This window comes from Meleagris gallopavo, chromosome 10, assembly GCF_905368555.1.
Source record: "Meleagris gallopavo chromosome 10, MGAL_WU_HG_1.1, whole genome shotgun sequence".
Lineage (NCBI taxonomy): Eukaryota > Metazoa > Chordata > Aves > Galliformes > Phasianidae > Meleagris > Meleagris gallopavo.
The window spans coordinates 15,544,076-15,832,433 of record NC_139413.1 but is presented as its reverse complement, the minus strand read 5'-3'; the positions used below and the strand labels follow the sequence as shown (position 1 = coordinate 15,832,433).

The following is a 288,358-nucleotide window of genomic DNA, read 5'->3' as shown; positions in this document are numbered from 1 at the left end:
CTGTGTTAGCAGGGGGAATCCACCCCGCTGCTCACTGAGGAAAGGCAAACCCTACTCACAGTGCGTACAGGGAAGGAAAGAGGTACACAGCAACTCATTCTTTACAGCAGCTTCTTTTACAGATTTTTCTGATGCTTACTGTCTAATTCCAGTCACTATTAATTCAGTCCCAATCACTATTTGCTTAAAAGAGCGCTTTTATAGCAAAGTTTCAGTCATAAAAGAACAGCACACAGTATCTGTTTTCCAGAGCAATGGAGGAAAATGCCTTTAGCTCTGCATTTCTTGGAGGAGTTCCTTGCCTGCTGTTCTGGCAGCAGCTGGCAGGAGACACGGGGTATGACAGAGCTGGACAAAGCCTTGCTTGTGCTGCAGATTGCGGTATAGCTGTGCTCACCCAGAACACCCCACAGCAGCCGGTGCTGTGCTGACATTCACCTTCCCTTTCTGCCCCACGCCTCTGGCACGGGCTTAGCAAAGCAAGCCAGCCCATTCAACTTCCCTCCATCTCAGAAGAGGTGCAGAGGCAATCTGACATTCTGACTTTCACAGGTATGACTTCTGCTGCCTTCAGCGCAAAGGGGTTAAAACAAAACACAGAGCTGACAGAAGCTGGTTGTGTGGGACCAATCCCACAAGTGTCATGCCCGCACTAACACCAGCGATGTGCTGAGGTACGGACACCATTTCCAAATGCACACACGATGACTGCTAACAAGCTGCAATAGGGACCTTCAGCGCAGTCACGTCACATTCCATTTCCCAGCCTGGTCACTTTGCCCAGCTTCCTTTCTGTTCCACACAGGTGGCATCTGACACTTCAGAAATGCCTTAGGGAAGGCTGGCAGAAGGAGGGGAAGCACCAGAGGCACTGGGGTGCCAACGATAACCCAGTCAGCAGGGGGGCGATGATGAGGTGCAGCTGACAATGCATTCCGCACATCTGCCTCGCACTTCCTGGCAGCATCAGCTGCACAAAGAGCAGAAGAAAGCAGCTTTTGTAGGATGCCCCAACCCAGGGATGCATGGCTTGCCATCGGACAAGTCAGAGACCAAGCACTGCACTGAGCCAAATGACTTTGCACCAGGGCTGCCTCTTTGAGCTGGTTCAGGTGGATGAGTAAAGCCCACAGCTTTTATTTGTTCCACAGCATGACAAAGACTCTCCACAGCCACAGAGGCAGGTGGCCCCTGGACATGAGGTGCTCCACGGCCATCAGCTGCCCTTCCCCTCATGGCCAGGGGACAGCAGAGCCCAAAACCTCACCTACATAGATCTGCCCTACGGGAACAGCAGGCAAACTCACAGCACACAGCCTGTCAGGCACACGCTGTGATCCCACACAGTAGCATTCATCTCTGGCCCAGCTTAGCATTGTCCCTCTGTGCCTGGGTGGACGTGACACTGTCAGTCTGCCTGCCAACAATGCCTGCTACGTTACAGGCATATTTGATTATCCCATTCTACGTGCAACGTTCCTCTTCGCTTAAGGAAGAGTTTTGAGTAACTCTAAAGCTCATGAGAAGTGTGTGATTTATTTTTGGGACCCCAAGATGAGATGAGTAAGTCAGAAAACAGTTCCTCATCACAGAGAGCTATTAAAATACCAAACAGCCATGCTCATAATAACTAAGGGAAATGCTGAGCTCTGACCCAACTGAAGCTCATATGTAATTTCATTTTTCCTGCCATCCTCCTGAAATACTTAATAAGCATGCTGCATCTGACACTGAAACTGTATCCCTAGAAAAATGACACGAGAGCTAACTTCTAGGCCACTTCATTTTAGAAAGAGGAAAAAAATACAGCTTGTACTAAGCGGCTATAATTTTCAAAACCAAAGCTTCCCTTTGTCTGAGATTTTTTACTTTTCTTTTTTTAAAAGTCAACCCAATGTATTCCTTGGAAAAACTTTTTTTTTTTCTTTTTCCCCCAAAAGCAACAAATCAGAACAGAAAAGCCCAAACAGCTCAAAATCATTCTCACTGCAAATGACAGCTGAGTGAAAAAAAGGATACTGTTTTTCTGTGCTAGATTCCAGAAGGGATACCGATCTGGATCCTCAGCTGACACAAATAACACGGTTCTACTGATGCCAGAGGCTGGTAACTTACTCCAGCTCAGGCCCATTTCATCCTCGGATAGTTCTACATCCACTCTGATAGAAAGACTCACTGCAAAGCTGAAAACAGTTCTAAGAGAATTCATGCTATATCAAATGCAAGCAACTTCAACTAAGATGCAAGGCAAGTAAGCTCCATTATCCATATTAGCAAAAAAACTTTCTTAAATGAGGATAGAATGTAATTATTTCTATGTAATAATTATCTAAACAAAATGAAGAATCTTCTCTTAGTCTGCTAAAAGAGAAGTCCTTTTTTAACCCCTATGAAAACTGCCATTTTGACCAATTTGGTCTCTGTGTTCAACCCCACATGGCACTTCAGAGTCAAGGATGGAGAAACTATTAAAAGGGTAATAAAGAACGCTCTAAGAACTCTGTAACAGTAGTTCATTTTCTTCCAGTACAATGCCAAATATACACAGACGCTAAGTAAGCCGTGACAAACCCATCAATGCTGGGGTCACGTTTTCAGGAGCAGAAGTCACACACTGTTTTACGCAGGCCCTGCTGTAAGAGTCTGTCGGGCTGACCCTGCACCAACGTAGTCCTCGGTGCCCCCTGCTGGGTGTCCCCTTGAGAGGGGACAACGAGCATGTTTTAACAGCACTTCAGGTCACCCGCCAGGCTTAAGAGCTTGCTATCTGCAAACAGGAATGAATTCCTGGCAAATATTCTAAACGTTAATGATTCTCCGTGTCACACAGACCACAGCAGGCTTCATTAGAATGCTGGCGTCGGACCAAGCGCCATCGGCCCCAGTGCCAGGCATGCCTCATTTTGGACCGCTCGCACCATGTCCTCTTTCCCTCGTGGTTTCTTACATGGGATAAAAAGTATCTCTGTTTCCCCAGTAAGACGTAATAGAAACATGATTCCATACAAAACAGAGGATGAAATAAATAACTACTTTACATTAACTACTTCAAGTCTTCGGTTGCTACAACTCCTAATCTCGCTCCCCAGCAGATCCTTACAGCAGGTCACCAAAACGGATCAAAGACAGATCCCTGGGTAGGCCCACAGCCTTCAAAAGCTACATGTCATCCCCCCAAAATCCTGCCGCTCAGCTCTACAGAAGCAGGACATACTTGGCCTGTTGACAAAGATCATTTGCAACATGCAAGCCTACAAAATTTGGGTCCCAAACAATAAATTTGTAAACCAGGAGAGCAGTCATTTAAGTGAAGGAAGAGCACTGCTTAGATTAACCCCAGTACGTGCCCAGCTGGAGCTAAATTGGAGCACAGCACCATCGCCTCCTGCAACGCTGAAAAAAAAATCAATTTCCAATGACTCCTGCCAGGATTTTGCAGCCAGACATCTAGCTAGCATACATTTTTAGTAACAAAAGCATAGCCAAGGTTCTCACAGGCTAGAATCAGCATGCCCTAGCAGAATGCTTCTGAGACACAGACATGAAATGACCCCACTGATCAGTTAGGCACTACTCTCAGAAATAATCATAGAATGGTTTGGGTTGGAAGGGACCTTTAAGATCACCTAGTTCCAACCCGCTGCTATAGGCACGGACACCTCCCGCTTGACCAGGTTGCTCAAAGCCCAACCAGCCTGGCCTTGAACACCTCCAGGGAGGAGGCATCCATAATCTCGCCAGGCAACCCATTCCAGTGTCTCAGCATCCTCACAGTAAAAAAGTTCTTTCTAATATCTAGTCTAAACCTGCCCTCTAAATGCTGGTACTAAAAGCCAAAGCATTACAAATTCTCCAAAAAGGCCCTGTCTGGAGATCCACAATGTAAACTATAGCAAAAGAAGGAACTACAGAGGGACGCTATTCTTCAGTGCCTTGATAGTGATATAGACATCTAGCAACATTTAACTAGAATACAGTCAAACAGTCGTAAGAAAAATTTACTTCAAAACTTTATACATTTGAAAAATTCTAAATGTGATATGAAAAACACACTCCACAGTCCACGTAAATTTCCACCTAAATTCTTCTCCCGTAGCCCTAAGAACACGAGCTGGTGCTATGTTTCTACATTTCTGCCTTAGCAAATTTTCTTCTTACTGCCACCTTTTGTCTGTTCAACATAAACAAAATCCATAAACAAAAGTGTGTTTCCTAATTGCTGTAGTATAGGGCTGTTCTGTTTTTATGCCTTTCTAAAAACTAGCATGGCTAGAATTATTCAACAAGGAATTACCTGACAAATCCTATTAACATACATGGCCTTTACTGGAGAAAGTAACCCGATTAACACTAGGAACTAATGATGCAAGTTAAGACAATGGGAAAACCAACACCTCTACAATCTATACCCCATTTAAAGAAAACATTTACAGGACATATCTATTCACTACTTTGTTTGGGAAGACTCTCAGCAACTAAACTGTTTTATATTTTTTCTTCATGTTTCCATTTAAAAAAAAAAGCATGACTGCTTCCTCTGTACAAAATTTGAGATCCAAATGAGGCAGTATTGTTTAAAGCTTAAATGGTTAAACTACTTGCACTGACCAAAGAAGATAGTATCAAATGAAAATTGTATATATTATATATATAAATAATATATAGAGTATATAATAATAATAATAATAATAATAAATGAAATGAAAATATGTCTTTTACTGGCTTTTGTAGTATCTTACTTTTTTCTGTCTTTGCTTCTCAAAATCTCTCTTACACTCTAGTACTAAGCACTACTGACACATATAAAATTACAGCAGTAACAAAGATAAGCAGACTTTTCCCAAAGCAGTAACTGAGTATTTGTTAGGAGTTCCTGCTTGACCTATATAGACATCTATTTTGCAGCAACTGTGTAATTCAAGCAAGGTTCAAGCACAAATAATATTAAACTGGCCACGTTGCCCTCATGCAGTAATTGCACATGGATGAGCAGTCATTTTAAATTTGACTGAAAATAACTGCAGACACCTTAACTGAAGAAAGGAAAAAAAAAATCACTTCTCCATGATAAAGCCAATTACTGAGCAGCAGGGATCCATCTCATCACCAGTTCATCCATTCAGTCTGGTCGCTGTTAAATACATACAAAAGAAATGCATTTAAACTAGCTTAATCAGCTCTGAGCATACCAAACCTAATGGGGGAAATTCATCACACTTTTTTCCTGGTTTCAGGAAAGACACTTTAAACACATAATTTTGCTTTCAGGAATAAATGTTTCTTCAGAATTAAAAAAAAAAAGGGGCATTCCCCTTCTTGCATAAAGGGTTTCATTTTTTAAGGAGAATCGCCTATACATCAAGAGCTTAATGACTAAATTGGAGTCAAACAGTCTGCAGAATGTGCTCATGGCTTTCCCAACAACCCCACATCCCGACCTCTCCAAACTGCTTTGAAAAAATAACAGCATGGTATTTCAGTGATTTTGCAAGCAGACATAACTGGTCTAAGTATTTAATGCAGGCTATAAAGTGAATTATTTCTAAATAAATGTTCTCAGAATACTTTGGAACTGAAAGTACACTCAGATCAGCAGTATTTCCACAAGGAGAACAAAATGTGAGCTCCCAGAAGAGAGGACAGAGTACTTTTTCTTCTGCTGTTTACAGAAGTTGCTTTGGTGCTTCTGAAAACATCTCCCATTCCCAGAAGCCATCGCTGTGCTGAGCCCAGGCAATGCAGCTTCTGGAACTTACAGATCTGGGGCCAATTTGCCAGGACTGAGTGGGAGGGGGACAGAGCTCCTCCAGAGGGCAATGCAGAATGAGAGCCTGGAAATGAGCTCCAGGGCCTCTCCACTTTGAATTACAAAAATACTGTATACCCACACAAAGCAGATGATTAAAATAGCATTTATATGATCTCCCAAAAAGTATTTATTAAAAATCCCAGACAGTAGGTTAAAGAAACTTCTGAAGATATTAAGCAATTTAAAGGCTGGAACCCAAGACCCAAATGAGACACACTAACTAACAGAAAGTAAACTAAGTGGGTCCTCTCATTAATATGCTTAAATAAGTCTACTTGGTAAAAACCTTTCTTTTCAGCCAGCTTGGAGCCAGACCAAACATGGTCTGTTTGGAATCGGATTCCAAATTGGAGCTGACTCCATAGGCAGAGGCAAATCACATCCGGATATGCCAGGTGAGCAAACTGGCTGAAAAGTCACTGTACCACTCCATTTAGCAGATATCAATATCCCTACCTGACCCTTTTTTTCCTTTTTTTTTCTTTTTCTTTTTAATGAACATAACATGCACTGCTACTGGAAATGTGCTTGATCCAGACAAAAGGAGGAGAAAGAAAAAAGAAACATAAGAAAGGCTTATCATTCTTTACAAAGAAAGCAGAGGATAAGACATCTTTGTCTGCCTAAACACTCTTACCTGCTGAGGGGCACTTAAATGCAGGATTGTCCTCTCCTGCCAGCACGCTCTGGGGCTTGCAGGCAAACCTCTGCCGCTGCTGCAGCAAGTGCTCTTCAGGCTGCATGGTGTCGGCAGGACTCAGCTTGCCAGGCTGAGTGTCCCCCGCTCTCTCTGAGGAGCATGGGGGAACATCGAGGGGCCCTAATGTCCGCCCCAGGTCCCGGACAGGCAGGCTTTTGCAGCAGCCTTCAGGGCAGTCTGCAGTGACAGGGTTATGGGCAGCAGGATGGAGGACTCTCAAGACGTCCGGCTCATCATCTTCAGGGATGGGGTTATACCATATTTCTCCTTCATCATCTGCATCGTTGTCTTCACCAAAGTCAAAGGCACAGCGTCGCAGCACAGCAGAGCCTGTGGCATTTGGAAGGGCGCTCGCAGCACCACAGCTGAGGACAGGGTGCTCCCCTCCTGGGGACCTGGCGGGAGCCCCCCGGACCTTTGGTGCAGGCAGCGGGCTGGGGGACCGTGGGGCCTTGGTGACAGCCCCTGGTGTCTTCTTACACGTGCTTTCTCCCTCCAGGCGGGGGGCTCGGTGGCTGCTCTGGTGCAACCAGTTGCGCTTCTTAGAAACAGTGATGCTGTTCATCTGTGGCCGGTGCTCGGGGAGCTCGCTTGCCTTCGGAGACTTGGACTCCTTCCTGCTCCGCGGAGCTACGTATACATTTTCTATTAGATCTGCTGTTAGAAAGGGAGAGAGAGAAGGAGAGACAAATGCTCAGAATATCGCATTGCTTTTAGCAGGACAGATGAAGACATACAGCATTGTATCACATTCGCCTTAGACCTCATTCGAAAGGACAAAAGACAAGGTGATGCTATCATCAGATTACACATCAGCCTGCCAAAGCAGAACACGTGTGTAATTAATGAAAAGTCAGGCTTGTTGGGCTGTATTTTAACACCGTGTAATTTAGGTAAATGGCAGTGAGAGCTCTGTGTAAAGGTCAGGCAGACTTAGGCAGAAAAGGATCTTTTTGCTCTGGTAATTTTGTGTGTGCAGTGGGTTTGTTATCTATTGTTCCTACGACATATGTACAATGTAGATTTAAGTAGAAAACAAAGGTGGGGATCTATCTGGCTCAGAAGCCTCTAGCAAGGACTGTCCTTACTGCCACATCCTGTGCTCAGGGCAGGATTTAAGTAGAAAACAAGGACGGGGATCTATCTGGCTCAGAAGCCTCCAGCAAGGACTATCTTTACTGCCATACACTTTGCCCAGGGCATGAATAACCCTTGGTTTGTGAGGACAAAAAGAAGAGAAGAAGAATCAATAAAAGCTTTTAAATAAATCATTTTACAACAAAATTTTCATTTATCAACAAATCAAACTCTATACGCAACTTCAAACTTGATACAACCGCACTACAGCAAAGCTAAACCTGTAATGGTGTTCCACAGGCAGGGTGCTTCTACCCCGACTTCCCCAAACCTCCCTTCTCCATGGAGCTGAGGAATAGCTCCTACACCCATACAAACATGCACCATGCCAGATCTGTATGCCCACCGACAGCAACACCTGCCGCTCATTGCACTGCCAGGGACACGGAGGCCCTCTGCAGGGCTGTCAACCCACAGCCCCCAATCTGCAGACCCTGAGACACACTCAGCGCTGCTGTCACTGTGTGCTGAGCAGTGCCGTGCTGTGGTGTTCTCAGTGCACACCTGGGCAGCCCCGCACTGCGCTACCTACATGAGCCTCCTGCAGGAACAGCGGTCAGCAGCAGCTGCAGAGCACTGCAATAACCTCCTGCTTGCAGGGGCACGCCTCAGCCGCACTCGCACACAGTTCTCCACTCTCAGTCTCCGAATCAGCCAGCTCTGCCAAAAGCCATTGATTGCAAATGCTCACTGAATCCCATCCAAATGATACACTTGCATTTAGGTCTTCCAAGCATAGCTCTCGCAATCCAGGGCTGTGTTTGCAAACTCTGTTTCCCCTTTATTCCAGTTTGGCCCCAGTCCTGAAAGTCCTTCTGTGGGTGTTTATTTTAATAACAAACTGTTTCACATGCAAGCATCTGAGCACGCAGCAGCTCCACGGAGCACAGCAACTCCCAAATGCCAACAGCTGTTACAGTAACCAGAAATTCAAATAAATATGAAGCTCAAGAAACTATAGGGGTGATGAACGTGTTCTCTGCTCCAGAGCAAAGCTTCATTCAGCAGAACGCCATTGGCTCTGTTCAGTGCAATCAGTGCATTTCCAGAGGCAGACCCTGCACAATACGGAACGAGGCACTGCTCCCCAAAAGGCTTCCGCACAGCGCTCTGGTGAACAAACAAAAGGGCAGACAAACAGGCAGGTGCTCAATTCACCTCCCACTCCATCTACACAAGATCAAATAAATCACTAAAGTTAAAATACAGGAACACCACAGCACATCCAGAGACCCAGATGCAGTGCTTCAGCTCAGTTGAGGTCACGACAAATCCCGTGCCTATTACGTACACATATCAAACATCTCATCCCAACGCCAGGCGCTGCTTTTCAGGTCATAACGCAGCGGGGAACGGCCTTCACAGTCCCACTGCACAAGGTCCAGCAGAACGCACAGCTCCAGGGCTGCAACAGCCACCCGCTCCCTGCCCAATCTGCACACCGCCCGGCACACAGCGGGGCTGTACTGCGGCGGGACGGCAGCGCGGCCAAAGCACGGTCCGTAAGCGTCGAGCTGTGTAAAAAAAACAGGGAGGAAACAAAAGCGAGACCATGGCAAACGGTCATGAGGCGAAGAGCAGCGAACGGCCGCGTGATGAGCCGCACGGGGCAGCGCTCTGACAGCGAGGGCCTCTCGTGGAAAGGGGGAATTCTGTCCCGAGAAGGATGAGCGACGTTGTGAAAACGCGCCCGCGTTGGAACTTGCAGAACAGCACTACTTTTGCTCGAAACAAACGCGAAGTCTTCGCAAACTCTGGAAAAAAAGGCACTTCCGAAGCCCGGTGCAGCCCGCTCCACGCACCGACCTGCGCGGCATAGCGCCCCATCCGCCTCGGGGCTCCCTTTTCGTTACCTGCAGTCCCCGCCGCCCGCCGGCACCGCGCCGAGCCGCACCGCGTACACGGCCCGGGCAGACGCGGCACGGAGCGCCGCCAACAGCCCCGCGGAACGGCGCGGAGCTCGGAGCGCCAAGAAACTCGCTTCGATACTATTTTCTCGGAGAAGCGCCGGGCCAGCGCCTCGCGCCCCTCCCCTTCCCCTTCCGAGAGGGACAGACCCCGCGCCCCGCTCCGCACGTGGGAGCGCTCCGTCTCCAGACGCGGCCCCCGGCGTCCCGGGCAGACGGGCTCTTACCCTGCGGCCCGCAGCCCCCGCCGTGCCGGTGAGCGCCGCCCGCCGCCGCCCCGCGCGGGGACCTCCTGCCGCGCAGCTTGGAGAGCGTCCTGCGCAGCGGCTCGGCCATGCCTGGGCGCTCAGCGGGCGGCGGCCCCCCGGCACGGCGGGAGCTGCCCCATGGCGGCGTGCCTCCCCGCGCCCGGCTGCCGCCGCGCCGCCGCCGCGCACATACTTGGCATAGCTGCGCGGGGCGAGAGGCCGCCCCGCAGTGCGCATGCCCCCGCCGCCCCATCGCCGCTCCCCGATGGGGGCCCGTGCCGCGCCGCCCCGGGCGCTGGGACCGCCTCGGCAGCAGCTCGAGGAGAGCCCTCGCCGCCGCACCTGGTGCCCGCCCGGATGCCGGCGAAGCGCCGAACAGTACGGCACAGCGGGCCGCGGGGAGAGCTGCCCGGGGTCTGGGGAAAACTTTGCGAGGGCGGCATGTGTTCGCGGATTTTGGCCCTTGGCAAAGTCGGAGGGAAGGGCTGTCCCGAGCAGCTTTGGATGCATCCAGCCTTGGAGTGCTTAAGGGCAGGCTGAGGGGGCTCTAAGCAGCCTCAGCTGGCAGCAGTGTCCCTGCTGTGGCAGGGTTTGGAGCCGGGTGAGCTTTAAGGGCCCTACCAACCAAAGCCATTCTATAGTTATAGGATTCAATGATAGTTGAAGTCGAATCTTCCTAAAGAAAAAAAGTTGATTCAAATTTCGAGTCATGACCCCCCCGAGGCTCAGCAGCAGTGATCCCATCCCATACACACGCAGCACAGGAGAGATCCAGAGGTCCGTCCTGACTCTGTCACGCAATCGCAGAACCACAGGGGTGTGAAGGCACCTCTGGGACTATGACCTTCTTCTTCTGGCCCATTCTCCCATGTGTCATGCCTGTAGAAACAAAAGAAAACTTCACTGTTCTTTTTCTATGCAGCCTCGCACAGTATTTTCCTCATGTTCCATACAGTTTAGATGTTAGTTTAAACATTTCCATGATTCCTCTCTGCAGTAGGCACACAGGAAACGGCCCTAGGAAAAGCTGCCAACGGTTGGTCTATAAACACAGTTTGATCCGTATCTTTGAAAATTGTTTCCATTCCAAGCAATGGTTACAATGCACTTCTTCTTGTTGGCAGCTAGATTTTTTTTTTTTAATCCCTATGCATCCTGTATTTGCCCAACAGAGGTAGCATTGATCTCACACACACACACACACACACACACAAAAAAAAAAAACAAACCAAACCAAACCAGAACAACTCTCACAGATAAAATAACATTAAGGATCTGGCTGGAACTCACTTGAACCAGTGCAGCAGGAGTCAAAGCCCAACTTTTTGTTTCCGGATCAGCCCATTTTGTTCAGGAGCTACAGAGCACACAGTGCAGAACGTGATTCGCTTCAGCAGGCCCTGTACAGAATGTGAAAGTAACTTCAGTGGGATGGGAACAGAGCTTGCACCGACTTGAAGAGCTCTCACTGGGACACTGACAAGCATTCAGGACTGGTTAAATACAATGTGACTATAAACAAATAGCAGGCTGCATTTTTCTGTACATGAAAAATGTTTTTAACAGTTATTGGTTTTGTTTTTTTCCTCCATCACCAGACCAAGATTTTGCTAATCAATAAAATCTCTGAGCACTCCAGTTACTGAAAACATCTGCCTTTCTGACATCCAAATGGACCGAGGCAGCAGTTCCATGGAAGTTATTGGCCCCTCCTGCCGCTAATGGCAGCATGCATTATCTCCATCCTGCAAAGCAGCCAATCTTCGTGTGCAGACAGCACTCCAGCCATCCACATCTTTGTTACCCCCAGACCTGTTCTTGATCAGCCAGATGAGGCACCCCAATGGCTCCCAGGTTTGGAATACAGCTGTTTATCTTCTTACAAGGACAAACCAGGACACTAATTCATTTATATTCTAGACCTGAGTAGCCTGCTAGATTAGAGGCCAGACAAAACCAAAGATGTTCATTACCAAACTGGCTCCACCACTGACTCCCTCGTCTCCGGCCCCATTTGAAGTTAAGGGTGCACTATTTAAAAGCAAATTTTAGACTTCTAGAGCAGCCAAGCGTTTGGCTCAGACCAGTGACTCTCTCCTCAAGCACATCCTTGCCAAAAATCTCCTTAATCCAAAAAATGCATTAAGAGGCACCGCTGTTGAGATCCCATACCCAGCACAGGTTTTGGCTGGCAGCCACCAACTGCTGGATGCTCCCAGGAACACAAAGTCTGCCAGCCCACCCTGTGACACTCCTGTACTGCCAGTAGTCTGCTTGTCCTGTTAAGCTAAATTTAAAATTAAACAGGAAAGAAACAAGAAATTATTCAAATAGTAGTGTGATGAAAATATTTCAGTTCATAGCTGAATTAGGCAGCTGGAATATTCATGGCTCTGCCTTCTGCACTTTATTCAAACAGAAATGCATCAGAAGCTCAAGCTCTTTTTTGTATCCTGCACTTACTTTTTTTGAGATGATGTTTGTCTTTTTAGGAAACACGCATTAACCTCCCAATGAGCTTTTCAAAGCATATCACTGAACTTCAGCACTGTCATTACCACCTCTGCAATCTTACAGCATGAGAGTGCTATTGCAGGATGCCAGTCCCCCTGAAGATACGCTAAAAATACCAAAGTATTTTGGCTAACAGGAAGCCAAGGCATCACCCACACAGTAAAAATAGTAGGTGTAACAACCATCATCACCATAGCCTTCTCCTAACATGGAGACAAAACCAACAGATCAGTGACATTCCACATGGGTTGAAGTCAGTGTTAACACTGAAGACGAGAATGTCGTATGGTCAGGAAAAAGATAAACAAATTCAAATTTGTGCTTTAAACACTAGAAGAGCCTCTTCAAAGGAACTTAAAATACTAAATAACCATTCTCTATTTTATACTATATGCTTCTGGCTGGGACTACATTTGTAAGTCACAAGAAAGCATTTTCCTGCTGGTTCCACCCCAAGAAGAACAAAATTCTCAGCAACGTGCTGTCACGAAGTCATTGCCGTCGTTCAGTTTCTCACAGTATTTGCGTACTAACCCAAACTTAGAAACTCATCTCCTAAGCAGCCATGAAAGTGCTGAGCTGTGTCCTAGAGCACTATCTGTTGACATTGAGCAGGAGCACAGGACAGGCGGCAGACCCTCAACACTGCAGGGTGCACCTACCATAAATGCTGCTATGTAGAGTGCCCTAAAACTGCTGCATATACAACACGTATTTAATTTAAAATCCTGCAAAACTTAGGGAGTAAGAAAAATATCTTGGATGGTTTCCAGTTCAGACTGGGAGAACACATTTAATGAACATGTTCTGAGGAGAATCCCCTTTCTTGAAGTTCCTTTTTTTCCACTTCTATCATTAGAAATAGTAATTTTTATTCAGTCATCAGCCTCAGAACTCTGAATTTCAACTCTGAATGAAGTGTAGAGGGTCCAAACGTTATAAAAAGGAAAGCCAGTATTTAAGAAGAGAAGTGGAATGGTCCTTAAATTAGAACACAGATCCTTTTTAAGAACTTTGTATACTGTGTTGTGCTCAAAAATCCATAGTTATAATCTCCAGATTTCTGTAGGTTTTCACATCTTCAAAATAATTTTATCATTCATAAAAAACAAACACCTTTATATATTTGCATATGTGTTTGTTTCATCATAGCTACTCTGTATGCTGCAAAGCCACAAAATGAAGAAAAAAAAAAAGAGCCAGAGAAACCCTGTGGAGTTTTATAGATGAACCACTGTCTTCTGTCTCTCCACTGTGTGTGTAGCAAAGGGAGCAGACAATGTAGCTGGTAGTGAGAAGTGATTACAATGAAGTCTGTGCAGGTGTTAGTGCACTCACACCCGGTTTGTTTGCAGAACAGAAGTACCACTTCAGTAGGGCAACTGAAAACTAGAAAAGTAACTGAACCCTGGGTTTGTTATGGGTGTTTTGATTTTTTTTCCCCTCATTTCTTTGCATCTCCTGGAGCGTACCTACCAAGTGGAACAGAGAAAGATCTGTGTTTCTCAGGAGAAAAAAAGCTTTCCTCCTTAGGCCAGCCACAGTGAAGCACATGTTTTGACCTGATGGGCTTTCTTGACTTGTAAAGAGCAATCCAGCAAAGATGAGTACTTCATCTCACTGACTCAGGCAGGGAAATTCCCTCATTTGCAAACCTGCCAGGGTTGCTGCTTACCATCTGCTGACAGCTCGCTCCCAGCTCTCCTTCAGCACTATGATAAATACAAAAGGCAGTCACACAGCTGCTTACGGGGAGGTATGTGGCCAAGCTTCTTTTAATTCTTTGTGTCCCTTACAATGTTTGTTCTTTGGCTTCACCCTTGGTAGACACAACAGAATCCAAGAAAATTGAGGTGAAAAAATACATTTATAATCTAATCTGTGCTCCCTTAATCACAAATCTTGTCTGCTCATGTTCAGGCCAATCTAGTTTTAAGTGCCCCTTACTGACAAGTCAAGCAGCCATGCAGTTAGCAGGTATTTCTAAACGCGTAAACCTGATGTTGGTCAGCTCTTCTGTCAGTCCTGGCTCCCAGGACATGTCAGTGTAGCATCTCACCTGTGCTCTGTGCCCCTTCACTGGTCACACTTGCAGAAGACTGTCCGGTCGCATCCTTTCTAGGCATGGCTTGGTGGGCTATTTTGGATTAAACTTGGCAAAATTTGGCTGATTTAAAGTGCACCGCAAGGCCTGAGCCAAAACAACAGCTCAATGTGCCCCTGTTATGGGCCACAAGTTCTTGCCTCCTGACACTGATGTCATCGGCAGACACAGGCATCGCACTTGGCCCAAACTCACCTCAATGTTTGACTTCTTTGGCTTTCCTCATGGCTGCTATCAAAAACAGCTCTTGAGATGGAAGTGCTGACAGCCACCTTGCCCCTCATCCAAAGCAGGAGGCATCCTATAGCATGAACATATCTGAAATGCCACCTTATCTTCCTTGAGGTGGAGTGTGCATTACAGCATGACATGTCAACAGGCACCACCAGACTGAGGGGCAGCTGAGAGGAAACACAGAGTTATCCCAAGAGCAGCAACCAGGAGGGAAAATAGATGTCACTGATTGTTCTACGAAAAGCATTTATGGAAAAGGTGGTACGTAGGAATTGTCTAAAATCACATAGTAACTATGTAGTATATTGATTCTATATTCAATAAGTCTCGTTAAGCCTGTGGTTAAGAGGTGGTAGTCACCATCAGGCAGCAGTGCACGCATGTATGGCAATGTAGCTTACATCTGACTGCATGATATTCTTCTAAAATGTGTTGCATAGAAAGGGGTGTATGTGACTTCTACTTGTGGCTGTGCCGTGAAGCCCATGGCATGGCCCTGCGCAGCATATTTTCCCACCCTGCACTGCTTGTGGCAGTTTTGGAGGAGGAGGTGGCACTGGGCACCGACACACTGACTGCCGGTCCATCCTGCATGCCTTCCTCCCACATTCCAAGAATATTACCAGGGCAATAAAATAGATATTTAAATGTAATCTAATCTGTCAAAAAATTTTAAAACAATTCATTTTGAAATATTTTCTGAGTGAGAGCAGAAAGTCTACGCATCTCAGGTAATTTCAAGTACACTGAAAGGCTTCTGTGCTTCCTGTAGCTGGCCCACACAGTGAGGGTACTCACTGGAGAAGGTTTGGTATTGAGAAGTGTGAGCTATTGAAAATATTCAAAATATTTACATTCTTTAGTGGATAGAAGCACTACTTTATCCTAATCTCCTCTCTAATTGCTCCCATCTCCAACCATGGCACAACCTCACCTGGTAACCCCTGCAGCTCCACAACACAGAACAACAGTGGCCATTCTGACAATTAATAGTTACTAGATTATATCCATACTGCATATTAGATTATTCCTTATTTAATCTTCCTCCAACCTCCCTTCTCATCACAAAAACCTTGTTGCCTAAATCCCATATTCTTCTGCAGAATAAAGATCTAGCAATACATAAAAGTCCAAGAATATAAAATTAGACTTCTGAGCTTTTTATGTTTATCTGTATGATCTGAAAACGTTTGATCTTGTTTTTTAATCTGTTATTGGGCAGGTTTAACTTTGTCTGTTTCCAAGCACTGGTTTTATGCTCTGAAACATCATGTGCAAGGTCATTTTCAGTGTTCTCCTAGCTTTGCCAAATTCCCCTGTTTATATAGGAAAAAAAAAAAAAAAAAAAAAGCAAAGCTAAACAGGATATGTAAGTATAAAAACAGAATTTGCATGGGAGGAACAAGGACAGAGGGAAGTCTGAAACTAAAATTACTCTGACTCGCTTTTTTAAATGATGTCTCCAAGGTGACAGAAAGCCCTTCATTGTGAGGTTTCTCATTTGTTTTGAACAGTTGCCAGGGTTTTGATCTCATTTTTAGTTTTGAAGACCTGAATGACCTCCTTTCTCCTCAAAATAAAAACCTCCAACCAAACACAACAAAACAGATTTCAACCACATAGAGGCTTCTATCTTCATGAACAACAACAAAGAAAGCTCAGGTCCCACTGCAAAGCTGCCAGTTTTAGCATCATTTGGAATAGGACTCTATCCAGCACATTCTAACCACGTGTGCTGTCTATCAGGTATCATGGCTACAATTCCTGCTCAGACCCCACTACATCAGCAGCCCACCTGAGTTGCCGTGCTGCCATATAGGCAGGGCCCTGTCTGGGCAGTGGCTGGCAGGTCAGCGCCTGCAGGCCTGGAAAGGGAAACATTGGCTACATACACAGACACATGCAAACTTTGCCCCCACACCAACAAGGCATTTCAGCCACGCTGCTGGAGCACTACAGGTGGCAACTCACCAACCACAGTTTCAGCGCATCAAAACCATTAGCACCATGTGTTTGCATTCAAAGCTCTCTTTGGCATAGTACATGGTTCTTCTTCAATCACAAAAACGATGAGGCTCAATTTCTTCCAGCTTCCTCCTACCTACATCCTGCTCTCACAGAGAACACTCTAAAAACCTGACTTGGAGCCTCCTTCCCCTTCTGCTTGTCTTCTGAAACACAGCAAGTGAGGCAGTGCTCTAAACCTGTTCTCTAAACCTCCTTTTCCTTTCTGCAAGTAATGAGGGCCCTTAAGTATTCACCTGCTCTACCCAAACAATCTCAGAGAACCGTACTCCCACCTTTACCTCTTTTCTCTCTCTTTACTTCCTTATTCTCACTTACTAAGTCACGTCTGATTTGCTGACCACTTTTGGGATAAGTACCAGGACAGAGTTCCACAGAGGACTTACTTGCTCAAAGTAGGGCCACCCCAGCTCTAGACCTCAGGCCTGCTATGCATTTCTTTGGCCTTAGAAGGGCTCAGCCAGGGATGCCGCCCACACCCTGGGTTCTGTCACCGCAGAGCAGCGTAGGCTGTTCACCCGCTGCCAGCTCTAGGTGTAAGCTGCAGTGCTGCCTCTTCCCCCAGGACTGGACAGGGTCTTCTGTCCTGTTCATCAGAGCAAGCTCTGCTTCTGCTACAGGAGACAGCTATAGTGCAGTTATCAGTAGTCATGACAGCCAGTTAGTTTAAGTGGTTTTAAGACCAGTCAGAATGGAGACAGGCTTACAACAGCACATGCTGTCCAGTGTGCACACGCAGACGTGTTGTCACACTGGCTGTCCTGAGAATACAACAGCTGGAAGTGAAAGACTGCTTACCGAGAGGCACATCCTTTGCTTTTGACAGATATGAGCCAGCAAGAAGTATTTAGGAAGCTTACCAGGAAAGGCACAGAATGCATCAAATAAAAGATGGATTCTTACCTGCCTGATTCCACTTTAAAGCAAGGAATGCTGGGTGAATTGTCTAACGAGGACACTAAGTGTAGTATCTGTATTTCTCTATGAAAAATACCTTTCTCTGCTTGGAAATAGGAGACACAAAAGGGAAGCTCCAAAGGTCAGCAGGGGTAAGCCTCCCAGTAACCTACAATCACAGTAATGAAAACCTATGTATCTCAGGCACTTTTATGATGTCTATCATGCTGGCTTGTACTCTCCCTGCCAGATTTGCATACAAAATGGATATTTTGGAAACGCATTCACAAATGTTACCTGAAATAGTTTTTCTTTGCCTGCCAGCAAAGAGCATCTGGAAACGATCAATCTCTCTCTTCACCTTGCCGAAATGTCCTCAGGGAGAAATTCATCTTTTAAGACAACTGCACGGCAAACAAAAAGTTTTTGCAAGCTTGCTAGATTAAAACTTGCTATAAGTTTGCCTGAGAAGAAAGCACTGGGAGGGGAAAGGGATCCATTCTTTCAAGGCATAATAAAACACAAATCACTTTCCTTACTTTACTGTTAGATGTGTAACAAGGCTTCAGCCACTATCACAAACCAGGTGCTCAGTGCCGTAGCCCTGTCAGTGAGTTCACATATCATTTGCTTCACATACAGCTGGTTTTCCATGGCCTGCAGTGGGATGCATGCATAGCTAACCTTCAAATATGCATATAAACTGCTGCAGCAATGAATGGCATGTCTAAGGAGAAATGCTACTAGACTGGGTACAATGGATAAGCAAGGATAAGTGCTTAAACTTACTCTAGTTTTCATTCTCCACCAATCCCCATGCTTAACATAAGAAACATTAACAGAAAAAAAACAAAAAAAACCAAAAAAAACAGCAAAAAACACAAAAACAACTTAAGGCAAGAATAAAGCTAAGTTTAGAAGGCAGTACTGGCACATTACCAAAAGCATAAAGCTTGGACCCAATCTGAATACAGTTGCATTTGCCTCAGCAAAGTTTATTTTGGGCAGTGAGGTGTGTCCTGCAGATGCTGCTGTCCACACAGCAAGCTGTGGCAACAGGAGCTTACTGGCTGGGGTTAGTATTGCACTTTTGAGGGACTCTCCCCATTGCCTTGGCAGCATGTGCTTTGGTTTTCAGAGAGCATCAGCTGCATCCCTTCTGGATGAAGCCCAAAGCAGCAGATGCACTCCAGGAGTGCCTTTAATGCACTCCAGCTGTGGCTGGTAGGTGGGCAAAGCAGAGTTAGCCTGCGGTATTCTTTCACATTACAGACACTCTCTTACTGTGCCAAATGACTTACTAATGTAAATGTAGCCACAGATTGAAAAGCACCCAGTAGCATGATATCAGAAATAGAATTAAAGTTATGCCACATATAGCTTCCCAACAACCCTATGACATTGACTAGGAGGATTAGGAGGACCTGCTTATTCTGCAGTAAGAACAGAAGAGCTGGTTATTTAACAAATAAAACTCATATGCAATGTAACCATGGGAAATCAACAGCTTTTCAAGATGGAATTGACTTTCTGAAATGAATTAGCAAGTACCAGGAGAGATAGTTTCCCTACAGCTTTTATTTCTGGTCCTTAATGCTTGAGTATGATATAAACAGCACCAATGGAAAATGCTATAGAGTTACTTACGAATTAGTTCTATCTGTTACTAAATGTGATAGCTTTTCAGGAGGATTTCTGTGGAGCACTATAAAAATGTGTGGGACATTTGCAGAATGAGAAAAAAAGAAAAGAAAGAAAACAAGGTCTGCATAATATTCCCTGTGTAAAAATGACTGCTTTGAGTTCCTCCGTATTGCCTGCTGAAGGCTGAATTTCAGAGGACACAGTGACGCACCTGTGTCACATCCAGCAGCAGACCATGTAGGTATGCATAGAGCTATAGGGGGTACATTCAACTCATGGTGACCTTTGCCTTTAAGCACATCTCATCACATTAGGTGTTTCCACAGCAAACAAAATAATTAACTTCCAGCTTTGTATTGAAAAATTAAATGAGGTCTTCTAATTAAAAACCAAGCACACACAGTTTGTCAGTTCTTAGGACCTCCATTTCTTGTCTTGTATAACGGCTATTTTTCTTCATTCTTTTTGTAGACTTCAGGAAGAAAAAAGGTTGCTTTTAAGGGCTACTCTGTAAGTAAATTGTAGGACCTACCTGCATTCAGTCCTGGCTACTTATCCAGGTACAGCAGCAATGCAGTCCTCAGCAGAAGCCTGCTCCAAGGGAACATGGATACTATGCATTACTAGGCTGTTTTGACTACAAAAAAATGCCCTTGGGAGCTGTATCTTCTGCTAAAATTCTGTCATTGACTTTAGAATCTTTATTTGACATATAGGAATTACATTTTCTTCGGCTATGTTACAACTAGAGAACTGAGAAAAACCTGAGATAAATCATGTTTGATAATTCCAAATGTCATCCTCAGCCACTTACACCTGTGCTTATGTATAGGAGTCCCACTCCATAAATACAAGTCCATAAGCCACAGCATTACTTCAGTGGGTTTTATGCCTCTCAAAATGGAAAAGAAAGGTGTTACCTTTCTTGTTCCTCTGCATGTTTGTGCTGATTCCTACCAAATCATTAATCTACTAACTTGACAAAACTGGAAGAGGTGATGGTGTTCACTGCATTGCTGTCTTCCAGGGAAGCACTGTTTTCCAGCAGAGACTCCCATGGGAAATAGGGTAGGTAGACTGGGTGACCTCCAGGTGCCAGCCTTATTTCTGCAAGTTTTATGAAAGAAGGAAGAGAAAAAATAAAAAATGATGTAAAACTTCTGCTTAAAATTCAAGTTACAAACATGCCTGTTTTTCTTTGAAAAGCAAGCAGCTTATGACAGTGTGGAAAAATCAGGTGAGTAGAACATTTCAAATGTTCTGGCTCACTTTCTTACTTCCAAGTAACAGGCCGTGGTTTTCTGTTTTTCTTTTCTACTTTTACTTTTTCTTTTTTAATTAAAACATAGAAAAAGAGAACAACAAAACCTGAAACTAGCAGGTTGGTTCTGTGCAGTCTATAGAATAAAGTAGTGCTGCTCATTAAAGCAGCCACGATGCCAGCAGTTGGCAAAAGCTCCCTCTACTGGATAGGTACCTACATAGATACTTAGAAAAATATAAGTATGTAAGATGCCAGCAGTATTTTATTACAATGCCAGAGATCATGGCAACACGGCTTATTTAAACTGCCACAGAGATACAGCATATTTACAGCCATGTGATGATGCACCAAAGATCCTGTGAGAACACACCACTTACAAGTCACTAATGGCAAGCAAACCTCAGAGCTTGTACAAAAATCAGCATTCCTAGCTATTATACAGCATGCCTGCAAACAAGCTTTTGCTATCGGGCACACTGATGTTATAACTATGTTAAATTACCAGTCTTTGAAACATTTCAGACATATATAAATCTCTTAGTCATACAAGATACAATTCTATCAACTCAAGGCATGTCAGAAAATTTTTAACAGTGCCAGAAAATTCTAACAGTGGCCCACGTTCTGCTTCCCAAAGAAAAGCTCACAGTTGCTTTTGCTTTGAGCCTGCTGCTGGGCAGTGTTGTTTGGTTGGTTTGTTTTGAGGAGAGGTTTAACATCCTCTGGTAAGTCCTGTGGTTTCACTTCCTCTCCCCAATACTCTTTCCCAGACTTACTCTGTGTTAATCCATATACAGGGATGAAGAAGGTGGGAGAAGCTAAGCAAAGGAAAGGGAAATCAGTGTTTGCACCCAAGAATGGCTCATGCTGTTAGAAGGCAGCAAAGCACAAAGCACTCATGTTGTTGCTCACAGCCGCAGCAGAGCAAAGGTGTGATTAAACTTTTGAAGCTATCAAGATGAAAGCATTCTAAAGATGAAGGGCACTTCATCTTCTAAATGAAGAGCGCTGATAAAGGTATTTGATAAGGACCAAAAATGCTTATCTTCATTCACGGAATTCATTGCATTCTTTTGTCAATCCAGCCCCACAGGTCCCAGCTTCCCTGAAAATTCCAAATTTTTCATAGTGCCCTGAAGAAAATACTTTAAAGGAACCAGCAACAAAAAAACCATTCCAATCTGTGGTGCAACTTCCCTTTCCAAGACCAACTGATCTAAGCCCATATCTACCAAGGACACAAATTCGGCAGGCTCCAATGAATACCAGGTTGTTTCCTTTGACCAGTGATACCTCAGAGACTTAAAAGAAGAACTAGCTCACTAGAATCCCCATTCCTCTGTTATTCCCACTATTTCTTAGTTCCTCGTTATAGGACTTAACTAGCTTTAACAAAAGAATTCATTACTACCAAAAGGTTTGTATCATTTACTGAGACTCCCATGTCTCACTGGAAGCTTCCTAAACAACCAAACCATGGCATCTCTCTTGGTAATTGTCTGTATTTTGCCAATCACTTACTGTACAGAAATGCTGCTTTTGTTTCAGTCTTCAAGTTTTGACCAACCCACAGAATGCTTAGCTGCTCTCTGCCTTTGATTGCGTCACCTTTTAAACCTGACCTTAGCCAGAAAACATTGCTGGCAGGATTGGAGTTACATTCTTACTAAGGTGCCTCTCTTTGCTAAAAGATTTTCTAAACATATCCCATTTGGAATTTTAAGGAGTCTGTTAATCTGTAACGTTAAGCTGCTACATTCTTTCAACACATTGCTCCATTCCCACATTACCAAACGTCTGTGTCTGTATTAAATTTATTTACATTGAGTGACCCAAGCTAAAACAAATGGTCACAGGAACCTTTTAAGCAAAAGAAAACCCAAGTTGTATCCTGCTGGTGAGAGAAAGCATTACATCTTTTCATCCAAATTCTGCCACGATTTTGCAAGATTAGCAAACTGGCAAATGAGCTTCCTGTCACCAGAGAAAGAGCAGCCAGCCTCACACAGCTCCCGTTTCCTCTCCTTCACTGATTACAGGTTCGAGATAAACGTCTTTGAAGAACACACTGCATTTCACAGGATTCAATTCCACACTGGCAGCCTGAAACTTATCACAAAGCATTTGTAAATGAATCAGTTCTTCGATAGCGTTAGCATGCATGGAGCTTCCGCATAGGAACAACAAGCAGACTAGCAGGGTGATGCCTTGCAGCAATCTCTCCATCAGCACTTCTCAGGGGAAGCATTGCCTGCCATGGGGGCCATTATCTGAAACAGCTGTAGTTTTACATTGACTTGAATTTTTCTTCCCCAGATCATCTTTCCTTTCTTGGAAACCTATATTGTGTAGCTGCTATTATATCAGCATCTAGAGGCAGCACAATGTGTTCACTGCAAACAAATTGCCTTCCAGCCAACAGTTTTCTACTCGACAAAAATTTTTTTTAGAGAATTCAGAACGAGCTTGTAGTGATTTTTACTGCCTTTTTTTCTTTTCCCCCATTACACATAATGATCATCATTACATTTGATTCATCGTAAAAACAGTGAAAGGGGTGAGTTAATAGCAGGCTGAATTTCAAAGCCAATATTCCACATGTGTATGCGGAGGTGTATGTTCCCTGTCACTGTCTCCTCTTGAAAGACAATCCAGGACAAACTGTTCTCTAGGCAGACATTTCTGAGCTGAGCTATCAGTTTAAGTTTAGTAAGCACTCACTCATGCATTTCCCAGATCCCATTGCACAGAGGAGGCAGATTTTCTCTTTTAGCAGCCCAAACCTCATTTCACCCTTCAGCTTCTCATCTTTTCTCTTCAGCTTCTGAAACAAACTGGAAAAGCTTCTCATTGCTCATTTCTTCACACTTACCTCATCTCTTTTTTTTTTAAGCACTGCATCATTACCATTTTCATCCTGTTTTGGGAATCAGCATCACTCCTACTCATCCAAAAGGAGCACTGAGAAGAGCCTCTTTTTCCACTGCGTGTGTTGGATGTGCTCCTATAATCCCAAGGCTTGCTGTGACATCCTCCCTGGAATATGGACATCTTCAAGGAATCTGAACAGCAGCTGGTAACTTTGCAGCCTCACAGTTCTTTATATCATTGATACTTCATTTGTAATTCTGACCTGGAATTCCAACCCCAGACAAATATTATAATTTAGTTCACCACCATTTTTATTTAGAAGCATTGTAGAGTATCTGAGTAAAACTCTACTAATCCTCACAAAAATCAGTGAGCTTTCTGTCCTCTTCTTCCTCTCCTGGCTACCAATGGTGTTCTATCCAGCCCTACCCAGCTGCTTCAAACAGCCTCTTTGTACGAGATACAGATGCCATGCCTTTCTCCCTCCAGAGCGGAGTACTGCTCAGTAATTACCACACTACCAAAGCTAGTCACTAGAAACAGAACTCTCATTGCAAGCTTTCTGGGCTGTAGCCCCACAGACTTAACTTCCAAATGCCTCTCATTCTGAATTTCAGAGCCGTAATTTGCCTTTAGGACCTTAGCCACGCCTCGGAGGTCTGTAGTTCCCTTTACAACTCACTGAGGATACAAAATTTCCTTTAGACGATCTTAGTTACTCAGAAAAAACAAACACGTTGTCTCTGAGCACAGAAAGGTCAGTCCCCTCCCTGCTCCAACAGGGTGTCTTGCTCCAAACACCAAGTATATTGCATTATCTGAAAACAAAAGGAGTGATGAGCATGCTAACTTCCTGAGCAGCCACGCAGAAAGGCAGGGCACACAATGTGAGCACAAAAGCCTCCTTGGCCATGGCTATTGTGGGATTGCAACCTATTTCCAGAGCTAGTAACATTAACCTTCAGCTGTAACACACTTTGAGCAGCACTTCAGCAGCAGAGAGGCTTACTGCTGTGAGTCTTGAATCCCACACCTTATGTCAAATCCTTCAAATTTCAGTCATCTACTGCATTCTCAGCAGTATCAGAGATATCAGAAGATACAGAAAACTGACCAGAGGGAGCATTTTCATTCAGAGACACTGAATTCAACACATCAGGAAAACTATAATTCCTTTCTCTGTGAAAAGAGCTCAAACCATTTGATCTCAAACAGTAGTACATGATAATTGCAACTGAAGTAGATGACTGAAGCTGCATATACTCACTAATCACAAATATGCTTTTCCATACTGAGGTTAAAAGAATATATTTTAAAGATCACTTAAAAAGTATGAATATTACATACACATATGAGTATAAAATCTACCAAATTCAAGCTAGCTCAAGACAGAAGAAAAACGTAAAACACTGACATGCACACTGATTGCTTAACCACATAAACCTGTTTCAGTAGGCAGATCTCAGTGCAGATTTCTAAGGCAGAGATGCTTCAGCTGACAATAAACCTAGAGCAGCTCTCACTTTCCCCTCAAAGCCCATTGTTACTTTTTCCATATATACAGGCCCCAAATTCCATGCAGCAACTTAGCACAAGTGCAGTATGCACTGGCTCGAATACTATGAAAAGCTTAACTAGCATTAGCACTGAAGTAAATATAATTTGACAGTAAAGGCTCTGTCATAGCTTTAGCTTAATATTTCTCCTGTACATATCTAGTTGCTATTTTCAGTTTTTGGAAGAGTACATTAAATGCTTCAGTTCTTCTATCAGTTAGATTCATGTTTCATGATGTAGAACATACAATATCACAGCGATTTATCTAATATTAAGCTCCACTTTTAGGTCAATATTTCTGTTTGCAGTTGTGTATTTATTACAATCAAAACCCTGAGGATTGTTAAGTCTTCAGAAATACAGCACCGAAATGCATACAGTACAGAATTAATTGCTCCCACTCAACAGGCATGCAGTGCAACATTTATATCGCAGATGTTTTAAAATGTAGTTTTATTCCAGTGAATATCTTTACATAAATTTCAAAACAGCACTATTCAAACAAATCACAGTACAATACTTAAAGAATCTTTAGTATATGCTCCTTTATAAAAGGTTTTGACACAATGGAAAAATCAGTCAAGAAAAGCTCACGCTACCAGGTTTCTTGATAAACAAAATACCCGTGAATCCTGTACCCATGAGCAGAAGTCTCCATCACAACGTTTTAAGACAACCTCTTTAAATTAACAGGTTTAAATTTTGTTTAGCAGATGAGTTTCTACCACAACACTGTCCATTAAGTTTTGTGCTTTCCAAAAGGCAAGCATACTGCTGAAATAAAATTCCCTACCCAACAGGAGAGAGAAATTCAGTAAACAGGTATTTGTTCCACATTCCAGCAGAGGAATCCAAGTTCATTTAAATTCTCATTACACTAAAACCAAGCGTATTCTGCTTATACCTTCTTCCTCTTTGTCTTTTCCCCGGAGTCTAGTTTCCGTTTCTTAGCATAAGCTGGTTCATCATCTTTTTCATCATCTTTAAACAAAAGACAGAATTACTCAAAGTCAGCAATGCCATATTTTTGTGTTGAACACCATCCTCATCCCTGAACAACTGACTCAGCCACATCTGAGATGCCTTGAGAAAAGGCACAGGAATACTAACAAACAGCATCCTCATTTTCAGAATGTGGATGATATGTGGTCAGCACAGGAATGTTTTGCTGTTTTAACATAGCTCAACTGAGGAAAGGCTCTGTTATGGTAGACGCTGCGTAGTATCTGCTCCAAAAAAAAGTACCATTTGAATAGATAAGATAAAAAGCTGAAAAATATGTTTTAAGAAGTAAAAAAAAAAAAAAAAGAAGAAAAAAAAAGTCAACAGGGGAGGAAATTAGGAAAAATGTATCCTCAGGAAGAGCATTGATATACTGGAACAGGCTGCCCAGAGAGATGGTGGAGACACCACCTGTGGAGACACAGGAGAGGTGTTTGAAAAACATGGAGGTGTGGCACGGAGGGACATGGTTAGTGGGCACAGACCAACGGTTGAACTACAACGATCTATCTCAGTGATCCTTCTACACTCAGTGGTTCTGCAATTCCAATGATGGCCGTATGCTACAGGATACCCTGCAGCTGGGCACCAACCCGGCCGGGAGCCCCAGCAGCAGCATCAGCTCCCCTTGCCTGCCCTACCTGACACCGCGTGCTCCTCCTCCTCCTCAGGCAGGAATCTGGCTCTGCCGGCGGGCCGCGGCGCATCGTCGCCGTTGTCCTCGTAGATGTTGGACCACTTGATGGCCATGTCGACGGCGGGGGCCGGCGGAGGCTTCTTCTCGGGCGGGCTGTACACCTCCGGCGGCGGCACGGCGTTCATCTTCCACGCCTTAAACTCCTTGGGCGGCTGCGGGTGAGAGCAGAGAAGCGGTCAACCTCACGTGCCGGACCTCAGAAGCAGGCGGACAACGCGGGGCAGGGCAGGGCAGGGCAGCCCCCTCCCCCCGGGCCGTACCTCCTCGGGCGCCCGCAGGACGCGGCTCTCCCAGTCGATCTGCTTGTTGAGCGGGTTGTAGAGGAAGGCGGGCGGCTGGGACACCTTCCGGAAGAGCTCGTCCGGCGGCGGCAGCTTCGGCCGGGTCCCCGGGCTGCTCCCCGCCGCCGCGCCGGCTCCCGCCTGCCGCTCCTCGGCCGAGGCTTCGTCGGCCTCCGAGTCGGAGCTGGAGCTGCCGTAGGCCGCGAAGTAGCCCAGCGGATCCTCTCCCTCCGCCGCCATGGCGGGGTGCGCAAATCGCCGCCCGCACGGAAACCGGCCCCGCGCCGAGGGTTCCGCCCGCCGGCCCCGGCCTGCTTTGCGGGTAGCAAACGGCGTCCGGGAGAAAGGGATGGAAATAGTTGACCTTTCTGCATTCGCACTTGAGTAGAGAGTGTTCAACCCCGGTAAGTTAGGGCTTTTTTGCTTTTCCTTTTTTTTTTTTTTTTGTTTTGTTTTGTTTTCTAATTCTAAGAGAATTAGACATTAAACTGAGACAACCTCCGTTTCTCTTTTTCACACCTGTGAGCTTCACTAGGAGAGAACAGAGAGAAATGGCATTGCCCTCAGCCTCCAGGCAGGTAAAGCTCCCAACACTGCTCTGGGGCACCTCCACCAACATCAGCTTGTGGCAGCTGTTGGGCAGCATGCAGGCAATCAGGCCCTGCAACCAGCATTGGAAAGCACAAGGAACTCCCAGCGCTTGCTGCTATTGCTAACCTGAGAGTACAAATACCAGCCATGAGCCGCACACAGCGTACAGCAGCAGACAAGGTCTTCATTTCACGTGTGTTCTCTCTCCACGGGTCTCTTCAAGGTAGTCCTACTAACACAGGTGTTTCACATTGTCAGTCTTTCCACCAGAGACAACTTCTCTAAAAAGAACAAAAGCCTCTCACGCATACAAAACGAAAACCACCCATCCAGGTACTGGCATGAGCTACTCCTAGAGTCTCTTAGAGCCTACACATTTTAATAAAGGCAAACAAGAAAACAAGCAAATATACAAAAGAATTTATTCAATAAGTTTGCTAAAAATATTTCATTTTTCTTAAAAATGCCCATTATAAACATTAATAAGATAATACATTCATTTAAAGTCTCAGGTTAAGAAGCTCCACTGCAGGAGCGCTCCCCGCACGGGCAGGCCTGCTGCTCACTGTGCAGCGTGGCAGGCAGCTCACACTGCGTGTTCTGATGCACAACTGCAAGACAGTTTCCACTGTGAGCTAAAGCCCTTTTTCAGTTAAGGCCAAGCTTGCTCTCTCCCCATTTACAAGAACCCAAGAAGAGACCCAAGTCTAAGCTTCCAAGGAAGTGAAAACAAGGAGGAGGAAAAAAAAAAAAAAAAAAAGTTTGAGAACACACAGGCAACTCATCTCTTCTCTTTGGTTGCTGTATACCACTTGAAATCTAGACACAAACTTCTATGTATCCTGAGTATGGGCAACTGCAGTAAAAGTTAAGGGAAGAAAGAGCTGCACTTATCCTCTATTTCATGCTAGAGAGCAAGATTTTACTTAAATTTAGATCCCAGAGTGCCACCTGTACTGATGAGTTTCACTTAGAATCATTTTCACCATCTTGAAGGTCCTCAGACATTTACAAGACAAGGCTTTTTTTATAAATACACAAACAGAAGCTCACATTATAAGCAAATGTAAGCTATTCACATACTGAATATGGATTACAATTGAACACTGCAGGTCATTTTCACCTACTACTGAAACCAGAGCAAACGTGAAATGAAAGTTTAGAGACTACACTGAGATCCTGGAGAAGGCCTGTCTCCGCAAAAGGAAAACATAACTCAGGGTTATTACCTGACTTTCGTCTTGAATGGAATGACACAGCTGTATGAAAACAAAAAGAATTCAAAGCACAAAATACAAAACTTGTATTTTGATATACTGAAAGCATCACTTTGAAGTGCAGCACTACAGAATGCTGCAAGAATGCATTTCCAAGAAAAAGTTTGTCTAGTAATTTTAAAGTGGTTAAGGCAGAGTATGAGAGGAATACTGCATTATATTGTGTTAAGAAATACGAGAACCTTCCCATGATCAAATAGTTTAAATGCCTTCAATTCTAAACAACTGTAAACGTATCTGTGTTGAAGAACAGGTATCTGAAGTACAACACTTCCAAGAATCTTTCAGTTAAGGACACTTTCTTGCCACAAGACTCCTCTACTCACCCACCAGGACAAAACACACAAGCCTTAGTCCTTAACATACAGTAACATTTTCTGACAGCCCACACGAGTTTTTAAAAAACTTTCCTTTTTAAAGATTAATGAGAATTTGTATTTAAAGTGCATCTCAAATCACAATTTTCTAAATTATATTACAATAATAACATGCCAGGGCTTGTGGATGTGTACTTGCTAGCTCAAAATCATTTTGATATTGAGTGCCCTTCAGTTTACTGGTCGGACAACGAAAGTCCAGAAAATTAAGAGCCTTCTTGTGAATAAGCATAGCTACAGATTTAGTAAGATGTTTGGATTTTTTTTTTCCCCAAATGAAAATACTTTTTTGCAAATTATACTCATATATATGGAGGATACTTTAATTTAGTGCATGAATTTAAGCTTTTCTGCATGTGAGCTTAAGCTTTTAGTCCAGGACGTTACTTTTCAATACTCAGTGCTTTTCTTAATCACTGTTGCTTTTTCACTCATCACAAAAAGAAAATTACATTTGTTATTATTATTCTGTAACTGCAGCTTAAGTACCTGCAACAAAACATGGTATCTTAAATATACTGGTTTAAAAACAAAGCAAACAAACAAACAAAAAAAAGCAGAACAACGAAAAAAAAAACTTTTGCTGGTGTAGTACCATAGTTAAAAAAAAAAACTCCTTAATAAAAACAAAATCAAGCAGCTGAGTCACTCAAATAAAAAAAAAAAACTCTTTAAAAACATAGCATTGATTGTTTCCTCTGATTATCCAAATTAACAGTTTGAAACCATTTTTTACCCTTAAAAGCCTGAAACTCAGTTTCAGTAGCCTTTGGATGAACAGACAAATGTCACTAAGTTCACTGAGGATGAAGAGAACGTGATCTTAAAGGCAAAAAGCAATTGTCACTGGAACTAGTACATGGTTCTTGCTGTTCTGACTGGAGCTCTGGAGGGAGAGGAGGTGCACCAGGGTCTCCAGGGCCTGGAAGAGTGACTGAAAAAATTGCACTCTCAGCATTTCCCATCTCTGCAACAGGTAGATTCATTGAATGAAGAGAGACAGCAGACATAAATGCAGCAGTGCTATAATCTTCTTCTGGATTATGCATCTGAGTAGATTCTTTGTCTTTTGTTTTATCAAAAAAATTGGATTCATCAGAATATGATCTAGAAAGATTATTTGTTCCTCCATACAGTGAGGTCATACAGGTGCTGCAACTTAGACCTGAAACAAGGAGCAGAGAATAAAATCAATTACATTAGGATGTATCCTTTAAACTGTGCTCTGAGTTAGTAGTGGTAAAGCTGCCTTTAAAGATCAGCTGTGTCCACTTTTAATAGACTGTTCTCTTCATCTTACCTGTGACGTTCCAGTACCAAATTAGAAAATACAAGCGGATCATCAAGTCAACCACGTGAAAGTTTTCTCTGTATCAGCTTCTAGCTGATAATAGTGCACTGTAATTGAAGCCTCCCATTAGGAAGTCACTTCAGCCCTCTGACCTATCTTTGGATAGAATATTCTCACTATAATATTCAAACTAACTTTTTAAAAGCTTCAGTTGCACGGTTCTACTTCAAAGTAGACTACATTTGACAGCTGCTATGCTTGAAGCTAGACAGAAATTCAGGTCTTTCATCTCTGGAGTTAAAAATATACTTTCTTCCTTCTTATTTATTTATGGGTGTGGAAGGGGAAGTAAGGGTTTTGGTTCAGAAACTTTATAATTTTTCTGCCTTCAAATGTGATACATATAGCTACTTAAGTTTTCTATGTCAACAAAACTTCTGACTGTATGAAGAAAGAGATTAACAGTCTAATTTTAAGTTCTGACATCGAAGGAAAGAATGAGAATTCCCCCTTCGTATTGTGCTTGCAGACTTATCTTCTGCTGAGATGTAAAGTTTAACAAAACCAAAGCATCCTGCTACTGCAGCAAGCAGCTTCAACAGAAATGAAAGATGGAAGATAATCACCTATTCTGAGCTCTGAATTAGAAGTTCATGGAAAGTAAAACTGAAGCATGAAACAAACTTATTCATTAGAACAACACACAGCACAGTTGTCTTCTGTGTTTGTTTTCTCTGATTTGTTGTTTATTACACATTCAGAAAATAAAGAAGTAAAGCTAGCAATATATGCCCAAGATTTTAAACTGAAAATTATGAAGTTTTCCAAGTATGTTGTCCCAAAAACTAGAGGAACAACAACAACAAAAAATCTGTAAGAAGGAATACACAACTGTAGGACTTTTATTTCACAGCTCCTCAAAATAAAACATCTATCTTACAGTACATTATTATAAACTTCTCACCTTTGAGAGCTTCAAGTTTTTCATTTTTGACTTTCAACACTATGTCAGTTATCTTTTGTAACAGAAAGTTTTGTGTTCTTTCTCTCCTGATGGATTCAACCAAAGCATCCAGTCCCTTTGGATTTTCTGCTAAGTAGTCCAATAACTTCCCAGTTTTTTTCCTACTAGAAGATCGAGAAGAGATCTCCTCTGTGTCCTCTCTAGTGAGTATTTTCTTTGAACGTAGGTAATCAAAGTGTCTCTCAGCTATAATTTTGTCACACAAGTAAGGACGCATCCTTTCTAAAGCCTGAAAAACAAAACAAGCTAACATTAGTCAATCTTTCAGTCCTTCAATTTATTTAGAAGCTACACTGAAAATCTTTATGACTTACAGGTTAATAAAATAGCTTAAAGATGCCACTATGTTATGAGCATATTATATGCAGAGAATTTTCTCCATGTGTCTATTTAAAAAGGAAAAAAAAAGTTTTTCTAAAGCATTCATCATTTTCCTGAGTGATCTAAGAAGTTTTAATGCACATTAACCAGTGGAGGCAAACACTGAAACTATTTCATTAAGTCTGTGTTTATCACATTTCAGAACAGTCATTAAATAAAATGAAAAAAAATTAAACCAATAAAACACAATAGCAACCACTCATTTTGTCTACACTGTCACATCTCTATGCCATTTGTATTGCAGGACACACACTGTCATTATCAGCATTCTCTGTACAATGAATAAATGCAGTCTCAGAGCAACAATATAAATATACTCACCGTTTAAAAGTTGCATTAGACAGACACAGTTATTTGGGCACAGAGGTTCACCATCAGATTACTGGCATCCACAATACATGATCTTCCTTCCACAGATGTAACTACTTTGAATAGACTTACCGGTTGCTTTTTGTCTATCCATCTGTTTTCTATTGGTTTAAGGCTTTATACCAAACTCCTGGAGCAACCTGTACAGCCCTGACATGCAGCACCAATCCATGGAAATGGATTATATAAATAGCACAACTCTGATGACTGGCCAAAGCAAAATGGAGCTACCCCCTACAGCATAACTTCAGCTAACAAGTGTCAACTAGTTGCTTAACTCTTTTCTATGACCAGCAAAGAGAAGAGAAGGGAAAAAAGATGCAAGTCTACCCCTGGGAGGGGATTGTACCCATTGCCTAAGAAGCCCTGCAGGCAGCCTGTCGCGACTGGGAAAGGTGAAGCAGAGCCCTGTTCTGAGCACAGAACTGCAGTGCCACTAAGTATCATCGGGCACTGTAGCACCTGGTATGGAGTTCCACCACCACTAACACACCAAGGTTCCCCAGAAACAAACTAACTTTTATTACCATATTCAATTACAACACAAATACCAATTTATTTCAAAGGTAATTTACAAGAGCAACATCACTACTTTGAATTCCTCTTTGGAAGATCACGTGCCTTCTCTTATAAGAAAGAATTTATTCACACATGTAGCATAACATAAAGCGACTTTCATTTACCTTGTTCATAGGGTTCACACAACTGCAAGCATCTCCAACTCTTATTTTAATCAGTACATTAACTTCAAAACAGAACTAGCACCTTGTTCACAACTCTGATTTCAAGAACCAATCTACTACTCTATGAAGATGAGTCACAAATGATACCTTTTTACTTGAAAAACAAGCTTTCATTTTACATAATACTACAGAACTGGCAGTTTCCCGTGCCAACAATTTTCACTGTGAGGAAATACACAAGGCAGATACCTGCTAGCTGAAAGTTACCAATGCGAAAAAAAAATCCCCCTTCTCTCCTTCCATCAAATTTGCCTCATTTAATTCAAAGAAAAAGCAATTTGAGGGCTAGAAGTGGGGAAAAAAAGCTTTAATATACAAGTGATGAAAGAAACAATCAATGCTTTTTCCTGAAGAAAACTTCCAAATATCCTCCAACTCGTTGAGATTACATTCTATGAAAGCAATGTGGAAAAGACTCTTTGCTTGTGCACTGATGAGCAAGGAAAATTTTTGGAGCAAACTGCCACAGCCAGACTGAATTCAATGTGAAACCAGAGCATAACAATGCAGCTGGAGCCGGGTGGCTTTTTCAGGATGAGGGCACACAGCAGCTGTATCTGTCCCTGCTTTTATTCTGGGCCTGGTAGTGAGAGGACCCAGTTCCGCAAGTGGATGATGACTCGATCCAGCTTCCTGTGCTATCACAGGGTGCTGGCCTAACTGACTTTGTAAGAACAGAGAAGGCCAGCAGTGCTGCTTGTATCACCTGCTCTGCAACACGCCTCAAGCATCCAAATGCAGCAAGCTGTGCTACAAATACTGCCAGCAACACTGATTTTTTCCACTTCTCATACCTCTTCCTACCACCACGAGGGATCAATCAACAAACTCTGAGACATAAGAGTCAGTAAAATTTTCAGCATTAGAAGTATAAAGCAAGTTGTTACTCAAAAGAAAAGTACTGTGTTTTGACTAACACCTTCCTGCACTGTGCCTTACACTAGATGAAGTGTATCAGTTCTGAATTCCCCCGACTGCCCACACAGGTTAGCAGTTTGTAAGGAACAGAAAGAATAGATATAGCAGAACAGGAGCTTTAAATATCCGTTTCTATATCAGTGTTCTTGCATCTCTCACTGCCTTCTTCCCAGATCTCCAACATTAGATTCTACCCTTTGTAATTTCTTCTTCAGACAAGTTTACCCAGGCCGGATGACCCCTGTAAAAGAGCTTTCTGAGGTGCACTGTCACACAACACACACGGGATTTCTGGTGGTGCAGCTTTTCTATCTCACAGCTCACTGTGCAGAAAAAGGCGTAAGACTCCTACGCTAATCTAGGCAGTTGCTTTAAGTATTCTCTGATGTGACAAAATGGTAGGGAAGGGGAAGGTATCAGGAGCCTGAATAAAAGGGGTAAAAATTTAAATATCTGTTAAAGTTTTATTACAGTTGTGCTCTCACAGCAGTTAAGCTGGGTCTGCTCTGATACCCTAGCCGCCCTGGTCACCACTTAATCTAGTTGAGAGCACTGCAAGCTCTGAGCAGTGCTGTGCTGCCTTCACGAAGACAGACCAGCATCTGACCTGGTCCATAGCTCACCACAATGAACGTGCCTGATCAGAGGTACTTGAACGACTTTGGGCAACCAAGTGAGCATACACTGAAGCAGCAATGAACCTCCTCAATAGGAGAATCTCTAGAGTCAGATTTACTATACTGCATTTTGATGATAAAATTAAAGTTTTCTCTTACTACATACCAGCCTTCCATCAAGTCCTCCAATTACCATATGGAACTGTAAGAGGCTGAAGTGACACTGATGGACTCCTGGGAGAAGAAACTGCAAACTCAATCACTAACACAGACAAATTTAAATCAGACTGTATGTGTGACTTGATATATAAGTAGGTCCTGCCTTCATTTACTTTGCTTTTTCTGTAACAGCCGGATGCTACCTATTGCATTTGTACTCTGAGGTTCCACAGAAGCAAGTAGTAACTCGAAAAACATGCCTCACAAACTATGACAAAGCATTTAAAGGAAACGCTGCACGCATAAAGCTGTTAAGAAACTAAGCTAAGCTTCATCCTTTTCTGAATGAGGAAACGGCACAGGAGAGAAGAAAAAAAAATTACCCAAGAGGCCACACAGTATTAATAAACACAAATTGTAGAACTGCATTATAGAAATTGCTACATAGGACGCTGTACATTACGAACACTCCGGACGGTCAACAAACAAGAGGCAAAGTGATTTCCCCTCTGATGTAACCAGTCACCCACAGCCCAGCGCTGTCCTCGTCCCCGCCCCGCCCGCTGTCCGGGCACGCGCCGGGGAACTCCGCTCAGCGAGGCGGCCCCGGCCGCTCTAACGGCGCTTCCGCTTCCCACCGCGTCGGCTCCCGCCTACAATCTGGCCCGGCACTTGCCTCCTTCTTCACGTCAGCCATCTCGTCTTCTGTCAACGGCCGCCCGACTGCACTCGAGGCCGGGCCAGAGACCTCCATCGCGGAACCCCTCCGAACGCACCGCTGCGAAAACCGCCCCCAGCGCCGCTTCCGGCCGCGCCGCGCCGCGCCCCGCCCCGCCCCGCCCGCCGGCCCACGAGGAAGGCACGCGGCCGTCCCGCCCACGGGCGCACGCGCAGTCAGGCGCCGCGCCGCGCCACTGTAGCGGTGCCGCCGCTCCGTGCTGTGCTGCTGCGCCACTCAGCCGCCAAGTGGCTGCCGTGTGCACCCGCTGCTGTGCTGCTCGTGGAGTCCCACGAATCATTAAGGGCGGAAAACATTTCTAAGGTCATCTAGATCAACCGTCAGCCCCTCACCTCCGTGTCCCTCACTGCCACATCGCGTCATACTCCGGGTGCTGACTGGGACACCTGCTTTGCTCCGCTGTCTTATTAATAACCACGTTGCATAGCAAACATCCTGCCCAGAACACTTCAGAAATACAGGAATGCTCACTGTTCTGATCTCCATAGAGCTGGATGTTAAAATCACCCCAGATGACTGCAAGAACAAAGAGCACTGCAGGGCAGTTTGAGCACCTGCACTGATCCTCCCCAATCTGTTGCACCCAAACATGTGCTTTAAGATCCTCTGGAGCTCAAGCAAGGTGCTGTGGCACTGCTGAGCTGAGGTGTCCCCCAGCTCCCCACTCCCACACTTGGTCATTAACCGAACGTCTTCCAGCTCCTCTTTAGGGGGAATTCTACTGAAGACCTCTCTGTGCAATAGTTCCAATAAGCTTCTGGATCCCTGCACCACGGTGGCTAGCATGGGGTAAGCTGGAAGGAATTAACTGTGGGTAGAGAACTCAATAATAGATTTTAGCAGATTTACTGCCAATAAAAGTGGAATTAAGAGCCCAGCAGCCGGAAGAAGACTGCTTTCAGTATGATACTCATTTCAGGAGGTTAGCATCAGTTCAATACTGATAAGTGAGCCTCGAGGAGAGAGCTAGAGAACTCTTTTTTGAAGGGAGGTGGGAAGATTTCAGACACTGCACTGGTTTATATAATTATGTACGTATGCACATTTAGACGAAATTTCTAAGAGAAGTTTCAGAAACTGCTTACAACAAAGCTCTGTTCAAATCGCCCACATGTGGGCCCCTGCAAGCACTGTAACACTACTGGTTTGCGAGAAGAGGCCGCTGGGCTTTGCAGCACTATGGCTGATTCCCCCCCTTTTGCCCACACTGATCAGCCTCACTGCACAGCAAGGCTTCTCCCTGGAAGCTTCATGTTCCACAGCAGTGCTGCCCTAGAGAGGAGGAAGAAAGCTCCAGGCAAAGACTTTAGTTCAGTCAAAGACACAGATCAGGGGCCTTGACCAAACTGAATGGATTTCTGGAGCTAACAACTGCAGCTTTCAAATGACAAACCCACAGCAATGAGCCTATGCCTCGTGGACTTGGGGGTGAGGTGAGGTAGCCGAGGATATGAGGATATCTGGAGTTCAGGATGCAGGAGACTGTGACTGATGCTTTTTTTGGCAGGTTGTTCCTGAAACATTCACAAACCCAGTGCAGGAAGATTTGATTTGCTGATGTGATACTCTACAGCTAAATTTCTCAAAGGGCACATCTTTTTAAATGACTGTCATATTTTGCTTTTCAAGATTTAAATATTTTATGAGGTGCTTGTTGATGTGGCAAATGGGAGTCGTATAGCTTTTATACTATTTTAAATTATTGACATTTAGAAACAAATCTAAGTAAACTGGTACCAACTCTCTCCTGTATACAGATACACAAGATGCATCTAAATGACGTAGTTTACTATGTGAAGTAATTGCACCAAGCAGAATGTATCCACAGCAGAGGTAGCACTGATTTATAAATAGTAATATAAACCTATAATGCAATATAAACCATTTAACCTGTGTGGTTAAATAAGTATGAAGGCTATATTTAGATTAGACTAGCTCTAACTACGTCTTTACTTGTTCTTCAATCTCCAGCAAAAATATTCAGTTCTGCTCTGTTTAAAGTCATATTCCTAGGCAAACTATACTATTGCAATTCTTTTGCTCCAGTACTACTGTTTCATGCTGGATTTTTTAAGAGTAGAAGCAAAACTGAGGCCTTGAACAATTAAAGCTCGGGTTGCCACCAGGTGGCACTGAAGACCTACGAGCATTTAATGCCCATAGCCTCCAAGCCTGGAGTCATGCATTACCTCCGATATCACAGCCTAATGTCATGAGAGCACAAGGGTCCAGGCAGAGATTAGCTCCACCTGCATCATTTGTAGCACACGAGAGGAAATATTTGGATATAAAACGTGTAGCCATCAGCTATATTTCTGTTACACAATATTTAAAGTACAGTCAACTTTCTTGACATCTTGTGAGGGAAAAAGACACAAGTGCTACATTAAGAATTAAAACACCATGGTCATGCCACTCAACTTTTGTCATTTTAACTGTTGTAACTTGCAGTAAATACACGCATGACAGAAAAACAAACTGCACTACAGTGATATCTATTTAGTTATCTTGAACAATAATAAAATTAATTACAACCACTGTATCTAGAACACTTGGCCAATACCTCTATCTACGTTATTCTTAAATGTAAGTCTAAAATAACTTTTTTTTTAAAAAGAGCCAAGTTTTCTTCTAACATACTGAAAGGTTTTAACACTCCTGTATATTACTTGCTTTTTCCTAGGCATACAACAAACTTTCTAATAAAAAGATGACATGAAACAGTATTAAATTAAATGCAGGTGCTTGCAGTTTCAGAATAAGAGGCAAAAACTACACAGTTCACAGTACAATTGACACTTTATTCCATTGTGATGGGGATATATAGTATTGAAACTGCAAGAGTCAAAAAAGAGGGGAAAAAAAAGTGCAAATCTCTATTAGAACAGATTATGGAATGTGTTGATGTTTTTGGCACAGAAAGTGGGAAACTATGTACTGCAACAAGATTTTAAGTTTAATGAAATGTAACATTTCTGCGTTTAGTAGTCGTATTTGTGCACTGCAGAACAATACAACATAAAACAGTGACTAACAATTCACATGCAGCTCTATACAAGTTACATCATACATCCAGTTAAACCTTTTCTGAAAATACATGAGGTCCAATTATACTTTGTTCACAATCACTTAACAAATACCATTCTTTAAGCAGTCTTATCTTTTCAGTTTCCTTATTGATAAAAACAAAAATAGCGTCTTAAATAGTAAATTATTTTCTCCAAATGGTTCCACATGAAAGTTGATATTTTCTGTTGAAGTAATTTGGCTCTGCTTGATTAATACAATGTTCAAGAAGCTGAGTGAAATCAAAAGCTGGTCTTCCCCTTATTTTATCTCCAATTTACTGTGAGCAAACAGAAAATCAGATTCGTTGTTCTGCATTTCACTGAATGTTTATTTTTAAAACTCAGCTTGGTGGTACTTATCACCTCTGTACCTATGACCTCTGGAATTCATCCAAAAATCAGAGAACAGCTTCATACAGTGGCAGCTATTTAAGACCAAAAAGGAGTGTATTAGCATAGAAACGACAAAAATGCTGAAATGGAAGAATTTGAGATTATTGTATAAGTACAGTACACATTCACATTTTCAATGCAGAGAGAGATACTGTATTCATATTTTGTTGAAGAGAGAAACCCACATATCACAGCTCTTCCTGCACTAACAGTAAAGATAATATCTTTTAAAGACCTTTAATGCATACTCTAGCTCTTTCATTTGATCTAAGCTAAACTACTTGCTCAAAATGAAGAAACCTCTGATGAGTAAATTCAAACCCCACTGCTGAGCTATTAACCACAAGATCTTCTTTGCTGACTTGTTATGTCATGCAGCCTGACAGTTGTTATCAAATGTTTTCTGTGGGCAGTTCAGTGTCTCATCTCCTTTTTTTTGGTTTGGGATTTCATTTTATTATTTATATCAGTCAAGGATGATGATTTACATCTGACATCTGAGAAATGTTCCTAGTGGCAGGATACACAGGATACCCATTAAATACGTATTACAGCAGGAATGTCCTTGCAAAGAAATTATTTGTTTGGACAACAGAAAAGGTAACAAAGAGCAAGAAAGAGCACTTGGCATGATTTTAGTTCTTCGTACCATGCTGCAATTGCACAAACTGAAGTGCTTTAAGTGTTTTTGCTTTATTATAATGACATAATAAAGAACAATGCTAAAAGCAGAGAGGTAAGGGCAATTCCACTAAACAGCTTAGGTAACTTTTGGCATCAGACTAAGATTTAATTTTGAACTTTACGTTATGAGCCTAAAAGACAGAGACAAATCACGTGTGATTTAAAGCAACCAAATCTTGCTCCTAAAGTCAGAAAATTTATGTACAATTTGAAATTATCACCATAGGGAATTCAAATCCCTCAGCCATTCCCCTGCTCTTTCCATATACCAAAATGCAGCTTTGAAGGCAGGGAAATCTAACTAGCAACAGGTGAAAGACCAGCCTCACCTCTCCATGCCATGGGGAAACCAAGAGGAAAGCCACTATCACCCATTCAGTTGCTTTCAGAGACATAAGCTATGAGCAGTCTACCATATTTTGTCCTAAGAAGTGTCCTCCTTGTCACTCCCTACGTATACTGACGCTCATCTTTCCAGCTCAAAGTAAGAGCAGACCCCTTAGTTTCTTCTCCACCTGGCATCTACACAAGAAGGGAAAGAATTTAGGACAGTCTGTTATAGAGTGAACAACAAGGAGGCAGAAAAAAAACAATTGAAGTAGGAGAACTAAGGCAGCAGGAGGAAAATTTGCTTTGTGGCTGAAAGAAAAAAGCATTCATTGTGCCACAAAACTAGAAACTATAGTCTGAGGAAGAGAGTTTGAGGCATAAATGGAATGGAGACCCCACAGCCCAGTGCTGGCACAGGACAGCTCCCACTCCTGGATGAGATGATGGAGGAATCAGGGCAAAGGGATGGGAATGAGGTGTAACCAGGCTCAGGAGTACAGACAGAGCAGGTGGGAGGGGGCATGCAGGCTTCATATGACAGCTCCCACAGATACGGATGTTTTTAAGGGTAAAGCCTGCCTTTAGACGGTCACAGTTAAATACTGTAGGGTTACTTTTTGGCACAAAATCTCTGCTGAGTATCAAATCATTTTAAAATGCAAGATGCTTTATCAGATACTTAAAAAGCACTGAGGGAAAGAGGGAAAGATTTCCACTACAATGTTTACATCCTTAGAGCTTGATCATGTCGATCAGGAGGAAATGATGGTGCATGGGAATGGAGGAGACAAAGGGGAAACCTCGGGAGAATTCTTTGGGACAGCACACAGCCATAAAACCATTTTATTTGCTCGTCCTTGTCCTCTCTCTCATGATGCCTCGTCACCGCAGCATGCAGACAATGCGACACATATCCTGGTGGTTGACAGGATGTTTGCTCCACATTACTGCTAGGTGAGGTGAGAGTTGCACTGTAGAGTACCTACGGATATACGTACTTGTGTTTCCTCCCTTATGACAGTGTGGAAATGCACGCAGGTTTCCAAAGAATACTGAAGTATGCGCTTGGTTAGTGCTATTTGCTGTGCTACAGACTGACTCCTCACTCACTTCCGACTGTACCTTAGCGCCATGTCACAAGTGGTTCAGGAAAGGTGGAGGAGGTGCCTAGGAAGTCAAAAACATGTTCTGACTCTTTGTAAGCCTCTGGAGAATTCCCGCTGCTGTCTCTGTTTGGGAATTTCTCCATCCGTAGTTTACAAATGATTTAACAAGAAGCATGTGAATACAATGGGGTATGCTCCACTTTACTGTGGCAAAAAAAAAAAAAGTATGACTCAGTGGGTAAACATGTTGTGGAATTTGCTACAAAAAATACTGAATACCACAGTAAATATTCATGCAATTAAAAATTTAAGATGGTCATTGTTCCAAGGAAAACTACCCCAAGGGCAAATTACACATGCCAATCTTTCAGGAAACAATAGCTTCCCTTATTCATGAGCATAATCCAGGAATAACTGTCCTTCAACTCATTCTATCACCCTTTCCTTTTGAATTTTGCTAGTATGTGGCCTTCAAAAGAGGAGAAAACAACAGAAAGGAGGAACAAATTAAAAAAAAAAAAAAGCAAACAATTATTTTAAAACCCCCAAATTTTTTGGTTATTTTTTATAGCTTCAACTTTACTGACAGCATCTGAAATTTTCATTTTTGTGGTCCAAATGTTCCCCAGTACCTGGCCTTTAAAGAAAACTCTTATTCTGTTGTCACCAAAGTGTAAGACAGAGCATTAGCAGCAAAATGCCACCTGAACTTGCAGGTGATGTCCTGTGTGGCTGCACTGTGAATTCTTTTTATGTCATCCAAGTTTCCCAGGCAGGTACTGCCTTCAAATGATCCTGTCAGAGGAGGCTTTTCCCAAAGCTGCTATCTTGCATCTGAAACTAACAATGCCCAGCAGCAGCAATGTGATATGGCTGAGACAGCGAGTGTAGACTACTGCCCACTGTTTCAGCTTCCTTACCACAGGAGATACCAAGTTCATGAGTTCCCTGAACTTTTTTCCGCCCCCACTGTCACTTTGCATCATTGAAAGTGAAAAGAAACAGAGGTGAAAGACTAAATGAATAAAAGGAGTAGATCAAGGAAGAGAAAGAAAAAACACAGGAGAAGGGAGCAGTGCAAAGACAACAGAGGTGCTTGAAGTGTTGAGAATTAGTTGGTCGTCTTAAAAATTTCACACAAGTAAGTTAGATTGCTAAAGCGTGGGGTTAGCCATTATAGTTTTCTTCTGCCAGCCCACGGGACTCACACACTTCAGAGTTATGTATCCCTCAGTGAGAGCATACATCCACCTTAAATACCATCTGCAAGGACATCATAAAAATACACAAAGCAAAAAATTTGTAAACAAGGGTTAGTAGCACAGTGGTACAGTAGATTGTCAATAAAAACAATAAAACTGTGAATACAGATTCGTCTACCTTGTGTGTAACATTATTGCCAGTTACAAGGGAGGGACTTCTGTAAACTCATAATTCTGAAGTTTTGTTAATAAGCACAGAGCAACAGGTGAGTGCCCCATCTACTTTCTCCAGTTCTGTGTTGGCTATTGGGATCAGCATGTGGTCCTTCAGTTTTTCAAAAACCTGTTTAGGAAAGGAAATGGCACAGAAATAATTACTTTTTACACCTCCTTAGTTTCCCTTTTCCCTAAGTATTTGGAGTAGTCACGGATTGATCAGTGGGTGCCACACTTCTCACTGTAATTCAAGCTAACATTTACAGTGTATGTGGCCATTTGGCTGTGGCTCTCAGAGGGTTGCAAACATTAATACCGTTACTGCTTCCAGTTTGGCAGAAGAAGCACAAGGGGCACACAAGGAGACAAACAAAATCAGTGGAGACACACACAGAGCCCAGACCTCCCACCTTTTGAAAGCTTTCGCCATCTATATTTCCCATGGCAGGATGTCACTCTTTCTGTAAAGCACTGAATTTCGGTTCCCAGCCACTTCCCGGTGAGGCTGGGATGCTGGCAGTCTCCCAGCCGCCCCCAGCACATCCCTCACCTTTGCACTCTCTGGGTACTCCTCAGGGGCTCGGTGCAGCAGGACGTGCCCTTTGCTGGGAATGTTTAAATAGATGCAGTTTGCAGCGGCATCGTCGGGCACCGTCAGCTTGTCATAGCGGTGGTCGCTCATCTGTTGCATGGTCTGTCGGGAGACACAAACCACAACTATTGACCAAACACTGTAGTGGGCCCAAATAAATGCAAGAATAGAGCCTTCAAAAAAAAAAAAAAAACACTAAGTACGATTGCCAAGCCAGCCAAGAGTCATTTTGCTATGCAGCAAGGAGACCTGCTTTTATCTCTGCCTTCAAGGAAGAATCTACTAACCTTATCCAAGAACAGCAGTAGAAAACCTGTCAAATGGTTCCTGCAAGTGGATTAAGCAGGCTGCCCAACGGACAGTCAGTGGGGTCTTTTCCTTAAGTAGTGCACATTGAGTATGCAAACCTCCTGCTCACATTGACAAAAACTAGAGGTGCTCAGCCACCTTTGAAAAAAGCAGCCATCATTCAACACTCATCAAATGAGTATGAATTAGCACAAACAGGACAAGAATGGTTCCCAACTTGGATATCAGCCCAATCTTAACTCTTTTCAAGGACCTCGTTTTTGCTTTCCAAGCAGTTACTCTTTCACCAAGCACCTGTGCTGGGGAGTGAGATGACATGTCCGAGTTAATCCTCGTTCCCAAGGGGACAACACAATAACCTTGTCAGAACAGCAGAGCTGGTGGTTTTCAGAAGGTTGGTCTATAAATATAGGGCTCATACACAAATTTGGACCCTGGCTGGAATTTCAGAGGCAGGGACTCTCAGCACATGAGAAGCCTGAGATCCCAAGTTTTGGATTAGGCTCAACTTTTTAATAAAGATGGAAAAAGCCTGGAGACAAGAAGCCTGACTACCCATTGTATCATTCCAGCTTTATATCAGCTTCTCTGACAGAGACCTAGAATAAAGCAGAAGTGAACAAAACCCAAAGCTTTGGCTCTGTCCAAAGCCTAAGCAAACTCAAGTGCTTCAGTTTCCCTCCTAGCTCTCCTTCGTTCCCACACACATTGCAAAGATGCAAACAGAAATAAAAGCCTTTTTTTTTTTTTTTTTCCAGCTTAGAAGTACTCACATTAACATTATGTCAAAAATAAATCACTATTCTGTTAACAAAATTCTTCAAGGGAATTTATCCTTCTCAGCAAAACCCCACAGATCTACACCACATAGCAGACTTTGATCTGCGGCACAGTTAAATTTATCTTCAAATTATCAGTAGGGTCATTTGTACTACTACTCATTCATAAGAAATACCATGTGGAACCTAATTATAATAACTACATCTAAAACATACTGTGAAGTACCAAAGCAGTACATACACGCATACTGCTACAGTAATTCCTTTCTAGGTCTGGGTGCATTTTTTATGTCGCACTCTGAGTCATCCACATCCCATGGAGAACGTGAAACTGGTAATGAAGAATGCCACGCATTCTTGAGGAAGTTATCATTTCTTGTTCTTTCTTCAATTGTGAAACTCTCCATAGGTCGCACCTACCTCCATAAAAGGTTAATGTGCTTTACTGAGAAACAATCCTTGCATCTTTACTTGACCGGATGTGTTTTTATTACTGTACTCTGTGTGTTTGACTTCCCTGTTTATGCACTTGCTTCCGTTACATTGCCGTGATGCATTTGTTCAAGCTCTCCTTGATGTCGCAGGCATACAGCAGCAGGTGACATGCCAGCAGAGATGCTGCTGCTCTCCCTGGTAACAGCCTGCAGACTCGTCCTCTGCACGCAGCCTCCTCCTTCCTAACATAATCTGTTTAAGTCTGGATTAAGGATTGTGGTTATTAAACCTGCACTGAAATATATGCAGCAGCAGCAGAAAGGCTACCGCCTAGATTTCACTCTGCTCCCAGAAAGTTGTGCTTTCTCTGGTCCTCGGTGGTGAAAAAAAAAAATCCTGTACTGCAGGTTTTCTACAGAAAACAGCTCATTCATCAGAAATGTACTGACTCACTGGGTAACATTTCCATAATAAATTACAAATGAATTCTCAAATGGAAGGGTATGGACACATCTCCCATTCACTTCCTTCCATAAAATGCTTCAGTTTGGAACACTCACAGCAAATTGAAGTGAAGACCAAATGCAAGACCCTAACTGTGCTGCAGAAAACACAAACCAGCATCAGGAAACTGAGCAGATGATGGGAAGGCATGCTAGAAGGATTGTTTTCAAGACTAAAAAGCTGGAAAATGGTGGCTGAATTAATTTAGAAACAAGCAAAGAGAAAAAATGAGTGAGAAAATAAGACACAGAATCATGGAAGTTTAAGTCCACAGCTGCAGCAGCAGGGATGGGATCTGTTCACTACAGTATCACTGTAAGAAAGCAGAACTGGCATTCTGACAACACAAAATTGCTCTCTCTTCCTCACCTTTTAAGATAAGAAGAAAATAATATATGCAAGCTTTAATCTCTGTTTTAACTACGATTGCATATCGAAGTAAAATTTCAAGAATCAATCTGTTGAGAGTGTGCAAAGGCAATAAACCTCAGACCTGTGCCACAAAGAGTCTATGAACAAAGCAGAAATGTGCAGAAATGATGCAACCAGGCTATTTTAAAGACTCATGCTGTTGTACATTTCTATGGCAAAAAGTCACTGAGCACATACAGCTGGCCAGACAGGGCTCCGGGGCAGAGAAAGAGATAAAAGCAAAGCTCTCTTTTTTTTTTTTTTTTTTTTTTTTTTTAAATCAGATACTCCTGTAGAATACACATTTTTGGGAAATGAGCAGTTTACAAAGCCTGTAGCCCTTGCACAGTGCATCTGTGGAAGGCTGGCTTTCTGCCCACATGCATTGTATGACCAGCTATGTTAACAGTCAGGCATTTCCCGCATGCCTAGTTTTCTGGGAATTTTCTTCAGCCCAGAGAGGGTAATTTTCATTGCACATTCTCTCAGCCCTTAGTCATGCTTTCCTTATGTTGAAGTCATTCGCATTGCCTAAAATGCCTTTCCTATAGCTTTTTTTTTTTCTTTTTACAGTGTGTCCTCAGACATCTGAGGTAATGGATAAGCTAAATAATCCTAAATATGAAGCAGCATTATGCATGAAGGAAAAATGTGTACGTGTTCAGGGCCTATTATCTCAGCAGAGCTGAGATGACCACATGCTCTTTTAAGGCATCCGCTACGCACTCTGCCCCCTCACTGCCATCCAGGGCCTGCTCGGGTGAGGGTTGCAGCGATCCCCCACATCCATACCCCCCAAGCAAAGCCCAACGCACAGCAACTGCTCTTCTTTCCAATGCAACAGAAAGCCCTGTGCCATAAACCAGAGATGTCTGGTTTTATAGGCATCTCTCATCCCTTCATAGCTGTCTCTTTTCCAGATGACAGCAATAGCTTGCTTAGATAACTCTTTATCCAATACAAGTTATTTTACAGGTTACAGGTATTTGTTCACCTACTGCTCTTTCCTGAGCCTTTCCATCTCTGCTCTAACTTTCTTTGAACGAAGCAATTGTGCATGCAAAGGGCATATGGCAGCCAACATACAGACACACCACAGCTTTAATTAGTGGCATAATGATGTTTTCTGCCTGGCTCTCAGCTTAGCTGACAATCTCAATGAGTCTAGCATCTTATTTCTGTAGTAACCATCAGTCAGGGCGCGTTATTTCATATGTGAAGTTCACTTTGTCATTCTCCCAGCCCATGCTGCACATCATTTTACATTTATCTACACTGACTTTCATTCACTGCTTTATTGCCCTGTCTCTGCTTCTTTGGTTCCTCAAGTTTGCCTCTTCACGTCTGGAGAAATCATCGACAGCAGAGAAGGAAAACAGCACTGTAAGGATGAAGAGGGGCCAGAGGGCCAAGCTGGTATTATGCCAGCCTGCCCATGCACTGTGGCTCTACACAGAGCGCACAGCTTCCCAGCACATGGTGACAACAGTGATGGCGAGCAGGCAGAGGGGTGGCAGAGCTGGAAGAGCCTGATCTGCTCACATGTCAGAGGAACGCATCTGCCCTGCCAACCGGAGTTGCCCAGGCTGCACAGCCTCATCTGGCAGTGACAAATACATGCTTAAAGGGACACCTGCCTCACCTTGTTAAGAAAAACACAAACAACCTAATACAGCACACTCTATAAATACACTTTCGAGTCTGGAACTTCCAGAAGACTCAGTTCTCCAGCCTGTTTGCAAACTGAACAACGCTGACACTCAATTACACAGAAGAAAATCATTACAACATCCAACCTTAATTAAAAGAACCCACAAAGAGTTGTCTGATAAAGCAGCAGGCTCAGTGAAGACCTGTGTCCTCTGGGACACCCTCACCCTTCACTTGTGAAGTAATGGAAAGTCAGAAGGAGCTGAAAGTATGCAACGTCTCACAGGACCTGATCCAGAGTGAGCAACTATGAGCTAAAGGAAAGTGTTCAGAATCTTATACATTGACAAATTTTCCTTCTATAAGGCTGGGAGCAGCAAATGACGTCTCTGTTTCTGAATTATACTAAAGAGCAGCTTGACAGCTGTTCTCTGGATTTTATTACCTTATTTGCTGAGACATTACATAGATGTCCACACTCATCTGCACTTTCTGCTAATTCCCTACCTGAAGTCGTCCTCTTTGGATTATTAATATTAGCAATCATTTCCACAGCAACCCTTTGTGATATCATAAATAGAGGATGATGACTTCATGTGGGGAATAAGCAGAGGTACAAATGATGAATTCTTAAGAAATAAGAGACAATATGTTCTAACTTTTGCATTACTAGAAAAGAAAGCCCCTACATAGACAAACAGTTGGACTTGATAATCTTTATGGTCTTTTCCATCCTGAGCAATTCTATAATTCTACGACAATAGCAAAAGCAGCTTTTCTGAGCCTTTCTGTTCTACCCAGGGATACAGGATGCATTGTAAGCACATGGGATATATGATGCTTCCCCCTAGTTGCCCATTCCAGAGGTGCTTCTGCAGCTGGGCCAGAAATTCCATAGCTTGTATGCAGGCACTGCACCCCTGCTGCAATGCAGGCTAACAGCACTCTGCTTCTTAAAGCTGGCACAGTGCAGGGACTAGGGTTAGCCAAGCCACAGTAAGAACAAAAGGCATTTAATCATCGGGAGGGGGGTAACTCTGCCAACACTCTAACAACTTCTTGCACCCAAGTCATTACAAGCCATGCTATGATCACAGCTTTGGATACAGACCGAGGGCCCAGTTGTCCAAAAGAGACTTTCTTCTCCTTTAAGCTTAACGTGGTTTTGGTAGGCCTCCCTTGGCCTCCATCAAAACAGAGGAGTTGTGTTTGTGATATTGTCCTCTGGGGAATACATCAGGAGATGAATGAACAGCACTGCTCCCAAAAGGAGATACTGAATCAGGGAACCTCTCAGATACTCTGGGATTGCTACTGAGCTGCTTGTGAGGGGACAGCATAGCCTGGCCATAGACAAGTTCCTAAGCTGAAAGCGGTGCCCATCAGCACCATCCAAGTCCTCACTCACCAGGGAAAGCGGAGGGACCTGTGCTCCGTGCCATCCAACAGGACTATGTGAGGGACAAAAACACCGCCCTTCTAGTTCACAGCGGATGCTGGGTCACTATTCTCCATGCAATCCTATAATTTGCCTTTGCTGCTGAAGCCCAACCTGACCGGCTGGCTCTCATCCCCTGCCATCTGGGCCAGAACGTGGGTTGTGCCCACGATGTGGACAGCAGAGCACCAAGCCATGCCAGCAGCACCGTGCCCACTGCCCGGCCTCTCCAGCATCACAAGACTGGAGCCCAGAGATGATACTTCTGGAAAGCTTTTGGCTCCATCAGTGGTACAGAACCCTCCCCAAGGCATTATCTGCCCAACAGCCGTGGCAAGCATTCAGCTACAGAATTACTGATGGGGTTAACTGCAAGAAAGAAATGCGCCCTGCGTACAGCAGAGGGAAGCTAATGTTTCAGATGTGTAAGCAAGGCAGGCCACAGTACTTTCTGTAGTTAATTTGCCTCTCTCTTTCACCAAGTTTCCTCGAGTACCGCTTTTCAGCTGCAGCCCAAATAAATATTCCATACTTGCCAGAGCCTGAAGAGGATTTCATGGTTAGAACGTCACTTGTGATTTATTGCCTGCTCCGTGCTCTATAATCCTAAACTCTGTGCACTCATTTTATAGTTCACTGGCACTGCTCTGTTACACACACGGCACTAAGCTCATGATAAACTGCACTCTGCCATACCCGAGCACCAGATTTCATTTATTCTTTTATTTTTAAGGAATTGTGTGGATACATGAGTTGCAACGGCAAGAACAATCAAGAAAAACTGCTGCCTTTCAAACAAAAAAAACCCTATTTTAAATATAAATGTTAGCCTAACCTAGCACAACAGCTCACTTGTTGGCCACCAAGACACATTGGAGGACAAAATGAACGTAACTACCACAGGTGCTCAAAAGCAGCTCAATTACTTTTCTTGCTCAACAGGATTTCCAGTACAGAAGGTAGCCACCAAGGAGAGGCTCCCAACAGCAATCTCCTACAGCAGCCACACTGAGGGCTGCCCCGGGCAGGTGACTCAGAGGGAACCCAGGGACAGCAGGGCCACACATGCTGGGAGAAGAGGTGGACAGGCAACTATCGCTCCATTCACTGGCCAAAAGCCAGGCAGCAGCTGTTAATTTTCAGTATCAACACTTCATAGAAATTGCAGTTTTATTTTCACAAGGTTGCAAGACACTGATCACTTGCTGCAGTATTTTTTCATCAGAGGTAAGTGAACAAATACAAAAATCACTTGGGTCAAAAAGCAGGAATTCAACAATTGGACAAAGCTGCAACATGCAGCACTACCACTGCTAGCATTTCCAAGGGAGATGTATTACTTACATGCTTTCAAACAATTTCTCTGCGAACTCCAGCTCGCAGCATGTGAGCAGATGTGATTCTTATGCACACGTGAACATGCTACTCAGTCTTTGATGCACAGAAATACACTGAAAACTGGCATAACTGATATATTTTTTAAACAGTAGACTGCTAGTTTATCTCGTCAATGAGCACATCCTCTTCAAAATAAATCTTTTTTCCACTGTGCCTTGATTAATGGTGGTATCTACTGAATGGCTAGTTATCAGCATCATTTCATCAGTTTATCCAAAAAATATTTTTGGCTACAACAGCTACATTTATGCACTGCAACATGATTAACCGAGCTGGGCATACAGCCTTAATCAGAATGATGAGTTCTCAGATTAGCGCTGGCTCAGGTTCAAATTGCAGCTCTGAGCAACCAGTATTGTACTTGAATTTTGCTCATGTTTATAAACAGTCTATACAAGAGTAGGGTTGTTTGGATATCTGCAAACTCCATCAGGCTGCTGCTCACGAGGTGTTTTGAGCCTGAGCCTGAATATCTGGGATAGTGCATATTTCACAGGGGAAGATGCAGGGTACTTTCCATCCCAGACTAAATCAATCTCACGACATCAGGAACATCAGACCTTTTCAACCAAAGCCATTTGTCATAAATTCCTCAGGGCAGAGCAGAGGCTGGGAATGTACTCCCAGAGCTTCGTGCAGCGATTTCTAATGAGACAGTAATTTCTACAGCACGTTCGAGTGAACAAACAGACTTGCAGCCACTTCAAGCCACGCAGGGATCCACAGGACTGTCCTCGTGTTTCCTCCTGTTTTTGAGAGAAGGCTCCCTACCTCTGTTCACATTCACTGTTCATCAGAGCAATCAGGCTGCTATCCTATTCCCTCATAGCTGTCAGGCTGCAAATCTAAGGTAGCCAGGATCGCACTTTCCTCTCCTCCATAATTCAAGCAGCATCCTGCAGGGGAGATCCCGAGCAGATTTGAAACGTTGGTTTTATCTCAGCAGGGCACTAAGACATTTTAAATCTTCAACTGTCACAAAAGAGAGAAGGAAAAACAAACAACAAGTCTCTGCTGAGCTCTGATGGAATAAATGATGATGTTGGGAAATGTAAAGTCCCAGGATTATGCCCATGAAGGGAATTCATAAAAACTGGTAGGTAAATACGCAAGAAAAAATCTCTGCATAGCAATAAGAAGGTTTTCAGGCTTCCATCTTGCAGACAATTACAGACGTATTAAAGTAATAAGCATCACTAGTTTGCAGAAGCCAAGGAGGTATATGCACTACAAATGCAGGATGGGTTCCAAAGCTCTTTAGGATGAAGTGATGTTAATATCAGAGCTACATGTTACTTCCATAGTACACATTCTGTGTGGCACAGATTCAGATTGGTAGCCTTGGGCACCAATAGCATTGCTGTTCTTTAAAATAAATTTTGTATAATTAGAGCAAGAGACATAAGTCAGGTTGAGTAAGGTGCCTTTCAACTGAGGACTCCGGAGGGCTTTCTCACTCCAGCTATGCAGAGCTACTTCCGCTCCTCCTCACGTACAGCTGATTTTGTCCATGCATTAGTGATGACACTGCATTACTGAGGCTTCTGCAAAACTGAAGAATAATGCAAGTACTTATGTTCTTACTTAGTGGCAAAGTAGTAAGAGTAAACATAAGCTGAAAATGTGGGACTTGCTGTCATCACCAATAAGTAAATTTTGGTTGTACCTTTAAAGGCAAGTACTGATTAAAAAAAAAACTCCAGTGCTTTCAGATACACTCTGATTTACCTACATCTCAAAACAAAGAGCACAGGATGGCAGGACCCAGTCTGTCTCACAGAGACAAACTCCCTCAAGCTTCACACCATGGCTACACTTTGCTGTTTTGGTGCTTCAGCATAAGCTTCTGCTGCAAAGCATCAGTGCCTACAGCTGTGCTATCAGGCAGGAGCAGAGATGCTGATCTCTCAGGTTACCTACACATGTAATGAGATTCATAGCCTCAGGCACCTCTGTGCCCACATCTCCAAAATCCTCTGTACACATGCAGGGGAAGCCACTTCTGAGCTCAGTACAAACCACAGCAGCAATGGCCATTTCCCATGAACCATGACAGTGATAGTGCAGTGCTGACCTGCCGCAGTGTGTTACTGGCTAGCGAGTCTGTCAGCAAAGAGACCCAGATTCACAACCTCACTTCAAACTGAACTGTCCAAAGCCTCGAGAGAAGGGCAAGGCTCAGGTTAACAGCTCTCCTTGCTTTCTGCTGGAGCCTCACTACTATGACATGACATCCTGATGGGATCCGATAGGAAAAAGCAAACTGAATGGACCTTGACTCTGCAGCCATCTGGTGGAGGGATAGGGAGCTCTGGCCCCCAAGCCCTGAGGCTGCAGTAACAGAATTATTTTATCCTGTGAAAAATGCACACATGGGCCATTTGTACAGCTGGGACCATGCCCCTCTCCCTCCTCCTGCCATACCTTTTACGTCTTCTCTGGCAATTTTAAAAGCCACATGTCCTCACAGCAACATCTGAAGTAAACAGAGAACCACAGAGTGGTTTGGGTTGCAAAGGACCATGGGCTCCACCTTCTGCTAGAGCAGGTGACTCCAATGTCTCCTACTGCTCCGATGATATCTTCTTCCTCCCTCCTATCAACAAATTGTCACTTTCAGACAATAGAAGTGTAAATAATAACCCACGTATTCCATTTTATAAACTAATGTGCATAGCTTGAGCTAAATTAATATCACTGTTCCCTTACCCAATATAAACATTCTCTCTGGCTTATATATACAAGGTAGGCACCGATTTCCTCTTTCATTGATGTGCATATATTTAAAACCCCAGCATCCTTGAGCGGAGATTAAATACTAACCAAAGTTTGCCATTTAAAGAAAATTTTCATATGCTCTTTACCTTCAGGGCTTTCTGTGCAGCTTCACTTGACCCAATAGCAATCAGGTTTGGCCCAGCCATGCTGCAAAAACTCTTCAGATGCAAAGAATCATGAACAGGGACTGTGGAAACAGCATAATCCTGTATGGGAGCAGAAAACAGGTACTATAAATATTTTTAAGCTGTCTTATTTCCTTAATTATATTGAGACATTCCATAATTAATTGTGTTCTCTACAAATTAACAATAGCAACGTATCCCAGATCACAGTGTCAACTGCTTCTGTATGACATACCCCTCTGGACCAGCTTGCCTAATCTTGTGCACTGGAGTAAAATCCAGAGTACATTTCAAACAATACTGTTATTGCAGCTGTGAAGCAATACACTACAATGTGCAATTAAATGGTACGTACATAAAAACTATTCAGGGACCTGCACTAAGAACAATGCACTGACAGATGAGAACACTAAGAACATGTCAATATCCTTTCAGTCTCCCACTGCCCAAGTTACTTTTATACAATGATTCCGCATTTCAGATCCAACTTTGGTATGTTAGAGGATGCTCACACTTTTTCATTTTTTTCATTACTTTCTACTTTTTTTTTTTTTTTAAAGAAATTGTAAGAAAACCATTTACAATTATGACAAGCGTCTTAGCCAGTACCATTTTTTCCACTCGTCTCAGCAGAGGACAGCTTATACTTCCTGTAGCACAGGTCAACCTACAAACCTTAAAAGTGTCAGCCAGAATTTCTGCTCCACGCTGATTTGTCCGCTTGGAAAGGCCTACAAAAAATTCTCTGCCTAGAATGAAAAAACAAGGAATGACACAATTACAGATTTTTTTTTTTTTTTTAGCAGCTCCAGTCAAACAAACCACTTTCAAAACCAATCAAACAAAAGCGATTTCAAAACCAGGCCAACTTTAGAGACAATCTGAGGCAACTGCTAATGGATGTAATTTCTTATATTTCCCTTCTTAAGATGAACAATAAAACTCAGTTCAGGAGTACGCAACCTGCAATCCCAAGCTGATAATGTAAAGCAATTATCTTCTTCCACACAACACGTTTTGCTGGAAACACGAATAGCTTCCCCTCCTAACGCAGTGCTCATGGAGTCATGCAGGAGAACAGCTGGGCTGGATTAGCACAGCTCTGATGGGTGCTTCCCCTTTCCTCTGAGGTCTCTTCTGGCCTCCAAGCAGCTCTGCAGGCACTCTGACTCCACGCGAAATGGGCTGGCACAGGACCTGCACCACATTAGGAAAACTTTCCTCCTCGGCCTGCCACTTCTGGGACCCCCCCTGTCCCCCTGTGACCTAAGACAAGCAGCCAGCCTGCTGTGATGCTGATCAGAACGAACAGGTTCATTCGGCACAGGTGGGAGCAAGCATACATGCAGCTGATGTGAGAAAACGCCTAATGGGTTTAATGACATAAAAAACACTGTCAGTATCTTCACCCTTGAAGTCAACCATGCATAAGAGTTGTCTAGCACATGACATCTGGCAGACAACTCTGCCGCTTTCTCCATAAACTAAAACTAAAAAAAAAAAAAACATTTTTTGTATTTGATTCACTGAACCAGTGATAACTGCCTGCATCAAGCTTCACAATTCCTGAAAACGAGTCTGCGTGAGCATAGCTGCTCGTAATAAGAAATATGAAACAACTGCAGGCAGCTGACTATTGAAAGCATGTTTCTTATTGGCACTTTACAAGCTAAAATAAAATTTGTATGCACAGTACCGTTCTTTGTACTGTGTGTACCGCTGCTTCATTTATTCAGGCATTAGACAGGACACTGAGGGCTGCACTGAAAATTAATCTCTCCGCTACCTACGTGACATTTAGCAAACAACTGATTTAACAAGCCATACGAACAACACTTTATTATGCAGACAATAGATAACATGCTGTCTTCTAGGCAGACAGAATATTTAAACAGCAAATTTACTACACTGTACCTGTAAATAAGACGTCTCCACCATCCAAGGTTGCATTTTCATCTACCATCTCTACCATGTTGAGGTTAAGACTTTCTAGTACTTTCTTCATGGCTTCAACCTGTTCAAGAAAACGTTTAGAGCACATTTTGCTTGTATCATTGAAAAACTTAAAATAACCTACATGAAATATGTATCTTTAGTAAAAAAAACAAAGTTATTTAAAAAACCAATAGCCAGCTTGACAGCAGAGCCCCTCATCCCTCACCCACCACAGCTCCCAGGCCTCCTGAATGGGGTGCCAAGCAGCCAGGGTTGGGCTGTCACCTTTGCAGAGAAACCACATCCAGTGGACAAGGAGGATGGGTCAAAAATTTATGTTAACTCCAGTTCTCTCCTGCATAGCAATGCTCTCTCTTGCAAATGCTTGTCCCTTAGATTTGAGCAGGAAAGAGCTCTGCCAGAGAAGTGATGTTCTCTCCTTCTGCCGCACTCAGGCACAAGACACAGCTCCATCAGCCACAAAGGCAGAAGCTCTACTGTAGGTCTCCCCCTTCAGCCAGTGAAAGAAACTGAGGTCAGTAAATATTCATTTTCTTTGTAGTTTTCCAGCTCTACTGAGTGCCAGTTCTCTCTGTATCCTGGAGCTACCACACCAGAGAACTTCAAGACTTTCTATTTCTTGCATTCTTTGCGTGTATTTCACTTCAGTGTGTTGTCTGTGCAGTTGTTTACTGCTTTGCAAGCTGCTGTCAGGAGGTAAGGAATGCACCGGAGACACCATCTTACCTTGGATTTAATTTGCTCTCTGAAGCTGACTCTTTACCCCATTCATATTTCACAGCTGCTCTATAGGCAAACCCAGGACTGCCTGAGGTTGAGCAGGATGAAGGCAGGTCCCTGGGTCACCTGTAGAATGCTGATGAGTTGCACTGAAGGCAGAACCACGTGTACTCTCTGACACCAGCAAGATTTCTTCTTCTGATAGCAGAAGACCACAAGAGAAAGCTCCCAGTGGCTGCCAAGCCAGAGGCTGCCCTGGCCACTGCCCACTGCCTGCATGCAGACTACGCAGTCTCCCCAGCACTCAGAGGACACAGGAGACATTTCAGCCTCCTGCCACAGGCCACCACCACGTGTTGCCCTGCAGAACAAGTGACAACATGCCTTGGCTATTCCTGGTTACCAACACAAACAAAAAGGAAAGACTGCTTCATTCTCTCCACCACCCACTACTATAGGTGGTTGTGGAACACGCACAGCCACATCTGTCTTTACCAGGCCTTCAGTCATCTGTCTGAGGCACCTACAGACCACAGCATTGCAACAATGTGAAACACTCGTGCTGCCCTAAGAAGTAACCCAGACAGTACAGTCAGCAGGGCTGGAGCAAATCTCCAGGCAGGTGCTGCACACAAAGGTGCCTGATGCTCCCTGGGCACACAGCACTCAGCCATAAACCGTTAGCAGCCCCTATCTTGCAGAATCAATTGAGCAAAGCACCCAGCAGATGAGGATAATGGAAGGTAAATGCTGACTGGGGGTTTGTTGTTCCAGCCATACGTTTTAATTACCAGATGCTGATTACAATTTAACCATCAGGCTACGTCAGAGATGCCTTGAATTGTTTCCTTATTTAATTTGCAGAGGTTGATGCAGCTGCAGCACAGACATTAAGGAAAGTTATCTCATCTAAAAAGTTGTCCAGAATCACAGAAAACTTTCATTTGCTCTGTGATTGTTCCAGGTTTTGAAAATATACATACATATGATGCTCAAGATGATTTTCTCCAACAGTTGTGCTCATTTTAACTTCTGAAAGTTAAATTTAAATTAAAAAAAAATGACTGCCATATAAATGACATTATTGAAAAGACTGCCGGGAAAAGAGAATTTGTAAATATAGAATTCTGGAAACATGAAAACAAAACTGCCTTTGCATACAGCTGGGTCGCCTGCACAAATTGGCATCATCCCTACCATGACATTTTTAGAGCAATACTGCAGCCTTGCATAGGTTCTTCCATGAAGATGTTCAAGGTAAATGTTAGCAATCAAAGACACATGACTATCTTGGAGACTGAGCATACCGCATCACTGAGTGACTGGGTTGATAGCTACTGAAGTCCACACAAGCTGCTTGTTTGTATCTCATTACTACAAAAGGGAATTGAGAGCATGGCTTCATCCTTAAGCCTTCGTGAGAGCACTCCCAAATCAGGAAGGATTGTGTCACTTTTAACACAGCTTTTACCCAGAGAAAGCATTAAGATGCCATCTCTGGCTAATGAGGGACAAGTACTTGCTACCCTAAAGTTAAAAATAGGGAGGCAGGGAACAGGTTTGATCTATCCTCCTTGCATTTCATTCTCCCAAAACAAGCGATACCAGTTTTTATGAAGCATGGACCCTTAAGGCATATTGGTGCAATTTTATAAGAAAAGAAAGAAAAAGTCATAGAGTTAGCTTTGATTTTGAACAACCAACCACCTCTTGTTTTTTTTTCCCCCCCAGGAGAAAAGTGAAAAAGGTGGATGGACAAAGTTCTCTGTGAAGCTACACTACCCAGGAGACAACAGTAAAATACTTTCAGTATTTAGAAATGAACTGACTACAAGCATATTCACAATGAGGAAGACTTTGCATTTTCCTTTTTTTTTTTCTTCCCAAAGCAGAAAAGAAGAAAAGTCACCTTCCCTTACTCTATCTCCTTTATTTGAAAAATAAAACCCCAGGTAGTCAGAGTTGCAGCACACAAAGAAAACACTCATCTGTATCATTTAAGATTTCTGTATCATATTATCTCAGGTCAGCTTAAGGTTTGTAACACAATATTGGGTTTTATTGTAAATGTACCCATTAGTACATCAGTTGAGTGTTAAAGCTTGTATGCTTTGTGTAGTGATATTTTTTCTAATAAGCACATTCCTGGTGTGAGACGGGATGTGTCTAATCCATAACAAAGCTGATGGAGAGACAATGGACTTCAGCCAGCTCAGTTCTGTTTCAAGGAAAGAGGACAATAACTGCATTTGACATTTATAAGAATCTAATTTCCTCGTGCTTTACAAATGGAGCTCATTACTCTCCAGACTGCTGGTTCCACCAATTATTGTAACTGATGTGCCGGGATTTTTCCTTCTCTATATTAGTATTTGATGCACTCTAAATGAAGGCTGTTTCCTTAATTATTTACTGGTATTCTGTGCACTAACCACATTATGAGATTCATGCTACTGACAATAAGAAGGAAACGATCTTTTCAAAGGATGGTGGAGACAAGGAAATGACTTTGCAAGAGGGGCCTGAACCCAGCACTGAGCTACAAAGCAAGAGCACCCCAGCAGGAAAGCTGCCTGGTTAACACCTGGGCTGGGTACTGGGCCATAGGCATGGCTTCCCTAAGGCTCCAAAATACCACTGAGTGCAGGGGCACAGCTGGATGTGGGCAGAAGATGTGTGGGGTACAAAGGAAGTATTCTTTAACAACTGCAATTACCCATCTGCCTTTGTCTCTGAGCCTCTGAGCTTTTGGTGAAAGGGGGAAGATGTCTACAGATCTGTTTCAAATGAAATGATGCAGAGAGATTCAAGGGCTGCAGATCATCCAGTGAACTACTTATTAAATTAGGTTTCTAAAATAGCAGAGTTCAGCTTTAAGTGCTAACAGCTTGGTTCTCTGGAGACCACAGCTTGCACTAAAAGGCCTCACAGCCCAAGAAACACTACTTCACTGTCTCCTGAAATTTTACATCCACCACCATTTTCTCTGGCAGGGTAAATTACAATTATTGGGTTTCAGGCTCCACTTCATTGTCTTTTAAACTATCATTTATAGCTACACCAAGCAAATGTCAGACTCAATATATTCAAAAGTTAGATTTTGATATCTCTGAGGTGACTATTTCGGGAGCCATTAGTTCTGAGTTCATGAAGTGCCACTGTCAATATATAAAGCATTTTTCAGCAAGTCTCTGAGTGAGGAATATAAATAGAGATGGACAAATCTGGGGCCAGGGAAGGGGAGACTTCGCTCTGCAAAACCAGATACCAGTGTTGGTCATGATCCAGATCCTAGCCTGTCTGCATCTGCTCAGCTGGGAGATGAGAGAAGTATGTCTCCTGCTGATGATAAGCACTGTCATTCTGGGCTTGCAGAAAATAAAGAAAATAAAGCAGCACCGTAATAGTTTTGAGGTTTTTTGAAAAGAGAAACCCACCACTGGTGGTTTTCTCACTTTAAGTAAGTGAGATATACATCCTAGTGTATACTGATCTCAGAAATCAGTGGGATGTGGGTTATGAAAGAGTTTCCAAATCCTGCTTCCAGCTTTGGCCCCTTCTTTGCTAACACCAGAAATGGCCCTGGCTCTTGAAATGTTAGCTGGGAAGCACAGGAACAAGATGATGTTCCAGCACTGCTCCTCCAAGCAGATCAAACCATAAAAGCACTAAAACACAGGACAAGTGTACAATTAATGAATATACCAATGTTATGGTATAGCAGTGTACAGTCAATGAATATACAGATGGCATAGTATATCCAGGAGCTTGGCTGATGTAATTATTATATTGGAGTAGCAAAAGAAAGACACTCACCCTATCCTGGGTTTGCAAAATAGACTCCAGTAGAGCAGATCTCCAGAAGAGATCCTTCCCCGCTGGCAGTCAGCTCTTAAATGGGTCTAGGAGAGGTGGAGCCAGGCTCACCCTTTCCTGCAGCACAGGTGAATTGCCTTCACCTGTGCGCCCATGGCTGACTCATTGCTCGCCTCAGGTGATCAATCAGAGGTTCAGGCCATGATTCAGCAGCCCCATACAACAAGTAACATCAGCTCTGTCCCAGCAAGCAGGCCCCAGCACTACATGGTAAGGACACCCTGTACCTGCTGTTACCACCTGTGCCAGCTGAAGAACTGCAGTTTGCTTTGACAAGTGATTCAGGGATCTCCTAGAAAGTGGAGGGTAACAAAGATGATAAAGGGCCTGAAGCACCTCCTGCATGAGGAAAGGCTGAGAGATCTGGGGGATGTTCAACCTAGAGAAAAGAGAAGACTGAGAGGGATCTGATTGATATTTATAAAGATTGGAAGTCCGGGAGGCAATTGGATGAGTTCAGACTGTTTTCAGTGGTGTATAGTGATGGGATAAGGAGCAATGGCCAGAAAACAGAATATAGGAAGTTCCACATAAATATATGGAAGAACTCATTTATAGTGGCAGTGATAGAGCACTGGAACAGGCTGCCCAGAGAGGTTGTGGAGTCTCCTTTTTTGGAGATATTCAAGACCCGTCTGGACACCTAACTGTGTGACCTGCTGTAGAGAACCTGCTTTAGAGGGGGACTGGACTCTATGATCTCTAGAAGTCCCTTCCAACCCCTGCAATTCTGTGATTCCCCTTTCTACCCATGCAGGGCCTCTGTGTTGCCCCCTCCTCTTTCAGGAGGGAGGGGGGGATGTGAAGACCTGCAGCAGCCAGCTGCTCAGCAGCATGTTATGGGATGACATAGAATAGGGGTGCTCCTGAAGCACCCCTATGGGTTCCATCCAAACATCACATCTCTGACAGCTCTTCAGCAGCACAGGAGGAGAGCTCCAGCCTGGCATATCTCAGGAGGTCCTGTGACCATCTCCTCTCACAGGTGCCTAAGTGCTGGTGCCACATCTGCTTGCACATATATTCACATGCACCAATGCAGCAGGCATCTCTAATCTCATGCCTACTCTCTGGCAAAGAAACTGCAACAGGATGACTTAATAGGAAAAAATAAATAATATGGATATTTCTCATGAGCGATATTACAGGATTTCAAATCTTTATAAAAAAAAACTACACTTGTGTATGGGGCTGCTGAATCACGGCCTGAACCTTTGATTGATCACCTGAGGCGAGCAATGAGTCAGCCATGGGAGCACAGGTGAAGGCAATTCACCTGTGCTGCAGGAAGGGGTGGAGCCTGGCTCCACCTCTCCTAGACCCATTTAAGAGCTGACTGCCAGTGGGGCAGGATCTCTCTCTGGAGATCTGCTCCATCAGGAGTTCATCTCGCAAGCTCAGGACAGGGTGAGTGACTTTCTCTTATTTCTCCAATATAAATTCTATTAGCCAAGTTCCTGGATATATATCTATACCATCTGTATATCCATTGATTAAACAACTTGGAACCTGGTTGTCTTAAGCACTTTTTCATGACAGCCATGAAAATAGATTTATGTAGATATAAAATGCAAGTGAAATGACCAAAAGTAATCCAGCAAATTTCTGCAGATATGAGATGGAACACGTTGTGGAAGAGCTCTACCCTTGGTCACTGTCACTCCGTTAATCTGCAGCATCTTCAATGTAGTTACATTTATACATACAGTAAAAAACACAACTAAATTGGATGCCCCTGATGTCACGCTTTCACAGCTAAGCAGAACTGAAGTGCATGAGTAAAGTGCAGCAGTAAAGTATGTCTGTCTCTGCCCTTTCTCTTAGAACACTTTGAAATGTAGAGACACCACTTCCCACAAGGCAGGAGCCAACAAGCTGCTTATTTACTAGAAAAAGGCTGAAACTTCAACCCACAGCGAGTAGAAATAATTTAAATCAGAAGTAAATTGTTAACAGTGAAAGAAGGATGCTTAAAAAGGTGGAGATTTAAAGTCACTAGAAAAAAAAAAAGACTCACTAAGATAGGCATAAAATCAGGTTAGTGGAAAAGTTTAAGCAGCATGAATGCATTGTCACAAAAAAACAGTGACGATTTTGCTGGAAAAAAGATGATGACATGAAATTTAACTCGTACGCTGGCATGCTGAGAAAGTAACGTTCTAAATACTTTCTGCTTACAATTACAAAATGATCAATTGTTAAAGGTTGCACAGAGAAATATCTTCCACTCTGCCTGGACATGCACAGTGGGCCAAGAATGCACCTGGATAAGCCAAGCATTCATTATCTCCCAGACACTCAATATCCCATAATACCCACACTGGCTGCCAGTTCCTTGTCCACTGTTGACCACACGCCATGTGCCCCATTTCACAGCTGAAAAGTATTTAAAATTCATGAAGCTTGTTGAAAGCTCGGCTGTCACATTCTGCTCATTCCACAGGGTATGGGAAAGCCGAGCAGAAGGGACATTTCAGCTGGGGCTATTATGGCTCTTGAATAACCAATATTCTATTAAATTGCTAATAAACCCACTTGAAGATAAGTTGATCACAATCAAACCATACAGTAGCATTCCTTTCCTTTAACACAGAGTTGTCAGGTTTCACTCTGTACTGTACTACTGTTTCTGTGCCGTTTGTTCACGACTTGACACCGAGCATTCATGATGCTTACTTTGTCCCAGGCCATCTAAATGCCCTATTCTAAGGAGGCTGAAAGATCTTTGGCAAGGATAATACTCTGCTTATTTTAAGGTAGAAAGCTCTTTTTAAAGGAAAACCTACACTAATGAAGTAAAAAATAATTATACCTCAAGCAGGATTTTTTTTGTGTGTGTGTGTGTAATCTCTTGAAGGGGTGCTCACAGTCTGAGTGCAGCAGTAAATACCACTGAGGCTTTCTGCAGAGGAGCAGCCTCTGAGGCTCCCATGCACCCAGTCAGCTTGGGTCTCGTCTGCATTTTCATTTCAGCAATTCATTTCCTCCCATCTTCACTGAATCTTAATTTTAACAAAGAAAATAAATATAAAAGACTTCTTCTAAAGACCCTCTAAGAGTGTTTATTTTGCATTAAGACAGATTTTGCTGAGATTCCTCACAATTGCCAAAATACTGGCAAGCCCGCTACCACCTTCTGATCTTGCTCTGAGCATATTGTTTTGCCAAGAGGACTCCAAATCCTGTAACTTCTAACATTGAAAAGCACATCCATCTCCTTCTGGGAAGAGGATTTAGAACTTTCCATTTATATTAAGTAATGTTGCTCTGCTGAGAAGCAGCTCCCACCCAGTTCTGGCCCAGCCGGGCCTGGTGACAGTTGTTCCCAACCAGCTCTGAGCCATCCTGCAATCCAAGGATTTCAGCTGCACGAATGGCAGAGGACCATCATCAGGAAGATCTGTCCCATCTCGTTTGTCAGCTGGGGAGCCTCGGAGAACACTCAGCGGTTGCTACCAGGCCCGTGCTGCCATATGCCAAGGATGGGCAGCGAGGAGAAGCGGAGTCCCAGTAGCCAGCTGAGGTGTAGGAACAGCGACCATCTTCACAGGCAAAGAAAACATTTTTGTTCACCTTATATTCACTCAATAACTGGCCTTTCACTGAGAAACATCCCTTGTTATTTTATAACGAGGCCACAGGCAGAGGTTATACTAACTCAGAGCTTTTCCCCCCCTCTAATACAAGGTTTCATTCATGCTTTTAGAGAAGTTGACTTGACAGTCTTATTTTAGCAATGCTAATGCATCTTGCAAGTGTGCCCTGAAGCATCTAGACAAAAAACAACTGCAGAAAATGCAACTTCTGACCATGTTCGTTCTCTCAACTAGTTCCAGTAATGTCCTACTGACTACAAATAAAAGCAACATCTGAGTAAGAATACAGAAATTTGCTGATACTCATAAAATGGAATCAAATCCTAGAAGACATACCAACCAGTCAGAGAAATCAAAATTAATATATCTCAGTACCAATAAGCAAACTAGAAGTCATCCACTAAATGAATTGGCCACCAGAGCGCAAACAGTGACACTTCAACCTGAAAATAACCTCTAGAGATGTTATACAATACTGACAAGCTTCAACAAATTCTTCAACTTCAGAGGAAAATCTGTAGCAAGCAAAAGTGATTACCCATTTCCGGCTGCTCTTCTTTGAGCTCAGACTGACAGAGGCAGTGGAAGGGCCTCATACGTGCTGCTCTTACATAGACTGCCCATCAGAGGCTTACAGTGACTGAGAGGAAATGAGAGTAAAGAGTGAGCACTGAAACAAAGAGCACATAAGAAAACCCAGTAGTTGGTACATTCCCCCTGTAACTGCACGTTTTTATGAGGTAGAAACCTCATACAACTCCCCAAAGCCACCACCAGCCTCAGCCACCAGCACTCTCACTGCCCGCTCCCACAATCAAGGGTTAATTGCACATACAGGCAACAAAACATCCAGAATGGTGAATTTATCCATAACAGATCTCTACATACTTGAAAAAAGGAAGTTGCCACCTGACTTTCACCGACACAAACCTGAACGCAGGACCCTGGACAGGCAGCAGAGGATGAAAGCCTGACCCAACGAGGTCAGAATTCCCCCAAGATGCGCCTTTGCATTTTGTATCATAACTGAAAAAATGCCAATATCAGTGATCCTGCAAGGAAGCCACTTCCAGGGCATGAGCAGGCACTCCTTTCCCCACTAAACAAGCTCTTACCTACTTTCTCGCATCCTGTGGCCATATTCTTTAATAGTGCTAAATACCATGTTCAACTGAAAGCGCAGGGAAATCAGGAAAGGGGTTGTTATGTTTTTGAAAGGAATACATTTCTCTGACACGTCTGCAACTGAGTTACTACTGTCCTACTGTATAAACACCTTTGCCTTTTCCAAACATAAAATACTAATGGATTTTAAACAAAGGGAAACCACCATGCTTGCTATAAATGTACAGAGATCGAAAAAATGAAGAAAAGCAAGACAAGAGCTATGTAAAGGGCAACTTTTTAAGGATTCTACTTAATAAAAGCTCTTTCAGGTATCAGCCCCCTATCCAGCCACGCTCCTTAGAGAGAACAAAGCTATCTCCCTTCACGTATATAATTCTGTTCTCTGTGCACATTGGAAGAGATGCAGCTTCACTGACATCCCACCACTCAGTCTTGCGAACAGTTACTTTGGGAAATATCTTCCTACAGGCTTTTAAATACACATTAGAGATTAGGGTTTAAGCTATGGTATTACTCAGTAAGAGCTACTTTAAAAGAGAAGCAGATTCAAAAAGAACATAACCAAACTGTACAGGGCTAATCAAATGTGATGACCTTCCTAATCACACCACCTGTACCTGAGGCAGCAGGTGCCTGAGTCTCCATATCCACGCTGGCACATTTTGCAGTGGTTGTGATGTTGCTGATGAGTTGGGTGCCAGCACATTTCAACTCTGGGGACACATTCCCTGCTCAGAGCTGTGCCATGAGACTGCGTGGAACCCACTGCCACAGCACGACTGAGGAGAGGTGGAACAGGAGGCAACAGCCAGGAGGCAACGAAGCAGGCAGCCAATCTGCCTGATGGCTTTTCCTTTCCTCCTGCTGTGCTACATAACCTCACCACCATGTAGAAATAAAGGGAAAAACTGAGATGTATAAAATCATAACAAAATGGAAACGATTAGCTCACCAGCTGCTATCAAACCCGCCCGAGGTGTGGCAGTAACCTAACAGCTTGTAACAGCAGTGCTTCCAGACAAAGGCAATGCCAGAGCCCACACATACCTGCAGAACCCAGTACAAATAAAAAGCAAGCTTCCTGCTGGAGTAGGGTAATTCATGGAAAAGTTAAATGAAAACCACTCCATGCATTTCTGCCACTGAGAAGCTGAACAGCATGTTTACTTGGTGACTGGTTTTAGTTTCAACTACAGGGCTGGGAGCGATTGTTGCTCCAGGGGAGGATGACACTGCTGTGTTGGGCAGCTGAGCCCATGAGGACAACTTAGCCTGGGAGGAGGGAAACAACACCTGCACCACAGGGCAAGCAACTGGAGACTGCTGGCAGCGGCTGGTGTAAGGATGACTGCACATGACTGCAACATCAAGCCCCTAGCATGACTGCTGCCAGCATCCTGGAGATGGAGGAGCTGTTAAACTTCCTCATTACATCCACCAAGAAAGACATAAAGGTTGAGAGCTCCACTTTCACTCTTCCCCATCGCTGGGTTACTTCCAGGAATAACCAGGGAGAAGCATATGTCATGTAGCAAAGGCTTTAGTTTCTTCAGTACGAGGGACTTGGATCTTCTGCTGCTGCAACTCCACATCACACATGTGCAGGTCCGCGTGTTAAGCAGTGAAGTGCAAACTTGGAAAAATAACAATGGCTACATTCTTTCTAAACTCTAGAGTATTCTTTAAGACTCATCTCTACCTACTGCTGAGTGCTTTTGATGCACTACCAATGGTAAGTGCTTGAGGGGAAAGGTAGGAAGCCTGCTTTCTTATCCATTTTGGCAAAAAGAGGTCTAAGTGTAGTTACACAACCGTAAAGAGAAAAGGCTGCAGAAATGTGTGCAGTCTGCAGGGTCAGAGCAGGAAGATTATAGTCTTCTCTTTAGCCTGTTTATCTTGTGCTTCAGCAGCTTATCAAGTTAAAAAGAATGTGAAGGCAAAAAGCAAGGCTGCATCATGCTCCAGATGTTTTCAATACTAACTTCAGCCTAGGGGGACAAACACAGCTTCTCCATCAGCAACCACTCACTGCAGCAACTAGGAAGATGATGCTCCTGGAAAAACTAACACATAGTTAGTTATCTTGTTCAGAATACAGATAATTCTCTGTGCTCTTACAGTTACACCTAAAGTGGTGAAGCAAAATTCATCAAAAAAGTGACAGATTTAATAGACCAGAAAGATGTCCCTAATAAGCAAAATCAGTTACATAACAAAGACACAGAATTAGTAATTTTCACAAGCACTATTTTCTCAAAGCTGAAATCATTATATGCCAGATCATTAAGCAGCAAATTTGCAAGCTAGAAATTAGTGGTGCCCAGGAGCAGTTCTACAAAAATATCACTAAATGTCCAGAAATACTGCATTCACATGTCAGAAAGAACACCACAGAATTATAGAATGATTTGGGTTGGAAGGGATCTTAAAGATTACCTGGCTCTAAGCCCTACCCTGGGCAGGGATACCTCCCGCTTGCCCAGGTCACCTACAGCCCCATCCAGCCTGGCCTTGAGCAACTCCAGGGAGGGGGCATCCACAGCTTATCTGGGATATGCCAGTGCTTCACCATGCTCAAAGTGAAGAATTTGGTCCTAACATTTTATCTAAATCTCTCCTCTTTAATTTAAAAGCATTATCCCTTGTCCTATCACTACACTCCCTGAGTAAAGACTCCCTTTCCAGGTTTCTTTTAAGAAGCAAATATAACAGCAGTGTGCCCTCGTGGCCAAAAAGGCCAATGGCATTCTGGGGTGCATTAAAAAGAGTGTGTCCAGCAGGTCAAGGGAGGTGATCCTCCCCCTCTACTCTGCCCTGGTAAGGCCTCATCTGGAGTACTGTGTCCAGTTCTGGGCTCCCCAGTACAAAAAAGACAGGGATCTCTCGGAAAGAGTCCAGCGGAGGGCCACAAAGATGGTGAAGGGCCTGGAGCATCTCCCCTATGAAGAAAGGCTAAGTGAACTGGGTCTGTTTAGCCTTGAGAAAAGAAGACTGAGAGGGGACCTGATCCAGGTTTATAAATATCTGAGGTGTGGCGGCCATAGTGGTGAGGCCAGTCTCTTTTCAGTGGTACGTGGAGACAGGACGAGGGGAAACAGACATAAGCTGCAGCATAGGAAGTTTCGCACGAATGTGCGTAAGAACTTCTTCACGGTGAGGGTGACGGAGCACTGGAACAGGCTGCCCAGGGAGGTTGTGGAGTCTCCTTCTCTGGAGATATTCAAGTCTCGCCTGGACGCCTACCTGTGCGACCTGGTGTAGGGAACCTGCTTTGGCAGGGGGGTTGGTCTCGATGATCTCTAGAGGTCCCTTCCAACCCCTACAATTCTGTGATTCTGTGATAACAGATAATTACAGTTAGTGTAGAGAAGAAATTAAAGTTGGATATGAAAACCAAAATAACTGCATGAAACACATTTTAGTGCAATACATCAGAAACCAAAGGAAATTGTAAAAGCAAAAGGAGCTAGTGAATGTCTCTGGACAACAGAATCAAGATACAGAAGGACATTTTTCTCTGCTCTGTTTCTCTGTCTGAGGAACAACAGGAAGAGCATCAGTTATGCTAATACATTACTAGCTGGAAAGGGTGAAGTTTTCAATTTTCACTACAACAAAGAACAAACGACATATGTTTGCTCGGTATTTGGGAAAAATCCACTCAAGTATTCAGGCTGCATCATGGATAGCAGCTTTCATTCCAGCATACGCAGAGAAGAGACCTTCAAGCTGGATGGGCAGGGAATGCTGCACAGGACTGGGGGAACCCAGCCAGCTCTGTGCCTGCCATGCCACCACCGCATGCCAGGACTGTGTCTGTGTGCATGGAGACTGGCAAGCCAGTGCCAAGGCCTCACAGAGAAACCACAGGCAGGAAAGTATCACTTCCAAAACCTCACTCAGAGCAGGATTCTCAGGGCTCAATCTATTTTACTGACCAGTGGTAGGACTAAAAGAAGGTTTCAATGGTGCTTGCAAAGCCCTATACAAGGAAGAGAAATTCAATAAAAAGGTTTCACAAAATACAGTATCTATAAGAGGAACGTAGATGAGTAGAGTGGTTGAGGCATGGTTGGTGTTCTTGCTTTGAGAAGGAAGGTGATTCAGCATTGAGGTAACTCACAGCAGTCAGCCTGGCCCACAAAGGATGCTGGGCAAGGGGCTGGAGCCAGGAGCCTGTCGTGAAGCAAGAGCAACCAACCCACTACTCTGCTGCCCATTCAGTGATCAGCAGGGAGAGAGCAGTGAAAAACCAAGGTGCTCCTTCATTCATGGCAAACAATAGTGCCAATTATGTGACTTAGAGTCTGAGCATCCCAGTTTCTTTTACATCTTTTTCAATTGCTGCCACACAGCCACACACATGCAGACATACACTCAGAGAAACTGACGAAGTGCTAGATTTACTACAGAGGGATCAGTTTTCTCTTTGTGGACAGTAAAAGGGCTCCCTGAAGTTACACGGGCCAGACAGGTGCTTACAGACATGTGACACACTGCCTACCTGGCACTTCTGCTGGCACGCAGGGACACTGCACGGTGTGACCTGGAAGCAGGAGAAGCTGCTGAACACGAAGTTCACTGTAGAGGGGCGGAGGCAAGGCAGCCTGGGAAACACTGACGTATTGTCTTTCCATTACTGAAAATTACACTTTGTGAAATAGCATTAGATCATTTTAAGAGGTTTATATAAGGACACTGAAAAACAAGTCCTTTTGTAAAACTGTTTTTCTTTTCTTTTTTTAAAACATCTCCCTATTTCTACTCTGCATCAAGATGTGAAAATCCAACATGCAGCAAACCCAGCACTCCCAGACAGAAGAGGCCAACCTCAGCTCGAGTTAAATCTTCCAGCTGTTCCCAGCTCCTTCTCTTCTCTCTATCAGACAGACTCACAGTGCTGCCTTAATTACTTGTTTAGAAAGGACGTGACATGTTCCAATTTAATACATTTAGCTCTTCTTAGAGAAAATGTAGAATTAAGCCACAGTATGCACTTGACAGATCTCTTAGCAACTAGCGTACAATCAGCCAACAATGGATGATTCACAGTTTTAGCAAGAGTGTGCAGAACTGCCTGCCAAAAATCTGAATAAACGCACATTGCTAGACACTATGGTAAAATGTACCCTGATCTCTTTTAAACTATTATATCATAGAGGAAAGTTAAACGGCACACATTCCAGCAGCTCATCAGAGTCTGGAAATACAACTCAACTGTAACATCTTGATTTTACGATAACTGATACTTTTCTGCGGTTATTTTCGCTTAATTAGAATAATGGTACCTTTCAAAGAGAACCACTGAAGTCCATCTGTTTGTGTAAATAGGAACTGCCATTTCCGTTCCCATTGCTCTGAAATAGGAAGAGGAGAGCTCGGAGGACACCAAATAGGTCATTTATTCCAGGTCTTGCTGCAGGGCCGACCACCCTCTCAGCTCCTTAAAGAGCTGCACAACCCTTCGGTAGCAGCGCAAGGTGGATAGGGCGTACTGGGGCATGGCTATGTTTGCTTCACTGCCCATAAAAGCATGCTGAGAATTAGGCCCACTTCCTGGTGAGGACTGCTGCTGCTACAAAAGCAAGGCTGTTAGCATTTCTACAGCCAGATTTCTGCCTTTGCTGTCCAGTTTCATTCCACATTTTATACCTTACGTTGGGACAGTTTTCTTCACGCACTCCATGTAGGCATCATCGTAACAGACAAAAACAGACTCAAATAAAGCCTTCAGAAAATCCTATCAAGAGCAAACAAAACAGTAGGAATGCTGTTAGGATTACTTCCATGCTGCAAGAGCACCAAGGACACATTGCAGCCCATTCCCTTTCTGCTCCAGCCATAATCAGCAAGTGCAGAAGACATCTCTACACCTCCCTTCTCCCTCACCTGCCCCACAGCCCCAGGATAGCTGGGCTGGGCACCAGCCCTTAGCTCAGCCCAGGTGTGACAGTCCCTCCAGACAGGCTCTGGCTGCAGCCCAGAAACCCGCTCATCACCCACTCAGGGCCCTCGCACTGCAGGCAGCCACCTCTAGCAGACCTCTTCCAGGTAAAGCAGATGTGCTTGGCGAAATAAGCGGCTTTCTTTGGCACAGAAGAGCGGAGCACCCGGGCCGGTTGGCAGAACTCACCTCTAGAAGGAGAGCTGTGGTCAGGGGAAGGAATGTGAGCACACTGCTCCATGCTGCCTTAACACTGGGGTAGTTGCGAGCTTCCACCTGTGAGGCTGACAGCCCTGCAGAGCAAGGCGAAGGCAGCAGGGGGGTGCAGCAAGCATTAAGGAGGTGCATTAAGCGCAGAAGCACCACAGCTGAGAGTTTCTGTAAATGCATAAGGATGAAAATAGGGCAGGTTGAAAGAGAGGAGCAGGTACAAAATAGAAGGTTTATTTCTCTGTATCAGAGTTTCCCACTGACATTCAGTGAGACAACACTACTTCCACCTACTTCCACAGGACTGCATCGCAGGATTGAAAAGAATGTGAGCAGTGGGGCTGCAGGAGGGCCGGGCGCTATGGCTGGGAGCAGCAGTGTGTGACCTCTGCCTGCACAGCCAGCATTGTCGTGCGCTCAACAGCACACCACTGCACCTGGAAACCAAACACTGATTTTGCCTATAAGCACGTGAACCTCTGCAGGAATGGAGGCAGAGGGATGTAACTTTTCAACCCATCAGAGCTGCAGCTCGGGGAACTGCAATGAAGCACGTCACTGATGTGAGACCCCGTGTAGCTGGAGGCAGCAGAGGCTGGATCAGTGCACTCCTCTCTGGCTGTACAAAGGCAGTGGGTGACGGCGCCATGAACCCACACCTTCCCCCAGATTTTCTACAGCTGTTGGAGCACTGCAAAGCCAGGACCGAGCTTGGATTCTTGCGTGTTGTGATAATCAGCTGGGGTTCGGAAAATCCTTCGAAAAATCTAATGTCCTGGCAACTTTGCAAGGCTTCTGAAAAAATAACAGTTTAACATCTGGAACAAAAACACTCCTAGGAAGTCCAAGAGCAACACGGTGCAGAACATTTTCCCCCCTTAGCTACTGCTGTACAGCACTTCCTTGTCCCCAGCTCACTGAAACTGGAATGTTTGCAGCAAGATGCTGAAACATTTCGTTGGAAGCCATGCAGGAAGGTGGAAAGATAAAGAGCTATTCAGGCACTTGAACATTTTTTAATTTTCTGAGCTTTGTTTATTTTTCTTCCTGTCCCATGAATTTCCTCAGTCATTTAATGCATCTTAATCTTCATCAATATTTAACTCTGCAGCAGGAATACTGCATACCTTATGTTTTCCCATTTAACTTGAGAGCGAGGCTGGGGGGAGGCGGGGAGTGCAGAATGGTCTACAAGAAGAAGAAAAACAGCCAGTTCTAAAGGAAACTGCCTTTCCTTTTTCCACAAGATGTCCTGGAATGGAGTCAGGGAGAAGGATGAAAGAGAAAGGTGGGCAGCAAACACATGGTGCTGCTCAGAGCTCACTGGTGTCGTGATTTAGAGCACTCTCCTTCCTGCCTCTGGAGGCCCACGTTTCAACCTGGCTACACCAAGACTGGAAATATTTCTCAGGGATGAACTCAGCCCTCAGCAGAAATTAGTGAGCAAGAGCTATTCTCTGCAATAATAAAAAAAATGCAGCATCATTCTCAATGAGCTAGTAGCTTTTATAAATTGTATAAGTAACTTATAACATAGTTACATATTAAGCATATATATATACACATACATATGAAATGCTTTCCTTTCAATTAAGGATATGCATGTTTAGCAAAGCTTTGCAATCTAAGGGAAATGCATCAATGTTAGCATTTCCTACAACTGCAACTTCATACCGCCCGCAGCAGGCAGGTCGGTCTGAAACCCCAGGCAGAGCAGGGTTGTGGCAGCCCTGTGTTAGCAGAGATGCTCTGCAGGATGCAGTACTGCACCCAAGGCACCAGCAGCAGGTGAGTGATGGCAACAGGACCCATGTGCTCACTGCTGCAGGTTAAAGACAGCACAGAGCATATTGTACATTTACATCCACCAGCGGTTCCAAGATCCTAAGGCCCCTGAAGAAGTTGTGTATGTCTTCAGCTCAGTCAGAGAAACCAGAGAGAACTACACTATACCTTGGACAACAGGAGTCAAATTAGATCTGAAATATATCTCATTCCAGTGCACTGCCTGGAGGATTTATAGCATGAATCTCAGTACAATAAGCTTTCCTGCAAAGGGAACTCAGACTTTATAGAGCACATGGGATTATTTCCAAGGAATGCTGCTAACATGACAGGACAGCAGAATCAGGCCTTGCGGTGTTTCCAGCAGTGAGAGCACTCAGATGCGAGCAATGCCACACAGTACCTATAGTGCAGCCCCAGCCACCTTCAGGTCAAAGGCAGAGCCAGACAAACCCGCCTAGCAGTTCTCATGTATCAGTATACCACAAAAACATGGAAAGGAGAGAGGAGCTCTGACAGAGCTGCTGGTGGGGGGTTCAGATTGCAGGACCAAGATTTAATTACATCCCTCTTCCTGCTCAGAGTGGAAATCTAGAGTGGCATCAACAAATACTGGGCACATGGACAACAGCTTTCAAACGCTCTTACAGAAGTTCTCAACTCCTCCCTCCACCTGTATGGCACAGGTGTTTTTTTTGTGCACCATGAGCACATATCCCTGCCCGAAGGGAGCCCAGCCACGGCTGAGAGCCAGGACTATGCAATAAGAATCACAGCCATAAAAGACCGAACGAGAGACACAGCTCACACTGGAGAAGGACCCACGCTCACCCCTTCATTGCTCTGCAAACAGAAAACTCTACCTAATGAAGCAAAAACAGAACCTAAACTCAGACCAGAAATAAAGCAAGCACCGGCTTTCAGCAGGCTCCCAGAGCTCCGAGCAGAGATGCTAGATTTTCTGATGGTTTATTTGTTCATTTAAGACAACCTCTTTCAATCAGAGCAAACAAGATAAACAGGCACTTCAGAAAGAGTGCAAAAACGCTTTTCAAATTTAGCCTGGAATGTTTTCACTCAAAGTTTTTATCTCCTCTCTTCCCAGAAATACAAGCCAAAGCCACCAAGTCTATTCACTTGTTTCAAGCAAAAGTAATAAGAAAAAAAATGTTTTTTGAATAAATCAATACACAGCTCTTGATCTCTGCCATGAAACAGAAGTCAGAGCTGCAACCTGGTCAGTTGGATGCTCCACTGCGTCACATGAGGGAATTTTACAGAGCTTATCCACTCTTGGGCTGACCACCACCGAGGATCCCAGCATAAGAATTTTTGGGGCAGTCTTTGAAAGTGTTTTCTTCAACTTAACTGTGTGTGCACACTGAGCCAGTTTCTCCAGTGGATGCTCAGCAACAAAAGAAGTACATAAGGCATTTTATTTTTCAGCATATTTCACTGTGACATTACATTCCATAAGAGGTAAGTAAAAGTCCCTTGATGTAATCTAATAGAAATATCCACTCTGGACAACATTCAGCAGCATCCAAACTATATCTATCTCATTTTAGTTCTCCTAGATTTCTGAGAGTTTCCTTCAGCCCTGGACTACCCAGTACCTATTGCCATGGCTTGGTGCCCTCCATCCTTTCACAGAACCTGGACACCTGGCGGCAGATGAGATAAGCTGATGCATCATTTCACGGATTTCATCCACAGACACACACCTACCCTGTTCTGGACACCCCAAACATACAGACAGCACATTCTAGCCCCTTGCTATCCCTCCCATCTTCCCCCAATATTGAACTGGGATCTTCCTACCACATTGTCATCCAACATCATCCTACCCCATCTGCTGTAGCTAATCCCCCTCTTTTGGCAGCTGGCTGCCCAGGGGATACCTCTGCATTTTCACTGTTGAACTATATAGAATGTAATGAATCTTTAATTAAATGGGCTTGATGAGTAAAGTCATTCAAATTAGGCTTCATCAGCAAGACAAAAACCCAGCTGTCTTTCCTAAAGCATATAACGAAGCACAGTTTAAAATACCTGGAATCTAATTTTCGCACGGCAGAACAAGTTAGCAAAATGAATCTGTGAGGTAAGTAGGGAACAGCTGAAAAAGAAAAAAATCTTTAAGATCTTAAACAACTGGCCAAGTTTTAATCAATGCAGCTTTTACAGAGACTCCGTCATATATGAGTTATTTCAAACAATCCAATAGGCTCAATGCAGCCAGTAGCAAGGTTGCAGCTGGTTTCATAGAGGTTATCACTGTACGTTCAGCGCATTGAAGGAAAAAAGTGCATGAGCCTTAGAAAAGAACCTCCAGGAAGCTCATTGTAGCTTCATGGAAATGGAGTAAATAAAGCACACATCATCAGCATATCCTCAGCATGCTTCTCATCTCTTCTGGATGAGAGCAATACCAGGAGCTTCTCTTGTTTAATCTGCAGGAGAGATTGCACTTGGTGCTGAATGACTCTTCACATTGACTTCAGTGGGAATAAACTACCCCGGATTTCAGGAGGAAAAAAAAAAGCACTAACAGAAAGTTAATGAGGTACAAACCGAGTTATGAATGGACCAAAGAAAAACTCTCCCAAAGCTACTTCCTGCCCTGCTGTGACAGAATGCATGCCTTTTAAGGCCTCCCCCTCTCCCCTTCCCTTCTTCGGGCAAGGCATTATTGTACCCCAAGACTTTCTGCATTTTTCTAATCAGTTTCCATTATGTCCTTTTCCTTTAAAGTTCCCCACTGTTACAGCTCCATCAAGAGCAATAATGCTGAAAACGGCAGCACAGGCTGGATATGGCTTTTAAAACTGTCTTGAAACAGAGCCAAGATTGAACAAGTCTGCTGGACAGGGGTTAATGCTCAGCTCCCTGCCTCCATTGTGGGCATCTCTGCTTTTGCCCAGGCAGTCTGCACAAGACAAAATGGAAAGTTTTAGAGCAGAGTCTACTCAGGTTAAGGAAAAAATTTCTAGCCGGTAAGTTTAGAAAAGGGCGTTATGAACCAGAGGGCTGGGTTTGGCCCCCTTCAAATCATGGGGAGACTCCAAGGCAGAGCAGAGCCAGCCCAGCTCCAGCACAGGGAGCTTCTCCCATGTCCTCCTCCACTAGAAGAAGAAATACAATGCAAGTTTGCTTTGCGTATTCACTCTGTTGCTTTTATGTTCTATGTAAAGAAAGCCACTGCCTTCCCCAGATACACACATTTTACTGTCTAATTGTCATTTTACTCATCTTCAGATATTTCCCTCAGCTGCATCCCCACCTCACCACTTTGCACTAGCAACAAGCACCAGGCCTGCCTTGGAGCTGGCTGGCAATCTCATGAGACAGGCTCTCACAAGAATTTCCTGCTTCTGGTTCGGCCAGACATACTGCAACAACAGACGCTCTCGCGGTATTTTGGCACTCCCGTTCCTCCTTCAGGCCAAGACCCAGGAATGCAAGTAAAGAAAACTTTTAATTTTTTAGAATTTTAAAATAACTCAGCTCTTCTTTCTGCTGCAGTGGCTGTCTATGTGACTTCCACAGAGATGAGCTGAACTGGAAGCTGTAGATATCACTAGGAAATTTGCTTCTCAGAAAACACCTTGGTCAGACACCATCACAGTGGCATGTCTGAGCAGTTTAGTCCATAGACAGAAGTGTTATGGAAACAATAAATGACACTGATTCTCCCAGCACAATGAAATGGGTTTTCATGAGTCCTGTGGTGCATCCAGTAAGCACTTCTATCAAAGTGAGCTAGTTGGTGAGAACTGTGTAGGAGCATCAAGTAAGACCTAAAGATCTTTCCTGCACATTCCTAAAGTGCAACCCATGATGGAATGAGGAAGCCAGTTTCCACATTTTCCAGTCCCCCTGAATTACAATACAAGTAATGTACTTGAGCACTGCACTCAGACAAGGCTGTTTCTGTGCAGCTAACGGTTCAGTAAATATTTCAAAAGTTTCAGAAAAAGCCTTGCTGGAAATGCAGAACTCAGACCACATACAAGTGCCTTCAGGAACATGCTTCTGGCAAGAAAAAAAAAATGGCTATGCTGGACAGTGGAGAGGCTGCCTTTGTGAAGGGCACTCCCAGCACACTGGCAGCTCAAGTTTTAGGGACTGGTTTGGAAACTACAGCCAAAAATTCTCAATACAAGCTCCTAAAGCTGGGTTGGGCCTCTAAGTCATGTTTAGGTTCAGAAGTAAAGGGCTCTGCCTTTCTGAGATGCTGCGTCTGGACTTCCCATTCTGGGCTTTGGCTGGGGGTCGCAGGATGCTTTCCACAGCATTTTCAGGCATGTTAAAACACTTAAAAAAAAGAAAAAGACCACACTGGTGATCTCATCTATGAGTTATCACCTACACTGCTGTTTGTGTGGGGATGAGGGTAATGCCTGGCAGCAGGCAGCATGTCAGATGGGCTCTACCTCTGAAGGAAACCCCTTTAGGGTTTACAGCAGCAGCAGCCCCTTCACCTTCAGCCCCTTCAGACTCTGGTGCAATTCCCCAAAAGCTACACAGCTGCATCTGTCCTCTGCTAGGTACGAAGGGACAAGCCTACAGGAAATCTGATTACTAAAGCAGGCAACACACATGGGAGACACATCAGATGCTTTACGCATCAGCAACAAAGAGATGGGCTTTTCCATCCCTAGAGGAACATGTAGAAAGCAAGACACAAAGACTAAGTGTTCTTTAAAGTATATGGTACACACTCATTGCAGGATATATTAAATATTACTACACACTATTTAATATTATTATGCATGCAAGTTCTATTGTGTTACTAACCACACAAGTGCTGCGTAATACAGTTTTAAGTCTCCTAGTCAATATCTAAGGCTAAGAAACACTTTCAAGCTAAAACCATGTCATTTTGACAAATGCTACATTACATCAGACTTTCCACTACAGAAAAACATGATCGTGAGATCAGCTTAGAGAGATGGGTAAGTAAGCAGACAAAGCAGGAAAGAGTTTAAGCATTTTAAGCTGAGGGGAGCGACTACAGTGTTAAGCACTGGCACCTTGCAGGACTGAGCCCTCTCTACTAAAATGCTTACGTCACAGAACAAGATACAGGTCTTAATTTTATTTATTTTTTTTTTTAAAGCTCCTTGAATGTTAACATCACATATAGACAAGAAGTTGGGTTTGTTACCAGTACAGTACGTCACGTGCAATGATGTGGGTGAATTTGCTTTCAGGAATGCAAAACAGAGCACTATTTTTAGACAAGGACTTTGTATTTACACAATCTCAGTGAGAACATACACACTTTTATTAACAGCTCTTTGTTTACATTCCACCCCTGAGCAATACAGACCCATTTCTTAAGATGTTCTGCAAGTACTGATGTCCACTAGAAGGGCTTGCAGTTCTTTAGGAGCTCCCATTACGCTTCTGGTTGGGTACAGCCATGGTAAGGAAACCCAGCAAAGTGGAAATTAGGTTAAAAAAATCAGAGAAGTCTGGTGCAGAATAACAAGTAGTGACTTTAGTCCTCAAAAATCAAGCATGGATAGATTGCTCAAAAAACTGCTCAAAAGCTTTTTGCCATTTCTCATGTCTGCTGACAGCTGTGCTGAGTCTCCCTTAAGTATGGAAAAATGAGAAAGATCAAGCCATATTCAGGAAATATCAAAGCCATAACAAGAAAGAGCAAGCCCAGAGAGGGAGAGGACATGCTCACCCCAGATGGAAGCTGCTCACAGCTCGCACAGCAGGACAGTCACAGAAGCACTTTCCCCACTGGTACTGCAAACTCACTCTTAGTCAGAGCACAAATAGGAGCACTGTTCTTCGTACCTTCCCTGGCATTTACTTTTGCTCCTCTTCAATCATCCTGCATCACTAAGAAACAGTGCCATGGCAATCTGGACTGAAGAGAAGCTGCAGCTCCAGCTACTGGGTCAAGCAAGCCCACCGGGAGCATGACTGCAGCCAAAACAATCAAATCCAAAGCAGAAGGAGATGCAGCTTGAATCCTCCCTCCCTGCCCAGCAGGGCCAGGTTACAAGCTGCCAGGCCCCAGGCTCATGCAGCCTATATTTCAGAAGCCTGCCATCAAGGTCATGGGTTCACACCAGGTTTCTACACAAAGGACACACAACTGGGAGGAGTTTTTGGATACGTGGCCACAAACAAATGCTTACCACCCATTGCCAGCAGTATCACTTCTAGTCCTGCTCCTGTAAAAAGCATTTCACAGTTGGCAGTGGAGACTCTGTGATGCACATCAGGCCTGATTGGACTTCTGTCAGAAAGGGCTTTTGGGCTTCTTGTGGCCTTATCTCAGATAACAAGATGGATGCAACTCCTGGCAGCCTGCCGCTCATCAGACCCACCTGAAAATGAGTCCTGCATGCAGATAGAAGATCAGCAGCTCTGTTTTGCAGATTTTTAGTGATTTGATTAGCTGTGAAGCAGGGATGTAAGGGCAGAAAAGAGCAGTATCTCTTCCAAAAGGCTCCTTGTGCTCTGAAAAGAACAAACAACTGTTTTATACCACCAGTACCGGTATTTTCAGGCTCAGTCTACACCAGGCTATACAGGAAAGCCTACCCATAATCTCCACAGTCAGTACTGGCAGATTATCAATAGCCATCAGCTTCCCCACGACAATGTTGACCTCAGGGGCTGCAAGAGACCGCCCTTCCCACAACACCTTTCTGCCAAACCTCCTCAAGGACACTCTCTTCCACAGCACTAAGCCTGGCTCTCAATACATCAAACCTCTGTATGCCAAGTATTCATTGCTTGGCCTTTCTAAGAATCATTTTGCAAAGCTTGGATGGCAATGTGTTTTCACAGCTGATGTGGAAAAGCTAGAAACAACATTTCCCAATGAGAAATCTGTGTTACAAAGTGTGCTCTGTTTCTTAGGGTTAATCTGACTCGCTAGAGGGAGGAAAAAAAAAAAATCCTTTCATACTGTTGACGTAAAATATCTCAGCTTTTCTTAATAGTGGAGCCATTCCATTTTCTTGTTTCTGTGCTAGGATAGATATATGGAAGCAGAGAAGAAAAAAATAACATCTGACCTCAAAGCATCCATTTGTGGTGCTACAATGGCCCACCTTATTCCACCTGACACCCTAATTAAGCCTGAATGAAGGTTTCTACAGCCCAGCAGGTCAGAAACACCGGCAAGATGTCCACAGCAGAGAAGAGCCTCCCCAAGTGCAGCTCTTGGACCACTCGTGACCTTCAGGATCAGTGAGTGACTCATTATGAGGCTGCTAAAGAGCTATCAGTATTACAGCTTATTCATAATACATCAGCCTCTTAAGTGGGTCAGAGAGACCTGGATATCCAAGTAGCCTGACTCAAGCAGTAGTCAGTGCTGGCAGCTTAAGGAAAGAATAACAAAGAGAGGACAAGTATAGAGTGATTTTGTGTTGGTATGATTTTGCCTCACTTATTGTAAGAGGCAGTGTACACATTTTCAAAGCCAGATATTGCATCTGGATCAAAGTGCTGAACAGCTATTGAAGGATCTCTTTTGTAAACTTGCACCCAGCTGCACTTTTGGACCCCCACAACATCCTGGCAATGAAGCTGACAGCTCAGTTGTGCACTGCATGACAAAGTATTTCCTTCTGCTGGAGTCTGCTGCCTGGGTATTTCTCTGGACGTCATCAAGTTCTGTACTATCATTCCCATTTCATTTTCATTGTACCATTTGCAATAAAGAACTCTTCCATTTCTCCCCTCCTCTTGCCTAAAATAGGCTTTTCTGGACAAAGGCATTTATTTGACTAGCCTTACTTCACACAACCCTGTATTACAGCAAGAGCTTCTTGCTCACCTGTACCTTTTCTGCTTACACTGTGTTTCCAAGATAGGCAGCTAGAACTTCAAACAGCATTTCAGGTGTATAATTAATCTAAAATCCATTTAAGAAAAACAACAGTAATACTGCATGTATATAGTTTTTAAAAAAGCTTTGGTAGTGCTCATCTAAGAAGGAATGTCCTAACGCAGTATCTTGCAGTCAAGGAGATCTGGAAAAAAATAGTTATCCAATTCGTATCTTTCTCCATCAGTATCTTTACACAGTTTGTACTTCCCTCCAAACAACACTGCTCACTTCAGCTCTACCTACTACACCTTGTGAGCACAGGCACTGGTATTTGCATCTTTTCACGTCTTTTAAAGAGCCAAGAACTAGCATTAAACCTCAGGAAAGCCTAGTGGCTAGCAATAGCCACAGTTCCACTTCTCTGTGCAGTCATCGCTGGAAGAACATGAAATGCATGCACGAGAGCCATCATCCTTACCATTTCAATCACAGAGATATCACATGTTCAGACAATTGGGAAGGTGAAACTCTCCAAATCATTGAATTATCTGGAAAATGATCTCCCGTAGGACTAGTAAATGTCTCTCACCTTTACAAAGAGGTATAGTCTGGAATTTACTGCTAAACATTTAAAGTACACTTAAAAAAACCAGTGTGCTACTTCTGGACATGCCAAAAGCCTGGCTCCATCTCTAAACTATTGACTTTTCCAGTTAGTTGAACACATGGGTTTGCACAGAGATGACCATCTGCATAACTGAAGGACCACAACACAAAGGACACCAACCACACAGCAGTGCAGAGAAGGAGGTATATGCAGGACTCCTGGCCAGAAAGATCATTCTGTGGGGCATGGGAGGAAAGAAAGACAGCTCTCATATTACACTTCTTTCCAAAGAAGAAAAGACAAATCCAGAAAAATATCACAATGATGCTATTAACATCCAATTGTGTGGCAGATCTTGTTTAAGCTTGCCATGGTGGCCAGATGGGGCCGAGCTGAGAAAGAGGATTTGATGTTGCCAGACAACTTCAGCTAGCATTCAGAGACAGATGCAGAGAGCCAGCTCCTTTACTATTAACACATGTAACCCTTCCAGAAACAAATTATCACAATTATTTTTTGAAGACAGTGCCAAGCACTGACTTTCTACTGAAGTGAAAATGAATTCTGCAAGTCTCAAACAAGCTATTTTTGATGTATGTGTTTGTTTTTGCTGTTGACTCAAGGTAACAGAAAAGCAACTAACAGAGCAACTAACTTGTTTATGATCAGTCGCCTTGGATGAACGCAAGACCTGAGTTGGGTACATCTCAGCCATAAGACATTACATTTGTTTCATTTGTTTTCTTTAAAGGAAATGCTAATACTACTACAAAAGTAGCAGCAAGAAAAGATGTCAGCTGGTGCTGCTGTGGTCTCATCACTCATTGTCACCCCAGAAACGAGGCTGACGAGTGCTTAGTGCTGGCCAGATCACAGACCAACAGAGTGAAGCTTTCTTGCAGCATATACCTTGACTGAATAGAGGATGTGCCTCTGTAATTAAATACAATGCTTAACCAATTAACACTCAGAAGTTATGCCAGCCATAATAGTCACTCCCATAATAGGAACATACTCTCTGCAGGCACTAACACATGAAAGCCTTCCAAAAGCAGTGGCTGCTACACAGAAATCGCTGTGGTCTGAAATAACTTCTGGGCTTTGCACAGGTGACTCACTTTCAGGTTAGACATCTAAAAACACAGCCTGCATTTCTGTTCCAGTATTACTTACTCAGAGACTTATGATAAAGACAAGAAATCCTCTGAAAACTGAACAACACAGAAGCATTGACAACATGTCGTTAGACTAATTTGTACCACAAAACTCATTGGATGCTCCATATGAATGGAATAACAAGCGCAAGCCGCATCTGAGGCCAAGATTGAGTACCACACCAACTACCCAGAATGAGTCAAAAAAAAAAAAAAGCAGTAAGTGAACAGTAACAATATTGGCAGAAATTAAGATGTGCTTATTTTAATTTAAAAAGTCAGTGTTTAGACCAGCTGTGCTTGCCGATGCACTGTATGCCCCAGGGAGCTCTCCAAGCAGGACAACTGGAAGCACTGAGTTGTTTCCTTTTTTTTTTTTTTTTAAAAGGGCAGCTCAATTTGTTACTTCCAAAATCCCACTTGACCAAACCAGAGCTTTTTACCTTTGTCACATGGATGCTGCTACATCAGCAGTAAGTATGTTTTACAATTAGCCAGAAGCTTTTCAAGCTTTATCAAAATGACAGGCAACTACGTGAGCTGCAGGCCAGACACTCCACACGTGTTATCAGCAAACTGGAACTGAATTTTCAAAGGGCAGATTGTGAGAGGCAGAGGGGGAGATGGAGATCTGTCTCTCCATAGCACAACATCTCAGCAGACAGCAGCAGAGCCCCTGTGCAGCAGCTCCTCTGCACACTTCACCACTCTCAGGAGGTGCTGGCAGATCCTCCCATGAGCAAGAAAGCTGCAGCTTCCATATGAATGCCCTCCTTTGTAGGGTGTGTGGGGTACTGCAGGACTGCAGGGAGAGCAGGACTGAAAAACCCATCAAGCATCTTACACCGGGGATAGCACAAACCCACCTTTAAACCCCCAAAGCAGAGCAGAACTCGGGTGGTGACTGTGGTTAAACTAGTTTTATGATGCTTTAAGTGAGGTGGTTGCCAAAGAGAAAGATTTAGCTTCAATTTGACAGTCTGGTCAGAATTCTCTTGGGGAAGCAGCAAGGTAGCTCCAAGCCATCTGTCTAAGTCAGAACAGCAGAAAAGGCACTTTTCATTCTAAGGAAATGCTTAAGGTTATTCGGAACCTTTAAGCACTTAGCATTTGTGCTGAACCGTGAGCTCACCAAGGACTATTTATCACAGTCGGAGGAGCAGTGATTAAGAAAGGTACAAAAGCTGACATCAAGGCTTGCAAAATAATAATAGGTGTCCAGAGGAGATTAAAAACAGGCACTTAAAGGCCAAATTATTTTGAATCTTTTGGTCAGCACTTCAGATATTGCTGAGATGCAGCAATTTAATAACAAAGTCTAAACGCTGCCTCTGTTAGAAAAGCATGAGAATTAAGTTGCTCCTTGACGATCCTGAGAAGACTGTTTTACAATTCTATAGATAGAAACCAATTATAATGAATATAGTCCAGTTATATTGATTTGACTAAAAGCTACTTCCTAGTATTTTCATTAAATCTGTGATCACAGTAGCAAAATTGAAAATGAAAGAATGTAGTTCTTGGCATGGCTCATTTGCCCAAAGTGCCAACCTATTAATATAGGGTCAGAGCTACATCAGCAGTGAACTCTGTGACCAAAGCAGAATCTCCCCAAACCATAAGGCAATGCTGCAACCACAGAGCAGATGGACGGACAGGGCCACAGAAACAATTCAACCTGCTTTTGAAGTAGACTCCTTAAAGAAGCTAAAATACTCCTTACACACATCTACTGAGACTCCAATTATATAGGCCCCTACATTGGTCTATCTGATACCACCAAGATGTTGTTTTTTTTTTTTTTTCCAACTTCCAACAACTTCATGTACTATTAAAAAGGAGATTTTAATATTAAGATAAAACTTCTCTACTGGTTACATTTCAATTAAGGTATATGCTAATACCAAGACACTGATGTGAAAGCTAATAAAACATATTGAAGAAAGCACTGGTATAAATTCTGATGAAAGCCAGTTGGTTGCCTTCCGTGCACCATGATGAGCAGCAGAAAGCTGCACCAGCCCCAGCACAGCCGTCCAAGTGACAAGCATTTTGAGGAAGATCATTACACTTGGTTCTATCAATTATATACTCTCAACGTTCTCCATACAATATCTCTACAGAAGACAACTAAAACCTAGGTATCCAGCAAAATCATCTTAACTTACATCTGACTGGGACTTCTCCATTTGTTTTCAGTACATCTAAAAATAGCTGTGACAATCAAAGGCAGTATCTTTTACACTTTCACTCTGGTTTTGAAGTTAGAATGAGAGCCTGGTGAAAAGAAGAGGTCAAAAGAGCATGCGCAAAATGGGAAAGATACTCAAGCAAAAATAGGCTGAATAGAAGGGTGCCAAACACCATTTCTAATTTACTTTTGGCATCTTTCACATAAGGTTTCTGATTATGTTTACTCTCCAACTGGTTTAAGCACCAAGCAATGGCAGAGAGGTACTCCTGAAGTTCCTACTAAACTTTCTAGATAGAACACCAAAGTTAATCAGTAACATCACAGGTTAGGTGCAATAAAAGCATGCAAAGGGGTCAGAGCAGACAAACAAGGCCTCCAGTGTCTGTTATGATAGTTTACAGAATTACAAATTATTTAAAGTGGTTTTCATTTTATTTTGTTTACCTCTTGCCTCTCTAGTGAGGAGAAAGCACTAATCCTCCATGGGAACAAGACAGGCCTTTGCCACTTGTGCAGAGAAATGCTGCTTTAAATGATTAGTCAGCAGATACAGGTTCTTGTGCACTAGCACATACTATAAAATAAAACCCCCTTGGCCTGCCTAATTAAGTTCAGGAGCTAGCAGAGCCTTGAATCCATTTCTCCTGAGCTAAGCTTTTCTATTAACAATTATTCTACAGAACCATCTAGGTCTACAGAGGAGATGTGCATCATTTAGCAGCAGCAATATAACCTTACCTACCTGAGCGATATATAACTCCTTACCCCTGACAACTTTTTCTACCTGGCTGCTTCTTTGCAGGCTTTCTCAGAGGCCTCGGCCACCTGGGCTGAGAACCATTCCTGCCAGCACCAGCATTCAAGCTCGAGGACCAAAGCCCTGCCACTCAGCAAGCAGATGTAGGAAGAAGAACCCAGAGATGCTCAAGAAACCACCAGGAGGCTCTTCCAATGCTTGCTGAGATGATAGCACTTAATAAACATATTCTGCTGCTGCTCATACCCAGTCCTCCTCCTCCTATGCTGCAGCAATGCTGCTTCACAGGTTGTCCCCAGGAGGTTTTCTGGGGCAGAAAAGAGGCTCTTGGGTGGGCATTTCCTTTCTTGACCACCAATGGAGGAATTGCTCACCATAATGACTTCTGCAGCAACTACGCTTCCTTGTCTATGCAGCAGCTGAAAAGAAGCCATGTTACTGGGGGTCTATTCTGCTGAGCTTTTGGATTTCCATCTGCCTGCATAAGTGCTGAAATGGTGCAAGTGCTATTTGTGCTATCCCAAGCACAACTTAGACACTAAGCTTAATGTGCTGATCAGGGCTCATCTACCCATCTAACTACGGTGCATTCAGAAGGTGACACGAAGAACTTATATCAGTAGAACAAACAATTGAGAACACACTTCCTGGACAAAAGGTACTGGAACTTGATCACAATATTTTCATTAGAGTTACTCAACTCGAACATCAAGCGTGTTGGTGACTGCACACAGCTAAACAAAACACCAGCTTATCCACATTAGCCATCCATCTCTGGCTTATTTAAGAGCTTTTACCTTCTTACTAAATTACAAAATCCCCAGAAACAATGAATTTTAAAATAAGTTCAGAAGTTGATAGCACAGAAACATAATGCTGTGAAATAAGCCTCTTGCAAACAAATCATTAAACGCATGACTGATTTTCCTACTTCACTGAAAAAAAAAAAATACATACACACAGGGCTGTTTCCCAGTAGTCACTGAACATGACCAAGTTGAACTTTTTTTTTTACCCCACAATAACTTGGAGGAAGAACAAACAGCCTCAGCAGCTATTCTTTTTTTTTTTTTTTTTCTCTCCCCCCCCCCCCCCCCAGGCAGACAACCAATAAACGGTGCGGGAGGAATAACCTATACTATATCTGCAAAGCATAGAAGCTCAGTCAGTGCTATTAAAGATTGCTGCAGAAATTTTCCTGCTACATACAGCATTACAGTAATTTGATGACAAGCCTTCTTAATAAGAAGTCTAGTCAGTGAAAGAACACGCTGCAACAGTTCTTAAATACTGCATTATGGTTTTTGGCAATATGAAATGGGGGAGGATGGAGACAGAGCAGCTCAGTTCACACATCTGGCAGGCAGCTTATCAGGAGGTACTATGTGCCTGAAGAACTGCTTCAGCTGCATATTCAGCCAGGCTGCTGCCTTTGGGATGCATCTTGAGTGTCCCCATATCCTTCATCTTCCATGGCTCTGATCAGGCTACAGACCCTGACCTACCACAAGCCTGTTGGCAAGCTGCCTGGACACAAGACCTTCTATTAACATACCACAGGAGCAGTAAGTAACCTATAGCCCATGGAGGTAAAAGAAGGGACAAGTGAGCCCTGCCTGGTTGCAGCACCAGCTGGAACAGCTCTCCCACACTGCGGGAGGTTCAGGGCAGGAACATGTACTCAGTGGACAGGCTTCATATTAACTGGGTTAAACCAAGCGTGTGTCAACCACTCTCTTGAAGTATTCATGGGTTATGCCTGTGTTACATAAAAAGAATAAGAAACCACTCTTTGAGAAACTGGTACTGTATGTGGATTGCAACCAACCCCTCTTCTCTGATGGCCAGTGACAGCGTGAGTGACAAGGCACTGAAGCAGCCCCATGCACGCTCACACCAGGCTGCTAACCAGCTGGGCTAGTAGGGAAGTCCTCCAGAAGCAGCATGTAGAAATCAGTTTTATGGGGTTGTGTCCTTATGATTCTCTAGCAGTGGATCAGTCAGATCAGGAGCCAATCTCCTCTCAAAGCAGGACCAGCTATCAGAATAGACCATGCTGCTCTGGGCTTTATCCAGTCAGGTCCTGAAAGCCTCCACAGATGGTGGCAGAGCAGCTTTTCCAGGCCCTCATCCCTCATTTCACTGCTTGGCTGTCCCTACTGGAGAGAAAAAAAAATAAGCCTTCTTACTATTCCATTAAACCATCATGCTTCAGTTTACACTCACTGTCTTGTCATCCTGCCACACATGATGAAACACCCTGCCTCTGTTCTTGATAACCCATGTAGGTACTGGGGGATTGCCCTTAGGCCCCCTAAGCCACCTCTTCTCCAAGTGGAGTAGGTCCCGTTCCCTCAGGCTATGCTTCAGCACCGAGCAGCTTTCCAGTGAGTGTGTTCTGTTGTAAGTCTCTCCCCAACACTAAGAAGAGGAACCAAGATTGAACACAGCCTATCAGTGCTGTCTAACAAGTGCTGAGAAGAGCACTTTCCTCAGCCTACTGGTTCTGCTCATTGCTACAGCCTGGGACGCTGTAGGCCTTCTCTACCACAGGGGTACATGCTGCAGACTCACATTCAGTCTGCTGCCCACTAGACCCACTGTGTTCCTCTGCAGAGCCGTCCTCAATACATGTGTCAGCCAGGCCTTCTCTCAGCAGGAAGGCAGCCCCAGATGTGTATGGCATGCTGCTACCCGCCATGTTCTTCCCATCTCTTCACAAAGCACTGCTGTAGCAGTGCTCTCTGGAGAGCAAACTGTTGTAAATAATTAAGTTACATGTTCAGACAAGCACTACACTGTATTGTTAGTTTTAAGAGGATGTTTGTTCAATTTTTTATTTTTTTCAACTCATAGAAAGCTCATGGGAGTGATTGCCCCATCATTCAAGGAAACTAATAAGGTTCAAATTATGCTTCAGAGCTTTTTCTCTTATCTTGATTTATGACTGTGCCTGGACAAGTCACCCATGGAAAGAAGTAAATCTGTTCTGCTGTTTCTAGTATAAAATTTGAACACTGTAGATTTATTTCATATCACATCTGAACTGCTACCTCATGAAAGTAGTTAGCACTATCAATAAGGAGCCTCATATCAGTCCCAGCAGGCATGGGCCAAGCAAAAAGAAAAAAACACAACAAGAACAAAACAAAAAACCAACAAATAAGAACAGAAGCAGAATAGATTTTCTGTTATTCTCAAATTGACAATAAACTGCATAATTCAATGATAAATTGTTACCATATGCAACCCCTCCAGCACAATCCTTTTAAGTTTCTTTTTGTGGATGCTGGAAGAACATCTAATTATGATTTAAAAGAATTTAACATATTTAGAATTACATAGTAAAGATCAGATTATTATTATTTTTTTTTTTGCTAAGGAAAGAAAAACAAACTGCTTTACAACACCAATAATTACAATAAGCCAGATAAAACTGATTTGTGGCTTAGCATGCTGTTAACCCCAGGAGAGAGCTAATGCTACCAGGTGCTTACATTCAAGTGTTCACTCAAGGGCCCTGTAGCCTTCTCCCTCTCTCAGGCACCACAAACTCTCCCCATTACTCCTGCAGTCTTGACTTGTCTTTGTCCACTACCTCTACTGAACCAGAACAGCCAGTGACATTGAAGGGAAAACAACTTGATTCCCTGTATGAAGGTGTACCCTACACTATTTCATTCCTTGTTATGTATAATTAATTTCCTTACACCACCTCAAATGATACAGCAAAGTTACAGCCAGTAGCCCATTCAGTTCTGCTGCCCTATCTTGTCTCTTTGTGTTCCTTCTGTGTTGGCAGAACATGAAACCTCGAAGTGGACAAAGAAATGCTGCCTCTTGCATTCTGCTGGTGCTCTGGTTGCACATGTCTCACCTCCCACCAGTGTCACCAGCTGCATGACATAATCCAGCACCCCTTACTGCCCAAACACTTCCAGGCTCTTAAAAATATCCAGTCAGAGCCAACACCACTCTGCAGAGACACTTCTGTGTTAGTACAGAGTGCAGTCAATAATAGAGTCATTTCTCCTGAAGACTCTCACAGCACACATCACTGACTCACAGCAAGAGACCTGCACAAGCCCCCTTGGGCCTTCACAGCTCCCGGAAGCAGCATGTGGCTGCATGAACACTTGGCTCTAGTGCTGCTCCCTCTAAGAGCATCCATGTGTGTTTGAAGCAGCAGGTACACAGGTATGCACAGGGAAAAGCATATGTGTAAGAGCTGTGCAATATCTCCGACTCACTGTTAGATAAAGTTCAGGTGAATTTTATTGCCAGAATTACTAGGGCATCACATCAAAGACTCAGAGGCATGCAGACCACTACACACTGCATTGTGGCCCAGGAAAGCCTTCCTTCAGCCTCAGGCATGCCAGTGAACGGCTGTGTATCACATGGCCACAGCAGTGGCACCCCAGGAACAAGCACGGGGACAGACAAAGAGGGTCACCCCACAACCTGCTAGCACAGAGGCGAGCAGTCAGCACAGCAGTCCTGCAGCCTGGAGATGGGCGAGCTGCTTGACTTTCTACTCTGCTCCTCGACGAAGTGGATGGACAGGTGGCTCCTCACTATCTGCCGGACCACCTTACGGGTGGGCAGGACGCATAGCGGGTCCTGAGAACACCCGAGGCGGGCCGAGTAGCTGTACCCGCTCAGCACGCGGGGCCCACGCAGGGGCTGCAGCCACGAGGTCCAGCGCAGAGGAGCAGTTTCCAGGGCAAGGAAAGGGTGAGGCCCTCCGGCACCTGTAGCACCGCCTGAGCACGGCCGCAGTCCTGCGCGCCACGAAGATGGGTTCGGGGCCGAAAGGAGCGGCGGCGCCGCCGCACACGCACACCGCTTCGCGGTGACCCACGCAAAGGACGCGGCACCGCCACCGGGAGCCCAGGCGGCCGCGAAGAGCCGAGATGAGTCATGGCTCGCAGAGGGACAGCGCGGCGCTGACCACGGCCGCGCTCCGGGAACCTGCGAGCTTCCGGGGGGCGGTGGGGCCGGGAGGAGCCCCGCGGTGCCGCCTCAGCAGGGACGGGCGGTCCCCGCCGCGCCCCGGCAGAGCTCGGGTACCCACACCGCGACCGTACCGTACCTCCTTCCTGCGGCTGGGCGCGCCCGGGCGGGTGAGCAGCGCCGTCTCCTCACAGACTACGGCCGCGTCCTCCACGAAGACGCAGTCGGGGAGGCTCTCGTCAGCCGGCAGCTCCAGCACCTGCAGCCCCAGCTTGCCCCGCAGCACGCCCACGTACAGCTGATGCTCCCGCTCCGCGCGAGCGAAGTCCACCTCGGGGCCCGCCGTGCTGCGCAGCGCCTGCCGGCACAGCGACTCAGGCAGTGCCCGCACTACGGCGTGCGTGCAGCGCCCGAAGGCGGCGGGGCCACCGCCCAGCCCGGCCATGCTGCGCGGAGACGCGGGAGGATCCGAGCGACCCGGCTCCGCGCGGCTGCCGCCACCGCCGGCCCTGGCAGCTGATAAAGCGCCGCCCGCGGCCCGGCCGCGCCCCATTGGCTCCCCACCAGGCACATTTCCATGGGGCCGCCGCCGAGCGCGCTCCCATTGGCTGGTGGAGGCGGCCGGGCCTCGCCATTGGCCGCCCCCCGCGGGGCGCCGCTTACCTGGGCGGTGGGCGGCGGCGCCGTGACCCTCGCGGCTTTGAGGAGCCGCGCCCGGGCACGCTCGGCGGGTCGCTGGGGCTCGGTCGGAGCTGAAGCTCGGTCCCGGGCGTCGTCGCCGGGCGGGGCGCTGGGGCTGCTACGATTCCCCAGCATTAGGGCTTGGGGTGCCACGTGCCAGGCCCCAGCGTCACGGCATCAACGGGCGGGCATCGACTTTCGGAGGCTCTGTGTGCCTCGTGCCACCGCCTGCGCGGGTGCCTCGTTGGGGCCTGGAGGCGAGGGCTGGGGGCAGCGGGCAGCGGGCAGCGGGCTGCAGCACGCCGTTCACGGTACGCATCTGGGGCTGCTCTCCCACTGAAGGAGCCGGCCTCAGAGCTGTAACCACCGTGCTGCGCTCGTCGGTCCATCCAGGCATGTGGGAGTCTCTGGGAGAGAGCTCCATCTGTCCCAGAAGCAGTATGTAGTCATTCTGGTTATCAGCCTGAAGGCCACGATGTTTTTCTCCTTAATATTCCTGTCAGAGGCAAAGCCTTGGCTTTGTTTCAGAGAGTTCTAGCAGTTACTTGGACATAAAGTCATTTCTGCAATAGTATCTCCCAGTCTATCTGCACAATGATCTTCATAACCATGTAATCACATCCACAACATACAGACACCTGCATCTCCCCATGATTCTGCACCTGATGCTGCCACAGGTAGTGTGGCATGGCCACTAGCCTGTGGTGCCTGCCTGCAGCAGTCTGCTCCTCTGTGGCCAGTGGTTTGTCCCTAACTGTACATGGAAGGTCTCCCACAAAGGAAGGCACTTCTAAATGCAATCTGGAACAAATGAGCACAGCCAATTCCAGACGACCCTTTGTACTTCTACAGGACCATTTGTCAAGAGAGCTCACTGCATACTTTCATTCCTTTAAGGTACTGAATTTTCTACCTCTGCACAGCAAACTAGCTATTAAGGACACCAGCTTCTTGCTCCACCTCTGTGCTGGGGACTGAAACAATAGGGATTTTCCATCTCTTCCCCTATAAGAAACCTTTACCTCCTCCCAGGTGATTTTCCTCATGCCCCTGCCTGATTCAAGGCTGTCCTGGCTGAGGGCAGCCCTCACCCGACTCTCCAAATCTCTGACTCCCCATGGAAGCAACTTTGGCTTTCCACCAGACCTCACTGCACAGGAGATATCCCCACCACCAGCTCTGGTGATGACAACAATGCTGCTGCCCTCCCAAGCGCCTCAGCAATCTCTCCTCACCAGAGCAGATGGGAAGAGAGGAATATGGGCATTCCTTCCACCCATTTTTACTGGCCAGTGTCCGCTGGTCATAGAGGGGAAGCTTACAGAGGACTGCCCACACACAGCTCTTTGCTCCCCTTCAGTGCTCAGACAGAAGCCAGGCAAGCTCTCTCAGCCGTGTCACAGGCACGTGTTCAGAGTTTTGGGATGTAATTAATGGATAACATGAAGGAAATATCAGTGTGCTTCTACAATGGCAGCTGTCTTGACGTTCATCTGCATTTCTCACACGTTCTCCATACGCCCCGTAACAGTTGTCTTTATGTAGTGTGCTGAGGCGCAGTTGTTTGAATAATGGTGATTCACTGAATAATGTGCAAATATTATTCTCTTTAAACAAATGGGCAGGCAATTGAGCTGCCATCATTTGAAATTCTTGAGAAATAACTACAGATGGTATTATACTGCTTGTGGTATACGGTATTCAGTAGCTTGCGGAGTGTTATCTGTGGTTCTTGCACAGCCACTAGGACCTATTTTTACCCCTTACAGATTTGGGATGTGGCCATTGGCAATCTTTGGTTTATTTTTTGTTATAATGACTTTTAAGCAGAAGAGGAAGTGCTACTATCTTTCTGCAATTTTAAAACATGCTAGGGTACCTCCTTGAGAAAGTGCTGAAAATTGTTGTTCTTGCAGCCATTTAATTGAAAAGTTCCATACCTTTTAAATTTATATGCTCCAAGTTTTAAATCTTACTGAGATTACAGGAATATGCCATGCAGTCACCTCATGCGCATATCAGATGACACAGCATCATATTGTGCCAGGGGAGGTTTAGGTGGGATGTTGGGAAGAATGTCCTCACAGACAGGTGGTCAGACCTTGGTATGGGCTGTGCAAGAGGTTGGGAGCCCCCTTTCACAGAGGTACTGAAAAGCGGCACGGATGAGACGTTTAAAGACATGACTTAGTGCTGGACTTGTAGTGTTTAGTGGAGAGTTGGACTTAATGATCTTGGAGGTCTTTCCCAACCTAAATGATTCTGCACTTCTATGATAGGACAATATGGTTTGCCCTGGAAGCACTGCCACTGACTGATCTCAGGTGCCACATGGGAGCTGGCCAAGCACAACCTCTAGCATCTCCTGCACACCCTGCAATGGGAGATAGGGCCAGAGGAAGGGGAAATGTTGTATAGACAGAGGCATGCAAAGAACATTACATATCTTAGAAATACACAATGTTATCTATTTAGAGCAAGGCTGCAGAAATAATTACTACAGTAAAAAATCCTGTCTAGTTTCACAAATTTATAAAAAGGTGCAGTGTACATACAAATGAAGAACTGTTTGCTGACTGCGATTGTTCTATTATTTCTGTTGAATAGAAAGGCATCATTATCAATTTAGGAACAGATGCAGCCAGAGAAAAATTGTGCATATTTATAATAAGATAACAAAATATCAGTTTACTCACAATTAGCATTACACAATAAAATGTGTTCACACAGTCTTGCAAGAGTTGTTTTAAAATTAATCATAGGCAATAATACAAAATGGCTCAGCTTCACTCATCTACAGATTATTTATTGTCCACCTTGCTGTATATTCAGCATGCTCCCAGTAACTTTGTCCTGCTGGAGCAATTACTGTAACAGAGCAAAGCTGCCTCCCAGCAAGAAAAAAGCTGTGTCACACTGTATGGAATTCATGCAAAAAGATGGAAACGGTTGTCATATCAGAAATATAATGAAGACCACTCAAGCAGTATCATAGAAAGAAGATGGAAAGAAGTGGAAGAACACTTTATACAGAAAATACAGAAAAAAATGCAAATCTTTTTTTTTTTTTTTTTTGACTGACACTACACAGAGTCATCTACTGGCACTGACAGTGACAAGAAAATTGCTTTGCAAAATGCATTTGCAGAGGCATATGTGAATAGTGCATTCACTTTCAGAAGAATGCAACAGACACTGAAAGAGCAGACACGGCTTAAAACGTATGACAGAGGAGTCATCAATAAGCAGAGTGAAATCCATCCATTTGACAAAATTGCCAGCAGCATATTGATATGATTTTTTTTCACAGCCATGACTTGAGAACAGTCTGCAGCTTTGTACAAAGGTGCTGCGAAGACTCAAGGAATAATTTGTCCTCGTTATCCACCAGGTTGAAGACAAGCATGAAACTTAGATTACTGCAATGAAAACTAGAGAAAACATCCCAACAGCAGGGAGCTGAAGGAAAGATTGCTGGGAACAACAGGCAGCCCTCACACGAGGTGTTTTAAGTAATTTAAAAAACTATCTGTCAGGAGCAGAGAGCTGGAGATGGGGAAGAAGGATGGATAAGGGAAGGCCTCTTCCAGTCCTGTGCTTCTATTATCATTGTTACACTGGAAATAAGTGATAATTTTAGTGAAATCAGCTCTGTAATGATGATTCTGAAGTCCCCTAATGTCTAGCAAATGCACAAGCCCCTAGTACAATGCTAGGTGAATGGTCACAGCTGGCCACTACTGTTGAACAGTCTAAGGGATGATGACAAGGGAATTTAGATCACTGCTGAGCACAGAGGTATACCACACAGCTGATTGCTCGGACGTGCTACAAGGCCACCTTAAATATCATTTCCCATTGCTTGCAGATGCAGGAACAGCACCTCTGGCCCTAAAGCCTTACTGAACATGTCTCACACCATAATGAAATGCTGACTGAAATTTGAGGCATTGAAGACCATGGGCAAGAAGGCCACCAAGCACCCAGTATTTCTCACTGTGGTGGCTGAGTCTGTACCAGACAGAAGAGACACTGAATTTCACATTTTTAAAGGAGCAGAAATTTTAAAGGAGCAGAAATTTAAGAGATTCTTCATCTCAATACAAGACTTCATAGCCAAGTGCCATTATAACAGAAGCAGACACTTTGCGGGAAAATCTCCCGTTATGATCGATTGGTCTTTCACTCTGATAGTAAGGGACAGGATTGAGTCTTGCTTACAGCCACAAAAGAGAAAAGCTTATTTTAATCCTGCTTTAGATACATGAAAAGTGACTCAAAGAGTACCTAGGTAGTTGACAGTAATGTTCAATTTCTGCTTTCTAATACAAAATAACACTATGACACTATTGAACAGTATTTTTACTAAATAAGTAGTTGGGTTCCTCATTTAGAGGAGGTAAAGATCAGCAATATAGACAACGTGTCACCTCACTTAACTTTACCCTAGTGTATGAAGCATGGACAGGCTCCAGAGCACTTTACATTTCCCAAATGCTGGACATTGTTAGCTTGGCATGTAACAGGCTGCTCTTGGGTGACCAGTCCTTTCTGAATGGTGTAAATCAGCAGTGCATCTGCCAGAGCATAAAGAAATCCTTTTGGGGAGCAGCATTTTCCCTTGCCTGAGCTGAACCCAAGCTATCTCACAGAGTCTAACAAGAGTCAGATTAATTCTGTATCTAGCTGGTCCACAGTATTTGTTTTGTCTGATATGGGATAAAGAACTGGACCTCAGCTGGCATTTTGCATACTCCAGAGAAGGAGGAATTTCCATGAGCTGGCAGCTAAGCAATTGTTGGGAGACAATGCTGTCAAAGGGTTATTCTTTAAAAGTCAGCTTTGGCAGCATTGTTGCCATGACTTATGGCACCAGGGAGCATGGGCAAAACTCAGAGGCTGAGGGCATTCTTGGCATTTATAGTCTTCCCACATGTTTTGTTACAATAGGTTGCACTGCTACCAATAGGATCAGCTTCTGGATTTACTTGGCTGAGCAAACAGATCATCTCAGGGAGAGCTGGGAATTTTGATGATTTCTGTGCTGTGCTCATGTCTCCTCACCTGCACCATGCCTTATGCATCTCTGCCATTCTTTCTCTGAAGGGGAAGGATCTCTTGTTCAATTAAACACCACCAACAAAAAAAATAGCCTGGGTTAGGCGCTCCCGACAATCAGAAATAAAAAGTGAGACTGGTAATCTGTGGGAACTTGTGCTGAATTACAGTATCTGACATCCCTGTTACAGAAAAGAACAGCACCATTTGTTTCTCTGAAGGATACACTTCCCAGCAACATGCCACAAATACTGTGCCACCCACAAGAGAAAGAGGAGACAGTTAAAGTAAATGCTTTGTAATTTGCTCTTATTGTGGCTGCCCTGGGAAAATCAGCCAGTACTTTTTCCTGTTATCGGCAGCATTTTTAATAAAGTATGCTGTTTTATCAGCTTGGCAAGGAAATACCAGCACCAACAGTACAAACAGAGATGGCTCATGCAATTTGCACTTATGCAGCTGTTTTTCAATGGGTCTCAAGAATGTGAAGCTGGCTGCTGTGAGGTGGTGCAGAGGTACTGCCCAGACTGTGCTGCAGGTGTCCCTGTGGACAGGGAAGGGCACAAAGACTCCTGGAGGTATGGGTGGGAGGTACTCTTTGAAAAGTCACAGCTTCTGAAACAAGGAGGCCATATCAGTGCCTTCCAGTCTTCCATCAAAAATACACCTTTAATCTCTAAAAAAACAAGAGACTAAAAATGCTGACTGATACAGGTTAATATTTTCTAAAGGGCCTAAACCCTTTGCAAAGTGGCTTGAGTTACTTTTTAATGTTTATACTAAGCCTCCATTTTCCTTTTCTAGGGGGCCAGCTGACCAGTTGGCAGCACCCTGCAGGTGTGGCAAGCTGTCCTTTCCTTTCACTGCCTCGTGACCTCAGCAGTGAGATGCAGTGACATTTGGCTGTAGCATTTCTTGCATTTCTTAGTTTGTATTTCCCATTCTTTCCAGTGGCCAGTTCCCTGAGAACAAATTTTCAGCCATTCTTATCACTCAAACATTTTTTTACCTTGGCTTGCAAATGCTGGGTACGTTTCTGGTGTTAATTTAGTCAATAACCTGCAAATGAAACTAAGAAACTGTATATTCACATGAAAACAGTAAACTGGAATCAGCTTCTTTATTCTCGGAAAGAAAATATGGAGATATAAATATACACATGCACACATATAGGTTATATATAGCTGTATGTACTCACATAAGTCAACAACTTTGTGGTTTCTCTTACATGCTTACAAAGGGCAAGTAGGTCTTCTGCCAGCTACTTTGGCACTAAGATCAGTGTTAGAGACAGGTTAATACATCATAGGTTGAACTAAGAAAGTAAAAGATTACCAATGTAGTCTTTTTTTTTTTTTTTTTAGACTTTATTAATATGCTGTCCTACGTGTCAGAGTTAAGCTATAAAACATGAAAAGATGCAATGATTAGCTTCAGTATTGATGTGTCCAGGCTCGGAGCAATAGCTACTGCTGTAATCCATCACAGAATAGACATAAAAGAATCTTTTCTTCTTCAAAGGGAAATATTCGATAGTTCTTTGACCCTCCATACCAAAGTAATGTGTAGTGCTTCCATAGGAAGCAGGTAGTAAATGAGGGACCAACACTGGTAGGAAGGCTTAATCAGATACCAGGTGATCAGTTTGTTCCATTTTAAATTATGCTGTTCCTCATCACCTAATGGGGAGGTTTGTGGATATTTCTATCTCACCAGCTGAAAAAGAATGGAGAAATGGAACAGGTAAGGTGCAGTTCAGAAGGAACATAACTACTTCCCATAATCCTTCCTGACAAGCAGTGCCACTATGCCCGACTGCGTCTGGAGGCAGCACAGGGGTCACTTCAGCAGACAAACTAACAGAGCAGCAGAAGATGAGGCAGCCTCGACAGCACCTAACATTTGATTCGGAGGAAATGCTGAGCTGAAGCATAAACTAAACTTCAAGATCTGCTTTCCAAATGTCAGTAACTATACCGGAACTCATCTCAGTGAATTTAGCAGTAAGAACATTTCTCCCTATACACATTACTTGAATTGATGCAATCTGCTCACTTGTCCTGCAAGCAGAGCTTGTGCTGAAGTTCTATAACCAGAATACTGCTGAGTAAACTTAGTAGCATCAGTGACTTTCTCATCACTCTTCACCTCCTTCTTCAGATCACTTATAAACGTGTTGGACAGCACAAAACCCAGTAGAGATTCCTGAGAAGTATGTCAGCCTTCATGTCCCCTGAGAGAAGGTTGCTATTAGTTCCTCCTTGCAGGCCACAAACCTCCCAGTGCAGCCCTATATGCTGGTTGCAAATTTGCAGAGTGTGAGCCTGGAGCCCACAGGCACCAGCACAGCCTTTGCAGCAGTGCTCTTGGTTGATTGCCTCCTATCTTGTAGAGGTGCATGCATATTTGAAAATCTCTGTGCCTCTTACTGATCTTCATGGAGATGGTTCTGCAGGGTCTAAACAATCCTGCAGATCAGCTCAACTCAAACTGAAACTTTGCATCTCATTCCAAACACAAAGAACGAAAAGGTGGAACAAACAGAATTAGTGTTGTTAGAAGACAAAAACAAATCAACAAGCAACCTTCTGTTGATAATGCAAATCTTCCTATCCTTTCACTTGTTAATGGAAATTCTACCAAAAGAACAGCTACTTTGGTTTAGTCCACTGGGAGCCACACATGTACTCAAGCCCATGGTCCATGCCCAGTGACACCAGTTTTACTTCATTCAACTTTTCTTAGTTATGTTGTGAAACTGATGATTACCACACTTCCTTTCCCCCAGATTCTGAGAACTTCCGATGACATGTAAATGACATTTGCTGTGTACTGCAAATATTCTGTACTGATGCTTCCATACTGCAGGCATATAAACGTTGCCAGCCACATTATTTAAAAATGAGGAATGTTGGCTTAATAAACTGCTGTGAGAAATCAGTTCATATACTGAGTATGCTGGCCCAATACATTCAGCTCTGTTTGAAAAGTTTGTGAAATGGAGAGGACCAGTATGCTTTTCATAACACAATCGCAAAGGCAAAATCAGCACTGAAAGCAGATAGCTCTCATATTGATTTCTCTGAAAGCAGTGACAGAAAAGCATACTTCATCTATTTTGCCAGTTCTGCTCCTGACTGCTATAAATACATACAGACTGGTACTGCAAAATACTCATGTTCAGGATCAGAGAAGCAATACCGTATGTAACAAACTCAGTAAAGGGGAATGGAAGAAATTCTATCGTGCATCTAAATAAAATAAAATTAGGTAATGATTACGGTCACAGTTTCACAGGATATACAGACTTAAAGTGTAATTATCTGTTCGCCTTAACAGATAAATTAATGGAGGAATGGAACTGTTTCAAGCAATTTTAAACAACTTTGAAAAGCAGAGGGAAAAGCAATCCTTCTTTCATTTTTTTTTTTTTTACAAGAAAAATGCATATTTTTTAAAATTAACCAATGATTTCAGGCATTTAAATTTCTAGGTTCTCTTCTTTCAAGACCTGACTGTCAAAGGCCTGGGGAAGCACCTGAAGTAGGACACACCATGCTGTGAGTCATTTCCCTGCGTCTCACTAGGAACAGCCAAGATGACAAGACAATGTCATGTGGGAAGTATTTTGTTACAAACGTAGAACTATTCTGTATTTGAAATAAGACTATAATCCAATACCAAATAGCAAAGGAGATATCAATAGCTGTTGTATTTTAACAGCTGTCTGAGGTACCAGATTACTGCTGCTGTGCATTCTGTCATCTCATGATTAGAAAGGGAGATATATATATATATATGAAAGTAAAGCAGCAGTGACATCATGATCTAAAAATAATAGAATGATGAAATTCAAGATCTAACTAACCAAATGAAAATGCACCATTTTCTCATTTTAAAATGGGCAAGTATAGATCTAAAACTTGCCTACTTTTTTGTTGTTTTTAATCTCCATTACCTTGTCCACATTAAAATTTGCTTTTCAGTACAGGCTATTTTAATGGGATTAGTTCTTAGAGACAAACAGATATAAATCACTGTGTCCAAAAGGGCCTGTTTCAATTTGGAAGTTATTTTCTTTCCCCACTGTGTTGAATTAAAGCATTCCTAAATGCTTTAAATGACAAACAAAAAGGTGAGATGGGAATAGTCAATGCCTGTACTAACCCAAGGTAGGCATTTCTTTCCTGCTAAGTCAGAAAAGAGCTTTAAAGTATCAAACATTGGACAAGATTCTTTCAAATGACTTTTTAGACATTACTCATACACTACTTTCGTTTTGTCATCGCGTAACTTTGGCACCCTTCCTCAGTGCCTTCATATCTGGAAGCCAATTCTGCCTTATCGTTGCTGTCAGTGCAGAGTTGTTCCAGGAAAGTCACTCCAGATGAAAATGTGGGCAAAAGGAAAACCACTGCCAGGTGTGTTTATGTTTCTTCCCATTTGGTGTACAAATAATTTTGCTAGAATTGGGTACATCCAACAACTTTTACTATTGACCACGATTTCATACAGTTCTTACTGTATAGTGCACAGTTCACCTGGGGAACTATATGGTGGATTTCCCTATAGATTGTATCTGCTGAGTGTGTAGCATTGTACTCATTATCAGTTCCTCAACAGAAGGAAATTCATTATTCTAACCTTTATTTTTTAATTTCAGAAAGCCGTACACACACCTGCTCTGCACCAATCTCCATTACATGTGCAATGTTGGATTAGTTGACTAAAGCGGTTTGCATATAACGATGCTATTTGCATAGTGAATTGTAAATGACAGCAAGTCTATATTTTTGATAGCTTTGCAAAGGTAATTCAGCCTCTTATTCTCTCTTCTCCATCTTTTCCCGCAACATTTCCCTATTTTTTTTTCCAAATCAAATTGTTTCATTTTGTGCCTTGCATATGAGTTCTCATTTCTCATGTCTCTCTTTCAAGATCATGAACTGCGCACCAGCTGTGCTCCCCTGGAATAAAGAAACTGTCAACTACAGGGCAAAAATGTTGTGTTTAGCCCATGAAATTTGGGAGTCACCCACAGAAAAGATCATGTTGACCATGGACACTTGGGTTTTCAGTGGGAAATACAAAATCCACTTTGATCTAATCCTCTACTCAGAAACACATTTATAAACAAACAAACATGCGTTGTATAAAATAAGCATTGTCTTACTCCTGCCTACAAGACAGAGAAGGATCTTTCTGCACCATTTCATTTTTGAGAAGAAACTGGACACTGACACATCAATAAGATGCTCTATATAGGGGCCTAGAGGTGTGGAGATTTTCCCAAATGAACAGTACATTGTGCACTGACACTCCAATAAATGAGGCAGTTTTTTTAGCTAACTTCTTGCAATTCTGGCCACATATTCAGTTGAAGCCCTACCTGAAATCTGCAGCTGAAAGCAGCGCTAGCTTGTACACAGCAGTGGCAGAGAATGAAAATACATATCAGGCTGATGAGCACTAAGAAGTAAATTGTGTGCCCAGATGGAAATCAATAGCTCTCTTCATTTTCTGGCAAGCTGCGAAGCTTGGGATGGCAATTGAAGCTTACCCAGCTGCCAAGTGTCCTAATTAAACACACAAGAAATCTCACATTTCTCCTTCTACCTGAAGCATCCCTTGCACCACGTTCATTAAGTTCGTCACAGTCAGGCCTGCTGCTGTCGCTAGCATTGATGTATTTTTTTGAAAAAAATCAAATAAACCCTTGTTTATACCTGGCTCCATGCATGGCCCAGTCACCATGCAGAATTCTTACAGGCCCTTGGGTTATCCTCTTCCCTCTTCCACTCCATTTTCACTGTTTTTCACCTCCCACTGAATTTTGCAGCCCACACACTGCCCGGCCAGGTCAGTCTCCATACAGATCTGCTCTCTTGTCGCTCGTTCCTCAGTCACTTTTTTCTTTTATTGCACCAGGCTTCCCAGCATCATCCTTGGCCATCACTCCCTGCTCGGGCTTTGCACTGTGAGCTGCAGCACAGCAGCATTTATAGACAGAGTGAGGAGCAGCACAGGCTGTGGTGGGGATAAAATGGTGCACCGGCAGCCAGCCATGTGGGAAGCAGGTCATTAGCTCCTGCACTGCTGAGAGCATCTAAAAATGGGCCAGGAGCTGCTTCATTCTGACATCAAGGACCTGCCTGATCCTCTTGAAAATGAAGTCTGTCCTTTTATGTATTTTGTCACTGCACTGTTCATAGGGCTTTTATTTGCTGAAGCAGGTTTGGATTCTAATAGGAAAGAGCACATTCTACTTGTAAGGACTTGTAAGAAATTTCTTTATAATATCTTTAATCATCCTGGCATATTTTTGATGATGTATGAGTAACAGCAACTAATGGATAGCTGAACGTGAGTAGTGCAAAGATGTTCCAGGAACATCTCCTAATTGCCCTTGACCAAAATGCGTTGTTGTTGCTGTTCTTTTTTCCCCAGAAGCTTTCAATAATTCAGATCTGAAACTAATGCAATTAGTAAAGCTGTGCAATGCTCACTGAAAAGCCACTAAAAGCTCAGGACTCTTATTTTATCGTGATGATTATCACTTTATTGTGAATTAAGTGGGAACACCCATTAAAGACCCACAGAGCTAAGAGTAATGGCTATAAAGGCCAAGAGCACCTCACTTAGCCTAGCAACTCAAGATTACAGTGTCCAAGACGTCATGCTGTACGAATCACCTTGTGCTTATACAGAGTGATTTGGTTATTGTTATTAATTCACAAAATTAGCTGAGCAGGGTTCAACTATGTTACCGAAGAAAAAATAAGCTAAGGAGAAAAGACAGAGAGTGGGAAGGAGCCAGTCATTTCCCTTGAGCCATTCCAAATGATGTAAGAATGTCTGAGGACAAGGATGGTTAAGAGCAGTATTACGAACATTAAAGAGTATTAACTTGGGGTTATGCCTTTTTTTTTTTTGTTCTTTTAACTCTTAGCTTTTAGCTCTTTTAACTCTTTTAGCTCTTCTGTTCTCATTTATCTTCAGCCTCTGCTGCACTCTCCGGAAGGGCAGGAAGGCCTCCGAGGCAGGTACAAAGGAATCTGCAGTACCAGACAAGAACAAGGGCTCCTTCGAGCTCATGAAAATTGTCTCAATTGTTAGAAAGAATAAATACTGAACAGTCAGAACTGGTCTTGATGCAAAAAAAATAGTTAAAAATCTCAGTTCATATAGATGTATTTTAGCTTGAAAATAAATACTATATTTAGCCTCCTTTAATACAAATAATTAATACGTACATAAACTGATGCAAATAAAACCTGAACAGAATTGTCCTTGAAGGAGAAAAAGACCATCTGTCCTTCATCATCCAGGCACAAAGGGATGCCTGACTATTTCCCAGAAGCTGCCAGTCACTGGTAGGTGTGGGATCATCTATCACAACAGGCAGCATGCCGTCTCCCACACTGGTGAGTGCTGTGTAATTTGCAGCACTATGAACATGGTTTGTAATTATATTTGGTAGGGCCGTAGGACATAAATTACATAGTTGTTGTTATACTGGGCTGCTGCCGCAAATTCTTGGCTGGTATTAGATCCTGCAGGCTTTCACTGGGGATAAGGAGGAAAAGGAGAAAAAGACATCTGAACTTCCACAGAGATATTTTTTCACCCTAAAACTCCTTTTAAAAATAATATATGTCGAAAGCTTTTATTAATATTCTTCTTACTGTTTTGCTGTTAATAGTGTTATCTTTTCAACTTGGAGACATCCTGACAGGACTAGCAAGAGAAAAAGAAAGAACTACTTATTTATTAGGTGCAGGCTTTCACTATTTGCCTAGGTGTGGCACAGCAAGACCAGTTCTAATTTCAATGCTTTGTAAGCACATCTGTAAGGCAATATTCTAGTTTGGAAACCAGCTCCACAAACCCAATTCTTTATAGCCCACTACCGACACTGGGTGCAATACACGGTCATACTTGGCTGACTGTCATGACAGATGCTCTCCAGGACAAACAGTAGGAAGGACCCTCCTGCAGAGAATAGAGCACTGGAGTCCAAATGAACAGACTATACTCACAGCACAGAACTACACGCTGTGTGGCTCCCTGGGGCAGACTGTCATTAAGGAATTGCAGCCTGAAAACGCTGCACTGCGAAGCCATCCTTATACACTGATCCCAGTGAAACACTAGAGAATTGAGGATTAGCAACTATTTAATTCATTTTGGCCTGGAAAGAATTTAAGAAGAATGAAAAACTTGAATCAAATCTTGAGTAAGCCTAAAGCTATCCTGACATGTTTGCAAACTAAATTCCCTCCTAACACTTTTCTATTATTTTAGTTCTTGGATCATCATTCCTTGCATGCTGGGACCAACAATGCCTTTTATTGTAGCCTGCCCCATTTTCATCTTGCACACAAAGGGAAAGCTCCCTTGGCGAATGCCATGGGCAAATACTGCTTTCTCAAAAAGTTACATGGGAGAAGTATGTTTCATCTTTTATTTGCATACTGTAATCTTCAGCCTCACTGAGAGCAGGATGAGTCATTCATAAATATGGCCTTTGGACTTTAAAGGTCAGCTATGCTTTTTACAACAAAAACCTGTTACACAAAATCATCCCGGCAAACCCAAACATCAACTTGAATTAACATATCACAAATGAACTACCTTGATATACACTCCACCCAGAGAACACTACCCTACATCAAACCACACCAAAACAGGAAAGAGTGACAGAGACAAAAGGTCTTGAAAAGGCCTATAGGAAAACCTGGGCTATTTTTCACAACTGTTGCTCAGGGCAGAAGCCTACAGAAAAGTCTGATGAAAATACATAGACCTTTGAAAAAAGAGGCTTAGGAAAGAAGCAATATCCAGTGCACCTCATGCACAGGATCAGCTCAGAAACGGGAAGCTTGACACTGAAACGGCAGGAGCCAGTTGTTAATAAGATAGTAACAGGAGACATGGAAAAAAAGAAAAAGCTGTCTGCCAAGCATAATGAGACGTTCAAACTCCTCCAGGGGCTTATGGTATTTAAATGTAAATAAGCTTACTTCCTTCACCCCAGATTCAAAAATTGCTTAGAAATCATCACATTATTTTCTGTTGAGTCTCCATAACTTTTGAGCATCCAGGCGCACAGTGTGCTGTCTGACAAGGAGCCTGTATAGCACGGTGCTTGCATATGTATATGATTGCCTCGTATTAAAAACCAATGGGTGTCTGTTCCAAGAAAAGTAGCACCTTCGCAGCTGGGTTTTGTGTGCATCGGTTTGGATGCAGCCTCCTCCCTCCCTACTACCCCACAGTGCAGCACAGACTACCACAGGGATCTGTGTCCTGCTGGGCTTACTGCCAACATGGCAGGAGCAGGAGAAGCGCTTGGTCTGATGCTGAGTGGTGTGGTTTGCTCCCAGAGGACAAGCTCTATCCTCACCTTCCCCCCAAGCCCCTTCCCATCTCCCCATCCCCACCAGTGGTGCCACTGCCCTCTTTACACATGAACATACAGTGATGCAGTACCTCCACCTCCTTCATCTCCTTACCTCTTCTGTCCTCCCCCATACACATCCAAGTCCATGGTAATTCTTTCTCTACAACCTTACTGAGATGTTCAGGCTCAGCTGACCTCGACTCCCCTGACAGCCTTAAAATTTTACTTCTGGTGTCATTCAACTCAGGGATCCCTCAAAACCCGAGCTCCTCATGCTCCATTGTCAAGTTTGGATTTCTCAGAGTGATCCAAAACTGAACGTAAGGCTGTCTGGCTTCAGGATCCATGTTTCGCCACCTGCAAACCTGCCCCTTGTTCCTCCTTTGCCAGTCCAGCCCTGGTTTCATCAGTCTCTTATACTACACTTACATATGCACTCCTGCTGCTCCTCTCAGGCTTTCCCAGGGCAATGTTTTCCCTTTCTTCTGCCTTCTCTCCATAAGGAAATGTTTTGTTAACTACAATCAGCTTACTGAATCTTTTCTTTTAAATCCCTCATCAAGCTCTCTCTCACCAGACTGCTCACAATGCAAAGTAATGCCCAGTTATTTGCAACAGCTTCTCAAGAATCTCTCTCATGAGCTTGCAGCCAGGACTGGGCTGGTGATGGACCCGAGGAGGAGAAGGGCACTGCCCCCAGCTGCCCTGCTATCATGGTGCATGGTGAGCCACATCCAGAACAGAATCCAGACCTCCGTGTGGCTGTCCCCTTGTGCCCCCAGTGCTGTTGGAACTCACTTAGTTTGTTAACACCTCTGGCCAGGCTGTCAGCAGAGAGAGAATTCCCCTGGAAGCACCCAGCAAATTTCTGGACACCAAGGAGAAGTCCATTTCTATTTCCAAATAGTATGAAACTGAACAAAATTTGCAATATTTGTTTCTACTAGTTGATAAATGTTGACTCATTTGGATTAGGAATTGCACCATTCTTATGCCCAGTTTATTCTACATTGCAATTAGTAATGAGTAACTTAAAAAGTCAAAGCTAAAAGGCTTCACATGAATGTCTATAGACAGAATAAGATACAAGAAATGTCGTGCATTTTAAAATATTTGTGCCGCTGGATTTCCATTACATAGATCTAGATACTGAAATGCCTTGTGCCAATTTCTACATCCCAAAATGCACCTTGGCTATTTCTGTGGCTTCTGCATTTAATAGCTGGCTACAGTTTGCTTTTGTAGCTTCTGTAAGTTATAAAAAAGTTCATCCCTATTGAAATATGTATTTATTTGTATTTAACATCACTTTGGAAGCTGGAAGCTGGTTTATTTTATACAGAAGAGTGCAAAGGCTTACAGCTGACATTTTCCTAAGGTTCAAATTGTACTACAATGAGCTAAGATCTTACTTTAGCTCACTTACGAGGATTTCTGTTGGTAAGTGGCAGTAATACAATATTTTATTTGTGATTAATGTCTTTAAAAACAGAAGGTATCAGAGATAGAAATGACAGAGTCTGCTTTCCATTCGAGTATCAGAGCAGTAGGAAAGAGCTGTAGGGAAGGGTGCGAGACAGAGAGGAGGGAGTGCTCCAGGCTCACCCCAATTGCACCATGGGCAGCTCTTGGTAGAGTGAAAGACTTGCACTGCCTCCTAATGAGGAAGGAGCATTCCAAACAGGCAAAAATGAGCTGAAGACAGGTAGCAACACTTGGATACATATGACATTTAAAAAAGCATGCTGTACAGGTACCAATACTGTTCATAGACAATATAAAAGTATTCTGACCCAGACTAGGATTCCTATGAAGGAGCAGGTATAACTTTATACTTTAATCTAAGTAAGAAAAACTCTGATTTGAGAAATCAACTAGTTGCACGCGCATTTATCTTCAAGCTCATGCTGAAATCCCATGAAAGACAATATGGCTGTAAGCATACACTTGAAGGATTTCCTGCCCTGAGAAGGAAGCTACCCTTGCCCCAGCATTGTCCATCTGTCTGAACACTGTTTGGGTTGGAAGGATTCACTTTTCTCAGAAGTATCTGATGAATGAAGGCAAGTGACAGGATGGAACAGAAATCTTATACTGCTTGGTAATTCTTCTAACGTGCAAAGCAAGCACAGTAGCCCAGAGATGTGTCATTCCTCACAATGGAAAACTGAGCTTAGGGAGTGTGGGTCACTTTCCTGCCACGATGCCATGCCGCTGGGTGTGGGCACACCCCAGGGTGTAAATCAAGGGAGACTTCACCAGGAAGAACTTACAAGGAAGGGGAGGATAAAATAACAGGCTGAAGAGAAAAATATGGGACAGGGTGGGGTGGTGTGGCTGTTTCAGATGCCAGTTAGAGAAGAGGATTAGGGATGTGTACCTTCTCAAATGTTAATATCTCTGCAAGTATCTGACCTGAAAGGCAGAGTTCAGCCTTACACTAATACATGTTCTGTATCTTCAACTGCATTTAGGGAGAAGTAAAATCCATTTCTGCAACTGAGCTGGGGTCTTCAGTGTTTGGGCAGACCTTCTAGTGGCCATTCCATTGCTCAGAATGATTTTTTAAAGTCAGATGTCAAAAGGACACCTTTTTTTCTCCAAAATTGAAGACTCCTTGTGCTGGAATAAAATAATTGAAAACCTGCTGAAACAGGAGACTAACAGTTAATCCTGCCCAAAGGGTAGATCTAAATTCTCCCTGGAAAGGCTACTACATGTGGGATTACATGCAGTGGTTAACCAAATATTCAAGGGACATCAGTAATTACCATAACATCCCACCACTTACTCTGTCAAATGCACAATTTATGCAACAAGCCCACTATTTCAAAAAGAATTTGTTTACTTTCAAAATAGTTGGAAATACATTTCCAACCCACAGTTTTTCCCCCAGTACCTTCCTGTCCCCACCTCAAAAATGCCAGGAAATCTCAGAGGTGTTTTGGACAAACACCTTTCTGGGTGAGCTTTCTCTCAGTGCCTTGGCTTGCAGGGCACACTGCTGCTTTGCTTTCCAGTTGTGTGGCAGAAGCACTGAGGCTGCTCCATTCTGGGTCACTCCTTCCCACCCCAGCACCTGTCTCAGGACCAGCCATTGGTTCCAACACTGCATCAGAGCACGTGAGAGGGTCACAAAGAAGGTGGCTGACCTTTACATTGCATTTTCTAAATGCTAAGACTTATTAAAAAATGCACCTCTGTAATATGAGGATGGCAAGAAGTTAGGGGTGAGTACCGTAGGCTGAGATGTGCAGGGATGAAGGGCAAGCTCACGCTGCTCTCAGCTGCACTGCTCCCGCTTCAAAGCCAGCTGTAGCTGTGACCTCAGTGAGCGTCATCTTCATCACTGCTCCAGGCTGGGCTGAGTCAGGACCCTAAAAATATAGTGGCCCCACTCCAAACCTGCCGTTTGATCTCCAGCTCTAAAGCACTGAGCAGCCATCCCAGCGGCCTGCCTGGACTTGTCTTAGCCCCATCATTTCAGGGATGTGTCAAACTTAATCCAGAGCTCGCTATTTAAATCTGATATACATGTGTTTTGGTTATTTGCTCCTCTCTCACCTACACGCTGGGAGCACCAGATGCCATGAGGGACAGGGGATCAGGGACTGCCTCGCGCCACTGCCCCTTCTCACAGCTTTGCTTCGCGCCCTGTGGCTCACAGCTGACCTGCTTTCACACAGGCTCACTGCTGTGCTTTATGAGGTTATTATTTAAAAAATCATCTTGCAAAGGTCCCAGAACTGAAAGCTACACTTTGCTCATATTTTTCTTCCCTTAGCTGCATGCACGCCAAAGGGCTATCGTCTTCCTTTCCGGCTGAAATAGAAATTCAGTAACTCATACTTTGGGAGCTCTGTCACTGAAGTAATCATTTAATAGTGACAAATAAGCCAGAGAATAAAACAAACAGATGGAAAATGGTCATCCCTATCCATGGACACCTGCTCTGAGATGCAGTCTGCGATGATCTATATGCACTTCAGAGACAAAATGACTTTACCACATGTTTGAGAGTATCTGCTCAGATCTTGGAACAAGTTACAGGAAAGACATAATTGGTATCAAAAATGGCATAGAATTAGCTGTCTAAAATGTACCACGTTGAAGCTTCAAAAATAACAGATTATCTCATTCATGAAAAAGCTCATGAATTGTGAAATAAAATAAAGATAAAAATACTGTTTAAGGAAAACCAGCACAAATCATCCCAAGGCTGAGTCATACATCATAGCTTCATCACCTGATGCTACAGCAGAAGCTTTGAGGGCTTTTCCACGCATTCGTTGCTGAACTTGACTTTACTTAAAAGAGTCTAAGTTTAGAAAACCAACGTGTGCAGCACCTCTAAAATGCAGACAAACCCAACTGTGTGCTAAGCAAGGCTTTAGATGCAAGTGTTAAACTAGTAACTGCTCTCACGTGCATACAATTCACAGCAAAAAAGAAGAACCTTTGGAAGAAGACCCTATATGTCTGTTCCCTGAACAAAATGAACTTCATTAGATTTTTTTTTTAAGAAGAAGAAGTAGGGAAATGATGCAAAAGTCTTGGAGTTAAGATAGAGTATTCTTAAGTAATAACAGTGTAGCATCATGCTATGAAGTTGCTATCTTGCAAAGATTTAGCCCTCCAAGGACAACATATTTTAAGACTGGGATTGCTGGTCTGTATTTGTAGGAAGACCAGATTTAGGTTAACACAAACTGAAAAGATACACAATTATCTTCCTCTCCTTTAACCCTCCCCTCTTGGATTTAATGGGAAACATTTATTGTTCTAAATATAGATTCATTACCTTGTCCCTTTGAGTATATGTAAATATGCCAGAATAGCCCACTAGAATAGGCTCCCTCAATTAAAAAAAAAAAAAAAAGAGAAAAAGGAAAAAAGAAAAAACACAACTATGTAGATGACATAATTCGACAGTTAACTTGTTAAGACATGAACGCTTTTGCACTAATAGAATAGAATGTGAATTGAACAGTGAATCGTTGCTTTCCAACAACATGTCTGGAAAGCTTAATACTAAGAAAGAAACAGAAACAGATATGCACATGGAGAGGGAATTGAAAGCAAATGGGCTGAACTTTCATGGCAATCACATAAAATAAGTGTGAGCACACAGAATATGTGTAAAAGCCTTATTCCATGCTTTAACATCAATTATAAACCATCATTCCAAAAATAAGTTTCCCGGCAAGAAAAAACAACAACACAACACCATATCCACAGGAAGAACAGAAGACTGTTATATAAAGGGAATCAGGGTCAAAAAAGAAGGTCCACAAACAGTGATCTATTCACAAATCCTGAATTACTTCACCTCTTTCATGGAAAAATACAGGGCAAGAGTAGACTTTCTTGCTTCATGTGGTTACAACTAAAAATACATCATCTGCTGACCCACAGATATTTACTGATGCCAGGCAGATTAAAGGGACATTCTTGCCAGTCTCTCCCTCCTTCTTTTGATAACAGGTATACATCCATGACACTTGGCCAGAGCATGGTCCAAAAATGACTTTGGGAGTCTTACAAGCAACAGTGGCTATTTTTACAGTCCACTTGCCTAGATCTGTGGGATTTTCCCCATTAGATAATTGCTATTTTAAGATGAACTTGTCAGCCAACACAAGTCAGACAGATGAGAACCAAACTTTGTACTGTTTGTATCACCATCTTGAGTCAGTAATTGGTAATGCTGTAAAACAACTGATTTTAGGCATCTGAGAGATGTAAGCAACCTTCAGCCAGAACAGCATCACAAGCAGGCTCTCTCTCCCAAGAGGAAAAGTGTTCTGTGTGTTTAGGATGCTGCCCACTACTATTTGGCAGGGAAAACCAATGAACTCAATATCAGAATTCAGACAACATTGCTTCTAACCCATAGCATTGCTGTAGGTCACCAGGATCTTTTTGTGACAGTATGTGCCTTGCAAGATGCTCTCATCTGGCCTCGTTGAGGGGCTGCCTGGCCATGTGGGCACTGCTCATGGTGAGGTGATGGGGGATGGAGATTTCAAACCAACATCCTTGTTGCTGGTGGCAATTACTGCAGCCTTGAGCAATGCAGATTGTGAAAGAGTATGGGAAAAAAAAATAATATTTTTCTTCCTTCACAGAAAGGAATGGATTCAGCATTGCCAGACTTGTGTTTTTTTGGAGGCTTTTTTTGACAGCTCGCAGCGCATTGTCTATAAAATGGCACCCTGAATCTTCTGCCTCCTATTTTCCTTGACTGAAATACTTTTGACAAGATGAATATGATGGCAAACACAAATAAATAAACCAGAACTTCTGCAGAAACAAAGTTTACGATTTCCCACACAGATTAGACACTGATTTTCCTAATGAATTAAAACATTTGCATGCAATTCTGCTCTTCTGGACTCTCGATGAACTCAGATCCTTAGTCTACGACATACTTCAGTGTGACGAATGATTACAAACAGGTTGTGATCACCAATCATCTCACCGTTCTTTTCCCCCCCCTTCCGAGATAGATGCTCCATATCCATTTCCATTTGGCTTCTGACCTTCTTTGTTTCTCCCAACTGGAACAAATCTGCACCAGAGGACATGTGCCCTCCTGCCCAATGGGGAATTCCAGGGATGAGGCAGCTGACCCACGGTGGCTGTGGAACAATGCTCTGCTGCAGGGCCCCATCCTGGGGCTAGGCAGGGGATGTGCCAGGGACAGGTTGAACAGGAGTGGCTTTGGCTGGACCCTGGTGTATGCCAGAATGGGACCTCCTAGGAGTTGTTAATGGCTTGAATAATTTAGAGCTGTCCTAGCACTGCTCTAAATCATGCTGGGACTGCTTAACTCTCACTGCCGCACTGTTGTTGTGGCTATTGACAGCCTCCTCCGCTGAGCTTCATCCAGGGCCCTCACCTTCCCCCAGTTCAGCTCTCTCCAGAAAAACTGTTTTAATTTCTACCTTCAAATGGCAGAAGTAAACAAGAAATTCCAAGTGCGGTTTGCAACAGCCGAGAGCGGAGCGCTGTGAGCCCCTGCCAACGAGAGGCGGTTACCTAACACTGTGCTGCTGCAGGACTGTTTCCTTCACCTTCACTCATCCCCACTTGCCAAAAATAAATATAAAAAAAAATAAAATCAAACCCTAAAATCCTTATATGAACCATACAACCTACCATGCAGGGATTCAGATATGTCTAGGCTAATAGCTTTGCTATGGAGGAGTATTGGCTTAATGTACCAAAGGGTTCAAGTATTAATGAGCATTGTGGAAGGAAGACAAGCAACATGCAGAGGGTGATAGGACTGTGACACTCATTTGACGTTTTTAGATGGTACTTTCTTCTCTAAAAGACAAGATGCACATTTAAAAAAATAAAGTAAGAATCAATTATTTTGAATTTAAGTTTCTTTAGAGACTTTTCTTCAGGTAGAGAGATCATTGTTTACACATTGTATAGGGTCTACAGCCTTCCTGGTTTGTTTGTTTTTTCAAGTAAGATACAGTTGTAAATAAGACCTCTGATGACTAAAATGGAGACAGAACAACACGTAAGGCTTTTCGAGGCTGTTTATGAACATCTGAGAAAGGCTGCTTCACTTTTTCCTCTGCACAGGCAAGTTTCCTCTGCCTCTGTGTACAGCAACAGAAGAGAGAAAAACAGGGAAGATGCTGGAAAATGTGATAGTAAAACAACCAGCACTCACAGGTGGGCTCCAGTGAGGTTAATTCCTCCCTAATTGTTTTATTTTTAATGGACCAGACTTCACAGAGAAATGCTGCCTTCCTTCCTGCGCAAGAAGGAGCCCACTTACAGGGAAGGAGGAGGGCAGCTGGGGTGGGAGCACAGCAGGACTGAGCTGGCATTTTATCCCGTCCCTCCCAGCTCTGCTGACTCACTCCAGTCACTGTCTGACACCCGCCTGCTGCCCCGCTCACACTCAGCGCCTGTGCCCAGGGACACCCCTGTCCCTGGGGACCCTGCATGTGTGGATGCAGCTGGCATCACCAAGGAGTAGCTCAGTTTCCTTCTAAGATCACTTGAACATCATTTAGAGCAGTGTATTTGGAAAGCTCAGTGTCATGGTGCTGTTGCACTGCTTGGGGTACAGACCCCTGTGGGAGCCAATGTGTGGCTGCAGCCCACACTCACCGAGGGCTGCCAGGATTGGGTCACATCCTCATAGCCAGGTTGCAGGGCCCAGCTAACCCAATGCAGTGTCGAGAAACAAGGGCTATTCAGTGGCTTTAAAAGTGAAATTATTTTGCTGCCAGACCATCCCCAGCTTCTAGAACTCCCCACACCATCCTGCCCAGGCACTGTGTTTAAAAGATCCTCTCTGCCTGGTTCTCTCTGAGGAGGATGTGAACAGCAAGCCTGAATAGCTGGAATGGCCCTGCTATAAAGCCATGTTTTCCCAGTCAGTACAGTCTCTCGCAAAAAAAAAAAAGATCTGGATGGACTGGGCAGCACAGGAGCTGGGTGGCATACAGAGGGCATCTTCCTACTGCCAGGCCTGTGGCCTTCCTGGTCAGAGGTGGCTCCTGGGAGACAACTGCCTGGTTTCTGCTAGACCAAAGCAAATGCTTGGAAGCCCTGACAGAGCAGTGAGCAACTTCTGTCAGCAGTAAAACTCATGAAACTCAGTTTCCTATGGACTCATGTTTTGCAGTGGAGCTTTCTGATGCTTCAAGAGCACAGGAGCTGCAAGAAGCATCTCCGAGGCAGGGCCTCACTGCCTTTCCCTCTCGGGTTCTCGAGCAGCCAGAACAAGCTGTGCTCTGGCTGAAATGGATCTGATGGACTCAAAAGCTATAGGGGGAACTAGCAGGCCAAAGTGACTTTAAAAACACAATTTAATGAGAAAACATCAAAAGCAGGTATATTTTGCATAAGTATTTACCCTGAATGAGATCTATCATGTAGCACTGGCAAGGAAACGCACAAGAACTTTGCTGACCTATATGTGGATCCTGTCATAAACTTCATGCGCATCTTCTATGAGTTTTCCACACAGATACAGGACAGAACACGTAGAGCACATCAATAGTGAAAATGAGAGGCTGCCCAGACTCCTGAACTCCATTCCAATCAGAGTTATACACTGATAATTCTTGTCCCTGTGCCTTGATTTCCTAAGTGTAACACGCAAAGGAATACACAGATAGCATTTCCTGCTCACAACAGTTTCAAGAGAATGTGTGCACTGAGACTGCACAGCACCAGTAACTGGAGAGGTTTAAATATAACTACCTGCTTAAGACAGTAAGAATCAATTCCTGAACAAGTGCAAAATCAGCTAGGAGCTTGCTGTCTGTGGGACAGGAATTCACCCTGCTGAGAATTCAAACATGGGTGCTGGTTTGGGGCCAAGCTGTATGGCACCAGGTGAGACCTGATGGAGCACATCCCCTGCTGCACGAGGAGCCCTATCCACATTCACAGCTTCCTCCATGCATCCAGCACCTTCTCTCCTTGCATGATAATCTGCTTCTCAAAACATTTGCCTTCCTAAAACTAACATGAAAATGAGAACAGGAGAAGCATAGCTTCAAATCGCTGTTTAAATAGCACTGAGTTACTAAAAAGCATAGAAAAGGGAAAAAAATATTAAAAAGTCATGCTGTAGACAAATGTTTCTGGAGTAGATGAGACTGACAGGCAGCAAGAGTCTTCCAGATATGCTCAGAGAAAGTTGGCTGCCATTTCCATCGACAGCAGAATGTCACTCAGCATCTGCACCAGGACACCTCTGCATTGGAAGTCAGCTTTTAGATGGGAGAGGCCATTCTGCCATGCATCCTTGTCTGTGCCACAGTGACAGTGCTGCTAACAATTAATTTTGTTCATTTAGGAGACATCTACTTATCTCAATTATTTAACAATGTGTAAAATTACAAACATATTCAACTACAATATGTTCCTCTTGCGTAAACCTCTCCTCTTGGCCACATACATAATGAAAACCCTGTTGAGTCAGTAATAAAATCCAGAAAGCTTTCAAGTCTCAGAACTGAATGTTCAAATTTTGTAGCTCACTTCCTTTTCTAACCAGACAGCAGGGCTGCCAAGAGAATTTCTGGGCATTCAGCCCCTTTGGATATACATACGCATACATATACACACACACATATATATTTAGCACTTTACCAGGGCTGGCAGAGAGCAGGCACTAATTGTTTTTAAGCCAGTTACGAACAAATGCATTTTAAAAAGGAGTCAGAATACTCCTTGTTTTCATCCAATGGAACAGACAACTCAGACCTGGACAGGGAAAACGATCAGCTCCAGCTCTGTCAATAAATAAATATTTGTGTTTCATTCCAGCAGAGGAAAAATGCAGTACGGATTTTAGGAACCAACCTCAAAAATTCATGTGTTGAAATACCACCATTCTTTATGCAAAGGGGACAGCTGCCCTTGCAAAAGCCAGATTTGCACAAATAACTGCACTATATGCATGCAAAGGCTGGGCACACGATCTAGCGTACCACATTTTTTGGAGGTTAAGCCTCATTCCTGCAAAGACAAGAGCATCCTCATCCTGCACCGAAGCCAAACTGTAATGAGTAAACTTGGCCCATCACAACTAGGAAGAGTTCAATAGCTAAATATGAGAGCTTTAAGATCGTATTACACAGCACACTTGTGATTCCTGCCTGAAAGTCTACATAGCTTCTAAATCTTTTGCACTATTTATAACAACAACCACCACAACTACATTTATTTCCCTTCAGAAGCACTGTCTGTTTTTGCATTTATACTGCAAGCAGCATATTAAAAAGAGGACAAAATAAGTTTAACATCTGTCAATGCAATACAAGAGCAGGCAGCAGCCACGTGAAGGGAAGGACAGACATTCAAAGAGTTTCATATGGCATGGAAACGCAAAACTAAGTTCAAGTCTGAGAGTTTTCCCACACTTCAGCTAAGTATATTACCAACAGCCACCGCTGTACCACTTGCTCTGATCATACGGGAGCGTGATGACACACAGCATGATGCAGCCCACCTCAACACACCTCCACAGTTAAGGATGTATGTGCATATACCGGCACGTGCTAGAAAAGAACAACTAAACAGTCTTAAACAGCTGTGAGATTAGCAAACAAATTGGCAAACTCAGACTGAGGAATTAGACCCCATGGCTCTTCAACTGACAACAGAAGTGAGGTCGTCCTAACTTACTCCACACACCCAAGTGGAAGATCTGTGCACTGCTCTCATGATCAAATCTTTCCACTACCAGTGGAGAGTGAGTCAGAATAGGACACAGATAGTGTTTACTAAAAAGCTCTGGAACTAGAGAGAGGAAAAGGGAAATACATAGGAGAGGCTAAGGACGAATTCCAAAAAAACAAGACAAGAAAAATAAAACAAGGACAAACTGTGAAAGTGAGAAAAAGGTGGAGACAGAAATACTGAAGCAAATGCAGAAGGGGAGACATGAGCTTGATGAACCCAGACAGAAAGCCAGGGGCATGAGGAACCTGGTCTGGGTCACCAGGATGGTGGGAATAAGGGGAGGAAGAATAGGGATATTAGAGGTGCCAGTTCCTCATGCTGTGTGCTGATGATGTGCAGGTGTCCTGTTTTTAAAGCAAATGCATAGCCAAGATGACCCTGATACCATCAGGGCACCAGCAGCACTGTTGGGACAGGCAGCTTGCACTGGCAGAGGATTTAAAGCAGAGCAGCCTGTGAGCAGGGAGAACTGCTGCAATGAGTTAGGCAGTATGACAGGGTGAGAGACCCACTACCCCCAGCGTGCCACTCCTCCCCCAGTGGGTCTTTACCCTGCATGTTGTGGTTGCTCCACGCATGTGAATAAACATCCACACTGCTTGTGCTCATAGCCCAAGCATCCAAGTGTGCCCTGGTCTTTAGCACACCCAGATAACATCCCTGTGAATTAGGAAATAATATTTATCTCCTCTCTCTACAGATGTGGCATTCAGCAGAGAAGAATGACTGCCCAGGACCACAGTGGCAGGCTGTGCAAACCTAGAGCCTGAACCCGCCTCTCCCATGTCTGTGGCCAGAACTGCAACTGCTATTGAGAACCAAGAAAATTCCAAAAATGCAAATGAGCCATCTTGAAAGTTTTATAAGTGAAACTCCTGCTGTAGGCATGAATGAAGGAAGCACAGGCTCCAGCAGGCAAATTCTTTGCCACCCCATCTCCTGAGTCCCAGCAATCCTGTTGATCTGGGCTAATAAATTTGCCCAAGCCTTAGACATTCTCTTGGCCCTCATCCCAAGTTCACATAAGAAGCTATTTCATAGGCAAGGTTCTTATTTACAGTTACTCAACTCCCATAATATTTTATCTGAGGTGGCATTTTTAACACTCCCCTCCCCAGTACTGGATGAACTGTCTCTTTCTTTGCTTTATAGATTTGTAACTAATCTAGTTAAAATCCCACAAATACCTGGATGTTTCTGTGCTCCACATTCAGAGAGGAGGCTAGCTGAGGAAAAAGCATATTAGCATGAAAATGATGGTGACACTCAGACTGAAGCTGACCATTCATTTATTAAATCTACTGCAATGCCAGGAGCTGACTGTGTATCTGCTGTGTAGGCTCCTAAACTTGTAGTACTTGGGCATGGGTACCCCGCATAAAATCCAGAGTCACGGGTTCTTGCCAGGTTGCACAGCGGGTTAATGTGCTGTTCTCCATCCCTTGCAGATCCAGGATAGATTCTTTGTTTTCCTGTAGACCCACTGGCCATGCTAATAGCAAAAAGGGAGGCTGTAAAATGGAATGGGGCACTGGGGAACAGCCACAGCAGAGCAGGGTGCCTCAGGCCAGGGCTGCTCTGGAATCAATGGATCTCAGTATGGGTCTAAGACTGCTGTTTTTATTGAATTGGAGCTCACAACTAACGCACAATAAAGAGGTGCAAGTGGGCCATACTGAAATGTGGCCTCAGACTCAGTCTGCAAAGAAAGAGCTGCATTATTCTACCACTTCTCCCGGACGTGCAGTAGCCCACAGTGCTGCAGCCATAACACCAGGGCTCTGCAGAGGATTCTTGCTCTTGGCACCTAGCTTTGTGCTGCTCACTGTGCACCATCATGGTCTGTGGCTGCTCCAGGTGCAGGGTATGGTCAGTCAGACACAGATGGGTACAATCCACTTCAAGCAGCCATTCACTGTGCCTTCCTGCCCCCAATCTTTCCTGTTCTGGATTGTAAAAGCATCTAGCAGCTCCTTCCTTGGCTGTAATTCCTTCAGGCTATCACACTCAGGAGTCCCCACCCTCTATCACCCTCCATGCATCACCTGCTCTCTCCTGCTGTTGCTGCTTCTCCTGCTCTGATGCTCAAATGTGGCAGCAAATCTCCAGGTTTGCTCTGCTCAGCCTTGGGCTATTCCCTGCCCTTGCTGCCCACCAGCAAGGTAACTGCCTATCCTCCTTACAAGGGCTTCCTCAGCCTCACCTCCTTGTTAGAGCTGGTGCCAGGAAAGGCACCAAGCTGCCCCCAGCCAGGCACCCCCAACCCCTTTTAAAAGTCACCTTAATCTTCTTTGGCAAGAGCTTCTTTGCCAGCTGCTTAACCAGGCTATCAAAATAAACTGGTTTTAGCCCAAGGTAACTTCAGAGAAACACAGCCATCCATTTCTTCAGAGTTCTCCAGAAACTTGCACATCAGCTGCTTAATTAATATGTGCTAATTAATTAATGCCATTAACTTTGATCAGATAAAACAGATTTAATGTCAATATAACTGAGACCAGAAGCTCATACTCAGGTAAGATCCCAGTCAAGACAAAGCTTTACAAAACCTTTTTGGACTGGGATTGTTCTCCTTACTGTCCTGGCCAGAAACACGTTTGTGTTAGGATCTCACATCTCACCAAATGGAAGCATTGTGCTTTCCCTGCAGCATCCATTCTTCTCTCCTTTGAGAACATAACCCTTGGCAACATTCTGGCTCTCGGGTTTGGTTCTGAGCCTCAGCTCCTGTGGCAAACCAAAGACACCTCATGTGCGTGTGCATGCACATCTGCCTCCAGAAGCACAGAGGCACAGCTCCAGAATGCTTCTTCCTCATCCCGCAGTGACCCTCCATCAGGAGCATTTCAGCCAGAACTCCATCCTGACTGTCTCCCTCACCAGCTAGGTAAGCGAGGGAAACCTTCTTACCCCACATCCTCACTGACCACAATCTCATCCTCTATTTTTGAAATATTTAAGGCCTGAAATGTAGAATTTGGGGTTTTACACCAGCTAATATTAATAGAAACATTCTCAGGATTTTTTCCCCCAATGTAAATGGAACGTTTTTAGTTTTTTTTTTTTTAAACATCTCCCTGTGGTGCTCACAGCCAAACACTGCAGCATTGTGCCAGCCCGGGGAGCTCACTATAAACAGATCTGTCTAGCTTCTCTGTCAGACCCCGTGAGCTCGGCATGAACCAGGAAAAGTAAACGCGTACATTAAATATTTACTGTTTACAGTGTGTACAATCTAAAAGTGTTTTTAACAGCACAAGTAAGGCACACTTTTAATCACTGATTTTTATTTTGACATGGTACTGTTAAGAAAAAATTGTGTGGGTACGTTCTGAAAGCCCACTTCTTCCAACCAGAGGCTCTCCTCTCACAGCTGTCGACGAACATCATTTGGTTATTACACGTTCCTCATATGAAATACCTATGTTGTCTGCCATTTTTCCCCAAATAATCTCGTTAAAAATTGGGACTCTGGGCCTTTTCAGAATCAGACCTCAGTTACACAGCAAGATAAGACAGTGACAAGTATGTAGGTTGCTGAGTACAAAGTGATGCAGAAGAGTACAAGAGACACATGGTCCTGTTCAAATGGGAACAGAGGAGGGCCCTAGAAACAATCCAATCCTTCCCTGAAAGGAGAGGCTAAGAGCTGGGGCTCTTTAGCCCCAAGAGAAGACTCCAGGGAGACCTGAGAGCGGCCTTTCAGTATCTAAATGAGGGCTGTAAGAAAGAAGGGCACAGATTCTTTGTCATGATCTGTTGTGACAGAACAAGGAGAAATAGTTTCAAACGAATAGAGAGACTGGCTGAAGCTTTTTTTTCCAGTAAGGGTGGTGAGGCACTGGCACAGGTTGCCCAGAGAAAAGGTGGATGTCCCATCCCTAGAGACATGCAAGGTCAGGCTGGGTAGGGCTCTGAGAACCTGATCTGTAGGTGTCCCTGCAGAGCGCAGGGGAGCTGGACAAGATGACATTTAGGGGTCCCCTTCAACTCAAACAATTCTATGATTCCAAGAAAATCAATAATGAATAAACACCCCCCAAAAGTAAATAGCTGCCTGTCAGCACGATTTCTTTAAAATATATTTTTAAATGAATAATGTAGCTTTTAGTGTTTCCTCCATGCAAAAGGGTTTCTGCTTTCATCTCAACATTGACACTCAGAGTCATAATTTCTGTACAACAACAGGAAAAGAAACGTTAACGCAATCGTAAAAAAGTCTCCACACCAGAGTAGTCTGCTGATAGCCCTGCTAACCTTCTACTTCCTAAGGACATGATCTGTGGGAAAACAGTGGGCAGCAGACATCAACGTGCTTCCTGGCTGACTCAAAGAGATCTTCCATCCCGGTGAGTCCGCAGTCACTGGTGGGCTCCTCTGTCCTGAATCTCCACAAGGGCTTGGAGCAACGCATGCAACCTTTCACCGGGCAGCCTACCAGGTCTCACCCACCAGCTCTATTTTAGTCTCTGGCAGAGATAAACTGAAGAAGAGATTCCATTCAAATAGTTTGTTCTTCACTCCTCAAGAAAAATTCCTCAACCAGTTCAATAGAGCAAGATGCACCTTTAAGATTTGGTATGCTATTCAAGGCTGGAGATAGTTTAGCACTTCTCTTTAATTGCAGACACGTAAGACTGGGATGGGCAGCTATTTGCACATTCTTGGATCATAACTCTGTCTCCAGAAACATTCTCAAAACACATACAGGATCTGCTGGCTGCCTTTAAGTCCTCCCTATCTGCAAGGATGACATCGTGTCTACTTATTTGTCTGCTATTGACTTTTTCACTATGCTATCACTGACCAGAAGTGAGGGGCACGTGCCAGAGAACTGTGCAAAAAGCTGATCTCCAGCAGGGCAGCCCTAGCCTGGCTTCCTTCTTTCAGTTAGCTCATGCGTGTCATAAAATAAACAAACACAACAGAGGAAAAAAACACAACCAGCTGCCACTGAAAGTTGGTAGGTGAAGGGTAAGAGTCCAAATAGAACAGAATGGAAATAAACAGGAAGACAACAAACACAATCACAGTCTCACTGTGTTTTAATAAGCCTGTGTGTGTAGCAGAGGATGAGTAACGACAGTGGACAAAGCCAACAGGCACCTCAGGGGACTCTACACTGTTCTGAGATTGATGCCATGACATTTTCAGCAGGCAACCTGAAAATCAACAGAACTCACTGTGCGGAAAAACATCTTCGGTATCTTGAAAGCTCAGGACCTTCCTTCTAGTTGTACTCAAAGAAAAAGAACTGCTTTTTAAACTAACAAACAAAAAAACACACCTACAAAATTACGTTCTAAAAACCAAAAGCCAGGCAAACCTTCTGAATACTCACCTATCAGTGACAAGAAAACGTGTCCCTGGGTCATTAGCAGAAGAGAGGAAGTGAAAGCACCAGAACAAAGGCAGAAAGTTCTGTTAGTACTAATATCACCTGACCTTAAGGGAATGGAACTTTGATGATGACTGTAATGAAACACAATACCCAAGAAAGAATAATTTACCACATATTTTAAATGTAGAAATGTAAAAACAAACCTGAATGTACTGAAGAGCAGACATTCTGAGCTGTAGAGCTCCACAACACAGATAGAGGCAGAAGGCAAATGACTCTCAGGTGTAGTAAGGTGGACGAGGCAGGCAACAGCTGAAATCCATTATGGACCACAGCCCACAAGTGTTCTTTGATCAAGAATTGCTCAGGCACTGCTCTGTTGATTGCAATCAGGTTAACCCTGCTCCAGTAACTCTTCGTGATCATGACCAATTTTCTTTTGAGCTTGCTCATTTCATTTTAATAAAGATGTCAGTTTACATGCAGTACAGCTCCACAGGGGAATCCTGCACACTGAGGGCCAAAGCTGGAAGCTATGAAAAAGTTTCTCCTGAGGTCATATGGGATCCATGTCCAACTCTTTAGCTGGTGCTGGGAAAGCAGCTGTGTCCTGATGCCTCAGCTTCCTTCTGCAAAACTCACAACACACAGCTGCAGAAAGAATTTTTTTATAAGATACATAAAGAGAGATTTCAACTTATATTTCAAGTAGAATCACTGCATAAAGAAGATAGACGTGATTTGGAAGTCCATGTGCATCCAGGTGCTGGCCAGGACCATCTGACTTTCATTACTTATTTACATGGCAAGGAGAGCTTAGGCCACAGCCTGTAACAGTTTTTTCATTGAAAACTTCAGATACAGGGAAGTGCCCGTTGCAAATACTGTTTTCTGAGCATATCCTGGAGTCAAAGCACATGTATGTGAGAGCAGGGTAAGGTACCTTAGTAACCCACCTGCCTTGCTGAGGAAACTGAATGCCCTCCCAGTGCTACAGCAGCTGCTACTGTAGCATTAAATTAAATTGAATGCCATCTCCTTGAGCAGCAGCAAGAAAGAGCTTTGGGCTCTTTGAACAAGCTGAAGGAGCTAGGTAGATGTTAACTACTTTCCTTTCTGCATCCAGTTCTGGGTGAGAAGCCATGAAGCACATACTGCTAGTGACCATCTGCAGAGATGGTTCTTGAAGAAGCAATGAGAACGACTGAATAATATTGCAAATTTTACTTGTCTGGGTTTCCTGCAGGGTCAGCAGGCTCACAAGTTCCCTTTTCACATTCACAGAAGAGGAACCTTTGCAACTCCTTGACAGCAGCCAGAGGTAAAATCAGTGTGCCTACAGAGCAAAGTGTCTCTCGGTACACAGAAGCGGTGAAGCACAAATCCACAAATATTAGAAACCACAGGCAAAGCACATACTGGACAAAAGCTGACAGGCGTGAGCACAGCTAAAGGGAGGGCAGTGGGGAAAAGGAAGAAAACAAATAGGAAATACCATACTCAAAGAATTCAGCATAAACTGAGCAAATCAAAGCGAGAAAAAAAAAATCTGAACCCACTGCTGAAGCCTTCTGGCTATTCTGCTGCTATGTTGCTATGCTTAATTTGCCCCGCTGGATTTGCACCTCCTGTGAGTCACTGAGAGGAGCCATTGACTGGAAGAACTGATTTAGTGCAGCAGGAACCGGCGGCCTGGCAGGAGCTGCAGGAGAGGCCCAAGCAAAGGTAGGTAAACATTAGGAGAGGAAAGGTTGTCAGGAAAAAGCCTGGAACAGGGAAAAGGAGAAGAAAGAGGAGGAGAGATGGAAGAAATGCCCAGTAAAGGATGGGCAAAGGAAAGAGAGAATGGGAAAGAGGAAATTAGAGACAGTACAAAAGCAAGGGTTGGATGCTGGTTTTGGTAAGAACTTTCCCAGAAATCATGTAACTGTGAAGTTCTGATGTTCTCTACCTCAGGCCGGATGCCTGCTGCCACTGGGCCCACTGCTGTGTGGAGGGCTGTCTGTCCCATGCAGTGCCTGCACTGCTCCAGAATCCCTGCACACAGCCATGGAATGATGACCTTGGGTGGAGGAAGATAAACTGTGTTTTTCATCTGGATTTTTTCTTGATTTGTCTCTCCAGAAACTTCTTTCCCTGGGGAAATAAAAACCTGTGGAAATGATGTATATACCTGGTAAACCTGCAATAGCTGGTGCATTAACCAATTGTTCCAAACTCCTGCTTAACCACGCTCTCAGCTAATCTCACCTTACCAACAGCTATTGCTGCCCACAGCACACAGGTTGGGAGACAGAAAGATGCTCTTCATTACATAGAGCTGGGAATATTTCCCAGTTTTCTTAGGACAGCAAAGGTCTGAAACTTGATGTTACGCTTAACAAAACCTATGAAAGATGCTCCCAGCCTTTTCTTGTCTCCCAATGTACACCTGCAGACACAGTCGCAGCTTGAGATGTAAACACCAGGTCACAGTTTGTGACAGGGAACTGTGTGCAATGGAAGTGTATGAAAGGTCCATGGTCCAACCTCAAATGTTGTCAGCTGCTTGAAATTCAGGACAGGTTTGTCAAAAGGCTCTTCAAAGCTTTCCAAGTAACCTTTTTTTTGAGTAAATGCAAGTTCGTTTACAGTTTCCCATCAGAGTCGTGTGGATGTGTGGTAAGACATGAAACCAACTGAGAAAAGCGCCATTCATTGGCTTTCCTGTGGCATTTGCTGAATGTTGGGAAAGCCACAGATCAAAGCAGAATGCTTGATGCATGTCCTTAAATTAGATGTAATTAAATAGACAAGTGTTTGCATAAATCCCTGAAAAGCAAAACGGTCCAATTTAACCACACACTGGTGCAGCAGCTCTTCTCACTTCAACGTTTTCAAAGTTTTCAGTAACAAAAACACACTGAATGACAATGTTGTTCCATCTGATCACAGAGCTGCCCTGTAGAGTCACCTTGAACAAAAAGCACTTGTGGGGTGTTCCACCTGAAAGGCAACGTTAGGCTGTTAGAAAAGAACCATGTCCAGAACACAGCCACAGGAGCCAGGGAAGCGCAGGCTCCAAGACAGGGACAGAGCCTCGCTCCTCCTCCTCCCAGCTGGAGCTGAGGGGTGGGAATGGCAGCGGGTACCATCATCACTGGTAGCCGCCTCAGCTGCCGGTGGGCTCCGTCCAACTTAACGGACGCGACCAATGACTCCTGCCGCCTGCAGTGGTACCGCACGGCACTCTCAGGAGCGTGTAACTAAGGACGGGATTTCCCTCTGCAGCCGGGTCTGGGGGCGCGCACCCGCTGCGGAACCGCCACCACTTCGGGCCTCAGCCTTTTCCCCCACGTGTGTGCGGCCGTACGAGCGGAGGGGCCGAACGGAGCGCTGCGTGCCCGCAGGCGGCCGCCGTCGGGGCTCCGCCGGTCGCAGGGCCGCACCGCATCGAGCCCCTTCTCTCGTCCCCGCGCCGCGCCGGCAGCCCGCGTCGCCCAACGCCGAACGCGGCGCAGAACTGCCGGGCAACAACAGCCTCTTTTCTGCGGCGGGGTCCAACGAGGCCGTCGGTGCTAAAACACAAAAGCGAACAAACAGCGCACCTCCCCGACCCCGACTTACCAAGCCATGCGCGTCCCATCCATCGCCGTGACGCCGTCCCCCAGCGGACAGCAGCCGGTGCCGTGTGTCCGCAGCCGTGCCCGTCCCGCGGGGCCGCGCCGCCAGGGGACAGACAGTGCCCGCAGCCCGCCCTCCCCACCCATCCGCTGCGCGGGGCTCTCCTGCGCGCCTCCACCTCCATCTTCGAAGGCAACCGAAAAAGAAAAACAAAACTCCCCCGTAGCCCACCCCAAACTGGTGTTAGGAACGGGTCTCGCTTGTAAGGGTCCCTGCGATGGGGACTCGCGGTCACGCCGCTGGAGCGCGGACGGAGCTCCGCTTTTCGCAGTACCCGCGGCGGGGTAACGCCAGTTGGCTGCTCCGGCGCTGCGCTCCTAAATCATGATGGACAGATTGCGTGAAAAGCAGGAATTCCAGAGAATTTCCTGCCCTGGGAACGGCAGCGAGGGCTATATTTAACAGCATCTGAAGCTGTCAAGAATGCTTTGCGGTTGGATAACAGAGCAGAAAAATGTGAAAAATGCGGGCTACTGCTATACCAAATATGGAAATATTGTTACGTCTGGTGGCTGAATCCCCATCTGGAAGCACTTACGGCCTCGCAGAGAAAGGGCGCCACAACAGAAGCCCAAACGCTCCTTTCCGGCCCCGGCCCCGAACCTCCACCGGGAAACCGCTACCGGGAGCGCGTCCTCCCGAGGGGGCAGCACGGGGGAACCGCAGCCAGCGGCCGTCTCCGAGGGGCCCGTCCCGCTCTGGGCCCGTCCCGCTCTGCGCCCGCAGCTCCGGCCCCGGGGCTCGATCCAGCGGCGCCCCCGCGCAGCGCTGCCCCCACGGACGCCCGCGTAACGGGATCGCGTCCGATGCGGTGCGGGCGGGGCCGGCGGGACGCGGAGAGGCCCCCCGGGCAGCCCCTAGCCCCGCAAAGCGGCGCGGTGCCCGGACAGGGCGGGCGCGGTGACCCCCCGCGGCAGAGCCGCCGCCAGCGGCCGCGGTGCCGGGAGACGGGGCGGGGCGGAGCGGCCGCGCCGCGCGCCAGCCGCATTCCTGGGATGCCGCGAGCGCTGGACGCGGCCGCGGCCCGGAACGCGCGACGTCAGCGCCGAGGCGCACGCGGCGGCCCCGCGACCCATAAAAGGCGGTCGCGCCCGCCGCTGCCTCAGACCGCGCCGGCCCCGCTTCGCGATCGCATCTCGAACTCCGCTCTCTCGCTCCGCGCCGCTAAGACATGGGCTCCGTAGGAGCTCGCCCCGCGCTGGCGGCCGCCCTGCTCTGTCTGGCCCGCCTGGTAAGTGCCGCCCTCGGGGCTTTACGGGAGGGCTGGGGATAACGGCTCTGCGGTGCCGGCGCTCACCGCTCCCCTCTGCTCGCCCCGCAGGCTCTCGGCTCTCTGTGCCCCGCCGTCTGCCAGTGTCCGGCCGCCGCGCCGCAGTGCGCCCCGGGCGTGGGGCTGGTGCCGGACGGCTGCGGCTGCTGCAAGGTCTGCGCCAAGCAGCTGAACGAGGACTGCAGCCGGACGCAGCCCTGCGACCACACCAAGGGGCTGGAGTGCAACTTCGGCGCCAGCCCCGCAGCCACCAAGGGCATCTGCAGAGGTAAGAGCTGCCCGCGGCGCGGTGCGGAGTGCCGGAGTTTAGTAACTTTGAGTCCATGTATGGTTATGCTTTGTTGTTGGTAGCTTGGCAGAAAGGCACATGACTTCAGCAGTCTGGAATGCGATTCAGTATGTCTGGGCTCCGCTAAAAGCACATAAGGAAAAGTGATTCCTGACTAACTTATTGTTCTAGCCCCGCGTCTCCGGGGGACTGTAGGGAACTTTACCATAAACCGAATTTAACAGAGCAGCAAAATATGTGTCTTTAAATGAGCGATTCCCGGCGCTGACACCCTCTTCTCTCTCTTTTGCTCTCTGCAGCACAGTCTGAGGGGAGACCGTGTGAATACAACTCCAAAATCTACCAGAACGGCGAAAGCTTCCAGCCCAACTGCAAGCACCAGTGTACGTGCATAGATGGAGCTGTGGGCTGCATCCCGCTCTGCCCGCAGGAGCTCTCCCTTCCCAACCTGGGCTGCCCCAGCCCCAGGCTAGTCAAAGTGCCTGGGCAGTGCTGCGAGGAGTGGGTCTGTGATGAGAGCAAGGATGCGCTGGAGGAGCTGGAGGGCTTCTTCAGCAAGGAGTTTGGTCTGGACGCTTCTGAGGGCGAACTGACCAGGAACAACGAGCTGATTGCCATTGTGAAGGGAGGCCTGAAGATGCTACCTGGTGAGTGTGCACTGATCTGTGTGATGGCAAAAGCTGAGATGGGAGGGAAGCTGTGTGACAGCTTGACAGAAAGAAACCCGGGGAGAAGGCAGACGTAGTCTAAGCCCCCCTTTTCTTTTCCAGTTTTTGGATCTGAGCCACAAAGCCGAGCTTTTGAGAATCCCAAATGCATTGTGCAAACAACTTCCTGGTCCCAGTGCTCAAAGACGTGTGGGACCGGCATCTCCACCAGAGTCACCAACGACAATCCCGACTGCAAGCTCATCAAGGAGACCAGGATATGTGAAGTGAGGCCATGTGGTCAGCCCAGCTACACCTCCCTAAAGGTAAATATAAACACCTCCGATGCTCCTCTTCTTTCCAAACTGGTTCAAGTAGAGGGTAAAGGCAGGACAAAGACCTCCCACTAATGATGTTATTTTCTTTTCTTTACAGAAAGGAAAAAAATGTACCAAGACTAAGAAGTCCCCATCTCCCGTAAGGTTTACTTATGCTGGATGCTCCAGTGTGAAGAAGTACCGCCCCAAGTACTGTGGGTCTTGTGTGGATGGCAGGTGCTGTACTCCCCAGCAGACCAGGACTGTCAAGATCCGGTTCCGCTGTGATGATGGAGAAACTTTCACCAAGAGTGTCATGATGATCCAGTCCTGCCGCTGCAACTACAACTGTCCTCATGCAAATGAAGCTTATCCCTTTTACAGACTGGTCAACGACATCCACAAATTTAGGGACTAAGTGGTATTTGGGGTGGGATGTTAAACAGAATTCTGAAGTAACCAGCCATGGAGAAAGGACCTCTGATGGAAGTGGTGCCTTGCCCATTTGAGGGCAATATGAGATATTACAAGAGTGCACTGTGCAAATGGACACTAATGCAACAGAGATTTAAGCATAGTTAAAGCTTCATAGTACTGGAGCAACTTTACTGCTTCTTTTTGGAGCACCTTTATCTTACACTGTTTTCTGTTTGTGATCTGATGTTTTATTCCGGTTATGAAAACTTTTCCTTTTCTGTTCAGTTTAACACTATGCTTTTCCCCTCCCCTCCATCTTCTCCCCTACTTTCCCAACCAAGTTGGAAGTTACATTCCTTCCTGAGGTGGGCACTTGTGGGGTGTTCACATTGGCAGCTATTATGTACCAACTGTAGTTTAATGGCAAACAGAAATCAGTTGTTTTAAAGCTGAGTATTTTATTTATCAAACTGTAGCTCTTTTGTTTTCTTTCTTTTTTTTTTTTTAACCCCTTTGAACCCCTGTAATACTGGAATAAGTTGTAAATGATTTTAATTTTATATTCAATGAATTAAAAGAATTTATTTATGGAATTAATCATTTAATAAAGAAATATTTACCTAACTATTCTTAGTAGAGCATCTTGAAAGGCAACAGACTTCAGCTCCTTTCCAGGACCATTTTGAATCGTCTGGAAACCAAAACAAGCTCCACCCCAGGTACAGCAATGAATGAGTAAGCTGAGTCTTTGGGTAAACGGTATTTTGAAGTGGTATATGCAATCTGTCACTCTGTGCACTAGAAAGTATATACAGAGAAAGCTTCCTGGCACTGAAAGCAAACGTTTGGAAGAGAGACTGAAATGTTAATTAGTCTGTCAGATTATTCAAACTGTCCTGGAATTTGCAACATAAGGCACTTCATTAGAATGCAGTGTGTGCACAGTGATGTTGAGCGCCGGGGTGGAAGTGGTGGGCAGGTCTCACATTTTTTGGTGGCTGCTTTCTGCAAATTAATGGAGTTCTGTGGAAGAAGAATGTTTCCTACAGTCTGCAGGAGGTAGTTGGCTTTCACTAAATTCAAATTAAATGAGCTTGAAGCAATGACTTTTGTTAATCCTAATAACCCAGTGATGAAAAGTAAACATACTGTTAACAGGAGAAGAATGTGAGGAATTTCAAGTACTTTTCCAATAGAGTAAAAGGCAAAGCAGCCAATCTTCTCCCTTCTCTGCCTCCCCTTCCCACTTATTAAATATGTAACTACATTTCAGGGATGTGGATGACATTTAGTGAACCAAGGGAGTCCTAAGATAGCTAGCTGGCGTGCATTAAGAAAGTGACATTTAAAAATAATCTACAGCAGGAACTGAGAAAGCTGTGTGAACCATTTGTGCTATGCTGGATAGCATAAAGCTGTACTACAGATAAGACTGAAAGGAAACTTGCAGCACCATTTTTTCCTCCTCATCACCAGTCTTCTGGCATAAGCCCTTCCTGTGGCCTTTACTAAGGAAAGCACTTCTATAAAGCAGCGACTGATGATGTGGTTTTAGAATTGTTAAGGATTGCCGTCCACTGCTGTGCAGTTAGATGTATAAGTGGTTAAGAGTTCACTTCTCATTTGATTAGGCATAAATACTTCAATAAAATAAATGGCCAAATATCTCGCTGGCAGTTAATGCTTTGCCTGAAAAAATTACAGCTGTCTCTTTTTCTGCTCAGTCAAGTTTTCTCCCTGGAGGCATTCACAGCTTCAGCTGTTTTGGAATTTACCACCTGGCCACCAGTTTTAGCTGCACCTAAACCTGTCTGTACAATACTTGTTGACAGCAAGAGTGTAAAACACAGTGAAGTGCTTTTGTTTTTTTTTTTTTTTGGTAACATCTGGCACTGAACATTTCCTTACATCATCTTTCGCTGAGAAATCACATTTACTCACGAGGCTACTGCATGGATAGAAGAGTGCTGTGTGCAGACACAGTGCTGCCCACCCAGCCTGGGCCACCACCACCTACAGGTACACCTGTGTAACACCTACCTTCAAAATGATCTAATGCAGCTCTCCTACAAACCACACATAGCTATAACTCCACTATGCTACATGCACAGGCTGTTTGCCTAAACATGCACGTATAGAAGCACACATGGCCCCTGCTACTCCCATCTGGTATGCAGCTATAGGTGCAGGCCTGAGGTTTTACAGCCTATGTGCTGGGCTTTCCATGTCCCATCAGGTAGAGAGGTGTGTCTGTCATCTCTGCTCAAAGAAGAGTTCTGGTGAGAGAGTAAGGGCTGCATGAGCAGGACACGCAGATTTTAGAGTAACATGTACTAAATAAAATTACTCTGTTATAAAGAGAGAAAAATGAACTACAAATCTTCCAGAGTTGTTTCACACCAGCTGCTCATCAACAATGTTCTCTTTTCATTTGTTTTATTTCAGTTACACGGCAAAAAAACAACCCCACTACTCCCAGTACGGTGTAAGGAGTCAGCGTCACCCTTTGTTTAACACCTCTGCACGTGCTTTGAAACGTCCCTGCTGCTCGAACACTGGATACTGCTGCGAAAATATCCATGATAAAAAGAGGAGTTCCTTCAGGTGTAAGCAGGAGGGCTTACAGATAGGATAAACGAGCACAGATATGATTTTACATCTTGGTCAAAATCTAAAATATCCAAATCCTTCCTTCAGGATAAATACTAACAGATCTGCAAACAAGGCACGAGGAACATGACCAACAAACGGAAGCTGTAAGCATTCTCTAAACGCTGCTTATCACGGCTGCTCCAGCCAGCAGCCCCCGGAGGGAGGACGGGGTCACCCGAGGATGGAGCGTGGCACGGCGCTTTGCCGAGGCTGCTGCTGCCGCCAGAAGGAACTCCTGTCGAACTGCACTCTTAGGACTGACTGAGATCTCTTCTATCCAATGCAGTCGCTTATATGGGCCTGATGGTGGTTCCTGCTGTACTATCAGGGTTACATGTAATATATACATATGCTCCCTACTGACGAAGGCAACACAGTGAAGACAAACTTCATGCTTCCTGAAGTGCCGCATCATGGGAAGCACACGAAAGGCAGGAGCCAGCAGAAAGCAGAGCTCCCTCACTACATCACACCCTCTCCAGCAGGACTCTGCTGGCACTCTCATGAATGAGCAGGGAGGCTGATGAGGAGCAGATGGGAGGAAAAGCCAACATCTCTCTGGCACGGACAGCCAGCCACTAGTTAACCCGTGCTGAGCCTGCCACAAGAACTGCTATAAGCTCCATATAAGCTATCACGGAGCTCCAGCAAAGCCACACCTGCCAGGATGCTCCAGGCAGCAGGCCCACCTCCTGCTGCTGCAGGGAGCTTCGGTGAGCTGGTGGCACTGCTTACTTGTGGTGCCCACAGCGAGGGACAGCTGTGCACTTGTCCCAGCAATCTGCCTCCAGACTGTGTTTCAGACAGACGTGTCCCTGTTTTCATCTTCACCATTTTTTCCTCGGTTACATATCCTTGTAGAAAACAGCACACAGAAATACAGGGGAGGGCATGGAGCAAGTAGCAATACAGTTCAGTCTGGAGATATCAATAAATGCATTTCAGCTCAGGAATAACTGTGCTACACTGTAGTGTGGTGAAATTCGGTATAAGGAAAATAGAAATCCAGCCAACAAATTTATACAATAAACATCAATGTGTATTGTCCCGTGAAGACCAAACACCAAGAAACCAAATAGACAGTATCCAGTATGCAATGACTCTTTTTTCCCCCAGAAAAACCACAGAGCTACAAATTCTACATATGCAATTTATGTTGGAGAATGTCCTGGAAGACCCCAAGGCACCTCATCTGTCCTGACGTACAACCACTTACCAGATGGAACATAGCAACCATCCAGAATGGAAACATCACACAAGCTCTTGTAAGGCTTTCATTCACTGGATGGAATAGTTCTGTAGGTAGGGTGCACAGATTTGTGCAAATGGGAACTGAGGTAGGATAGAGACATCAACAACTTACCATCATGGTGAAAACAGCCATAGTTTTAGTAATAGGAATGAAGAAACTCCCTTAAAAATGTCAGTCAAACCAACAGTTTGAGAACACTGTTCCCACATCTGATCACATGGAGACCAATGGGTCAGCAGATTCAAAGCAGCTGATTCTCTGAAACCACCGAGTTCCTTGAGCACCTCAAACCAAACAGGTTAGATCCTAATTATCTCATAAAATCTAACAAGATCAGACACTAACACAGTGTAGCCATAAATTCAGCAAGTTGTTAATGAGAACTTAAACAGGAAGATACATTTTCCTCTACAGAAGTAGATACTTGCACTGCAGTGGAGCAACCCCATTAAAACCAATAAGGATGCCCAAGCACAGCTGAAAGTTGAAGCTGTGAAAAAGGATTAACAAAGGGAGATCACAGAGCTCAGAAACAAAAGTGATGGGGATTTCCCAGATAAGCCTTCTTTGCCATCACTCAGCTCTTTTTCCGGAATGTCTGTGCCTCGGACACCTTTTCCTCACTTGGGCCTCTCTAGCACCTGGAAAGTCCCCTACAAGCACTCCTGGAAAAATAGACAACTTCTGGGGTTAGGACATGATTCAGCAGAGAACCAGGAAGCAAGGAGTGGAAAGGCAATGGGCAGCTTTCACACTTATTTCTTTCTGCTTGTGACAGAAGTGGGATGACAGAAAGAAAGCACAATGTGATTTGAGAAATACTTTTGCTTTCTTCATAAGCTGGGATCACATAGCAACCAGCAAGCTCTTGGTGCAGTAGCAGTTTATTCTCTAAACTGAGACTCGCTCTCCCTCCTCACTTCTATTCTGCTTCTTTGGCGGATTATTTTTAACTTGTTCTAATTTGTCACACCAACAGCTGTCCTGATGCAACTGATGCAAAAAGTAGCCTCATGCAGAAGGACTAGACAAACATGAAGACTACTGCGCCAATTAAAGAAAAGTCCATCATTTCTAGCACAAGCAGGAGCCAGCAAGGGCAGAAAGACTTGCCTTTGACCCAAAGGTAGGTAAGGTGCAAGCTTATTTCCACATATTCCACTGTATTAATTTTCCTGCTCAACAGTCTACTGTATTAAAAATAGGCAGGGAAAGTTAGCAGTTGGGTAATCAGGACAAGGAGTGGAATTTTGCTTTCAGAACAACAACAACAAAATATGTTATGATGCACAGAGCCAATGAGGGCAAGAAGCACTCAGTAAAAGCATCACTGGAGCGAAGCCACTGCTCGATGGGCCAGAGAGACCAGGCAGGGCACAGCAAGGACATGCTTCTGCTATAAGACCACAGAGATGGGCAGCAAAACAACTGTCCTTGTGTTTTCCTGGTTTTACATGTCATCTGCATCTCTCCTTTCAGTTTCAGTATTTATTTTGAGTTGGTTTTGCTGTATTTCTTGTTTGTCTTCCATACATGTGACTTCCTTCCATCTCACCACAAATTTCTACCAAATAAAACCATATGCACTGCCATAGCAACATTGTAATACAAACACAGAGTAATCTTTGTTCACTGAAGTACACAGTTGTTTTTTTTCACTCTTATTAACAGAATCTGCAACTGCATACATCAATGTCATGGCAACAACATAAACACAGATTCAAGATATTCTTTCTTCAGAGGGAGGAAGAATAAATGTTTTCAGGAAACGTGTGTGGGATTTAAGGAAGCAGGACGAAATGTTTGTGACCAAATAGGGATGAAGTTACATCATCACAGCTGTGTACTGCTCTTTGAAGCCTGCTCTGGTAAGATGTTACACATTCTCAGCTCCACAGGCAACAGCAGCACACACCCCACCTGGCAGGCCATGTCTAAGCCACAGCTGTCCCCACACTCAACAAACAGGTGAGATTTCCCATTAGTGTGAAGGTGAACCCAAGCATTCATGCACTTTTTTAGACTACATAAGGTGTCCTGACCGTGAACAGCTCTACTCCCAACACAAGGTGAAGCCTTGTCAGGTGCTGTGTTGTCGGGTAGCAAGGCCTGCTCAGCTCCGCTCCCCGCTGCCTCTCAGGCCAGGTCAAGCAGCAGTTTCTGTGGCACAATCTTTTTTCCTTCTACAGAACAATTCCAAAAAGAGACATAAATACGGTAAAACCTAGGATTTGGGTGCGTTCACTTAAAACTCAGCTTCTGCACTGACAGGAGCATGATGCTGTTTGCCCATGACAGTTCCATGACTTATGCCTCATAGCGCAGGAAGTTATACAAAAAAGGAAAAGAACCAAGTTCTCCCATATGACTGACTCAACCCCACTTCTCAGCTATTGCTATGCCCTTAGCTATGTGCTATTTTTGTTCCTTGGTTTGTGAAAGGGATGACTTCATTAAGCATTCTTTTTTTTTTTTTTTTAGCAGCATGTTCATTGAGTACAAGAGGCTTTACTCTGCTTTGTAAGCCAATGGCCCTTCAGTTCAGCATGCTGTGAGTGCTCAGGGCTTCAAACCTGAACAATCTAAAGTTAACAGTGCCATAACACCACACGCTAATAGCTTGTTCTTTCTGAGACAAGCAGTTTATAGAGAAAAACAAATGAGTGAGCATAGTAGGCATAAAATCAAGCACTCAACACAAGCTCGAGCTGAATGATGAAGATTAAAATATCAACACAGGGTTTCCATTCGCAGACATCATCTGTGCTAAATCAAATAGGAGTCCTGTACTGGAATCCCGTGATAGTATGATTGTGATCCTATGCTTTCCAAATGGATTGAAGTCTTCCAAACAGCCTCAGCTACCTCTTAAATTTCAACTGCTTGACCAGAAATTTAAAAATATGTTTAAGATGAGTTATATCTCTTGGGGAGGGATTAAAAACTTCACATTGCCTACGAAGGTACGTAAGAGTGGATAAGCCTTGATTAAATCACTAACTGTATCATTATTATGAATTATGATTCTTGCAGGACCTGCACCAATCAAATGTCATCAGTACAGCTGGGGTAAAAATCATAGTTTTGAATCATTTTTATATATATTAAAAAAAAAAAAAAAAAGAACAAGCTAAACTGAGCCAGAATATTCTGATTTCATTCTGGCTTGCATTTGATGAATGCCTATACTCAACAAAGTGTAACTTACAGAAAATAAAAACAAAACAACAGTGATCCAAGAATGAATGGCAAATGCATTGTGTTAACACAGCATTTTACTCTCAGTTCAGATCTGGAAGATGGCTCATAGCTTTGTTTGTCAAATGTCATTTCCAGCAACCATTTTACGAACAGAACTTCAAAATATTGAGGATCTTCTCTAAGGTAAGAAAAGATTCACATCTGTGAGATATATTTAACAGCATCTTCATTTAAAAACAAATTAGGGTTGCGTTTTGACTCCCATGGGAGTTTCAACTAGATTTATATGAGAAAACACAATGTGGAGAAACCCTCTCATTCAATCAATGAAAACCTCCAAGAGCACAGGAAATAATGCAAATCACATCTATCACAAATCTGTGTTCCTCAGCCAAAGACTAATCACAATCACATGCAGACCAACATGAATATCTGCAGCACTCCCATTGCCCTGCATGCTCCGACTGCACAGAACCACCACACTGCTACTCCAGATGAAAACATTTCCTGGCAAATGAACCGTGGCAGTTTTGCTGTTCTGCTCTTCTATAGGTGTTAATATGAATGGCTTCAAGAGAGGTTTAAAGTCATTTGTGGCTACGAAATGAGCATGCAATAATCACTGATTAGGAAAAGCTTATTCACTTCCACTGAACTGAAAAAATATGAAAGCAACACCTATAGCTAGGAATTGCAGTCCTTTAAATAGGGTTAAGAAAACAAACACCGAAACAAGATGTGGGCAGAAGCCCAACAATGATTAAAAAAGAAAACAGCGCACAGGTGGCTACTGCCAGGAGAGGAGAAAAGCTTCCCTGTTTTATCAGAGCTTGCAAAACAAACAGAGGAAAAAGCACACAGTGTCCCTGTGAGGAGCAGCAGTACGTGCCTACCAAGGTCTAATGCTCTTTCCAAACCTCATTAGCTGAATGTGGCTGTGAACAACAATTTAATGACAATTTGTTTGCAAAGGCGTGAATAAACTTCTACACAGCTCTGAACATCTCAAAAATCTCTTCTAAGTATGGCTGGCAAGGACCAGACAAGCTGGTGCTGAGGTCTGGATGGAGCCTCTGGGAGCCTGAACTCTTCTCCATACTGCTGTCATAGCCCCCTGTGACCTCAGCATGACTTCACTGCTAGGTGTTGGATTTTTATCTGTAATGTCAGTGCTGGCTTTCTATCTGCAATGTCAGTCACCGGCTTGCGACTGACAAACCACCTTCAGGTGGCTGCCCAGTGGGCATCCCCTGCCACCACCTTTTGTCACAAAAGTGACAGTCTCAAACAGGGGGCAAAATGAAGTGGCAATGATGGCAGCAACTAACTCATGGAGCTGTTTGCCATGTAATCATGTGCTTATGACTTTGCAAATGCTTTGAAAATTTAGTGTAAATACTGAAACATCAACTATCTGGCTTCAGTAGGTAAAGTAATTTCCAGATGCAAAACATCAGCACTTATGAGAAGTCCAGCGCATCAGCACTAACAGCACTCCATGTACTCCTATTTTATTTTTTAAACTGAGGCTAATTTAGAAGATGAAGCATGCTACCCCCCAAAAAAAGTGCAACTTGCTCTCTCTCCTTAACACGAGACAGGATGCAACCAAGCCTGAAAAAAAAAAAAAAAAAATCTACTGCATGAGGCATCCAAAACATCGCCACAGAAGACTGAAGTCCAAATTGAAGTAAGATCACATGCAGCAGCTCTACATGATGAAGAAATACTCCAGAAGAAAGTTGATCCACTGAAACATGAGATTTTATCAGTAAGTTGAAGTACTGTGATCAAATCCACAGATAAACACAAATATGCGGTATTTACACTTTTAGAAAACTGACATTGAGGTGTTATGATAAAAGGAAAAAATACATATTGTTGAAACCAACTTGGAAACTTTACATTTGGGCTACTGATTCAACAGAGATACATGGACAAAGGGTGCTACGCAGTAAAATCAGCAGATTTTTCTGGAACCAGCCGCTCTCAATCTCTTTATTTACATACCTAAATATGCATACTAAATCCAAAGTCAGGGAGGCAGTTTGGAAGTGCTGCCTTAAGTGAAGCAAACCAAACTGAACCTCAGAGAAATCAGTTGTGCAAAAAAAAAGATTTAATTAAATAAGGAAATATAAAAGGCTCATCCCACCCTCTTCTCTCATAGAACCATCATGAACTCTCCCGAATTTCTCCTTCTTCCTCAGAAGAAAGGGATGAACTTCCACTGCTCGAGTTCTCTGCAGATTCACTGGCCTCTGAGGGTATAGGACACAAAACAAACAAACAAACCATTAAGCCATTAGTTCCAGCAATTTCTTTTTCCAGTTTGCTCACACAGAAGCAGTGTTTTCATTATTTCTTTTCCTTCTAATCACAGTTTCCTCAAGGATAGTTATTTCATAACACATAACCATCTCAATAGAGGATACAGCCCTGCAAAGGGCCTTGTTACTGAAGGAAACGTTAGGGATTCTTTTAGGTTTTAAATCTCGGTCTCTCAGTCAAGCAGCTGAGTAGAATATTCATCCCATTCAAAATTTTTCATCTACTGAGTTCAAATTGTTCTCTTGATTTGTTTTAAATGTTGTTTTTGGGGTTGCTACATAAATGTATTACAACTGTAATGAATTATAAATCATTAGCAGTTTTGTTAGGGTTTCAGTTAAGATGGGAAACTACTGAGAAATTCTAAATGGATAGTTAAGATGAGGCACATATGTGCTCCTTCCTCATATTCCAGCATCCCAAAGATGGTGTCAAGCTGCATGAATCCATGAGCTAAGGCTGATGAGGTTAAAGCTGCACAGTAACTCGTGCTTTAGGACAGGCTGCTGCATTCTGTTGAGACCACATCATGAAGCACTCATTTTCCAAACTGGTCTTAAGTCATGCATCCTGAGAACCCTTCCTTAATGAGCATGATTCCTGTCACCTCACGGTGAGGTCACCAAATGCCACTGGTTGGTGGCACTCAAGCAGCACAAAAATAAACTACAGCCAAGTAGGCATGCGATTCATATGCTGCTCTCATTGATATTTTCAGCATTTGATCCAAATAGGAATTCAAAGACATTTTTGAGCATTTAATGTCAGAGGCTTCATAAGGAAACATTACCCAAAGGGAAATGATGAAACACTGTTATTGTCTTGTCAGGATCGGTTTTACATCTGGCAAACATGGATAATACAAAGGACACAGCATGCACCTGTACAGTTTCAATGGAATTTGTACAAGAAAATAGAAGCATTTCACCCAGAAACATCAGAGGTCACATTTTGTCTACATTAAATCTAGTGTATAATCAATTAACATTTATATGTACGGAGTAATGCACAAAGTAAGGATTGTTTTTGTCCCTAAATCCTGTGAAAACTTCTATAATCCCCTACTATCTTCAGCCATGACTGACCTTGTATGCTGAAATCAGAGCACCTGTATTTTTTGCAATGAGCAATTCAAGCATCAATACACTGCATGGAAGAATGGCAATCTCCTGCCTCGCAAAGAACCTCGACAGACAAATCTTCACTTTGGTTTAGCCTGTTATTATAAGTTTTATTTAATACATATATAGATTGTCTGCACTCAAAAAGAGCATGTTTTTTTTTATTTTGATAGCACTGCCTAAGAATGCCCAGTCTCTGCCATCGTAAAACTCTTGGCAGTTTACTCAGTATAAAATTTGAACTCTAGGTTTAAATTATCTGTAAAAACAGCAGATAAAGCAACCGAGTGTTGCCATGTTTTCCTTTATTCTGTAAGGGGTCTTAACACAAAACACGAGTTTGATTATGGTGACACACTTCTACAGAAGTGATTTTCTTGTCTAAAAATAACAGTGACATAAAGCCCCCTCCCACTCTGATGTTCTGAACATCCTGAAAGAATCTGGAGGACTGGAAACTGGAGAATTCAATACCAGAAAAGAAAGTGCTTGTCTGCAATACTCTCTGTGCTATATGCCTAAATACACAGCCAAGCCAGAGCAATGACAGTGTAAAATGCTTAGCTTCCATGTATAGGATCCTAAGAAACATTAAAGGGAAGAGGGAAAACTTACAAACACATACAAAACATCTTTAATATTCCTAAGTTAAAGACCTCACTAAAACATACAATTTGCAATGTTCTGCAGGTCACTATTCACTTCTATTCCAATTCATCGTTACTACTTGACCAGAAGTATCAGGAATATAATTGTTTTGCCAAGGCAACTTTCAAATGTAACATTTCTGTTGGCCCAATAGAAAAGTAACATCCTCCACAAGTCATACTCTAAAGCTTTATGAAGACAAAAATCGAAAAAAAAAAGAAAAAGAAAAAAAAAAGCAGAAAAAAAAGATTGGAAAGACAGAGGTTTTTTTTGTTTGTTTTTCTTTTTTTTTTTTAAGATTATATAATCCTGTTGAGATACTTGCATTTTTAACATCCAGAAATGGTACTTTTGGAAAGCAAAATATTACAGCAAATATTTGATATGGGATGAAATGAGTGTGATATGACAAAAGTTGTGAAAAATCTTGTTATTTTTGCTATTAGCTATCATGTCTTCCTAACACAACCTTAACACCTCAACATGCACTTGACTGTGATAGAATTTACAGAAACAGTTACTAAAGCAAAATAAGAAAATTAATGCTTCCCAAAACCTACAATAGTTGCCAACATTCCCTGAATACCAGCTTTGGGGATGAGAGCTAAGTAAGGATCCCTGCAGCAGGAGACGGTCACTGTCTGGAAGATGCATCCTTGCACTGCACTGGGTCAAAGAGCTATCTGCATTTCCCTGCTATCAGCTCACTTCCCTCACCCTTCTGCTCCACGTTGATACAGAACCTTAGTCACTGCAGCAGCATGACCTCAAAATACAGTCACTCATTCAGCACTTCTTGGTGTCTGTGCCCTTACACACACAACCCCTCTGCCAGCTCCAGAGGTGATAATGACAACCACACAGGTCAGTTTGAGTTTGAGTCAATCAGTTCTAATTCCCTCCTGATATCTAAATCACAGGCATAGGGCTATCTTTTGGTAGCAAGGGACCTAGACCTAGAAACAATGGATAAACCAAGGTACCTAGTTTCTGTGTACAGTAGTAAAGCCACATGCAATCCTAGGATGAACATCAGCAGATCAAGCTGCTTAGACAAGACTCCTGCCTCATTCCTTGGCATGCTGTCTCACTCTCTCCTGCAGTTCACAGCACAAGAAATGTCCACGTGCAGTTTCTTGCACAGCAGATCTCGCCAACAGATCACTCAGTGAAATCTAGCCAGAACTGTGAAGATCCATGGACATTTGATACCATGGTACGATATCATTAGTCTCAGATTTATTCAGTCTCATTATACAGATACAGATCTGTGATTCAGTTGCTGCAGGGAAACAGTAATAGCCAACTCGTTTTGAAGCTTTTCCTATAGGGTGACCCGTCACTGAAAAGTATGCGATTGGATGGCAAAGTTGGGGACTAAAAGTAGAGACATGGACTCAGGGATAAATATGAAAATGAACTTCAAAACTAAAATACAAATTTCTGCTAGACCTGGACTGCCCATTAAGTTAATTTCAAGATCAAAGCTTTTCCTCAACTAAATACTTCATAAAATAACAGTGCTTTATCCTACCCAAGAAAGCTGCTTTGCCATTACCATTTTAATAACTGTACTATAACTGAGGACTATATGTCCAATTTTAGGAGTTACACTGGGAAATCAGGATGATTCCCTTTTCTGGAGTAGACTGACTTACAACTAATCTTCCCCTGACAGCTCAACGTTTTAGAAACAAACAACTCTGCTGAAATGCTATGTACAAAATTTAGCACAAGCCTGCATTACCTTAGTGGCTAAAATTATACAAAAATGGATGAAGCACCAGTAAACAAACTTAGGACAAACACATACAATACTGCTTACTGATGCAAGCCATCAACTTTAACATTTACAACAGAACATTTATAGCAGCTTTTTTATAGCAATCTTTTAGATTCCGAGGGAAATAAATAGAAGACGTACAGTACATTCCTGGCATTAATAATGGGTGTATCCTTGATTATTGTTTATTCAACTAAAATATCTAAGTATAGCATAACAGGAAATAAATATATGCTTACCTTGGCCAAGAACCACCATGTCATTCTTCAATTTTTTCAAGACCACAAATAACGTTGGATACTCAATTATTACTTTGTTTTTCAAATTTTCTAGGAGGCTTCTACTGGCATCCAGTTCATTGTACCTTAAAAATAACAGGAAAGTTTATTTTGGATTTTAATACTACCAAGAACATAATGTACACTTTCTAAAAAAAAGAAAAAGAAAAAAGTTTTTTGGCACTTCAAAGGATTTTCAGATGGTATCATGCTCAGAAGAACTATCTTATGATTCAAATTACATATTTGGGCTTATTATCCAACCACATTCATTTTATTTTTAAACCCTTCTAACACCTAAGTCTAAAGCAAGAGGAAAACTGAATTCAAATTGTTTTATAGGCAAAGATATTTTCAGAGTTCTTAATGAATATCTTGACCAAAATCAGATTCTAAACTGAAACTAAGACTTACTGTTCTACTTGTTTTCCCTCTCAGTTACTCTTAGAAAATGTTTAATACACGTGTGCGCTTCTCCTTTTTCATGCTTACTGGCTTTTTAACACTACAGGTTTAATTTATATGGTTAATATATCCTATGACATTTGCTTATGAATTATCATTTAAGTATTGGAAAGACAAAATAAAAAGCATACATGGTCTACCATTAAAGGAAAGGAACACCAGAAGAGCTCTGTTTTAGTAGAAGTAAGGCTTGCTTACCCAGGTAAGACAGCAATGACTGCCACTGGAGCAGTCACTTCCAGCAGATGGTACAAAACCTCTGCTTGCAGCAGCAGCTGCAGGAAACCCCAGCAAAGAGCTGTCATCTATGTGTGCTACAAGAGGCACATGACTCAGTTGTGCAGCCCTGACCCACAGAAGAGCTCTTCTGAAGGGTGAAGCCAGATTTAAATGGCCATATTAGTAAACACAGTAAAAACTAAACTGAACACCTTCTCAACAATTACATCCTAGAAATGTAATATTCTCTCTCATCTCTGTAAGAGGAAACCTGCATGTGGAATCTTGGGAAAAGCAAGGGCTATTTCAAAACCCTCTTTACAACAGAAACCCTGTTTCTTTCACTTGATGCAACTGCAGCATCCAACAAATGTTCTGACATTACACTACAATCTGAGTTATGCAATTCTTTCCGTAATCAGGATTATTCAATTACTATTAAGCTACTATATCACTTAAAACCAAAGGAAGTTCCGAACCAAAACACACCGTAGGCAATAAATTTCACATAGTTGCTCTACCTTCTTTCATCACTTATATATTATGCAGTTGGGCTTTCTTTTGTCATTCTACCCCCAAAACAAAACAAACAAATTAAAAAGTCAATAAAAAATCTCATAAAAAACAAACAAATAAAAACCACTGGATAGGTGAAGGGAATGTATCCTTCATGATTTTCAGTAATGTGTAATTAAGACCTGTACATCAGAGGAATCAGTAGACAAGATTACTGAAGGCAAAACAGGATTTTAGTTCTTTGGATTTCAGAGAAACATAGTTTGAACAAAAACTATTTCTCTCTCATATTCAACTTCAAATCATCATGAAAATACTTGGTTTCATGTTTCTCTCAACCCAAAGTAATTATGACCTGTTCTTAGAGAAACCCTTTAAAAGGGATAACAGTATACTGCATTTCTTACTGAATGAATATATCCATAACTTGTGGATTTGAAAAAAAAAATATTTACTGCTTTATTTACAGTACTCTAAATGCAAAGTATGGCAATACCTTTCCTTTGGCAAGAACTTCAACACATTCTTTTCTGATTAAGCAAACGTTTACCACTAAGAGGCTAAACTAATTCACATGCCACAATACACTTTCCATTATCTCATGTTTTAGACAAAACATCTTTAGCGTCCAGCTTGGCATAAGATAAAACATTTGTCCTTAGAACTATTTTATGATAGTAAATTATTAAAGCGTTAGATCACTAAGTCAGAGCTTTATCTTTTTTGTTCTTAAAGTGTATTTTATTGGTTGGCAATGGCAGAGAAAAAATCCAAATGTTTAGTTCATAATCTGTGCTGCAAACTTCAGGGAGAATGTAACAAAGAGCCTAGTGCTTCTTGTTCTCAGACTTTCTAGTTTGTGTCTATCCTATCCAGAGACCCCAGTCCCTCCTTCCTTTACACATAAAGGCACGTTGAGGTTTTCTGCTAATCCACCTGTCAGCCACTTCCTTCACTGAGCACATTTACAATCCTGAAAGAAAAATACCAGTCACTCAATTCCAGTCAAATACAGAATGGCTCTGCTGAGCAAGACTGACTTTTCATGTTCTCTCTGACAGACTTTATCACAATGAAAACCTCCCCAACTTATCAAAGAAGTATAACAGTTGTACCACAGTGGGTGAGCAGTACAACCCTCTGGCCATGAGACCGCCTTGTAATACAGCTTTTCCAGAAACTTGACTTCACCACTTCAATTTTTATTGTGAAAAGACCTGCTTGGAGAAAAACCAAAAAGCATGAATCCTAAAACAGAAACAGAACAGCTTCTTACAAGTCACGTACCACAAGGAGCCAAACACACAGACCCTGGTGTTAACACAGGGCCAAGGCCTCACCACAGACAGGGTGGGCAAGGCTGGCACAGTGTGATGAAAACTTGGGTCTGGCATTCTTGTTCTCACCATGTTTACCTACTTGGTAGGTAAAGTCCTGTACCACTAGGACTGCCTAGCCTGCCCAGTAAGAACCTACACCAGGCTGCTACTTGTTTCAGGCCCTTCAAGTTCAAACCTACGTGTGATGCATCACAACCCTGAAGTGTAAATTTGGAAAGAACCAAGTAATACACAGTTTTTTTTCTTAACTTGTGGTTACACATGCTGCTGCAAGCATCTTTCCCATTCTGGCACTGAACACACACTACTGTCCCCCTCTGCCTCACTCAGCTTCCCAGTTCCTGCACTCAGAGAGACTTCCCTTCACATCCTCCCTGGATCTTTGTATTTACCTGCTACATGTTTCCTCTGCCCCTTCCATTCACTCCCCCAGTTTCTGTGTCCAAATCATCTAATGTACTTTCCTGAATATTTTCCTGCCCTAAGCAGGGCTTTATGCCCTTGTCACAAAGTAGGAAAATGGCCTGAATTTTTTCTTCAAAAGATTCCATTTATAAGGACCACAAAGAGACAATCTTGGCAAACAACAGCTTTTGGTTTTAGCTGGAATGAAGTAACAATAACAGCTTTTTAAAAGACAAAAATTAAACAAAAATTGCTTGCCAGCAGGCAGTTTAAAAGCCTACAAAAATTGAGACAACTGAGAAAATTTAACAAGATTCAGCAATCCTACATCTGTTCCCTTAGAATCTTTTGCATTTCTTCTATGCATTGCTTTGCTACCTTTAACAAATTGCTGAAGTGAATTGCGGCTCTGCACTTTTGCTAGCACCTGCAAACTTCTGCAAAGGGTAATTTCGCTATCTATAGCTATTCTACTACCTTCCAGGAATTTGAAAATTCAGCCTAATCTGTCTCCCATACACAGGAATGCTATATTAGGTCACAGCGTCACAACAAACTCTCTCAAAGGGAGCGCTGGGCTATCATTCACTGGTGCAACTTGTCTCCACGAATTCAGACGGCAGGAAATTCCCTGCTGATCAGGTTTTCCTGAATGTCATCTACAGGAACTTTGATTTTAATAATAGAGAAAAATCTGCAATCTGGAATTAAAGATAAATTGTAACCATGTTATTTCTTTAATTTAGTCTTGTAGCTACTGGAAAGAGAATAAAGAAGTTTTTTTTACCAGTCTAAATAATTACAAACATCAGTAAAATAGATGTTTGCATAACGGTGTTCCTAACTTTCCTGAGAGAGACAGCAGCTAAAACTTGTATTCACATTTTAAACAAGGATGATTTTTCTTCCTAGAATTGAATGGAAACATCAAAATATTTCCTTTGCATAATTCAGATACAACAAATCATGTTTATCTACTTCAGGCCAAATCCTAAAAATCCACAATATTCTGCTAATTTATGAGAAGAAGGAGCATTCCTCTCTCCTTCAACGTCCCCAGGCAAAGGAGGGCAGCATTTTCTATCTGCTTTTGCCTAGAAGAGAGCAAAGACTGGGTAGAGCTTTTATAGGCTCTCCCAAGCACTCATTGTGAAGTGCTGTAGCATAGCAAAGATAATAGCTACCAGATGGACTTTCATTCCTAAGTGGTGAATAACCTCTTCGTGTGGTTATGATTTGGTGAACATGGAAGTAGTGAAATGTACTCTTGAATAAGATATAAAAGGAAAGTTATATGGCAGAAAGTAAACATGACGTACTGAAATAAAGCAGACTTTTAATATTTAACTTTGTCACAACTCTGACATTCTAAAAATCTAGAACAGTGTATCTTTTTTAGTCCATATGGAAAAGAATTAGAAAATTCAGTAAGAAAAAGGGCAGAGTCTTAAAAAAAAAAAGAGAAACAATAAAGGAAATTACTTGCTGTAATACTTCCTTTGTAACATAATTCTTAACAGCTAAACAATGCAGAAGTCTCTACTTTGCCTGAATGCTCTTAAGAGACAAAGCAACCAAATTCAACTTAATATTTTAATACAAAAATTGTAATAGTGTTTACATTGATATTTTAAAACCTCTAAACTCTTCCTTTCACTATTCTGTATGGTTTCCCTCCCAGTGGAGAATTTCCACAGTTAGCCTTAACCATGCACAGTTTAATCCATACCGATACAATTAAGATGCCCGAACAATCCTTTTTCAAACCAGACCACCATTTCCAGCAACACCTCCACCACAGCAGAGTAAATTTTTCTTCTTTTCAGAAAAAAATGGAAAATTAGGACAAGAAGCAACCTATTCTTACCAGCATTTGGCCCACCTGTCCTGTTCAGAAGCAGCTGAAAAAGCATAGGAAGAAAAGCTGCCAGTACGCCAAGAAAAGCATCTCAGACTTCATCATCACTTCCTAACTACACCTATACACACAGAATGCAAAAAGGCACATAACAGAAATTATCACATTGTTCCTTTTCATTCCTATATTTTAACCATAGGCCATCTGTACACAAAATCCCTAATAAGACAAGCTATAACAAACCAGTCTCCTCTCTCTTCTGGGTCAGAAGAGGCCCTTATATTAGGCAAATGAAAGTACTTCTGAAAATTCAAGTGTAAACTAGGAGCAAAATATCAAAATATTATAGAATACTCTTCTTACAAAGATATTTCAGGGAGTTAAAATTTCCTGGGGGGAAAAAAAAAAAAAAAAGCCCAAGAAAAGATTAGAGGGACACTAATTGTTACCTCAATTATTGGGGACAATAGTAGCTGTCTAGAAAGACTCATTGGTCTGTTCATTTTTACCCTAAAAAATATACAAAAGAGTTAATGGAAAGAAGAGATAAGCAACATAAAAGTATGTTACTGTAGAAGCACAAAGGCTATCCTTGTTTAAATCTCTCGAGAATGAGGCAATTGCATGAAGGAAAAAACACAGTGAAAGTTCTTTAGTGACAACTATGGAAAAATGTATCAATTGATGGCAAAAACCGTAAAGTAGATAAGGCATCTGTTACAACAATTTAGTGGACAGAGCATTAAGAGAGATGTGGTAAAAGGACTCAGGATACAAAATAATCTAAAGATTAACTGAAGAATAAACCATCTTGAATTTTTTAGTTAAGGGAGAAAGTATAATAAAACAAATAGGAGGAAAATATGAAGCTAACTAATGTCATTTTCTTGGATTCAGTAGAATTTGGTTCAAAGAACACAGAAACTGTGATACTAAAATTTCAAGAAAGCAAATATTTTCCCCATCTCGTAAGACACAATGACAAGAAAAAATAAAATCCAGCAGCAAGTAAACATACTATCATTTAAGTGCATCACAGCAACTGTCCTTTACAGAAACAGAAGTTTGCCAGGAAGCTGCACAAACTGCTCAAAAGCTTATGGCTTATAAATCTAAGTTGTTTATGCAGATACACTGTAAAAGGGTACACCATGACTGTCTAAGACTACACACGACTGAAATAAAGAAACAAACCAGTCTAATGAGCCAATGACAGCCACAAGGCCTAAAGGGAAAATGAAATTTCGCGAGGGAAAAGTTATTAGAATGAGTTGAATACCAAACATGAATTCCTCTAGTTTCAAAAAGTGCAAAGATTTTAGTGGAATCTCTAGCATAAACAAAAGCTGTGGGTGATTCCCTAAAAATGCAGGGAAATCAAGTTAAGTGACTTGTACCATTAAAAAACTGGCATAATCATGGGGGAAAAGTGATTGTCACAGGCCTCCTTTAATTACAGTACTTGTTACACAACCTCATGAGACAATATTGAAATAATTTTAGAGGTGGGGAGTTTACCAGGGGATAACAAAGGATGCAATGAAAAATTCTTAATATACCAAGTTCAGAAAATGAATAGATCAAGTCTCACTCGAAAGTTTAATGCAAGTCAGCAGTGCACTGACAAGATTAACAGAAATACAGGGCTCATTAGAAGTGAGCCCTCATAAACTGGCAATAATTTTCTTACACTTGGGTGAATCTAATGAACCTGTACTTCAGAAGCAGAAGTTGTTTCTTTTGGAATTTAGGATCCCCAGATAGCAAATTCAAACTTTTCAAGTTTAGCTCATATGAAGATAGTCTGAATATCTTTAACACTCTGGGCTAAATGGTGGATATATATCCAGAAATTGATACTTATTAGCATGGAAATCAAAGTGCGATAAGCCTTCCATTAAGGGGTTACTGATACTTTACAAAGAAAAGGAAAAGCTCTGAAATAAAGAAAACAAATTATTTTCTTGGCAAACAAGCAGGAAGGTCAATTCCCTCCTTGGCGGGGTCGAAACAATCAGTCCTAGCTCATTTCCGTCAGGAAGAAGAAAAAACAGAGGGATTCCCCTTTGGCAGCATCATAAGGAAATAACAAGATCTCTCCTTTCCCACTGGAGCACAAAGAGGTTCCCCTTTACTACGCCTCTGTGAAAACACTGATGGCTAAAGAGCCATTTTTCACAGCTTCCAAGTTCAGTCTATCACTTCAGCTACTCTCAAACACAAACAAATTTGTATATTTGCATCTAGAAGTGCTTTATTCCAACCTCCCTGTGCTGCCTGGTGACCAAACTGAGAAACTCAGCTAGCTGCAAGTCAGAGACTCACCTGCCTTTTCCTTCCATGAATAGCAATTAAACAGAATTTCTGAGGTGTATCCTCTGTATACTTCTGGAAAATACCGAACGGCAACCCAGATATGCATCACTGAACTAAACCCTTCAGTACATCCTACAACGTTTCCTCCCTTCTACAACTCAATTTCAGCAACTCCCCAGGCCAAAGGGCAGCAGGGGTGTTTCCAAACTGCAGTCTTCTCTTGGACTTCTTCTTGCCTTTGAGTCTGCCTTATATGAGCGTGCTACACAGCACACAGACTGCGATGAAAGCCTATTTCATACTATCCTCATGTTACATATTACGACCATACACTTAAGCTCATCCCTTAAAAGAGATGCAGGGCTAGAGCAAATTTCAGAACTGCTCTAGGAACAGCCATTCCTAGACACACATACACTTGGAGGGAGGAGAGAAAATCTGCCTGCATTCACTGGGTATGCCACTCTTATTCTATAAACCCAGTTATGATACAGAAAAGAGGCTACTATGCACAGTTTTCTTTATATTTTAGAGTTTGTGGTCTGTCTACCTGCTTTGCAAGCAGGAAGGCTCTGCACATCTTTGAATCTGCCCGCAGTGCTTGCAGAACACTATCAGATGACTAGATAGGGCAAACAGCTGGGTGAAGCCAACGCTAACACTTTTATTGGTATCTCATCCTCTACCTCTTCACTTACTCACACATTCTTCCTCTGTAAGTGGTCTGGATCTAACTTGCTGTAACACAGACTGCAGAATTTTGGAGCTGAGACTGCAACTTCAAATAAATCTTTGTGCAACAGATGTCTCAGCCTGAGATTCTCTAGCTGGGACACTCTAAAAATCCTAATGCAATACCATTAATTATAAAACAGTTCATCCAAAATAATTCAGCATGTGTTACAAAACGCTGGATTGCTGCTTTAAAAAACAGGCACATACTGGTTCATAAAGGAATTCCTTTCAGGAAAAAAAAAAAAAGAATGATTGCTCAAGATAGTAAGATGGACAAATTCTGATTTTGGAATCATCCCAAAAATCTTCTCAAAGGTCAAGTAATTGTAGTCAGACATCATAAACTTTTAGCAATGCATGCTATGGACTCAGATCATACATACTTTTTATAATCAGCAATGACTAGTTTTCTGCTTTCCTTTTATGTTGTGTAAGATAGGATTTGGGTTAAGAATGTAAGTAGATAGGAAGGCAAACTGACTACTTTTTACAGTAAAAGCTGCATATCCTGGAATCTCTTGCTCCCCATCGCTTTTGTCAGCAGAGAAACCGATGTTCAGAGAAAGAAGCAAGTGAAAAGTGATGCTGAAATGGCTGCAGTAACAAACCTGGGAAGGCTAAAAATGACCTACAAGAAAATGGAATAAAAGTATTCAGTAAGAAAACCACCAGTTTTAATAAAAAATAAACCAAAATAAAAGCCAGCTCTCTGGGGAAAAAACAGCAGCAAGTAACACACAGGAGCACTGTGTTTAAGAAACAGACTACAGACCTAACGCTATTTCTCTTGAACAGCACAAAGTAGCCAGAGCCTGACTACAGTTGTGCAGTGAAGAATGACTATTGTAAGCTCCCTGCCTTTGTAAGGCTGGCAGAACTGCTTTTGTGCCAGCTGCTGTGAGCCAGAGAGGAGCAATGAATTCTACTGTCAATCTTCAGTTGGTGTAGGCTAAAGCCAGCTTGGGGTCTGTTCCAACTCATGCCAAGGCCAGCAGCTCAGTCAGGGATTTGTATCCCTAATTCCTGTCTCATGTATACTACGTACTAAATAAATGGGAAGAGAAACTGCTTCCTAAGACTAAAGAATCTTAACAAACCACCACACACCTTTCAACACCTCCAGGAAATGCAGAGAAAAATAATGCTTGAGAAGGCCCAACCTCAGTATGTTTGTTCTGATAGATGAATCAAGTAGTATTTTTGAAATGATTTCTAATTATGATAAAAAGTTGATCCATGCACCATACTGGTAGCACTGTTTTTTTTTTTTTGTTTTTTGTTTTTTTTTTTTAAAACAACCAAACCACGTATGAAAAGCAGAAAGTAAAATCTATAAGCTCCACTGGTTTCACGTGAAGTTATTCAGAGACTACAGTGCAGAAGGAAGTGCCCTTGGAAGATCATACAAAAAATTAACATGATCTAAGGAAAACAGTAACGCCACAAATACCTGAAGCTGTGCTGTGGGTAAATATAGTAGTATTTTATAACTTATAATCACTGACAAAGAATCAGATATATAACAGGCTTTTTTTTTAATGACAGGAAAATAAATAGTTCAATATAAATATTACATTTAAAAATATTTGTTTCTATTAATTCGTATTACTCCTTGAATCCCCAGACAACAGAATTCCATTGGAGTACAGAGGCTAAAGCAAGAAGAACTTACTTCATCTTCCTGAATCTATTACTCTGACTACTGCAACCTACTAATATGATCTAACTCACAGATACTGAAAAACAATAGACTACAAAAGAAAATTCTCTTTGAGCACAGAACTCAGTCATCCAAGGAAAGAACTCTCATTTCTGCCAGCTGATCTTGAGACAGGGAAGTGCTCCAACATTACTAACATCATCCAGGCTTCTGGGAAGCAACTGCACTGGATCAGTCGAAACAAAATAAGCATTCACCACCATAAAGCAATGACATTTAGTAGAGAAGAACCTCCAATACTTGTTTAGCATTTTCTTCCCTGTGGTCCACAAGAATTAAGAGGCAAACATGCCAACATTCTCATGTCGCACCAGCCAGTGTCACCACAGAAAGTAAGAAGCCCCTTGATGTTGCAACTGGCACAAAAATGCTTTGGGTATTTTTGGCATTCTGAGCAACTGGAGAAGCATGATCTGCACCAGTACTACTGCTACAAACACCAATGCTACTACCGACCTGTTATGCCAACATCCCTAGGTAGTGTGGCTGTTTTACAACAGGAAAGCTATTCTGCACTCAGTTCCTGGAAGGAAATGGTCCAGTGAAAGCTGTGGGCTTTGCAAGGCTTCTAAGGCCAGATAGGCTGTTTTCCAAGCACCTAAATATTCCATCAGCCTACCTAAAAAGATTCTCAGAATATTCTATATTGACACACTCTGAAGCAATGTTCATGTGCTATTTTGAATATACTAACAGGTAAAAAAGAAAAATTTTATACAAAGGATCTAATAATGACGTTTAAAAAACCATTGCTTTTTAATTCCATTAAACTGAACAAATGTGGTTAAAGACAGACAACTATCTCAACTAACTTCATGCAAGATGCTACTGAATCCAGGAAGAGAGATCACTGAACACTGACTCTTAGATAAAAATATCTATGGTAAATAAAGTCTGTTGTAGTTCATTCTCCCTTAAAAATACATATCATACATAATAAGGAAGAGTAAATACCTCTCCAGCCACTCACTTAACCTATAACAAATATCAAGGATCTGTTGAATTTAGGATTTTTGTTTTTGCTTTTTTTTTTTTTTTTTTGTTACGCAAAGCCTAATAAGGCAATTCTCAGGAAAAGAAGAAAGTGCATTTCCCAAAATCAGACTGTCTAATTTGGCAGTTGCATTTTTTCTTCCCTTAGTGGAAAAAACAATACTCTTACCGTATGAAGTCACTTTGAAGGCATCCCAAATAAAGGACTGAAGGCAGTCAGGACATTAATTTATCCTGAAGAAAGAAAAGACTACTTTATAAAAGAATGTAGACTGTAAAAACCATCCAAGAGGCAGTGGCTAAACCTTTCTTGGAATAGTTTCAACCAAGGAGAGAATGGACACCAACTAAATATTGCATAAGAGGTGATAGAGGGAAGCACCACAAATGGAAAACTAACAAACCACTCAACTGCAGATGCCTTCCAAACCAAGGTTTTAAAGAAAGAAGAGTTGTGTAATACTCGTGACTTTGAATCCTCCTTCATAAGGTTCTTTATAAAGTGCAACTAAATGAGAAGACAATCAAGTGATGTAACGGTTCTAGTGTTATCAGCTATTAGCTGACAGGTACAGAGGAAAGGATGCAATGAGTGATTATACTTTAGGTTACTCCAAACAATCATGGAGTGCTACAAACTCATACTGAAAACAATTCTTACAAGTTGGTTTTAGATTAGATAGGAGCCAGAGATTAGAACAGGGAACAAGAAAGCCAAAATAAGAGCTTATCATAGATGGGAAAGTTGTATTGCCACTACTGACTACGAAAGGCACCTGGGAGCAAGAAAGCAAGCACCACGTTGTTTAGCTGCTGTTCATAATATCCATATGGCACTGGATTTATCCATTTGCTGTTAGAAGTTCTGCAGAACTCCTGTGAGGAAGTGGAAATCTGTGTTGCATGGTTAATATATATATCTTGGAGAAAGAAAAAAAAGAAACCCCCCGAGACATAAAGCATTCTGTAAAGGACCTTCAAAATGAAAGGACTGTTTGCGATGAAATGCAGAAAACAGCCAAAACTGAACCGCAAACTTCTGTTTCATAAACATTCGCAGGAAACACTAAAATCCTTCTGTAATGTACTTATCTTAAACTAGCAGATGAACATTTTATAACCCATAATAATCCTGCTTAGATGTTCTCTGAAACACCACTGCACTGCTTCGGTAATCCATAATCCCAACTATGAAAAATATTTTTCTCAAATTGTTTTGCTAAGCCAAAAAACAACATCCAACCAAACAGCACACTTTTTTTTTTCCCCCCCCAGCTTTGCCATTACCTAGAACTTGCAGAGAAGCCGTTTCTAGTGAGTCCAGGGGAACTTTAGGTAGTATGTAGATTTGCATCATTACTATACTATATCGATCCTACTCCTCTAGCCTGTCCACAGAGTGATGAAGAACATTTTGTCATGCTGGAACAGAGGCCAGAACTGTATGGAATGGGGTGGCACAGGGTGAGCTGACAGAGGCACTCAAGATGACACAAAGCAGCAGTCAGCAGCCACTGCTAGGAATTGAACAGACTCAGTTCAAGCATTCCCACTGCAACTCCAGGTACTGATTTTTACTGAGACAACATACACTCTAATTAATTTAACTGGGGAGAATCATAAAATAGACAAAATCAAAGTAGATTCTCAACTATAATGCAACTAGAGTAAAAGTTCATATTCTCTTGGAGAGCCTTAGTCACAGCAGCTATGCTAGCACAAGCACACCCAGAACTTGATGGCAGAGACAAAGCTTATGCAGACAAAAGATATTTTTCTGCTGACATGGCAGTCCCATCCCTTCAAACAAACTTTGTTCTTTCCTTCAGAAACAGAAGTTCCTTTCAGCACACTGTTTCCTCGACTGGTGCACACAGCCACAGCTGGGCCTGCTCCGCTGACCAGGAGGTGCATTTCTAATCCTAGAACCTTCTCATTATCTTCCTACAGTTCTATAATCTACATTTGCTAGTTAAATGTGCGACTCTAATATCAACCTATAGAGCTGATTCTTGGAACACAGATGAGGCTCAAACATCAGGGTATTTCATGAGATTCTTCTAAAAAGCTTCATAAAAAAGAATGCTCTCAGCTCTCTCCATGAGCTAAGGAGGTGTCATGCCCATTTATGAAGAACAAAATGGTTAAGTAAAAAAAGAAACTGATGAGCAACAGAGATTGTCCACTTTGATACTAGTTTATTTCCCAAGCCTTCTATGCTATTCACATACCATATTTCAAAAGATCAAGAGGTGAATTTTACCTGCTATTGCAGAAGCAAGTTTTTCTTCCTTTCTAAAAAAGTGAAACGTAAAAAAAGCAAGCGCCTATCCGAAAGCTTAAGCTAAGTAGCAACTTAAACAGTTGTTAACACTTCTATAACTGAAAAATATCCCAAACTGTTAAAACTAAGATACTGATGGAAAAACTAAAGAACGTGTATAAATTCTTATATTCTAAATATACAAATGAATATTCAGCATTATCTTCTTAACACTACCTTTTCAATCACACAGTAAAAGGTGACATATAACAGTAATAATTTGAATGCATTTTCAGTTTTTGCTGCATTAATTTGAGTACAAAGAAGGGGACAGAAGTTGTTCATGCTCCAGGAACCTGTCCTGAGCAGCACTGCTAACTGATGAACCCAAGCCTGCCAAAAACATTTTAAAATTAGAAATAGTTCCGGTCTCCCAGCGCTAAGTTCTAGAAAGGCTTCTTTGCTTTGTTGCTCCACTGTACACAACCTGAATGGGTGAAGTGCCTGTGCTTAATTCATGGAAATCACAGTGAAGAGAAAAAAAACAGAAATCTGCACCCATCCAGGTCCTTCCACACTCATCTTACCATGAAGCTCACAATACTAGCATTTTTTATATCCATTCTAAGAATAAAGAATTTGCAATTCTTGAAGTACATGAAAATCAGTTGAGACATTTCACTCAAAAGCAACAGGTTTACAGGTGAGAACTCTGCAAATTTTACAAACTATTTCAAATAGTGATTTCAAAGAGGGAAAAAAATTAAAACAATGAGGAGTTTATATTCTGGAGGCTTGAGTGATCAAATACATTACTCACATCTGAATAATACTTACTGGGAAAATAAATGCAGCACAAACAGGAAGTTAAGTTACAACTGAAATGTCTTTTCTGCATGTTTTTTCCCCTTAGAAGTAATATATAATGGTTTAGGGAAGCATGCTATTTCCACTTGTTACATTTGAAGAAAAGAATGTACGTTAAAAACCCTAACTAGGAATCACTGGTCAACCACATTAAGCTACATTAAAGCTGGTACACATCCTTTTCAGTAACAATGATAACAGTGGAATGTTCAAAATGGCATTTATACCATCAGAAATGATTTACTTAATGTTTATTTTTGAAATTCAAGATTACTGTCTGTTCAGGAAACAAAGAAAGCAATCTTTCACAAGTCAGAATTCTGGAAGCTACACCCAGCAATGTCGTAGCATGAAGAATGATGAGCCAGTAACTGAGAAAAATGCATTATTTCAGATGCTGCCACTGGATGCTGATGAGCAAGTCATTTTTGCTGCAATGCTTTAAAAAGACAGCTATACCATTCACTCTCCTGGGGGAGAGTAAACATATCCACAAAAGTGCTTGAAGAAGGGAACAGACATCTACACTTCTGCTGGTCAATAGAGTACTTTGCTGCTTAATACTCATCTAGCAGTGAGCTGAGTCACTTGCATGGATGGCTGCTGAAGCTCACGTAGAGGTACTCTTGCCAATCCATCAATACAGCTGTGAGCTTCTCAAATTGTCCAAGTACAAGTTAGCTGAATTTACTAATCACAGCATTTGAACAGTGCTTCAGTGTTGGCATAGAGACAGACAAAGAAATAAGATTTTTGCTGCATCATTCTTAAAGTGGTTGGTAATTACACATAGAAGTTAATCCATGGGATTGGGCTATTTATTCGTGATGTATTAAAGTTTAAGAAATGTGTTCTTTCTTTTTGCTGTCTTTAATTAATATGCACACAAACAAAGCAAAGAGCCACCTTACCTGGTGGAGTTTTGCTCCCTGTTCTCTATTTTCATTAAAATTTGTACATCTGACTGAGGAGACATTGTATATATCTTTAATCTGAAAAAAACAATGTGCAACAGAAATGAAGAAATGATGTGCTTCACACTCTTCCTCCTATCATCTGTAAAAGATGAGAATCTTTTACATATCAACAATCGAAAGCATTTCTTTATTAAAAAAGCGCATTTTCCATATCTTAAATACCTTCTAAAAATTAGGGCTGTAATTATTGGTATGTTTTTCTAACTCCTCCAAACAAAAGGATCACTGTTACCCCCACTGGGCTGAGTTACGTTACGTTTCTTAGAATTAGAGTTGCTTTATTTGATTTTTATGTTATAAATCTTGATTATCTTTTCCTGGTTTAAACGTGGAGGCTATATCCAGGGTTACTTGGTTGGTGAAAGTTGGGATGGTTTTCATCACAGCAACTAAAGCTGTAGAGCTGACAGGGACCTCAGTCCTCCACGTTTGAAGTGCAGCAAGGTTAAGCAATCTGTTCAGAACCACTCCCATCTTCTATTAGCAAAGCATATGGACGAGGCAGAAAGCAATTCAATACGCACCTCTGACAAACTACGGGATCTGATTCCACTGGATCAATGTAGGGCTTCAGGATATCAGTGAGCGTTTTATCCTCTGGCACTCTTCCCCAAAGATAAAAATCAAATACGTAAGACATGGTTCATCATGCACACAGAACTCTATTATCTGAGTCATTTAGAGAAAGCTGTATGTTTGCATGCTACAGTAGTACAGCTGAATACTTCATGGGTGAATTATAAACGTGGATCAACACAGCCCAGGTTATTGACAATTCCATATCAATTTCAACACTAAGACTTCATTGGCATCTGCAAGGAGTAAACAGATGAGTATCTCCAGTTCCAAACCCTGCAGCTTAACATGCTGTCTGTACAGACCTAAAAGTAGATACTGGCATATTTCACATCCACCTTTAGACTAGGAAAAAAGGAGAGAAACATTTGTCCATAAAAGCTGAATTTTTGGCTTTTACAAAATGCACTTGCAGGTTTTCCTACAAAGTAAACAATGAAAAAATTTCATTGTATTTGCAGGTCAGTTCCAGCACGCAGGCAAAGAGGGAATGGAAATCTTGCTGCACTCCTGCCCCATGAGAGCAGAACATATTAGCTGAGGGGATATTGCACTGTAAACGTACAAGCTGCTTGTTCACTGCCAGGAAGGAGTAGCAATCAAATATTTCCTTTGATTTGACAACCTCTCTAGCCTTCAAAGAAAAAAGTACTACACTACTTTAAGTACCTTTTAAATTTGAATGCCCTTTTAGTTAAGACACAAAATAATATTCGAGTTTACCTCATGTAACAGAAATAGTTAAGAATAGATCAAAATGTTTCCCATTTGAATTCCAATAGAGTAATTCCCAAAAATCCATTTTTCAAACACTGTACCTTTTTAAAGTGTATTCAGCATGACAGTGAGGAAATACAAGCTTCAAATGCCAGTAGAACTTCTGCTCCCTGAAAAGAGGAAATGCAGATTCTTAATGCCTCACTAGTTAGCTGGTAACTGCTACTTGTCTTTCCACAGCACAACCTAAACAGAAGATGTGTCAAGGGCAGGGAGGGAAGCTGCCTTTCAATGTAACCGTGAAAACACACGTTGGAAAGAATAAATGTAGTACAGAACTGACAGAAGCTTCTGTAAGAGACAAAACTTGATGTTGCATTCTGTTCTCCAGTTCATTTGTTGGCAAACCATCCTGTCTCTAAAGCTAGCATAATTCGTATCTGAGAACAGAAACTGCATACTGCGGTTTCAGTGCAGTATGGCACCAGGGAAGGCAGAATTGCCTAGAGGGAATCTCTTTACATCAGGAATCTAGGCAACAGTGACTTCAGGCTTTCAAATTCTCCCATCCTGCACAATCTTTTTTAAAGTGAAATCTCGTAAGAAAAAGCACAGACTGAAAGACAGGTTTATGGTCCTCTCCTCTGGTTTAGAATTTCACACTTGAGACAAACAGTAAAGATTTAGAAAATAGACGCTAGGTATCTATCTGAAGCACGAGAACTTCAAGTGGTAGTTTTTAATTTTATTTTGTTTTTACTACTTAAACCCATAAATCCTTATATCAAAGATAATCAGCAACAGTTATGCAAAGATTCTGGTACTCCTACAATTAAAAATAAACACACTGTTGCTCCAACATGCTGCTTGATTTGCTTATGAGGCAGATGGAACTATCCAGCAGAATCTAGCTGCCTGCAGAGACAAGCATATGTGCAATCAAGTAAAAAAGCAGTAAACAAGTTAGTTGTTAAGCTCAATTAACTATCATATCAATTTTTAGATGCAGGCACTTTATCAAGCTCACTTACCAAATACATAATTATTGACTTAAGATACACCAAGGGGAAAGCTAAGCTTTACAGCTGAGCTACACTTCTCATAGTCTAAGCACAATCACAGGTATTATCTTTTATCCTCACCCCCCACAAAAAAGATGCAAGAACCCTCCAAGGAACTAATAATTAATATATTCGAATAAACTGAACTACAGGTGGCTAAGATCCACAAAGCAACATGTGACTCGGTAGAGCTGTATGTGCCTCGTGATTTTTGCCCTGTATCTGTTCATGCTTGTTAAAACTGAGAATGAAGGATCCCTCCTTAAACGAAGAGGGATCGGGTCTGAAACAATGGAGAAAATAGTATGACCAGAGCTGGACAGTAAGAGATAAAACATTATTAATTACACTGCACACACACAATGCAAAGCTGACATCTTGTGTTGTGGATTTTTATGTTATTTTATAAATGTTTTATAAAAATGTTATTTTATAAAAATTTTGTAAAGTTTTATAAATATATTGCTATGACACAGTCTTAAATTACTGAACTGAAAAAGAAACAACTCAAAATCAGTGAGTACATTGGAATTTTGAGTTTTTTTGCAAGGTGAGTGAAACAAAGTTTTCCAGTTCCTCATTTTAACAACTGAAAGAAGCATCAGATGAAGCCTTTATAAACACATTATCAACTAACTTTAGCCTCTCTAGCATTTTTTCCATTTAATTCACCACTAATTTGTTCCATCAGACCATACACATCTATTTCAAGTGACCGACACTTATTATGATGTGGACACTCTTTCTGTCAAATCTTTGAATCAAGACCTTCGAAGTAAGATACTGCCAGATACTTCCCCCCAAAAGCAGAAACAGCAAGGTGTGACAATGATGACAGAAGCGTGTACGTGGTCTGAAGGGCTGTTTCTAACACAGACACTTCAGGGAGAAATGTTCCGGAAACACTTCTAGTTATCTGCTATCTGTCAGGAAAACTCTGTGTCCACAGAAATTGTGGTCACACACCACATTCTGATTTCACATGCAAGACCAGTTTGCTGTGGGCTCACTGAGGCAGACTCAGTTCATCACTGCAGCTGTATAATCAGCTTAAGAGGGATCTTTTCAGACTCTCACCCTCCCTCCCCCTTCCAGGCACAATCTAGTCTATGGATTAGTGAACAGAAAGAGCTATGTATCAGGAAGATTGAACATTAAATTTAAAAATATCAGGAAGTTTCACTTTTGTCAGAAAGTTCCACTTTAGAAAAACAGAAACATTGATACATTTCAGCATGCTAAAAGGTAAACCAAGGTGAATTCATCTCTCTTGAAAATACGCTTGCCTAAAAGCAAATGACAAGCAGAAAGAAGTAAAAGCTGGATAGAAGAAGGCATGGAAGAAAGAAACTTAGAACTGGAAAAGCTTCACACACTTTGCTGTTAAGCGAAGTATAGAAAAGCAGTAATACTTTCGCACAAGTTTCCATAAGTAGAAAAGATTGGTAACAATCTCCTGGATGTCCATTATTAAAGGGAAGCATCCCTCACCATCACTGATTCCTGCCCAACACAAAAACTAGATGTCAACTCTAGATGCTATCAAAGCTGCTTCGCAGCAAGTTCAGATTTAAGTTAGATACCCTGGCTCCAAATCTCACTGACTTCATTTTCCATTATGGCTCATTGGGGTAGTATTTCCTTCAAATGTAACTGACATGTACTATGTTCATTGTCTAAATGAAAAATGCTTAATTGAGTAAGTCATCCTGAGTTGAGTAACAGCTCTCACACTGCTTGAAGCATTCCACGCTGCTCGGCTGCCATGGAACATCAACCCACGGTTTGCTTGAATACCAAGGTCCTGACTATAAAGTTATCAAGCAGCACAGATCTGGATGAGACACAGCACATCCTTGATGTCAGTAAAAAAAGCATCACTGCTCATCCCCACGTTGCTTTGCTTCACATCCAATTTTGGCTAATTCAGAAGCACAGAAACTGATCAGAGAGAAAAAGAGAAGCTAAGGAATCTCTCTCCCTGCGTTAGATGTAGCTGCAAATGGTGTTTAGAACTGCACAGGGTGTTCTGCCATTACTGTTCTACACTAGAGTAACTGTTTCCCTTCCATTTTCCTAAAACTTCCAAATAATTACTTTCTGTAATCAATATAATATTTCCTCTCTAGTTTGTTTTCAAAGAACACCACATAAGTGATTTTTAAATTCATGACAGCTGAAACAGGTTTTTATTGCTGATACTACAAGACAGCACTGATAAATGTGACTGTTACCTCCAGCTAGCTCTTGGCACAGCTCTAAAGCTATTACCTCCAGCTAGCTCTTGGTTCGATAGTTAATGCAGTACCCTGGAAGACATTTCAAGTACTGTGGGTGTATGCAGTATAGGTGCTGGCAACTAAAAGGATCCTACTGAAAATTTTGGGATCTGACATAAGTGCCTCAGTGGATTTTTAAAAGTGTGTTTGAACTGACAAAAGAGATGAAAAGGAAATAGTGACCTTATCTTTAAACTATCCTTAAATTTCACAATACTCAGTACTCTCACCACACACATCCAGGTTTAATTGAAACATGTGGTACTCAGTATCTACTCCTTCGGATAATGTCACCTTTCACAACTTACTTAAGCAATGAAGATTTAGTCCAAGTAAGTGACTAGATTCTCTTGTAGAATCCAAACAAACATGAACAGAAGATATCACACAGAAGCGTGATGGTTTCCTTCTTCGCCCATCAACTACATGTTCCTTGCCAAAATTAGTTCTGCTCTACTTTGAACAACCGCACACTAAAAGGGATGTCTCCATTTTGTTGGAGCTTTGTTAAGCGAATTCCTGGATTTGATGTATAAACAATAAATATTTCTACTGAAACACTTCTACTGAAAGTTCAAGTGTTTCCTAGTTACGGTAAACAGCAAGACAATCAATGAAGAAGATGAAGAACAGTTCTACTGCAACACATATGGTTTTCTGTCAAAGGACTCCCAGCAGCAAGAGATGTTACTGACCACATGTGTGGAATAGGCAAACACCATGGTCTTGAGCTGACAGTCCCGTGTAAATCAGAGGAAGACTCCTAAGAAGCCAACCTCTAATCATCTTTAACAAATAAAACCACTGTCCTCTTCACTCCTACAAATAAACAACATGAGTATCAGATCCACTATGGAAAGAAAACAACTAACAAAAATCTCAGCTACAGATTGAACAGTAACTACTTGTTTTCACACGGGGATGGTCTGAAAAACTACCGACAGACTGAAATGCACCAAGGTCATGCTTTCTGCTCATTTCAGATCAGCACTTCTTTGCTTGCGAGGTCACATTTGTGAGTCCTGGAAAGCAAGCAGAACTATGCACTAAGTGACAGCTGAATTCAAGGTTAACAGCTCCAGCAGAGTAACATGATGCCCCAAACCAGCCCATATAACTCCTTAGTAAATTCTTAACATCAGCAACACTTGAAAAAATTCATTCTAATTATCTTTACCTAGTTCAAGACTAAAGACTGACATTTTAGGTTTTTCACATGCACCTCAGAGTAGGTTTCACAGCACTTAATGATTATTTATTGATGATCACTTAACTGCTGCTAATCTTAAGGCTCCATACTACACTATACTCATACCAATAAGATGCCCTAAGCCATCTGCAAGCCAGATAAGACTTCACAAACTGGATTCAAACTCCATTTGCTAATGACCCTCTATTATCTGCATTATTTGATATTACAAGTTAGTCTAACCCATGTTACCTAGCACTGGCACATATGCTTTCATAACACTGAATTTCGCAAACTAATGGAAGCTAGGAAACGAGAAGTGGTTAACACATCTTAACAACCACAGACTTGCCCGGCAGAACTGGCAGGGCCAGGGGATGACACCAGAACACATCTTGTACCTCCTCACTTTGGATGGCTCTCCATCCTGCCTCAGACAGCTCAGCAGCTTGGCTCAAGTAGAGAATATGAAGGAGACACCTGAGCAGGCACGCAGCCTCCCACACACTTATGTGGAGCTGCCTCCAATCTCCATACTCTGTAGCAACCTTTCCCCAAATCCTGCTGACACACAGCATAAGTGAGGGCTCAGATCTACAGAACACAGACACCCTGGCAACCACCAGGTGCTAACCTCATAGAAAGCAACTATTAGCACAGCTTTTCCCATTAGACTGTAGTATTCAACAGACTTGTGTGTCATATCTCGAAGTCACATCACACAGGTGTTAAATGACTGATGTATGCTTGTTTCAATCACACCTTGGGTTTGATTTCTCAGTCACCCACATAGGGATTAGGCACAATATGCCTACTACAAGAAATAAAATAGTTCTTAACCTACATCACTGAATTCAAACCATTCATGCCCGCTCCTACACGAAAAACAGAAGTAGAAGAAGAAACTTCATCATTGTAGTAATCCCAGAGCACATCCTGTACCCCTGGATAGCATTTGCAGACGGTTCCTTCCTACTCTTTCAAGAGCAGAGGACAATATAGTGTTCCTCTGTCTCGGAACAGAACAGATGATAGGACCGAACGACCAGGGGTTGCCAAGAAGCTCGGGCTGTTGTCTGTCCAAGAGGGACACCTGGTGGCTGGTCCCCACTGGGGCACCTCCCCAATCTATAAGTGACTGTTTTAAAGTCACAGAATAAGGGAAAAAATGCCTATGGAAAGCAGAACTTGCCACCAAAACTAAGAATGCAAAAAAATCCAAGAGAATCTGGATCTGGTACATTTGATTACTACAAAAAGCAAAGAAGGCGCTTTTTTTTTTTTCCTTCTTGTATTTTAAAGTATTTTCACAGTAAAAAGTCTGGGTATCAGAGAAAACTCACATGAGTAGATAAAGGAAAGAACATCTGAAGCCTTTTCTTAGCTTTTTCCCTATACAAACTCCAGCATATGCCAGTCCTACAAAGGCTGCAACAGAGGTAAATGGATGAGGAATGACTCATCTCCGACTTCAAGGCAGCTTTTTTCAGGGACAGGAATCTTTCATAACCATTCTATATTACTTCTCTGTCACAAACCTTTAAATATAAGGTCTCTTCTAACAACCAAGCCCCAAAAAACCTTCACAATATCATTTAACAGATGAAATATGCAGCAACACTGATTCATCCTCCTCCTCATGTTGGCAGTTCTCAAAATAAAGCATGAATTACATAAGTTATTAAAATCATCTCAAACAGCCTAAAAAACAAGAACTGCAGTAGGAAATACTAAGTCTAAATAGTTTTTGTAGAAAAGCTGTGCATCTAATAGATTTAGAAAGTGAGCATGTCAGTATGAATTTATATTCACGTCATTATGTGTTCAGTAAAGCAAAACATCGTTGCCTGGTAGCCAACTGGAGACTCACTTCTTATTGAAGATAGTTGAATTTTCTCTTCTTTTTGTGAATCCAATGGGCAGCGTCTTCAGATTGATATTATGCCTTCGAGCTCTGTTTCTCAAGTAATTGATCTATCAAAAGTAAAAAAGATACATATGTATTTTTCAATCTGAATGATATTATTTGAATTATAAGAAAATTATAGAAAGAACAGCCATGAGTGGAATATTTTAAGAATGTGCATGATGCTAGCAATTTATTCTTCTGTGCGATTGGATGTAGCCATCAATACTACTATTACATAAGCCCTGAGACTTCTCCAAAATTTTGGGCTGTTTACACCTACACAGTGAAAACCCCAGTCCTGAAACCTAGCCTGGCAGTGCCTCAGTAGGAATTCAAAGGCAGCAAACCCATGCCCAGCAGTCACACTGCTCACATGAACTTACAAATTTATTTGTTGTTGGCCGATGCACAGACAGATCTCGAGCAGCAGCATCAGCCGCTCTTCCCACATCTTCCAGGAACCGATAATCTGAAGGTGAAAAAAAAACACAACACGGAATAGAAAAAAATAATGTAGTGCTGAACTACTAGAAACGACGAATTTTGAAAAGTACCTGGAATGTTCTTACCACTCAGAAGGTTCAAGTCAGTAAATTCAGTCATGGAGACAAATGCAGTTTTGTCTCTGACTCCGTTACAGCTCAGGGCAAGCTTGTGCTTCTTCACGCACAGCAGGCTGAAACGACACAAACACACATTAGTGTCACATTCAACAGCAGAGCAGACAAAACCAGCTCAATTCAGATAACAGATACCTGCACGAATACTTCATGCACTGTGGACACCGGTACTTGGCCTCCTCTTCGCCACATGTCTCACATCTGAAAGAAGCAGAAAGCAGCTCTTGGGGCAGGGGTTGCCATCCCGGGCCGGGCGGGGGAGCAGCTGCACGTGGCAGCGGCCTTCAGAGGGAAAGACCCACTGCTGGCGGCAGTCCGGCTGGCATGGACAGCGCGGAGCTGGGCACACAGCAAGGCTGTGTCCGTGCGTGCTCCACAGCCAGCGCCAACACAGCTTCTCTACAGCTATACTCTCATATAGGGCCTCGTTATTTCTCCCGAGGCCTGAGATTTGCCCTGCCCCCTGAATGCCGCATCCCATGCCCACTTCGGGACCAAATACCATGCGAGGGTTCGGCCAGCGACGAGCCCCACAGCCCGGGACCCCGCAAACACGAAGCACCGCCGACAGCGGTCAGCTCTCTGCCCCGCCCCGTCCTTCCGCAGCCGCCCCGCCCGGCGGTGTTGCGCGGCGGCGCCCGCTGCTGGCGGGGCGAAGCGCTGCACCGCGCGGCCCGAGCGCTGCGGGACGGTTGTCCGTGCACCGCGATATCAAACCAAAAACGGGTTCGCCTCTTACTACACACCCGCGCCGCGCGAGGAAAGCCAAAGCCGCTCCCGGAGGCCACCCCCCGCCTGCAGACCCGTCCCGCACGCAGACGAAACGAGCCGCTGCACGTGGCACGCTCGATCCACACCGAGGAGCGCGGCCGCAGCCTCTCGCTTCGGCTGCCCCGCTTTCCGCAGATCCCGGCGGAGGCGCTCTCCGGGCCGGGCCGCGTTCCCACACCCCGCCCGCGCCCGCACCTCTGCAGGGCCATCTTCCGCCCGCCGGCCGCGCGCTGCGAGCTCCCGCCGCCGCCCTGCCCCGCCATGGCTGCGCCGCACCGCCCCCACGCGCCGCTCGACGCGGCTCTCTCGGGGCGGGCCCGGTCGCGGCGTTTCCTGGGCGGCGGCGCCCCCTGCCGGCACACCGCTCTCCCTCCCGGCCTGCGGAGCCTGGCCGTACCTCCTTGCCCTTTCCAGCCCCGCTTCCCCAGTGCTTTGGTTGCGGGTTTTTAGCTACGAAGAACAGCGGTGAAGGAAGGAGATGAAAAGGTTCTGCTGCTTCTGGCGCCGAGGCACAGTGATGCCTGTGTGTGGCCCAGCCCCAACTTATCGTGCTGTCTGCATGGCAGTTGCATTTTTATCATAATTACAATAATACTTCAAGCTGCTCGTTTTTAAAATTGTTTTGTTTTCTCTCAAAAGCTATTTAACAAACAACCATAAACATGGGCTATAAGGAATTTCCAAAAGAAAGGTTTCCAAAAGAAAATGGGACTGTAAAAACACCCATGAAACAGAGCACTTTCTAAGAGATGACATTCTTAGAAATAAATAAATCAATAAACCCGTTTATCACAATGTCAGCTCCAGAGCCAAACTAAGAGCAAACATCAGTGGTGCTGTCAGAGAGTAACAACCATGAGAATGCAAAAACAACAGAGAAAGAAACATTCTCTGAGCTTGTACCATTCTATAATCTTCATTTGTCTTTGGTCAGATTTCTTCAATGAGGAACAAACTCGATGGTTTAACAGAAAATACAGGGTGTGTATCTGCCTTACTGTGTAGAATTGACTACTGTCACTCTTGCAATACTCCAACAGCTGCTCATCTGCTCTTGGTAAATGAAGCATGGCCACCTGAAAAGTATCTTTCCTCATTGCTGAGAATGAACTATACAACACGAAACAGAATAATAAAGACAAAGTGGTAGTGTGGAATCTTATTTTATTATATTTTAAGTATGATTTCCTATGGATCGAGGCATTAAACAAGTTGTTTGAATGTTTCTCTGTCCCCAGTGTGGTTTGGCACCATCTTCATGAAATACTCAGCAGGTTTTTGATTGATAATATGTTGAGGGATATCTTTATAAAGAGTGTTTTTCTTAATTGTAAAATTGTTTTGTTTGTTTTAAACAATAAGATAGTTGAATATTTTAGGTTTAATTTAAGGAAACTGAAATGATCTAATAATATTACAAAAAAAATGACGTCTAAGTGGATGAAATGCTGATTTTAACTTAACAGCCCTCTTTCAGAAGACGTGCTGTAGGAGATTTAACGAGTTACAAATATATACACAATATATCATCTTAAGATGCCTTTGTCGTTCAAAAAAAGTTAACTGAAAAAAAACTGAAAACTACTGTAGGTAGCTCTTCTACAACGGGCTGTTGTTTACAATGGCTGTAAAGCTAACTGTTTTGACTATATGCATTATATACAACGTGCTGTCTCATATGCCATTTCCACAACAGTACGCAAAAATATTTTAAACAAGAAATCCACATAAATAATGTTTTAGTTGTAGTGAAATATGTGACCAATGATTTAAAATAAGTACCTTGATAACAGAGACAGATCCTGATGTAACTGGCACATACAGTCTGAAAGATAAAAATGGACTCGCATAATCTCTGTTAAGGCCACCAGCACCTTGTGTTACGAAGAGCACCAAGGCAACACAGACAGGGAACATGTAAGAGGTAGTGTGTCATCTGTTAAGATGTGTGTGTCCACAAAGGACTATTATAGAACTGAGAAAAAGACGATTTATTGTATTGTGGCATAGTTCACTTTTCAGATATAGCTATTGCACATTTAGGAGCATTTGCCAGTATTGCTCCGTGGTATTGTATGTCTCCAGCTTTCCTCAGGGTGTTCTTTTGCAGTGCTGTCATACAGATGGTCAAGAACACCAGAGGTCCTGAAAAATTGCATGCTCAGATATTCAGTTCCAGGAAATTATGCAAGAAAGCACCAACCAGTATTAAAAAGAGATTTAAATACTTTAGGAAAATTGTTGTAGTCTTTGCTTTCTTTTCTTTGTTTTTAAATGCCATTTCTCCTCCTTCCTGAGGTTCTTTAACCAACAATGTTTAAAGCAATTCTTCAGTTTGAGAGCAATTTTGCCTCATTCATTACTCTCACACTCACTCTGCAGCAGTCCTGCACTGATGCAAAGGAACCAGGACACAAAACTCAAAGGAAGCACACCAAACCACTTTCTATGAAGTGCTGCTGTCCTGGTTTGAGATGAGGAAGCATATGAACTTGAACAACCGGAAGCTGATTGGTGTCCTGAGTGTGAAAAAAGAACTGTGTCTTGTGCCAGCTGCCATCCTGAATCTGCAACACACAGAGGCGGAATATTAAATTAATATCAAAGATGAGATTCAAAACAGAAATGGAAGCTGTGCTTAAAGGGTGAGAGAAGCGTACGTAAGTGTTTCTTCTTCCAGCAGCTTGTAAAGAAACTGAGTAACTCAACAAATGCCATTTCTTCCATGCAGCGTCACAGTGCTAAAAAATACTTACCATGCATTCATCCACAAGCACCTTCGGTTCAAGTAGTGAATTGGCTTTAAACACTTGTCCATTCCAACCTTTGAAGCTAACAGATGTCTTCTGGCCTCCTGCCTCACTCAATCCCCACATCGGTGTGTTCAGACAGTGAACTGTGATACTGTGTGTTGCTTCTGAGCTCAGTAAATGAAGAAAGTTCATCTGCACTTTTCCAACGCCAAACTCCAGCTAAGTTCCAAAAGAAATTTGCTGTTATACTTAACACACTGAATGGTCACAGCAACACCAAATGATGTGCACAGGTGGGTGCACTGTTTATACATGGGAGCATGCATGAATGTTTACGCATTGGGATCGGTGCCGAAGAGCATGGTTTGTATTCTCTTTGGGAGAGCAATTTGGTTCTATTATAGTGATTACTTAAAACAGAAACTTTGTAGGTCATTTTCAAAGCTTAAAAGAAACATTTACTAATGCCCACGAGTGCTGTTGGAACATAGTTGGACAGAAAACATTATTTTTAAAATCAGGAAACTGAGGCAAAGGATCCTGTGATTCAAACAAAGCTAACAGTGCCAGCAGTGATTTAGTTGCAGTTGCATCATTCTGCTAATTAGTCTTAGAGCATAGATTCTGCCTGTCAATATTTATATTCTGTTAACAGATGAAAATCATAAGCATGGCTTGATTTTAATTCAGCTGCTCATTACTCAACAAGAATTTCTCCAAGAGTAGACCATGTTCAGAGACCTTACTAATGCAGGAATGCATATGGGAGTTATTTCTGATGTCCTTCAGTGGCTAAACCGTATATGCAGAACACCATAAATATAACATCTTCACTACTCACAGTGGTTTAATGACTATGTGTACTGAGGAGCACAGACTAATGACATAAAAGAAAGCAGTTTTTACCTAACAAGGCATTCAGCAGTAGCCAGGTGTTGAGAAGTAGTGACAAATACACCCTTAGCTGCCCTCAGAAATGAGTTACTAATGTAGCTAAGAAGCATTTCAGACTTATTTCTATGGCTTGTTTAGAAAGGTATAAAGCAGAATGAAAGAATTTCATGAGCGTGGAAGATGAGTAAATGGAGAAGGTGACAGTCACAGTAACATATGCTGTCTCTAGATGTTCTGTAACTTCCTGATCAGAGCATATGAAGCGTGCCTCCCAAAGCTGCACACAACACCCTCGCTCCCCTATTCCCCTAAAATCTCACATCTTCTCTTGAGGTCAGTAAATAAGCAGCTATTTGTTCAAAGCCCTGCTGCAGAAAAACTCCCTCAGGATGCCATGCGTACCTTTGTCACAGATGGCGGTGTTAAACATGTCTGACCACCCGCAGTGAAGTTGCAGAAAACTTCAATGGCGTCAGAAGGACAGCCAATGTTGGGGTCAATCCAGTACTTTCCTATTAGTGTAGAATCCCAGAGAGAAAATGAAACCAAAATATAATAATTACTAAGAAATTTACTAAAATATTCACAATTCTTGGCAAGTATTAAATTTGTTATTACCATAGTTTCAGTGGGAAATGGATGAAAGGGAACATGGAAGTCTTTCCACTTCCATAATTCTATTAACAACTGATGCTGAGCAAGTCTATTAGCTGCTCAAAAGTAAATGTCACAGTATTGACATTACACATTCAAACAATTATTTTAGTTTGAACCATTAATTTGACACCTGCTAAAATATCAGCTGCTTACAGTTTATCTGACTGTGGTGGTCTGTGGTATACAATTTTCTTATTAGCAATCTAGAATCTGATCCACACAAAAATCATTTCTGATTGACTATCAATATTTGGGAAACTTTTGATCTCAGAATGGAATTCAGTTTGAAAATTTCTGGCCACTTCTTTACTTCTATATATCATCTCTGATATCTGTATAATACTAGCTAGCTACATATGTTAAAATCCAGAAATTTTATCATACATAAAAGATAAAATAAAAGATAAAATAATAAAAATAAAAATAAAATAAATAATAAAAACAAATACATACAGCAGAATATGGACATAGGAAGCATCACTTGGAAGCAACACAGCTGTGCCAGTTGAAGCTCTGAGGAAAGCAGACACTTACCATCGGACACTTTGCGCTCACAGCTGAGCAAGTCCCTGCAGATGCGTGCTGGGTTATCCCGTGTGCCAAGGGGGTTCTTGATGCTGTGCAGTAAATTGCTAAGGTAGTGCAGTGTTTTGTATATCTCTGTACTGTGATCCAGTAAAGTTACTTCAGTATTCTGGTATCTCTGCCAGGTGCCGTTAGCAAATGTGTTACCATGGAGAAGAAAGACGACAGCAGTGCATGCAGTAAACATCCAATGGCCATTGAAGGGCCAGACAGAAACATTTATAATACATGCGATCAGCCATATAAAACAGGGTGGGAATAAATAACACATCCCAATTAAAAAATTAGTGTGTTTCATTAAAATTATCAGAACCAGTGAAGTTACAGACAGTTTAAGATCATGCAAATATATCATGACACGTTAACAGAAATATTGGATATGGGAGAAAAAGAAAAAAGGAAAAAAGTTAGTGCATTTTTACAGTAAATGTAGCAGTTACAGATTTTGAGTAGTGAAATCTACTCTTAGATTTAATCTAGAGAATATATGAAAATATGTTTGACTTCACACATGTAAGGAGTTTTCTTGCCATCAGTGAGACCACACTCCTGCATACATTTGTGTGTCAGTACTTTTTGGATCGAGGCCCAAATGTCACTATTATCTGTAGCTGAACAGTTATGGTCCCCTATTTGTGGTAGCTGATACATTTTAGGCTCTGTTAATTGTGATAAAAAGGTAGAAATGCTGCTGTTTTCCTCAATTTCATTTAAATGGTATCTTACATATCTTTGCCTATTTAAGTATATTTTTCAGTAATTACTTACAGTCTGTGATTTGTTTTAAATTAAGTTCCTTCAGAGAAGCCCTGTTCTGTCCTCAAATACTGTTTGCACTAGGGCTGCTCCAAAAGTAATTCCTCCTATTTTATTATGTTGGCCCGTGACACCAGAAGCAGATGTTGGTGGTATGGCAGTAGAGGTTGAACCTTCCCACCAATACCTCATTACATGCTGTTGCTGTGTGACAAATGGCAGCAGAGGGGCAGTCTGACAACTTGGAGTCTAACATGGAAGTGCGGATGAAGAAAAGGGGTATCACTGAAATCCACCCTCAGGAAAAGATGGCACCCACTGACATTCATCACCACTTGCTGACCACTTAAGGAGATCAAACAATGAATATCAGCACCATGAGGCAGTGAGTGGTGTGTTTCAGCAATGACAACAGCAACGTGAAAGACAAGCCATGTTCCAGACAGTCACACACAGCTATCACACCACAAATGAAGAGTGAAATCAGCTCATCCATGCAAATCAAGTAATGGTTGTGATGACATTAAAAAGTAATGCTAAGTAACTGAGAATTTGGTCTGTCAAATAGTATCGCTATGCTCTTTGTAAGTGTTGTAGTTTCCAAGGAAATGAATAGGAGGCATTACTTTTGGAGCAATCTATGCATAACTGCATATCCTGTATGACAAGGTAAATACAGTGTAATACATTACCTCCATCTGCAGTGCAGCATTTGACGCAATCAAAGCCTGAACAGCAGCATTGATGTCCACAAGTTTCTGAAAACAGAAAACATATTTTAGAACATAAAAAGTGAACAGAAATATTCTAAATTTCAGGAGAAAAAATTCTGAGCATGGTTGTAAGAACATAAAAATGATCATAATGTTGCCATTTTAGAAAATAATTCACAGACAATACTTACTTTTCAAACCAAATTTGCCCTTCCATCCCAAAGAAAACAAGCTTATACAATGATAAAGCATTATTTGATTTGATTTGATTTTCACATCCCCATCCCCATTTTAATGATCGTATTCCTGGAAGCTGGAAAAAGATATGCTAGAATAATAGTTACAGATCAATGCCTCAACTTAATCCCTCCCAGCTGTTTAATTTGTACAGTTGAGAAAAACAATCTGCACAAGTGTGAAAAGATGTTATATCTTTCAAGATTAGCATATGAAGAATGTTTGATCTAGTTAAATAGGTACAGTTTTTGCCATATTCTCTCATATGACTTTTGTGGCGGAAAGATCGCAGGACTTTTATCAACTGAAAACATCACTCCTGCTGAGAACTGCCACAGTTGCAGGTTGTTGGCCAAGGAAGGAAAAGGAAAACTGAGGTGAAAAAGTTTGACTGGAGCATAACTGAGTTCTGAAAATATCTGGCGATTTGTTACTGCAGGGTCTGTGCTGCTACGAATTGAAGACATTTTCATGATGCATAAAAGAAAAATGAAATACCTAGACTGACCTAAATGCAGACTTTAGAATAGAAAGACATTCCCTTGTGTATCTTCATTCTTTACACCTCGTGAGATGTGCAGAGCAGACACCAGGTTTATTTATTTTTAACAAATTAAGGAAGCTATGCAAACGATCGTGCCTTGTGGTTGGTCCTAGTTCTCAGATTATGTACACCATCGCAGATTTAGGATGCTTCAAACACTGAGTCTGAGGACTGTATTGTAGTCAGGTTATTTACAGTACTTACTCTTGGTCCTGGTGGCCCAGGTAACCCCTAGAAAATCGGGGAAACCACATATTAGATTCTTCACACATTTATAGAAAGCAATCATAATGCTTTTTTAAATGCACTTACAGGTGCCCCTGTCTGGCCCTGAGGTCCCTGGGGTCCCTAGAAGAAACGGAGATAAAATGCAACAGTTATAGTTGAACATCTCTGCTTTGATAATTATGTATTTTTTAAATCACAAAATGCCACAATACATGCAGCAAAATCAAGAGGTTTGTGGTACGGGCCTTAGTAAAACTGTGATTGTTAATATTCCTAAAGTATCACACTCTGTGAATGTGGAATACTTTTTTGAGTATTGCTGGGTTGGCTAGTTACCAAAACTTGTTTATCCGATTACATTTGCTATGAAAGTCATTCTTACTCAAAGTATGACTACATGACATATCATATAACACGCCAGCATTATGTGCATATTGCTGATACAAATACTACAATGGACAAATTAGCATAAACGCATTATGAAAATGTTATAGGCTGTCAAAAAGAACTGACTGACTTCTTGTCTCCACAAATATCTTCAGGGCATTTGTCAGCTGCATTTACCAGCAGTGATACTTTTCAGGTAGAATGCATTAGGTTAACTGTTTAACAGTAATATTGCAGGATTCCTCTATATTAATGATATTATGTCCACGCTCCCGACCTTAAGAGCCATCATTTTAGTAGGAAGGATAATATGGTGGGGAGGAGAGGAGAACAGCTGCTTGGCCCTAGCTCATAGCACCTATGGTTCATAGTCTTAAACCTGAGCTTCAGTTTTGCCTTAGGGTTGTATACATACCCTTCCAAACACTGTCTTCCTCATGTGAATGAGCCTTTCTACTCACACTGAGACAGAATGATACCTGTATCTCTGTTAAATTCCCTTCTCCATTCCCTATATACTGAAAGCCTCTAGGAGCTGCTGTAACATAAACAATAACAAGAATGGTGACAAGGAAGAGTAAGTGACAGCGATACAATACAAGCAAAAGAGAGAAATGAAAGGCACAGAGCAGATCTGCATTATGCATGAATAAAACCATTTAACCTATCTGAGTTTATTTAAGCAAAGCACTCCTTAGCTACTGCTGTGTATGCCAATTATTCAAGCACAATGAACTGTTCCAGCAAAAGCATTCATATGCCACCATAGTCATGCCAGAATTATTTCTGCCAAAAGAGAAATAATCTTATCTGACATGGTAATGCAGCAAATATTGTGAGGTTAGTCTAGCCAAGGAGGTATCAACTCATAAACCACTTAACATAGCAATAAGAAGTATTCCTGCTGTGAGGTTTCGCAACAAGATCCATGTGAGAGTCACTGCGAGCTACAACTGCTGACCATGGGCTGCAGCTGGCCAGCTGGAAAAGGCTCAGATAAGAACGGATTCAGTCTTACACTGATTTCACAGAATGCTGTGATTTGTGCATATTTAAATAAAGAGGACCTCAAAGTAAATAGCAGTAATTTATTTAGGCTCCAAATTCATCTTTATTGAGACAATAGAAGCTGCATTTCTTATAATTTCTGCACATGCTCATAAGATAGAGCACATGGCAGCCACCTGGAAGTGTATCTGATGGGATTATGATGACCTCCACAGCTGCTCAAGGTGATGAGTGCCTGCATGTCACCTGCTCTTCTCATGCCAGAGGGGTTCAGGTGCTGCATTGCTGCTGTCTAGTCATTCCCAGCACTAGAGCTATACCAACCAGAGGCTGAGACTTATGCGTTATGCATGTTCTGTATTAGAACTGAAACAAGCTGTTCTTGAGAATTTAGAGGTATGGTCTTTTGACACTTAAGAAAGACAAACTTAATAGCATCATTTAATGACTAAAAGTCATTTTGTCATTTTTTTAACTGATGCACCCCAATCCTATTTATGTTTCATCCACTTGTAACCATAGAAGGGACTCTTAAGTCATTTTGTAGGTGTTTGCTGTTATTTTATAAAGGCATTAATGATTAATTTTGGAAAATGGATTTCAAAGGATGAGTCACTTTAGCATATGCAGTAGTATAGAAAACACTGCAGGTCCTGTGGCAAGTACCTCACCTTCCCTTTTTACTCTGATTTTGATTACTGCAGCCTGAAATTTCCTTTGAAATATTGTTACTATGAAAGAGCCATTATTTTTGTTACAAAACATATTTTTTATTTCTGTTTCTATTACAAAACAGATGGGAGATGAGTTCACAGAGATGATATCTGCTTCACTATTTTGTGGTAGACCTTGACTGATACAAACAAACTGAATATCACAGAGCTGACCTCCACATTTTGTCAATCAGATCAGCAGCTCAGGTGCTGTTGGACTGCTGTGGGATATCTTCAATGCCATGCAGATGCGCAGCTGCTCTCTATCATTGTGCTTGGTGAAGTATCTTTAGTATGAAATGAAAGTGCAAAAGAGAACCTTGACAGACAAATTTGACATTGTGAGGACATACTTGTTTATCTTGGTTCAGGACTGGATTATGCAAACACAAGGTCAAGCAAGGCACAAAGTCTCCAACAGTTCATCCCTAAGTAACCACTGCTCTCTGATGAATAGATGCCTTTGTTCTCTGGGTGTTGAGATTTAGAAATTCCAAGAAATTTTCCAGATGACTGAATACTTCAGTTAATATTCTATACTCTTGACATATGTCACAATTTTAAAACTTCAAAACTTCTGGGATTAGAACAGATGAAAATTGTGGTGCTTCTGACACAGAACTGAATATTTAAAAATCCCCAACTGCACTGTTCCAATGCTTTTAAGGGATCTTGCAAAAACAGGAATGGGACTTGTATTGATTCACTGTCACCTTGCCAATAAAACCAATCTGGGAAAAAAGATAAAAATTGAATGCAATTTGTTAACTGCAGTAAACTTCTTTGGAGGGGATATTAAATTTCCCAAATGCATTAAACCTTAAAAGACCTGTATAAATTACTTTTGAAAGTCCTTAGAATGTAGCCAAAATGTATAGAGTGTGTTGAAAATCCTGTAAAGATGTTATATTCTTTCTTTCAGTTACATAGCAGCAAATAAGATTGAATTACACTTTTTATGGATTAAGCTAATTGCAGAATGTTTCATTGGAATGTATGGGATTACCTTTACAAATCCACTTCATTTACCCTTTGATCATACTAGAATTTAAGTGAGAAGATTCTAGTATAATTCCAGTGTACTGAATATAATTGCAGTTGATAACAAAAGCAGATAATAGAGCTGTTAGTTTTAGTGTGCTCTTTAATTCTTTAACCACCGTCTGGTGCTAGTACAGAAGTTCAAAGGGCAAAACTCCAGCCTTCTTCTAACACTGATTTCACATGCATTGATAGACATGTTTAACTTTGAAAACATGACCAGCCCCAGGGATGTCCATATTTTACATGTCTTCAGAAACATTTGAAGAAACAAAGTAAAATGTTTATTTAAAATTAATAGAAATGATTTAAAAAAGAGAAACTGGAATCCCAAAATGGTAACCTTTCCATGACTACTTTTGCTATTTTGATATTATTCCACTGCATCTCAGAATGAGTAAATCATAACAAAAACATAGTACTCTGATATACCATACAGTGTATTAATTGCTGTTAATGACTGCAAATCTAAGATAAAAGATTGTTATAGAAAATTACAGACTCTGCTTTATCATATTTTGCTTTACTTTTAACCATAGGATAGTCAAGTGCTGGAACACTTGCCCCAAAAGATTATCCAATCTCCATTCCTGGGAGTTTTCAAGACTCATCTGAATACAGGTCTGAGTGATGCAGTCTGATTGCAAAGCTGATTCTACTTTAAACAAAGCTTGGGACGTGAAATACCTCATGGTCCAAACAGCCTGGATTATCCTATGACTCTAAATTATAATTACTAATTTTTTATTATTTTGTATTACTAATGACATGCCCTGAAATTAAAAAATAAACACCAATAGTAACCTTAAACTAGGTAAGTTAAAACACTTTAAGAACTGTCAGAATTCTGAAACAATATTCTATAAAGCTTTCCATGACTTTCTCAATGTCTGAATGACAGCAATATGATTATTTTGAATTGGAAAATAATTTTCATTTTATTCCAAGAACCCTCTGTTTCTGACTACCAAATTTTTTTCTAGAAATAGCCTACAGGACTTGAAGTTTTAACTAAACAAGGAGATATGATTTTACATTCTACATTTTTCAGAGGATGAGAGAACATTTCTTTCTAGTATTGAACACTATTCCTGACAGACTAAAAATTTTTAACTAAAACTTAAAAATCTTACAGAAAAGTTGAAATTTCTATGATTCTAGCATGAATGCCAATATCAATTTTGAAGGTATAAATGCAAGCTCAGAACATGCAGTTGGATGCAAATCACTTATCTCCTTCATATGTGAAAACAGTTGGAAATATGCCCTTATCTTGGCTACATATTGAAAACTGCTGCATTTTGTGCAGCCCAAAATTAAGCATCCTTGTTCAGAAAAAAAATCTTAAAAGAGGAATTCATGATTTAGGTAATAATTCCTTAAGGAGCAGTACCACTAATGGAAAAAATATTTTTTTTCACTGCTTTTTGTGCATATGTTTGCATGCATGTGTGTCTACATTTCTAGCTCTATGCTGTTACAGGCATTCTTTAAATAAAAGATGAGAAACATTTAAGATGGTTAATAGAAAGAACTGAGAACCTAGTTTCCTCTTACTCTGAGATAGGAATTGTCACATTAGGATCAGCGAGGAAAGCTTCTTGAGACAAATACAGAAAAGCTCCATTCTTAACCTTAATTATTTGAGTTTTTACGATTTATTTTTCAAAAACTTTATGAAGCATTTAGGTTGGAACCATATGTAGGTGGATAATAAAATCAAAATCCATTAAAATGTGAAACTAAATGACCTTTATGAGGTGGGATGGAAGGCAGGGTAAGAGTAGTAGGAACAATACTGCATTGGCCAGTTACAGGAGCAGGAAGCGATTGTTACAAACTAATGCCATATGTATCAACTGAAATTGCATGCACATTTACTGTAAATAAGATAAATTTACACTGGCTTTTCAGGTACCTATCATTAGTTGGATGCTTTACTATCTCTAAGACAATTTTTAAATAAAACCAAACATTTAATAGTGGACAAAAAATAATATACTCTTCTTATTGAAGAATGAAAGCGCAGCTTGATTAGCTATCAGTGCTGCTTGCTGTATCCACAGCTGGCATGCAGTACATGGACACCAGTCTCCAGCTCCTGTCTTCTCCCTCTCCAGACAAGAGCATGCAGGCACAAATGTGGTGCTGTATGCACACCCTGCTGTGAGGCACTGGAGTGCTGACAAGAAACAGAAGATTTTGCTTTTAGATCTGAACCTTAACAGATGTGAGGTACGCACCTGCTATATGACTGGGAGTCATATTGTTTGAAACACTAGTCTGCGTGCAAGTTTTTGACTTGCGGTTCTAGCCTTCAGGACAGAGCTTTGCCTAGCACAACAGAGCCCTCTGGCTGGCAGAGCAGGCAGGAATGCCCTCAGCATCTCACAAGAATACTTTTCACACAGCCAAGCAAATGAAAGCATAGAAGTGGTTTCAGCTTACCATTTCACCCCTTGTGCCCTTCTCACCTCTCGGTCCCTGTAAGAAAGAGAAACTGTTAAGCCAGCATGCTTTCTAGCTTCTAGGACTTCAGAAAATCAGTGTGAGAGAGAGTCATACAGCTCCCACGAAAAGTCCACCTGTGGAATTATTTACAGCTCTGGGGCTTTAATTTCTCTGCATTATTGGAAGAATAAATTGTTTGAAAACAGCTTGTAATTCCTAAATTTGAAAAACTGATTGTTTTCTTCAGATTGCAGATACATTCTTTTCTCAGAAATTTTAACTGCCAGTGTTCTCCCTCTCAATAGGCTGTACTCTCCAATCTGATCTATCTTAGTGGGAGATAAGTGTTTCACCATCTAATGAAATGGGAGCCAAACATGGTGCCCTCTGCCACTGAAGAAATCCATTGGTTACTTATCCACTTTTGTTAGTTCTTTTCTCACAGCCAGATTACAAACTGTTTTTCTGTCTCCATGGCGTTTTTGGCTAGTTTTTCATTTACGCTGTGTTACATTTAATATGAAGTCTATTAAAACTTTTGAACATTTATATAGAACTGTTTTCCTCCTATGTGGCAGTGAAATGAATACAAGAAGTATTGCCTTTTACCCAACAGGTGGAAAGAGAAGTCTAGTTACCAGAGGAATTATCCCTTCTCCTTTTATTTTTTACTTTTAAATAGTCAATATATATTAATTTTATAGTGGAATCGCAGAATGGTTGGAAAGGACCTCGAGAGACCATCTACTCCAACTAAAGCAGATTCCCTTCAGCAGGTTGCACAGGAAAGAATCCAGGTTGGTTTTGAATATCTCCAGAAAAGGAAGCTCCAGAATCTCTCCAGGCAGTCTGTTCCAGCACTCTACCACCCTCAAAATAAAGAAGCATTTCTTCATATATGGAATTTCTTATGTCCCAGTTTGTGCCTATTGCCCTTTGCTCTGCCACTGGGCACCCTGAAAAGAACCTGGCCACATCCACTTGGCACTCAACCTTTAGATTCTTATAAGCATTAATAAGAGCCCTTCTTAGTCTTCTCCATGCTGAACAGCCCCAGCCCTCTCAGCCTTTCCCTGTAAAGAAGATGCTCCAAACCCCTCATCATCTTTGTAGCCCTATGCTGGACACTCTAGAAGTTCCCGTCTTTCTTGAACTGAGGAGTACAGAAACTGACAGTTTCCAGATGCAGCTTCAATGGGGCAAAGTACAGGGGGAGGATCACCTCTCTCAATCTATTGACCACACTCTTTTTTAATGCACTCCAGAATACCATTGGCCTCCTCGGCCATAAGGCACAACCTGTTGTTCACCAGGACACTCAAGTCCATCTCCACAGAACTCCTTTCCAATAGGAATATTATATATACCTGTTATTTTGAGGATTATTATTTCAACTTTTAGACATTCTCCTGACATTGCCTCCAAGTTCTATGGATCAGGAATTTGGAGGTATAAAAAAAACCTTCTCTATGTATCTTCCATGGATGGGATGAGTGTCTTGGGCATGGTAGGCAGAACCTGTGGATCTGCAGGTGGTTCTGTAGAATGCTGCTCTGTCCCATGCACAAGGAGAGTGAGACAGAATAGAAACAGGGATGGGAGCAGAACTCCCCTGCTTTAGGGAACCTAGAGAGCACTGAGGGCTATCCGAAAGGCCTAGAAGATGATTTTTCTAGAATTGCTGCAGACTTAAGTCTGAGTAAGGACAGTCAGGTGACAGTTTACGTGCTGCTGTAAACCTTGATCTGCTCACTGCCGTTGAAGCCATGTCCTCTGTCTGCTATACCTCAGCACAATGCCATTACAATGATTTTTTTCATCATCTTGTTGGTATCAGGTGCTTATATTACATATAAGTTAACTTGCCAGCATAGTAACAGTACAAGGATGGTACTGTTAGTTGCTCTTTACAGATGGCAAAATAAGATTGTGATCAGCCATAAAACAGATTATTAAAAATGAAGGTAGGTAGAATAATGAGAGTATGCAAAAGAAAAGGGAAACTCACAGGCCTGCCAGTTGGGCCCGTAATGCCTTCTTTACCAACAGGCCCAATATATCCCTGTAAACAAACAAACAAAAAATTAGATGACTGAGTTTTCAAAATGAAGAAACTCCTCATGACACATCCCTGTTTCAAGTTGCTCAGCATTGGTAAATATCCAAAAGATCTTGGCAACATTCTTGTTCTGAATAGTGAACGCTCTTTGCTATATAATCAACAAGTGGAAAATTAAGTACTCTGACCACCAAAGACCAATTATTTACTGAGCTACAATCACTAATATCTTGAGCCATATTACTGACCGCAAGTGCTCTTGTAAGACTACCAGTAAATACTGCTACAATGTGATTTTACCATTCTGTTCCATTTAGAGTGAACAGCTCATTTCCAGAGTTTATGTTGTATAGGAACGTTTAAAAAAGAAAACAGCTATTAGAACAAGATCACTAAAGCCTTTGCTCTACGTCTGGTTAACTAAACTGCAGGAGTTCTGCAGTGTCAATGGTAGCAGTGAGAGAATTTTCCAGTAAAACTTCTTGTGCTGCAAACTTCCCCTATTTGATGCAGTAAGATGGATGCACAATCCCAGATATTATACAGTGCTTTCACATTTTTTGTAAGAAAGTACAATATCATGAAGGTGTCATGCAGAATGAGCTAATGCAGACTAGTAACCTTATGAAAAAAGAAAGGAAATGCATTTTTAAAAGACTACTTATTAATTCTCAATGCCTAAGTACTAGTCTCTTTCACTGCAGCCAGTTTGATTCTTTTTTCTTCCCTGTTAGACAGTTATGCAATCAGCATTGTGGTCAGTAAGAAGAAAGAGAAATAAATAAATGACAGTGATAAAGAAACTTGTGTAGGTAAAGTTGTACAAGGAGGGTGTCATTGTCAGCAGAACCTGCTTTTTTCCTTAAAACTGGGATCCCAGCTCTGCTTATGTGCCTGCACCCACGCTGTAATCAAACTATTGTGGCAGACCAAGCAAAGGGCTTCTAACAGAAACAGTCTGAGTGAGAAAGTTTTGAGTAGGGGGTTCTGGTCTTTTAATACAAAAAAGGAGGATTCCTTAGCTGGAAATGTGTGAAACCTGCAAGCCTTCCTGACAATCTCCTTTATGGAGTGAAACACTTACAATTTGCCCTGTTGGGCCTTTCGGGCCCAGAATTCCAATTAAGCCAACGTCTCCTGCAGGACCCTGAAAATACAGAGGAAAAGTTTAGTCAAACATAAACATCAGCTATCAGCTTGTTTTAAACTCTTGTAAGCAGTGGAAGATAATTTCTAAGAGCTGTAACAGTGAAAATACCAAGCTCGTTGACCCAGAACATTCATATTTGGACATGGAGTACACAGCTCTAGCTACAGCGTTCCAACAAGTTCAGACACACTCTGAACAAATTATTGTTAAAGCTGATTAAATCTGTTCTTCCCTAATATTTTCACTCTGTAAATGGCTTAAGATCTAACAAAAAAGAACAAACACATACTTTTGGACCTGGGAATCCTTGAAGCCCCATCAAACCTTGATCTCCATCTTCTCCCTGTAATAGAAGCAGGCATCCTCACTTATTCCATGCTGGTAACTCTTGGAATAGTTGTTTTGCCTCAAGAGTTGTGATTACGTACAGTCTGTCCCTTGGCTCCAACCTCTCCCGCTGGCCCCTGGTCACCTTGTGATCCTGGATGGCCTCTTTTACCTCGTTTTCCTGGATGACCCTGAAGTCCTTCTGCACCCTGTGAATAGGAAGAAAATGCATCTTAATACACACACTTTAGGCCATTTCCAGTATGGTACCTCCCTGTGAAAGTGCTCAAGTGCACAAAGTGAATTACAGAACAGGAAGATAAGGAGTAAATTTTAAAAAACAAATCTTTGAGCATGGCATAATATAGCTGTGAAGCTCCTTGTTATTAGACTAAAATTTCACATTAGTTCACGCTAGAGGAATTCTCTGATGACAGTTAAATGCATAAAAATCATGTCTAGCTCAAGAGATCACCAATCTGCAAATAATTTGGATTGGGAACATACAACTCTCATGATTGCTTTGTACTTACACTCTTTCTTTAGTGATTCCTTCTAGCTCTAATAAAGACTTTTGGCCTGACTCAGTATGTCTCCTCCTAATACTTACTTTGCAAAACCTGGTAACCCTTTTCCCCTTAATTTCCTGTCTTTTTTGGATTCAAGCTTTTCTGAGCAGGAACTGGCTCTTTTCAGTTCATCGTACAGACCAAGCAGTATAAACTGGACTGGAAGTATCGGCAGTAGACTCTAATAACAGTGAACATAGCTTTTACAAAATATCTTTATGAAAAGATAACAGACAGTATTTCCCTGCCCAGTTTTCAATTAACTTACCATATTAAGAAGTGCTTACTGTTGAAATCACACAGAACAATGCAAATCACCATTTTAAATGAGAAATTCATCTTTAAATGGTGAAAATTATTTGTAATGTTTCTTTTTTTCGCATTTAAACCATTGAAATGAGTCTGATAAATATTATCAGTAAAAGCAGAGGAGGCCAGCATAATCTATACTCACACCTTTCATATAAATCCTGCCATCAATTTTTTGTATGATTAACAGTAGCATTTCCTCCCTCACTCACCCTATTCTACATATTTCCCTACTCACTGCATACGGTATGAATACTGAGCAGCGTTAGTAGTACTGCACTTAAACAACATGGTCTGATGTGCATACCTTTAGCCCGGGTGCTCCCATGGGCCCTGGCATGCCTGGCAATCCCTTTGGACCTCGAGCTCCAGGATAACCTGCCAGACCTGCTAAGCCCGGGCTTCCTTTATTACCCTTAATAAATTGAAAATAATTATTATTAGCGGAAAAGTCAAACATATGTTTTCACTGTATACTAAAACAGGCATAGAACATAAAATCAGCTAAAGCTACTTAATGCTTTCTGTATACATGGATATGGTACTCCAAAACATACATTAAGAATGATCAGCACTATCATCTGGATTTCTGTTAATTCTTCAAAAACAAAAATCTGTCATACTTAGCAACAAAGCTTCATGTACTTTCACTGTGATGTAAAATGAAGATTCTGAGAAGTCAAATAATTGCAACATAAGTCACTGACTGTTAAGCAAAACAAATGTCAAGCACTTCTTAGTCCATTGCAATGGGCTAACTTTACTTTCTAGTCAGAATATCACAGAATCACAGGGGTTGGAAGGGACCTCTGATGGTCGCCTTGTCCAGCCCACTGCTAAAGCAGGTCTTGTAGAGTAGGTGGCACAGGAAGGCATGAGCAAACAGCCTGCTGTAATATGAGCATGTGGTATGAAAAGCAACCCTGAGCTTGTCACCAATTTGTGTTGCATCCTAAGCACAACAGGCAAATTTGTCCAAGTTTCAGAAATTGCAAGCAGTTCACAGATTATGGTAGATTATTGTAGAGATAGTAAATGGGCAATTTTTATTTTCCCAAATATATCACCATTACAAAGGAAAATCACTGAATGATGGAGGCTCAGGCTGGTGCCCAAATACATGCAGCCATGGGCTGTGATGGGGTGATAAGGACTTTGGCTGTGATATCAGTGAGAGATGACTGTGACCTTGCTGACCCTCATGTATGAATTCGGGTGTTGGCAGAGGTCATTGTGGGCTTGTGCTTGGATTCTAGTTGAGCACAGCCGCAAGACTTGGAGCACTGAATGAGGACTTTCTTGGGTTGTGCAGTGGGACTGCCAACAACTCTTAGTGCTTATCCCAAAACACCGTCAGTGTTTACCATGCCCTGCCTGACTCAGGCAGCTGGGGCCCCACAGGGTGCACTAGCAGCAGCAGAGGTGAGTGGTGCAGTGTGGAGCAAGGGCCAAAAGGTCTTGCTACTGAGGAACCAGAGCATCGCTGCTGCCTGTCCTGGGGACAGAGAGTGACTGCAGCCTCTTTTTCACTTTCTTTTGCTGTTTATGACACCTTCTATCCTCTGCAGCACCAGCGAGGAGAGTACCTTCCCAGTCTCGCTGTCCCATACCCACTGTGGGGCCATGGAGGTGCCATCAGAATAGACCTGCCCTGTCTGTTGGCAAAATTGGGATGATGTCACCTATGTGACACCCTGTCTCCACCAACTTCGCTATGGCTATGCCTTCCTGTGGGCCAAGAAGCTGAAATGTGCTGTATACAGACAAAAGAGCAGGACCATCCGGTATTCAGTGCAGTCAGATGATGATTACTTCTAGCATTCTGTCCTGCAGTTCACAGCATGTTCAGGTTATGACTGCAGGGTGAGCAGGAGTCTGCAGAGCCTGTGCTCCTGCATCCCAAGCACAACTTCCCACCCAAGGGCTGAGCTGCCTGTTTTGAAGAACATCCAGAAGACCTCAAACCCCTGCTCCAGTGCCTCCAAGAAGAGATCGAGAGGATCTGTGGCAATGGGTGGTGGGAAGTGTTTGAAGGACAGTGCACTGTCATAGGCTCCCTTTGCATGCATGGTCTCAACCAGGTGCCTTATTACAGAGGCTGTGGTCACTCCTCAAGGACCACATGGTGCCCTTTGTGAGGAGGTTGTATGTATGGCCCAGAGATCTGCTGGCAGCAGGACAAGCCGGAATGCCAGTGCTACAGGGGGGCAATAGGACAGCCCCACAGCCACCCTCAGCCCCACTGCCTGCCTCAGAATCCTCCTGCCTCTAGTCCAGGCCACTCCTTCAGCCCCGCAGGCTCCAGTGCTGATGAGCTCCCCAGTGATCTTCATCGGGGTCCCAGGTACCCCACCATTGCCACTGTGTCCTCAGAGGAGGAGTTGGAGCAGGCAGAGGCAGCGGGACCCTCCACCCAGGGCAGAAACTGCTCACTTGGGGGGCTCTGGCACCCCCTGAAGAAGAAGACCCACAGCAGTTCCCCTGGACTCACCCCCACCCTACAAGAGTTGGCCACAGCAGCGTCGCTAGGCCAGCAAAACCCACCTCCAGGCAAAACACAGCTCAGGGGCTAGGAGACCAACATCTATCTCTCAGTCTGTTTCTGAGGGAAAATAAAAGCTTAAAAAAAAAAAACCAACAACAAAAAAAAATTGGTCTGATTTCTAAAACGTCAACAGAACTGAGACTGATTCCTTTTGTTTAAACACCGTAACCTCAGAAAATCTTTAATGCAGAATTACAAAAAGATGGGCAATATGGAAAGCAACTTACCTTAGGGCCGGGTTTTCCTGGCAGCCCAGGCTTGCCAGGGTTCCCAGGAATGCCCTCTGGTCCAGGGTAGCCCACTGCTCCTTTCTGCCCTGCTGGTCCTGGTTTTCCCTTGAAATAAATTCAAACCAAATATAACACAGTTGGCACTCCTCACCTTAACAGAGCTAGATTTCACTCACAGTATTTCCTAAATCCGTCAATGACACGTGAATATTCACAGAGATGGAGAGTTTGCATGTATGGTTTAAAATGCTATTGGCTTAACCTTATGCTTGCTAGGTTGTGGGATCTGAGGAAGTTCAGACAAAACCATGGGGTTGATCCTTCTGCATGCCAAGCCTGGAAGATGGCTGAGGGTGTTGATTCTTAAGCTGAAGCAAGGAAACCTGGTAAAGTCACCTAGGTATCTCTGTAAACAAAACTAATCACACCTCTTTATTTTACTAGAAAATTAATACCATATGTTTGCAAATTTATGCTGTTCAAATCTGCACACCTTAAAAAAAAACAAAAAATTCTAATTGGACAAGTTTGTGCTAACTTACTGTACTGCACTGAAAAAACTCACGTTACATTCACCAGAGGAACAAAAATTTTCTCTTTACGGTCATTTCCTTTTAGACTGACACATATGATCATACAGAGCTTGGAGTTCTACAATTCTCTATGAGTATATTTCTCAGAAATTTAAAGCATGCTAACTAGGCCACGGCTCATTATAAAAAGTATATTTAATAGTTGTCTTAAAGAGTGTAAGTGTTCCATCTTTATCTCATTTCTAACTGATGAGGAACCTCACACTTGGAATGTGCTGCAAGACTTCTGCTTTACTGTCTTCTCTTTGCATCTCCATTTTTCTTGCATTTCCCATTTCTCCGACATCTGCAGTGATGCTCTCTGCAGTCCTCCAGAGAGAAAAGCCAAGTATTTACAAAGGACACACAATCTGCCTGCCTTCAAAAGGTTATTCTTCCACTCTCCCCAGAAGGTAGAAGTTCTGTGAAACAGCTGCATTTCTCTGGTTACCAACAATGTTTTGATGTGAGTTAGTAAAATATATTTACAAAATGGTCTTGTGTGGTATTATTTATTAGGGACCAAAATAGTCTTGATGAGTTTTGTTCTCAGTTATGTTTACAGAACACCTACTGCTTCCTGCTCTCTTTTCCCTTGGGGAGAAAGGGACGTGAGTTAGCTTCTTTACAGTTACTCAAAAAAGAGCATTAAAAATTTCAGCTCAGGGCAAGTGAAAGAATAAAACCTCCAGAGATCCATCACGGACATATGGATACACACTTTTGGTGTGTAGGCCACAGCTGTTGAAGGAGCTGATGGAAGGCAGGAGTGCACAGTAGTACAGCTCTGCACAATGTAATGTGATAACTTGCACATGGGCTATGGGCCACATGAACAAATCATCTAATTAAGTAACTGTTCAGGTGGGATGCAACTTGTTGCTATAATAGCTGCACTTCTCTCCCATGTGATGAGTAACTGAGTGTAAATTAGTATGATTTAATATAGTCTCAAAAATTATTCTTACTTTCTCAGGGGCTCCTTTACACTTCCTGGAAAATGAGAAACAGAAAGCTTTCTAGTACCACTGCCTGGAGTCAATTTTGCTGTCCTTCATTTCCAACCAGAAGATCAGAAGGCCAGAGCTGTGTTACTTACGGGAATTCCAGGTTTGCCTGCCTGACCCGTTGCTCCTTTCTTTCCTGTGGGCCCCTAAAAGTTAAGATATTTGGGTTACAAACATAGTCCTCCCAAGAAGATCTGAAAATTGATTTTCCTCACTGGTACAAATGTCCACATTGCCTCACTTTGAGGTGGAGGTAGCAGAAAGTTTTTCAGTAACTTAACACATTTTCCACCAGAAAACCATACCAGCACAGAGAAGTATGCTCTTGCAGTACTTTTAGTACCTTTCAAAAATGGAAATCATTAAAAACTGGCAATGTTGATGCACTGAGTACAAAAAAGAGTACCAGAACAGAGTAGCATCACAAATAGGAACATTATTTTTATCTAAAACGTAGACAAAAGACAAAAACTACATAAAATCACTCTTTTTTGGCTTGATCTAGTAATCCTTAGTTTGAGACAACTGAGTGATATTGATAGGAGATCCAGCAGCCAAGTACTAACACAGAAATGCTCAGATTGGGTCAAAAGGATCTGAGAATTCTATTTATAGCACATTCTTCATTGAATATAAATATCTAAAACTTGTCAGAAAATTTAGAAAGTACTCATTAATTACAACATATGCATGAATTTTATCCTAACTCTCAAAGATATAACCACACAGACAACACAAATGAGAATATGTCAATTGAGTAGAATAGAGCTCCCAAGATTTTTTTGGTGTTATTTTTAACAGTGCTCTTAAAGCAAAAGCTATATTAACTTACTATGCTGCAATATTACATAACATGCAGTAAATTAAAAAAATAACATTCTAATTATATGTTTTAGAATAATTAATAAAAATATGATTTACTTAGCAAAATTATGTTTTATTCCTTAACATCTTTTAGTTAATGAAGGCATACATAACATCCACCAATCAGAATAGGAACTCATATTCAAATAACTTTATATTGTTTTAAAATAGTGGAATGCATATTAAAGTAAATCCAGATGATTCAGCATTGCATTGTATGGGATTGTCTTTTTTAGACTTTTGGTTTGCTCCAGGTTGCCTAGTTGTAAACGGCAGTTTTAATCTGAAAGGTATTTGCAACACAAAGAATATATTCCCTAAGGGAAAGGCAGAGGAATGACCAATTTTATCCTGTGCTGTGTGTAGTTTCTTAAAGGCAATATATCTTGGTACACAGTTAGGGCACTTGCTGATAGTGCTTTTACATCATACTTCCTTTTTGTTGCTCCCTATTCCCCACCTAGTGTAGATTCTTGTATTCACCTAGAACTTTTTGAAACATTAACAGTTGTCTATGAAACTTTTCAGACAAAACATCTCATTTAATCTTCAAAATGAATTTGTATTATAATTGTATTGTATTATATATAAAATACTTTTGGCAACTTTCAATGAACCACCACAGTGAACTATTATTTCTAAAGGAAAAAGACTTTGTGTTTTATCTTTATCTGGACTTGCTTTGCCTCTGCTACTCTTAAGCAAATTCCTTATTTCTGAGTGACAATTCAGTGCACTGCAGTACCAAGAAGCTTCATTTATAAATCAGACCAGTAAAATCTTGGTTGTTGTCCAAACCTTGTCACAAGAAACTTCACTTAAGGGTATAATTGAATATCACTGAAATATTTCCAAAAGAGCCTCTCAAATGCTTTACATTACCTCAAAGCAAACCTACTTACTTATCAAATAAAACATATCTAATAAGACTATTATACAGTTTTCCATTATATTTTTAATTGCCCCTGCAGGTATGAAAAAGCAAACCAAATACTGAATTTCAGCCTTACATAACAGGAAAAAAATACAAACAGTTTCCATGCTGCTGTCAGTCATGTACAAAAGTTTCTTACAAGCTTACTATTTGGAAAAAAATAGCCCAGTAGTTTCAAAAGAGAATGCACAAATAAAAATTGATTCTTTCCAGGGAAAGGCAAGATGCCGCTAATGCATACTGTCATATCAATGCCAAGACACGACACAAGCATCTTAAAAGAATCAAAATGTGCCTGCAAGAGAGAGAACACAGTGTGATCCCACTGCTGGTGGCTACTGCCAGATGTAGATGCAGCCACAAGACCAGCTGCAGCATCAGTGAGCACCAGGCACAGCACTGCCACCCTTCAGACTGTGTGTCTCACACATACTGCTGAGCCCCTGATGAACAGGCTCTTATGGACTTGGATCAGTGTGAAAAGACCATTTAGTTAACATTTAACAACAACTTGGGCAACATGAGAACATGAGAACAGGTGATGGAGAGCCTTCTCACGACACTAGAATATAAAGGCAAATATTATGTAATCTTTAAGAGTATCCATCAGAAATCACGTTTTACTCTCAAAAGTTCTTGTATGTATCAAACATCTACACACCTACGCTTTTTTTTTCCCTCAGCGACTGAGAATAAACAAGAAAAGTAAATTCCATTTAAATGCTTTTTTTTTTTTTTTTTTAACCGGTTTTCTACTTACTTCAGATCCTCTTTCTCCTTTCAGTCCTTGCTCTCCCAGTTCACCTGGCTCTCCCTTTGGAAAGAACACATTAAATAAGCAAATAACATCATTTGAATGCAAATGAAAGTGTAATTCCAACAATCAATAAAGAAACCTCACTTTTGAGACACTTACTGGAGGCCCCTGTTGTCCAATTGGTCCTCTAAGCCCTGGAAGACCTATGTGACCCTGGGAAGCAGAAAATACGTTGTAATATACATAAATTAGGGTAACACGCTCAATAAGCTACAGATCTGCTTCTAAAGCACATCCTGGGAGGTGTTGAGTGGCCCCAGCTTGATTGATTTCACTTGCATAAAGTATGCTTAGCTCTCCTGAGACCTTAGGAGACCTTAAGAAGCTTTTCTTTTTTAAACTCTCTACTTCAAACTCACTCAAGAGGAGTATATTTGTCTGTATTTTAAACATTTCTGCACTTTCATGAGCATAGTCTATATTTGGTTTTTAATTTATTACAATGCCTATCTACACTGTCTGTGCAACTTAAACAGGATATTCCATGTCAAAAAGTGTTTTGTATTTCACCAGACAAGCAGAAAGAGTTACTGTCCATTTCTGTTTGCTGAAAGACTGCATACAATTAATGAATAATTGTTAGAATTAGAGAATAATTTAGGTTGGAAAGGATCTTATCCAGAGCAACTAAGCTTAAGAAAGACCATCATGCTGTCTAGGACCGTTGCCTAGTTGGGTTTAAAGCACTTCCAAGGAGGCACTTTTTTAAAAAAGTGTTTTCTTGTGTTCAGATGGAACATTTCACGTGTCTCAATTTGTGTCCATTGCCTGTCACTCCACACTACTGAGATGAGTTTGTCATCTTCCCTCCCATTCCCTCCCATTAGGTATTTATACACACTAAGATTCCCTGCCCAAGTCTTTTCTCCAGGTGGAAGTGTCCTTGCTCTGCCAGCTTCTCCTATAGGAAAGATGCTCCAATCTGTACTAAGAACACATCACTGCAGTGAGGCATCAGCACATGCATCTTTGTGCATGTGTGTGAGATGATGATACTTTTGCTGCATGAGTCTGCATGTATGCACACCAGCCATGTTCAAATGGAAAGTACTAAAAAAGCAAGAGGTATTACCTTGTAGCCCTCATCACCAGGTTCTCCTCTATCTCCACGTTCCCCAGTGGGCCCCTGTAAAAAAGAAAAAAGAGCACAATGCAGAAGCTGAACTGAAATATTGCTGCAGCAAAGTGAAGAAGAATCTGACCAACCAGACTGAATGGAAGACTCAAAATATTACATTTAGCTTGTCTAAAGGAATAAACATTTTTTTCCTAAAAAAATTCACTGCAGTCAGACAGGAAGCATTATCTAAAATATTTTCTAACTGAAGAAGTTAAAGTAGCTCTCATATGGGCAAAAACAAAATAAGAACATTGAGCTCATCAGAAATTCTGATACATGTGTGTATTCCATAGTATCGGAATTACGAATCTCATGAATGACCACACTTCGTTTTCAGGGAATGCAAAGAAAACTCTTGCGTGATTTCCATAAGACAGCACATGGTAAATGAGGTTGCCTTTCACAATGGCTTGCTACACTCAGAATTTGCTTCAATTCTGAAGTTCATCCTAATAAGAAGGCAATCTCAATCTCTCAGGCCACTTCTCAGAAACGATAGCTGAGCAGGAGTATTATTGGCATTACTAATGGCATTATTTCTTGAATGACAGTTCTTACTGTTACATTCTGATACCTTAGTATCCCTGCTTTAGGGAAAGCCTCTTGCTCTAACCCCACAAAAGAAATAGGATTTTCCCCCCAAATTTAACTCTCATTGCAACAAATTTACCAAATTTCATTCAAAGGGAAAAATAATGGAATAAGGAATCATGCCTGCAGAAAGCAAGACTGGTCAAGGCTTTGACAACTAGCATTCTTCAGATGAAATAAGGTCAGCCTTTTTTGCGTCTGAAGTAAAAGCACATAAAAAAAACTTGGTGAGGCATAGATAACTGAAGTGTATCAATCGGAAATGAAGAAATTGGCCAGGTCCATCAGTATGTACTGTAATGCAACTGCTTCTATGCCCTCCCAAGTTTCGGCATGTTCATGGCATGTTTCCTCACGGGAATCTGCAAAGTGAAAAGACCTTGCTTGCAATGTTTGAGCAGTCAGCTCAGCTACAAGAGAATCAACTAAAGTCTCCTCTTAAGCATTTCCAAAATTAAAACAAAAACCTGGCCCAGGCTGTCTTTAGTCACACCTGGGTCTTATAGTTCCTGCTTTTTGGGAAGTGAGGAACAAATATAAAGGTTAATCTGAAAAGATGTAGGCTGTAAGTATTGCTTCTAGCACAAAGCCTTAATAAGACTTTGAGATTGCATTTAATTTTTGGACGTTCTCCTAGTTACTGCAAAGAGATGTCTCACATACAAACTTAGTAAACATAAGGTTACAAAATGCAGCTATTTCTCTGAATCTGTTAAAATAGCTTTGTAGCAATAATGTAAGTCAGAACTAGTTCTGACTAGTAAGGCAATTCAGTATAAATATACAGGGGATAAAAATAATGATTCAAAATGCACTGATCTGAACACAAACAGAAGGCAGTCACATAATTAAACACAGGGCACAATCTCAAGCAGGAAAGAGTACATGGCGGCATTTTTCAGAGTGAGTTTATCGATGGAAAAACCATCACTCTACAATTTTGCACAAAGAGGGTACTGATTCCTTGGAAAGTGATAAGAAGTTTCAGAAAGCTCTCACTGTCTCTTGTTTTGAGGCACTAATATAATTTTTTTGAGAAACAAAGACCTACTGGTTCACCTATGGGCCCAGGTGGTCCAAGTACTGTACTGTCTTCTCCTGGGTAACCCTAAAATAAAGGTAAACATTAAATACTTATACTTCAGTTCAACATTTTCTGTAATCCATACATGTTCAAATGTAGTAATACATCAGAAAGCATACTGTATAGATGCTACTAGTGAGTATGATGCTTTTGGTTATAAACAGTAAAAGTGATAACACTATTACAACATCATCATCTTTTTAAGAAGCAAATATAGGACTAAAAACCTAAGTATTTGCTCTTTTCTTAAAAGCATCTGTTAAAGGAGTATTTGAACACTGTCCATGTTCTTAGGAATGGAGGAACAGAATATTTGAACAAAAGTAAAAAAAAGAAAATTTCTTCTAATGTCTTAAGAAATGTACTTAACATAGACAAATAAGTGTCCAGAAAACTCCAACAATCAGCCTGAACAGGCTTATACTATTTTTTATTTTAAATATGAAGCGATCATCATCTAAAGCAATAGGAAAACCAGGTATGTATTCCAACACATTTAATACAAAGAGACACATACTTTCAGTGTCAGAAAGTGCACTGAACTGGATTTTCAGAAGCATCAAAAGCATCAAAGCAAGCTAAACTAGCTCTCAATAATTTTGTTTTTCGATACTGTTTCTGAAAATCTTCTCAGAAGCCAATTATAAAATCCTCAGTAACTGTCTATTAGCAGTATTCATTGCAAAACTGGCGCTAACATAAGGACACATTTCTCTGCCTGGTGCAACTGTAAACTAATCTTTATGAAGGGAATCCCTGTACCTCCCTGGGACCACAGGGGCTTCACTTGGCATTCAAACTTGTTTTCAGGGTTTGGGGCTTAAAAGAACAGTGAATTCAACACTAAAAAACCAAACTGGGGCAATTTCCTGCTCCTAATATCTTATATTAAGCATCATAATTGGACCTTCAGCAAAATCCATGGGAGTACTCACAGGCTTAAGGTTAAGTGAATGCTTCTTGAATGCTTCTCAGTTCCCACACTGATTATTCCTATCAGCAGTACTTACTGAGAGCAGTGGTGCTATCTGATAGGATAGAATGTGTTTTTTTAAACAATGGATACTTTGTTTTTTGAAACCTGAAACACTTCAACAACAAAGCAGAACTCTGCCTCCGAATGATCTGTTTCTCCGCTTTGAAATTCTTTGCATATTCTCTCACAGTACTGAATAAATGGTGGCTTTTGCTGCATGCTGTGGAAAGCAGTGAGTATGCAGTAATATTTACTCTTTTGTGGTTATCTAAACCATAAGAAAGAATAATCCGTCTTCATACCTTTTCTCCTTTGGGTCCTGGGGGCCCTGAAGGCCCTGCAGGTCCTTGGTGACCCTAAAGAATGAAAGAAAACAAAAATTAGTTCCAATGCAAATAATTAAAGAAATAATTAATTCCAAACCTTTGTTTAGCTACTTGTTGCCATTATTTTTGGCTGCTTGCTAATAACGTTGCATAGTGATGTGGGACAAAATTAATGGGCACTGGCAGAAAATTTATTGTGTGCAGGAAAATCTGTGCACACAGTGGGAAAACAAGGGCTGATGTCTAACAAGGGCTTGATACATGTCAAGGGAGCTGGGCTTGATCTTCAGGGCTAGAGCCAAAGATGGAACTTTCTGTTTGGAGTAGACACAGCAGTCTGGTCTGTAAGAGGAAGATACATTCCATATATGAAGATCATCAGAGAACAGCAATTTTTATTCAGTGAATGCCACAACATCTTTATATCCCTCAGTTAACCTCATTCAATCAGTGGTTCTGTTAGTGAAAGGGAAACTGCCTGACCAGATGGTAAACAGAGGTAGTGACTTGCTTAATTCTCTTTATAATGAATAGCCATAGTAATTTCATAGGAACTTTATTAACAAATAGAGTGGGAAGCACTGGAAAAACAAAGGAAGGTTTCAAATCTGATACAAAAAATGACTGCTAGTGAACAAAAAAAACCCCAACATTGCTTAATGCTTACACTTTTAAGTAGGAAATCAGGTGTGATATACAAATATATGTATCTGACACAGAAAACATCTGCATATTTTACTGAAAGACTCCACATGATAACTGAAACTATTCAGAGCACCAGAGTTGCACAGAGGTGTGAATGCACATGAATTCAGTCAAAAAACTCACCCCATAACCTGGAATTCCTAGCTCTCCTCCTGGTCCCATTCCTCCAGGATGTCCCTGATAAATGAAATAATCAATGATAGAAAAATGAGCTTCCTTTTAGAATATTGCAGCAATGTAAACTTTATAAATTCATCTTCAGACACTGATATTTGAGAACCACGGGTCACTTCCTTGTTACTTTTAACTTCATTTGTTCATAATTAAGATCAAAAGAATCTGAGACTTTCAGAACTGTGGAAGAGCTTCATGTGTTCAAGAGACACAGTGCTGCATTCCATGGCCACAGGACTGGACCCTAGAGCTGTGATTTAGATACATATTGGATGCATTTGGTTTTGCATTTGCCATCACACAATGTGAAGTATGCATGGAGAGCTTGTGATGAGTTCATAATATTAGTGGAAATACCCTTAAATCAGTTAACTGTAGATTAGACACTCCATTCAATAGGGCTATAGCAGTCTTCATCCAAAATGCTGTGTTTTGGCCATAATTAAGGCTTTATTTATGTAATAGCAAAGCCCATGATTTCTGTTCTTAGTGTCAGAAGGGTTTAAGAAACAGTAACATAAGTGAAGTTGCATCTTGACTGTGGAGTATGTGTACTCTGTGGCACGCCCTGCCATCCTGCTCTCTAATTGCCAGATCAAAAACCAATGAGAGCAGGAGATGACTTTCTGCTGGTCCATGAGTTTCAGTCTGGACAGGTGCATAGGTCTCATTCTAACGCAAGAAGGCCAGGGCACACATTGGTAGCCAGGGGTTGGGAAGGACTTCTAGGTAGCATAAACACCACCTATACCTCCAGCTACAGCTTTTGCTATTTATACATGGTTCATCTGTGACTTCCCTTCATTAGTGGAGAGACAGGACTGCTAAACCACAAATGCATGAGCTCTTAAACAAGCATATTTTGTACATACCAAGGGGCCTTGAGTTCCTCTTGCACCTTTGGGACCAGTTTTTCCAAGTTGACCAGAATCACCAGCAGGACCAATTTCTCCAGGAGAGCCAAGCTGCCCTTTTTCCCCCTGTTGATGTTATTTTATTAAAAATAATTAGAGATCGATACTACATTTCAAATGCAATTTATACTTAATCAAAGTGCATAACAGCACTGTTTAAGACGAATATTATATTTACATGTTGTTTACTGTAGTTCTTATAAAGTCTGAATCCAGAACTCTGTAGGAAAAAAAAATCTACTAAAACCTGTCTTTTTTGCTTAGCCAGAGCTGAACTTTTCTTATAGCATCAGAAGCTGTTCTGAGTTGCACATCCTGATTCAAATTTAATATTCCTAAGGTTCCAAATGCTATCAATCACAAAATAATGATTACAATTTCAATAAAAAATTACAATTGAAAAAAAAAAATTACTTGAGAAGTGAAAGAAAGCAGGCATGGACTTAGGTTGAATATTTTACCATCAGGCTGCAGTAACAAATTATCAACATAAAACCTACTGATGTCTGAGTGTTGACTGGCATTCATCTGTGTCAAGGAACTAAGTGGAATTATTTTGTAGTGTAAATTCAGGTTTCAGACAAAAGGAATGGAATCTGGGAAGATGAAAAGTAGTACCTTTTTCCCCAAACGGCCCCTCTGACCTGGGTTTCCTGGTCTTCCTTCAGGACCCTGTAGATTTATGAGGGAGGCAAAAATAAATGATTGAGAAAGGCCCTGCAAACATGTTTAAACTGTGCTCCAAACTGAATAACTAAGCAGGCTTTTGTTATACAGAGAGGTGGGAGGAAAAATCTCATTAACTGTTGCTATGAGGAAGTTAGCGTGGCTGTTTCAAGTTACAGCAGAAATAAATGGGCAAACATAAGGGATCACTTATCAAATCAGTGAAAATGAACTGGACATTAAAAAAAAAAAAAAAAAAAGACAAACACTAAAACACAATAAGTCTTGCCCAGACAGAAAGTATTATTTCAGGAATAAAGTTGCTTCTGGATTTAGAGAAATGCAATGCACAGTTACTACTTAAGAAAACTCTGGGGTTGTCAAGTGTCAAGAGCAGGGCCCTGACAAAATCTGCTGCAGAGGAGAGACCTAGCTCAGTGCATGGTGAGGCCCTTCCACTGCCAGCCCCATGGTGGTTGTGTAAGTAGGTGTGCTGTGTGTAGATGAGGGATGCCACGGAACTACAAACTCACTGCCCTCTGGGTCACTTCAAAAAACGATCCTCAGAAAGGACTCAAAGTGTCCAGAGAAAATTGGTCTCAAATTATTCAATAGCTCTATGAAGGCAAGGAGGTAATTTAGCTTTAGTTTTGGGAAAGGTGAGATACACGTACAACATTTTTAAAGATATTGTGGTGATGAGCCAGGGTAAGTAGAGTTCAAACAGAATAGTGAAGCTCATTTGTTGCTTCATTAGCTTCTGGTTAAGGAAAATGTAATGTTACTCTCACCCCCAGTAAAACTTCCAAAAAGGAAATTGATTTCCTTGTTTAGACCAGGATGTTGTGATCTGTCCACATGTCTAGAATGAGGTCAAGCCAAAACTGTGATACAAACACCTCAGATGCTGGGGAGGATGATTGGGCAGAGGGGCAGCTCTGCATCTACATTTGGAATGCATGGAACAGAAATGTGAAAAATACACTGCTAACCACACCGTCTCAAACTCTGAATCTCCAGACCTGCCCGTCTCACTGAGCAGTGTTGTTAATGTTGTTTACTCCATGCAAGTATAATTACATTTAGTGCAGATATGTCAGGGCTGAGATATTTTATAATAATTTTAATGTACAAAACATTCTTGCTTCTGCTGAATAGTCAATCCAAAAAAAGAAAAAAGTCAAAGTGATATTATTGTGCCAGAAACATCAATTTTTCTGCACCCTAAGCTGTGACAATTGAAAAGTGCATTTTCTTCCTTAACTAGAACAGTTGTTTGATGTGAGGAGCCTAGGACTAAAGAAAGCAAATTCTAGTTCTGAGGCTGAGGATAGAGAGAACAGTGCTCACAGCTGGTGACAGCTGGCTCTCCAAACTGCTGTTTACTCATAATCCATCATCAAATAAGAGCTACAGTGAAGACAGCCAGGGGATTGTGAATGAATTTTGGGTGAGGGAATCTGATGTCTGACTTGAGACTACATACTTGCTTTAGAAGCTGTGCTCTAAAAGATTAGTTTACATTAAGTAGTTGCATAAAACTTCAGAAAAATAGATTAGATGAATAGATTGTAGTTGCTAGGCATGATGCCAGAACAAACAGCAAACTGATCTAACAATGTTAACTGTGGATCCCCAGGTTCATTTGCTATTTGACTTATGTGTGCATGTTGCCATTTCTTTCCATCTGTCATCTCTAACAATTGGTGATCCTGTGAAATGTCTATTTAATTCTTTTCACAGGAGCACCAAAATCTAGTTAGTTAGGAATACGTGTTTTTTAAGAACAAAAAGAATTTCATTATCCCATTCTTCCTCCTTTTTTTTTTTTTTTTTTTTTTTTCCTTTTCTTTAGTTTATTGTATAAACCTCATTGCAGGCTCATTAACAAGGTAAGAAGAGAAGGCTCACCAAAGCACAGAAGCATCAACTGAAGAAGGGCTGCCTGGCATGATAGTCCCTCTCTTCTGGAAGTCAGCGTCAGTATGAGTTGGGCAGCATTCATAATAATGTTTTTACATCACCTTGACAGCAGCATAGAAAGACCACTGCTAGGAAAGGCAGACCATCCTCCCATGGCAACATCACAGATCAGCAGTAGGTGTTGTTTAGATTATGTGATACCTACTATGATGTAATACTTGTTTTAAGTAACTTTTGAACTGCTTCTTGAATCTTAACAAAGAAGGCCCTATAATCCACACCAATACTTTAAGAAATCCTGTGCTTGTTGATGTCTGTGCTGCAGTAATGTTGTAAATAAAGACACCTCGATGTTAAATACATTACTTCTAGATAAGTTAGCTTTAGTCGCTGATGTTGTTGTTAAGGTGTATAAACCTAAGCATATATTTGGTGAGAATATTAGCATAGAATATTCAATTGGAGCCAGCACCTTTGTGCTCAAAGTTTTGGAACTGCATTATTTACAGTGCTCAAAATGGCAATTCTTTGCCCTAAAGAACTTCTAATCTAAACTAACAACTAAACAGCCCTGGGACAGTAAACAAACCCATTAGTAGGGAAAGATACAAAGCAATGACAGAACTATTTGTGATTGTATATGCATCCAGGCAGATTTTTTTGGGCATTTTTTTAAATTTAGAGAATGATTTAATTCTGTGAAATTACCTACGGTCTCCAAATTAAGGTGAGGATAGAACCTAACAACAGAAGATTGTCTGAAGAGACCTCAAGTGAGAAAATCCAGGCTGTGTGTTGTATGTGTTGAGGTAACAAGTGTGAGGAATTAGTGTCTGCTGAGAAGTCCCAGATTTAAAATGGGGAAAACATTTGTCTCTCCAAAATCCCAAGCTACATAGAAAGGGTAGACAAGCTAGTTTAAAGATGGTAATCTCTCAGTGAAAAGGAAAACAAGACAAAAATAAGTAAGCAAAATTTGAAAAAAATTACTAAAAAGCAAATGAAAAAAAAAGCCCACTTAATATCGAAAACACTTACAGGAATACCCATTATGCCAGGTTCACCAGAGGGTCCAGCATTTCCTGGTGTTCCCATCTCTCCTTTTTCACCAGCTTCTCCATGAGGTCCCTGTTCTCCAGGCTCTCCCTAAAGCAACACAAAAAATCTTTCATCAAGTTACAGCTCCAAAACTTGTTCTTGAGAAAAGAGAATTCTAAATCTTTGAGTTCAACCAAAGAAAACAAACAAAAATGAAAAAAAAGAAAACCACCACCACAACAACAAAAAAAAACAGCCACAAAAAAACTACAGAAAACAAAAAACAAAAAACAAAACAAACAAAAAAAGCAAACAAAAAAAACCCCCTACAATACTAGAACTAATGGGAGTCTTTCCAGTCAAGGCTCCAAGCTAAGGTAAAGCCTTTTCTACAGCTAATTCACAAACTCATTCAACAGCCAGGTTTTGCCTCATCCATCTCCTACTACTGCGAGGGTGTAACACCCCCTGTCCTTGCACCTGTCGTAGTCCCCTGATCTGATGCAGAGAGTGAAGCATTGGGCTTCCTCTGTCTGGCACGACATTCACAAGTGAAATAAGTCACACTGAGTTCTTTACTTTGAGTTCCTCTGCCTAGCCATTCAGTTTTGCAGAGCAGGTCTATGCCATTTAGGCTTATAATACACAGGGCTTTCCATGGTAAAATCACAAGCACTCAAATGAGCTCTGCTGAGTTTGTGTAATAGAGAGTGGGGGGGGAAAAAAAGGATATCTGGGCCTTTAAATTAATGACTGCTTTACATCTGCTAAAAAAAATGAACCTACCTTTGGGCCATCTCTTCCCTGTATACCATCTTCTCCTGGAAGTCCTGGCTCACCCTTACAAAAAGGAACAGTTAAAAAGAAAATTATTGCCACTGACTGAACTTCTCCAGACTTCTTTCTGCCTCGGTTTTACAAACATTTATTATCTTTTTGGACTTTCTGGGTCATGGACAACTCTTATGGTGCTGTGATAGTTTATTTTGCCTTCATTTTTCACTTATTTACTGTAACATAACTCCTGTGAACCCGGAGCACCAAAAACCATAAAAAACAATCTGCATTAGAAAAACGAGACAAGGCTATGCTGGTATAACAATATTCATTTGGCCACTGGCACTGAGACTACTCAGTTTTGGAGCACAGAACACGTAATTACAGTAACTTCAAAAATACACCTATTCTGTCCTAGATTTCTATGCTTCTGTGGATAATTATTATGTTGGTATGTTCAGTGACTCAGTCTAGGGCCATGGAAAATCTCGTTTACCATCAGTAATCACACCATGACATTTTAGAAGGTTTGCCTTTCTCGGGACCTGATCTTGAAAGACAGTGGCACATCACAACTTTTGATGCAGATAGTAGAAAAGCAAATGTGACCTGCCCTCTACTAATAACGTGGTATTTCAGTCATAGAAGTATGGTAGGTATGGAACTTCCATGTGATCTAGTATGAGAAATTACTCTTCAACAACAACAGATGTAATTGTAGAAATGCAACTTGCTGGAGATTTTGGCCAGGAGGAAAAGATGACAGCAAGGAGCTAATGGGATATTAGAGCAGCTCAGTGGGAAGGCTTAAGTTTAAAACGATACAATTTATGCTCTTTTACAAGTGACCTGGATAAAAATCTGTCTCTAGCACTTGAAAAGACTTTCTCATCCTTCAAAAGTAGGCAACTATCTGGGTCACATGAAAAAGGTAAGAAAGACATACAGAAGGAATAAGCAGAGGTATACAAGTGTTTGCTGAAATTGAGTGCTGATTGAACTCATTCAGCACAGCACAAGAAGCAAATCACCTGCGTGAGACTGTAATACATAGAGGTACTCTGCTCTGTTTGGGCAACAAAGTTCCATTATTTTGCCTAACTGCTACAGAGAATTACTGTCATCTTAACAGCTGGGCTGGACATCTTTGGATCTAGCTTCCTGCTGAAACCCGTCATTTCTCAGTGGCACCTAGAAATATTTTAGCATCATAATCCATGCCACAGCATTGCAAATGTTCTTTTAAATGATATATTGAAGTACTTATTCTTTTCATAAATAAAAATTTTCTGACATGTTTGTAATGTATTTTCCTTTTTGGAGGCACATTCATGCTGATAGCTCACCCTTAAGCCTTGGTCACCAGCTTCTCCAGCCTTCCCAGCAGGCCCAGTGTCTCCCTGAAGTGTCACAAGAGAATCAAGTCAATGGATGGCAAGGGACAACATTTCTAACAGTGATGAAGTTTACAGACAATGCAGTCATTATGACAATATTTCTTAATGGCTCACAACCTGTATCACTCTCTGCTTGGCTAATGAGTCAAATTGCTCAGATTTGCTCATATGGAAACTGAAAAAAATTAAATTGTCCAAGAGGATATCTTCAGCATTTACCTTTGTGCCTGGTTCTCCCTGCAGTCCAGGTTCTCCTTCAGGGCCAGGAGGTCCCTGCATGGTACAGGAGCTACTGTTACACATGGTCATTAGTAATTTTGCAACTACCAAATAATACAGCCAAAATACGAGCATAAATATGAAATGAGACAGTTGGAAAACTGCATGTCTGAAAAATTTAAATAAGAAAACACAGTTGTTTGGTCTTCCTAGAGACTGACAGAAGGAAAGTACGAGGGAGTTTAGAACTGTACCATAGATGAATAGATTGGAAAGACACAGCAGCACCACTAAACTTGCAACTTTCATCATAAAGTACTAGCAAGCTGAGTAATAATCTACCTTTTGCAAATCTTACTGACAACTCTGTCTCTGTTTTGGCTTGGATCCAAGTAGATACAGTCTTTGGAAAACAAATATAGAGGTTTTCAGATTACTTCTTCTAGAATTTACATTTAAACCTTTTTTTTTTTTTTTTTTTAATTTTTTCAACAGGCAGTCAGAAGATTGGGTTCTGGGTGATTGGGTAAGTGCACTTGTCTGAATAAGCCAAATCCTTCATGTCTCAAGTGATCTCACCCTTCAGCTACTTTATTGCAAATAAGCTAATACGTTCTGTCGTATTTCTTTCAAAGAGTTATTAAAAACAAAGCAAAAAATAGAAGCAAAAATTAGCAAGAAGATTAGCTGCAGCTGCTTTTCTTCATCTGCTATTTGCAAAGACTTATGATTAGTATCATTCCAGTTGCAAACTCCCAGTCTTAGGTAAGCTGTCTAACTGCAAGGAGGACGTTTCTCTTTTCTCTTGCATGCTGATTGCTACAGATGTCATGACCGCATGCCTGACAACCGCTCACAACAGAAAGAGGTACTTATGTTGGAAAACTCATCAGTAAGAGAGGCTCTCAGCAGCTCGTGGTATTTAAATCAACTACAGCTAATAAAATAATTTGTGAACATATTGTCCAGACATATTCTGTTGCTTGAGTGTTTCTAGTTAGAATACAGATAATTAAAAGCTCACCTCAAAGCCCATATCTCCAATTGCGCCAGCATCCCCTGGTTGTCCTCTTGGACCCTGGCATTAAATAGAATTTTGGATGCATTATTCAATTAACATTAAATTATATTTTAGAGCCTTGACTTTGACCCTTCGAAACAATCAGCTGGTGTAAAGAAATGTATTTCACTGTTTCCTCCTGCATCCTCAGTGTATGTAAGTACCATGACTGCATACAGTACTGAAGACCCTATTGTCAGTCTTGACATGCTAGAATAACAGATTTCCTAGAATAACACAGATGTCTTTTCTTATAGACTAAAAGTAAACTATTATCTGAACTAATCTCTCCTCCTGATTAACTGAGACTTTGTTTAATTAAGGATTGTTAGACTGTCTGGTTTGGTTTGTGGAAAAGCCTACAGTCTGGTACAGAATTAACTGGAAGCAACTACTGCGGATTTAGCAAAGTTTAGACAGAACAGTCACTGAGGTGTAATGAAGTAAATGCTGGGGCCTTTTTGATAACATCAGTAACTATGCTATAAGCACTTTCTTACAAGGCATGCTTATAAGTAACAAAATGATTGCAATTACACATCCATGGATTGCTTCCTAAGGCAACATTCTCAATCTCTATGCACCTAAGATTGCTTACTGCTGCTCACTGAATGGGATTTGTGTTCTCGGGGAGCATAGCTTGCATGTAAGAGCTTACAGCTGATTCCATAGCCATTATGAGTGTATGTCAAGACAAATCAACCACCTAGATCTACCCAGTCTGAACTCTGAGAGAGTTCATTTCCATTTATCCCTTTTGGACTCATTATGTTTATAGAGATGCTATATGTTCAAAACATTTCCTTTATTTATTACTTAACCTAAAGAAGAGATGCTGCTACCCATATTTGTGGTAGAAGCCTTTTAAGAAAATATTTACTTCTTTTACTTATTTTTAAGAAAATATTTACTTCTTTTACTTATTTTTAAGAAAATATTTCTTCTTTTACTTCCTCCTTGGACTATGCATGTGGTTTTGCTTCTCCTGATGGCTTGGCAGTGATAACACAAAGGTGTTCTTGCCTTATTGCACCAATGTAAACTGCATATGAATATGACGACTTCAGCAGATGCATAAATTTTAACTTAACTTTAGCTTTACTTAAGTGTAAAAAAACAATGGAAACTGCAGTTAATTTCCTGTTAAGAATACATTTCGACTATACCGAGTCCATTGGTTTTGGTTTACAGTGACTCCATGGCAATCCATGATGCAAGTGTCCCAAAGATTAAGTTTGTCTCAGGAGTCAAGCTTTAATATCCCCATAGAGCTAAGCCTGCTGGATTGGTAACACATCTTTCCCTTGCGACTTTCAGGGAAATTCAGAAGGCAAACACAGCAAAGTACGGATGCCTTTTAACCATTAACAACAGATAGCCTGCAAACAAGAATTTTACTAAATTGTCTGAGAAGTAGGTAAAGTTGCTGTGTAATTCAGATGAAGCCTGCTACTACAAATACTTCTAACTACCTAAGTTTCTCTGCTCCTCCGTTAATAATTTGCATTTTTTTCTGCTCAGTGACAGGGCAAGAGAAACCGTGTGAGCAGCTCTCTCTTATGTAGTGACCAGCTGTTGGCAAAATCAAGCTGCTCACAAACGCAGTGAAACAGAAGAGCCATGCATTTCATTTTGTAGTATCTTCTGTCATTTTCATAGTTTCTTTCTAACTCCACTGACCATTTTCCAAACACATTTTTCTTCTCTAGCACGTGAGATAAAAATTCCACTCACAAGATTAACTTTTTTTCATTCTGACACTGCATGTATAGATTCTATATTGATGAGCACTACAGAAATGTAGGTTGCTCAATAGTAGAACTCTTAGATTTAATAAGGCTAAAAGTCATTCTATACATATGAAAATTCAGATTTGAAGGGAATAGCAGGAATTTTACATAAAAGCCTTACATTACAAGGCTCTCAGATACTACTACACTCCTACAAGATGACAACTGAAATAAGTTGGCAGTTATATTCAAAAGACAATTTCCGAAAATAAAACCTGTTGGCTGCTTTTTAGCCCTCCCAGCCCTGCAAGTGCAATGGCTTTCTGTAAGCATCTGTCAGCCTATGGATTAATATCCATAATAATATTTAATAATAATATAAAGGATATTATTTCTTACAATTTCTAACAACAGTTCGCTTTCAAGATTTAAATTACCTGTATGTCCTTTACTATACAAAACAACATTACAGAAGAAACAAAACCAGTTTTTGACTTTTTTTTTTTTTTTTTTTTTTTTTAACATTTCAGCACTACAGAATGGCAGCTTTCTCCTAAGCCCCCTCCTCTAAGAAAGTGCAGAGTCTTTCACTGTATTTATACAGTCTGACTTGTCCCCAGAAATGGTGATGAAATAGTATTCTTATCATGGCTACACATTTCAGTACTTTGTATATATTTGCTGCAGAACCTGCACAATCGTCTGTTACAACATTAACCATGTAAAAAAACCATGTAAAAGTGAGTATGACTTTGAAATAATAATGATCAGAACAGGAATCCATTCAAAAGAGGAATGTCTGAGGTATATTAGAACAGTCTTTTTGTTATTGAAACTTTAATCTGCCAAATACATGTGGTCCTTGAGTTCCTGAACAACAATCCTAAGATATCCAAAAACAACATCACCACTAATATCTGTATTGGTACACATTTTTATTAAATCTGTGATGTAGATGTCTACCCTAATGTAGAGCAGAACCACCTAGCATTGCAATCCAAATTTTGCCATGCTCTCCTATGTTGTATATGCCTTATTATAGCGCTTCTCAGCATGATTAACACATCTCTTTATGTGCAAGTTACACCAAAGCAAAGGAGGCAGACTCAAGTTCCGTAATTATACAACAATTATCCCACAATACAACAATTAGCACACAATCCCTGCACATGCACTGTTGACAACACCAAATCTTGGTAAAACAGAGTTTGAGTTGCTAGGGAATTCAGTACAATACATGGAAAAAATTTTAAGCAGGCATAAGAATCAACTTACTGTCTCTCCCATTGGCCCTCTGTCTCCTGTGGTTCCAGGAGGCCCAGGCAAACCCTCAAAGGTTAAAATAAAATGAAGGAAAATAAAAAAAATCAGTTGGAAGCAGACTGTTTTACATTCTATGCAAAACCACTTCCCTCTCTCATTTCTGCTCACTCAATTACTTGCTCGAAATACTTAAGAAGCCTCATTTTCTGAATCACATGCATCACCACATCACTAGCCCTTGTGGCAGGCGAGGAAGTCCCAAACAGACATCTCCACTATTTCTTTTACATAGGGATGGATCTTGGATGACTCACCATTTACCAGAGACATGCACTGCTCTCCTTTGCCTCACGTGCTGCTGGTGTGTGCAAACTGGGCCTACCCACAACCGTATGAGTGTCCTGTCCTACAAATGGTATTTGAGATTACCAGTAACCCCAGCTTCCTTTCTGTTTAACCTGGCTCACACATATCTCACATCCCCTTCTAGAAACTTCATCTGTAGGAGTACTAGTGCAACATCTTGTACTTTGCAACGAATGTACTAATTCCCATCATTTCAACCCAATGAGATTTTACTCCATTCTTCATCCTGTACACACACAAATCTCAGTGAAGGAAGAGAGAAGGAAAACCCTCTGTCAAAGCTGACTGGCAACAGGCTTACAAATCCAACCAGAAGAGGCAAGAGAAGTGCAGTGGCAAACAGCATTCTGAGTCTTAGTTTCAGACCAGAATCACAACCATTACTGCTTTGCTTGTTTCTTGGCTTCCTTCCTTCTTGAATATACCCTACCATTTGGATTCATTGATAACCTTCTTTGTAGAAGATAGAAAACAGAATCATAGAATTGCACAGCTTGGAAAAGTCCTTAAAGATTATCAACACCAACCACAACCTATCTTAGATATCCACTGAAAAAAGGTCTAGGTGCGGAATTTTCTCCTATACACGTGGTATACTTACTATATATTTTTCTATGTTGATCTCAACATTGATAATACCCATCGAGTTTAAAATCTGTCAAGTAATTTTCTACGTCACAGTGACTTCTTCCCTTAAAACTACAATAAAATCACTTGCAAAGTACCCTCTAGCCCCTTTACACTACATACAGCTGCTTCTGCTGCACTTTGCAATCATGCTATATTCTGTGGACTGTCATCTGTGAAAGCATTGTTCTGTTAGTGCACTGCAATGTTCACGCTTACTCTCTCTTCTGCCTTTGATTCTTTGTACAAAAAATGCAAACTCCTATGTTAGTTTTCAAGCTGCTCTAAAATAATAATAATAAAAAAGTATGATATATATAAATGATGATATTTTGTGTTTTGGAAGCAGTACTAGAGTATTTAATACTCACAAGTGCTCCTTGATCTCCTCTTTGACCTGGATTTCCAGCTTTACCCTGATCAAAGAGAGATTTTTAAAGAGGTTACCCTCTGATAATTTTGAAGAACAGGTCAGAAACTGGTAGTAAATACATTAAGGCTTAATACAAAGACTGGCTCCAATACTTACAATGAGCCCAGAAGTGCCTTTCTTTCCTGGATCTCCTCTTTCTCCCTGATAAATAACAGCATGTGAGTTCTATTAGCATTTGCTACATAAGCTACATACAGGCAATATATATTTAAATGCTGGGGAAGTGCAGAAACTGCAGATTTAGGCTTAGATGGGCTTCTACTACGGTCAAGGAATACCTGGACAAAGCAGAAATTTGCAAGTCTCCTCCTGGACTAAAAGTAAATTTATTACAGCTTCCAACATGTTGACTTTCTGGGGATGGCATGGTGTATTGCCTATCACAGTCTATCCACGTTTTGTATTGTGTTGAGCAACGGAAGCACTCACCTTAATACCTTGTGTACCCGGCTCTCCAAGAGGACCATCTATACCTCTAGGCCCCTGAATATTGAACAAGTGATTAGGAACATTAATTGTGCATTATTTTGTATCAATATATGCAACATAAGCTCTAAGAGATGGAAATCGATTTTGTTGACTGTAACACTGAAAATTCACAGCAATTTTCCTTGCATGTTAAGTATAAAATAAAGCTTCAAAGAATAAAATTAGTTTCTGGCTTACTGTAATGTAAACTTTAGAATAAAGATATATATGTTTTTAACTATATAAACAAGATGCCTAGGGGCTTCACTGAACCCGGTTTGCAGTCAGATATTTTCTGCTCTTTTTCATCCACTTTGCATGCGTGCAAGGCATATTTAGAAGTACCTAGATGACTACTGGTTATATAAGGCACTTGCTTTTGGACTTCAGTTGTACACACAAAAAATCCTGCTTGCTTCTAAGACTTTGAAAAGGCAGATAAGGTTCTTCCATTAGTAAACCAGCCTGAGGCAAGATCGAAACCAATTTATTACCTTGCACTGTGAACAGCTGTATTATCAAACTAAATTATTTACTTTTAACTGACATTTTACAACCAATACATGAACAGTGATAGCCTATTTTGTTATGCTATGGTATTTCAACATAGCAAATATTTATTGCCAAAATGGTCAGACACAATTATTTAAGATTAGCAATCTTAATCCATTAGTTCAGAAGCAAACAAACAAAAAAAAATCCTTAAAATAGGTAATGAGCAAAGTGGAAAACAAAAACAAAAACAAAAACGTTTATTCATCCTGACATTGGAGCGTATTTCCATAATTCTAAACCCTCCTTGGGTACAGAAACAAAATCAAAACTAGTTAAGTACAATCTAAAACCGACAACTGCTTTAAAGCAAGAGCTAGGCAAAAATAACAGAGCTGGGTTTTTTACAACAGTGTGCAGTGGGAGGATGAGATGACAGCTTTTCTGGTGTCTTCTTGTCTGTGCTGTGCTGCTATCAAGCAGAGAGAATACGTACATTGCTAAGGCATTGCCTCGATGAAAATGAGTTGCATTTTCTGAGTGCATTTCTGAGTTACAGGGAATCTTATTTCTTGGGTCATGGTTTTTAGTGCATCGCATTCAATCACATCTGATTACAAAGTGTTTTAATAAGTAATAAGATAAGGATGCAAAAAGGCTTTGTTGGAAGCATATCTGATTTTATTCACTTCCTTCTCAAAAAAATGTTTGTGACATCCTTGCCCCTACTGAGCTTTTTGAGACAAAACATAACAAAATTCTGTCTGTTAGCTTGCCTATATTGATGCACATCAAAGCCCCTGTCAAAACAGATGAGCAGCCACCCACTCTTCTCTGGAGCTACAGTAAAACCAAAGGCTGACGGTACCTCAGAAACAACATGCATTCACGTTATGTTAGGCTTTGCCTAACACTTCAAATGAAAATGTCTCGGGAAAAGTCCTTTCCTGTGGCCTGATACATAACTACATCCTCTGGCCAAGCCAAACTATCCTATGAGAAGCTTATCTGTCAGCTTTTCAGCACTGCTGCTTCTGGCCAGCATGAGCAGTGTACAGGAGCCACAAGGCAAGGAAAGGGAACAGGATGGGAGTTGTTAGAATCCTTCTGATACCTCAATAGGCTTGGAACCAGATTGTGTGAGGCAATCCCTCTGCCTTCCTGGCCCCCTTTCTTGCTTTGGTCAATTAATGACTGAGTATTTACAGACTTTTTTTTTTTTTTTTTTTTTTTTTTTAAGTCAGAGGAGGACACAACACTCCTGGTCTCCGTAATGCTCTTGCTGAGTGCGATCCCAATCCAAAGACAACTGAAGTCTGTGGTAATCCTGGTAACTTCAGTGCACACATAGATGAGAATCAAAAGACTAATAGTGCTTTCAAGGGTGATGGAGACCCTGATGAGAAAAACAGAATTGCACCTAAAGTTTAGATTATGCAACTGTGTAACTATTGAATTATACCATAATCTAAAAGAAAGCTAAACACCTTGATCAAATTAATGTCAGGCTACTGCTCTGCACTTTTTCCTGTAATAGATGACTAAAATGTACACAAAATGGGTTGTGATTAAAACTTAAGGAGGACTAAGCAGGTTTAGAGTCCTGTGATCTGATATTGATGTTAGGTGAAAATTCTCCATGGAAGGGGAAGGGAAGGTTGGAAATGTTGAGATGAAGTGAGGGTGGATCAAAAAATGGAGGGCACAGAGAGATAGAAACTCAAAGAAGAGCAAAGGAATATCCTAAGCAACATATGGAAGGGAAGATTCAGAGTACTAAGGAAAGCAATTGCAGAAAAGTTTTATTCTTTCCCAGACTTCTTAGGTACATGATCTGTTATTTGTCTTTCTGCATTCTTCACGGTGCTTTTAAGGAAATAGAAACTCAAAATGAAATATTCAAGGAGAAAAATGGACATTTTAATTGTACGCTTCTGAGTAATAAAGAATTTTCATTCTAGATTTTATCTTCTATCAATAATATTAACAGATCAAATGTTTTAAACACTTGTGACTTCCTTTTAATCACAATGGGGGTTCACAACCCACAGTTTGGGAAATGGGCCTGTAAGGAAAATGCATAGGACTGTCAGTTTGTACTTCGTGCATAGTACACCAAAATCTTCCTGCTAGTCACATAGATACTGCTACATTGACAGCCCATTCATTAGGAAGAATGATCACTAATAATCACAATCAAGTGAAAAGGCCTATCATTCAAAACACCAACCTTTCACTAAATAACTTTGAACTGAAATAAGTTAACAGAAACCAACAAAATGCTCAGCTTTTCACTCAGGATTTTGCCTACCTTTAGCCAGTCACAGAGCAAAGTGTAGGAATCCAAGGGAAAGACAATTGAATGTTCTATCAAAAACACACCACAACATTCCTATCAATAGTACACTGTGGCGCATTATCAGCACAGATCAGTTGGATCTGTATCTTTTCCTACTGCAACTTGTACAGAATGAGAGATACGTATAACATGCTTGCTGCTATTTAATTTAGGTTGCAGCTAAGCTGAGGAGTAAGTCTGCCAAACAATTGCTACTACTTTTTTCTTTGGCATGGGTCCAGTTTTCTAACCAAAATGGAACATACTGCATTGAAAACTTAAAGATAATAAATGAAGCCAGAAGAAGTTCATCTAAGAAGAAAAGAGAAACCAACCAATCCCTTTTGTTTTCCTCATTCTGTCTCCTAGATATAAGAGTGAAAATAACACTATGTATGCTAAGTACGCCATCAGATACGTCTCTCTCAATGAGCAGAATTCCAGGAAAATAAGGGCATAAAAATAACTTCTTTTAAGCTTTAAAATACTAGGCATTAGCCTGAAGAATACTAGCTGCTTGGAATCTTAGCAGGTATTAAGAACTTTACTTTGATCTTGCTCATGAAGTCAGTCTAATGATACAGGAACACTTTCTCTCAAATTAAAGGTAACATGAGTTCAATGGAGATTATGGTAGCACAAAAAGCAGTATCAGTCTTGACATTCTAGTTTTCTTCTCCATACATTAGAACACAAGAACTAAAAACTTGGCAGCCATAGAGCCACTGCCACAATATTGTTACCAGTATGTCCTTCAAGACTACTCTTCCTCTTGGCCATGAGAGATTCCTTCTCCTTGACACAGCTATTTCCAGTCTCCAGAGTACTGTTCTGACACTAAAGTATCTACCAGATGGTGCTCTCCTTCAGTACTTTCAAAAGATCAAATGGTATATAAGAAAAAGAAAAGTGAGTCACAAAAGAACCCAACTCTACATGCTTGTCAAGTCTTGAGCATGAGCTGAGAAAGCTCTGTGCTCAGTGGCATATCTCCCCAAAACCCACAGTGTGTTCCACAGGCTCCCAGACAGCCTCCCTCCAGCTGGCCAAAACTCCCCAGTGTGTTGAAGACTGAGCAGCTGGATGCTCTCAGCCAAAAGTATTCTGCTGGGAAACTTTGGATGTGAACCGGCTGCTGAAAGATCCATAATTTATGGGATGAAGGAATTCCACTCTGTGACAGTGCAGAAGTAGAGGTCAGTGCTCCCAAGAGTTTCTGCAGATTCCAGCTGTGAAGATGGGACAATTTCTTGTTTCAGTACACAATAAAAGGAATTTTCCATATGCTTCTATTTAACTTCTGTATGTGACTGCAGTATGCATTTTTCCAAGTCCTGCCACACAGAGCTTTGGGTTCTTACACTTGTCATTCTGAATCCAGTGATGACAAATCCCAGATTTCAGGGGCCTCCAAATATTTTCCTTATGTGTTTTGGGTTTAATATTTTGATTTTGAGAGTAGAAAAGATTCTCAACAACTTCACTGGGAGTTTGTTCACAGAGCATAAAGACTTGGGTCTGCTCCAAGACAGTTTTCCGTGAAGCATTCCTAGTCACGTTGGATGTAGGCAAAGGCACAAACCACAGCTCTGTACCATGACTTCCACAGAACTTGGGATGTTTGGGATTTATTTTGAGTGATCTTTAATTATAAGCAATGTACTCCTTGGTTGGTGTGCTGCCAAAATCATAAAGAGACACCCTCAAAAATTCTTGTCTCATTTGGCAGAAGATATGACATTCCTTAAATAAAATGCCTCCTACCTTCAAAACGGAATCTAAATTAAATCTGCTGCTGTGAAGGAGGAGAGCCTGGAGCACTCACATTCAAGCAGCATCTTGGTCCCAATCCCAGCTCTGGTGATGTTGGCAGATGGACTATCAAGGGGGAAGGATCAGAAGGGGAACGCTGTGTCCACTGGAATTAAAACATACTACCTGAAAGAAGTTTAGTCCCAGTTTCAGAGACTAATTACTTTTCAGCTGGCCTTTGAACTCACTGCATCTCATAGGTAACCAGTTGAGAAAACTCCAGAAGACGTATGGCCCAAAGAATTCTCAAACATCAGCTTTGTACAGTGAAAACTGGGTTTGCATAATACATACTCTTCTGCATGCTGCTGGCTTGCAAGTAATAATTCAGCAAAACACTTCAGCATCCATTTCACTTTGAGTCATGCTCCCACTGAAATCATAGAGAGGTAAATGCACTTATCTGGTTCACTGAATCAGACAACTGAAAGTGGTGCCAAGCTTCTGCTTATTTTCAGTCTCACAATTGCCTTGTGTTTCTATTTTGATATACATTTTCAAATCTGTCTGTGAAGTAAATGGCATATTTGTCTTACTTCTCATCTAAGCTAAGAAAGAGAACCTCACTCCTGTCAGAAGGCTACCAACACAGGTTCTTGGGAGCCCCCAGGGCCTCCCTGTATCAAGCCTATTTGTAAAAACACCTTCTGAACACTTCAGAAGCTACTTTTCTGAAAGCCAATGGCTGGACTCTGCTGCTAACATAACTTCTGATAATTCGTTGGGCTCCCTGTTTCTGAAAGGCAGGGTGGGTTCTCAGCCTCTGCAGCTCATTAAGGTTTCTCTTTTAATTTTGTCAAATATGTTGCATAAACAAATACATCTGCATTCTGAAAAATTGTCCTCAATTAACTCATTTTTTCCGGGCACTGACTAGTATGACTCTTCCTCCCTACATCTCACATATTCACGTGCTAATTTTCTGAACTTAATTTTCTTTTTGTGCAGGTAAAATTACCAGCTAATACATTGTCTTCTGACGTTGCTATTTCCTCACTGAGCCACTGGGGATTTTATTTTACATTCAAAAACAAAAACGATGTAGTGATAAAGAAAACTGTTCCTAAAACACCCAAACAGATCAATAGTGATCATAAATGTAACTCTTTCATATTTGTCTATAGAAGGTTAGTAGTCAGCTCTCAGCTGAAATCAAAAGCAAATCCTCATTTAACTGAAACATGAGGGGAAAAGAAGATTCATATTCTTTCCTAGACAGAAATACAATTATCATCTGTTTGATCTCACTGCAAATAGTTGGAGTCCTGAGTTCAGAGGAAGCAACTGTACATGGGTTCTACGTCGAATTTATATTGGCAATACTCTGCTCTAAGTACCATGAGAAAGCAGAACTACTTACCCTTCTGCCCTTAGGCCCTTGTGGTCCTGGTGGTCCCCTTGTCCCAGAAGGTCCCTATATGTCAAATAAATTAATTATTGCCTTTGACATATAGATTTATAAAAATTACAAGGTTCATACGCAATGAGTAACAACCAGTGCAACCAAAAAAATTAGTAATTTCCAGTCATAGTTCAAATTAAATTAATTGTGTTAGTATAATTTATCTAGTAAAATCTGAGTAGTAGTCTTTAAGTAATCTTATTCTGAATAAGAAAGCATGACCTGTTGGATTACATTAATTCTGTCCAACTTTCAAAAAATTCCTCAAAGGATACTCTTAATTCAGCAACATTATGTTAAAGCATGTGTACTGTTGATCCACAGTGAAATTATAACAGTTATATACAGCAAATCATAAAACCATTTTAAAATTAATAATCAAACTAAACATATAATAACATATGTAAATTGTATTAAGAATCAATGAATAAAATTGTTGTGCACTAATAAACCATCCTTAAAAAACTCTATGTCCCTACTTGTCTCAACTGAGTAATTTTTAAATGGGTGAGTAAGTGATATAATTACTTTTCCTGTCTCTCATGGATTATCCTGGTACAGAGCAAGTGAACACTGTGTCTGACCAGACAAATTTTCATGACAGTTTTACAGACTCCAGTAACAGTTAGAAAACATTCGTAACTCCAACAGAGCAAAAAGGCAGTTTAAGAAATGGTATATTTTATGTCAAATCAAAGCACTATTTTATACGTACAGGTAATCCTTCTGGCCCCACTGACCCAGGGCCTCCTGGAGGTCCAAGGTAACCCTAGAATTGAAGTAAGTATAGAAAAAAGACACAATTTTATCAAAATTGTTATTAAAACAACAATAATAAATCCAGTTAGTTGCTTGAAAAATTGGAGGTAAATTAATAAAATGTCAACTGATGCATTAATTGTTCTAAGTCAGGATGCAACAAGCATTGCTGTCAGGAAATCAGTCTTCCAACAAGGGTGACACCCAGGGGCTGTCCACAACTGCTGTGCAGCAGATTGAAGAGCTCACACTGGTTACCAGCCTGACTACTAGTATAACTTGGTTACAACAGCATACGTAACAAATGGTTTGATCTACTTCCCTTCCTTTATTTCTCTCTTCTTTCAATTCAGTGTGTTTTATTTTTTTATGCAAGTCTCCTGAGAGCCGTTTGATAAAACTTCTGTTATTTTGCTGCTTCATTCAGTTTGCAACATCAGCTCAAAAGCAGTCAAAATGTTGCTATGAAGCTTTCCAGGAACACCTTATTATAAATACTACTGTTTTACATGAAGTTTGCACAGTCAGAAGGCTTACAATTCATTACTGTTTTGGAAGGTAAAGTGCCTTTGTAATTAACATAAATATGAATTAGACCTTAATTATAACTTACCATCACACCTTTCTCTCCAGGAGGACCTACTGGTCCTTGACTGCCTCGCTCTCCCTTTAATGAAAAATTAAAAAGAAAATAAATGTGAGTGTTCTTTCCCTGAAACATTCCTTGTCTACTATTCCTAGACCTGCTCTAACAATACAACAGAGATGCAAGAGGACTTTTATTAGAGGTGTCATTCACAATTTACAAGGGACTTACTGCTAAAAGGGGAGTGCATAACACCTCTGCTTTAGGGTCTTTCCTTTTCTTAGAAATCTGCAGAAGAGATTTGGTACTTCACCAGTTTTTCTGAACTGCTACTAGCAGATCTCTTTCTATTGCGAGCCCCACATTTATAGTTATGTTTTTAATCTATAATCCTCACCTCAGTAAACAATTTTTTTCCTCTCTCCCTCATTTCTTCAGCACATTTGGGAAAAGAACAGATCTAAAAGGAAGGCAGCCCTGCATCAGCTGCAGAAGCAATGGGAATGCACAGCATAGAGAAGGTCTCATTCTTGTCCTACGCACTTTCCCACCTTTTATTCATATAGCATCCAGCCCAACCATCAGCTTGGCTGTAGATAATCTTCATTGCACAGATTGCACATTTATCGTGGACAGTACAAATGACACAGAGATAATGCAATATTTTGTTACATACTTTGAAGACACATTCCTTTATAATAAATGTGCTCAAAGTTTATTTGTCATTTAAATCCACACAGCATGTTTACATTGTAGTATTCAATCCAGAAAAGAGGAAGACAAGTTCTACAAAAACAACATAGTAATGAAAATAATTATTGTACTGTGAAGAAGATTGCTTCCAATTGCAAGATCGATTATTCTTCCACTGTCTCTTCCCCTTCCTTCTACTTAAACTAGCAGCAGTATCCCAAAGTAATATTTGTTGAAGTGGAGTATAGTTAAGAACAAAAAGAGTCCTTCAATACTGAATTCTTAGATATTATGATTAAAGCAATATGAGAAAAAATATTTTGGTTTTAACAAGCAGTGTTTTCCATAGGTAAATTTCTGTTCATGTTTTCACAGAAATTCTAATAAATTGCTAAGACTTTTCTAATAAGATTCCTTTAAATAGCAGCCACCAGTCTGGATGAAATAATTCAGCCCTGCAGGGCAGAAACACAAATGGTGCTGGATCATTCTGACAAACAATTATGCTTTTATTATAATTGAAGCTGACATGCAGTGCCGTAATAGTTTCCTGTTTTTCAGTTTTAAAATATTTCTCCTAAATAAAACCATGTCAAATATACTTAAGCTATTTATGCAGTTCTAGTCACATTGTCTGCCAAACTTCACTTTCATACACAACTGTTATTATATGGTAGAGAAAATGAACAATGTTGCCTTTTTTACTCAGTTAATGCATATTGTCATATTTATCATTCTACTTCATCTGTTAATGATGTAGCAGCACTTAACCAACGACTGCTGCATAAAACAAGCATAATTTATGACAGTTTTGTGAATCAATAGCAGTAGATAGTAAGGTGTCCTAACGTGACATATCAAATCTATAAGCAACAGATTGCTGTTCACAGATTGGTGAATTCATTGCCAATTCAAATCAAGAACCAGACACATACCCCTAATAACAGCATTTGGATTTCCATTTATTGCATCCCCATACACTGAAATACTACAGAAACATAAGCTTTATCCACGGACAGCAAAACATCTCTCACTAATATTTTGTCTTCCCAACAGCTTTTAAAGTTGATTTTTGCTTCTGAGTGTTAGATATGTTATTTATACCTTTTCACCAAGGCTTCCAGATGGCCCAGTTTCTCCAGGTAAGCCAGCTGATCCCTGGATAAGAAGTATGAGGAATTATTAGTGCAGTGTCCATACCAGTTCATAGCTGGCAGCTCCACAGTGCCCAGCAGCAGTATAGTACAACTCTCGATTCCTGAGAGCCTCTGCTCTATTTGTATAAGTGGTCCTGTGAGCAGTGAGGACTGCACAAGCTAACTGAGCCTAAAGTCCACGCAAGGGGACAGCTGCAGTTGACAAACCAATAGTAAACAGCTACTGCTACAAATTGCGTTAATTCAATTATCGTACTGTGCTATCACACAGAGGCTACTGTGATCCTAACATTGCAGTGCTGGAAGCTTTACAAACATACAGCTTGCTAGCAATACAGTCTGACCACAAATTTCAAGGGGAAATTCAGTAGAACAAAGTAAAAGTCAGTCCAAGTAAACATGATACTGGATCAGGTGTTGTCCATTATCCCCCTAAGTGTTATAGCCCAAACAAACTGAAAATCAGGGGGATCAAAGTCTTCTAGTCCTTTTTAAAAGTGAAGTAACTCTCTCCTGAGGCTCTCCCACGAATTTCTCCCGTGCAGGACAAGTACCACTATATGAAATGGAAAGCATGATACTAAGTTTTTGTTTTGTTTTGTTTTTTGTTTTTTGTTTTTTTTTTTTTCAAATCTCATTCCCTGTACCTGCAAAACCTCAAACTAAAAAACAGAAAATTAACTGAGAAAAAACATGAAATGCTGAGCTTGAAGAAAAAGAGGCGCGCCCAGAGTACACTGCATATAACTGCACATGAAAGATGGCAGAAACATGAAAGCTTTCAGAAGCAGAATAAAGCATGAATGCACCGAGCCTGCAATGCTTTGAAAAGCACTGTGTAAATAAAATGGCAATAGGCACATTGGCATTAGAGTCTCTACATATGTCGCTGTGCTAGCTTAGCTAGCACTAACCTGGCATTTAAGGAAGAATTAAAAAAAAAACAACACATTTCTCCTGCATTCGATAGGCAGTTATATTCTTTTCATAAGCCTAGTAGTAGTTTGTTCCATAGAAATCATTTCATATCAGAAAGACGATATTCCACCCTGACATTTCGGGTCATTGAAAAATGAAACAAAACTTTTAAAAAGATATTTACTTATGTAATTTCAGTAGAGTTAAGGCCCAAGTACTTTAGCATAACAGGTGCAAAGGAAGACCTTATGGTTGCTTTTTATTTGCTTTTTCTTCTTGATCTGCTAGCTAGTCTGGAAATCTCATAGCTTATATATACTGCAATGAGCCATTGAGAGAGTGACCTTGCAGGCTAACAACACTGGCACAAATGAATTTCTGGACAGGCTAGAGAGACAAACAGGTTCCTCAGTGTTTGCTAGAGCGACGTACTGTTTGTCTGAAATTGTGCATTATGTTTCAGCCTAAGGTGTCTCTTGGCACCTGTCAGAGATCTATCCTGGTGATGCTGGCACTGAGGCAATGCTCGGAGGTCAGTGGCATGATCAAGAGACTTTGTGACGAACTCTGAGAATCAGAGCTACCATTGCTGTCAGTATGACTTGTGGCCAACTGCAGGCCTCTATGCCAGGCAGAAATCGTTGAGACAAAGAATTACCCTGTACTCTTGTTCATCAAGATGAGGGCTGTGGAGGTATGATTTCAAAAGGCTGAAGACTAATCACTTTCATTTTCTCATTTCAGAAAGAGAAAACCTAATCACAGCCAAGACAGAGCTGAGACTATTCTCTCTCCACAGAGGCCCCTGACATCCTAGTCAATGCCACGCTGTGCAGAGGGCTGAAGACATTGATCAGAAAGTTGTGCCCTATACCAATGGTGATGCATTAACTGACCAAACCCCTTCTTCAGGTCAGAAGTATTGTATTTCTGAGTAAGTTGCTCTGAAGTGAAAGAGAAAAAATGATGAGGAAACAGCAATGGAGAGTGTGTTGTGTTACCCAGCACATCAGGCTTGCCCTACAAAACCTTTGAGCGAGAGGGCTAATGTTGGCTTCTAAGTAGAAAGTTTCCTAGGTACTGTTCCTCAAAATAAAGTAATCAAAAAAATTTTTGGTAGAAACACCAGCAGAAAGTGGATTTCTGGCAGTACAAAAAGAGGAAAAGAAACTGTATGAGTGGAAGCATCTATGTCTGGAGAGCAAAACAATACTTGAGATGACAAGAATTGAAGCCAAAGAAATGGCATAGGCAACAGGGACTTCAAAATGAACAAAGAAGATAGTTTGTAACAGATTAGCTAAACCTTCATTCACCTCTCCTTTAAAACAGAGGACAATTTACTGAGATACTGTTAGGGGCAGGTACCAGCAGGGCAAGAGAAAAAAGTTTTAGAAATATTATTTTACTTTTAAAAACAATTAGAAACATACAGTGAAGGGAAAGTACAATCAGAAAGCAAACATCTTGTCCCATTAATACCTTAGGCACAAGATATTTTCCCAATGGACCTTCTAAAAAACCATGTGACTCTTTGAATTTCAGTTTTGGATTGGTTTGCTGTAGAGATCAGCCACTGAGACTTGATTGAGGTTTCTCTCCCTCTTATGTAAGAAAATCAATACACTCTGAAGTCCATTTGTCAAGTCAGTACTACTCAGTATCCCTTCAATCCTTTTGGGACCAGTGGTGGATTACAAAAATCAAGCCGAGAGTATTAGGCAATAGAAAAGCATAAGAAACCAAGCTCTGAAATATTAAAAAAAAAAAACAAACAAAAACTCATCATAGTTTTAAACCTTATTATTAAAGTTATAAACTTTCATTTGCAAGGATTTATGTAAAACTCTACAGTGACAATAACAGCATTTTGGAAATCTTCTTGACAGGAGTATTTTTGTGGGAAATGAATCAAAGACCAGATCTCACAAGTAATACATGCCTAAGACAGACAAAATATCTTGCCAGCACATATGCTCCATGTTAGAAACTGGCCTGTAGCGGAATAATTGAAAACACACTGTGTACTTAATGCAAACTCAAGTTCAGAGTAATCAATTGAAAAGCATGGTTGTGAGGAATGAACACTCAGCTGGTTCTAAAAGTGCCTGTGGAAGTAGTTGCCTGTCAGGTTGTATGCTAAAGGATTCCTGTGTTAAGTTAAAATCTTTCCAACTTTATTTCATTAAGAATTCAGCAATTTCAAAAGACTCCATTCACCATTCTTTCAATGACATCACACATCTTGCCACATTAACTTTCTCCTTTGAAATTTTTGGGGCATTTTCAATTGTTTCATTAAAATTTGTACTTAATCTGTGCATTCTACTTTCCTCCAGATCACAGTCACCATCTATACCTGCTCACTTTGACACTTCTTACAGGCCCATCAGCTTCATACTTCATGAAGACAGGGGGCTAGACTCAATGACCTACACAGGTCCCTTCCAACCCTACAATTCTGCAATGGACTTCATATAGTTTGACACATATTTTGAAATAAACAAACAAAAAAGAAACCCTAAGTGAGGAAATATTAAGGTTTAAGATTTGATTTATTTGATGATCCTTGAAGACACACATCAGCTATCTCTGTTATAAAGAGAATCAAGAACAAACGATGAGAGGTGGAAGAAGAGTGGATGCTCCAACAGTCAGGTTGTTATTTCATAGCCAGCTGATACATAGAATACTTCTACATCTCACATTATAACAAGAATTTAAAATTGAAGTTTAAAGAAACAAATAATAACCTAAGCTCAATTTTGCCAGCCAGACTTTATGATACTTACAAGTGTTTTTAAAAACAAATCCACCTGGACTATGGCACCATAGGCACTACTTCTGGATCTGTACATGTACTCTTGTACCAGATGTTACAGAGATTAATTCTGGACACAAATTAGGATGAAAGCACAATAAAATTCTTGTGCTACCTGCTATTTGGGCTTCAAATCATCTGTAGTAGAAAAAACACAGTTGATCTGTCAGTAGCCATGGAAAGTTGATACTTACTCATATTTCCCAGGCAGAAGTTTTACAGAAAGATAGGAGATAGAATTCAGCAGGGAGAACTACAAGGCAGCACATTAAAGTGGTTATTAACTACAACAGCATCTAAAATTAAGAACTGGGAAAGATAAAACGACTTAGAAGAAGCAGTATTTCCTTTCTACTCAGTAGTTTGAACAGATTGGGCAGTGAGCTGGAGACAAAGGTGCCTAGATGAATTGGAAATGGACTATAGGATAGTAAGAAGGTGACCTAAATTAACTAGAAAAAAATGAAAGGCTAAGTGAGTTAGGACAGTTCAGCCTGAAAAGGAGAGAATGAAGGAAGGACGCAGTAACAGCTATCATTTGTAAAATGCCGTTTCAAGAGGAAGCGGATCAGATTACTGAATTGGAGGAACTTCAAAATAAAAAGAGAGAAGCTCTGGACTGCCTGCAGGCCATGGAGCCCTTGTCCTTGGAGATTTTTAATAACTGGTTAGCCTATTAATTGTTAGGAGTGATATGGAGACAACATATTCTATCTAGGCACATAGCTACGTGTCACCTCAAGGTCACCCGGAGCTCTGTGATTTTATGGAGGGCAGACAGAACAAATCTGCAAAATACATCTCAGGCTGAATGCAGCCTTTCAAATCATTTAACTGGAAAAGAATTGCTCATTCACCAACTTGAACATGCTTTGGAAGACCCCTGTGACTACCTACAATATTCACCCATAATGAAAAAAAAAAAAAACAAAAACAAAAGCAACCAGAAACAAAACAAAACTCCAGAATCAACTCTGACAAATATTTTAACTGAGGAATTTCTTTAAGTAGTAAGATTCTGAAAGACCACAAAGCTAAATCTTATATACTACAGCTTGAAAGAAAACCAGAATTCATCATAATGTTACTATGATAAATTAATCATTCACTCTCAAATACAGAAGTGAAAATAAAAGCAGCAAGAGAACACAAGCTTACTGCTTCACCAGTTTTTCCAATGTTTCCTTGGTCTCCTTGTTCTCCCTGTTAAATGGGGAAAACAGATGAGGTAGTTCATTAGAAAAGTAATTTCTTTCATATGTGTATATTCAAGCTCTCTGTTTTCCTAACTGACTCTTTATTTTCTAGCCTACAGAAACCAGTTATAACTTTAGAAACTAAAATCATGCAACTGGTGAAAAATAAATCACAAGGTTTACAGTTTACAGTTCCGAATAGAACAAACCAAAGGAATCATCAGTTGATTTTATTTTTGTAAAAAATATGTAAGCTTTATCATAGAATATTCATAAATACTCCACAAAAATGAAAGCTGTATATTAAGGGCTCACTGAACACTGTAAGTCAGCAAATACTATGAATGGATGTTGTAATTTTCTTTTAAATCTTCCTGTTAACTAATATGATTGCTTTGATTATTTCAGAATTGATTCAGAAGTAAAATGTTACCTGCACGTTCTATCAGTAATTTTGTTACAAAATATTTTATTAGGAAAACTGCCATTTGAGTTCTATTTTAACACATACTTTTTCTCCTTCCAGAAATCCCATATTTTAAACTAGAAGAATTTTGCTCTCCTTCATAATGCTGCAAGTCATGTAGCATTTTCCTACATATTTTGGAAGTGGAAGCTCAGTGTTTATGTGCTACGACAATCCCAGCATTCTGATAAACAGTGATTTGGGAACTGTTGGCTCAGATGGATGCATGCATAACTCTCATCCTTTCAAATACACATCATTCTATATTGCACTGGATACATGTACACAGCTGATACTCCAAACACACACTTACTTCATACATAAAAGCAGCATTTACCTTTAAACCTTCTGGTCCAGGGCCACCCACATAACCTTTCTGTCCTGGTTTTCCCTAAAATAAACAGAATGAATTAGTATTTCAATTTCACCCTAGTTTCTGTGGTTATCAAACTATGTATATTCAAAAAGAACAGTTTAGTGATATTTAGTACCTGCGTTTGAATCCAGTGCATTTATAAATCAAAGTCAGGTATTCTTGACTTCCTATACAATTTAAACCATGACCTACAGATTTGGTTATTTGAACAGCACAGCCCTGCCTTCGACCATCTGCTCCAAGAGAAAGGTCTTGGTCCAAAAGTAAAGGTCAAGTGAGCTGGGGCTGGATCTTTAGATAGTCGGTAATGAGATCACACAGGTCTGACAATTGGAGAAGGAAAATGAATTCAACATTTTAATGATCCTGTATCAAGAAGACGTGAATTTCTGCTAGAAGGAAGCTAACAGATGTTAAACCACAGTTTTCTTTCAGCAGGCTGATAACTGCAATCAGACTCTCCATAATGATAGCTTTCCTTTCCATATGGTCGTCCTGAAACAAGAGTGATCAAAGTAAGAGATCCCAAAAAAGTTCTTTCAGAAAAGGACGTGACATTTCTAACTGGCTCTTTTGCTCTGGCTTTTCTGTGCCTGTATATGCCTGAAGATCAGAATGTGTGTTCGTTTCTGGGCATTCAAGAAATTCTTTGTTATTTTAATTATATAATCAAAACTATACAATCCCAGACTTCTCATTAATCTTCTTTCTCTTGTGTTTTTTTCCTCTCTCTCTGCCTGAGTGATTTCATTTTGTTCTGCAAGTTCCAACAAATCTCACTGAGTTAGGAATAGGCTTTTGTTTTGATAAATGGATTAGAACAGGGCACAATCAGGAATGCAGGGAGAAGAGGCTGTGAAGACAAGATCTGAGAGACCCAGAGCAGGAAAGTCATGTCTTTCCACAATGGTTAGAACAAGCATAGAACAAACTATGCACCTCTGCAGGTTACTATGTTGTGTTTTACTCATTTGCTCTGAAGAATGATAAGATCTTTATGGTGAGTAGAATGTAATGAATATTTTTAATAGAATTCATAGAAAGAAAACTAGCAACCACTATTAATGACCTTGATGGCTTTGGTCCTGTCAGAGCTTAACTGCAGTTACAGCTTGTAAAGCTTTCCTGGCTGTAACATTCCGGTTACCTCTGAGCAATGAAGGACCCACAGCAGATGCAAGCTGATCAGAAAACAGAACAAGAGGATTGCAACGGTAAAGCAAAGTGAAATGCACAGGTTTGGCTTTCTACAGAATTGCAATATGACTGTAAATTACACGTGAAGGAAAAGCCGTGACGGAAGGTCAGACTAGCAATGGCTGCTTTTCTACTTGTTAACCCCTAGCAAAATCATTCTTCCAGGGCAGTGGAATCCCAAAGGAAACATGCATTTCCTAAATTATTAACTGAAAGTTCCGTTCTACCCTTTCAGGAAACAGCAACCACCTGTGCTTCTTTTCACCTCACAATATGTTGATACAGGCTTGGATATTTTAATATATGTATCTTATTATCACTCCATTCCCATTCCTTTACAAGCTTCTCACATGCCCTCAAACTACAGGAAGCAATGAGCCACTTACAGGAAATACTGTGCCTTTGAGAGCACTTTCCTCAGTCTTCAGGAGAACTGCTCATCTAATGACAATATATAAATACCAGCTTCTGTTTTAAGCATGTATTTCAGAAAAAATAATAATAATAATAATAAACCACACCTCATAATACCTTTTTAGCATTTTGGTTGGACTTCAAAGGCATTTTCTGCTCCAGCAATGAAGATACAAAAAAAATTATGAACACATGCTTGCACTGAGCTGAGTTACAACAGATAGTTACAGTGATAGTTTCAGATAGCCTTTGAGAAAGAGTTGACAGATGGAATTTAATAAACGATCACTTATTTAATGCTGTATGTAACGTATTTTCACAGGACAAATAATTACTAAAGAAAACATAGCTTTATATATATATATTTTTTTTATAATAAGGATTCATTTAGGAGAACGTAATTATTTAACACTGGAGTAGAACTGGTGAGAAGGTTTGGAATTACATGAATGAAAATCAAATCCTGTGACCAAATTCAGCTCAAAATCCATCTGTTTTAGGCATGAAAATTCTTTTCCAACCTGAGACTTAGAGCACAGGCTCCTATTCACTGCTTGTTTCAACAGAGAATGATCTGTTTTGCTGGTAGCATTTGTTAGGTGGGTTCCAGAGGTTTTTTGGTGTTATGCACATTTTTATTTATTATTGCTTTTTTCAAAAGTGAACACTAGGAATGAGCAGGTGGGGAAGGGAGAGCAAAAGGGAGGAGAAACTATTGCTGTTTGCTTAGTGCACATTTAAATTTGATTTTGGGGCAGAATGTTTTTACCTGAAACCCTTAAAGTAGAGGAGATGGATTCTAGAAGAAATAGAAATTTCCTCTGTTATTGTACAATAGAAAGCTAGAGTAGTTTCTGTAAGAATAAGGAAAGGGTGGGTGTAGTACTTACAGACACAGTTTGGTGGGCATTATTGGTGGGGAAGAGAGGAGCAACTTACTGACCATGACTATAGGTTTGTAGGACAGGAAAGCAAGAGGCTGTAGTAAGAAAGATAGGCAAGACTTTCAAACAGAAAGGTGAGACATCAGGAAAACTGTCTGTAAAACAAGCAGAGAACAGAGGCAATTTGCCAGAGAGAAAGAAGAATCCCCAGCACTTGGAGGCTGCAAAAACAAGTTAGGGATATTTGCCCAGAAGGGCAGAGCTGACAGCTGGTGGTACCTTGGGGCCCTGAGTAAGGCTCCATCGATTCTTACTCTATCAGGTTCCCTCTCAGAGAGCTTCCCTGCTCTTGGATACTTATTTAGTATACTGAAGACAAATACAATAACACAGCTTCAACAGCATTTACCTTCAAATGTGTTTGAAACTTCCTTCAAGGATGCTGAAAATAAAGCCTATGTAAATCAAAATGAATGTGCAATTGCAATCAAGCAAGCATAACTTAAAAAGACAGATGTGTCCAAGAGCACTATATGAGATCCAACAACTCCATCTCTGCAATTCTCACCCTCCAGCATGAGCAGTGTGTGCTCCTAGCAGGAAGGCAGACACAGGGTGAGCAGTGGGAGCGGTGCTGAGGGACACTGAGAACAAGGTGGCCTGGGGCTGTGAGGCTGCTCCAGCCAACAGGAGCTGTGGAACCCAGGTGAGAACAGTTGGGCCCTAAGATGAGAGGAAGAACAGGCAGGGTTCCACACCAAGAAAAATTCCCATTTCCCCTACCTCTCATTCCAAGAGGAACATTAGCAGCAAGCTACCCAGAGATGCCTGGAGACAGCAACCGTGGGGCCACCACAGATCCACAACTTCTCCCAGCAGCATGTTGTGAGAGAGAAACCAAGGAGACATAAGGCACACCAATGGCATACTCATTTCCAAGTCAACTTCGGTCAAACTGATCCATATGAAAATATTTCTGCTTGCTGGTTTCCTTCTTGGGTCTCTCTGCCACCGGCTGACAGTGGCTGGTGCATGCACATTGATGCAGGTGACTAATGACCCATGAGTCACGTGCTGCAGCAGCACCTGTCCTATTGCCACTGCACAACATGGGAGATACTATCCAGCCATGGTGCATTGCCCAAGGGGGAAATTAAAAGTATGAGGTAGACAAAATAAAAATTTCCTTCAGGCTCTCAGCAGGAATATCAAATTGAGTGATTTGAATTTGTTCAATATTTCCTCAACTGAAAAGTATTATTTTCCTTTCATTATTTTTACTTTTACTTATTCAATGTGGCAAACAAGCTTTTAAATATTATGTCTAACAGAAAGAGAATTCTCAATTTTGACGAACTAAGGAACAGGCAAAACAACATAGGAATCTCTAAAAGTGAGGAGCAACAGGAAAGATTGGCTTCAAGTCCCCAAAATGCTTAGAGGTTAGTACATTTTCCTAGCTAATAGAGTGGTAAAGTGAAAACATCAGTCCAAATAGCACTGTGGTAATCTAACAGTACTGCTCTAAGCAATTATCAACCACATCTGCTAGAGAATGATTTCTTAAAATATTTGTCATTTACATTGCTCCCTGAAAGTTAAGTTTCACACTCAGTTCTTCCCCAGTTTCAGTACTCAGTGTATTTCACTCAGGACCTCAGAATTGCACAGTGGTTTTATCTGTGCCAAAGCAGCACCATAAGCAGTTTGAAATTGTCACCTTTTCCTTTTCATGGGTTTTACTTTGTGCACCATGGTTGTGGTTTCCTTTCAAAACCTGGATTTGGAATGATGTTCCTTTTCCCATCTCTGCCTAAAACATTCATTTGTTATTTTAAAACAGTCTTTTTTTCTTTTCCGCAGTAAATGTATCTTTTAAACCAGCACTTCTGCTGAATAATATTCTGCAACAACAAAATTACTTACTCTTGGGCCGACTGCGCCAATAGGTCCAGCTGGTCCTACTTCTCCCTAAAAAGAAAAACAAAAGTAAAAAAGAAAATAATCAAGACTTCAATAATCTTGATGCCAAGAAAAAATAGAATCTGCAGACAACTCTTTTTGCTTAGTATATCATCATACATTTGCTTCATATGTGCATACGCATGCACTTAAATCAGACAGAAACACTGAGAGACAGAACTGATTTCAGTTAATTAGCCAGAGGGCCTAAGATACATGAGCTTTTATTTGTATTGTGATGAATTTAGAGTGCCTAATAAGCCATTAAGAAGAAAAGCTGACTATCTTCACTTCAATTATTCGGAGCCTTATAGTTTACTTAAGTATACCCAGGACATTTTCATTAAATTCAGGTTTGCTTTCTATCTCCATGCACAACTCTGCCCTGTCTCCCCAAGAGAACCATGTCAGATTCAGGACCCAGATCTTGAGATTTTACTGAAACCACTGAATAAACATCACTGAATAAATTTAAAGGATACACAACCACGTAACACCTCTTTGCAACCCCAGTCAAAATGAAAAAAAAAAAAAAGCAGCAAAATGAAATCTTGCACAGTAACACCATAAATACCTAATCACTCTTCTCTAATCTTCCTCCTCTTCACAACATTTCCTTTTAAACAATCTGCTGACTGAATAGTTTTTCCATCTTACCTCAACTCCTTTGGGTCCTTGTGGCCCTGAAGATCCCCGGTCACCCAGAAGTCCCTAAACAACCAAAACCAGCAAGATCTTACATCAGCTAACAACCACTATGGTATAATTTGTCACATCTTAAAAGCCTGGACACAAACACAAAGCTGGATAGGCATATCTCATAAAGTACTCTTGTTCATTAGGAAGGCAAGAGAATATGAAGTAGAATTCTAATATCTGCTGGAAAACTGATTATCTTACATACTTTGACTATGTAGATATTTTTTTTTTAATTATTTTTAAGTTTTTGAAATGGAAATAAAATACTGGATCTTGCAGAAGAACCATCTCTCTTCTTCTGAGAACAAAGCACGCCATCACTAAGATTAAAGATTAAAGCAGAACAGAAATAACTCTTATAGACCTTTGATTAGATAGTATTTAGCACTTGATGAAAACATTGCAATGAAAACAAACTAGAAAGTGAATTCTAACTACTAGCTTGCTTGTCCAAAACTACTTGTGATTTTCAGCCTTCACTTTTCGTTCATGTTTATAAACAGCTTTCCAAAGATGAAGAACCTTGGCTTGCCAACTCTTGAGTTTTTATGACTGCTACAAAAACATTTTCAGAACTTTGTTAAATGAACTAATAGCTAGCAGCGTGTCAAAAATCTTGGTCATCCAAATTACATTGGTAATAACTTGATAGAGCACTTTATCTGGCAGAAGACAATATCTTTTATCTCTGGGTAATCATATTATTAGTGTTCTGGGAACCAAAGATTAACAATATGAGATAAAGCACAGAAAAGAAAAAATCTGCCCTTCAAGAAAGTGATGGTGGGAAAGTTCCAAGTGTAAGCCTTATTAATTGCTTACTAATGAAGCTGAAGTCTAGACTGAAGGTGCAGGCATTCCTCCAGTAACAGTTAGCACGCCAGCTAAAACAGAAAAGAAAATGGAACAGGCTACTTCAAGATCTATAGGTCACCACCAGTTTAGGGAAGCCTGAGGTGGAGAATCTATGTTGTTTGACAGGAAGGCTTTTAGGAGCACTACATAAGCAGTATTCTTGTGTAGTAAGACAAGAAATTATTGTATAATAACAAAGCACATAAAGAGAAATGATTTTCAGTGCAGTGCAATTACACCATGAAAATGTCAGCAGCGCTGCCACTGTATGAGACTTCACACTGCACTTAACTGGATGTGGAAAAAAAGTCCCACACTATAAAGGTGGTATTAGGACTAAAGGAAATTTCCATCTCCCCCTTGATGTTTCAGACAACAAACAGAAATCAAAGGTAGTCGTTAGACACATGCCAAAGAGCCTGGAAAAAATTCAGGTAGTCTGCAAATGGGGTATCCTGTATATCATACCCATGTGCGTATCTATAGATAGATACATACACACGTGTGTATGTATCTATATATAATGTACATACATAGACAACTTCTTAGATGACCACTTCCTAAAAAACTGGTGGAACTCCTAACAGCTGTTTTTATTAAATGTTATCTAAGCAAAAATAAATGAGCAGAAGACAGAAGTTCTCAACTACTTGCACAGTACAACACAAATTACTGGAAAAAACTACAGCTGTACTCACCATACTCCGACTTTTCTTCTCAATTTTCTCAGTTACAGAGCATAAATACTTACAAGAATAACATAGGAAGCAAACTAATTCAGAACTTCTTAAAAACCTTTTTTTTTTTTTTTAAATAAGCAATGGATCAAGATCAAACGCCTTCTAAAATATTGTTTCCAAGCTGAGTAATGTACTATAGAGCAAATTACATAATAAAGCCTTTGAACATTATTTTCAGTAGGTCAGATTTGCTGATTACTGCAATAATTCAGGGAAAATTCGTAATCCAGTTCTGCTGGTATTTAGAAATGGCTGATCATGCTCATAAAGCTTAAACTTTCCAACAAGGGACCAAAGTTCTCCCTTGCCAGCTACTAAGATATAAAGTTTATCTTGCCTCTTGTCTTTTGAAATGGGTATTTCTTCTGAGGAAGTAGAAACAAAAACATGCAGAAAAGCACAACACAGTAGAAACAGCTCTAAAAATAAAAAGTTGAAAGAATTTTTAAAAAAAAAAACAAAAAAACAGCAGTCCACACAAGACAGCTGGAAACCATGACAGCCAAACATTTCCAATGTGCAGCCTTCCTCCCATAGCACTAGGAATCATTTAGGAATTTTTTCAGTTTGGTAATCTTCCATTTCAAATGTAAGCAATCAAATCTTCCTGATTAGAGCATGCTGTCTAAGCTTCTTGTCTTTAAAAGCAAATGTGTTGGAGACCACCAAATCCTGTTCAGCCATGTAATTTCTCCATTACTGGAATGCATACTCTGAAATAAATGTTATTGGCTACCTTTTAGAATTTTTTTAAATTGATGTTTGGGTGGAAATGGAATAGAGTGGTAATGTATATGTTAAATATCAAGCCAGTCAAAAATATCCATTGTAACACTTGGAATCATCCAATCTCAGTTAATGGAGAGACTGGCCAGTAGGAATAGGATCTCAGAATTCATGCCTCTGCTTGGAGGATCAGATTTGATCTGTACATCAAGAGCTGTTGTATTCCTTTTCTCCTGTCGCCCCTAAATCCTGTATACAATCTTTTGTCACTATAAAGTAGCTTGATAGTTCTCAGAAACATTGGAGCAATTACCACTCAATGGTCTGGTAATCATTCATGTAAGGAAGACCATTACACAAATTAGCAAACAAATAAATCAGAATGAAAAAAGTTCATGTCTGCCTCTGGAAATGTACTTTTAATTTCTCCCTTTCAATGCATCAAATAATTCTTTTTTCCAGACTTCCCTCTAAATCGTTTCTGGGTTATTTTGGGACAGGGTTTCTGACACAGATAAAAGACATAAGATGCAGAAAAGATTGGTTATGGCTTTGGTGAGCGCATTATTTGTGATGGTCGTTCTCAAAGCATGATGAATTTTGTCATGAAATGATTGTTACCATTTTCCAGGTAAAATAAAATAAAACTATATCCTTAAACCATTTGCAGTTTCCTGTACTATGTTGCCTTAAGCAATCTGCCACAGAATTTCACAACTCTACTGATGAGAAATCTTCTCATTTCCGTCTCTGTTTATTCGCAAACAACTTTAGTGTTTTGTCCTTGAAGCAAAAAGTTCATGCCCTTGGTCCTGCATAGTTCTTTGGTCTCCGCACAATTTCTGCCCTTTGCTATGTTTACAAAGCTTGAAAAGGCCCTTTATTTTGGTAGGGAAAAATAAACTGTCTTTCAGAATAGTCATTCAAATAATCTTTTCTCAATCTATTCCCATTTGATTGTGTTCTCCTGGAGTACAAATCCCCAGAACTCTGCGTACTACTTAAATCTTCTTGTGCTTTGTACAGTAGCATTAACATGACACCCTCCCTCATGTATTCTAGAATTTCACTTTGGTTTTGACAACCTTATCATGCTTTCCTTTCAAGGAGATCTGGCACTGCCTTTTCTATTGCTGCCAGCTGCAAAGCTCTATGTTTACAGTAGGATTTATTGTTTTAATCCCAGCACACATCAATCTGAAGAAACATGAGTGGGGTGAACTGGTACAAAGTGCAGTTTTTAAGATTATCTGAAAGTGCTCAACCTTGTTCGATACACAAATTTAATTCCAGCATACTTGTGCAATTTATTGATGAAAATATTACCTAAGGATAGTCCAAGGATACTGAGTGAGAATCTCCACTGGTTCTTTCAACAATAAACAAACTAAACAAATATCTCCCTTCGGGTTAATTTCTGATGCACCTGCATTTCTATTAACTGTACTCATCTCTATCCTACTCATTATAAACAAGAACTTCCCATATGTGTTTTTATCCAAACCTTCATTTAAACTTCTCTGTATGAATCATTGCTAAACTTAGTCTAAAATATTAGTCTATATAACTCTAATTATTTAAACTTGTACATTACTTCTATCTTCTTTCTATGTATTTTTATCTAGTATTAATTTCAAAATTTGTTAAAAAGTCTGTATTAGACAAGTGAGATGATAAAGGTCTGTGCGCCTTTGACAAGCACCATTTTCAATACTGGTGAAATACACAGTACTTCCTAGCTACACAGTGCTTTCTCCAGATTTTCTTGTATTCATCTTGCCATTCAAAGTCTCTGCATAACACAGTTACTACCTCTCCTAATCATGCAGACACTGGTAAACATCAGATTAACTTCTTCATACGAACACCTGAGGCAAAGTATTTGCATTTTGACAGAAAGATTTTCTTCTCATAATGTAATTTCCATCTCTCAGACCTTTTCCTCACCAATTCATACTGATTAGCTGTAAGCGTGAATAATTTTTCATAGTCTTACCTTGGGACCTTCAGGGCCATTTAATCCAGGTACTCCAATATCTCCTGGAAAACCCTACATAAATCAGACAGACAAATGATTTATAGCCTAGGAATGTTTCCAACATGCATATTTTGTTTCTGTCCATTCATTTAACAAATCTGAATTGTAGAAAAAGGAACTAAATTTGGTTTACCATTCCCAATATGTCAGAATCCATTAAGCACCCTCTAAGGACTTGGATAACTGACAGATTTCAGACAGCTTTCATTAAACTCATTTTAGCAGATGTCAGTATGGGTTTCAATTCTCTTAACATGAGACTTTTTAACCACTGAACAGTGTTTATTATTAAACCACAGGACTGGTCTTGATACACAAAATACTCATGAAATAGCCCATACCAGGTCTTGAATCACAAATTCAACTTTAAAAAACTTTTTAAAATAAGCTTAAACAGAAGCTGGAGTCCTTTAATCCTTGGCCTCACTTTAAGGACTAGATCACTATAAGATTGAGAATATAGTAAAAAGCCTTTTGCCTCCAAATCGGCAGGACTGGGTCTGGCTGGCAGTAAATGGAGGTCACTGGCATGCAGCGTTATTTGGAATAAGCTTTTGTGAGACACTGTTTGGTGCAGGTTCGGCTGTTGGTAAAGAAACCCTGTACATGTAAGTGAAATGAATCAAATAAGAGGATATCTTTAAAGATTCAAGAGCCATTTTTTAGGCTCTCTAACTATGAAAGAGGTCTAAAGATTTTGTCTCTAGTGGATAACAGTTAGCCATACTTTATTCTTCCAGAACAATTGGACTTCAAATAAAGATTATAATAATTTCTAATGATTATTCATAATTGGCTAAAATCACATAGAAAAAAAACCCCACATCTCAGAAGAGAAAATCCTAAACAAACAAACGAAATCAAGTTTACCAGGTAAAGAAAAATCACAGAAAAGTAATAAGTTGGGAAATAAAATGCATCCCTTCACCCTCAGCTAGAACTAGTAGAGCTGCCACATCATCATAAACAATATTTAGTGCATCACTGTTTCTATTTGCAGATATCTCCTCCAGTTTCTTTTTATGACTTCCTTAGTAGTATAGAATAAGAGTTTTAAGAAAAGATGTTGACGGGATAAAAAAATTCTAAGTGCTCTATATGTTAAATTAAACACAAACATTTAAAACTAGAATACAATTGCAATTTCTTAAAAAAAAACAAGCACTTTAGTGTTAGCTGTTGAATACTAATAAGTCAAAGAAAACACACTGAACACTGAAAAAAAAGAACCGAGCTGAGCATTCAGAGGAACTGGAACAAACCTCAGACACAGCATTTCACAAAGCATCGTGTTGGTCACTTTTTTGCCATGAAGCAACTGATAGACCTGCGCAACAACTCCTACATGCCTCTAGGTGGCACTTCGATGTGACAAAGGCACTTTGATAACTAATTTTCATCTTTGAATCACTCAAAATTTCTATGCAGTTTGTAAGAGGGTTTTTTTTGTTTTTGTTGTTGTTTTGTTTGTTTGTTGTTGTTTTTTTTTTTAATAAAAAAAACACTAGGCAGCCATATCTACCGGAAAACACTGAAGAGTTAGGTCATGCTTATCTGAAATACATCATGAAATACACCTTTCCGTAATTTAAATTTGCTGATTTACAGACATTACGTAGCTACACAGGAGCTGGAAGATCAACATACATTTTCCAGCTGTAACAGACTTTCTGTACAGGCTACTAAGAACAAAACCTCACTTGATATTACGACATCTAAGGGAGGTTACAGAGCAGACTCTGGTCTTGCCATCAGCCAGAAACCTGACAGCTGGCAGGCTACAAATTATTTTCAAAATCTTGCTGCAGAGGTGGCCTTTTGCCAGCAAAGCACTTACAAGTTCACTCAGTTTAATATACTAGAGAGTGCCAGAAAATAACTACAGCGATCACCTGTCTGAAAGCAAAGGTAGTTTAATCTCATTGTGGAAATTGGTTTTTGTGCCAAACAATTTAAATATAAAATAAATTCTGGAAATAAATGAAATTAACATTCATTGTTCTCATTTATCTACGAAATACTTCATTAAAAACAATCCAAATGTGAAGGCTGCTACTATTTTAGGGTTTGTGTTTTTGTAGTGAAGTCTGTTTTCACAGAGACTTGATTTTCTTTTGTTTGTTTTCCTGTTGTGCTGCTAAATAGAAACAGAATGTCAAACATTTGGAAATCACATCCCCTTACCACTAAGAATTATCTTGCATTTTCAGAATCCTGTTCATTCCAAGCAGTTTCCACATGCCATTTGTCAGCATCGCACCCTCCAGGTCCCCAGCATCCCTCAGTGGGTTGGGGATGTGAGTTGTGGTGCAAGAGCAACTGAGAGCAAAAATCTCTCTTCAGCTGACAAATGTTCCTGCTTGGAAGAGATTTTATCCAACAGCATGCTGTGTTTCATTTGAATGAATATTTAGAATAAATTTTCAGAAGCAAATTGGCTGGGTGTTGCTGCTGATCTTCAGCAAGAAGCTTCAACAGAGCTTTAGTACTACTTATTATCAAATTACCGAAGATAGATTTCTGCTTGAACCACAATCTCTCTGAACTGAGAAAGTGAGAGCTGCAATTTTGCATTCTCAAATAAATGTCTTCTTCTGAAAGGACATGCTATCCAGAAAGACAATTCAATAAATCACTTTTTTTTTTTTTTTTTCTTAAGAAAAGCTTAATGTCAGCATTTTTAAAGGGCAGAGACAAAACCTTTTTTTTTCCCCAGTAAAACTTCAATTCTGATTTTGGAAAGGATGAAGGAAGGAATCTAACATACAAATTACCAACACACAATTGCAATTTGTCAGAGAACAGAAAAAACTAGCAATCTTGTATTACAGTAGATATTACAGGAAAGCTTCACAATGCGTTATCGCTAAGACATCAGCATGGTGATGCTGCTGGTTTGTGTATTTGCCTAGTTGAACAATGCAGATGTGTTCAGCCATGCTCACTGAGACACTAGAAAATTATTTTCTTCTGAGAGACAAAGCTTAGTGCATCTAGTGGAGTCTACTTCATAGAGCATGCAAGGCCCTATGCTGGCTCTCCCAAATACCTCCTCCACAGACCTGATTGGCTGCTTTATGACCAAGAACATGTCTGGTGATTCATAGCAGCACTGGCCACCAATCAACATATTAAGGATGGAGTCTTGCTGTGTTCTGGAAGTCTACAATGCAAAATGGGAAGAGCTTAGGCAAGAACTTCAGTGCAGTTCTGCTGTCTGCCAAACTTAAAACATCAGCAGAGACATTAGGGAAGGTGATGCTGCAGACTGTAGCAAATTTCCATGCTATAATCTGCGTGTCCATACAGATCCCACCACATCGAGACCTAGGCCATGTGCTAAAAGGAAGAACTTTCAAATTCATTTCTTGCAAAATGAACAGGAAAACTCAAGAGGAATATCAGTGCTGGTGTTTAAAATCAAATTGAAGACTTCCCCCCCCCCCCCCCCCCCCCCCCCACTCTAGGCAGATTCAGAACTCAAGTAAATACATTGCCCTGGGAAAGCAGCACAAGTCAAGTTTGATTTATTTGTACATTCCTTCATTTCTAGGGTGAGGGTATCCCAAGACAAACCTGCCTGAAAAAGCAAAGTCTCCAAAATGACAAATGCATAACAGTGTGAAAAAAAAGACTGTTACTACTGCTTTCATGACATTGTCTATACAACTCAGAACATCATGTGATAAGATAAAACATGCACTGAAAATAAGCTTGTTTTCCCTTTTGAAATGAACAACTCAAAGTAACCAGTGATTCATTTAGAAAACACTCAAATGTATCTTTTTCCTTCACAAGTTACTGCATTCTGCATGAAGCAAAGCAGCTGAATCCCATATGAGAATTTTCTTGAAAGAATAAAAGCTAACAACTTCAGATAAAAATAATGCAAAGATGAACAAAGATCTATTGAAGACAATGACTAATCCCTCTCTGCTCCAGATGAAACCCATTTATAATAACTCAGAGCATATCTGAAGGAAACTATCACCATACTTGAGGGATAATTCATTGTGATTTGTAGAACAAAATTTACCAATAAATAAAGTATGCTGAAGCCTGTTAAAAATTTGATTAATTTCATTTTCATCAGGAATGACCACTGCACACTTCACTGTATATAGTATGTAAAAAGCCAAGAACCTGGGAGAAGGAGCAAAGCCTGTTGGGATTGACCTGGTAGTTGCCTGTTTTTTGGAAGAAGCAGCATGATTAGAAATATGACACCAGGACTGTCTTGTAGGAAAACCTGTACTTAATTAGTCTTATTGTGCCACCAGCAACAAAAGCTGGCTTATTTTTATAAGAGCAAGTAATAGAGAAAGTAAGATGCTATCCAGAGTTCTAAAAGAAAAAGAAATACCAACTTATAGAACTTCTGGAATTTCTGAGTTTTTCAAGATCCTGATATACTGCTGTCTTAACTCCCTGCTGTTTTTTCTATATCAGAATATGGTGACTGTGTTTTTATGTCTGCACATGAGACGGGTAGAACTTTTACTTATACAGATCAATGTTGTGTTACCAAAGCAAGGAGAGACATCACTTTGTAGTCTTAAACCTTTAGCCATTTTGCAGATGGCCATCCAGAGGAAAATACTGAGGTGCTCACATTTTAATTACTTAACATGAAGCATTTAATTCGCCTTAAAATGGCTGGAGTAATTTCGCACATCTGAGCAAAAGAAAATGTTGTCTCCTATACAGTCCACAGCATTTTTCCTTGTTATATCCCTGGTATAAATGCCCAAAAGCATCCAAATGAACAATTCCTGACAGAATCAGTTTCTCCATACAATTCAGTAATACTGAATTACACCCAGTTCTCAGGTAGCTGCTGAGCCAAATTCAAGTCCAAATTCAAGTGCTTGGCAATGCTTCCTATGTCACTGGTACTTGTTCTTTGCATTATTTCCAAATTAAGTGTTTTGCTTTGTTTTGTTTTGTTTTTTGGTAGGAGATAAATAACCAGTGAGGCTTGGAGAATCTCATTTGTAAACATGCTGTAGAACTCAAGTGTTCAAAGAAACACATGAGCCCCATTCAAGGTGTGAGCTCTTAAAACTGATTCAGATAAGTACTAATCCTAATCATATCAGTGAATGAGCTACTTGTTTTAATCAAGGATTGCATAAACTAATATTTTGTATAAAAGAATAAGAGGTAGATTTTTTGTTTCTTTATGGAGCAAATCACATTCATTAGAAACAATTGAGTAAAAAGTATTCTCTGATTCAGCTAAGTCAACAGTCCTAGAGGTAAATGCATTTGCTTCATAGATCTCAGTAATTTAGAACGTTCAGTTCATCAAGCAATTTCTTACCTCAGGACCTGGGGGACCCAGTGGTCCTTGGGATCCAGGATCTCCAATTTTTCCCTTAAGAAAGGGGAAACAATTTTTTGATTATTTAAAAACAACCACCAGCAACAAAAAAAAATCTAAAACAAACAAACAAACAAAAAAAAACATCAGAAGGTTTTAAGATTTTTAAAACATTTATCTAGGAAAAAATCCATGAGAGTGGTGAGATGAATTTTCAATTAAATGGAAAAACCTATACCTTCTTCTCTTTGCATCTAACTAAGAGTAGTAGTTCTTGTTGAAGTCACAAGAAAAATGCCAATTAGTTTTAGACAAATAAAAGTGGAAGCTTTGGGCTGGTCCATGTAGCTGCATGAAGCAAAACTTGAAATATGTAGCTGTTTCCCTAATAAAGAACCATGCATTTTTCAGAAGTTGGAAATAAGTGTTATAGAGAATGGCTTATAAACTTATCTCGATAGCTTAACAGTCATTTATGATTAAGAAAGTTAATAGCTGTTTTATGATTAACATTAAATTAATGTTAATAAATTAACATTGCAAATATTATTGCAAACTATTAATATTATAATTTGCTCAACAGGAAAATTGGACACATTGCAAATGTAATAATGATTTTAAGGTATATCTTCTCTCCAACATTTTTAAACATTTGCTGCTGCCACCATAGCTGGGTGTTACTCAAGCTTGACTTGAACATTTTTTTTTAATGTTTTTAATGTAAGTGACTTTAACGTAAATGCATTCTACACATTTCAACATAATGTTATTTGCAAGACTGAAGTCTCTATGTTTAATAGAAGTCAAGACACTGATCATAGCTGCTCAGGAAAATGCTTAATGCACATATTCATTTTTAACTGCAAACAGGCCAGTTTCCCCATAGAAAGTTAAACAAACTTCCGTAAGTATTTTGCTGAATCAGAGTTAAATTACAAATTATCATATATATATAGCATACACACACACACACACATATAAAATATTATTTAATTTAATAATAAATATTGATTTAATAAAATAAATACACAAATTCACATATATATATACATATATATATTCACATATATATATATGTATATATATATATATATGGTCTAAGAGTCTAAGAGACTGGTGTGATTTATTCTTTAAAAATATTAGCTAATGACTTTCGATTCTCCACAGACAGGAGGCCGTTAGCAGTGCTAAGAACAAAAAGCCAGGTAACCCCTTGCTGCCCCAACATTTACAATCCCAGCAGAAGCACTAGCACTACACAGGAGTTTTTAAAGCTGCTACCAATCAGTAAATACTTGAATTCATGACTACTCCCATTCCTGTGAGAAATGACTGGCCATTATTAAGAGGATTTCCTATGCTCTCTCCAAATTCACCTAGCCCAAACAGTCGTCTCGGAAGCTCCCAGAGCTGTCAGTGGATTTGTTTCTAACATTACTGACATGTATTCTCCCAGCAAATTGAGTATCACAGAATGACTAACATATAAGCATTTCCATATTAAAATCAGACACCTCTATTGAACTCCGTAGTACTGTCTGACACACAAAAGCAGCTTAGACCTTCTTCTTTGTACTTCTTGATGTAGGTAGAATCTAGAAGATTGTATGCAGCAGGAACATAAAATACAAAGTAGTATCCAATACAATTACAAGTAGTGATACATTGAGAGCAAAAATTTATATTTAAACTTACTTGGGGTCCTGGTTTTCCCCTGATTCCTGGAGGTCCCGGTGAACCAGGAGCACCCTGAAAAAAAAAAAGAAAGCAAGCCATTAAATGCAAACAAAAACATGTCGTGTTACACTGAAAACAATAGATTGCTACATTTCGCTGCCCAAAACAGTTCAAAAAAACAAACAAACAAACAACAAAACTGTGGGATCAGAAATAACTTCTAACATTTGGCTCCCAACAAGAGTTTTCAGGGGATGGCCTAGGAAGGCCAGACCACATGTGCTACTAGCCACAGCTGACCCAGGTGAGGTGCACAGGAAACTCAAGGTTCAAGGGAAAACCCCCCTTGCAACACTTAGCAGGTCTGGGGTTACACCAGTTATTTTCTTATTTGATGCATCTCTTAACAGATAAAAGCCAGAACTCTGCCCATGCCCTTTACTTGTCCTTTTTCACTGCTTTCCTTAATTAAGTTTTAGAGTTTCTTAAATAAATGTTAATTCAGTGACACCCAGTAACAACAATTATGCATTTTTTTCTATGAAGCTGACATAACATTTTAAGACTTGGAAACAAACAAACGAAAGGCTGAAAATGGACAATTCTGTTAAAAAAAACAAAAACAAATCCACAAACAAACAAACCAAAAACCCAAAAAAACCCAACACAACCATAGGTTACCTTGTCTCCAGGGTACCCCTGATCTCCTGGATCTCCTGCAAGGCCATGGTCACCCTAAACAACACATTTTATACAGACACATTTATGGTTTAGAATTAGATAAGGAGAAAGATGATTCAAATTTAACACTGAAAAGTAACAGAGATCTGTGAATGACAATGAAATGGGCAATAGCACAGAATACTCTTTTATGTTCCATAGTAAATGCTTTGTCCAAAAGTTTGTCTAAAGTATCAGGTCTGGGTCTGAAGTACTTTTTAAAAATTAAAGTTGAAAGAGATAACAAACCAAAAGCAGAACCAGAAAAAATTGTGAGGCAGGTTATTTTACTCAAGATATGATGAAAGAAGTTTGAAAGAACTACATTTCTGAGATAATGGAAATATTTAAGTCACCTTATCACCTTTCATTCCAGGCTGTCCCATATTCCCTGGAAGACCCTATTAAAATGAAGGAAACAAAAATCCAGTGTATGCCTGTCGTTTGGAAGGCAGCATAGAGACCTGGCTGCAGGAATGTTCAGCGCCATACCATGGGCCCTGGAATTCCTGATGGTCCACTCAGTCCTGCTGGCCCCACGTCTCCCTATGGGACAGCAAAAAAAGTGGCTGTATTAAACATTTGACAAAGTGGAGCAACTTAGAGAACGATAACTGTACCATTTTCTGTACCACAAAGAGAAAACTAAACCTTTTTCAGGCTAAAAGCTTGGTTGAAAAGTATTCATATTATAAGCCCTTTATGGTTCCCATCCACATCAGCAGAAATACCAGCAACCGAAAGTCCCTCTTTTCCTGTAGGATGTGTCAGAGAGTAAGCAGTGGTGCATTGTGCAGTGGAGGGTTAGGAAGCCTTCCTTGTACTGCATCCACGCATTCAGTGAGTGGCTATCACTTTTAGGGTTACGTGGAAAAAATACGGAGTAAATATTGAATTTGGCTTAAAGTAATGATTCTACTTTCAGTTGTGACAACTTCTGAGGTTCTTCATCTCTCAGTTAGTTCTATAAGTTAAAACTAAAAGATTTGATTCTCCCAATATATAAACAATGCTAACATAAAATCTGATGAGCATGCAACTTCTGTTCTTATGTACCTTCGAACCTTTCCTGCATACTTCCTTTCTGGGATTTAAATCTATAGTTTCATGACAAAAAAAAAAAAAAAAAAAAGAACCAGAATTTTAAAAATTAAGAATCTTAAATGATCAACACAACTGCACAAGTTATATTAATGAAAGATTGTGAATGAAACAACTGTACTATAGACAGGGAAGCCTACTTTATACATATTCTGCCTCTGAAAAAGAAGGAGGGGGGGGAAAAAGGCCTTATTCCTCTGGCTACACAGGAACGTAGCAATAAATATCAATAAAATACAAATATCTTCACTTGAATGTGAAGATGTGATACAGAGTTTAGATCACTGATAAGGAAAGAGTTGTATAAGTATTTGAAACTGCCTTCTGCCTACAACAGCTTTGCTGTATAGTAGCACACATTGTTCAGTTTCGTTGAAACTGGCTAGCAGTCAGGAAACAAATTGCTTCAACCACATGAAGCATGCTTTGTCCACCACTTCCATGTAACAAATGAAATAAAAGCAAGGTATTTTTTTAGCCTCCCAAAAAAGGACAGAATACTTGGAAAGAAAAAAAATACAAAAATCAATGCTTCCTAATATTAGGATTTTTTTTAAAGAGGAAAAAGTCATTTTTAAAGAAAGGCTACCACTAATAACTGTGCTTGCAAATTCTCTCAAAGCTGTTGTCATACCAATACTCATGGCTGAGCAAATCTTGAGAGACTGAGAACTGGCATATTGCCTGAACAAGGAACACAAGAAATCAGAGGCCAGGGTGCACAAACCCATTTGGAGAGAAAGCACAATATGGGAACAGGGCTGCACCATACAAACCATCTGTGGTGATGCTAATCTCAGGGCTCTTGGTGAAATTCTGCAAGGGACTATGGTCCCTTATAAAGAACCTCTGCAACAAAGTAAAGCTCTTCCAATCATCTTCCTGACAGAGACACTGGGCATCAGAGCAGTTATATGATGTAGTACAGAGTCTCCAACAGATGGTGCATAATAGCACATTTTGCCAATCGTGTCTGTACACTTGTCCACACAGGAATCATGCCATTAATAATGAAATCCTCCTCAGCTGTGTTCTAATCTTAGTTCAAAATTCCAGTCAGACTTTCTGATGCCTTGGAAACTTCCAAAGCTGTTCACAAATCTGTAACAAATACTGCTGCACTATTTTCCTCAGCTGCAAAATCTTACCATATCAGTAAGCAAACACAGAGTTAACTCCTGCTGAGCAGCATTTCTAACATGTTTTGGCTCAGTGAAAGAGAATATCTTTAAAAACACTCCAAGATATCCATAAGATCTATTAAACTGTCAGAAGAATACACGATGACCCTATCTTACTGAGCTGTATTTGCACTTCGTAAGTACGTGTCTGTACATATTCTTATTCACACATTTGTCATCTCAAGCAATAAACTCTGTTGAAAATAGTTCATTTGCAAAATCATTTCTACCTCTTAAAATGTCTGTTTTCCAGTGCAGATATGTACAGCTCAGCTACAAGCACAGGTGTAAGAATCAAAGATGCTCTCTGCTCCATCAAAGACCCTTAATTCCTTGCGGTCAAATGGAGCAGCATCAGATGATGTAAAGTTCCCAGCACTTCATGGTATGGGGTGTGTCAAACTAATTCCAACAAAAGATGTGAACATGAGCACGTGCCCTGCAAAGTGCTTTTCCAAACTGTCACACTGCAAAACTCAAAAACTACAAACAAGAACAACTAGCTTAGTAATTACATGTGATAAAGAAAAATATGTCTGTTCCTGTTATTTACCTCTTGTCTTTCGAGTACAAGTTTCGTAAAGCAGGATAGCACATAATCAGTGCTTTTACATAGGCAGAACAGAGCAAGGTGGTGCCCATATATAAATGGGAGCTGGCAGGCCATTCACATGGCAGAATGTGTACTGACTTCATGCTGGTCAAAACCTAAATATGCCTTTTTTTTTTTTTTTTTTTTTTGGTCATTATGGTTATATTTTTTTGAAGCTTACAAACGGCTAAGACTTCGGCTGGTGATTGACTATAATTTATTTTGCAGAAAAATATTGACACTCAATTGCAGTATAAATGACTGCAACTCAGCAATATGGTAAGTAGAGCTTTGACGTTGTATATATTTGTGCTCATGAATTTTAGAAAGGGATAAGCTGATAACTAAGCTTAAGACAAAATAATCAATAACAGCATCTTTGCAGAAGCAATATATGATAGGTTTCAAAAAAAATTTCAATTCATTATAAAAAAATAATTATATTCATTATAAAAAAATAATTATCAAAATCCTTCAGATAAAATTCCAAAGAACACCGTGTAAGAAAGAAAAGCAAACTATAATTCAAAGCAAATTCTCAAGAGTGCAACTTCTAATTTCATGAATAGGTCAACTGGCTCAAATATGTCAGCTGGCAAGATTGCAACAAATCATGTCTGCATGATAAAGACTGGAAGCCACAGTGGTTCCTTCACCAAGCTTGTGCACCTTCATCACAGCAATGCCATAACAATCCTGATCAAGTAGGAAGAGATTTCTTAATAGCAATATTTTTTTGTTTTAATTGTCATTAAGAAGATAGTGATGACAGCTGAGCTGTCATACTTCAAAGGTGAAGTTAGATGATCATTAATGTAAACTAACAAACTTATCAAGAGTGTTTCTCAAGTTATAAATAAAGCTGACCAAAGGAAAACAACAATCTACCTTAGACACAACCATGGCTTTCTTAACCTGTGTATAAACACGCTATTTGCTCTTGTGTTACAAACTACGAATGATGCAGGGTAGCTGGCCTTGACTGAGCCAACACTGAAAATCAAACCCAGGTTCTCTACCAGTAAACAGTGGAAGTACTTGAATAATGAAGTAATTCTACAGGGTACAAGAGTATCAGTCAGTCTCACTTCCTCTGCAACATATTCATGTAACAGATTTTCTCTTGTGCAACTGAATTTATGTAAATGCAGTTTGAAAATTCACAATGGGCAGCCCAACATTCTTTAAAAAATATACCAGAAACCTAAATGTGAAACTACATTCAAAAAAGTTATTTTGCATGAAGTTTGGAAACCATGTACGGGAATGAATGAGGGCTGTGGACATCCTTAAAAAAAGGATGCCTGAAAGCATTGCACTCTTTCAAAAAGTAATACTGCATTTAGGAATAGAAACTTGAAAAATGTGGTTATTTCAAATAAAATACACAGACACATCAGATTAGAAATAAGGACACAAAAATCGAACCAAATATAGAAGTGCTTCATAACCAGCAATACTATACTAATTTCATACTGCAATTTCAATCATCACTAATGATGATCTAATCCAATCTGTTTAAACAACTGTCAGAATATGTGGATTATTGTATTTATTTTTATTATTTCACAAATACAAAGGACAGAAGTTCTAATGAAGCCACACCAAAATTATAATAAGCAATGTACTCACTCTTAGTCCTGGAAATCCAGGAGGACCAACACCACCAACAATTCCCTACAAAGGCAACAAATTTTAGATTTTAATAAATGTTTACTCAATCTTAGTGATCTGAAAAGAAAGTAATTTGGGATTTATATAGAGGGGTCCAAGAAATGACAGATTTTCATTGTATAAAATGTCTGACTGCAAAATTAGATCACACGGTATTTGTATCATGAAATTATTCCTGCGTTACCAAGGAATATACATTTTTTTTTAACCTTGATATTTCAAGTGGAAAGAAGAAAAAATTTTGGGGTGGGAAAAGAGCAAAAACCAGGAGAGTTTGCATAGATTCCTTTAAAACATAAATGGAACAGCAGCTCAGTGTGTTGAAAGACCTTTGGAAAATACTCTCTTGATGGCAAAATATTTCTTGATATAAACTATACATTTGCATTTTCTTTAATAAGAAATTTAGTAGTGCTCTGCTACCATCTGCGTTGTGCTCAAGTTTATCTCAACTCAGGCCAAAATTCTCAACAGTGCAGAAAATAGAGCAGCCAAGTCCGTCAGCACGGCAGCACCTGCAGCTGCAACTCTGTCCTCTTGCCTGAACAAGCCCTGCAGGGAGAGTCTGGGGGGAGTAGTGGGAGAAGTATTGCTGCTTGCTTAAGACAGCAGCAAAATCAGTTGTCTTGACAAATTAGAAGGAACTTGTCTGCAAATATTTTTGTTCCAACAGGCTTCTTGGTAATAGGGAAGTCTACTCTTGGATCCAGTATTTCTGAGTTTATTTCTGTTAAAGTACTATTCCTCCTCTGATCTTGTGAAAAGACATCTCTGCCCTATCAGGAAAAGAGGAAGACTTCGGAGTAGGAGGAGGGAGGGAAGAACTCACCTCTTCGTATGTTGGCAAGCAGCAGGTCACACAGCCCCTCAGAGTGCTCTCTGTGTTGCCATTGCCTGACATTCTCATAAGGGGAATTTTGCCTCAGTGACCAGAAACATAAAATACTTTTTTTCACACTGTTCTAAAAAGCTGGCATACTGCAGCAGCAAAATTTCTAAAATAAATTCCTAATAGGAAAAGGCAGGCCATCAGCAAGAACCCTTGCCCATTTACTGATGCTGGTCCACATAAGAACAGCTTTTAAAGATAAACTGATTGGAGTTTCCAAAGCAGCATCCAGCAATAAGAGTTGATTTAAATCAGCTCTCTTTTGCACAGCCCTGACTGGCTGTTTGTCTGGCCCAAAGCTTTTTCACTGGTTTCTCATATCAACTGAAACTTGAGTTTTGAGTCTGCTGCCAGGGTTTCCCTACAAATGCAGTGTGCCAGCAAGCTCCTTTGAGAGTGGCCAGTAAAATAACTTGACAGTGCTGCAGTTGGAATACCACTTTAAGCCTGCACACACTGCCAAGGACAAAGCTGTTATCATACTGATTATAACACAGTAAATGACATACTTATATCCAAAAATGACATAATTGTATTCAGTAGCAATTCAAAGGACAAAATCAACCATCAAGTCCAGAAACATATGAAAGCTGCAGCTTTGGCACAAAGGCAAACTCCCAATTGCTAAGGTGACCCTAGAATAATCATTTAATTAGCAATACAAAATCTTATTTAATACAAGAATTTTGGAAGACAAAAACACTCATTAGTAATGCAATGAGGTTAGTAAGATATCTGATTCTCTGGGAGGTGCATGCTCTTGGTAGCTATCAGGTTCTTTTCTCTCTCTTTCAAAAGAACTACTTATTACAGAAGTATCTTGCACTTTCCACATAGAATCAGTCCAGTATTTCTCTGTGAACTTCAGTATCTTGCTTTTCAAGCATAAACCTTTCTGCTTGGGAGGGAAGTTAATACTGAGCATTATGCATTTTATCATATAAACATAACATGATACTTACAGGATTCCCATCTGGCCCTGGGGGACCTCTGTCTCCAAAGTCACCAGGAAAACCCTAATGCAGAATAGAGAATGTTTGTTCTTTAGTATCCTAGACACAAAGGAAGGTCTAAATACCAAATTCCCATATGTATTAAAAATCAAGATAGCAGCAAGAGGGTTTAGAGAGAGTGGAGAAGGAACTGGAAAAGCTGAAAGTTTCAGCTACACAAATCAAATGGTACTTTGTTGTCTTCTAAAACCATAACCAAAAGAGATACAACTATAAAATGTAAGCGTAGAGAAAAATTAAATGACTGAATGTCTTGAGAGCAATATTAAACAATTATTTCAGTTGTTTGGAATCTCTTTTCCTATTTAGTACTTCAAATTCAAGATTATTTTTTCTCCTGTACCCTACCATATTCATTAAAATATTCGTCTTTCCTTCCTCCCTCATTCTTCCATAAACATTAATGGCTGCAGACTCTGTGCGGTATACATTTGTTAGAAATCAGGTTTTTCACCCTTGTAGCACAGCACTATCTTTAACCAATGTGTACACTTGTCATAGTCTGCACCTAGAGACTGAGACTATAAGTCAAACCAGACATATTAGCATCTCATTCTATCAGTTTTGATTCTAGAGACTCAATTATTAAGACAAGGATTATCAAACACAAGAATACAGAAGAATTCTGACTAGCATAATCAACTGTTAAAGTTTAAAAAAAATATTTCCATTTCTTGCTTGAGAAGCAAAATGATATGGAAATACACCACCATCCTTGCTCTAACCCTACTTGCTGTCTCCTCAGGTTTTGCAGACTATTTTACTTCTTTGCAATGGAACGCAACAACATAACAAAAGTTAGGAAGGGGCCTGATTACCTACGGCCATCATAATCCCATTCTCAACAACTTCTTATAATGAATGCTGATAAAACTACACTAGCTCCTGAAAAAGAAAGGAATATGCAACACAGGGAAACAGTCAGAAAAGTCTAACATGGAAATATACTACTACTACTACCAGGAAATGGTAGTAGTATTTTATTACATCAGTGTTACCTTCTAACAGTACTATAAAGCATATGAAGGATGAATATCCATATTGTTAATATAAAACAAATGGGACTGGTTTTCTACAGCTGTAATGGACTAGACATTCAAATTCTTGCTATAATTTACAAGGTCTGTTCTGCCATACTGGCTGTTGCCTGTAACTAATCCTATACAGGGGAAAACTACATAAAAACCATTCTTAAACGTGGTCAAACTATGTATGTAAAAGCACTATGTATCACACTTACAGTACAGACAATGCATTAAAACTACAGGAGACCCAGCCAAGCTTCATATTGCAAGCACGTAACGGAAAGAAATATGATACATATGCTTTCATTATGAAGTATTTTCTTTAAAGCATATTGTATACAAAATATAAAAATAAATTCTTCCTGTACCGTCATTACTTACCGAATATGCTGTTCTATTTCAAATATGCCAAAGATATTACAAGTTTGAATAACTAGTCACTAAACCTGCTAACTGGTAATATTTTGAATTTTACAAGTAGGATCCTTTGTAAGATATCAAACATGACAGCTGTCAGGCCCTTGAGATGATAAACTAAAAGGGAACAAATGCAACTGTTTGTGTTTTTCATAATGTTATTTTATCAGTAAAAGATCACAGCCCCTTCTTTTCTGATGCTTTATATCACTTTCTACAAGTAATAATCATACCCAGGATGTATCATACATCATGTAATCATACTCTACTACCGGTGAGAATATTATTATTGAAATGTTGTCCAAATAAATAAGTTGCATTCTAGAACACAAGGTGAGAAGCCTGACTTGAGGCACTATGCAATTTCCATGTCAAATTTCCTTTCTTGACAACACCCTACCCCAAAGCACTGCAGTAGTTAACTCAGGGATACTATGGCAAAAAACTCACATCACAGCTATCACTGGAGCTAAAATAACTGACGTTTTCTAAGTTTTCAATCCAGCAAAGTACTTCAAGTAAGGTTTGGTCCCAATATGAGTAGTCTTTAATCAAGTAAGTAGTTTATAGGAAGGATGTAGAATGAACCTTAGGATTGAGGAAAAAGAGAACATTACAAAGGAATCAATACCAGATTATGGGAATCAAATATTGTTTCTGCATTAGAAATGGATAATATTTTTTTCTTTTATTTCATGATCTCTGCTGTCATAGCTCTTTTTGGGAGTCTTTCTGCTTAACTTGGGGAAGATCTCTGATAGTTTACATCACTTATCCTCTAGATGACCCTTCCCAGGAACGCACGCTCTGTATATAGGTGTATATATGTATATTTTGTCATACACATTGCAAGAATATCCTGCAGGAGATCAAACCAGAGAACAAGCCATGACATGCCCGAGGAAGCGCCTGAAGAGACATCGGAAGGCCTGGCATCCTACTCCCCCCCCCCCCCCCCCCGGTGCTCCTTGTTTAACGAAGACTTTGAAGCAAATCACCATATCAATACGACAAGAAGAACGCTGAGACATCTTGGAAACAACAGGATGGCTACTGACTGACACCAGATAACTCGCAAATTAACAAGTAAATAACAAATGTAAATCTTCTGATAAGATTGTGAACATGGAGTACCCAACCAGTGGGGAAACAGGGGAGGGGGAGGAGGCAAGGGGGAGAAAACAGGGTATAAAGACTGCCATGTTGTGTCCATTGGCGCTCCTGCTTGCGGGACGCCCGCCATTGCAATTGCAAATAAAATCCGCTTTTATCAGAGATACCGTCCTGACAAAATTATTTGGATATTTCCAACAAGATGAACATAGTTAGGAACACTGCGCAGAGGTGCATCGGGTGCTGTCACCTCTGCCAAACCACTTTGAGTTGGTTTATATAATTTTAAGTCCTCATAAGAGCACAGTTTGGCACTGATAGAAGCTCTGCTTTTGCAAATGAAAAACACAACTGCTTCCTACAGCATATACATCACCAGCTTTCAAAGATGTAAAAAAAACTATTTAGTGGTGATCAGAAGACTCTGTGAACCTTGTCACTGAGAATGAAGTACACAGTGCTTTTGGAGTACCCTGTTATCGCCTCCTCTTCCTTTTCTATACTGAGCACAAGCTGTGCTTTCCATCCACGCTCACTTTCTTCTTAAATCAGCATGGGACTCAGTGGTACAGCTACCCAGTCCATGTCAACTACCATGATATATTGACAGCACTGACAGCTCTCACTCAGCAGTCATATATACCATAAAACAGCAATTGAATCAAACAAGCAAATTAAATGTTGTCATAAGGGCAGAAGCACCCAGTTCTGCTAGCTGAATAATTAAAAACCAGAATCTTAGTTTGTTTTTATACTTTATCAGTTTGATATCAGCTTCAGAAAGAACAGTATCATCTTAATGGCACTTCTCTCTGCATGCCTTTCTTTACACTAAAAAGAACTTCGCTGAAGGGTAGTGAGTTTTTTTGCTGGTATAAAACAAAACATAAAAAACAGAATCTTCTGTAATTTTCATCACATACACCTAGGACCATATGGTGGTAATCACACCACTCCTGCTGAGCATGCTTGTTCAACGTGGTAGATGGAGGTCATCTGAACAGCTAAGCACAGCTGAGCGCAGGACTGGAGAATGGCATCGCAGTAGAAGACCATAAGCAATTTAAAATTGGAAACTCCTGGACAGCTTCAAAGACCTAAAATAATAAGGTTGCAGCAGAAAACAAAGGACTTGGCATTGCAAATATACCACAGGAAATAAGTGAACTTTGATAATGTGTATTTGGCAGATTGGTGTTTACTCTCAGCTGTAGAAACATATGTTAACTAGAGGAGAGCTTTAATTTACTGTTGTCCAAAAATATCATGGATTACAAGCAGTTGATTTCCCTTCAAAACAACAACAAAGTCAGACCTCACAAAACTTGCATCATATCTGTACATCAAGCTAACACCAATTTTATCAAATATGTTTATATGTTCCTGCCCTTTTTTTTTTTTTAAATCCTGAGAGAGCTGATGTCAGTACACAGCAATGAGGCTCATCAGGTTAAGCAACCTTCACTTCAAAATAGAATTACTGCTTGGAATTTGCAGCATCTCAAAGCAATAACTGGAAACTAGAAAAAAAAAAATATATTTTTCAACTTGAGTAAAGCTATGGAGTGAATTACATGGAGTATATTTACATTGGCAGTAGAAATCATAAGTAGTATTAGAAGCTTTACCTTTCTTCCTTTAGGCCCTCTTTTTCCATGGAAGCCTGGAATGCCCTGAGAAAGAAATTATTCATCATAACTAGTTTTTTTGTTTGTTTGTTTTTGTTTGTTTGTTTTTTTCTTCTTCATCAGCTTAAATTCCAGTACTTAAGGCTGCCTTTGACTGGAAAAGACAGCCTGAGAAGAAGCACGATTAAACAAAAAATCAACCAAAACATAGTTTTATTGTGGACATTGTGAGGCAACTGACAATTGCTTCAATGAAAAATAATCATGGATCTCAGTGGTCCTAAGAACTATTCACATAATAATTTGTTGTGACGTATTCATATAATTTCCTAAACCTCAGTTTTGCTTTTAGGCAAACTCAAGTAGTTTGACCTTGTGCATTTTTCACCATTTTAACATATATAATCACCTAAACATTAATGCTTCCTTGATGTTCTATCATACCTACCCTTTCTCCTTCAGATCCTCTTTGTCCTGCCACTCCTGGAGGTCCAATGAAACCCTAAATAAATAAGAACAGTTAATGATTACAAGATCGCTTTCCACCAGAACTGCTTATCCGTCAGTGTTACAAACTGGATTAAAGATCTATGGATTAAATCCAGGCTTGTTTGAAATTACCACTGAAACTCTACTGACATCAACATGACCAGGATTTACTCTGCAGCTAACAGCAAAAGTAATTCCCTATTATATAGGTACTGAATAAATTAACAAAGAAGTATGGACAAAGTGTTCCAGTAAGTTAGGCTTGTAGAGACTTTATTATAATACATAAAACATGAAAAATCCTATGAAATTAGACTTCTCTCTGAAATGCAGCAGAGATGTTACTTATTTTCAATAACTTTGTCTGACTTTTGCAATATGCAATCGTACTAGGAAGTTTGTCTTGTCGTAAGCAAAATGTCCTCCTTAAAGGGCAGTCACAATGTATTTCTCTCCCAGTTTTCTCTCAGGATGTCAGAAGCAGATACTCTTGTACAATTGTGTGGAGATAGAAACATGCTGTTGGAATGGTGATTTTTCAAAAAATAAGTACAAGTGAAAATGCATTAAAAGATTCAAACCGAGATTGAAACAGTTAATAGTTAAGAAAATAAAAAATCCCTTGTTTTCATCCTTCTCTCTAGCTGAGTATAATGTAATTTTTAAATTTCTTTTCTTTTGTGCCACCTCCACGACACAGTCATGCGTCTCAGTAGACTACGTCATTTTTGTTGCAAGCTGTCTGTAGAGTTCACATAAAGAGCTTAGTCTTGAGACCTTACAGGCGTTCGTGCCTCAAATTACTTATAAAGCTAAACACTGGTCATTTTTGCCTTGTGTCAGCAGACAATTGGTAACTTTTCAGGAAGCGACTGCGATCACTTAATGCCTCATTGGTTGAGAGGAGAATGAGACAAAATGCAATTAGAATTTGAGCAAAAATAAAGTGAAGAAACAAAGAGGCACAATCCCTGAGGGTGCAATATCTGTTGGTACTTGATCCTGACAAACTCATTTTTCCCCATCGCTGTAATGAAAACTGACATAAAAGTAAAACACACACACACAAAAACCAACAAACCAGACTAGTATCTAAAAAGCTATCGCAGGTAAATGCTTTTAGTAATCTCATTTAAAAAACAGATAAGAACAAATCTACAGTAAGCTTTAATAGATGCAAGAAAAGACAGAGAACTACTCAGCAACCTGTACAACACAAGGTCTTATGCAGTGTTTATGTGACAAGAGTGTTTCCCTTAATCAACCTCTGTAGCTACTGCAGATTGCAATTGCCAGATACATCTACCTTCTTGATAACTTCCGTCATGGAAGTAATGCTTCAGACAGAAAATGTCCACTTCTCATTCCCAGCCCTCACATCCCCATGTTCATTATTGCTTTACTTTTCTTGCCCGTATGCATTCCGAATGAGAGGAAGAGCAACAGGAGATTACTCAGCATAGCAAAAAATGTAATATTGTTATTTTGAAATAAACACCGATTTCTCACTTTTGAATTGGGCATATAACTGTCAGGAGTGAGTACAACTCCTCAACCACTTTATTACATACATTATATGTGATAAAAGACACACGTGCCAAAATGCTTGATATTCTTACTTACCCTTGCACCTTTAGGGCCTGGGTTACCTTCTGGTCCAGCTAAGCCCTATTAAAAAAAACAAATACGTGTGTTGTAATTCATTTAAGTAAACAGATATGCTTTGTTTGAAAAATACACATATATATATTTGTCAACTATGTAAAAATGATCATGACTGATGAGGATATTATCAACCAGTATGCTGGGACCATGTTCAGAAAGGTCTCTCATTACTTCATAACTGAATCTCAGACAGTGCTTGAAGCTTCCTTTGTATTACAATTATTTCTGCTTGGAGTAAACTTTTTCCAGACCTAGTGATCTGGCTTTATGGTGACAAAATTTCACAGGGATTTTCATAAGCTTTTACATTTGGACACAATTCAATTTATTTCCAAGCTAATGTCATAACTGTGTATGTAGTCCAAATGTTCTAAGTATTTTATGTGATTCAGTGCAAACCTGTTATCATCCATTACAACGTAAAATATTGTAACGGAATATTTAAATACATAGTCATTACAAACCTAACCCAATAAACCAGTATTGGTCAATTTCACTCTTTAAGACAACATAAAAACACAAAGTTAATAACTGAATTTGGTTCACATACCTTTTTATAGGGAAAACAATGAATATTTCTACTTTGTCTTATTTGTATTACTGGACTGAGGTATCTGTTACCTTACATTAAAAAATAAGTCAGTATTTATGTAAGTGCCTGGTTTGCTGGTTCTTCTTATCAATTAACATAAATTTTTTCCCATCTTGTAAAATATTGTTTCCCTAAAAGGTTGAAGAAATAGTTTCAGCAATGAAGTAAATACACTAGGGCAAATCAGGAGGAACTATACAGCAATAGGCAGTCTTCTATTCCTTCTGAATTTAAAATATGAAGTCAAAACACAGAACCACAAGAGGTTCTGTGAATTACAACATTAAGACATTAGATACAGTGATCTGTGTGCACTGGAAAGGTATAGCATTATGACTATAGCATAGGATGTGAGCCAAAGCATTATGTTCTTAGTGGTTTCAGAAGAGCTAGACATGGTACTTTTGAAAGAACAAATAAAAAGAACCAAACTACCAAGACATTAGCATAGTTACTGCACCTGCCTGCCAGGGTAACCAACTGCCCCAACATTGCCAGCCATTCCTGGAACTCCCTAAACAGAGAAGAAGAAAAAACAAACAAACAAACAAAAAAGCAAACAAAACAAAACAAACAAACAGAAAACAAGCTTAATGTCATGTTTAGACTTGTACATATCATTATATGTAAATAACTCCATCAACATCATTTACACATCCTTACAAAAGCATTACAAGAGTAATGTAAGACTTTGTGGAAAAAAAAAACATATACCACTTAGTTTCATAACAAAAATATATATGCAACTTATGGAAATAGTTGAGGAGGACTGTAGGAGACAGGTTCTTATAGCAGTAAGCAACTGCACTGGTCATAGCTATATTTTAACAAATATGTGTTAAAAGTTTCATTAAAGAAGAATCCTTTTGCCCTTATAAAGTCACCTTTCCACCTTCTTCCTGTTGTTGTTTTACTATTCAACATCTGCACAACTGTTTTTTGAAAAAGATGCTTTTCTGAAATTATACTACATGCTATGCTCCCATCACAAGAACATGAGAAGCTTCACCTAGGTCTGTTCACTTAATTTCCTTTTATGAAAGCCAAATCCATAACCTGGACAGTATCCTAGCCTCAACTTCCCACCCATTGTCATATGCCAGTGTTACTATAGTAATGGATCAGGACACCCTCTCTAAGCTCTTCACAGCTGATTTATGGGAAACAGCAGTAACAGGAACCAGAACTCAGAAATGCAGAGACTTTCCCTGGAGAAAAGGCAAGGCTGGGTAAGGGCCTGGGTATCCTGATCTACCTGTGGTGTCCCTGTTCATTGCAGGAGACTTGGACTAGATGGCCTTCATAGATCCCTTCCAACTCCAAGGACTCTATGATTCTGTGAAATACAGGTTGCTGTATTTTTTTGTTTCAATGTTCTGCCACCTGTTTTCAACTGGAAGCGATTCATTTTCTGACAGATGTTCTGCTGTGGAGATAGTATCTACTGTCTTCTATTTTGGCTCAGAGGGAACTTACAAAAATGTGTATGAAAAAGCTCAAAATGTAGTGGAATTTTTTGCATTTACAGCCTCCTTTTAAAATTCTGCTACCAGCTATTCGAAGAGGTCAACAATGCACAAATTCAGAGGAATATCTACCTTTACTCTAAAAGCTTCTAAAACCTATAGGCATGGTTAAGTGCTACAGATGACTACTGATCTAACTTATCTTCTCCAGCCAAGTCTGAAAATGGCAGCACTAAGAACTACTTGCAAATCTAAATTCTTCCCCTCGAAGTGCTCTCTTAAAGAAGTCAGAGTATTTTCTAAACAATAACAAAGGAAAACATTTACAGCAGTAGTAAGAGAACACTGAGGTATCACACAGTTGCATATTGCCAATTTTCACATTCTTTAATTGAACTGAACTTCAAAAGGAACTCATGCTTGATTGTGCAAATAGCAAGCAGAATTATTTTTTGATGCAAGTTGCACCTTTTTCCCTCCATGGGAACTGATCTATTACTTTTCCCTATCAACTCCTTTAAAGTTTGAGACACTATTCTCCTGAAGTTAACAATGAATTTTTCTTCCACTGGCTCTCACTGCAACCATCTACTACAGCCATCACGGTAAAATTTCTGTGGGTCTATAACAAAAACCACTCACTGAGAAAAGTATTGTGGAAAGAGTATATTAAAGTTATGCATGATACTTATGTATTTTTTATCTCCTTTCTGGTGTCTATCATCTGTTATTGCTGTCATTTCCCTCTGACTGTTGCCCAGAAGGGAAATCATGTTTCCACTTATTCTGCTGCTAGGCGCCTTGCTCTTGCTAATGCAACATATTCAGCAATTAGTTGTTGCAAAAAGGTTGCTTCTTGAACTACATGGAGGTGAGAAAAGGCACTGAATAAGCACTTCATTTGCAACATACTAGAAGACTAAAAATGCATTAAATTAGTACATTGAGAAAATCTAAACAGTAGCTCTAAAATTTCACAAAGATTTCTGCTAAGCTAGCATGATAGCTGAAGATAAATAAGTCAGTCTTTTCTGTTTCATCTAGGCCATTCTTCACCACACTGATCATTATGCAATCTGAATCCTTAAGCAGTTGGTAATTTACACTGATTACTTGTACTGAATATTTATATTGGATTATGCATTCTTCTATCATGAAATGCTCATCTAAAGAGTACAGTCAACTATGTCTTCATTACTTACCTGCTCACCCCTTGGCCCTTGAAGTCCCATGAAACCTTTATTACCCTGCAGGTAGAGAAACAGATCCGTGATAAATAGTTAAAAAAAAAAAAAAAAAACTGATTTTTTCTTCCCACTCCAGTTTCCCATTATCAAGAAAAAAACAAAAACAAACAAACAAAAAAAAAAAAAAACACATTATCCAAACTTGTTTATGTTATCTCAGACATCCTCAGGGAAGAACTACCTTGCAGGACACAGTATTTCTTTAAAACAAAACAAAACAAAACAAAACACTTAGAATAAATTCTAGCCCTTACAGAATTCCTACCAGTGAAGAAAATAGCCTGCTCCTCATCCCAGAAATCTTTCTTGTGGTGCTGGAATCACAAAACTGTAAAACTTTAATCATTTCAACCATTATTTAACTCTTAAAAGGAAAAAAAAAAATTAAAAATACACTAGAATGTGCTATCCACCTCAGTATACTTGAAATAGAAATCTTCTTGGTCTTTACGCTCACCAGAGCAGACCCAAGCAAGCTGACCTGTAATAGTGCATGATCATGCATAGGCCAAGTATCTGTTTTCCACATACTCCTTGTTCTGCATAGAAATCTATCACAAAACTGGTTTTTAAGGTGTGATTGAACAGTAGGAGTGTCTTGGATCACATGGAATATCTGGCTGCATTGGGCTACAGTATTCTTAGCCAGTACAGCTTTGAAGTGACACAACAGACCCACTGTAAGGAATTCTGCAACTGATTTCAGAGAGCCAGATATCCTCACATTTTGGATAAGCTTCTGTTGAACTAAAAGTGTGCTGCTGTATTGAATTAGTCATTTTATACAAGATTAAAGGACAGAATAACTTCACTCAGTGATAATTTTAGGTAATAGAAGAAAATTACACGTTAGGCAATTTTTCTGTTATGGGATTGTTTAAATAATTTTGTTCCAAAAGAGATGTATTCATTAAGAAACCCAAAGGCCTCCTTTTCTCTCAACTCAAAGCAGGTGTGTCCTTTCATTTTGCTAATCACACATGGGATATTGCTGCTTTGCAAAATTATAAGGCATTGTGTTAATGCCTTATAACTTGAGTCAAGTAATTTTGATATGTTATCTCACATCTGAGAAAGCAGCTCAGCACTGCTGTTGGAAAAAAAAAAAGTTAAAAAATTTGTAATTGATATCTGAGATAAACTTGTTAATCTGATTGTGGATAAACAAATTGCTACAAAATATTCTGATTTATTACAGTAATGTAAGAGCCGGTATTCTTATCAAACTGATAAAGCAGAACTAAAGATGCCAGTATAGATGCCACACATTTAGATTTCTAATTGTGCCTCAGAAGGCCATAAATTTTGTTACAGTCCCATTATGTATTTCATGAATGTTGCCAGTTTCAGAATTTCATCCTCTTCTTCTGATCAAATGACCAACTAAAAATAGGTGTCGCTGGAAGAAATATCTCAAAAATCAATAATTTCAGTACAAGAAAAGTGATGCTATACATGCAGTCACTCACAGAGAAGTCTGTCACAGTCCAGTTTTAAAGTGGGCGGGTTTAGCAGAAAAGACAGCTGCATGGACAAACTCAAAAGAAGGAATACAAGGAAATATGGGATGAAGAAGGGCTGACCTGTGTACATCTGTCTACACAAAAGCATCTTCTGCCTGAGGAAAATTGCAGCAAACTCCTATTTTAGAATATATGTTCAGAGTTAGCACAGTCTTAATTCACTTAAAGTCATTTAAGTGTTTGAAAATGAAGCTAAGGACCCAGAGTAAGTGATGTCTGCACACAGGAGAACCATCCTTACGCTGACAAATCTCCACCCAGTTACCCAGCTGTCAGAGGCAACTACCTGCCTGTCTGCAGAGGTAAAGCAGGCCCTTCTTGTGGAGGGAAGAGATCCAGGGGATTTCCATTCTTGCGAAGTCTCTGGACTACTATAAGGAACGTTTTTCAAGGGCTGATTTTAAGATTACACTGTCAGAGATGGCTCAAGATAAGATTTGTACTCTGGAAACAGTATTCTCTGCAAATGAACTCTTAAGTTTCCAGTCACCATTTCTCTGCTTCAAAGATGCCTGAAAATCAAGCTCTTAAACCACTCATGAGCATGCAATTCTCTGTGCTTATTCTAGAACAAATTCAGAACCTTACCCTGAACAGAACAAAGCTTGGTTTTGAGTTTGTGTTACAGGAAAGATAAATATGTCATGTTTATACGCAGACACAAAGATATGTACTCTGACACATGCTGTGTAATGAAAAAGGTCGATCAAAATTATCTGTTCACGAAGTCTTGATTGTTAACGTACTTTTGTTTTACTATCTCACAACAAGAACAAACCAACAAAAAACTATAGTCCTAGCTTCATAGAAAGAAATACATAAATTTCTAGTTATAATCCAAAGCAGCAGTTTATCCACACTTTCGTAATGCACTAAGGGCTTCAAAAAATTTTAAATTTTTTATAAAATGAATCCTTTTAAGAAACATTTCTAACATGATCTACTGAACTTATTCAGAAAAGAACCAGAAGCATACAGCTTCTCAAAAATTATTCAGGTCAAAGAAGTGAAAATAATATACAAGTTTGTCTCAAATTTCCGCAACATATTTTTGTATGAGCTCCGAACAACATTGGACAAAGTCCAGAAGCAGAAAAATTTTGAGTAGAAAACTTGTTAAACAAAACAAAATCCACAGGCACAGCCAAGGCAGTCCTGTCCAGCGGAGGGCAGCAGGCATTGCGATACACCCAGAGCAGCTGCATGGCCACCATCACCGCAGTTAGTGTGGAATGGATACCGGGTTTGCAGAACAAAAAGCAAACCCTGGACTTAAGTGTTTCTGGAAGACGCTAACAAAAATCAGTATGAAAAAAGTAATTTTCATGAGAATAACATAGGATTATTAAAAGAAAGTCTGGAAGAATGGTAGGCTCATTTGCTATCAATTACTTTTAAGAAACTGCTTAAGTCAGCATGAGCCATCTGTGAAAAAAATCAAACAATTTTTGACACTATTAATTGTCATATAAGATTTTCTGATATTCCTTTTTTAAATGGAAGAGAAAGTTGATCAGAAATAAGTTATTTACTCAACACTATGTCAGTTACCCAGTAACACTGGGCTACAGAACAAAAATGGAAGTACTTGTTTTTATCCTGCAGTTTATTCTTGTATCTAGATGACTTCACAGCTATTTCTACTTACATTCCTTTGAAAACAATTTCCAAGATCACAATAAATTGACAGAAAATTACCAGTCTGACAGCATGTTTACCCATTTATATATATTGAAAAGTGATGCAACTAATTCTGAATTTGTCATTAAAATATTAAGCATGAAATACTTTTTATTGTTTACAGGTTCAGTGCTGTTCAAAACCTGGTGCTCTTGCAATGCGGGTCAGGCAGAAGTTAACTTAAACGTGGTTCTAATTAGTGTCTGATGTTTACAACATGCAAACAGAGCGTAAAGTTTCCAGTGATCAAGTGATCCCAGTTCTTCACTCAGTCTCTACCCTCAGATAAGGAGTGAATTCTTGTGGCAGGAAGAGAGCATGATGGCCATGAGATTTTCATTTCCTTGCCCCTAAATATCAGTCTCATAGTCCAGAACAAGTGACAGCTGCTTCCCATATAAAGAGCTTTAAAACAAAAACTACTTTGTTTTCTAACCATAAACCTGATGAAAGAAGAAAGCATAATAGTTAGGGAATCTCAAGGCTGCCCAAGTTCAAGTGAGTAACAACAGCTATCAATGTCCAGACTTGTTGGTTAGCTCTCACAAGCGGGGATGTAAGTTTTTGATGCAGCTACGTGTTTGCCCAATTCAAGAACTGGGACCACACATGTTTGGCCAAGTAAATTTCCACACTCCTCCTGGCATTACTTCAATGATAGCTTCCTTTTCTGATCACACATTCACTGTTTCTGTCAATTCTAGAAATGACAGAAGATGTAGATGATATATTTTTTTTTTTCTCAAGACAATGTCAAATGAAGATGTCTTATAACACTGAACACGCGTTTTGTTGCAATACCACTTCATCTTTAGTCATTAACAAGCAAGCCTTTAAGTATTACTTCTCCTTTATACGTCAAGGTAAGACCATGAATACCAGAGCCCATCTTTCTAAAAATTTATTCCATCCTTTTGATGGACACTTTACAACTGCCTTTAATGTTACATACTACTAAATTCCACTGTTTTATCTGTTTTCCATTCTTTTTATTACACTTGCAAAACAAAAATGTCTTATTAAAAGACAGTATATAACAGCACTTTTCCTCCAGCTTTCTTCCTAATTTTTGCCAGTCTATCTATAATACAGCCTAACCAGAGCAGTCTACAAGACATGCCAGATATTCTCTCCTTCCACATAAACTGCATTTACTCCCTCACTCTGTGTTTATTTATTTATTTTAAGATTGTCTCATTTTCTCTAGTGATATCATTCCGTTTCCTTTTCCAAAATTCTTTGTTTGCCTTCTGCCTTCCTGTATACATAGGACTGCTGTAATTTTTATGCTTTTGTTAATGCAACATCTAGTATCTGACTTTTTCACACTAAAAAAAAAAAAAAAACAAACAGTAGCACCCAGAATTGGAACTTATTTCACTTGGCTTCTATTTAGCAATTTAGGCACATGTTTGCAAAAGTAGTAAGTAATGCAGAAGTACTATCAGCGAAAGAACACGATCCCATAGAGCTTTTTGTATACTGCGAAGTACACAAGGTAGGAAGAATAAGCAAAAGACTGAAAATCGAATACAATCAATCTTAAAATGGCTGTAACTTGCAGGCAAACCTACACAACCAGAAGGGGCATGCCGTGCCTGCCATAATTTGTTTGCTTAGTTTTTGAGAGAAAGTTTTGCACTGATGGACTTCTGACCATTTTGACATTTGACAGTATCAGTAGTAAGCAAAGCTCATATACTTTCTATTCTTTCTTCTTTCTGGTGGCTGTAGTACTGAGCCAGGGAGGACTATAAGAAATAGGAAACAGGAACATACCTTCTGGCCTTTGATCCCTGGTGGTCCTGAAAAGCCTATCGGGCCTGGATCACCCTGTACAATGACAGTTAGAATCAAAGTTGCATTGGACCACGGCATAGGGCTACCAACATGTAGCAAGTCATATCTTCTCCTGAACATTTGGTGCAAAAAAGATGATGATGATTATTATTTTTAAATCGGGCACAGGTTATTTTTTCTTAAATTAAAAAAACTTGAGAAGGATATATTTCCTCAAGTGCTATCAACTGGTAATAGTGCTTACTTTAAGAACTCAAACCAGTGACAACTCTAAAAATGCCGTATCTGATATTTGTTGATTACAGATGCATGCTATATATGTTTAGGCATAGCTCATACTTATATGTGGGTGAGCTTTAGACTGTTCAATACTATATCCATGACAGTTTGGGCTCCTGCCAATGAATATACCTTGAGTTTCAAGGGGACAGGTATAGCTCATGACACTGGTTAAGCTGCCAGAAGTACAAGCTGGTTAGCTTAAAATAATGTTGCAATTTCTGCAAAAGCAGCATTAAGTTTCTTATCAGTGCATCAACTGAAATGTTTCTGAATTCTGCTCAGTAGTTCTTTAACACTGAAAATACATATTTAAGAATGTTAGTGTTTGATAAAAACAGAGAAGTCTTATTTTACATATGCAACAGCAGTTAGTAAACAACAGTTATTAGCTAACAATTGACTCATTATGGATAGAGCAAGTCCTGGACTTATCTCTCTTTTTACTCAGCATAAACATTCCATAATTGAACTACAGCAAATAACAGCAAACTCCTAATAAAATTTTGCATAAATACAAGTCATTCTAAGAAGAGAACACATTAGAATGCCATTAAATGTTTAGCATTGTCACTTTCATTTAAAAGTTTCATATGCAAGCAGCAGTAGATTTTTTTATCTAAAATTAGCCACAAGCTAAAAGCCCACAATTTCTATGAAGAATCATACTAAATATCTATATATTATATATCTATATCTATATAACTATTTTGCAAAGAGTGAACAACTGCTAACTTGGCTACAGAAGCCTACAAGGAGCTAGGTGGAAAAGTCTCAAACATGAGGACAAATCTTAGCATCAAGAGTCTGACTAACTGCAATAAAAATTGACTGGCTGCAATACGGTAAAGAATAATGAATGCATTTGTCAGATTTTGTCTGTTTGTACTAATGCACAGTCCTAAAGAAAACAGGAATTAGTACTTTGTCATTCCCCCAAACAAAATAAAACACATAACTTACGTTTAATCTTTGAGTAGTATTTCCCATTTACCTGTGGTTCATTACATCACCTGTATCTCCACTGATCAGTCTCACAGAAGTGTCAAAACATATCAGAAGTACAATGCACACAAAGCATTGTCTTGTTATAGCTCGTGTGACCGTTAAACAAGACTTCAACATTTTTCAATAATTAAGTAAGTGTTACCTTTTCTCCACGTTTTGCCTGTCCTGGGGAGAATCCTGGATCCCCTTTAGGGCCCTATTGCAGAGAAATTAAGCTTATTAATATCAACAGGGAAGAGACTTTTTAAATTATATATGTGGAAGCATATGCTTTTACTATTGTAGCAAGAGAAAGGGAGATACATATACATTATCTATATCACCAAAAAGTTACCAGACAAAAACTTGCAGTGAATCATGGCAAAATGCAATAAATCACACTAAAAGGAGATCTGTTTTCTAAATTCCATGTCACAACATTTGATTACAAGTTTTCAGTTGCAAATTGTCTGAGGATACAGATATGTCAGTGTGCATGTATTCACAATTATAACTGAATATAAATCCTGTTTCATACTTTACCAATAAAATTTCCATATATTAAACTAACACAAAATGGATATCAGCAGAGAATGCCGCTATTCCAATTTCCAATGCAAAAATATTTTCGATTCCTTTGCATAGTAGGTCTGTTTATAGCTGTTCACTTGTTTCGAAAGCTTAGCTTTCCTTATCACAGATTGGCACATCCTAACAATGCTATGTAATTATATCGTTTTTCATTATAGTGATTGTTAAGTTTTTATCTCCATCCCAAATTTCTAGCTCTCCCAACAAGCACACTTTCAGCAACCACTTTTATTTTCATAGGCATCCCCAGGAGACTATCCACGAGATTAATACATTCCTACACCGACGCTTGGAAAAAGTTCTGAAGCACTCCCACTAAGCAGAACACGTAGAGTAAATTGGCATGTCAGGCCACAAAGAACACAGTTCTTCAGCATGGTAAGAGATATCTGAATATTTTTCAGCAATTTGTTTGCATTTAGGAAGGCTTATTATTACATTCCTTGAACAAATCCAGTTTGTCTTCTGCTTCCATTTTCCAATGCTGGCACATTAAACTAAGAGTGGAAATAAAATTGTGATCAGCTCTCAACTAGTTAAAATAATAATGAAAAAAAAAAAAAAAACAGAAAACTAGGCCATTGTTACGCATCAATTTTGGATGAATACTTAGCCACAGGTCAAGATGCAAAGATAAAAATAAAGCGCCTTGTTATTTAATATATGTAACATTACAATGTAGTTAGAACAAAGTCGAAATTTACAAGACAGATTTTCTTGAACTAATCCTTTTTCCAGAGAGCCAAAAATGCAGCCAAGTTCTATGAATACTTTTTAATTACTTTAACATCCCTATCAGGAATTAAATGCTGAGGACACTCAGCTATTGGTGGGAACTGCTTGCACAGGTTCAGGGATGGAATCTGGTACCCTGAGAAAATCAATTGAAACACTGAGAAGGATGTGAACTAACATTATTCCATGCCTCAAACAAGTGCATAAGGATGCTTCAACACAAAAAGGAAAAATGCATGAATTTCAAAGCTGCATTAAGTCAGTGACAGAATATTGTTGCAACTTATCTGCTATGTTTTGAGATCCAAAGCGTGTTTAATTTCAGTTTACGTAGTCTGTGTAGGTCAGGTGGATGCTCATAGTCAATCCATGGTGAGCACCTGGATAGCTTCTACTTAAATAAAGTTTCAGAAGGCACTTGTATTGAAAGGATAATTTATAATCTAACAAATTAAGAAGAGTGCTACCCACCTACTGAAAAGTTTGTATGTATATATACACATATGTATTTATATATGTGTGTATATATATATACACACATACACACACACACACACACACATATGTATAAACACATGCATATGCACATACATTTCTATTCTTAAATTCATGGATATGGCTACAGACTAAGTAACGATTATGACCCAATGGAGTGCAAAAATACATTATTAAACAAATCCTAGGAGTAACTGCTTATAATCGTTTTCCTAACAATGTACATTCTTATACAGCCAGCACAGATAATGTAACAATTAATTGTGAATCTCCAAGTTTAACTGCTCCTACAAGAGCAGATACTAACTAAAGAGCACATACCAGATAGAGTTACTCAGTTTTGCACAGTGTTTAACACTGAAAGCTTTATTAAATTTCTTTTTATGTCCTCAAGCAGTTTTTAACACCTGCCACGACAGGTCAGATTTCTGCCACAAGGAATTGCACTAAAACAAATCAAGGTTGCTGCTGTTTTTTCCTAACTTATCTATCAAATTGTTCAAACTAAATATGAGTCGAAGGCATTCTGCAATTACACAAATCTGTCAAGTTTATTTAAAGGGGCATTACGTGACACAGATTTGAAGGGTTTTCTGAGCTTCCAGGTCCAGTACTTTTGCTGCAGTTTTGAGTATCATATCAAGTGTGAATGTCTGAAATACCGGAGTATTTAAATATGAAAGACTGGGCACCAACAGAAAAAGGAATTTATAGAGAATGACTCAGTTTCATTTTTCTGTTGTTGTTCTTAATCAAGGCAGAAGGTTGCATCAATTTAATGTTTATTCTCCCTTAAATTCCAGTTTATCTAAGAGGCTAGGCTGATTTACAGAAACTCCTTTGGGAAGCACAGACTACTTGTTTCCAAGTCACCATCCTGCGCAGTTTTCTTATTCCTGGACAAACTGCTATTTTGTTTTGATTTTAAGTTCTGTTTGATTGATTATATTTAATTAAAAATTGCTTATGTTAACAATCTCCATCTATAAACTGAAGATGACCAATTGCTTCAATTATAGGAAGTGATTCTACGGCTTCCAAAAAGCCATTAAGAAGTTCACTTATTTACATGGAAACATGGATAGATTAACTCACCTTTGGACCTGGCAATCCTGGCAAACCTGGATTACCATGTGGTCCTGGAATACCCTATAGAAACAAAGAGAGGGGGATTATTCAGCAATTCATTAAACTGTTCACAGTTGTTCAGTGAATCATTTTACTGCATTACTGTTGCTTGTAGAAGTACTGGTTGAGACTTTCAAGAGACTCTCAAGAAATGAGCACAGCACCCTAACAATCAAAAGTGAAGTATTCCCAAATCTTAGCAGGTATTCAGCATGTAGCTCTGCAGCTGCACAACTTGAAGGCACTGGATTAACATAGAGAAACCACATTGAGGCACTTAACTATCAATTACAAAATAAGGAACTGGAATAGTGTTCACTGACTGAAGGGAGGATGTAAAGCAAAGTATTCCACCTTCTCAAAACAAATCATTACGGATAGAAACCCTTCAGATTCTCTCATAGCCAGTGTAAAAAAAAAAAAAAAAAAATGGACTTGTTGCCAGAACAGTTGCCAGAACAGTTTAACTGAAACCATTCCAGGAATAGAATGGCTAACCAGAACTGTCTCTACCTAGTAGCTGAAACGCTACCTAGGATAAATGTCCATTCTTGCAGTACGCTGAGTAATCCTCAATCATGATAAGGTGTGCATTAGGGAAAATATTTCTGCAGTGGCTGTCAGCAGCTATTCTTCTTCCAAACCCTGAAGGACCAAACCAGTGAAAAGCCCAGTAAGCCAGCAGCAAAGCTTTTCCTGGATCCACTACAGCCAAAATTTCACACAAACTGAAGATAAGATTCTGTTTCAGGTCTCTCAAACTCAGTGTTCTTACAAAAGATAAATTCAGCATTGCTTTTTTCTTCACTGTGGCAACACAGAGCTGTGAAGCATCCTGGTGAAATGGGAGGCACTGAAGGAATTTGGCCTCCTTGCTGGTTAATTCTGAAACAAACACGAAACTCAAAACCGTGTGTCAGATGCAGTGCTAGCTCTATCACAGAAAAAAGGTATTTTAATGGAAATCTGTAATCATTAGTCAGACACTGGTAGTGTCCAACCTACATTAATCGTATCAGGACTGGGCTTGGACCTTGGAGGCAGCCCAGACACTGCAACTCTGCACTTCACTGCTTCCCTGTGACACCTCCAGTCACATTTTCAGACCACAAAGGGCAGCTCACATGGTGGAAGACAGAAGTCACAGAGCAGATTGGTAAATGGGGAAATGAACTTTGCAACAGGGTTTTACATGTTTTTTGTCTCTGCACTAACTGTACTTGCAGTATTGAGCAGTAAAGACCTCTGGCATTTAAAAAAAAAAAAATACTACTTGCTTAAAATACTTTCTCAGCTCTTGAATGCATTTTAAACTCTGTTTGTGTCATAACTGCTGGTAAATATTCACCTTCATAATTTCCTTACCACCCTATACAACACTATAAGAAATGTTTTCTGACATAGCTTGTAGTTTTCAATATAAAAATCTGTGCTGTACAAACCACCAGCTCCTCTTTAGCAGGATAATATGGAAACAAAACAAAACAAGAAATTAAGTGAACAAGACATGGATTTGAAAAAATTGTTTTCATTTTACACTTTTAAATGTATCTCATCCAGTTTCTCTTCACCAGCTGCCCTGAAGTACCAGATCAGCTCGTGCCCCTTGGAGGGCTGCACTTTCCTAAGCAGCCACACCAGATTTTGAAAGCCAGCAAAGAACAGAACGTTGAATGCAACGTGGAGTGACAGCTTGTTTAAATGTGTCTCAAAGGCTGACTCAACACTACTCCCACACATCTGCTGGGATTTTTGTATAATCTGCTCCCTTGCTTCCCGCTTGCCACTTGGCTAGCTGAGTGCGTTCCAGCCGCAACCACTTACAGCAAATCCTTACATTACCTATCACATCTTTTGTCAAGCTGCTGCAACACAAGAGTCTAAAACAGATTATCGGGAACAATTTTTTGTCTTGTAATGGCTAACTTTGTATCCATTGCCTGTTTGTCTGTGCAGTGACACATATTGCTCACTCCTCATTCCAAAACCAAATGAACTTGATCCTAGTTGCAGAGTTGCAGATGGGAACAGTGTGGAAAATACCAAAAAGTTAATATCACAAGCAATAAAAGATAGTCATGAATATCAGAGTGCCCTGTATGTATGCACCTCTACACAGAATTGACTACAAAGGAAGCTCACAGCAGAAGAAAAAGTTACTTTGCCGTATTTCAACCTATCTACCAAATGTTAGGAATCACACACTTTCATAATCAACAGGCACATAAATGAAGTTAAAAAAAAAAAAAAAAGCCAACTCCAGCTTAATTATCAGTGACCTGTGCGGAGCTACACAAGAACATAGCTGTTTTACTCACCCGAGGACCTCTTTTTCCTGATGGACCAGGTAGACCTGGAGGACCTGGAGGACCCTGGTGATAGAAAATCAAAACAATTGAGGCTAAGAAATCAACACAAGGAGAGCACCACAAGTTTGAATAACACTGTTTTTTCTACCTGATGATTTCCTGCTTGTGGAAGACTTTGCTGCTTGAAAAATGACTCTTAAGCTACAACCACGTGTGTTTTTAATTTTGCTCAATATCAGGTGTTTAGAAATCATTTTTGGCCTGAGGAACTGGAGCTAGTAATCTAAATTAACACTAAAATCTAACTACACTTAAGCAAAATTTACAAAGGAAGAGCAGCTTAACTCAAGAATTAGAAACAAGTTCAGTGTATTTCAAAACAAAGAGCAGAATAAAGTATTTTTAATAAATATGAAGGCATGCCAAACATTTTATGAAAGTCAGACAACTTATTATGACAAATGAGATAGCACTGCACAGAAAAAACAGACATGAATAGAAGAGACAGTGAGTATGCATGAATGATATTTCACTTTCGCCAGTTGCAAGCTCGGGATAAGAATAACTGGCAGTGTGCCCATTCTCTGTTGCACTTGCAAATAAATCATATCATTCACTTAAAAAGAAAAACAAAAAAACACAGATTCTTCCATTTTTGTGAATGCATTCCTAAATAGATAGTTTATAACCAGGAGTATCTTTTGCAAATAGGTCAGATTAATAGCGACTCTAAGAATATTAGATAATGTGTCACCATTTGGACAGCGGTTTTGACCATAGAAATTTTTCCTTTTCTCTATGTGTTCACTTCCAAAACCCCAGAATCTACTTCATCGTACTCTAATATGAATATGAGTGAGACCCAGAACACGTTCTGCACCAATTCGTATTAGATTCCATCTATCACATTTAAGTGCTGAAGAAGCATGGGCTATAACTGAAGATGAATTCAGCTCCCAGCTGGATACCTGCATGAATCCCAGCAAACAAACAGTCCTACTGTGGGGGAAAGCAGGCATCAAGACAGAAGGAGGGCAGCTGATGATAGCAGGAAGGATTTGACTTGTTCTTTTACCCCCACATCCTCACACTCTTGTGTCTGCAGGTGCTGCATATCATCAACCGAGAGGATAGGCAGAGCGTTTTGAATATCATGCTTCTCGTCACCAAACAGCATTGCTAAAAGCTGGCTGGCATACCAGGGAAAAGCAGAGGGCAACAGTGATGGAGAGGAGGAAGTGAAAGGGAGTAGAAAGCGTAAAGAAAAAAAAAAAAAAAAAAAACCATAGGAAAAGAGAACCTCTAGCACCTTTTGGAGTTCTGTTAGCAATAAATAAAACACTTTATTAAGACAAAAGCTGTATTTTTTAAAAAAAAAACTTAATTTTTTTTAGGGAAGTGATATTTCTTTTTGTTTAGAAAGAATATTGTTGGCAGAGAAGGCAGCGCTGATCGCAAAATTTCAGTGGCCAAGCCAGTTAACTTCATTTGACTAAAATACAGACTACTTCACACAATTCTGGAAAAAAAAAAAAACAGCTGTTATTCTGAGGAAAAACAACAACAACAAAAATTCTTTCCTCTTCAATTAATCATAGTAATCTTCAAAGACCAATATTATAACTTGTCAAAATTGAAGTGATACAATCTTGCACAATCAAAGACTGAGAGTTTCAGTATTATGGACACACGAAGATGCCACCCTGCTCAGTTACAAAAAGTCTGCTAGAAACACACTGGTATCCTTGAATAGTTACAGCTCTACTAGTTAAACCAGGAAAACCAGTGGAATTTTAAACTGCAAGATTGAAGTCTTCATTCATATATAAGTCTAGTTGAATTCTGGAACCTCCCTGTTTCAAAACCTATAGAATCAGGAAACATCAGGCTCTGCAACACAGATTATCCTGAAAACAAATAATAGCCTTTTTTTGCCCTTTTTTTTCCGGGCTGATATTTACACAGAGACAGTGAAACTGGGCTTGGGCAGAAAAAGCAGACATCTGGATTCTCTGAAGTGCTGCACACTGGCAGTTGTCACTGGGTGCCATCTGCCAGAAAGTTCAGTTGGCAACCAAAGTGAAAACAATGACTTACACAACCTAGAAGACATTTTACAAGCTGTTTCCCCAAAGTCAGAATCATGGACATGATAGCTGTTTAAGGAGAGTATGCAGGGATGGTGCAGAAGATGACTTCTCATTGTGACAATCAAGCAGACAGACATGGAAAGCTCTTGACCAGAGGTTCTTGTCAGGAGAGTTCCAAAAACTTGAGCTTCCACCCAGCTGGAATACTAAGTGAAGAGATGGACTTAGTATAGAAAATTATAATGAGGCTACCAAAGAAGACATTACATTTTTCATAAAAATAGTTTTAACTAGTGCACGTTCTTTTGTAGGAAAATGCTCTTCTCTAACTCTTTTTCAGATCCTCTCTGCACTTCCTTAACAAAAATTAACAATCAATCCCCACCGTTTTCATGGCAGGAATATGAATGTATATTAATTGGCATCCCCCACATTTGCTGATAAATTACTGAACGACAGCAGCAAGAATATTCTTTCTTACATGCCTCCTTTCTTGTGTTGCCTTTTTTTTTTTTAAAGAACATCTGCTACTTTTGCAAAAAAAAATTACTTCATGATTACACTAATTCATGAGTAATTATCTTTCTCCATCAAAACCTCAAAAGGAAGCAAATCTAATGGAGGAGAAACTTTCTTCTACAAGGTATGAAAACGAAGTCCATTCTCACAATTAAGTTTTCAGAGATCCCAAGAAGCAGCAGTAAAAATTTTGAACTGTGTGGCCAGGGATGAATAATGCATTCCCAAGGGTTTCTAAAACCAAGTCGGCTGTTGTAATTTAAGTCCCTGGGTAACAATTAACAGTTAGATCAAGTTAATTCAGCAGTCTCTCAAGACTTGGATTCTTCCTGCAATCCCTCCTTCATCTTCAAGATTTCATTCTAAATATTTTCTTCTGCAGAAAGATTACTTCCTCTACAGAAAGCCCATTTGGCTCTCCACCTCTGCACATGGACTAGTAAGCCAAATCACTGATTGGGGTTATAGAAGTCACCTAAAATAACTTAGAAAATAAACAGTGGGAAACGCATTGGTGACCTTATTCTATCCTACACAAAGGGTGTCCCAATTGCCTTGTGTCTAGATTTTCAACAATTCTGGAGAATAACAGCTGAAGAACTGTATTTAATCACTTCTCAATTTTGGATGCTGAGCTTTTTTTTTTTTTTTTTTTTTTTTTTAAAGCAACAACAAGCATCTTAAATTTGCCCCATGCCAGAGACAATAGAATCATAGAATCACGATAGGAAGCACTGCAGAAGAAAATTTCCACACAGGTAGATTCTGATCCTGTCCCTCGTGTCTCACCTAAAATTTCCCACTCTTTCTTCCCATTCTCACTGCAAATCTGTGAACTGTCTTTGTTAAGTCTTCCTTTCGCGGACTGTAATGTTTGTTTAATTTAAATTATTAAACCTGTTGTGTTACTTTGACTTCTGCTCAGAATTGTATTTCAACAGCAGACACTGTTAACGCACTCTTCTGCAACCTTTCTATCTGCCAAATTGTTTTTTGTTGTTGTTTTTGTTTTTATTTTGGGGTTTGTTTCTTTGAATTTAAGAAAAGGGCTCAGCACCCAAAATTGAGGCTGTTCTTCAAACTGCTGCCTCAGAATAGTCAAACCAGTAGAAAAAATTACCAGTCTCCAGTATTTGAGACTCCTAACAATGAACACAGTTTTGTAACACTTAGTACTTTCTCCAATGTGCTATAACATATATATAACATATATCACCCTCATCTGACTACCTTACCAATCCCTCCTTCTTCCTCTATTTCTAATTCTGATTTTTGTAATATTGCACAAAATATAATGCTGTCAGTCTGGGGCCATCTGGAATTCATATTTTGTGACTCAAAATTCTACATATTAGCAAGTTTGTTTCTCTTTTTAAAGCATACTGATTATAAAGCAGCCAAGATTCTACCAAGCATGAATGTCCACCTACCTTTTTCTCTTGCTTCATTTGCATTTCATTTGATGTGAGAAGAGAAGCACACTTATCTTCCCAAATAACCCATAACAAGCAGTCACTTGTGTAGGATTAGCCTACTTTCCTGAGACCTGTTGAAGTCTTGCTCTCTCTGTCAAGAACTACAACAGCCAAAGCAATGTTGTCAACATCAGAGGAATATATATAGCTTTGGGTGATGGATTGAAGCTTCTCAAGACTGTTATGCAGAAGAACAGGGAAACTGTTTCAGGTGAATTAAAACAAATGTTCAAGTGTTTAAAACAAATGTCACTTGATGGAGTTTTGTTTGCTTTTTCTAGTAACAAAAATAAAACAGCATCTTAAGATTTCATCTAAATTATCAGATAGTGAGATAGAGATTTCTCTGCCTGGGCAGAATAATGTGAGGGTTACTCACAGAGTAAAGAAGGTAATTAACTACCCAGTGTATACCCTTTGGCTAGGGACAACCACAGCCAATTTTCTTCAACTGATAAATCAGCAAAGAGCAAAATCTCAGATTATGCTACCCTTACTACTGCTAATTTAGTGCTGCATTTAGGATTTTTAAATTCCTGCCCTCATTCAGAGTTCTCACTCCCACATCTCCCGGCTGTAGTAAGAGCAACCGTCCAGGATCCGATTCTTCCTTATCCAGCCACTGCACTTCTGTTTCCTCCTGACAGTATCTCTAGACTGATGTCACCAACTTGGCAGCCTATGGGAAGACACATTTTGTCTTCTTTCACTGCTCAAGGACTGTATTCTTAACAGAAAAGTTTTCCAAAAGAGAAAACAAACTCCTAGCTCTTTTCTCAGGGACATCAAAGTTCATGCAGTTAAGCAGACTGACTTGCAACAAGTAACCTAACTGTTCTTCAATCCTGACTAACACCTCCCTTTAGACAAGCAGGATCACATATCATGCTACTGCAAAAAGCCTTAGGACTTGTGTGACAATGAGTATCAATTGGAAAGCTAGAAGATTTAAAAATAGATTAATTTTTAAAAAACTTTTTATAGTGCCAACACCCCCTGCAGTACAAAAAGGAGTGGCTTATCAGGTGAATCAGAGGGAAATGTGATCAGGAGACAACAATGTTCAACTTTATGCTTGCTTCATATTTTTATAGGGGATTCTGGTCATTGCAATTGCTAGGATTTTACTCAGTCATAGTGATTTTGAAGAATTAAGTGGAAGAATTAGATATGCTATCCATAAATGAAGGCCTGAATTCTGGAGCCCTCCTTTGTAGCAATGGGTGAATTCCACAGCTGTGGGATCATGGAATTCAAGGGGCCTAATTATACAAGGCAAGAATCAGTTCTGGTAGATGATTAAAAGCTAAAATGTAGCTGAGGAGTCTAAGAACCACAAAAGCTAGTTCTTGCCTGTCAACTCCAATAGAACAAACATTATTTCTGTGCTGAAATCTTGAAAGAAGGTTCAAACCAACCACAACATAATGAGAGAAGAAAAAAAGAGAAGGGGCTTCATGCCTCATCAGGATTTCTTTTTGCTGCAGGGGAACTCTGCAAGTCCCTCACTGCTGCTTTTTTAGGCTCCCCACTGATAAGACTCTGTGGATACTTATTTATTAAAATGTTAGAGCCTTGAAGATAAAACCTGGATTATCACAGTCTTCTCTCCAAGGATGTACTAGACAGAAAAACCAAGAGTATCTCTGTAAGTCTGAGTTCAATGACAGCTGCAGGCACAGTGCCACACAACCTCCACCAAACACAATTCTTTACAGAAATCTTCTGTGGAAGAGCCATACAGAGACCCTTTTCTTGCCTCAGCAAAAATCTCTGTGGCAACACAATGCTTTAGTTTGCCCATAGGCTCAGTGGGTGCTGTTGGTCCTTCCAGCTGAACTCGTGCCCACAAACCTTTGGGTCTGGATCAGCCTCGTAGCTCTGCAACACATCACTTCTAAGACCTTGGGCATGTTATTGAAACTCTGACCCAGCAATGCATCATATGCTGTAGCTGACTTGCAGAGGAAACAAATTTCTGCATCCCATCCATAAGACAAACATACAAAATGATAGCATACACGTCTTTCATATATATATTCTGAACTCTCCAGATCAGGTGGTATGAATCATTGTATGCACAGTGTCTGCATCTAGCAAAACCAGAGCATTCGCTTGCAGCTGCTTAATACGCACCCAAAAAAAAAAAAAAAAAAAAAAAAAAAAAAAAACCCACAAACAACCACCACCACCACCACAAAAAAAAAAAAAAAAAAACCCAACAACAACAAAATCTCCTGTGCCACATAAGAAATGGAGATTTCAGTCAGTTACAGTCAATAAATTTAAATGTACAATTTTAAAGTTATGTGCTATGAATCAAAACTTTCTGTTAGCAGTTGTTAAATATCATAAGCTGCAGAAATGAAAATTAACCTCAACTCACATTTATGACAGCTACATACCTAGATGCATATTTATGTCCCCATAAATAAGCGGCTTGAATATGAAAAAAGAAAAAGAAGACTGGCTTCGCACTCACAAAAAAAAAAAAAAAAAAAAAAAAGAGCAGACCCTGACAAACAAATTATTTGTTAACAAATTTTTCAACTAAGTAACAACCTCTTAGCATCAAGATTCTGTTTAGAATAAAAATTAAACTTCTACATAAATTTTCAGTTGCTGACTACCTGAAGAAAATATTTTTTCAGTGCTGAAATTATACATGCATATTCAAACATATATTAGAAGCTGCTTGCCCCCTCCTACCAAATTACTTTCCAGTAACAACCACACAAATACAAGAGAAAAACATGTAGAACAACCTTCCCCATGCCATAGTTTGACAAATTTTAACCAGTGTCTCAAATAGGAATTAATATCATATCTCCAAGACTAAACAGGAATTGCTGTTATTTCTTGCATGTAGTTTCGTGTGCACTGACCCCAGTTTTATGTATGAAAATGTTTATGACCCTCAAACACACACAGTAAGGAAGGACAAATGAGTGCTATTAAAAGCACTGTTGTGCATTTGCAGTCATTTCAGAGATCTCTTACCCTGCTAAATGAAGAGATGCCACGAAAATGAGTTCTAAACATTACTTTGCATGTAGGTTTGTGTGATCCTGCAACTGTGGGTTAGGAATGGTTTTAAAGGATTAGATTCTACAAGTGGTCTGCTTCAACAATTACAAATTTTGATAGCATCACTCAACTGAGAAAACCATATCATTCTTCCAAACAGCCTGGTTGTTCTTTTCATGGAACAGCGTTTACATTTGTAAAAAGTATGAAATTACCCTATAATTTTATTAAGTGAGCAGCCTCCACAATTAGCAGTTACAAACATCGGCTGCATTTCAGATTTTAAAAAAAGCTTGGGTTGCCCACCACTTCACCAGAATTGAATGCTTACGTATTCTGCTAGTAAATAAAAATACACACCACTTAGGCCTCCTAGCTCTGCCATATATGCCAGAGACATACTTATGGCAGACAAACTTTGGCACAGTACAAATGGGAGAAGTGGTAATTGCAGCCTGGCAAGTTTTGCCAAATTTATTTCAAAGCCCCTTTTAAAAATATGTTGCTTCATTATAATAAAGAGTGTAATAAAGGTAACTTACAGGAGGTCCAGTCTCCCCCTTTAAACCTCTGTTACTTCCTATTTCAAACATTTTGCCTTGATCTTCATAGTTGTAGTTATCAACATCAATATAATAAGTGTTCTCTGTGCGATAAGTATTATTAGCACCAAATGGACCTTCTTCCTCCAAACCAAGCTGATTATCCAGGGAGAGGTCAGCAGTACCGTACAGAGTTGCGTTGAAGATTTGCTGCTTTTTGGTTGGTTCATCTAAATGCTGTTTTTCTTTGTCCACTCCCTTATTTTTCATTTTATTCTGTTTTACAGGAAAGATCAGAGAAAGCTCGTTTTGTCTGTCTGCATCTTCTGTGGTAGTATGTGAAGTATTTGGATATGAAGCCTTGTTTTTTTCAGTGCTGCCTCTTTCTTTGCTTGGCTCCTGCTGGTGAAGGAGCAGACTGACCTCCTCCTGGTGTTCTGTTTCTGGCCACACTTCTAGCAGCAGGGGTTTAGACTCTGCAAATTCCGATGTTGAGACATTTATTGACTCAAGGTACTCCAGTACGGAGTGAATCCGAGCAATGTTGGTAACAAGACCATTTGATGCTTCCTTCCTTCTGTAAGATACATCTTCCCACTGTTTTTTCTCACTGATCTTTTTCTTCAAAGAAACATCTAGCACACCCGATGCATATGGTGTTCCTAGCAGAGATCGATATGTTTCGGCCTGACGACACTGCTGTTTCACGTATTTACAATAGTTTGCAGAGGCTTCTGCAGAGGGAATGATATCTAGCTGGCATATAACTCCTTCAAAGCTGACAGAATGAGAGTTCATCCTTCCCAGGGTAAATAAACCATCCAAATCAAATGCCTCCACTTCATAAAGCATTTCCCTGCTATAGTACTTCTGTCCACACTCAGCAAATATTGAGACAGTCTTGTCTCTAATTTCAATGGCAAACCAATGCCACTGTTCATTATGAACACTATAATCGAAGTATGCAGGCTGCTTCCCTCCAGTGTGCACCGCTACCTTTCTCGGTAGTAACTGGACACCAAACTGCAGTCTAGTTTTGTTCCTAATACTGAAAAGAAAAGCATTATTTACAGTGTAAGAGTACAATCCAACCAATATGGTGAAGTGATGCCCTAGATTTGCTGGTATAACTTGAGTAACGGAGGCCTCAACACGCGCGTCAGCAGTCAGCACAACTCCGGACACAGCCAGGCGAACCCCCCGGGGCAAGGGTGGCACTGCTGAGGGCACTGGCATCACTGATGGCTGCTGGACATCGCTCACAAGGCCGAGCCGATGAAGAACATCTACTGCTGTAAAAAGAGACGAAGGTACATTGTTCATTTCACTTATGAGCTCAAATTCAGATCCAAGTAAGCAAATGTAAGGCACAACATATATATCAGTCTTTCACATAAATCCAACAAATTTAATTAAAGCTTTCCTAATGAAAAAATAATTAATAATTTTTAAAACAGCCCGTGTAATGGCCATTGGAGGTTAATTCATCCATAAAACTGAAAAGTCCCCATTTGCTGTCATCAACCTTTTCACAAGAGCTAATGAACATATTGTGTTCATTTGGCAATTCCTGCCTACCTACCCTTTAAAGAAAGAAGAAAGAAAAAACAACAACAACCAAAACAAAACCAAAACAAAACCAAAATGCATGTTTTTTCCTCTTTATTTAAAATATTAACATTTGAGGGAGGGTAGTTTTGTTCCCATGAAGGGACAAGCTATTTATTAACACAGTAAACAGTTCTCAGGAGCATCGTGCAAGCTCCTTTCTCGCTGATCCTCAGAGCAGAACTGGACAGCAGCCAGCAGCCCAGACTAACATCGACATTGGCCCTGATCTAAGCACCAGGTAGGACCAGACAAACTCGAGGTCCTTTCCAACCTAAACTTCTCGATTTTTTTGTGCAAGGGGAAACTGAACATCACACAGTTTTCATAGGCACTATTGCACAGAAGCACTTTTTTTCTGTAACAACTGGCTGGACCTGAGCTGTAGCAAACTGCCTATATTAAAAATGACTAATGTTATTTAATATTAATGAATAACATTATTTAATATTATTTTAATATTATTTAACCATCACAATGATGTAATAGCCTAACAGGGAACAGGCTGCACTTCCTACAGCATTTAGCCAAGGGTATTACTTTTTAATTTTTATTTTTTTTAAAGGTTTTTTTTTCCCAACCATATAACTAAGTGTTCTTTCAAAGCAAATAAAGATACTAAATGGCGTAACAAAAATGGGAGTAACAAAGAGAAGCTGAAGATTCATTGCTATTTTAAGAGACAAGAGCAACAAACGGATGTTCACTATTTTTGTGGAAAAAAGGTTTTCTTTCCCAGTCTTCCTTTTCTCTGTTTACTGAATGTATTCACAGCAAACTTTAAGAACACACAGATGTTGGCTTAGTTTCAGTAGTAAATTATGAAGAGAGTCTGAGACTTCCTTGAGAATAGTTTATAAGTTGGAACCAAAAGCATCAACCTGAACGCACTGTGCATCTTGAAAATTAATTACACACCTTGTAGTGTTTTTAGCCATGTTAGAGATCTGCAGGAGTGCCAAGATTGGCCTGGCAGCCAGCCCAGCCAGAACTACGGGGAAAGCATGTCTTTGCAGAAAAATCACACGTACGCCAATTTCCCAAGATGTTCTGCCTCAGAGCAATTAACTTAGTAGGAGTATTTTAATCTGTCAAACTGATAAGAGAGGTCAGGTTATAGCAGAAGCATTCTACTTCGCAGCTCTGCTAATGAACACCCGCACTTTCCCAGGACCCGGGTCCTACATGGCTGGGTGTAGTTATGGAGGAGAAATCTGTGCATGTGTAGCCTTCTGGGCAATACAGAAATCTCAGGGGGCAAGCAACTCGCCAACAGCTTCAGAGACAGCTCCAGCACTTCTGTGCACATGCTGAGCCAGCTCATACACTCATACACCAGGGAAGCCATTCCAGCTTAACCTTGTACTTGATTGTCACAATTTTAATCTCAAGTATCAGGCAGATATTTGTAAATATTCATCATTAAATAGTTACACTTAAAAATAACAGTGTCAAGTAATCTTTGCCCAAAGTATTGCAACTGAAGAATAAAACGGCAAGTCTACCATACTGACATAGAACAACCAATTTTAGAGTAATGTTAAGGAGCACTCTTCCTAAATCTCAAATGATAAATTTTGGCAGTTCTAATTTGTAAACACCACATAGTTCAAAAATTATTTTAAAAAAGGAAAAGCACTCTTGAGTGTGAAGAGATATAAAACACTTTCTCCACATCCTGCAAACTATGACAGGTCTCGAGAAGACTCAGCATGGAGAAATGCTGTGTGAAAAATAATAGCAAAAGATTAAGTACGAGCTAATTATTTCTTGCTGACTTACTGCCTATTAACCCACCATCAAGCCAAAAGGCTGTTCCAAACTTTTTTGGCCAGTCACTTCATTTCTGGTCCAATTTTTTTTTTTTTTTTTTTTTTTTTTTTTTTTTTTTTTTTTTTAAAGCTTTCAGAAGCTCTTGGCAGTACACAGGGTTTTGGGAGCAGGCAACCCTCTTAGCTTTTTCTCCCAGCATGACAACCACAACTTTCTTTACCTATCAGTAGCCAGTTTTCTTTGTTTATCCATGTCTGCGCAACATCTGTCTTCACTTACTGTTCACCTAATCCATTAGTCCCCCAAACTGTAACAGCTCCTCTTCTTCAAAGAGAAGCTGTTTGGGTTTTTCTGGTCTCAGTTGCCTTCTTTCCATCTTCTAGGATTACTTGTAAAATTCACAACATAATTGGATTGTGAAGAGAGGGAAAACTTAATGAAAGTTAAGACTTGGACAAATATATATATGTGTGTATGTAAGAAAACAATCCCAGAAAGAATGGTGAGGTGATGGTAGTGTTCTGTGTCACTCTTCTGTTCAGTCTCTGTTGTTCATTTTCCATATTCCCCCAATCTCATTGTCTGAGGGCAGAATATTCAGGGGCACTCTCTCCATTTCAGCAAACACACGATTTGTTTTCCCTTTACTGATATGGGTATAGAAAAGTTAAGATCCTTCATTTGTCAGCTTCACCAGAACTCATGGCAATTACTCAGCAGGTTGCCCATTTCCTGGGTGGTTGTGCATTTGCAGTTGGGTAAGTTACAACACAAAGTTGCAACTGATACTTTCCTGGACACCAAGGCTGGACAATTGGCATAGCAAAGCTAGCCAGAGACAAACATTCTGCATATCCTCAAGCCAAACTAAAAGCCAAGGCTGTGTACTTACATATATTTCACTGAACACAATTTATAGCACCCTACCACAATGCATTAAGTGTAGCTTGTCAAGTAAAGCACACACTAGCTGTCTGATCAGCTCAGGAAAAAAAGAACATTAGTTACTTTTGCTTGGGTCTTCGTATTTGACAGAATACTCCTTTCAAAATGCAAGGTACCAAGAAAGTTTTGATACCAGCTTAAGTGTTAACATAGTTAAAAATGAGCAGTCCACCCTGTTTGTGGACAAACCCTAAAGCACTGTGAATGGAGCAGTGTTTCCTCAGTGTATACTGTATAGACTGAAGGATATTCTTGAGCCATTCTGACTTCTTTCCTTTTCTTCCCTTCCCCAAGAATTTATTTTTCTTGAGATTTTTTTTTTTTAATCTTTTTATCTCTGAGAATATGGCTTCATTCACTTATGCTTTCTTCTCTAACAATTTTGAGTTCTATGATTCAACTACAAAATTTCCTAAGGAGAGATTCCTGGCATGTGCACTTATCCAGTTGCTTTTCAGGACTCACATTTTTCCATCTCCTGAAGCTGGTGAGGTTCAGGAGCACGGGTGAGCATCACACAGAAACACACGTGGTTCCATACCTCACCACAGTGACTGCTTATTTCTTCCACCAGCGCCAACTTCTCTCCTTAAACCCTCCACAACTCTAACAACCATTTTAAGAATGACACAGTAACAACACAACTGCACAGATTATCTCCACAACCAACAGGACCAGATGTGCTTTATGGTGATATTTCTTTCAAAATTCTCTTCCTTAATGCTAACTACCCCCTGCTATAGCAAATCCCCTTAGGTTTCCCAAACTCTGAAGAGACCAGTCTCATCCCACCACCTCGCCCCATTCCCACCAGTAGGGAAGCAAGCCCTGTAGATCTGGAGGACCCCAACACTGGTGACCCAGCTGGCTCTGAGGCTTTCACAGCTGTCTCCTGACATGCTATTGGAAAAGTAATTCCACAGGCTGTAGAATATGAGAATCAAAATAAATTACTTCTTTACAAAGGGAAAAAAGAGGGGTGGAGAGATGAAGACAACTCCAGCTATCACTGCAGACCTTGCCTGGCATCCCTCACCTGCTCCATTGGGAAAGTATGAGCTGCCTCCCTAACTCAGCTTCTCCCCTCCCACCCTTCAGGCCCAGAGTGGGGAGGCCACACACATCTGCAGGTGCTGCCCTTGTCAGGTGAGCTTTTTCTTCCCTCAGACCACCCTCCCCCTCCTTCCCCATGCAAAACTTGGCTCAGCAATAAGACAAACTGGGAAACTCCCATCATCACAAAAGCACACCCCCATCTAGCTGAATGGGAAAAGCGAGCAAATATCTTAAGAGGCAAAGCACGAGCAGTTAATGGAAGGCAGAATGGAAGGAAGAGAAAATGCACCCAATCTCACCATCACCAAAAAACAACAACAACAAAAAACAACAACAACAAAAAAAAAAAAAGAAAAAAAAAAACTTTGCCAAGCACAAGGAATAACAAGAAGGAAAAAAAAAAAAAAAAACCAACCAAAACAAAACAAAAAAACACTGGTGAGAGCAGCAATGGGATGCTGGAGATGTAAGTATGGGGCTCTAGCAAAACATTATCAGGAACACACCCTAACTTAACCATGAAACCCAGCTGTTTGCATTCAGCTGAGTATCTATCAGCCAAGGACAAGCTATTTCTTGCTTCATCTGTACAATGAAGGAATAGGGAAGAGAACTGATACTGCCACTCTCCTGGCTACTAAAGAGTAAATGGCATGTTAGCTTCCACCACTGTGGGTTGCTAATATTCCCACAGTGTTCTCATAATAAACATCTGGTTCAGCTGTAACAGTTGGCAGATTAAAAAAAGACAAAAAACAAGACAACCTTATTTCCTTCCTAACATCTGCATCTGAATGCCAAACCGAAAGAATACACAATTTCACTTTCTTTCTTTAATGATGCCAGCCTAGACTATGCCTTTATTATATGCACTGGTTTGCTTGTTTGTCCTCAGAAATGCAAAGGTAACTCAGTCATAGCTTGCCACCCCCAAGGACACCCACTTGCATTGAAGACACAATCAAAGCCTTTTCTCCTTACAAGACTTCTCTTTTATGAAGAGCCTGCTCAAAAATGTAAGTAATGCCATGGTCTGAAAATCTGAGTAATTTTTGAAAGGTCATCTTTTCCACACTGGTAACTTTAAACTTTTGCTCTCGTTATATTGTAACTGATATTTAAGTCACCATAAGGAATTGAACTGAACTAGTAACAACAGCCATTTACTCTTTCCATCTGGTAACAAAATAAACCAACATCCTTTTGTAAGAAAGTATCCTCACCTTGTTTGGGTGCTTTCGCAGCACTCGCAGCTGTACATATTGCGATGCAAAGAAGGAGGATCTTCCTAACAAGGCAAGAAAGAAAAGAGCGTGTGAGAAAATACATTGTTTCAGGACTCCAAAGAATTAGATACTTCATTCAACACCCAAAGTCAATGTCAGGATACCACTGACTTCAGCAAGCCCTGGTTCAAGCCTTTCAGCCGTCAGGTCATGCAGCTTTCCACCAATGCTGAGAAGGTGTTTCACAGAGAGAAGTATGCTCCCATGTATAGTATATATATATTTTACAATGGCTTTTATTAATAAAGTAACTGCATCTGTTTTATATTTTCTTGCATCAGCCTTCAAGTACAAGAGCTGCTGTGTAGTAGATTTCTTCCTGGAGGGAAAAAAAAAGTTACTGCAAAGAAACTAAAGAACAAATGACAAGTTAATGGCCATTAGATACCTTTGTGCCAGTGTACCTTCAGCCTTGTTGCCATACCACATCATTAACCATAAATGAAAATGTTGCGTCACTTTTCTTCCTGTATGCTAATGTTTTTTTTTGTCATGCTACAAATGAGATATTTATTTATTTTTACTTTGAAGAGCATAAGTAAAATCCCATCACATTACGACTTAAAACTTCACTCTCTAATAGAATATTAAAGGGAATCCCAGTGTCACCAATTGGAAAAAAAAAAGCAAAAAAAAAAAAAAAAAAAGCAAAAAAAAAAAAAAACAAAAAAACACCACCAACAACAAAAAACACCAAATAATCAAGAAAGTGCAGGAAGAAATGCCCACAGATTTGTCCAGGAGCATAAGGTACAAATGGTAAAAGCAGACAAGCTTTTTCCTTTACTGTCTAGGCCTTTACCTTCAGCACAGAGGATAATGTATACAAAAGGCAGATATTAGTAATGCTTCAATGACATTATGCTATGGTTTACAAATATCTACAATATAAAGAAGTATTAAGTGGAGATTTTAATGTTTCTTCCAAGTGTTTGCAATCACAGCCCAAGGGCTCATACTACATTTTTTTTCTTCAGCTTTGAACACCAGATTTCAAGTTCAGTGTACATTCACAAGAGAATACTCTATGGTCTTTTAATCTAATGAGAAACTCAGTGAAATAAAGTCCTAAAGGTGGACAGATAATTCTGCTAGCAAGAAGTCCACACGCTGCACTGCATCAGCCAAAATGAAACAACTTTTTTTTTTTTCCTCCCTATTATCATGGACACAAAATGGATTTTCTTTTAAAAATAAAACAAAAAACATTTAAATAACTGAACTCCAAATACAGAACACCTAGAGGACCCCATAGCTCACTTAGACAATCCCTTAACAAAACAACAGCCTCTTCCACAAAATCAGAGAGGGACAAACTGTGTGTCAGACATTTGCCTCTGTCACCTCCCAGAAAATGTTGTAGAAAGGCAAGAATTTCTGAAATGCTCCCAGAGATGCAAGTTACAAAGATGTAACTGGATATAAAGAAACATAAAGACTAATATCTGGCTTACACAGTGCTTTCCAGCTAATGTAAAGAACAGATGAGCAAGCAACTAAGAGAAAAAACAGGGATCAGAGACAATCATAGAACTGGAGGTCCTCTAATACATGGGAAAGGTTTTTCTTCCCTCTACCTTTTTCCACAACAAGCAGAAACTTTTTGTAAATGACACCATGTGCAAACCTGAAGTGAAGCTGCACAATATAACTCTTGTGGCCAAAGACAGAAAAGGAAAAAGTAAAATTCTGTCTTCTAGAGATAACATATTCATTCAAACACTCCCTTCTTGGTCAAGACTACTATTATTAACATGAAAAGAAACAAAGCAGCGAGCTCTTGCATGCTATGCTCACATGGTTAGTGGCACTAGGCCACCAGGCACCCCACTGTATAGCACATACATGGCTTGATCCATATCTGCTGTGACTACAAGAATGTAAAAGCAACATGCTTGGGGAGACTTGCCCTACTGGGACACAATAACAGAAAAATTCAGAGATGACTGACTACGTTGTTGGCTACTTTTCCCCTTTTAACATCACACAGTGAGCCCGAAGCTTTCCCAATTGTCCTTGGCAATGTCCTGTCCTACAGTCCAGTAACCTCTTAAGCTTTCCCTAGCTTGGTATCCTCTCTTCTGGTTCAAATGCATACACAACTACATAACTGTTTGGAGGTAGGAACTACCAAATGTAGTTGAGCTATTTTACCACTTAAAATTGAGCTTATCTTTCTGATAATTTTTAACATCTTGGAGCTGCTTTCTTCTTCCTATGACTGGAAGGTGACTGAGTTTTTATGGTAGTGTGTTATTTTTCCCCATTCAGGATGACATACAGCTTTGGAAACTGATAAGCTTCAGAGCAAGTCTTGACAAACAAGGCAAAACTCCACCATTTGAAGACTATTCAGCAGCACATGAAGCTTGTGTTTGGTCAGCACTTAGTGGTGTCATACAACAACATTCTCTATTCACTGGCAGCTTTCTCAACCTCAGCTTTGAAGGAAGAAATACCACTAGCTGGCTGTTGAGAAGGCCAGAAAACCTGACCCCAGAGACACAGGAGATGCTAAACTTGAGTGCTGCATACAACTCTGCATCCACCAGTGATGATGGCTGAAATACCAGCACCTGCCCCACATGCTGCGAGATATGGTTTAGAGAAGACAGTTGGACTAGATGATCTTATAGGTCGTTTCCAACCTTGTGATTCTATGATTCTATGCAGTGCTGGATTAGATATGTTCTGAGCACAAAAACCAAGCTTGTATCTTCACAGAGGACGTAAGAGCACCACATATATGTCTTCTAAGGCACAATGTTTTCTAAGGCAAATTTCCTCATAGTGGTTGTTTCCGTAGCACTCAGCTTCTAAATTATCTGAGCAAATGCAGCAAGCCTTCTCACACCACTCCAACCAAGATCCCTCTTTTAAATCTCATACAAGTGATTAAACATCGGGAAGACACACTACACTGTAGTAAACCAGGATCTTCATATAATCTTCTCTCCCTAACCAGCTTGGGGCAGCCTACAGCTCAAGGTAGTGTGATCACTTGCCTCTACTGATGCTCTGTGTGAGGTGGAGCTCTCCCCCATCTCTGTATGGCACATTTCCCCACAGGGCACAGCACAGGCAAAGCCATGCACTGCAACTTGAATATCCAGGAGTGTCTGAATACCCAGCTCCTTCACTTGTCAGGTCCTAGAGCAAGGGTAGAAGCGGCTCCTGACTGAGGGGCATTAGCATAATTGCTCCCTTTTCTTCTGTCGTGTTTGTTGTTCTTGTTTGTTTGTTTGCTTTGTTTTTCCTCACTTCCCAGCCTGAAGATACTGTATCTGCTTTTCACAGCACTCCTTCCAGCTGGGCAGCCCTAACCACATCACAATACCTCCCACACAAGCTTTCTCAGAGATACTAACAAGAAAAGTCTCTACATAAAGGAAAAAGGACAAAAAGTGGCAGAGCTGGTGCTCACCACAGCCCCTCTGGTCTCAAAACACTCAAGAGAAAAGCACTCAGAGCTGTAAAGAGGGAAAGGTGATAACATGTCCTGCACCTAAGACCCAAAGCAGTTGAGAATCTGATTGTGCAAGACCTCTCTGCTGCCATGAGGGGACCAGGACCGCTGCCTCTGGTTCAGAGGGGCCTGTGGCTGGCATGGCTGAGGGGACATGCAGCCTGCACAGCCTCTCCCTGCTAACAGCTGCACACCCAAGTGAGGGAGAAACCCCGAGAACCTTGTAGCACGCTCACAGCATAAAGAAAGGAAGAGACACAAGAGAAGGTGAGAGGAACAGTGCATTGCTAGCTCCTCCTGAGGAACAGTAGCCTGAGAGGAATCCCACAACAGCATGGTTTGGAGGTAGGCCCTGCTGCCCTTGGGACAGCACATGGCACAAGGAGATAAATTACACATCCACAGCAGTCAAACTTGCTTGCATTTCTGAAAGAAAAAAAAACAAAAAACAAAACAAAACAAAAAAAAAAACAAAGAAAGTAATTTTAGGGCTGATTATGATTACGTCTCCATTCTTTGCTCTATTTTTGTTCTGAACAGGGAGCACTCAGTTTCTCCCTGAACCAAAGCAGGCAGCAGTCTGACCCAACAGCACTTCTTCAGAGGGGTGGTTTGGGTTGCAAGGAACAGACTGGTCTGAGACATGCTGAGGAAACCTGATCCCTGAGCAAATAATCTGGTTTCTTAGCCACAAGCAAGCAACCTGGTTGCTTTCTCTCGGGTGAATTAGATAAACAAGATAAATACTGTCCATATAGCTTCAGAGTTATATTACATCTATGTAATTTTATCTCAGTGATACTCATTGCTCTCAGATAAATAGCATGTGTGCTCCTTTTCCATAATTCAGTTTGTTTTTCTCCATCAGCAAAACGTTATTTGAACTTGCACCAACACAACTCCTGGAGAAGTCCCGCAGGCTTTCAGATCCCGCAGCTCACGAGAAGCCTTCTGCAGGCACACGGAGCCACTCACTGCCGCTCAGAGGACTCAGCACAGAATTCACTGCAACTCTGTCCTTCCCCTTCCCACCGGGAGCTCCCTGCAAATGTCATTCTAGCTACTGCCCAAATACAGCAAGAACTTTACAAAGAAGACACATGCCGGTAACCTGTGTAATGTCACTATAACCATCAGAAGTCCTTAATCACCTTAACCTTCTTTTAGGCAGACTGCAAGGAAAAGAGCTATGCCATTTCGAGGATACACCAGAGAAGGCTAAGCCTACTGCAGGACGCACACAAACGCGGGGCTCACCTCACCTCACCCGGTGCTCACTGCGCTGAGAGCAGCCCCAGCTCCCAGATCGCCGTGCTTTCAGGGACCAGGTACTGCTTTCCGGCTGCGGCACGGGACCTCTGGCACCGGGACTCGAAGAGCTGCGGGGCGCCCGACACGGCTCACGGTGCGGAGCGAAGAGAGAGAGCTCCAGCAGGCTCGGTGCTGGGAAACGGAACCCAGCAGCCAACTCCCGGCACACAGCGAGACCTGCCCAGTTAGAGCTGGCTGCTCGGGCACGAGGACCCCATCCTGGGTTAGTGTACCCGCGGGGCCGAGCCTCCCGCCTTCGCGTCTCCCCAACCCAGCTTACGTTGGTGCCGCGAGAGAGATGCGTCCTCGCCTTGTCCTCTCGGCTCCCAAATGCATTTGTATGCATTTGCCCAGGCAGCGGAGGTCCGAGGGAAAGCCGGAGCCGAACGCCGCACCGCCGGAGCCTCAGGTACTGTCCATGAACCCCCACCGGCCTCGAGCTCTCCGCCGAGCTCCGCAAAAGCCCGAGGGCGGCCCGCGCACGGCCCGCGGGGGCGGTGCGGCGGGGGGGCGCGGCGGGGCCAGGGGCGGTGCGGCGAAGGCCGGGGGCGGTGCGGGGGCGCGCCCCGCGGAGCCCCCGGCGGCGGAGCCGCGCTGCTCCGCACCGCGCGGTGTTGGGTTTCAGCGTTCTCTGTTGCGATTACATCAGCAAACGCGGCCCCGGGGCGGGACGGCCCCGATCCCGGCCCTGCCACGCGCGGCTCCGGGAGCGAAGCTGCCCCGCAGCAGCGGGAGGGCGCGGGGAGCGGCGCGGCGGCCCCAGGTGCGGGGCGGGGGGGGGGGTGCGGACAGGTGGTGCCGCTCGGCGCGGGGCGGCTGGGAGCCCCGGCTACGGGCTGCGCTATACCGCTGGTCATGGAGCGATTAAATGGGGCTGGATGTGCTGGAGGGTTTTGCGTCTCGAGTGTAAGTGGTGGTGTCCAGCAAGGCTCCCTCTGGAAAACATTTGAAGAGCAGATGTAGTTCGATAGCACTGCAGTACCAGAAGAAGCATGACACACTTTGCTGTCTCTTCCTGAAGGGACAGAGGTCTTTTTTTTTTTTTTTTTTTGAATCTCAATCAGCAGTTCTCCTCCCCTGTCCCAGTAACAAGCTGGTATAACTTTCTCCCATAAGACATCCCTGTGCACGAAGATCACACAAAGTAGTGTTGAACATTCTGAGAGATTGTGGTGTACGCTGTGCTGCAAACCCGTGGTCAAAGCTGGCAGCCTCACTTAACAAAACTTCCATTGACATAAGCAGAAATTTTAAGCAAGTTAGGAGTGTGGTATTTGGCTCTTGCTGGGTGGTATTTCACAGAGATCTCACATCAGACCACAGCAAAGGCCTTCAAGTCATAGGTGTCATGGAGAGGATGGCAGGAAATAAGTCTAAACATTCAGGAAGCAGGATAATTGCCAAAGCGCAGAGGAAGGCTGCACAAGACAAGGATTTCATATTGTTATCATGAGGATGCTCCACTCAGCTGAAAGGGTCCCCACTGTGTCATCCAGGTGAATGGGAACCAGCATAAAGCAAGGGCTAATTCAGACATACAGATGTTCTTGGGTATAACAGAATACAGGGTTACAGGTGAAAAATGACTCTTAGAGAACCCACTCGAATGTTGCACTGTTTCATTTCACACTCAAGTTTATTTTCTGCATCCTGAATCATTCAGAATCTATGTAGTTTGAGTGGCTGTTGTGTGATTTTCTTTTACTTTTTGAAAGCTGAAGGAAAAAAAAAAAAACTGATGACATTTTGTCTTCCTGTCTTCATACCTTGCATAAAAATTAATGCAAGCTGAACGTAAAAACATATTTGTTCACTGAAGAGAACCTCATACCTTTCCAGGGAGGTATTAGACACTACTGCAATGAAGTCTTTATCGATATTTCTTTCTGCTTTAGACCACACCTGAATGCCTTCCAACAACTTCAGTGTAGCATTTTATTTACTTCTTATTAGCATTAAAATGACTAAAATGTATACATTACAGATAGGTTTTGGAACAGGCTGATGCCATTTCATGAAATCTATCAGTCATTTAAATGACACATCACACACTCAGTAGTACATAAGGTGGCTTCTTAATGCTCCAGCATCTTCAGTAGGGCTGTTATGGAGAGAATGCTGCAGCAAGAGTGACCTGACTGAATCTTGCCCTTGTTTCAGTGCACACTGAAGAGCTGTCCGGCAGCATGTGGTGAGGTGGGGTGGGGACATCTCATGCCGAAGTCACTCTTTAGAGCCTCTGAAGCTGCCAAGAGAAGCCAAGAGCAGTAGCTAAAGCAGACAGAGAAAAGAAATCAAAATGCACAGGGAAA

General features: G+C 41.0%; 7 protein-coding genes across 25 annotated transcripts in view; 1 reads left to right on the top strand and 6 right to left on the bottom strand.

Moving 5' to 3' along the window:
- Positions 1–13,405, bottom strand: part of SYDE2 (synapse defective Rho GTPase homolog 2) — a 29,102-nt gene extending 15,697 nt beyond the window's left edge. Inside the window, exons 1-3 of one of the 11 annotated variants that reach the window (XM_085232288.1) lie at positions 11,092–13,405; positions 10,557–10,680; positions 6,447–7,166 (exon numbers count right to left, since the gene is read on the bottom strand). In XM_085232288.1, the coding sequence (XP_085088414.1) occupies positions 6,447–7,074 (628 nt within the window). In that variant the 5' untranslated portion in view covers positions 7,075–7,166; positions 10,557–10,680; positions 11,092–13,405. Of the gene's footprint in view, positions 1–6,446; positions 7,167–8,178; positions 8,845–8,937; positions 9,756–9,780; positions 10,104–10,556 lie in introns of those variants that run through there. The other 10 variants (XM_085232283.1, XM_085232286.1, XM_085232287.1 and 7 more) reach the window with 10 other exon arrangements.
- An 11,929-nt stretch (positions 13,406–25,334) lies between these two features.
- Positions 25,335–27,245, bottom strand: C10H1orf52 (chromosome 10 C1orf52 homolog). Its single transcript, XM_010715996.4, has 3 exons — positions 26,871–27,245; positions 26,555–26,762; positions 25,335–25,892 (listed from the first exon to the last, which is right to left on the bottom strand). Exons 1-3 carry the CDS (start codon positions 27,129–27,131, stop codon positions 25,810–25,812), a joined length of 552 nt encoding a protein of 183 aa, XP_010714298.2. The 5' UTR covers positions 27,132–27,245; the 3' UTR covers positions 25,335–25,809.
- A 642-nt stretch (positions 27,246–27,887) lies between these two features.
- Positions 27,888–35,486, bottom strand: BCL10 (BCL10 immune signaling adaptor). Its single transcript, XM_010715963.4, has 3 exons — positions 35,315–35,486; positions 31,392–31,680; positions 27,888–30,301 (listed from the first exon to the last, which is right to left on the bottom strand). The coding sequence occupies exons 1-3, from the start codon at positions 35,390–35,392 to the stop codon at positions 29,934–29,936; spliced, it is 735 nt and encodes a 244-aa protein (XP_010714265.1). The 5' UTR covers positions 35,393–35,486; the 3' UTR covers positions 27,888–29,933.
- A 2,671-nt stretch (positions 35,487–38,157) lies between these two features.
- On the bottom strand, positions 38,158–90,059 carry DDAH1 (dimethylarginine dimethylaminohydrolase 1). 2 transcript variants are annotated; one of them, XM_085231518.1, is made up of 7 exons: positions 89,631–90,058; positions 54,710–54,809; positions 53,471–53,544; positions 52,757–52,876; positions 42,927–43,070; positions 42,339–42,503; positions 38,158–41,019 (listed from the first exon to the last, which is right to left on the bottom strand). In XM_085231518.1, the coding sequence occupies exons 1-6, from the start codon at positions 90,042–90,044 to the stop codon at positions 42,387–42,389; spliced, it is 969 nt and encodes a 322-aa protein (XP_085087644.1). In that variant the 5' UTR covers positions 90,045–90,058; the 3' UTR covers positions 38,158–41,019; positions 42,339–42,386. The 2 variants fall into 2 exon arrangements, with proteins under 2 accessions (XP_085087644.1, XP_085087645.1); XM_085231519.1 differs by having other exon boundaries at positions 38,158–42,503; positions 89,631–90,059.
- Positions 90,060–125,902: 35,843 nt separating this feature from the next.
- CCN1 (cellular communication network factor 1) lies at positions 125,903–128,433 on the top strand. Its single transcript, XM_085232410.1, has 5 exons — positions 125,903–126,100; positions 126,191–126,407; positions 126,728–127,075; positions 127,199–127,401; positions 127,511–128,433. The coding sequence occupies exons 1-5, from the start codon at positions 126,041–126,043 to the stop codon at positions 127,808–127,810; spliced, it is 1,128 nt and encodes a 375-aa protein (XP_085088536.1). The 5' UTR covers positions 125,903–126,040; the 3' UTR covers positions 127,811–128,433.
- Positions 128,434–136,660: 8,227 nt separating this feature from the next.
- On the bottom strand, positions 136,661–165,222 carry ZNHIT6 (zinc finger HIT-type containing 6). Of its 2 annotated transcripts, none has more exons than XM_085232411.1 (10): positions 165,067–165,222; positions 164,236–164,301; positions 164,050–164,156; positions 163,864–163,949; positions 163,442–163,545; positions 157,144–157,212; positions 156,274–156,354; positions 155,684–155,764; positions 141,037–141,161; positions 136,661–137,175 (listed from the first exon to the last, which is right to left on the bottom strand). In XM_085232411.1, the coding sequence occupies exons 1-10, from the start codon at positions 165,132–165,134 to the stop codon at positions 137,090–137,092; spliced, it is 873 nt and encodes a 290-aa protein (XP_085088537.1). In that variant the 5' UTR covers positions 165,135–165,222; the 3' UTR covers positions 136,661–137,089. The 2 variants fall into 2 exon arrangements, with proteins under 2 accessions (XP_085088537.1, XP_085088538.1); XM_085232412.1 differs by lacking the exon at positions 165,067–165,222 and adding an exon at positions 164,603–164,699.
- Positions 165,223–166,018: 796 nt separating this feature from the next.
- On the bottom strand, positions 166,019–286,696 carry COL24A1 (collagen type XXIV alpha 1 chain). 7 transcript variants are annotated; one of them, XM_085232393.1, is made up of 60 exons: positions 286,327–286,695; positions 281,207–281,271; positions 274,602–275,893; positions 266,958–267,011; positions 264,607–264,660; positions 261,854–261,907; positions 260,404–260,457; positions 255,377–255,421; positions 253,169–253,222; positions 252,075–252,119; positions 250,411–250,464; positions 249,963–250,007; positions 245,729–245,782; positions 243,836–243,880; positions 239,822–239,875; positions 239,686–239,730; positions 239,291–239,344; positions 238,628–238,681; positions 236,933–236,986; positions 231,568–231,621; positions 227,209–227,262; positions 226,516–226,560; positions 222,056–222,109; positions 221,215–221,259; positions 216,265–216,318; positions 214,495–214,548; positions 213,838–213,891; positions 213,081–213,134; positions 207,040–207,093; positions 206,707–206,751; positions 206,549–206,593; positions 205,197–205,250; positions 202,156–202,209; positions 201,132–201,185; positions 200,862–200,915; positions 199,525–199,578; positions 198,739–198,846; positions 195,730–195,783; positions 195,070–195,177; positions 194,147–194,200; positions 193,295–193,348; positions 191,984–192,040; positions 190,294–190,347; positions 189,306–189,374; positions 189,165–189,218; positions 186,699–186,752; positions 185,025–185,132; positions 182,560–182,667; positions 181,476–181,583; positions 181,337–181,390; positions 180,982–181,044; positions 179,847–179,900; positions 177,836–177,871; positions 172,323–172,358; positions 172,215–172,241; positions 171,209–171,274; positions 169,710–169,878; positions 168,921–169,030; positions 167,628–167,843; positions 166,019–167,438 (listed from the first exon to the last, which is right to left on the bottom strand). In XM_085232393.1, the coding sequence occupies exons 1-60, from the start codon at positions 286,380–286,382 to the stop codon at positions 167,292–167,294; spliced, it is 5,082 nt and encodes a 1,693-aa protein (XP_085088519.1). In that variant the 5' UTR covers positions 286,383–286,695; the 3' UTR covers positions 166,019–167,291. The 7 variants fall into 7 exon arrangements, 5 of the variants coding, with proteins under 5 accessions (XP_085088519.1, XP_085088520.1, XP_019474207.3 ...); XM_085232394.1 differs by having other exon boundaries at positions 274,602–275,890; XM_019618662.3 differs by having other exon boundaries at positions 189,321–189,374; positions 286,327–286,694.
- Between the last annotated feature and the right edge of the window lie 1,662 nt (positions 286,697–288,358).

What these genes read in the sequence shown, in the direction of transcription:
- COL24A1 (XM_085232393.1), bottom strand. Translation starts at nt 286,382, where the DNA reads ATGCATTTGGGAGCCGAGAGGACAAGGCGAGGACGCATCTCTCTCGCG. An exon ending in CAGGAATTCCAGGGCCCATG is followed by an intron (nt 239,731 to 239,821) that starts GTATGGCGCTGA and finishes TCATTTTAATAG; the next exon opens with GGTCTTCCAGGGAATATGGG. An exon ending in TGGGTCCCCCAGGTCCTGAG is followed by an intron (nt 231,622 to 236,932) that starts GTAAGAAATTGC and finishes TGATTTATGTAG; the next exon opens with GGTTTTCCAGGAGATATTGG.
- DDAH1 (XM_085231519.1), bottom strand. Translation starts at nt 90,044, where the DNA reads ATGGGGCGCGGCCGGGCCGCGGGCGGCGCTTTATCAGCTGCCAGGGCC. An exon ending in CGCCCAGCCGCAGGAAGGAG is followed by an intron (nt 54,810 to 89,630) that starts GTACGGTACGGT and finishes TTTCTTGAACAG; the next exon opens with GTTGAAGCCATGAAGAAAGT. An exon ending in CTGCACAGAAAGCCCTGAAG is followed by an intron (nt 43,071 to 52,756) that starts GTAAAGAGCATA and finishes GTCTCCCGACAG; the next exon opens with ACCATGCAACAGATGAGCGA.
- C10H1orf52 (XM_010715996.4), bottom strand. Translation starts at nt 27,131, where the DNA reads ATGGCGGCGGAGGGAGAGGATCCGCTGGGCTACTTCGCGGCCTACGGC. An exon ending in TCCTGCGGGCGCCCGAGGAG is followed by an intron (nt 26,763 to 26,870) that starts GTACGGCCCGGG and finishes TCTCACCCGCAG; the next exon opens with CCGCCCAAGGAGTTTAAGGC. An exon ending in GGAGGAGCACGCGGTGTCAG is followed by an intron (nt 25,893 to 26,554) that starts GTAGGGCAGGCA and finishes TTTTGTTTAAAG; the next exon opens with ATGATGAAAAAGATGATGAA.
- CCN1 (XM_085232410.1), top strand. Translation starts at nt 126,041, where the DNA reads ATGGGCTCCGTAGGAGCTCGCCCCGCGCTGGCGGCCGCCCTGCTCTGT. An exon ending in TGCTCTGTCTGGCCCGCCTG is followed by an intron (nt 126,101 to 126,190) that starts GTAAGTGCCGCC and finishes CTCGCCCCGCAG; the next exon opens with GCTCTCGGCTCTCTGTGCCC. An exon ending in AGGCCTGAAGATGCTACCTG is followed by an intron (nt 127,076 to 127,198) that starts GTGAGTGTGCAC and finishes TTTCTTTTCCAG; the next exon opens with TTTTTGGATCTGAGCCACAA.
- BCL10 (XM_010715963.4), bottom strand. Translation starts at nt 35,392, where the DNA reads ATGGAGGTCTCTGGCCCGGCCTCGAGTGCAGTCGGGCGGCCGTTGACA. An exon ending in TGGCTGACGTGAAGAAGGAG is followed by an intron (nt 31,681 to 35,314) that starts GCAAGTGCCGGG and finishes TTTGTTTTTCAG; the next exon opens with GCTTTAGAAAGGATGCGTCC. An exon ending in AAAACTTGAAGCTCTCAAAG is followed by an intron (nt 30,302 to 31,391) that starts GTGAGAAGTTTA and finishes TCCTTGTTTCAG; the next exon opens with GTCTAAGTTGCAGCACCTGT.
- ZNHIT6 (XM_085232411.1), bottom strand. Translation starts at nt 165,134, where the DNA reads ATGGCGGGGCAGGGCGGCGGCGGGAGCTCGCAGCGCGCGGCCGGCGGG. An exon ending in CGGAAGATGGCCCTGCAGAG is followed by an intron (nt 164,302 to 165,066) that starts GTGCGGGCGCGG and finishes TGCTTCTTTCAG; the next exon opens with ATGTGAGACATGTGGCGAAG. An exon ending in GCTGAATACACTTTAAAAAG is followed by an intron (nt 156,355 to 157,143) that starts GTACAGTGTTTG and finishes TCTTTGGGGAAG; the next exon opens with AGTGCCAGAGGATAAAACGC.